This window comes from Trematomus bernacchii, unplaced genomic scaffold (genome assembly GCF_902827165.1).
Source record: "Trematomus bernacchii unplaced genomic scaffold, fTreBer1.1, whole genome shotgun sequence".
Lineage (NCBI taxonomy): Eukaryota > Metazoa > Chordata > Actinopteri > Perciformes > Nototheniidae > Trematomus > Trematomus bernacchii.
In genome coordinates, this window is record NW_022987531.1 from 1095766 (window position 1) to 1334718 (window position 238953).

Here is a 238953-nt window from a genome sequence, read left to right on the forward strand (position 1 = left end):
GCTGCATAGGACACACCTCTTGTTATTCCATTTTAGTACTTTCAATATTTTATATTAATATTTTGATGGAAAAATGAGCATATTGCTTCAATACCTTCCAGGTCATGTGACCTAATCACTCAAAATCAGTGCTGGGTCAAAGAACTACACTGGCTGCATAGGACACACCTCTTGTTATTCCATTTTAATACTTTAAATATTTTCACATTAATATTTTGATGGAAAAATGAGCATATTGCTTCAATACCTTCCAGGTCATGTGACCCAGCGCCATATAGAGAGAGAGTTATGACAGCGGAAGTCCAAAATGCTTGATCGTCACGTGGTTCAGGGAGAGTCAATAGTTCCCCGGAAGTTCGTGGCAGGACATATGAATGCATGATTACCGGAGATAGAACTACGATTTTTGGTAATAAGTAGTGAATAAAGGTCTTGATTTGCAATATTTATACAACATACCGATATGTGTATGTATTTACATCAATATGTTTTAAAAAATAAATAGAATCTGCTAATATTTATGGATAATATTAGGACTAGTGTGAACAGCTAGTTTACTTGTTAACATATACATGTTAGGCTGTTGCCTTGGTTAAAGAGCCTGTTGCTGTTGTGTATTGCTTTGAATTATTTAAAACAAATATTATCTTCTTAAACAGGTATGGTAGTCAGGAGCATCACTTCCTAATGTTTGATATATTTAGAGGGAGGGGATGGCAAGGAATGCTTCAAAATTTAGATTAGATTAATTTCTACCATTTTTTTAATTCATGGTGGTTTCAGTAATCCCATGGTACTTGAGGACATAAGTAATCTAAATGACTAATGTCATCTTTATGACTTTCAGAAAGGACAGGAGACCAACAGGTGACTATCAATGGACTAGCAGCAACACGATTATGACGTTAAAAGTGTTGTTTTAGGAACATCCATTGTAAATACATGGAATTCAATAAACATTGAATAGCATGTCATGCAGTTTGTCTGTGCCTTTTCCTCCGTGTTGTCCTGGCATATCGTCTCCACCATGGTTTGCTGTGCTGCCTGGGGATGCTCCAATCGCTCAGAGAAAGGAGTAGGAATCAGAATGTACGGCTTCCCCACTGACACAGAGAGGAGGAAAAAATGGCTAGCTCAAGTCAGCAGGAGCAATTTAACAATCAAAACAGACAGCCGCAAAAAAAAATATGTGAGGTAATCATATTCAAACACTGCATTTGCACTTTTTCCACAAAACGAAGACCACACCATTGGGAAGCTTAATGTTTGGTTTAATACAAATAACAGGGAAAGGCTTGAAAAACTCTGAGAGTTGAGACTCAGGGTGCAGGGTGAGGGTCTCAGTGCAGGTATTCAGGCTCTATTGAATCCCCCTCTGGTTCTTGTGCTGAAAGAGGGAGAAACAGACAGGAGAAAGGGTTATACACACCTATATAGCACACCTATTGGATGGGAAATTGCCTTGGGGAGATAAGGTGTGGTCTTTGTTTCCAACTGAAGTTATGGAACTTTATTATTTGTGAGTTTAACAAAGTATGACAAATGGCATCAGTAATGGATGTGATATGAATTTGTATAAAGTTGTCTCACATTCTTGGTCGTATTTTACGTACAGTATGTAATGAGTGTATACATGTCCAGTAAGTCCTCCACCTGTAACATCACTGCCCCTCCACCTGCCATACAGTAGGTTACTAATATACACTAACAAGATTACTTATATAATACAGTGATAGAATACATGTTTAGTATGCTTACTTATATACAACAGTAGTATTACATTTACCTTGTGTTTTCACTCTCACTTTGCCATCATTTCAAAATCAGCTGAGCTGCAACATAATACAGACAGGTAATAATCAACAGAATACACTAAAAACACTCACCCATAAATTACGTTTTTGTTTACTGTTTGGAAGTCTCAAATATGCACTCTAAATTCATATCAATAGCGATGTATCACACACATAGCTCTCTTCCTTATTATTGTGTAACGTTAACTTTATTATACTAGTTTGTAGGCCTACTCCAAAATGGAGATCGTAATTTCTCCACCTCCACTCATTACAATCACACGTGCCCCAATGTTATATTTAACTAATATTATATTCCCCACAAAAAAATCACGTTTAGAAGCCCTTTTTCTCTAATTCCACAACGTTGGATGAAATAACATTAGGAGAACGGATTAATAGGCTGTTCATGGTTAACGTGTGTTGCTAACTTTATCCGGTATCCTAGCTGACACGAAGGGCTCTTTAAGAACTCAGATGCTCGATTCCGTTGCTTTGTAATATTCTTTATTATAAAGATCACAAAGCTTTTCAAAGTCTTCTAGGATCTACTAGGACATTCCAAAGAATCCTTAGGTTCGACTAGGTATTTACAACAGGTCTCTGGTAACAGGCATGGATCTCATGAAGAGACAAGACGAACCAACACAAGACAAAGGGAGAGAAGGACTATATATACACACACACACATTAGGTAATGAGGCACAGGTGGACACAATCAGGGGCGGGAACAACAATCAGTCTGACCGGTGACACAAAGACAGGAAGTGCAGACACCTGGAAAGATAGAGCAGAGTCATGTCAAAATAAGACAGATAGACAAACACTAAAACCTTACAGTACCCCCCCTTTTACGGACGACTCCAGCATCTTTTCTCTAGTCCATACCCTACCCAGTCGACCAGGAACTGTCTCCCTCTACCCCGCTTTCTTTCTGACAGTATCTTTTCCACTGTATAGACGATACCTCCGTCGATGACCCGAGGAGGTGGAGGTGGTGTGGAGGAGGGAACCAGTCTACTCTCTAAAACTGGTTTCAGCTTGCTGACATGGAACGTGGGGTGGACCTTGAGAGACTTTGGGAGACATAGGCGAACAGCAACAGGATTAATAACCTTTGAAATGGGAAATGGACCAACGAACCGGGGGGCCAGTTTCCTGGAGGCGACATGAAGAGGAAGGTCCTTGGTGGACAACCACACTCGTTGTCCGACCTTGTATCTAGGAGATGGACGTCGTTTTCGGTCGGCCAAACTCTTCATGCGGGTCGCACTTCTCTGCAGCATCTGGCGAACACCCTTCCATACCCGGCGACAGCGGCGAACCAGAGCATGTGCTGATGGTACGGTAACTTCTTGCTCGAGCTCCGGGAACAATGGAGGCTGGTATCCATGGACACATTGGAAAGGAGAGATTCCGGTGGCTGATGTGGGTAAGGTATTGTGTGCATACTCAACCCAGATCAGATGTTTGCTCCAGGTGGTAGGCTTCTGGGACACCAGGCATCTCAGACATGCAGTGGCGGCGCCAGAGCATTTTTGTTGGGTAATCTATGGTAGGGCTAACCCATACAGTGGTGGTGCTCAAGTCAGTATTTGCAATGTAATTACATACACGCTATATTACCCCCCTTGACAGTGAAACGCCACGCGTGAGGTTTAGATTATTTCCCTGTCTCAATCAAAATGGAACTGTATGAAATAAAACGGCACATTTGTCTTGTAGTAAATAAAAAGGGATCACTGTGAACGTGACGTATGATAGTACACGTTGAAGATCCAATGGGGATACTGAATGGCGGTTTCGATTGATCTCAATCAATAAGGCATGACGCAGATCCAACGTTTCGTTGCTCTGATTGGCTGTAGGTCTATTCAAATTGTATTCGGAGGCATTTTGATCTGACCGCGGCCGCGCTGATATTATAACGCCAGAGAATTTCCACACCTTTAGTGTATAAAACTCCCCCACTACTTAGACTATTCCTTGCACCCCTCTTATAGCATAAGCCCGAATGGTCTCAACCATATTGCATCAGTAAGGTGCACTTGTTGTTACAGCAGGATCAGTTTGTGTGCTGTGGACACGACCCGTATATTTTCGCAATCCGTGTTCTCAACATTTAGCATTTCGCTTATTATTTAATTGAATTTGAATCACTTTTCATGGTGGGGCTATGGTGGGGCTAAGCCATTTCTTGGTATGGCTGTAGCCTACCCCAGCCATACCCTGGCGCCGCCACTGCAGACATGTCTCCATTTCCTGATTCATCCTCTCCGCTTGGCCGTTTGACTGGGGATGGTATCCGGATGTCAGGCTCACAGTGGCTTGGATCAGGCGACAAAACTCCTTCCAGAAACGTGAAACGAATTGTGGGCCTCGGTCTGAAACGACATCACTTGGGAAACCATGTATACGAAAAACATGGGACAACATGGCCTGTGCAGTTTCTTTGGCAGTAGGTAATTTGGACATGGGGATGAGATGTACCATCTTGGAAAAACGATCAATGACTGTGAGTACTGTGGTATTACCTGCCGAAGGTGGAAATCCTGTCACAAAGTCCAACGCAATGTGCGACCATGGTCTGTGGGGAATGGGCAGAGGTTGAAGAAGACCTGCCGCAGCTTGACGAGATGTCTTGTTTCTAGCACACACAGGACAAGCTGCCACATACTCTGCAACATCCTTCCACATAGCAGGCCACCAGAATCTGTGTTTCACCATAAAAAGGGTCCTCTTGGTTCCAGGATGACAGGAAAGGACAGATGTATGGGCCCAATGAATCACCTGAGAACGAAGTGTCCTAGGAACAAACAGGCGATTCTGAGGACAACCTCTATGGACAGGATTCTCTCCATTAGCCTGTTTTACTTTAGCTTCAATGGGCCAGGTCACACTCCCGATCACCCGGTCTGACCGCAGAATGGGTTCTGGAGTCTTGGGAACTGGCTCAGGATCAAAAACTCTGGAGAGAGCGTCCGGTTTCCCGTTCTTAGAACCAGGTCGATAAGACAGAGTGAAGCTAAATCTGTTAAAGAATAAAGCCCACCTGGCTTGTCTGGAGTTCAAGCGCTTTACCCTCCTGATGTACTGCAAGTTTTTATGATCTGTCCATACCAGGAAATCCTGCTCCGCTCCCTCCAACCAGTGCCGCCACTCCTCCAAAGCAATCTTCACAGCCAAGAGTTCCCGATTTCCCACGTCGTAATTCCTCTCAGCAGAAGATAGCTTACGGGAGAGATAGGCACACGGATGAAGTTTATTGTCCCCCGCTGACATCTGAGACAGTATAGCTCCAACGCCATCGTTAGAGGCGTCTACTTCCACCACAAACTGTCGGTTGCGATCAGGTACAGTCAGGATAGGAGCTGTGGTGAACCTCCTCTTCAGATCCATGAAGGATTTCTCTGCCTGTGGATTCCACACAAACTGAACATGGGGAGAGGTAAGGGAATGGAGAGGAGAGGCAATAGCACTGAAATTGCGTATGAAACGTCTGTAAAAATTAGCAAACCCCAAGAATTGCTGAACTTTCTTTCTGGAGTTTGGCGTAGGCCAATTTGCCACATCACTGACCTTTGCTGGGTCCGTTTCCATCTTGTTAGGGGAAATCACAAAGCCCAAAAATGATACTGAGTTGACATGAAACTCACATTTTTCAGCTTTCACAAACAAATGATTAGCCAGGAGTCTTTGAAGAACAAGATGAACATGGTTAACATGAGTATTCTCATCTGGAGAAAAGATGAGAATATCATCGAGATACACAAAACAGAAAACATTCAGGAAATCTCTTAACACATCGTTAATGAGAGCTTGGAAAACAGCAGGTGCATTACAAAGTCCAAAAGGCATCACCAAATATTCGTAATGTCCCGTAGGTGTATTGAAACCTGTTTTCCACTCATCCCCCTCCCGGATGCGCACAAGGTGATAAGCATTCCTTAGGTCAAGCTTGGTAAATATCTTAGCTCCTTGTAACAGTTCAAATGCCGTAGAGATGAGTGGAAGGGGATATCTGTTCTTAACCGTGATCTGATTTAGCGGACTATAATCAATACAGGGCCTCAATGTCCCGTCCTTTTTTCCCACAAAAAAGAAACCTGCCGCTGCTGGCGATGAAGATGTCCGAATCAACCCAGTCTTGAGTGAAGAATCGATATATGCCTTCATGGCCTCCCTTTCTGGCCCAGAAAGAGAGTACAGCCGTCCCTTGGGAATAGTAGAGCCCGACAGAAGTTCTATGGGACAATCGTACGGTCTATGGGGAGGCAATGAAGTAGCTCGTGTTTTGTTAAACACCTCCTTAATGTCTGAATAGCAACCAGGAACTTTAGACAAGTCAGGAAAGTCAGAAGGTTTAGAAAAAGTGTCACTGTTATTACCTGACCCCTGCTTAAAGTTACTAGATCTGTTACTCAACCCTGTTTCACTGGTTAAACATGAACGAGAGCACTCAACCCCCCACCCTTTCACCTTTCCTGTCTGCCAGTCAACGTGAGGGTTGTGTTTAACAAGCCAAGGGTACCCCAAAATGAGAGGATGTTGAGCAGAGTTAAATAAATGAAAACTAATTTGCTCTCGATGTTCCTGATCTACGACTAATACCATGGGCTCAGTGCGATGAGTAACTGTACATAAAAGGCGGCCGTCCAAAGCACTAGCCTCTAAGGGCTGATCTAAAAGTACAACCTTTAAATTCAAACTTTTTGCCAGCTCCCAGTCTAACAAACTCTCATCAGCCCCAGAATCGACTAATGCATCCTGAGTCATAGTCTTATCCCCAAGCTTGATTCGTACCTGCATTAATTTTCTGACTGGAGAGTCGAAGGAAGTCACTCGGCTCACCAGCGTCTTCCTTCCTGCTGATGAGCCTGATCTTTTGCCGAACAGGCTGCCGAAACATGACCCTGCTGGCCGCAGTAGAAGCACCGCCGCTCCCTTAGACGGCGCTGACGCTCCTCCGGCGTGAGTCTGGCTCTTCCGAGCTGCATCTGTTCCTCCGCGGCGATAGGAGGCGCTGGTCGCTCTGGAGATGAAGTCTGGGAATTCCTCTGCCAAGTGTAGTATTCCCTCGGTAACTCCCGTCTGAAAGGTGGAGTGGATACTGCATTCCTTCCCTTTTCCCGCTGTCTATCAGCTAGACGTTGATCAACCCGGATAGCCATGGCGATGAGCGAGTCCAAATCTTCAGGCAGCTGTAATGGAGCTAACTGATCCTTTATGGGATCCGCTAACCCATGCAGGAAAGCATCAAAGAGAGCCGCCGAGTTCCACCCACTCTCCGCTGCCAGAGTACGGAAATCAATTGCGTAATCCGCCACTCTCCTCTGCCGCTGCTTAATGTTCACCAGGGCTCTCGCTGACTCTCTCCCGGGTGATATCTGATCAAAGATCTTGCTCATGGTATCCAAGAACAGTCTTAATGACTGACAAACAGGCGAGTACCGGGACCACTCCGCTGTTGCCCAGGCTTCCGCTCTACCCGTCAGATGAGAGACAATAAAAGCTACTTTAGCTTGATCGGTGGGAAATGCTGCGGGCTGGTGTTTGAAGTGGAGATCGCACTGTACCAGGAAGGGACGACAGTTTCCAGAGTCTCCGGAGAATTTCTCCGGCGAAGCGAGACGGATCGTAGGCGACTGCATGGGTACTTGAACGGGGATATCAGCAGACCCGACCCCCGCTGAACCGGAAAACTCTGCCGCAGGAACACCAGGGTTTGCCACGAGGTGAGTCAGTATGTCCCGCATCTTTTCAGCCAGTAGATTTATTTCTGTCGTCACCGTAGCTTGAAAGTTGTCTTGACGAGCATGTAAATCCTGGACCCCTTGGTTGATTGCTGACAGCTGTCCCTCATGTTGATGAAGGCGTGTACCCTGCGCCTGCAGGGCCGTTCTTACTGTAGTAGAATCGGCTGAGTCCATCTTGTTTGGTTGGTTGGTTCTGACACGAAGGGCTCTTTAAGAACTCAGATGCTCGATTCCGTTGCTTTGTAATATTCTTTATTATAAAGATCACAAAGCTTTTCAAAGTCTTCTAGGATCTACTAGGACATTCCAAAGAATCCTTAGGTTCGACTAGGTATTTACAACAGGTCTCTGGTAACAGGCATGGATCTCATGAAGAGACAAGACGAACCAACACAAGACAAAGGGAGAGAAGGACTATATATACACACACACACACATTAGGTAATGAGGCACAGGTGGACACAATCAGGGGCGGGAACAACAATCAGTCTGACCGGTGACACACAAAGACAGGAAGTGCAGACACCTGGAAAGATAGAGCAGAGTCATGTCAAAATAAGACAGATAGACAAACACCAAAACCTTACACTAGCCTAATCTGTTATCTGTAAACGTTCCCTAAATCTACTGATTTAGGGATAATCCACTAACATCCTTTAATACACATGTTCATTTGACTCAGATGTGCTGATAATATCTGCAATATAAATCTTTAAACGTCTTCTTACCTTTAAAAGTCCATCACGAACGGTCTATTATGCTGCAACTCTACTGTGTTGCTGGTCGCAATAGTTCCCCGAAAGTCAGCGGCAAGCTAACTTCCGGGGAACTATTGACGGCTCCACGATCCGCCATTGCTGTAAAAAAACTGGTCCATTGGAGTGAACGGAGATGTCGTAACTCTTCTATTATACGGCTCTGATGTGACCTAATCACTCAAAATCAGTGCTGGGTCAAAGAACTACACTGGCTGCATAGGACACACCTATTTTTATTCCATTTTAATACTCTAAATATTTTATATTAATATTTTTGATGGAAAAATTAGCTTATTTAGTGTAGTTCTTAGACCCAGCACTGATTTTGAGTGATTAGGTCACATGACCTGGAAGGTATTGAAGAAATAAGCTAATTTTTCCATCAAAATATTAATATAAAATATTTAGAGTATTAAAATGTAATAGAAAGAGGTGTGTCCTAAGCAGCAAGTGTAGTTCTTTGAGCCAGCATTGATTTTGAGTGATTAGGTCACATGACCTGGAAGGTATTGAAGAAATAAGCAAATTTTTCCAATCAAAATATTAATATAAAATATTTAAAGTATTAAAATTGAATAACAAGAGGTGTGTCCTATGCAGCCAGTGTAGTTCTTTGACCCAGCATTGATTTTGAGTGATTAGGTCACATGACCTGGAAGGTATTGAAGAAATAAGCTAATTTTTCCATCAAAATATTAATATAAAATATTTAAAGTATTAAAATGCAATAAAAAGAGGTGTGTTCAATAAATGTATGCTCTAGAGTGAATTTGCTTCACATTCACACGATCGAGAAGCTGTCGATTTATTAAAAAGAACATTTTTCTTGTGTAATTGAAAAGTGATTTGTTGATGGTCCCTAAGTGAAAGCCTCGTTTCGCGCAGAAGATCTCCCCGTCGTAATACAGCCAGCAGCAGGGGAAACTGACGCTGCTGGCTGGTCCGCGAATGTCCGTCGAATATCCAACCTAAAACTAACTTCACCGCGGTCCCCTGTCGCGAGTTCTGATCGCTCAGTGATGATACTTATATTTCTAGAATCTTGTGGAATCTCAGCTTGTAAGCTTGTTTGTGCATATCCGATAAGTATATCGATTGATTTATACCTAGAGTGCGTTAGCATTTTTTCGCTCAGGGCTCATTTAGACGCTTCTTGTGAGACTTGTGTTTTGTTTCTCATTCATGTATAAAAGACGTACAAAAGTGCATTTTGCATGATAGGTCCCCTTTAATGCTTTCAACTTGGTTTGGCCAAGCCACTATATAGGTTTTTTTTTTTTTTTTTTTTTTTTTGGCTCTTACTAGGGGCGTTCACACCAAGTACTTTTCCCACAGTAGTTCATGAGAACTTTAGTTCATGAGAGCTCTTTAGTTCTGATGAACTAAAGCAGATCGCGTTCACACCAAAATGAGTTCCTGGGGGTGGATTAGGCAAATGAGCCGCTGACGTCACTTCTTCTTCTTCTGCTTTGGGTTAACTGGCAGGCCGCAAACAACTTCACGGCGAGTACAGTAGGTGGCGGTATGCACCTTAAAGTTGCAATTCGCCAAAAAACCGAGAGAAGAAGAAGAAAAAAAACTTCCGCTTCCGCTGTATGCTTCTGTTTACCTTCCGACCTCAGGCACGGTATGGAGTTGACGTTTTGGTGGTCGTGTTATACAGCTTCGTAACTGAGTTATTTAAGCCAATAACCACAAATACAAATAGACCATTCAAATGCAATAGAAATGCTGAGTCGGAGGCGAAGGCGGTTAAGAAGCCTTAATAAAAGGATTGGACCACGAAAAGCACACGCTATGGACATTTTCGCCGTAGGAGAGCTGAGCATGATGATCGTTATCACGCCCAAAGAACAGCAATGGTACGTTCATTAAATTACATTAATACTATCTAATGTTGGATTTATGGAGTTATGTAGGGCTAATTTGTGTCTTTGTATGTGTTTCCAGATATGCGAATACTACGGAACGCGTCGTGTCCCGCGCTCTCTCTGGGTGAACAATTCGCCTGGAAGCAACGTTGGGGAGAGGCATCTGAACAGCATGGAAATTGTAAATTGACAATAAAGCTGATCTTTTGTAGTGCATTTGGTTCTCTCTTTTATTTACCAGTCAACAGACACAATTACAATAGTGCAGACACACCTTAGTGCAAAGATTAAATGTCAGTATCAAAACAGTACTCATACTGTATATTTGTATATTAATGAGTATATAATTATGTTAAATGTGTGTTAAAGACAATGGGATGAGGTTAAAAACTGTTGTATACCATCTTTACTGTGATAAATACATACATGTTAAGCATACACACCTGAAGAACTACGTTACACACACACAGGTTAGTCTGTGCACTGCTGCTGGTTTAAACAAAGACAGTCATGATGCTAGTGCCGTGCATGTAGGTTCTCTTTTATTTATCAGCAGCAGATCAATAAGTGTCAGTAGTATCAACACAATATAATAACAGTGGCAATATATATATATATATATAATAACAATAGGTAGGCTCAGCAGCAGACACACCTTCGTGCAAAGTTAGGTGTCAGTATTAATAACAGTGGCATATATATATATATATATATATATTAGGGCTGTCAAGTTAACGCGTTAATAACGCGTTAACGCAAACATTTTTTAACGCCACTAATTATTTTAACGCGATTAACGCATGTGTATTTTTTATCCTCGGCCGCCGTAGTTTCAGAGCGCATCGAGTTTAAAATACCATCTACAAGCTGATGCTGACAGCCCCGCTCCTGCTGCCCGCTTGTGGCAGACCACACTTCCACGCTCACCGGCAGGCCCGGACTGGCCATCGGGAGGACCGGGAGGGTGTGTGTATGTGTGGCGCGAGCGAAACACACCTTACGTGTTGTTGTTAGCATCTGGTGCTAGCTAGCTGAGCTAACGGATATAAGGAGCTGTTTCAATGAAAACAGAGGAGCGACATTTCGCCGACAACTGCGCCGAGCACTTGACTTTATGCAGGTAGCCAGACAGCACACTCAGCACGGATAGTGTGCGCAACACAGCTCATACACACAGGCATATATGCCTTGAGCTGCACATAGCTCCAACAATCCATCACAGTGTCTCCACATTCTCACACACACACACACACACACACACACACACACACACACACACACACACACACACACACACACACACACACACACACACACACACACACACACACACACACACACACACACACACACACACAGTATTGTATTATTGTATGAGAGAGGTTCTAGGTTGAATTGAGGCGAATATTTGTAATGTTCAGAGGTTGTTGTGTTTAATATTCATGAGAATATTTGTCATTGTTCAAATGATAATAAACAAAAATATAAAGCATAGTTGTCCACTCATATGTTGATAAGAGTATTAAAAACTTGAAAAATATCCCTCTAAGGTACATTTAGAACAGATAAAAAATGTGCGATTAATTTGCGATTAATCGCGATTAACTATGGACAATCATGCGATTAATCGCGATTAAATATTTTAATCGACTGACAGCCCTAATATATATATATATATATATATATATATATATATATATAATCACAATAATACAAAATGAACTGTCCCAGGTGTAGGCAATTTGGGGTGAAGTGTCTTGCCCAGGGACACAACGACATCCTGACTGCAGTGGGGTTTGAACCTGTGCTCCCCTGATCCGAACACCAACGCACCAGACCACTGCACCAGACCACTGCACCACACGCCTCCCAACAAGTCATTGTACAGTTTATCAACGACAAGTTTTTCTTAATTTTTGTATTGAAGGCCTGTTGGATTTAATCAGCTCGCTTAGCACTGCCAGAAGCCCAGCCAGAAAGGTATTTTGTTGCTCCACCTCGATTCCTGGGCCTTGTGTGAATGCAGCAGCCGTTCGTCGTGCATCTCCTTGGCACGATAGTAGTCCTGATGGTGTCCGCTGACCGGGCACAGGGTGTGGAGCTGCCTACTCTCAGCGGGGGGGAACTGAACGTGGAAACTGTGTTTCTCTGAGGGATCCTCCATGTAGTCTGAGAAGCCTTCTGAGGAAACAAGGTCAAACTATTTAGGATAATACAATGACAAGGAACAATGTTTAGGCAGTAAATAGAATTTCAATTACATTTCTACTTAAATGTGCAAAAATATTAGAACATCAGTCTTTGTGGCATGCAGGTAATCAATTGTTTAAGCTTTTACCATTAACAAGTAGAATGAATGTTGCAAATTACTTGAAATTATAGCAACTACAATGTTAGAGGTAACAATACAGAGGTAGCATTATGTCCAGCTAGCATGCTAATTGCTAACGTTATATTATCGTTTTATCCCGGAGGGGAAAACTAGTTTCTAATCCTGAGAGAAACACCTCGCCTGAAACACACGATTAGTGCCATGAGTTAGTGAAGCAAATTACAGAACATTGCACACTTATTCACAAGTCAAAACGTGTTCATAGCGGGCACGGCTGAGAATAGCTAGCTAGCTAGATGTTGTTAGCCAGCTTGGACCTAACGTTAGCAAGTTCTACCATGGCTAGCTCGATCTACTGAGCAAATAAAAGTACATCTAAGACCAGTATTGTGCAGATTAAAACAGTGCAGTGCATGTATTTTATTTTACCTTCGTAGTCGTCCCGACATGACTTTGCCAGGTCTGCTAACTTTGCTGATCCACGGAAACGGCATTCAGTAGAAATACAATACAAATACAATGGCCGCTTCCAAAAAAAAATTCAGAGTCAAACGGGCGTGGTTTGCATTCCGCACAGCCAATCAGACGTACGAACTATTTTCTCCCACGACAGTCCAGGGACTGTTGTGGGAGAAAATAGTTCGTACGTCTGCAGCTGCTACGTCTGCAAAGGGACTGAAAAGAACTCATTTGAGCTACTTTAGTTCCTGGGGCTTTTTGGTGTGAACGCAAATATATCGTAGTTCTGATGAACTATTGTGGGAAAAGTACACCGGTGTGAACGCACCTATTGTCATTTCACAGTACAGGTACTATGTAACGAAATTGTTTCTCTGCATTTGACCCATCCTAGTGTTAGGAGCAGTGTGCTGCCGTGGACAGCGCCCAGGGAGCAGTGTAGGGAACAGTGCCTTGCTCAGGGACACCTCGATTGCACTTGGTCTTGCCGGGACTCGAACTGGTGACCTTCCAGTTGCCAAGCCAAGTCCCTATCGACTTCGCCACCACCGCGAGGTTCCTTGGTTTTTCATTGTAGCAGGTCAGTTTGTTGAGTTAACACCTGTTAAGTTGATGCCATGTTTCTTTGAGGTATTTTCTGTTGACCTCTTTTATAGGCATAGTTATTAGAAATGATTGATTTATGATGTTTTCTGTGGACTTTTGGGAAAATAAAAAGCCCAGTTTATTTAAACCACTCCTGTGTCCTGTTGTTCATACCCCTTACTGTTTATTCATCATTCAATTCATTCTATATTTTATTCTGTAGATTGTGTACTTTACTTTTCACTTTACTGCTTTTTGTACTCCTGGTTAGAAGCTAAACTGCATTTCGTTATCTCAGTACCTGTAATCTGTGCAATAACAATAAAGTTGAATCTAATCTTGAGCAGGAACAAATGTATTTACTTAGTACAGGGGTCTCCAACCTTTCTTCATCTGAGAGCTACTTTCAAAAAATGAAAGTGGCCAAGAGCTACTTGCATCACATCGCTTACATTTATTCACATAGCCCTCATCAGTTGAATTAAGCTATACTTTTGTACACGTGTGAAATTGCAATACCTAAAGCTTATCAAAAATAAGGTCCAAGAAAACGAAGATTTCTCACATATTATTATGGCCCACATAATAAGTACATCACTGAACATTCACATAAGTGTCCTTAATCACCACCTTACAAGCATTTCACTCTTTTGTTAGTGAGATGAATGGCACTGCATGCAGTCCACCATAGAGGTGTATGCTGGACCCACTTAGGTTCACTTAATAGTCATTTAAATGTTCATCAGTCGGTCTTGTTCTGTATTTAGATTTCATTCATGTCAGAAAAAGCTGCTTCACAAAGGTATGTAGAACAGAACCAAATAAAGCAGACATTTTCAGTGCTGCTTGGTGAATGTTCTTATAGTTTTCTGGGTCTACAAGGCTCCAGAAATGTTGTGAGTTTTGCTGAGACTTAAGCTGAACATGATTTTGGAGATCTCCACAGGATTGACACTGAACAGTTGTTCAGCCATCTTTTTCTTCTTCTTCTTCGTCTTGACATTAAATTATAAACCATAATAAATCAATTGTATAGGTCTAGCCTCCCTATATCTGTGTGTGAAAATGGTTCCATCCTCAAAAACAAAAAACTAATACTTCTGCAGTCTAGCTGCAGCTTCTAGCTACGGTCTTCTGTTAAAAAAAAGACACTGAATGTCTTGAATGTGGCATCACACACAGGACTTGAGTCTGAACACAGCAGACAACAGGAGTATTTACAATAGCATTATAAAAACAAAAATAGTGCATGTGGGTGCACACTTACATTCTCTGTCTTACTGTTACATAAATCCCATGAATGTATGAGATTAAGTTAGCTTCATCATATCTCAATCAGTGATTAAGTGAATAATAAAGTTTCTATCGGGTCACTATCAGCCTGTCACTCATTATTTTCAGGGAGGGGGCGGGGTTTGGAGGAACAGAGGAGACGGTGATCGCGGAAGCTTTCCTCCTGCCTTCACAAACTTTACACAAGTATTTATCAACTGAAAATAGCAAGACATTCATACTCTGCAATCCAAGACTTGATTAAATCCACCAAAAACCTGACATGACGATAACGAGTGTTTTTCAAAAAACACAAATCCCTCCCTGTGTGTCTCTGAGGCGCAGCGACAGGGCCTGATTCAGAGCGGGTCATTCTGCTGTTAGTTCTGGACTGGTGTTGGTGGAGAAAGCAGATTGCTCCGTGTGTGGTGTTGCTGTGCTGCTGTCACGTCTGTTCCTTGGTCTCTGCGTCACCGACCATTTGATATTCGTGTGACAGAAAAAATTCTAAAATAAAAAAACGTTATTGTCCAGCCGCGGCCGAAAAATCAATAAGCAACCTTACTACGCTATAATCGATAATCGAGCGGCGAGCTACTGAAAAGCTGCCCGCGAGCTACCGGTAGCTCGCGATCGACGTGTTGGAGAGCCCTGACTTAGTACATATCTGACATTAACGATTAAACACATTTGTGCATTCTTTATAAATGCAAACTGGTCAAGACCACTGACGGAAGTAGTTTTGAAAAGTAGTGGTTCTGTCTTTTACCTGTAAGATTCAACACCCCTTGTATTGATTTGTTTTAAAATGAACAGACACTTGAGTCATTCATTTGTAGTGATATAATAATTGTGGGATTTCTATTGCATCCACTTCATCTGCAACGAAGAACGCCAACGCAATTTCCGCCATTGCAAACCGAGTCAAGCCGACTCCGAGCTGTCCGACTTCAGGCGAGCTTTTTGAGACCTCCCCCAGCTGCAATCGGCTATTCTCGTCTACTTTCGAGGCGAGCCGCAGCTCATCTCAAACAAGCCTATTTTTTCTGTTAACCATTTTTGTCCCTATAGTTTGTCGTTCGTTTTTGTTTATTAAATGTGTGGTGTGGACTTTCTCTTTGAAAACGCGTCACAGCCTATAGCCAAGCTTAGCCTCTCGGCGACTCAAACTGGACTGGGAATTGAGCTGCCACAATAATAATAAAAATGATTATTACCTTACTTTTGTCTATTTTTATTCCTCTGTGTTGTGTTTTTAAGGTGCAATGCCAAGACACATTCTTTGTATAAATCAGCACCACATTTGTAGTTCTTCCGGTTTGCAAAGACATACGGTCTTAAAAATATATATCTACTAAGTATATAAAATATCTAGTATAGCCAAACTAGTAATTACACTGCATCAAGATTATGTATATTAAGAAAAAGATGTTGGTTTATTTAAGATATTTTAGATATTTTAGCTATTCTAGAAATTGGGTTTTTCGGCTGGTTCTTTCTTTTTTGGTTACTGTGATCTTCTACAGAACATTGTTGGTTACTGTGATTATCTACACTACATTGTTGGTTACTGTGATCTTCTACAGTACATTGTTGGTTACTGTGATTTTCTACAGTTGGGACGTTACTACTGATATTTTTAAAGTAACTCCAGAGGTACTGTAATTTTTGGTTGGAAACACGGTATTGCACTCTAAATAGTATACAGTAATTTACTGTGCAAAACACTGTAAATAACTGTGGATTTCACAGCCATTTTTTACAGTGTAGTCAGAAAAAATGTCATAACAGGACTTTGCTTGATTGATGGATTTTATTTATGAATATAGAAGAAAGTGTAAACAGTTATTTCCATCATGGTCCTTGATGTTATAGATAAAGAGGACAGACAATCACACCTAACATGCACAAAATCCCTGATACAAAATCAACCAAAAAACAAGAACATCCTATAAATGAATAACAACATCAGGATGCAATATTATCTCTCTATCTGTATCTGTAAGATGTAATACTTTAGTGGCATTGTGACAGGGATAAGCAGCACGAGCAGATGGTTTTAGTGGAACAGGACACTGCTCAGCAGCTTGGTGACAAAGTTCAAATCCAAGCAGACCACCACCTGCAAAAAAGTTGGTTAATGGTTGTGTGACAAACCTTGTGAGTAGCAGGTGAAACAAATGGCAATGGGTCAAGGAGGATGTTAGGTGAAAAGGGTCAAAGTTGGTCATAAATAACATGTAATAGAAAAAGATATTGCAACAGCGGTGTATAAATAATAAAGGTCATGTTAAAGTGACATGGATGAGAAAACTGTGTTGTGTAAATCACAGGGAAGTGAAGATCGGTTTACAGCAGCTGATAAGAGTTAAACCCCTAGTGGTGCAGGGGGAACCATCACTCTCCTTTAGTTTGGAATGTGAACCTCTAAAGAAAAACACACACATACCCATAGTGTGTATAACAGGTGTTACAAATCAGAATACACATGGCATCAATGTGAACATTTACCGAGAGGTCAATCGAGGTCATTGGTGGTGGTGGAGACAGTATTAAAAATCCTTTACTTCTGCAAAAGTATAATACCACAGTAATACTCCATTAAAAGTAGAAGTGCATTAGAAATGTAAACTTAAGTTCAAGTATACAACAAATGCACCAACATTAACATATAGTATCACAAATAACATATTTCACAATTGGCCACATGAGACGCTTCTCTTGGTAAACTATATTACTGGATGATTTTTGGATCATTTTGAAGTATAATTATGTAACCTGTATTAATGTTAGCGATTCTTAAGGTGGACCTAATTTCAACTACCTCATAAACTCTATAGTTAAATCTGGGAGAAAAGATCATATTTCGTAAACTGCTCGTATGGTTTGTATTTTAATTGAAAAAGTAACTACACGTTAATAAATGTAGTGTAGAGGTATAATATTTAACTGTTGAATGTAGGGAAGACATGAGTCAAAAGGAAGTACCTCAGAAATGCACCTAATACTTTATTAATTGCAGTACTTAGGAGGAATCTATTGGCAGTAAATGCCAACCCGACTCCGGATAAGCGGTAGAAGATGGATGGAAGATGGATGGAATATAATGTTAATAATGTTTTCATAATTGTCACCTGAAAGCAAGAATAGATGAGTTTTTGTTACCTTAGAATGGGCCCTTTTTATCTAAGGATATAGGGTAACAGGCTACGCATTGAACTGGAAGAGCAGGTAAAGGTTGGAAAACTATGGGATTTTATTTACCAAAATAATGTACATTGTTTTAGGATGGGTAACAAAATCATTAAAGGTGAAACAAAAGGTTGATATATAAGATATAAAGAAATAGACCTTAGTTCTTTTTTAAGTGAGTAGTTTTTTAAGTAATATTTTATTTTGTATTTCAGAGATTTATTTAATATTTGACTTGTATGAGTATATTTCCTCCTGTTTACACCCTGTTTACACCCTGTTCCATAGCCACATAGTTCTGTGACACAGTATCAGAGTGTTATCACAATATTTGGTGCAAATAACAACCATTTTTGTCTGAAATATAATTGTTTTTTTCTATAATGACTTTTGACTCACACATATTAACTCAAGCAATGACTATTTTTCCTTATGATTACAAATGTCTTTTCTTTATATTATGATATAATGAATACATTATTATGCATTATCTAGGAATGATGATTCTCAAAATCAGGAAATTAAATCCTAACTTGTCCTACAAAACATTGAATGGTTGCGAAATACACTATGGTTTCATTTTAAATTCACGTTACACAAATAGGCCTAATGCATAGATTTTATAGCATTTATTTGTATGTATTCACTTCAGCACAAATATCCATGAGATGTTGGATTGACAAATGAGTTTATCCCCATGATGAAGCCTGTGACAGGGAGTCATCACTGGGAGTGAATTTCTCTAATCAGACCTCTGTGGGTCTGTTGGATGTAAATAGGAAAGGGAATGTGAGAGGACCAAACAAGGAAAGGAGACAAGGACGCCCCCCGACAGTGTTGGTTCGCGGCCTGCTGTATTTCTTCGACTCCATTCACCTCCATTCACACAGTAAATAAAAGCATGGAGGCTCTGACTCTCGGGATCTAATACCGAACAGCGGGGGGTAAGACACTGCCGCATGCGCTCTCCCTTTCACCAAAACACACAGGAAGGAAGCAGGAAAGCGACGAACGCTTTGCCACTTGGATTTAACCTGTTTTCCGTGGAAGAGAGGACTGTAGTCGGACACAGGAGCGGGGCAGCCCGCCGCGCTGAGCATGAAGCGGGCGGCTGTAGTGGCCAGGCACAATGGCCTCGTCTCTCCGCTGGGGAACAACAACTCCTCGAGCATCGTCTCCCCGCATCAGCAGAGAGCCGCTAATATCTCCGCTTCTGCCGACAGTTGTGCCGGCGTTGGGATGGATGGCCTGCTGGATTTCTCCAAAGGCCCCACCGTGAAAACGGAGCTGGTGTGTAAATGGATTGACCGAACTTCTTCGAGACAGAGGCTGGGGCGGACGGCGACATCCGTCTGCGAGCAAACTTTCAGCTCCATGCACGAGCTGGTGGACCACGTCACCACCGAGCATGTAGCAGCGGGGCTCGAGACCCTCAGTCATGTCTGCATGTGGGACGAGTGTCTGCGCGGCGGGAAGGCGTTCAAAGCCAAATACAAACTCATCAACCACATTCGCGTGCACACCGGGGAGAAGCCTTTTTCATGCGCATTTCCCAACTGCGGCAAGATGTTCGCACGCTCAGAGAACCTCAAGATCCACACGCGCACGCACACTGGTAGGGGTTCATGTTTGTGTGACTGCACACAGCGCTGTGATTCATAAAGTCATTATGGTCTGTACATCCGTGACACCCGTTCAGACAGCAGCCCCCCGACACACACAGAGAACACAGAGGCGAACAGAGACTGTTCCCAGTCTGATAGGAATCCCCTCCATGTTTACGTAGGCACAGTTCAGTACCATTTCCACATCCGGCCTTCACTGCTTCCTTATCTCCTTAAGGAATCACTGCAGCTCAGGAGTCATGCAAGGTGACAGGAAGCAGGACAAAGCAGCTGGATTTTAAACCAGGGGGGTGTGCAGAGTGAAATTGATTCCATGCACACTGCATAATTGTGGCTATATTTATCATTTTAATTCCAAGTCTGCATAGAAACAGTTTACTGGAGTTTTATTTATTTTTTACAAATACCCATAATCATACCCTATTTTGGACAATTGGTGCAGAATTATGTAAACTTAGGCAGTTTAAAAAGAGAATCACAGTTTTTGTCAGAGCGTGCACATCCTTTGTGTATGGGTTATACGCTGCAAGGTTGTGGTTTTAGAAAAAATAGAGGAATCACATGTTTTTTTGATAGAGTGTAAGGGAAGAGTGTTCATTTTAACAGCCTAGACAGTGACACAGTGATCATATTCTCAGGGTGTAAAACTCTCAGGCAACCAGGACACCTCAACAGAATAAATGTATTAACAACCTAATAACTACAACTTAACACTTAACACAATTATTTCAAGAACCCAACCGATCAATCATATTTGCAGATGCCTTTCTCACTGGAGATGAATAATACATGCTAGACACGATGTGAACCATCTACCCTCATGTTAGTAAGGTATAAACAGCATAAGTTACACCTTTATGAAACGCCACACATGAACTGATATTGAAACGGTCACTGAGGTAGGACTCATGCAGAGCTGTTACATTAGACAGCAATAGCTTTATTTAGGTGGATCCAATGAACAGCCAATAAAGTGTGTGTTTAGGTAAATGTGTTTTAGCTTTTTTCAATGTCAATTTGGTAATGAAACAATGCAGTGTTTAAATTGCTTAAAAAAACGCTTATTATTAAATTATATTTTCCAGAAAGAAAAAAAAAAACATACAAACAAAATACTGTACAATACTGGCATAGTGTGTATATGCATTACATAACTGAACATGCACATATGTGGTGTGAGGCTATAAATGAGACATTACATGGGAATATAGAAACACTACTGTTGCAGTCGACAGCTAAACAGAAAAAGGGACCACCTAGACAAAGAGAAGTACAAATAATAAGTATTCTAATAAATGAAATATATCCCAAAGATTTAAAGGCCCGGACCCACAAATATAATTATTAAAATATTTGTTACTCTTGGACTTTTTTAATGATTGATGTAAACCTTTTATTGGCTAGCTTGTATGCAGTTCAATGTTTGTGCTTCTGGCAACTGTAAAAATGATGAAATATAAATATAATATCATCATTTTGCAATCCCCAAGCAAACCTATTTATCAAAACCTTTTTTCAAAGAAAGATGCAAGTAGCGTGTTTCAGGGTTTCGTGTATTCTTAAAAACATATTGCAAGTTCTTTTGGACGTTTGTCAAATCTTAACGTCATTTGTAGGAAGATACTTTAGAGAACAGCACAGCTATTGTGCATTTTTTAATTACTCGAAACCTGTTAATCATAATGCATCCATTAAATGGTGTCACTAATTAACAGCAAGTATTTTTTTAATAAATATGATTAACAAAAACTACAATAAGTTTGCTTCTCGATAATGGAGGAACCAGAGGAGAACAATCCTATCTGTCTAAAGAGAAGTCTGTGCACGTTCTGAAATGCAACCTGTGAAACACGTGGCACACACGCAAGCCCTGTTACAGCCAATGTTATTTCTAAAAGCCAAAACACATTGCACTGCTGAAAACCTGGAGGCTGAACAAAGAAGCTATATGCGGTGTTACTGCTTAGTTTTAACCCTGATTATTATTAATATGGTTATTATAAGACTGTGTCAAACTATCTGTTGGCAGTAGAAAGCAGAGATTTGATAAATAATGTATTTAATGTATTGTTCAGAACTTCCCTAATGGTACTGTAAATGTCTAATAGACGATGCATCCCTATTACATAACAACAAACTGCATATGAACAGCAACATAAAACCTTTTCATTTCCTCCCTCCTTTAAGATCATGAATACACTTGCCTCTCACCTCTTTGAAGACATACCATTGCATTTATATTTGAACATGAGCCAGCTTTTTATGCATGAGAATATTCTAACATAAACACTCAGTTTGCCTTTTAAAGTCTATGGTATTTTCTGTCAATCTCATACTCATAGTACAATTTATTGTAAAACCAGATACCAATGTTATTAAGTTTCATTCCATTTTTTAAGGCCTACACATATACGTCAAGACTGCACCACTTTATACCATGGGTACTAAAGTAATTCAACAGTTAAATGAAAATACACTCAGGGTCATAAACTAGGTGGTTGAGGTGTCGCTTCAGCTGTAAACAAACAGCCCCCCCCCCCCTTAGTGGTGTGATAATGGTCCGTGTGATGTTTGTGTTGCAGGTGAGAAGCCATTCCAGTGTGAGTTTTGCGAGCGACGCTTCGCCAACAGCAGCGACAGGAAGAAGCACTCCCAGGTCCACACGGCCTCCAAGCCCTACGACTGCAAGGCCCTGGGCTGCACCAAGTCCTACACCCACCCCAGCTCCCTGCGCAAACACATGAAGGTCCACGTCAAGTCGTCCCCTACCTCTGACCCCCAGGACATGTACGACTCCATCTCTCATCACCTCCAACAACCTCATCAGGCTCTCCTGGAGCCCCTCGACCTTAAAATCAACCGCCACTCCCCCTCCCATGCCAATTTTCACACTCATTTCCCTCTTGTGGCCAAACACGAGTTGGATCTCAGCCCTGCCAGCGACGTTGACAGTAAGCTGCTGCTGCGGAGCTCGTCTCCCATGGCGATGCCTCTGGATCTGTCTCTGTCGGGCCTGAAGAGTCAGCTGGCCCAGAGGCAGCAGAGTGGGAGGACCCCCCGCCGGAGCCAGCGCTCCGTCAACCCCGCCTTACCTCAGCTTTCTAACATTAAGGAGTGGTACGTGTGTACCAGGAGTTCAGTACCTCACTTCCCTCTACTCCACCCTGACCACATCAAATCAGAACCTATTGATGACGAGGAGTATGTCACGTAGGGTAGAGGGGCTGGTGAGTTTGGACTTGAAGAACATGTACTGTCAGACCCAGGTCAGGCCAGAGGAAGCTCTGTGGGATCAAAGGTTCTGTACATTTCAGGACCAGCAGCTGTATGGTTCAACATGAGGGCCCAGAGTAAGCTGTGGTCAGAGGGAGAACTTTTTAACTGTCTCTAAAACAAAACTCAGCTCGGCCATCATCACTATCTGTGGACCAAAATCAATGGCGGTTCTAATGTTGCCAGAAGGGACAAGAGTAAATCCATCGTCATGGTTATCAAACTAAATGTTTGACAAAAACTGCGAGCTGTCCATCAGTGTTAGCTAGCTAACCTGAACTAACTAAATGGGAGGACTGTGTACAAATGGACCAGGGGATGCTGGGTACTGCTCTGCTGGCTGTTGAAGGATAGGTGTGTACATGATGAGGGAAACAGATCATTGACCAATTTATCTGAGAGCTTCACCTGGATAAAGAATAGTCAAGGGCTACATCGACACTGATGGAAAGCGCTTATTGTTAGCTTACGATAGCTCTGTACACATGGTAACACAGCAGGTCCCAAACAGCAGGCGTACAGGGTGGAGCTGAGTGTTAGGCATCAGTGTGTTTTGAACAAACTAGTCCGTCAGATAGTTACACAAATTGATGAAAGCAGCTTTTATCTTCTGTCAGAAACAGGTTTCATATGCTGTTGTGTGATCCAGAAAGCTCTTTGTTTGAAGCAAACAGGCCTTAACTTACCAAACATTGGTAATAACAAAAGTATTTAATGTGATGACTAACCCGACCCAGTAGCCAGCCGTGAAGCTGCAGTTTGAAGACAATAGAAGTGAACCTCAGTGGCCCTCTCTGTTGGTTAGGCCCCTGCCCTGTTTACACTCCATGTACCATTTAGTCAAGACCCCAAGGTTTGCAAAATTACCATGTACACATATTCCTTTAACATGTGTATTAAGTGAAAAACATGTAGTATTTCCCTGTGATGCAGCCATAAAAGGTGGATCTTGGGTTTGAAAGCAGAGCATCAATGAATCTGGGAACCAAGCAGAATGTAATGTATGAGATTGTGGTACAGCTTGGAGAAAAAAATGTCATCCATTTGAAGCAACTGCATTGAGAAAACTTTAAATGGTTGATAAGTGACTTTTACTAATGTACATTATCCATCCACTAGTAAGTCATTTCAGGCTGGATTTGGACCTGGGATAGGAGAGCTACCTGACACAGATAGTTTAAGTTAGTTTGGAAAAATGTTTTTAACGTTCATCTTTGGTTTCTATTCCAAGTCAGTTTGGATAACGTTGGGGTTTGTTTAAATCCTTATAATCACCCTTTTCCCAAGTTAGTAACTTGATGTGTACATTATTATTACTGATAGGACTGATGGACAAAACTGCAAATAACACCCAAGTTGAATAAAACAGAATTTCCCTTTAAACAATATAAATGATTTGAGAATGTAATTTTCAGTTTGACTACTGACAAAACTATTGAGCTAATCAGAAGTGCACGACAGAATTGTGTAATTGAAGTTTCAGCAATAATCTGTAGATATGAGCAAACAACTACCCAGTTAGGGCGTTATTCACATGATCTTCAGAGTGGAGCGGTGGTTTGCACCGTCACCTCACAGGCAGGACTTCCTGGATCTGAGTGGAGTGTTCTCCCACAATCCACACACACAAGTCAAATTCATTTGAAACTCTGAATTACCTGAAGATTTTGTTGGAAATGAAGGTGATGTGAAATTACTACTGCCTCTTCCGTTGTGATTATTAACAAGGCTCATCAGATTTGAAGAGAACAAAGGCTAAAGTTACGTTTTAGGTCAAGAGATTAACATGGAATGCCATTTTAATACATAACATAAACTCAGTTCAGTCTAACCCGCCCTTCACTACTTCCTTGTTCCCTTGAGGAATCACTGTAGCTCAGGGGTCATGCAAGGTGACAGGAAGCAGGACAAAGCAGCTGGATTTTGAACCTGGGTGTCCAGAATTAAATTGATTCCATGTACACAATCAAATTATAATTTTATTTCCCATTCTGCATAGTACTCCATTTAACCTAACCTGCATGTCAGTACACTGGGAGGATGTTGGATAAAAAGCCACACTGATGGGAGAACATGCAAACTCCTAACAGAACCTGACGATGTGAGTGCTAACCACTGCACCTCTGGAAATATTACTTCTGAAAATGACAAAAGCCCACTTACTGGCTCAGCTTTCATCTATGACCATGAGATGTTCTGAAAAAAGCTATTAATGGCCCAGGGAATAAGATGTATTCACCACTAGCTGAACTGCTGAGGTGATGTTTGTGCTCACGAGACAAATGCTTTCTTCTAACCACAAGCCAACTAAATCAATCCTGGTGCTAAGTCTAATTATTAATTGACTTTAGGGATGAATCTGAAATGTACTGCCCAACAAGCTGATTGTAAGTTAGCATAGGCCGGTACCCATATAAGGACCCATCTCCACTCTGCTAACAGTACTGATGCAGGCAGAGAGAGTCAGCAGTGAGTCACAGAAACGAGCAGTCAAGAGATACAAGACGAGTATAATGGATTCAAGGACTCTGTCACAAACAAACTGAACGTGTAGTACATAAGTTAACAAGTATATTTATTTGTCTGTTTTTTTAAATTATTATTAAACGTAGCCCACGTTACTGGTTGGAGGCACTAGCAAGTTTCTGGTTACTTACTAACGGTGAGTAAAGTTGCATTTTTCATGCAGGTCCACTGGTTTACAGCAAGAGTCACATGCAGTCCTCACAGAGCAATACAAAAAAAAATCTATAATGACTTTCTCATTGAGTTGTTTTTCTCATGCACATGAAAATATGTAATTTGTTAAATAAAACATTTAAATCTTGATACCTTCGCAGTCTTTTTTCAAACACATATGTAGCAGTTAACAATATTTTACAAATGGGGTTGTGACAATAGAGATAACATTTTTTTGTTTGACTACACAATGTGTTTGTCATTTATAACTCAACAACAAACCGCTAGAAAACGTTACGCTCAACACTATATGTTTCCATAGTAACACATTGACACTGACTGACTGTTTCTGTGTTAAGTTTAAAGGTAAAACATTAGAGAAAAGGCTAGTGTTTAACTAAACCTTATGGTGAAACATGTCCTTAGAGTTCGCTGAAATTGCCTGTTTTGGTAGTATTGTTATCTTTGTGGCTTATCTTAGGTGTGTAGAGTACCAAACATATACGCCACATTAATGGGGCCCTATTCTGCTCCTTTTCAGGTTCATATTCATATTTAGTGTCTCTACTGGGACATGTCTCCATGCTTTAATGTTCAAAAAGCTCTTTATTTGTCTCATACTGCCTGTGCTGCAGCACCTCTTTTCACCCTCTGTCTGAAACCAGAGCCCAGTCTGCTCTGATTGGTTAGCTGGCCGGCTCTGTTGTGGTCAACCACTTATTGATGTTCCGCCCCTTAGCCTATAACGTACAATGTGTTTGAAGCACAAGCCAATAGAAGTGCAAGTGTTGAACACAGGGATTTTAGTCTTTGCAGACCATTTAGGCCTACATGCACACAAACCTATAGAACACACTACAGGAGAGGGAACACCCCATAAAGCATAATAGGGCCCATTTGAAACATGATAGTGAATTATTAAGTGTTCGTGTATTTTATTGTATTAAAGGTGGGGTAGGTACGTTTGAGAAACCGGCTCGAGATCGCTAGAATTTGAAAATACACAACCGGAGAAAATCTGCCACTTCCTTATAGAGCCCCTCCTCCAACACACACGAACGCGCACATGACCAATGAGGGCACGAGATAAGTTTGTGCACAGATGGAAGGCTGACAGGCAGGTAGGCCATCCAGTTATTTTAGCCGGGCCGGCTAAAATGATTGGGCGTGCTTTTTACAGTATTACGGCTTCCACAGATGACATTTTTTTATGGATTTTTTGTCAAAGCACTTAAGATATTCATTGCTATCGGGATGTTAAGAGCATTCCATGGAATATAACAAAAAGTGTATCTCGAGCCGGTTTCTCAAACTTACCTACCCCACCTTTAATTAAATATGGCGTATACGACAACATCAAAATAACACATGACCTTCTCATGCTTACTGTCTGAAAGGAATCTGTTGTGGCAGCTGTCTCTAATTGTTTTTTATCAAGTAGGCTACGGAGGAAGAATTAATTACACAGAACAGCTGACCTGAGCTGGCCTTCTACTTAATATACAAACCAAAGGTTTGTATATTATGGCTGTAACACTAGGAATATGTGGGCGGGACTAAGGACAATGACTGACTACAAAGGAGCAGCGGGGGGTGCTGCGGGAGTGTCTGCGTGCACATCTCTCCCAGATGAGCTGAACAGTTTTTTTGCACGCTTTGAGAGCAGCCGGGCTGTGGAGGTACAGAGGGACCAGGAGCTACCCTGCCCTTTTGTTTTAAATAGGGCAGATGTGTGTAAATCCTTTAAAAGGGTTAACCCACACAAGGCTCCTGGACCTGATGGCATCCCTGGCCGTGTTCTCAGGGTGTGTGCAGTTCAGCTGGCAGAGGTGTTCACAGACATCTTCAACAGGTCCCTGTTGCAGTCTGTAGTCCCCACATGCTTCAAACATTCCACTATCGTTCCTGTCCCGAAAAAGACAATAATCACCTGCCCCAACGACTACCGCCCAGTAGCACTCACCTCCACCATAATGAAGTGCTTTGAGCGGTTAGTCAAATCATTCATCACCTCCTCCCTCCCTGAATCTCTGGACCCCCTGCAGTTTGCCTACAGAGCAAACAGGTCCACAGACGACGCCATAGCCCTCACCCTCCACACTGCCCTCTCACACCTGGACCCGAAGAACAGGAACACATATGTGAGAATGCTGTTCATTGACTACAGTTCAGCATTCAATACCATTGTGCCCTCCAAGCTGGCCATCAAGCTCAGAGACCTCGGGCTCAACAGCGCCCTCTGTGACTGGATCCTGAACTTCTTGACGGGCAGACCCCAGGCAGTGCGGGTGGGAAACATCACATCCTCCACCCTGATTCTCAACACCGGTGCCCCTCAAGGCTGCGTGCTCAGCCCTCTCCTCTACTCCCTGTTCACCCACGACTGCGTGGCCACACACAGCTCCAACACCATCGTGAAGTTTGCTGATGACACGACCGTCATCGGCCAGATCACAGACGATGACGAGACGGCGTACAGAGAGGAGGTCGAAAACCTGACATCTTGGTGCCAGGATAACAACCTCCATCTCAACATCAGCAAAACAAAGGAGCTGATTGTGGATTACAGGAAGCAGCAGGGAGAGGGACACGCCCCCATCACCATCAATGGGACTACGGTGGAGAGAGTCAAAAGCTTCAGGTTCCTTGGGGTCCACATCACTGAAGAAATCACTACGGATTATCAAAGACCCCCATCACCCCAGCCACAAACTGTTCTTTCTGTTGCCGTCTGGCAGACGTTACCGCAGCATCCTGGCAAGGACAAGAAGATTCGGAGACAGTTTCTTCCCGCGGGCAGTGAGACTGTTAAAAAATTGAACTGTTGAAACAACTTCAAACATTCATCTGCTACTCAGTATTATGTATCTAATACCTAATATATATATATCATTCCAATAACTTGTATATAGACTTGTACTGCACTATTCCACATCATCACTTTATTTTATAACTATTTTTCTTTTTGTATTGCTCTTGCTCTTATTGTTATTATGTTATTATGTTGCATTGTTGGAGAAGCCTGTGACATAAGATTTTCAACTACATAATTACTCTGTAGCTATGTCAGATTGACAATAAAGAACCTTGAACCTTGATTAAGTATACCAGGGAGAGTTGTTTGTATTGCAATACGAGTCTACATTTAAGGAGAGAGAGAGCTGACAGTTTTACAATATATTTGTTACATTGGAGCATCAAAGTGTGTCACCAATAGGTGTTATTACAGTTATGCTCTGGTTCTGTCTTCAGCCCCAGACTTTTACTGGTTCAATACACTTAAACTTCACAGCCCTTCAAAATCCTCCAAGTTTTTTTCAGATTTGGTAAAAATATACAGTTTGTCGGGATACACAATCCTCAAAAGCAGTGGTTCTCAACAAGGGAGCCAGGAACCCCAGGGTTCCTTGAGGGAGTTCAAGGGGGTCCTTGGAAAACAAGACACATTTTATTCTCAATGTTTAATTCAATATTAAGTGAGCCCAATGTGATTAAGAGTCATGATGAGAGTATCTATTTTTTTATCACAGGTTTCACTTTATCAACGGTTATCTCCTAGACTGTAGATGACAAACTACAATTCTGGTCTTAATCATTTATAAGAACAATCTTTATTTTATTTTAGTCTGTATTGAAAAATATGTCCTTGACACAGACATGTTTAGAACAACTGCTCTAAAAGATAAGCAAGTTAAGCTATTCAGTAGGAAATACAGTTGGAATGTACCAGTTACAGACCTTCATTCTAGAATTGGAGGACAATTTAGAAACACTTTTGAAAAATGAACCTTTTATTTTATTATTTTTTGTTATGTATTTAGGAAAAACAGATAATAAACCATCAAAAAAAGTGATTTGCCCAGCTAAGGCATCAAATACACTTTTTATTAGATGTTTTATTTGTTGTGTGCCATGCTTTTTGCAATGGCACTTATTTTCAAAAATATTCTTCAATACAATTGTTTACTATCAAGTAAAGAAAGTCACATTTACATTAAATACTCATGTAGTTTTTGGATAAAACTGGTTTAATTTAATTATTTTAATAGAAAATGATAGTAACAGGGTTGAAATTAGAGTAACTGGGTTGCGTAAAGTAACAGCGTTGAATGGCTACAGTACTTTTGATTGTAGATCATGACATAAATGAGACAAATAAATACTCAGGACCACAGAAATGTTGTTTGATAATATTTTATATATATTTTCCAATGAAGAATCAACCCTGTTATTATTATATATTAGACTTATAGTAACAGGGTTGCAAGTAACAGGGTTGCAAATCAATGCTAATTGTAGCTTTTATCTCAGGAATTAATGCTAACTGCACAATGTAATGCTATTGTCAAGGAATGGACACACTTAGATATGTAACTAAAGAAAGATATTGAGCAGGATTTGAGTAACAGGGTTGCGTTTGTATGAGTGCCACACTCCTTCAAGAGTGACAAGATTGGAAATATAAAAAATAAAAGAGAGGACTTACTTTTGGTCTACCCATGGTAGTAGCACATGGCTTGCTGATGTCCTTTCCACTGTGTCATGTGACAAACAGTTTTTTCACTTCCTCTGCCAAGCTAAAAAGGTTTCAGTAACAGGGTTGCGCGCATGTTGTGGGACACACTTTCATTGTAAAATTACTGTTATTTAAAATATATTTATGATTTAACAAATTGATTTGACCAATACAACAGAAATATATCAAAAGAATAATACCAAAGAAAGTAAATAAAAACCCTATTTTAAATGTTATATTTGACATGAAAGTTGGTCACCAAGAAGCGGGGACAAGAGAAAAATGCCATTTTAGAGGATGTTCGAGAGCTATTTGATATTTGAAATAATATTTTGAAACCACTTTTTCTACAACTTTATATACATCTTGTCTCAATACAAGTATATTTAACACAACAAGTGCATGTTTTAGCTTTTTGGGCATGGATTATTTGATTTTTTATATGGGGGACATGAAATGTCCTCCAATTCTGGAATGACCACTCCACTGCATCTTGGCAAGGAACAATTGTGTGGCAAAGAGAATTGGCCCTAAAACTAGCTAAATGTCCTCTTGATTTGCTCAGTTGGACGAAATCAAATGCATTTTCTCAACCAAACAAAGAATGTGGACTTTGTTCCATAGTGGAAATGCATTAAGAAGAAATACTTTCACTGCCAGAATAGACAGAAGGAACAATACTCTACCAAAAGCTGTTGCAGTGTAGGTCACATGGGAATGTGAGTCTTTCTTATAATATGGACATGGGTGCAAACAAAATAAACCCATAAAATCATTTATAATCATAATTAGTTTTTATTCCCATTAAACACGCTTTAAGTCTCTAAAGTCCATTGTTATTATACTAACATTATGAGTTACCAAATCCTTCTAACAGTGCCCCTCATTAAAGGGGACCTATCATGCAAAATGCACTTTTGTACGTCTTTTATACATGAATATGTGTCCCCGGTGTTCCAGGGAACTCACCAAGTGTCAGAAAACACAACCCTCTCTATTTTCCTCCATACCCAAATCTCTAAAAACGGGGCTGCAACGGATCTGATAAAAACTGATCCAGATTTGAACACGTTACTGACGTCAGGACGGTGGCGCTACGGCTATTGGGCCAACTCTCCACCTATCAGGGGAATGTGGGGTTGGGCCACGGCCGGCCATTGCCGCTCGAAAGCGCTGGAGACGCTGTAGTACATATGCCAGACCTGTAAGTGGCGCTGTAGTCTGCCACAAAAGCAGCGAAGAAGACTTCCCGTGCATGGTTGCCATGGTTGCCATGGTTGCCATGGTTGCAATGGTTGCCATGGTTGCCCTTCTGTTTATTCTCCGCTGTGGCTTTTTTTCTCCCTCCCCGAGGCAAGCGTTTGCTCCTGCTGCTGTAATTCAATGCAATCCCTCCCCGTCGAGGCAAGCACTGTAATTCTCTCCGGTTAGTCCACCAGCAGATGACAAACACCCACCTCTCCGCCTCTTCCAAGGAACGAGGGGACCGTGCGGCAGAGTTTCAGTTAGGTTTTCTTTCGCCGGTCAAGATGTCCGTTAAAGTTTAAATCTTCCGGACAAAATTAGAAAAGTGCCGGTCAAAGGTCTTCTTTGTTATTTATTGAGCTTTAAAACAAATGAATAATGACTCTATATAATAATATAATAAAACACGGAGGATGGAGATCTATTTTTCTCCCCCTCTTCTGACTTGATCAGAGCACGCTCCCCTCTCCTGCAGGGGGGCGTGGTCAGCTGCAGCTCACAGAATCAGCCCCCTGCAAAAACAGGGCTGGAGAACAGCAAATAGAGCGAAATGAGGCATGGCTAAAATGCATGATCTGTTTGGTATTTTGAAAACAGAAACGTATAAATATACCTTATATCGGTATGGCCCTACAATATATCATTTAAATATAGCATGATAGGTGTCCTTTAAATGTAAGGAATCTTGTTTCTTCACGGAAAATTAAATAACCCTATGATTAAAGAAACACTTTGGGATTATGACTGGCACGTCTTCTTCCAGACTAATTTCAAGGTAGCTCATTTATTATTAGGGTCTGAGACCTAGGTCGGCGAAGACCCTATTGAAATCGGTCGCGCAGCGACCGATAAACCTTTGACCCCCGCAACATATGTGAAAACTCACCAAATTTTGCACGCGCGTCAGAAGTGGTGCAACTTGCGATATGTAATTGGTTCCGGAACCTTGCGTAAAAAATTGCGTAGGCCACGCCCACTTCCGTTTTTAACGTAAACTCCCCCCACTTTAACTTTCACGTAAACGAATGAAACTCGCGACGCATATCTAGGGTGCGGAGACAAACAAAAAAGCCTCTTGGAGGGGTATAAAATAACGTACAGGAAGTCGGACATTTTGAATTTTGGCGTCGGAAAAACGCGATTTATCGCGTTTTTCGTCCTCTGCACGAAATCTATCTTCTCCCAGGGACTTTATCCGTACGACTCGAAATTCGTCGGGTAGCGTCTCGAGACATGGGCAATTCAAAGTTATCACAGAAGTTTTTTTCTTTCGCACGGCGTAGCCGTGATTTGGCGCCAAAGTTCGCGTTCGCTTGATGCTAGGCGATCCCTCGCCATGGAACACGATGATGTCATAACACCAACTGACATACTCAGAACGCCACCAAACTTCACATGATGGTTAACACTGCGGCCCTGAACAGCTCTACGTCAAATTTGATGTTACTTAATATGGCGTTACCATGGCAACGCATCCCTCGCCATAAAACACGGTGTCGCTGTAACTCCAATGAACACGGTCCCATCGTCCCCCAATCTTCACTTTTATATCACCGGTCCATGCCTCAACAGCTCTACGTGAAATCTGAGATCTCACCGTATGCCGTTTCCATGGCAACGCATCCCTCGCCATAAAACACAATGTTGTCTTAAGTCAATGGAAAATGGTCCAAACTGCACCACACTTCAGATGATGGCTAATGGTCCGGCCCTCAACAGCTCTACGTGAAATCTGAGATCTCACCGTATGCCGTTTCCATGGCAACGCATCCCTCGCCATAAAACACAATGTTGCCTTAAGTCAATGGAAAATGATCCAAACTGCACCAGACTTCATATGATGGCTAATGGTCCGGCCCTCAACAGCTCTACACTAATTATGGGATGTCATCATATGCCGTAGCCATGGCGACAGATCCCTCGCCATGAAACACTGTGTTGTCCTAACTCACTGGAAAAACGTCCAAACGGCACCAGACATCAGATGATGGCTAATGCTCCGGCCCTCAACAGCTCTACGCCAATTATGGGATGTCATCATATGCCGTTTCCATGGCAACGCATCCCTCGCCAAAAAACACAATGTTGTCTTAAGTCAATGGAAAATGATCCAAACTGCACCAGACTTCAGATGATGGCTACTAGTCCGGCCCTCAACACCTCAATATGACAATAGTGAGTTTTCCTCTAAAGCTGTTGCCATGGCAACGCATCCCTCGCCATTAAGCACGATATTGCTATAACTCCTGTGTAAATGGTAAAAAAGTGTTCAGACTTTACATGTGTGCTAACGGTACAGCCCTAAAGACATATATGTGTCAGTTTTGAGATTTCGTCAAATGCCATTGCCATGGTAACAAAATGGTCGCCGTGAAACACGGTTTTCTCATAACTCCAGTTAACATGCTCCAAACGGCCCAGAACTTCACAGGTTTGATAACGATGCAGCCCTCAACACATCTAGGCGTATTATGGGGTGTCATCAAATGCCGTTGCCATGGCGACAGATCACTCGCCATCAAACACAATGTTTATGATACTGCTGTAAATCCCATGTACGTTGTCCGATCGGCCTGAAACTTCCCACGTTTGCCAACGGGCGAGTCCTCGAGACACCTAGACACACACCTCGACGTGCGGACAACAGCCTGCGGAGCGTCGAAGACCCGCTCAACGCTGCTTGCAGCTTTAATTATTTTTGTAATTACGTCTATGATACTAGGGCCCTTTCTCATTTCACTAATTTCCCCTCCTCGACTCCTCGAATCCTCGGTCCTCCGGTAGTGACCCGGAAATGGATTTCAGCGCGCCATGTTGAAGGACATCTCATTTCTCTAAATGCACTTCGAGGACCGAGGATCGAGCATCGAGGAGGCTCTCTGGAGGAGCTATAATCGAGGATACACTGATGGGTCCTCCACGCCAGTCCGCGGATTTCCGTGGATGTATCTCCGGCAACAGAGATGTTTAAAAGAGTCGTGACGCACGGCCGGACTTATCTCAGCCAATGACAGCTCTGCATGCATCCCCTGGATATTATTTTATTAACTGCTTTCGTCGCGACGCAATGTTTACAGTGAGAACAGCTGTGAGGTCCGTGCAGAAAGCAGAGCAGTGTGTATAATATATATCACTCAGTATAACAGGCCTACATTACTCTCTTTATTTGTATGCTTTAGTTTAGTAGATATCTACAAACAAAGAGTCGATATTTTTCTAAAACCATTTAGTGCTTCACATAATAAAATACACAACGGCTGTATCCTGATATTATATGCTTTAGGAGCTGTAGGTGCGTGTTGTACAGTGTGTAGGTGCATGCGTAGATGCGGCGGACACAGGGCCGGTCTTTGGCATAGAGAGGTGAAGTCCCGCCCATCTACTTCCGACCCATGGGACCTTATTTCGGAAAAATTATGTATTGAAGTCAATGGGGAGAGAAAACGTATCTTTCGACCCCGTTTTAATTGTGCCATGAATTACACATATGATGTTTGTCAATCTTAAAAAAATAATTTCCATGTCAAAAAAGTCACAGTTTGTCGTAAAACTGTTGAAATATAAGACTATGAAAATTACGCAACTAGAAAGACTACAAATCCCAGAGTCGCGTAAGTGATGTCATAACTGATGTCATAATTGTTCTCCTCCACTAAATATAAGAGATAGCTAAGATAAGATAACTTTAACAAGATGCCTGTGTGCTTAGTACCAGGTTGTAATCATACCAGCAATGGGTCTTGCTCGTTCTTTCGCTTCCCGTCTGATGAAAGGACCAGGAGTGGCTGGATCAAGTTAGCTACCTAGCTAGTAGCAAGCACGTTAGTTAGCATTACAGCCTTAGCCTTGTCATTTTTATTAGCCTTAACATGAAGTAACCCAAAATGTTAAACAGTAAGAGTAGTAGTCATATTTCTTTATTTTTAACTCAATAACATAGGTGACATTATTGTGGCACATCAGTAAAGCCTTACATATAAATATATAAGGTGGCAGACATAATTTAATGAATTTTAACTGAACAATAACTGAATGAGTTTGTTTCACTCTTAGACCAGCAGGGGTACCAAATCTATGCAGACTGCTGCAATAAGTACATTAATTAACTGTCTCATCGATGTTTTTCTGAATGAATATGATACTATTAACAATCATATTATTCCTATCAGCTGTCAATCACTGTTATGATTCACATATTCATTTATTATTGAATAAACTATATTTGTTGGAGGAGTTAATGATGAATGTTCCTCAAGATGCTTGCTCACCCTCCTTCAAATTTGAAAGACAAGTAATTACTATCATGTATCAAAATTCAATTCAGGGGTGATAGATATAGAGTTGTAGTAAGTAGATAGAGTTCGCTATGATTGAGGTTTCGTTTATGCATAGGGTAGATTCTTTTAATTACATTCCCTTTTTTTAATTAAATTTTTTTACATTTTGGATTTGCTTGGCGAGCTACTTATTGAGGGCTTGCGAGCTACCGGTAGCTCGCGATCTACGTGTTGGAGACCCCTGCTCTAATGGGTCCGACTAGAATGACAAATAGCGTTAGTTACGTCTATTCCGTCAGCCAAGAAATCGTTTAATCATAAACTTTTTTTCATTTTCAGGGGGGCCACAGGGGGATCCAAAGTCAGTATTAGGGGGGCACTAATGTTGACTTATCAGGCGCCCGCAGCTCACAGCCAAAGTGCGAGCGAGCCTCCGAGCGAGCAAGAGAGAGAGAGAGAGGGCGCACATCGGTACCGCGGATTGTTGTTGGATTGAGGCCAGGGGCGGCGCCAGGGGGTAGCTTGGAGTTGCTATAACTCCAACAATTGGCCTAGCAACGGCTTAGCAACCCCATTGTTTTGTTATTAAAATGTATCTATATATATTTATACACATTCTCACGAGATCTATCAGGGGTCATTGTAAGTTACAAAAAACCATATCATAATCTCGCCTAGGGCACCAAAATGTCTAGGACCGGCCCTGGGCAGACAGACAGGTCTCAGTTGGTTTGGTGTCCTATGCTTACTTTTAATACTTGTAAATAAAACTTTTGGCCCGTAATTTATTTTCCTCATTGTAGCGAACAGAGAGGGGGGGTGGGGGGGATATATCCAGTCTCTGAGTGTTACGTTATTATGAGAGTGCTCTCATACAGTACTTGTTTGAATCTGAAATTGTATGTAGGCTAGGCCTATTTATATAAATATATAAATATGTGTGTGTGTGTGTATATGTCCGCATCTGTAGCCTGTTATTGTCTCATTATACCGCACTGTGAATTAATTAAAAGTAAATATATAAGTCATCATGAAACCAGTTCTGTCCATCAGACAGAGTGCTGTGCCTCCTGTCATCATTAACGGACGTCTCTTTAAAAATTACCGCTCAGAGGAGAAGATTTCTAATTTCTCTAACCGCCTGCTGCTTCCCCTCCTCTCTCCTCGGTTCCCCTCCTCGACTCCTCCGTTCGCATCTCCTGTGGGCGGGACTAAGACACGAGGATAGGAGTCGAGGAGGGGAATTAGAGAAATGAGAAAGGGCCTAGGACTAGTTAGTTGCTATACTTTTCAATAAAGTTAAGTTGAAAAAAATGTTAACGGTGTTGACGCCTCTCTCTCCACCACTCATGTCTCTTCAAAACTATTACGTCATCACGTCAGTCTGTGGGTCACAGTTTGGCAACATGGCGGCGCACAGGCTCTCTCCATCACTGAACAGACTGCTGTTCGCGGTAAAGGTGAGCAGCTTACAGGAGTGTGCAGAGCGCGAGCTCGGTGGACACACAGAGAGCCGTGTGTTTGCTGTCAGCACGCGAGCGAGGCGGCAGCTGTTAGCAGAGTTCTTAGAATGCTAATGACAGGTGAAGCTAGCACAGTCCTGAAGGTTCTTGAGAGATAACGCCACATTGCTAACATTAGAAAAAAGTTTGTTATCAAAGCTTGACAGGTACATAATGGTGTCCTGCGTTTCTTGAGTCAAAAAGAGAGTAACGTAAAGCCGGTGTGACTTTGACTCAGACAGAGGCTGCGCGTCACGCTGGCGTTACGTCTGATCCGATGCAGCTGAACATAAACACATTATACTGCCCTGTGTAAACCTTTGTAAATGCATTGTGTTTTACCTCGCTGCATCGCTTACAAGAGTCCAGACTGTTGCTGCAAAGTGTTTTTATTTGACTGCCTCCTTTTAAAAGGTCTCATGCTTGACCGGGTCAGCCCAGTAGGGGGCCCTCAAGTAAAATGACTGTTTGGCCCCTCAACAGATTTTCTGAAAAAGCAAAACAAACTGTCTTCAACTCAGACATAGCATGAATTATTCATTCTAACACTGACCTGCATGCTGAGGTAGTCATAAGTCAGAGGGTTTTTGCATGTTAAAGTTAATCGTTCCCATGTATGCAATCCAAAAATATAAAGGCATTTTGACTGTATCTCTATATTCTCTACAAACCACTGTGCTTTAGTTTGGATACAAGCTGTACTTTTTAACAAGTGTTGTGTGTGCACAGTGTGTTTTCCACTCAACAACCAGTACTTGTGCATTACTCATTAAGTGGCGCTGTAAAACTGTAGCTTTTGCATCAACGTTGGCTTCTTCTTCTTCATACTAACTCCAAGTAGCAAGAACGCTTCAAAACATTTTCATGTTGAGTAGGAGTAGATTGTAGCGTTTAAATTGATGATTTATTCCTTTAAGCAACATGCACCATAATGAATGATAAGTCTTCAGTTCCAATCCAGAATGGGATCAGACAAAGGATCTCTAGACTGTCCAACTCATGTATTGTTCACATTCTTTTTTTAACCTTTATCTAGAGCTGGGCAATATGACTATATATAATTTCATAACAATATCAAATGTTTATCATATATATTTGTCTATCTCCTTTCTATCACGTTGGGGCTTAGTCTATATTTATTTATTTAAAAAAAAAAGATTCTTTGTCACTTAAAACTTTAAAATGAGAAAAACTTAATTCAGAACTTTTTATTTGTCAAACATTCACACACGAGGAATATAATTAATACATAAATAAATATGCATACAAATCAAGTTTTGAAATGATCTTTTTATACATATATATGATATTATATTACATTACATTGCATTTAGCTGATGCTTTTATCCAAAGCGACAGAATCATATAAGTACATCAGGTTTCATAGAGCCAAAACATTTCAAGTGCTACTCAACTAGCTTTAGATAAGCCAGTCCTTTGTTAGTATATAAGTGCTTTGTTAGTATATAAGTGCTTTGATAGTAATTGTATTGCTCGAAGTGGAGTCGAAAGAGATGAGTTTTCAGTCTGTGCCGGAAGATGTGTGAGCTATCTGCTGTCCTGATGTCAATGGGGAGCTCATTCCACCATTTTGGAGCCAGGATAGCAAACCCACATGTTTTTGCTGATGGGAACTTGGGTCCCCCTTGCAGTGCTGGTGCAGCGAGCCGTTTGGCTGATGCAGAGCGGAGTGCACGTGCTGGGGTGTATGGTTTAACCATGTCCTGGATGTAGGAAGGGCCAGATCCATTCACAGCATGGTACGCTAGTACCAGTGTCTTGAAGTGGATTCTAGCAGTTACTGGAAGCCAGTGAAGCGAGCGGAGGAGCGGTGTGGTGTGGGAAAATGTTGGAAGGTTGAAGACCAGACGAGCCGCTGCATTCTGGATGAGCTGCAGAGGTCGGATGGCACATGCAGGTAGACCAGCCTGGAGGGAGTTGCAGTAGTCTAGGCGTGAGATGATTAGAGCCTGGGCCAGAAGTTGCGTCGCTTTCTGGGTCAGGTGCGGACGTATCCTCCTGATGTTGTAAAGAGTGTATCTGCATATTTTGGGAATATCGCCCTGCGCTTCATTGAACAAGAAGGGAAACTCCCATTATACCATTAACCAGCCTAAATCATCTGAGCATAAAGGTCGTTTTTCTCTCAACATCTTTACATTTGTCAAACATATTCAAATAGAAGGTGATAAGCAGAATCAGGAATGGTTCTGATTAAATCATCCACACCCTTACACATATACTTATATTAATAGTAAACCTAATTGTATATAATAATGAAAATGTGTAATATAGTCGCTGAATATGGTGTATCTTTGTGTTTTGTAGTATTCCTCATTCCAGTCCAGATGCTGTGCAGGACACTGCTACGCTCACTACTCCACCGTCTCCAGTCCCAGTGAGAAGGTAAACATCTGTTCTCTCATCAGCAGCTATTAACACTGAAGAAACTGTCCACATTTGATATTGAGAGGCAAGATGTGTTGTGTTTGACATATATGTCTGAAACTAAATGACAGGTAAAGAAAGTGAAGAAAGTCCTAATCTGTTTCCTTCCTCAGACCTTCGATAAGATCCTCATTGCCAACAGAGGAGAGATTGCTTGCAGGGTAAGAAACACAGAGAGTTACTGTACATTAACATAACAAAGTCTTACTAAAGCCTGACCTGGCACCACTCCAAAATAATAGAGGAACATATTTATTTAAACATCAAAATGGAAGGTAAGAACTTGCAATACAAATATGCAATTAAATCAAGATCATTTTATAAACATCAAAGTAAATGAAAATGTCCAAAAAGTAAAATAATTGTCACATATTGTGCACATTGCACTACAATATATAAAATGTATATCACAATAAAGAAATACCTTGGTGTGTTATTAAGATATGCAGAATTTCACCGTTGAAATGGTTTGGCTGCTGATCGTAAAGGGAATATTTTTGACCACGAACTTTGTTAATAGTTTATTTCCATGTTAACACATTGCAGCCAGTACCTATACATATAATCGCCAGCATTGTATGCTATCACATTGACTATAGAGTGAAGCATGAGCGTTAATGTTGTATGTTTTCTCATCAGGTGATCAAGACATGTCGCAAGATGGGCATCCATACTGTAGCTGTCCACAGCGACGTGGACTCCAGTGCTGTGAGTCCCCCTCTGTTCATCCACTTAGGAATCAGGGTGGAATATGAGGAAATGTTCATATTGTATTTCCTATGAATTCGTCTTACTGAAAACTGTTGCATGTCCTGATGCAAACAAACAACTGTCTTCTTCTTCCCTGTGCATGTTGTATCTAGGTTCATGTAAAGATGGCTGATGAAGCGGTGTGTGTTGGCCCCGCCCCCACCAACAAGAGCTACCTCAACATGGACGCCATCATGGAGGCCGTCAGAGCGACTGGAGCACAAGCTGTAAGCTTTTCAATCACGCTTAATATGACACTATATGACAGCCATAGGAGACATGCAATAAGTGTTCTGTACTCGATGAACATGCTCATAGACAAAATAAACAGATCATATTGTTGCATCATCAATCTGCTGAGATGATTGATTGAAAACATCCTTGGCTTTATACAGTATGCTCACAGTTATAGATTTGTGTTTCAAATGTTTCCCTCTGTAAAGGTTCATCCTGGCTACGGGTTTCTGTCTGAAAACAAAGAGTTTGCAAAGCGACTGGTGAGTAATGACTTATTTCCTTTAACACATCCTTTACTACAACAAGTTCAAAAAGAATGAAAGACAAACAGCTTTAACTCTGATTTATTCAAACGGTCTTTGAACTATTTATGGTTTATTTGATTCTTAACAGTAATAATTGCTATTTAGGAATAATAAAACATTTTTGAGAAAAAGCACAAGTAATTCAAATGATTGTTAGTGTTTATGAAACTACACCTCCAATCAGCGTGCAATAGCACTCTGATTTGTATTGAATCCAAAATAAAGGTTTATGAATTGATGTTTGAAAGAATCCTTCCTCAGTCAGACGGCACACGTGCATCAGATTTATACTGAGCGTTTTATCTTGCTTTAATAAAGGTATTTATTCAAATGTTGAACTGTGGCTTTGAATCACCAGACTCAAATGTAGTAGTGATCAGTTCGGTAGTTACTTATCTACTTACTACTTCGGTAGTCTGATCCGCCAACTTTCATGGTGTTATTATTTTTGTTGCTAGGCAGCAGAGAACGTGGCATTCATTGGTCCAGACACCCATGCTATCATGGCAATGGGGGATAAAATTGAGAGCAAGCTGATCGCTAAGGCTGCTGAGGTCAACACCATCCCAGGATATGATGGAGTCGTCAAGGTATGTGCAGCAAGTGCAGGAGATCCAAGCTCCTTCCTCCCTTTACATTTACAATGTGATAACATTTACAAGATTTAAAAAATCAGGATTATTGTTTACAGACAGTGGACATTAGTAAAATGTTGTTTACTTGTGCCATCATGTGCCGCACCGCACTCTGATGCAGACAAAGCAAGTGTGAAATATATTTGCCCAAGGGTTGTAGAGATATCAAAACTTGGAAACACACACACACACACACACACACACACACACACACACACACACACAGACAGACAGACAGACAGACATTTCAGTACTCACAAACAACCTGAGAGATCTAATCAAACCACACTACACAACACAGTTTAAGCAAGAAGCTGCTTAAATCATGAAACAATCATGACAGTCTGGTGACAGTTCAAAGCATTGATGACATATCCATAGTTTATCATCCGTAATAATAATAACCCTCTCTCTCTCTCTCTGTGTCAGACTGCTGAGGAAGCCGTGACCATCTCCCAGCAAATTGGTAAGTTTTCATCATTTGGCACGCTAACATTGTGAGAGATTTGGTGGACTGCAGCCTGACAATCCTGATCACAAATTAAGAACAGGAGATAATGAAGCCCCGAACTGCCATTGCATAAATGTCCCTTAAAGCTGTCAGACTGTATCTGTATCTCTACTTTACAGAACTCTGTTTGCATGGACGGCAGCTGTCTGCCACTTTTGGATATAGCAGTGTTGGATATATTTGAGATGGCTGCAAGACGTGGAAGATGTTTGTTTATCGTGTGTGTGTGTGGTTAAAGCAACCAACACGTTTTTTCACTCGTTCATATGCATCTTTTTTTGTGATGTTGATTTATCTTTTTCTTGTTGCTAGGCTACCCGGTGATGATCAAAGCATCGGCAGGAGGAGGAGGGAAAGGGATGAGGATTGCCTGGAATGATAACGAGACAAGGTGTTGTATTCCTGTGTTTCTGTCACGCCTTTTAAACAACAATGTCTTTTTTTAATCACTTCATCAATGCTCAACACTGAAAGCTGATGCAAACTCTCAACTTCCTGTAGACATGCATAGATGCTGCGTAGGAGGAAAGTCCATAGGCAGAAGAAAAGAAAATTGCCAAACTGTCATTACCTTCCAGAGAAATTGATTAGTTACACCACAATCCTTAGACATTATGTGAAGAAATTGCTCTGCTCTTAACTACTTATTAATAAATCAGAAATGGTATTGCTTAAACAATGTGGCAGTTACTCTGCTTCCACAACTACTGTTCAGTCTGTGTCACTTAAAAGACTTAAACAGTTAAACCGCAGGGCCAAAACCTTTCATTGCAAACTGTAGCTCAATCACTACTACCAAATGTAATAATGACTCCTGCTGCTCTTTGTGACTTGGTTCTACCTCACCTTACTCTCCTTAAGTCACCTTTCTACTTCCAACACCTCAGCTACTCTTCTGACCTACTGCTGTTATCAATAAGTCCTCTTTACACTATTATTACAACTACTACTACTACGCACAACTGGAGAGACTGCTGTTGTATTTCCTACCTGTAATTCTGATGCATCCCCTGTGTGTGTTCTGTCACAGGGAAGGTTTCCGCTTCTCGTCTCAGGAGGCAGCGTCCAGCTTTGGAGACGACCGGCTGCTTATCGAGAAGTTCATCGACAACCCCAGACACATAGAGATACAGGTAAAACCAGTGGGGACATGTTGCTAAGAACAGTTACCTCAGGACCGGTCTTAGGTACTTAGGTTTTGTGTTGTTTCTTAAGCTAAACAAAGTGTATCAGATCAGCTTGTCACAATGCCGAAGACGGGGCTGTTTCTCAGAGAAACTCATGAACTTTCTGGAGATACCTGGTTAAATAAATACATAATTAATGCAGCAGAAATGTGAATCCAAATCTAACAACAACAACAACAAAATGAATACATTCCTATTTCCTGTCTGTGTTAGGTTCTGGCTGATAAACACGGTAACGCTCTGTGGCTGAATGAGAGGGAATGCTCCATCCAGAGGAGGAACCAGAAGGTGGTGGAGGAGGCTCCCAGGTCAGTGAGGAACTGCTGTTTGTATGTCAGGCTCATCTGAGTCACAGCCCTACAGTGCATTACTTCAAAATGTAATGCAAAAGGGCAGACCGCTATCATGTTGTAATGCTGCCACATCTGTTAAATAAAGGCACAAGGAGTTTTCTAGTATGTATCCAAACAGATAGGAGGTTTGTTGAACATTAGGCCGTAGAATATGTCCCACTGAGTGTAAGTGTGTATTGTTGTTTGTCTCCAGTACCTTCCTGGACCCGGAGACCCGGCGGGCGATGGGGGAGCAGGCGGTGAAGCTGGCCAAGGCGGTGCAGTACTCCTCCGCCGGCACCGTGGAGTTCCTGGTGGATTCCAAGAAGAACTTCTACTTCCTGGAGATGAACACAAGACTGCAGGTCAGTGATAGGCTGTGTGTGACTCCCTTTTTTTTTTAACAAGAACTAGAAGCTCTTTTTCATGTGTGTGAGGGATAAGAAAATAAATACATAAGCAAGAAAAACACAAAGAAAAGAGAACTAGCATATAGATATAATCAACCAACACGGCTCTACTAAGCTCTACTACACCCTCCAGTGGTGAATGAGGTCATTTAAAATGGAGGGGGGGGGGTGGGGGTGTGTGTGTGTGTGTGTGTGTGTGTGTGTGTGTGTGTGTGTGTGTGTGTATGTGTGTGTGTGTGTGTGTGTGTGTGTGTGTGTGTGTGTGTGATGTGTGTGTGATGTGTGTGTGTGTGTGTGTGTGTGTGTGTGTGTGTGTGTGTGTGTGTGTGTGTGTGTGTGTGTGTGTGTGTGTGTGTGTGTGTGTGTGTGTGTATGTGTGTGTGTGTGTGTGTGTGTGTGTGTGTGTGTGTGTGTGTGTGTGTGTGTGTGTGTGTGTGATGTGTGGTGTGTGTGTGTGTGTGTGTGTGTGTGTGTGGTGTGTGTGTGTGTGTGTGTGTGTGTGTGTGTGTGTGTGTGTGTGTGTGTGTGTGTGTGTGTGTGTGTGTGTGTGTGTGTGTGTGTGTGTGGCGAGGGAATTGTAGGTCGATGCGTGTTACTCTTTATATATACAGTCTATGGTGTTACTCCATCTGTTACCAGGGCTCTTCAGTTCAATTGAACTGCTGTGAAAGAGACGATACTGTAAGCCAGTATATTTTCCACACCACTAATGAATTGACTCATGTACAATAATAGGGACAGATATGTTTATATATGTTTTTTTGGCATATATTGTATAGACAGTACAGAGATTACATTAGGCCTCAATCTCCTCTGTTTAACCTTTGACCCCAGGTGGAGCATCCAATCACAGAGTGTATCACTGGCCTGGACCTGGTGGAGCAGATGATCAGGGTTGCTAAGGGTTACCACCTGAAATATAAACAGGAAGACATCCCAATCAACGGCTGGGCCATCGAGAGCCGCGTCTACGCCGAGGTGAGTGAGACGTTATGATCCTGGTGTATGGGTGGATTCTGAGGAGAAATTACTATATGTCGTAATATTGGAACATTTTTTAAACATGTGACAATGTTTTTTATCTAAAATTGGGGTTAGGAGGATTAAAGAAAGTTCATTCTTCTGTTCATTTTTTGTTTACATAACATTCTGCTAAGCTGTTTTTTCATTGGTTCATCTGTTTCTCTATTGTTTGTTCTCTCAGGATCCCTACAAGTCTTTTGGTCTCCCCTCCGTTGGACGTCTGTCTCAATACCAAGAGCCCCTCAACCTCAGCAATGTAAGAAGACTCAACCATAACCTACTGACACATTAGAGATGAACAGAGGAGCATCAGACCCTCCCTCAGATTCTGTACTTTGTGGTTTTTTTCTCACACACCACCCACTAGTCTGAACATCTTCTCCTCGCTCCATCAGGTCCGTGTGGACAGCGGCATCCAGGAGGGAAGTGACATCAGCATCTACTACGATCCCATGATCTCTAAGGTGTGTGATTATTGGATATAAAATGGATTTGTAAATGGTTTGTTTCTTATTTTTTAGGAAAGAAAGACTTTACAAAATGTCAACGTTAAAAAATTATGATTTTGCAATAATTTCCTCTGATATAATTAATTATATCAGTTATAGATCCCAATTTGGGAAATGATTTTGTCACAGCAGCATGTAGGTTAGATATGCACATGAATTAAAACAAAAATAAATAAAATAATTAATTAATTAATTAAAGTCAATATATACCAATAGTGAAAGATATACAATATATCTATTGAGTATCTATTGAATACACAATACAAATATACAAAATTGAAGGCAGTGTACATTGTCATCAATCTCACAAAATGTAAACATTGAGTAGAATAAACAGTTCACATTTGAGTAAGCAGAATAATTACAGTTTGAAAATCCTCCAGGTACCACCAGAGAACAATGTATACAGATGAGTGAAATAGTGTTTCAGAGAAGGAGAAAATGAGTGGGACACAAAGAGCAACTCAAGAACACTATGGAGCGGTCTGCTGGCCAGAGTTGAGTTGCTGTATAGACTTAACGCTTTGGGCAGGAATGATTCCCTGTGTTGTGGATGTGTGTGTTGCAGTTGGTTACATATGGAGCTACGCGAGCAGAAGCCCTGGCAAAGATGGAGGACGCTCTGGACAACTATGTGATCAGAGGTACACAAACACACCTTCACAGAGATCAGCCAAGACACAAAGACACTTTTTAAATGTGCATATATTTCTTCCTGTAGTGAAGTTTGGTAATTTTCTCTCCAGGTGTCACCCACAACATCCCCCTCCTGCGGGAGATCATCACCCACCCCCGCTTCATCTCTGGTGACATCACCACCAACTTCCTGCCGGAGGTCTACCCAGAAGGCTTTAAGGGTCTGCAGCTGGGGGCCGACAGTCGCAGGGAGCTGCTGGCGTCTGCTGCAGCGCTGCACATCACCGCTCAGCTGCGCTCCCAGAGGCTGCTGGGGGACCTCAGGTGAGGGCCACAGATCCATGGGGGGGGGGTCCAGTATAGGGCCTAATCTGCTACCAGAGGTGGGAGAAGTTACAAGTACAAGTCCTGCAATCAAAATGTTCCTCAAGTAAAAGTAGAAAAGTATTGTCATCAAAATATAGTGAAAGTAGCGACAGTAAAAGTAGTCATTGTGCAGATTGGTCCATTTCAGAATAATATATATGATATGTTTTATAATGATTGATCATGAAAGTGTTCTCAAAGCTGGTAAAGGTGCAGCTAGTTTGAATGACTCTGTATACTGCAGGGTAGCTTGTGAATTTACTCCAGGTGGAACTAAAGTCTGATTTAACACTTGATTATATTTCACATCATTCATCCACATCTGTAAAGTAACTTGAAGTATTGAATAGATGTAGTGGAGTAAAAGTACACCATTTAGCTCTGAATTCTAGGGTAAAAGTACGAAGTAGCAAAACATACTCAAGTAAATTACAAATATCTCCAAATGAAATGTACTTTGTTACTTTACACCACTGTCTGATACACAGAGTCCATATTTCTTTTAGAGGCTCACCACATTATCAACATAGTCAAACTGAAAACACTGACTGTCACTGAGCCTATTTCAATATGGAGAGATCTTTTATTGAAATGGATCTTCATCTGAGTTGCAGGGTGTCCTCGGCCCCTGTGGAGCTGAGCCGCTGGGACCTGGTCGTGGAGCTGGAGGAGGGAAAACACTCTGTGGAGGTCACCAAGTCAGGGAATGTTTATACTGTGAGTATTTAATAAGCATCCAGGAACAAATGAAATATCTTTGTTTACGACAAACGAGTGTCCCTGAAGCACGAGGATAAGAAAGTCACCATCAAACAGGCATGCTAGTTCATGTTTGTGGGTTGTCATATAAAACATTATCATGTTATCAACTGTGTCAACCTGAGCTCCAGAGGATGAGATGAAGATCATTCAGCAGGGATTCATGTTACTGTAGTCTTCATCAGTGTTCGTGCATCTGGACACCTCTCAGTAGACTCTGTGTCTGTGTCTCTGTCTGTGACTCTGTCTGTGTCTCTGTCTGTGACTCTGTCTCTGTCTGTGACTCTGTCTCTGTCTGTGACTCTGTGTCTGTCTGTGACTCTGTCTCTGTCTGTGACTCTGTCTGTGACTCTGTATGTGACTCTGTCTCTGTCTGTGTCTGTGTCTCTGTCTCTGTCTGTGTCTCTGTCTGTGTCTCTGTCTGTGTCTCTGTCTGTGTCTCTGTCTGTGTCTGTAACTCTGTCTGTGTCTCTGTCTCTGTCTGTGACTCTGTCTGTGACTGTCTGTGTCTCTGTCTGTGACTCTGTCTCTGCCTGTGACTCTGTCTCTGTCTGTGACTCTGCCTGTGTCTGTGTCTCTGTCTGTGACTCTGCCTGTGTCTGTGACTCTGTCTCTGTCTGTGACTCTGTCTCTGCCTGTGACTCTGTCTCTGTCTGTGTCTCTGCCTGTGACTCTGTCTCTGTCTGTGACTCTGCCTGTGTCTGTGTCTCTGTCTGTGACTCTGCCTGTGTCTCTGTCTGTGACTCTGTCTCTGTCTGTGTCTCTGTCTGTGACTCTGCCTGTGTCTGTGACTCTGTCTCTGTCTGTGACTCTGTCTGTGACTCTGTCTCTGTCTGTGTCTCTGTCTGTGACTGTCTCTGTCTGTGTCTGTGACTGTCTCTGTCTGTGTCTCTGTCTGTGACTCTGTCTGTGACTCTGTCTCTGTCTGTGACTCTGTCTCTGTCTGTGTCTCTGTCTCTGTCTGTGACTCTGTCTGTGTCTCTGTCTGTGTCTGTGACTCTGTCTGTGTCTCTGTCTGTGACTCTGTCTGTGTCTCTGTCTGTGTCTCTGTCTGTGACTCTGTCTGTGTCTGTGACTCTGTCTGTGTCTCTGTCTGTGACTCTGTCTCTGTCTGTGTCTCTGTCTCTGTCTGTGACTCTGTCTGTGTCTCTGTCTGTGTCTGTGACTCTGTCTGTGTCTCTGTCTGTGACTCTGTCTGTGTCTGTGTCTCTGTCTGTGTCTCTGTCTGTGACTCTGTCTCTGTCTCTGTCTTTGTCTCTGTCTGTGTCTGTGACTCTGTCTCTGTCTGTGTCTGTGTCTGTGACTCTGTCTCTGTCTGTGACTCTGTCTGTGTCTGTGACTCTGTCTGTGTCTGTGTCTCTGTCTCTGTCTGTCTGTGTCTCTGTCTGTGACTCTGTCTCTGTCTGTGACTCGGTCTGTGTCTCTGTCTGTGTCTCTGTCTGTGTCTGTGACTCTGTCTGTGTCTCTGTCTGTGACTCTGTCTGTGTCTGTGACTCTGTCTGTGTCTCTGTCTGTGTCTCTGTCTGTGACTCTGTCTGTGTCTCTGTCTGTGACTCTGTCTGTGACTCTGTCTGTGTCTCTGTCTGTGACTCTGTCTCTGTCTGTGACTCGGTCTGTGTCTCTGTCTGTGTCTCTGTCTGTGTCTCTGTCTGTGTCTCTGTCTGTGACTCTGTCTCTGTCTGTGTCTGTGTCTCTGTCTGTGACTCTGTCTGTGTCTGTGACTCTGTCTCTGTCTGTGTCTCTGTCTGTGACTCTGTCTGTGACTCTGTCTGTGACTCTGTCTGTGTCTCTGTCTGTGTCTGTGACTCTGTCTGTGTCTCTGTCTGTGTCTCTGTCTGTGACTCTGTCTGTGACTCTGTCTGTGACTCTGTCTGTGTCTCTGCAGGTGGAGGTGGATGGAGAACAGGTGGAAGTCAGTGGACAGTGGAACCTGGCCTCCCCCCTGCTGCCACTCAGCATCAATGGCACACACAGGATGCTACAGGTAACACACACACACACACCCCATATCTTATTTACCACACAGAGCGTGGTGAGGGCTGAAGAAACTATAACAGATGAAACTTTAGATACGTCTGATGCAGTGCTGATGATCTGTTGTCTTCTGTTTCAGTGTCTGTCCAGAGATGCTTCAGGAAGGATTGACCTGCAGTACAAGGGCACATCGGTAAGATGTCTACACACACTTGAATTGTGTATCAACACTTCATCACACAGGCTGCTGTCTTAGCAGGCTTTAATGCAGAGTGTAGTGTTAGCTTACAACTCTCAAACACAGAGATCAAACGTCATTCTAACCTCAGCCAGAGGCCTCTGAGGAGCAGATGGAGGGCAGGAGGGTCTTCAGTGATGAAGAGAACGATGGGTGGGAGTTGTGCAGCTATCATGACTGTTGTTTTAAGATAATGTTGATTACATCTGTCATTGTTAAGTTCCACATACTGGTTCTTAACTGATTCGTAAAAGTACTTGTATAGCAGCCTACTGATCAATAGTATGCTTTATTTTGTATTTACAGTGAATGTATGAACTCCAAACAGAGGGGTTTAAGAAGAGATGAGCACATACATCACATGCATGTACTTTGCTTTCAGTATCTTTGAGGCTGTGGCTCTGGGGGTAAAGGGGAGTCCAATCAGAGGAGCAGTGGTTCAATCAAAGATACTGAGCCCCATGAACAGTCAAATGAACGCTCCAATGAGCAGATCAAATTGTTAGGTGGTAAAACATTGAAACATAAACAGTAGCTGTTGACTTTAGCTCACGCTCTCTGCATAAATGTGTCATAAATGAGTCATATAATCTCATTAAAAAAGTAAAGACTTTATGTACAGATTCTCCAGGGACCATTCTTGTTGATGCTTATACATTCTACCTGGTATCTGCCAAGACCTGCAAACAAACAAACATTGCTCTGTTTCTCATCCTCTGTATTTCTGTCTCCAGTTTAAGATCCGTGTTCTGTCTAAGCTGGCTGCAGAGTTGAACTCCTACATGCCAGAGAAAGTTCCAGAGGACACCAGCAGCCTCCTGCGCTCCCCCATGCCGGGCACCGTGGTGACTGTGTCCGTCAAGCCTGGAGACACGGTAACACATGATGAGAGCTTTACACACCGGCAGCCACAGTGCACAGTTCTTATTTGTACCCGGGGTCACCTGACTGATCCATGTTCCAGGGTACACTGCAAACTGCCATGCTCTGTGACCTCTGTCTGTCCTTCTTAGTTTGGTCTAGGCCTCTGAGTTCCAATGAAAGGAAATATTGATGTTAAAGCATAAAGTGAAGTTTTACACAAAAGAGTGCTTCAGTTGTGACTTGCCCTTATCCTGTTTCAACGTGCACAAATCCAGCTCCATCAAGACGTGTTTTTCCCCAGTTTCTTCCCTTTTTAGTAGGCCAACTGGAAGTTAGCATCTCAAGGGCTGCCTCGACAAAGAGCAAAGGGATATTTCCATTGCTTTTTAGAATATTGCATAAAAAAGATTTGTGGCAAACACGTTTTACTTACACATTTTGTTCAGCAGGATAATCTACACATATTACAAATACTTGTATGATTCAGTGCCTTGCTCAGGGGCATCACAGGGCCCAGAAGGTGAACTGGGAGCTCTCCAGGTACACTCCATATTTTAGGTCTGGTCGGCGACCCTGAGACCCACAGTCCAAGCCCCTACTGACTGAGCCACTGCTAAGCTAAAGGCTAATGTTGGGCTTGTTCACATTTTTCCACAACATAATGAGACTATCTCTTCAGCTTGTGTCAATGACTATTTCAGGCATCCAACCAATAACACAATCACAAAAACATTGACTTCCATACAAGGGTAATGGAAGTCTTTTTTTAAAGATTTATATACAATATATTGTTTGGAAAAATCCCATTTTCTTTTTTATCGAGGGACGCCTTGCACTTCTAGTGTCCAGGTTGGCCTTCAACAATCTGTCATCACTGCACCGCTCTGTTCAGCCAACACTATTCAGCCATTGTTCTTTTTGACTGAAACTGTGTGTGTGTGTGTGTGTGTGTGTGCGTGTGTGCAGGTTGCAGAGGGTCAGGAGATCTGTGTGATTGAAGCCATGAAGATGCAGAACAGTCTGACTGCTGCCAGGGGAGCAAAGGTAACAACATGAACAGTGACAGAGAACTAACAGTCATCATTGTTCGTAACTAATCTAGTTCATAGATTATAAGGCTTGTTGCTAAAATCAGTGAATCCCTACTCATGAATATAAGGTCCACCAAATAGTTGCCAAAGTGATAAATGATCAGGTGGAGAAGATTTTAATGAAACATGTAAAATAATAACATTCTGAATTGGCCTTTTAAAGTGTTCATGTTTTAATGTTCACCCGTGTGTGTCCTGTCCTCCAGGTGAAGAGTGTGCACTGTAAGGCGGGGGAGACAGTGGGAGAGGGAGACCTGCTGGTAGAGCTAGAATAAATCTTGACCTTTGACGTGTGACATCATCACCAGGAAGAGCCTTACCCCCTCTGAGTCCTCAGAGGAGGATCCACACTGAAACACACTGGACAATAACAGACGCTCCATCATGTTGCCAGTGGTTACTCTCCGGAGAGCCCCCCCCCCCTCACCACCATGACGATGACTCAGCAGTCTGCTCCACATGTAACACTAACCCTGCAGCTGCACAGAGCTCATGTAAATCTGTCCATGCTTCTGTTGAGTGTGTTTTCTAGACCTGATTGTTTGTGTTGTTTTTGGAGTCAGTTTAACCACATTTCAAAAATATTGTCCCGTTTCACCCTCATGCTGTTTGCCTTGCAGATAGCTTCAGTTATATGCCAAGGTTTTTATGTCTGCTTCCAATAATATGGACTTGGACCTTTGGTGTGTAAGCTGCTCATGACTCTTCCAAATGTTATTTTTCTTTGATTTGAGAACCAAAAATACATTTAATTGGATTAGAGGCAGACATTTTAAGAGACAGATATCTCAATTGTAGTAAAGATACTGCGCTCATTCTTCCAACTGTAACTGAATGAACTTCTAAATGAACAGTTAGATTTAGACTGGAGAATGTTCTGGTTTCCATCCTGTGCTCTGGAGTCAGGTTTCCTGCTGTTGGGGGGGTCCTTTTGTCTCCATGGTGCAGGTCCAGCCTTGATCAGACCTCACTGAACCGGTGTATTTATATTACAACCAACTTACATCTGTTTAACAATAATGTGACTTCTAGAAGCAATTGGCTGACCAGTGATGATTTAGGTTAGGGTTTCCTTATTAGAGACAGAACACTTTAGCAAACATCTTTCATCTGTAATTAATGTAGAGGACTTTTTTTAATGTAATAAAACTTTGATTCAAAATAAACACTTATCAAAATATAAAATGGGATTAATATTTTCTATGAACCATGTGGTGTACTGTGTTAATCTGACAAAGTGTGTGCCTTAACCCTTAGATGCATAAGTGGGTCTTTTTTGACCCGGTGAGGTGGTTTTCTTGAAGTATCTTTGTAATTACATTTTTTTATCATTTCATATTCCAGCTATTCCTCAAAAAACATGTTTTGGATATCATGCCATTCAAATTTTAAGAAATTGTAGTTTTTGTATTTCTACCCCCAAGCTTCCGTAAGTGGGTCAAAAATGTAAAAAAAAGTCAAATTTATAAATAGTGGAAAATTAAATATAAAATATTTCTAGTGTGAACCAAAATATAATACTAAATATTGTACAAGTGATTTTTCTTAACCAAAATGGCATAAAAACATATTCTAATACGGGTCCTTTTTGACCCACTTATGGAAGAGTGTAGGGTCCAGTCACTCGTGCATCTAAGGGTTAAGAAGCATATATAGGAAATAAAGACTCCAATAAAGACTTGTTTCCCAAATTTCTTTTTAAATGCTCACAATAAAAATAAATAAAATGATTCAACCTTTATTTTTCAACAAATGTATTTTGCGCTGGAGATGTCCTTCTGGAGGACCCTGGTGCAGGGCGAGCAGCCTTTTCTCCCTGAATCTGGAACCTTCTACTTTCTAACTTGAACTTGTTTAATACTGTAAAACAACCAACACACCTGTTCCCTCTGTGTCTCCATTGAGATCTTCAAAAAGCAAATCGAGGTCTTTGATCCTCAGTAGATAAAGCCAGTCATCCTCTTTGGGAATCACACTTTTATTTAGTTGCTGCTGGTTTGTGATCTTCTCTCAACTGACTTCCACCCTGTTTGGTTCTCCCATTTTTTATATTTTTTTATTTAGTTGCATAAAAATAACATTCTTTGTAATTTCTCATTTGTTTCCTCTAAATGTGTTAGACATTTGTTTCCCGATCAAGAATGATGATTAAAAATGGACTCTGCTGTTATGATTGATATATCGGTTGATAAAGCTTACATTATAAATAGCAACCCCTGATAAGAAATGTTCCTCAGCTTTTAGGAACAGATGTAGACTCTTCATCTTCTTCACACATATTACCATGCTGCTGTGGCTCAGGGGGAAGTGGGAGCCTAGCAATCAGAGGGTCAGTGGTCTGATCCCCTGCCCCTGCAGTCAACATGTCAATGTGTCCTCGGCTGGATAATGAACCCCAAACTGCTCCATACTCTACGGTAATGAAGTGTATCGAAGTGGCTTTGGATAAAGTGTCAGCTAAATAACATGTAACAGCCAGTCTGAAGCACTAGGCCAGATAATCATAAGACATGTCATGAAACTCACTTCTTCAGAGCGTGCACACACAAGACAAACTGTCAGTCTTCTGTCATTCAACAAGCCCTTCAGATGTAGCTCCACTTCCTGTCACACACAGGCTCATTAGAATACACTCTGAGAACCACCTTTACAATTGTTCTCTTATAGACCAGTCAGGAGTTCAAATAGAGCGTTGATGACAGAGTGAATATTACATGAATATATAAACCCAGCATTACTGTTGAGTCCCTGGTGCCATCATCCTGCTCTAACTCCATGTTTTCGTCTCCATCCTGATACCGTGAATGGGGTTATTAAGTCAGAAACAGAAACACCAAAACAACTCAACCAGGTTTAATCTAGGATTCCTAATTGAACTACAAAGAGAATGAATGAATCCATGCTTCTCTTTGGCTTTAGGAATATATCATGTGAAAACATCATACAGTACGTATTAGATTGTTATTTACAAGAAATGTTGAAAAAGCCAGAGTTAAACAGGTCATAGTGAAGCCTCGGACTCATTTGACTGAATCACTTTATACACCGAGCAGATACTGATACTCAGAAACTGACATGAGCTGAAAATACATGAGTAAGCAGCCAGTCAGCTGGTGGTCAGATCTTGAAAAAAAAGGCCTTTAAACAGTTTTAACTCTCACAGCAAAGTGGAAAAATGTATTGCCGACTTGTTGAAGTTCGATAATGTGTGGGTACTGATGGGGAGGGAGGGGCCAGGTGATGAATTCAAGCTCAGAGTTTAAAGTTGCTTTTCTTAAATCTGGTGACACACAGTTCTCAAATGATTTTCTAAACTCTACAGCTTAAGCTTAATGAGTATCTAACCACTGGTTGAGGTACCATTTGTGACCCTTAACTAAAGAGGTAGACACCCCCCGACTGAGCTTGAGAACAAACCACATAAAGTGAAACTCGCACGGACAGGTTTGCTCTGGTGCATCACATCATTCCTTGCTCCTAGCACACTGAACACACATGGAGATCGTACCGAAGCTGAGCGGGACCTCGCTGGGGAGCGGATGGAACCACTGCTTCCCTGAGGTAACCACAGGTAGATTCTGGGGAACAGGCCGGGGGTGTATCCTCAGTTTCCCAAAGTGGGACTGGCTTTCTGTCGGATCAGGAGTATAATACTTACTTGGATTGTTTTTATAAGGAAGCTTTCAAACTGTCGCCATTTTATTTTCAAGGCCTTTGCAGAATCTTTTTTTCTCAGAACTGAATACATCCTCGACAAATCATCAGCAGATGAGTCAGCAGTTATCCCCTGATCAACACCTCAGAAATAAAAACTATTCGCCAAAATGTTGATGACTCCAGTCGCCCTTTGTGAATCTCAAACTGAAATAAAAGTAGTCTGAACTGAAGACTGCAGAGCTGTTTTGACCCATTTTGACATAGTTGGTGTTCCCTTTTGCAGATACTGTGCAAAATCTGTGCAAAATATTTGCCCACAATTCAGAGACAGGAGTACATTTCACACATGTGAACATGTTTGTTAAGAAGCAGACCCTCAGCTTTATTTGTCTCACTACCAATCTCTACATGTTTAACTCAGAGTGCATGGACGATGGGACAAACCTAACATGAAGTGTCTCACTGCCCTCTATGGTGAGTAAGATTCTGGGAACACGCGTGTAGAGTTATGATTAGTTTCATTCAGATTATAGGCAGATACAGGATGTATGTTCAAAATTACAACCCAGAGTACACATGCTCACACAAAAAAAACAGTTTAGGCACACAGAGAGAAGTCGGCAGCAGAGTGTCTCTGCCTGAAAAGGAGGGTGAAGGGAAATGTTCAATGTTCCAGAGGTTCATGGGAAAAAGCAACCTCCAGACATGTACAGTCTCTGTGTGCGTGTGCGTGTGTGTGTGTGCATGCGTGTGTGTGTGTGTGTGTGTGTGTGTCCTTCAGTCCACTTTGACCACACTGTAGATCTTGGTGACAAACCAGAAGCAGGCGAAGAAGCCGATGGAGCCTGAGAACAGAGAAATGAAACACATTGAATTATTTTATGACCCAAAGCACAAAATCTATGTTATATACTGTGTTGGAGCTATACATTGTATTGTTTTATTTAGTAATTAAACCTTTATTTTCTAGCTGTTTTTGTTTATATGAAATTAATCATTATTTATTGTAATTATTTTAGTGAAAGTAATTCTTTATGCTTTTATTTTGAAGGTGGTTTCACCTGGTGATTATTATATATTGGAGACAGGAGGATTGATTGGCGAATCCGATTGGCCAAGGTCTTTTACCAGGGAAACCATAGGAGAATCCACATGGGGAGCCATGGTTCTTTAGGTATTGTATTATTAGGTATTGTATTATTGGAATACTACTAAATAAACCGACGTTAAGGACACTCCTTCCTGGACATTTTTCCTGCGTAAGATTAGCAGTTTAATTTTGAGTTTGTATTTCGGTTTTATTTCTTTATTTAGCATCTACATTCTGGTTTTGTTGGCAGTGAGATGTAACTCTAGATGAATTGCTACATACAGCTCTGTAAAAAAATGAAGAGACCCCTGCAGCAGGGTTTCCGCTAGGATCTTTTCTCGCCGGTCAAATGTCCGGACAGAATTTATTTTACCGGACAAATTTGAAACTTACCGGTCATGTTTCAATAATAATAATAAGAATTGTGTAGCAGAGTTTCCGTTAGCAGGTCATTACCGGACTATGAGCGGATATGCTGATGTTTAAAACTCAGTTAATGGGGCTCATTTTTATATTGCTTCAGTTTATAATCGTAACAGATCGAAAAATTCAGATTCATTTTTCATTAAATGATTCCACAAACAACATAATTATTACATTCAAACAAACTACTTGTAGCAGCCTAGATGAAGTACATTATTCAAAAGTTTACATTAACTTTGGATAATAACTCTTTTCCTCTCTCCCTCTCTCTCCTGACAGCCCGTCTGTTTCTCATGCAGCTCGCTAAACAGTGGGCGGGGCTTCAGGTGATCATGCAGAGCTGCGTGTCTCCGTCACACTCAGCAGCTGGCGGCCGATCGATCGGAGCATCCCTTATTATTACCGGACATTTTGAATTTACCGGTTTTGAATTAATTTTACCAGCTAAAAACCGGTAATTACCGGCTAACGGAAACCCTGCCCTGCAGCATTATCAGTTTCTCTGGTTTTACTAGCTATAGCTATGTGTTTGAGTCAAATAACAAATTGTTTTATTTTGTAGAGATTGAGATTTAAGAAACATTTTGAGATGTTTCTTAATTTTTTCCAGAGCTGTATATTAATCAGATGGGAACAACTCGTTTATCATATTAGCTTCCAGCCATACCACTGCTCTGACATCTACTTTAGTTCTGGAATTGAATCCAGTACCAACATATACATTAGTCTTGATATCCTCTGCCTTCAGATACTGTTTTATCAGTCAAGACATGATGAATGATCTAAACATTCCATCAGTAATACAACTAAGAAATAAATATAAGAGAACAAATGTTTAACCCCCAAAAACACTCATGTTTGTTGCGTGCTACATCAATCCCCTCATTGCCTTGTTTGTATGACACCCACCAGTGAACAAGAAGAAGATGAGGGCCATGATCATGGTGTATCCGAAGTACAGGATGGTGCTGGCCAGCCCCGTGATCTGCAGCTTGGAGAAGAAGTAGTGGATGGCGTAGATCAGGAAGTAGACCGCCGTGAAGCCGCTGGTCAGGAAGGAGCGCCACTGCCAGTGATAGTCCTGAGGGGGGGGGGGGGGCACAGCAGAGAGGAGGGGGGGAGAAACAGCGTTTAGTAAATGAAGACCCTGACTGAAACCCGGAGGAGTGAGTGGCCCCGTCATACAGAGCCTTACAGCTGCGGAGTTAAATCAGTCAAAAATTAAGTTTCTATTAAAAAAAATGTACCAGACTCCACCCGGTTTTCATTCATTCAATTATTTTGTTCTCACAATGTGACTTATTGCATTTAAATGGTCATTTAAAACGGCAACTACTTTGTACACTTGTATAATGTATTTATAATCCTATGTTTATATTTTGTTAGTGGAAGGTTGGTGTATTATAGTGAATAGCAAATGACTCTATATTGTATATTTATATTTATTCGATCGAAATTCTCTATAGATATCTATCTTCTACTGGTGACATGTATATATGTTACCGGTTTATTTAAGCTGCTGTAACAAAACATTTTCAAAATGAGGAATAATAAAGCTAATCTAATATGAAGACATCCTTTGGTTGCCCTCCTGTCTGAAGCTCCTGGGCCTAAAGGGGCTCCATTCACTCCATTATGGTACAATCTGCAATAAAACACTGGTCAAATGTAAACTAAATAGATTATTTTAAACAAACATCAGTATTAATATCATCCCTGAAGATGATAATTATATTTATGTGTGTCATTGATCTGCAGCTCACCTCAGCACAGAGGTGGAAGTAGCAGAGCAGGATGGTGGCCTCAGAGCAGGTGATGACCAGGATGATGAAGACGAGGAAGAGGAAGCCGAACATGTAGTACATCTGATGGGACCTGCAGGACAGTGCAGATTACTACAGTCAGTACAAACCAGTAAATACATCAGTGCATGGTATCGTCACTGTGCTGCCTTTGTGGTTTCAGATCATTGTCTTAAGGCCTTTCCTCTGTGGTGGGTTCACTATGACATGAATCAAAAGTCCCCTGCCTCCTATCAGAAATCCTTTAGAGGGTTTACATATACTGTCAGAGTTGAATGAAAAGCCAGGTAATTTCCAGTAATGTATACAGTTCCACTGATAAAACATATTTCATTACAATGTAGTTAAAAACAAATAAATAAATGTCCCATTACATCATAGAAAACGAGTATGGGCAATGTTTGTTTTAAAGACATATGTAACAATGTTTGTATTCTTGATCATATTCTGTTATATTTGTCATACTCATTCTAAATATTCAAGATGAGAAAAAGCCTGTGCAGTTGCATAATCTTGCTTCCTACTTTTTATATGTAGAATGTCTTTTTATGTTAATGTATTGAGGCTTCAGATTGTGAGTCACCCTTTACAGACTCCCCACAGCTTCGAATAGAGTGAACAGTAAGCCACATACTTAAAGGGGACCTATTATGCTATATTTGAAAAATATATTGTAGGGCCATACCTATACAAAACATGCCTGTGAAGTTTTTTGCTTAAAATACCAAACAGATCACCCATTGTAGCCATGCCTCATACCCCTCTATTCCAGCCCTGTTCCAAAAAGGCTGATTCTGTGACCGTAGCTTTAAATGGAACAGCTGCTGCTAGCCACGCCCCTTTGTAGCGTCACGCAGCTTTCCCCTGCTAAGAGAGTTTTCTACCGGGAGAAACTCAGCTAAACGCTGCGGTGATTAAATGCCATATTATGTTCCAAACCACATCAAGCATTATTTCTGAAACAGTATGGAGCTCAAACCTTTCTCTCTCTCAGGGTTTACCGCAAGGACATTACGTTACACATACTCTCTCCAGTACAGTGTTAGCTCTGAGTGTTAGCATGCTTGCTAATGTAAACACAGACCATATTACTCCCAAAACACGCCGCACATTGTTTCTGATACAGCACATAGCTTGACATGTTCTTTCTTAAGTGTTTACCGCAAGAACAGTGCCATTATATGTATTATATATATAACAACTTTACTCTAAGTGCTTCCTGCAGACATCCTGCTGAATACACAGACACACAGCTGGGGAGGGGGTTCAGCTAGACGACTGTATACGGAGACGATAGGTTGGGACGTGTCACGTGTGCCACATTTCACCAATGATGTCATAGGAGCCAAATCCTGGATCTGCTCGTTTGCACTCCCGTTTTTTTTTTTTAAGAGATGTGGGTAAGGATGAAAAGAGAGAGGGTTGTATTTTCTGAAACTTTGTGAGTCTCCTTACACACCGGGGACACATATTTATGTATAAAAGACATCAAAAAGTGCATTTTGCATAATAGGTCCCCTTTAAATATACATACACACAATTGAGTATCAAAAACGACCCCTCAAGATGTATTCCATGCCATAAGACTTTTCCTTCATTCTCACCATATGGAGTTTAGTATGAAGAAGAGCTGAATAAATATACATCCAAAAGGCAGGATGCCCCCCATGATGATACCAGGGAGAGGCTTCGTGTAGAAGGACTGCTCTGGGACCTGACGAGGAATCTGATTGGTCCGCACGGGGTGTTCAATACCCTGAAAACACCAGTCACAAGAGAGAGAATCAAACATTCAGATAGGTGCAGTATATCTTTTTTAAAGGGACCATATACAAATATTGAAGTGGATGGTAATGTTTGCAGATTGTAAATACATTTAAAAAAAACACAAATTAAACAAGGGTATATTGCACAACGTTTTATATTAGGCATATGGGTTATTTCCCATCAGGCATATTACAGTCTGTGTGTGTGGTGTTCTACCAGGGGCTGTTGTGGGTATACAGTATGACCGCAATTAGACAAATGTATCAGGAATGATTGGATGTTCACTTACTGCCTTCTTGAAGCCAAAGTATGCGCCTAGAAATGTGAGTGGCACTGAGATACAGAACCAAAGAGCCAATATGGCTACCAGGGTCCCAAATGGCATGGCTGCTGAAGACCCTTCCCCCCAGAGGATCAGGTTCATTACAAAGAAATCTGCAAACACCACCCTGCAGAGACGGGGGGGAAGATATTTATGATTAATGAAGGACAGGATCAGGTGCTGGAGTCTTTTCTTTTCTCATGTGTGCCGTCTCACCCAGGGCAGAGGAAGGCTGTCAGCAGGACGTTGGTCTTCCACTTCTCTCCTCCAAAAGCTGACATGGCAAATAAAAAAAGCACGTTAAGCGAATATAAATCAAAAAAGGAAAAAGATTTAAGACATTAACCCAACTGTATTATGAAATGGTCAATAACTGCAGCCCTACATGGGCTCTCCCTTTTCCCTCCACCTGAAACACTTCCTCTCTCACTTACATTTGTAGAGGCGAGCAGCCACATATCCAGCAGGAGTTCCCAGGAGAACCCAGAGAACCACAGCACAGGTCATCAGAGCGCCTCGGTTTGCTGGAGAGAGGAACCCCAGACAGGCGAAGACTGTAGAGGGGACAGAGAGCATTATTACACGTTATAGATTTAACGTTACGATACAGGAAGTGAGTCAGTTATACAGTAGAGGTCAGGGCATCTGCTCATGTTTCAGCTGAACACTCAACCAAGTCAATAAAACAATTGGGACCAAGACATGTACTCAGTGGGACATTTTTCAGTCTAGAAATAAACTTAAACGTGCTCATTTACTGTTTTTAAATGACCTGAAACATATCTGCGACCTTCCTTTTACTGACATTTATTGTCAACCTATCAAAGATAAAAAGTAATACTGAGATATCTGGGGTAAGCTAATAAAAGTTGCTATATTTTTTGTTTAAAGGGGCCCTATTATCCCCCTTTTCAGGTTCATATTAGTGGGGGTGTGTTCTGGAGGTAACACAGGGATTTTAGCCTTTGCAGACCATTAACATGCACTAAAACCTATAGAACACCGTTTACCACTGTACTGCGATTAATATAATTTTTTTTCAATTCTACTAAACAATCGGTAAGGTAATATACATAAAAAGACATACACAAGGTTATGAAGGTCATGATGAAGATCTGGGTTCCAGAGCCGAGGAAAACCGACAGCAGCATTCCCTTCCTTGGAGGTCGGAAAACATCTCCATGGACCAACTTCCATCCAAACTCCTCCTGAGCATCCTCCTGCAGAACAACACAAGAGAAGAGAGTTAAGATGGATCTTCATTGATCCCCCCCGTAGGTGTTATAGCAGCAACAGAATAATATACACAGGGATAAAAAGAATGTACATATATACAGATGTGTGTTAAATGTGCAGGTTATAGTGCAGGTACATATGAGCATTGTGCTGTGTTGCAGTGGTGACTATGAATGGCTACCACACCCCCACAGGTACTACTCACCACAGAGTCCATCTGATTGTATCTGGCAATATCTTTATGCAGAGTCCTCAGCATGATCATGGCTACCATCCCAGACAGGAACAACACGATCACCAACGAGTTCATGATGCTGGGGACAGAAACGTAGCAAAGCCAAATGAGTTGTTGCTGTTAAACCCCTTTGTATCATTACTAAGACAGACAAACGGTGGGCTAATAAAGTGGTGCAGTGATGACATCTTTTTGTAGGCCGCCCTGAAAGTTACCATCACAGGGGCTCCCTCCACAAAATGTGTACAAAAATTGCAGGAAATATAATCTGCGGCAAACACACATTTATGATACTTAAAGGTTTTCTAACCAAAAACACGTTCATTTCGAGAACAGGGAATCAGAAATGATAAAGGCTGACTCATTTCCAGGTTTTAGGACTCATTCCTGCACCACTCTACTCCAGGGTGGAGAAATGGTTTGACTGAATCATTATAAAAGGGTGGGACAGACTATCATGTTTTTCACATCAGAGGTGTTTTAAAACTAAATAATTATGGCTGACTTAATTCTTCCCATTGCTGTAAACCTACTTTCACTGAAAGCTGTTGTGAAGTGGGACTGTTCAACTGTGTCTATGGGTTAGAAAGACACACTGCTGTTGTTGAAATACAGTTTCAGGGTCTGCTTTGCCGTGATTTAAAGGGTGAATGCAAGATAAATAAACTTCTCAAACCGAAGAGCAGACAAATCTTGCCTTCTCACAAAACGTGGGTCAGCCGTTCCACACCTGTCCCTGCAGGCTCTCAAAACGTATTACAGATTCATTTTGGATCAACCACTTTTGTTGTTAATGAACTTCCAAACAATACTGGCAGAAGGAATACAACAAGGGCTCAAAACCACAACTAACTATTGTGAAAAACATCATATATGAGCCACAAAATGAGGGTCAGTGTGTGTCAGAGTCTTACCTGAACCACTGGATGTTGGTGTGAGGCATCGACTCCAGGATGTAGTCCCATCTAGACGCCCAACGTATACTCTTGTCCTCCTAAACACACATACACAAGTGCACAAGATGTTAAAGAAGCCCTATTCTTTTTGGGGGGGGCCATTTCCTGTAGTGTGTTATATGGGTGTGTGTGCATGTAAATAGTCTGCAAAGGAAAGAAATCCTAGATTAACCTAAATATGGGGAAGTTCCATCTGCAGTCTAATTGGAATGCCAATGTCCCTCTCCTGCCCCCCGAGGTAGATCTGCTGTTTGACACATTCAATCATTTCACTCATGCCTTCTGTCAGGCTTTGCTGCACGCACAATATAAGGTATGTAGATGAATGCACCTAATGCTAAACCAAAGCACAACATTATAGCGAGGACATATGAAATTCCAAAGCTGGATGTGGAGCCTGCAGGATTCAGCTGAGCTGCCACAAAGACAGGTGTGTGTGTGTGAGAGGACGATGGTGTGTGTTCAAACTGCTTAATTTGCATCACAAAACATGATGCCAATTATTGAAACCTTCCTCCCGATGCAGACATTTCATCTTGTGATGTGTAACCTTACTTTTCACAAGTGTCAAAACAACAGAAGACATTAACTGCAATTTTCCATTTTTACTGTATATTTACAAGGCAGGGGGATTACTTCTTCCTTAATAGTTCCCACTTTAGTTTGTATGGTGGTGTTTTAGGATTACTACACAGATGTGGAAATGAATGTAAAATTATTTCTGGACCGTGACAAGTTGTTTAGATCAAAACACTATATTTTACAGTTCCAGATACAGGAGACTAAAATGTTTTTGTAGATACACAGTGATCTGTTAGATGTAATGCACATTATTATACACAAATTACACTTGTTTTTCTTAAGAAATGTCAGGTGCATCAAGGGGATTTTATTGTACTGACCACAAATTTGACACTGTAGGTGTATTTGATGTCAAACACTCCCGTTTGTTTGTTTTTCAGGAACTTCGGCCCGCCAGAACAATCAGGACTCTGAAAGCTGGAAAGAGAGACAAAATACAAAGAGATTAAAGTATTAGAGTCCATGTGGTGGCATTTTCATTTATCCAAGGTGGAACAAATTATGAAACCATTGAGCTGTCTTTGTCCTATTTGATTTATTGCATGAAAGTTCAGTCAGTCATACAGAGAGCAAACTGTCTGCAGAGTGAATGACGCAGGACAGAGTTGGTGTTGCATATTTAAACAGAGAGAGGAGAAAGGGGGGGGGGGTCAAGCCTGGATAATGAAAGGATCATTCTGATAGTTAGGGAGGTTAGGGAGCTCTCAGTTCAACAGATGGTGAAGGTCAAACTGATGGTGCACATGGAGGGTAACTAACAACAATCGCAACAAATCTGCTTAATAAGGACTTTTCCCAAGCTGAGCAAAGACGTGGAAACCAGTAAATAGTGCTAAACATTAGCAAGTAAGAATCACACTGTGATATTATTCAAATTAGTGAGCGAGTAAAATGCTTCTCTGTTACAGTCCACTAGTTATCCAATAAAAAATGACACGCCAGTTATTACATGTGCATATTGAGATATTTTCACATTGCAGTTAGAACTTAGAAGAGTGCTAATGTATTAGCATCCAAAAAAAGTAACTTGCTGAGAAAAACTACCAACATATTACTACATACTACGTACTGTAATGCCAGTGGTTTAAAGTAACTAAGTAGATTTACTCAAGTACTGTACTCAAGTACAATTCAGGGACTCCATTTGTTATACTTTTACTCCACTACAACTGAGAGGTTAATCGTGTATATTTACTCCTTTAGGTACTTGACACACTTCAATAAGACTTTCGTTACACTTGCCGTTCAATTCCACAGGATTCATTAGCTGCACCTTTACAAGCTTTGATGAAACTTAAATGCTTCAATAATTATATTCAAAACATATCTTTATTTCTTTTTTTAACCAGAGGGCTTTTATTAGAGATGTGGGGGTGACATTGGGGAGGACATTGACTGAATGTTCGGCCAGCTCGGGATTCGAACCGACTTACTAGGCAGCGGTTTACGCATAAGGGAAGCCAGCTCAAACCACTGAGTTATCCGGAGGTACACCTGGAGTAAACTCACAAGCTACTCTGCAGTATACAAAGTCATTCCAACAAGCTGCACCTTTACCAGCTTTGAGAACACTTTCATGATCAATCATTATAAAACATATATATATATATATATATTATTCTGAAATGCACCATTCTGCACAATGACTACTTGCCAATGTACTTATCTAAAAGTGCATTACCTTTTGGGTTCAATCTTGGCAGCAACCAGCCGAGCTCCCAGCTGCTCATGCTCCACGATGTGGTAATGGATGGTGATGTCCACGTGGTTAAAGATGTAGAACGCATCCTTTTCATTAAAGTTAGGCTGGAAAACAAAACCAAGACACACAGGTGTAAAGCAAAGACAGGGTAGTAATGAGTTATTACAGATACATCTGTGTGTCTGATATGAACCATTCTGACTTCTGAGATTGAGACTGAAAAGCTAATATCAAAAAAGGGACTTTGTGTCGTTTGTTTCTTTAAATCAAAAACGTGTGCCATTAAAACAGTGTCAACATCTCACTAATGTTGATGTATCAGATTCCACTGTCTAATCATTTTCTATACAGATTTAAATATTGTGAATAACTGGCCGTTGTAAATATTGTTCATTAATGAGAATTGGACTGGTTTTGTGTGTGTCCATGTGTGACTCGCTCACATTGACTATGCAGGCGTCTTTGGGTCGACCTGCCTCTGTGACGTAACAGCCAATAGGGAAACCAGGATTACAGAACTTCTGCTCGTCTTCAACATCGTAGCACCAGGTCACAGGCATGTTATCCACAATCCTTCACACACACAAACACACAAGCTGTGAGCATCACCAAAGTACACACTATAAAATCACAACATAATACCTAACTAACTACCTACATTTTATTCACAGACTGTTTAAACAGTACACTCATATCATGGAGATATGGGACAACCCCATGTGTAGCTTTAGAGTAGAGGACCAGACACTAAACAGGAAGTATTTACAATATATATTACTGACATTCTGATTCTAATTATTTAGTTTTATAAAACACACAAACACAACAAATTAGATACATTTGGATGGATAAATTAAATTCATACATCAAGTTTATAAGAAAAAACGCAAGCAAACAAACGGTCACCTTATTTAAACGATGCTAGTGCAGAGACACATTATTACTGTGCAAACACACACACATCCTGCTCGCTGAAGCCCGTCAGTTGTTGTTCCTGAAGCAGCTCTGTTTGTTGAGGTGACTTTAGGTGTGCCCGCACACACGAAATTCTGCTCCAGCTTTTTTCCGTCTGCTCAGTAATCTAAATATTCTTATGCATATTTATATATTTGTACACACTACTCTCCCTTGCTGTTCATATATCTTATTTAGTTTTAGTTTTATCATGCAGCACATCATGCACTTTTAATTTGGGACAGGATTTTTTTAATGTCGGGTTATATTTAAAAAAAATTATATATGCTATTTTTATCTTACTTCTTTGTTTGTATGTATAGTTTCTTAATATTTTGGTGTGGAGAGCTGAAACAGAAGACTTTCGTTGTACAGTGCAGCTTCCTGTCATACTGTATATATATATATATATATATATATAAATACAATATCTTCAATCTTGATAGTGATACATTCTAATGAGTTATAATAAAAGTTTTTGTTTACTGTGAAACTTTGGTCTTATCTTGAGGCTGATATTTGGAGTTGCTGAACAAAATATATCTTAGAATTAGCCTGTATATGAGACTTTTGGGGAACATCGATGTGCAGGGGGACATATTTAGGGAGGCTTGAGACTTACCTAGCCTTACCTAGATTTCTCTTCTTTTTAAAAAAAACTTTTATTACGTTTATTTTAATTTACAAACACACCTGAATTGCTCCACATAAAGTGACTTTGAAACAACGGTGTCTGACGGAGAGATACCGTAGGTCAGGGATCACCAACTACATTTGTCCAAGGGCCAAAATTATTCTTAGAGACACTTTCGGGGGCCAGCGTTTTTTTTTTTGTAGCCCTGAATTTTGAAGTTGTTGACCGGGGGGGGCTAGTGGAGCACGCTCAAGTCGCGGGAGCCTCGTAGCGGGGGCTACTGCAGAGCGCATAAAGCAGACTCTTCACGCTAACGAAGGATCACTTCTTCTTCAGGGCAGGGAAGGCTACGCAGTACGCAGGCTGCTGCCTCTCTGTTGGACTCCGGTACTGCACATTACTCACGAGACGTTGTAAAAGAAAATTGAGTGGGGGGCGAACACACTAACCACTCCGCCAGCGCCACAGCGCGTGCCGGATGAGAATGTCTGGCGTGCCAGATTTGGCCCGCCAGTTGATGGTCACTGCCGTAGGTCCTTTCTTTCCTGCAGCATCAGACTGTAATATCTCTGATGTGCATTAACACTGCCTGTAAATATAAAACTTGCTCATATGCTCATCCCTTTTGTTCAATTCATTAGTTTTTATTGTAGTCAATTTGTAAACATCACCAGCTCCTTCAATATTTTGATATGGTCACTTTTTAAATACTGCTGTTTGTACCATCTTGTACTTATCGTTTGTTTTTACTTATTATGTTTTTATTATTCATAACGTGTGCCTCGTTTTTTTTAATATAATATGTAAGTCTACTCTTTTTACTGATTCTGTATTGTCTCCTCCTTGGTGGCATGATTAAACATGATTGCGTATGACATGGCTAACACTATATTAGTTATACTAAATTCTGTTTTTTGTATAAATGTGTTTATACATTCATACAAGATCCTCTCAGATGTTGTGTTGTAACAAAGGCTCATTGAGTTCATTGATTATTCATAGAAGTGCGTGTGCGTGTGCGTGTGTGCGCGTGTGTGTTATACGTACCAGTGATGCTGGTAGTTGAGTAGCATGCCTTTCTTCAGGAACTCCAGTTTGTTCTTGTCTGATGCTTTGCTGGTGTCGTAGGTTCTGTTGCACACCGACTGACACACTGCAGGCTTCTTAAACTCAAACTGACACAGAGGACACAGTCAGAGCTCACATATGTTCTCCATCATTGATATACACAATGTATCATTCTCCACTATGCACGTTTACAAAACAACAATAAAATTACATTTGATATAAAAACATAGACATTACTCTATCAAAAAAGAAAGAAAAAAACTTCCATGGAAATAATGACAAATTGTTACAAAGATAAAGAGTGGTAGTGTCTATAATGTGAGTGCATATTCAATTATCATCCTCCAATGTCTGTAGAGCTCTTACAAATATTTGTTCTTAAAGTCAGTGGTGGAATGTAACCAAGTACATTAACGCAAGTACTGTTCTTAAGTAATAAAAAAGGAGGTTTTACTTGAGTTTTTTTATTTTATGCTACTTTATACTTTACTCCACTACATTTTGTGAGTTAATGTTGTACTTTTTACTCCACTGCATTTATTTTTTAGATCTTTAGTAGTAGAGTATTTCAAATGTAACTTAAGTAAATAATTTGAGTACGTCTTCCACCTCTGATTAAAGTGTACTGAAGCAGCGTAACACATCAGCTGCGTTTGAGTCAAATACTTATGAAGTGTCCTGCTAACTGTGAAAACCTCCTGAGGACCAAATTGGGGACTGTCCATTCAAAAAACTAAAGATGCATTTATGAGGCAAAGTGTCCTTTAATCTTTGGGAAAGATGGGAACTTACATGCAGGGCCGGCCCTAGACATGTTGGTGCCCTAGGCGAGATTATGATTTGGTTCCCCCCCCTCCAAGCAATACACAATTGAATATATAAAGAATAAATGAAAAATCTCTACAAAAGACCAATACACTACAAAAACTGAAACGTATTGACATGTTGGTTACATACATAAAGACGTTTTCAAATGTATTCATTATTGTATGAACATGTTTTAATTGGGGGGTGGACGTCACATCCTCTAGGGGGGTTCGGGGCTATGCCCCCCCGGAAAGATTTGTTTTAACATTTTAAAGTAAAATGCTTCAATCTGGTGCACTTTGAGCAGAATGACTAGAGACTAGATCTAGGGGGTACAACTCTAAACACCCATATGAAAAAGATCGGTTTACATTTTAATAACCAAATAAGTATGTGAACATAAATAATAACCTACCATAGCCAATAACAAGTAAATGTAACGTATTTTATTGTTTTTGTTCATTCATATCTTATTTTACCTAGTTAACATTTATTTATTCATGCATTTTTTTTTAATATCTCCAGTTTTAAATGATATTTTTGGTTTACTGTCCTATAGTATTGGAATGATTTCAAACCTGTTGTTATTTATCCTAATAATTATAAAGGTGTGCCTTAGAAATATTTGTTTACATAAATTGTGACCAAACCGTTTGAGACCCACTGAGATAACTTAGACTAAAGTGAACTATCAAAACACTCCGAGTCCTTTACCTCACTGACCTGTAGTTATCAGCCTCAATCCAACAACAATCCGCGGTACCGATGCGCGCCCTCTCTCGCCTTTAATTGTACATTTTCATTATTAAGCTGTCTGCATTGTGTCTTACTCAAAAAGGGGAACCATATTTTTTGTTCCTGCAACCAAAAGCTGATGCCTGGTTACCAGATTGGCAATGACTCTAAAGTTAGTGTTCACCTCTGTCCCTTCCAGCGGCTCCTCAGGAATGAAGCTATGATTTTGTAATGTACAAAAAAGATTTGCCTGATGTCCCAGGAGCATTGAAACATTGCTTACCCTAACCCTGGCCTAAATATAGGACTGCATCGGCAAACATAGCTTCTGTATTTATTTGTTTAAGAGTATAGCCAATGAAAGATCTTCATTCATGGAATTCAATTGCTGTGTGTGTGTGTGTGTGTGTGTGTGTGTGTGTGTGTGAAGATGTGTGTTACCTTGTATGGCGAGGGTTCAATCCTCTCCCCAAAAAGAACCTGGCCCAGATTCTCTGATGGACGTTTCATTTTTTCCTCCGAGCAGAAGTCAAACCTGCATAAACAGGAAGCGTGTGTTCAAAGTGTGGAGGGGAGAACACATAAACCGCACACCTTTATTCCCTGTTACACAATGCACACAGTCACTTGTTATCTGGACCAAGTTTTTCCAACAGTGGAAAACTCTAAACAGATAAGAAGGCTCTAATTCACTGTTTAAACTCCGTGAACAGAGTGGTACAGGGATGACTTTATTTTGGTAGGAAAACACAGAGGTTAGCATCTGAAGGGCTGCCTAAACTAAAGGCAATAGGATTTTTCCAATGGAAAAATGAGATCTTTGGCAAGGACAGGTTTGACTTTTAGATGATGGACCACGGAAGCGGACCACTAAATCTGAAACTGGTCTAAAAAAATGTTTACAACTTCCCTTTATTTTTTATTTATTTTGACCATGGACTCATTCCAATCCAATTTATATGCACAGTAATGATTTTCATAACCGGAATTCTTATATCTAATTTACATAGGACGCAAATCTATCCTTTAAAGGTCCCCTATTATACTGTTTTTCATCAGTATATTATAGTTCTCAGATATATACAAAACATGTCTCTGAAGTGTTTGGCTCGAAATACCAAACGGATCATGCATTGTAGCATCCAATAATCCCCTCTGTTTCAGGGGGGGGGGGGGGGGGGGGGTGCTAGTGGAGCCTCACAGCAGTGAAACTGTGGCGCGCTTACACTGTAGGTGTGCCGCGTTTGGGGGTGAGGGTGCTAGTGGAAGCTCGCAGATGGGGGTGCTGCAGCCCCCTTAGCACCCCCCTTTCCCGTGTCCACGCTAGTAAATCGCGTTCACACCGGAATAAGTCCCTGAGGGAGCCGCTGACGTCACTTCTGCTGCTTTGGGTTTACTGGCAGGCCGCAAACAACTTCACGGCGCATACTGCCACCCAAAGTTCCCGGCCGGAAGTCCCCGGAGTTGGGGACTGGCTTCTACTGAAGCCTTCCGAGTAAATCGCCAGAAGCGCAGACACCTCCTCATCACTCCACCGCTCCCATGTTGTCTTTTGTGTTGCCATAAGTTAGTCTCTCTCCGTTGGTGCGCTGGGCTAATGCTAATGCTAATAATGCTAATGCGAGCAAATAAAATGGCGGCTTAACAAATACTTTTCAGAGTTTTACGGGGCGTGGTTTGCAATTCGCCCAGCCAATCAGAAATTGGAACCTTTTTCTCCCAAGGAAAGTCCCTGCTCTCTAGCAGGGACTAAAAAAGGGTGAAAAGGTTCGCAAAAAAAAGTTCTAGTTCCAGATCTTTTTGGTGTGAACGCAAAATCCCAGGAACTATCGGAACTATTCCTGGGAAAAGTACTCTGGTGTGAAAGCGCCTATTGGTGCTCTAGGAGGAGATTCAGGTGATAAGGTGTGGGGGGGGGGGGGGGTACCTTGGTTGCTGATTGGCTAATGGTTACACAAGCCAAACAATTGTTTTGACATCATAAAGTGCCAAAAACTGATCAGCTCATTTTCAGGTTTTTATATAAATGGGTCAGGACAAAAAGTGAGAGAATCTTTTTTCCTGAAACTTTCAGAATCTCTTTACACAGAAGGGACACATGTTTATGTATAAAAGACGTGAAAAAGTGGATTTTGCATAATTTAAAAAAGGTATAACTAACAGCAGGGGAGATGCTGCTTTTGGTTAGGGTTTCTTGCAATATAAAGAGAAAGAAAGAAATAGGCTCATTATATATAGATAAGAAGACCAAAATGGATGGAATGCAAATGTCACACATTGGTACATTGTTACACACTGGTCACTTACGCAGTATATTCATAAGGCAGAACAGACTCCACTGAATCCAACCTGTTCACAAACAGTTCGATGGTGGGCTGGAATAAAACAAAGCAGAGAGACACATATCAGGCATTCGTGTTCATGTTGACAGACTCTGATTCTTTATAGGGTGGTTCTCTTTTTACACCTTGAAGGGAGCGTTTGGACATTTAAATGCAACCTCTTTTTGTAGTTTGGTGGAAAATCATCATATAAAAAAGTTACAGGGGATACATGCTTTTTCTAGGCCTTATGCTCTGTTGTTCACTGGTTCTCTGAGGGGTTTCATATGGCAGAGTAATTCAAGCCCCTTCATCACCTTGCCGGCAGCGGATGCAAAGGAAAATTAAGTCAGAAAGGAAAAGACCTAATACCAATTTATTTGTTCTGTTAATACAGTGCCACTGTTATTAAAAGGGGCCCTAATATGCTCATTTTCAGGTTGATATATATTTTTTCTTCCACTGTGACACCTCTCTATGCTTTAATGTTCAAAAAGCTCTTTATTTTTCTCATACTGCCTGTGCTGCAGCACCTCTTTTCACCCTCTGTCTGAAACCAGAGCCCAGTCGGCTCTGATTGGTTAGCTGGTCGGCTCTGTTGTGATTGGTCAACTGCTTAGCGATGTCCCGCCCTTAGCCTATCACGTACAATGTGTCGGAGCGCTAGCCAATAGAAGTACATGTGTTACATAGTGATTTTAGCCTTTGCAGATCATTTACATGCACAAAACCCTATATAAACACACTGCAGGAAAGGAAAAATAACAAAAGCATAATAGGGCCCCTTTAATAAAATGACAGGGAGCTTTGTTGCCAAGAGGAAATAAAATGTGACCCAAAAAAACATTTTCTTTAATTATTAATCAAATACTGCTATTTTCAACACCTTGTTGTTATGGATTACTCTTCTAAAGTGTTGTTTTCTAATGTTAGGCTCTGTGGATGTGTGAGGGTTAATGTTCCAGCCAAATCAGATTTTAAGGTAACCTACAAGTGACACAAGAAAGCAACAGCTACATTTGAAGCATGAATGGGGACTATGCAAGTGTCTGAATATCCCACAGGGTTCTGCAAAGGTTTCATAATAAAAGCTTTGTTCAGAATAAGGGAATCCATTGAAACCATGTAGGCATGAAGAGAAGTGGTTACAGCACCCATTCCACTGCTCACTGGCTCATGGAGCTAAAATGGCTCTACTTTCTATCGGGCCCATAGAGTATGTGCAGCAGCGTTGTCCTTAAACCCCCCCCCCAAGCTGCTACGTCTCGGCCCGTCCTGGCTAAGTCATATGAATGGGGGAAAATTACTCTGTAAATGTGCCTTTTGTGTGAGGCACATTTAACAACTTATGATTTATATAAGGGCCATTCAAGAGTTGAGTGGTTTAGGACAGTTAATCAATGTAAGAAGTTCTTGATTTTATTTTCAAAAGTTAAGTTCAAAATTGGTTTGGTCAAATTACATTGTACAACACTTTTGATCTGGGTTTAAACATTCTGAATTCAAGCAGCAATCGGCTTTCTGAAAAATGGTCTCCATACTACATTTCAACAGAGCTTTACTGCTGCATTAGTATGTGAGACTCTGCTAGAAATCAATAAATCTGATATGTGCGCTCCTTTGTGTGATTCTCCTCGTAACATGTTCTCAAATGAACAGAAAGAAAATAGGTTGCCAAAGAGCAACACGTTTGATTCAGCCATGATCTATTTAACCACATTTCCTGACATTGAGAACTGTGTTTAGGTAGACAGTATACAGTGTTTCCCCTACCATTGTCTTGGAGGGGCGCTGCGCCCCGTCAACGGAGCCCCGCGCCCCCACTGAAATTCAAGGTGTTTAAAAAAAGAAAATTATAATTTTTCTTTTTTATATATAAAGCACCAAATTGCAACTAATCTATATCTACTGTCACTTTTCACATTGAACATGTGCTCTTTTATTAAATAAACTAAACGCTTTCATTTTAATTTGTGAGTTTAGTGTTTTTGACCCTAAGAAACACTGATGCATTAATCAATAACAATAATCCACAGCTCCTCTCTCTGCTCCAGGGGATTTCAAAAAAATTAATCCCAATGCCCCCGCCTCAGGCAGCACCCCCCCAAAGCAGTAAACCTAGGGGAAACACTGGTATAGTTTGTATTCTATGTGTTGCAACATTTCTAACAGTGACCTCAGGTGCCGGAACAAGTGATGGGGATCAGTTCACATAATCAGTATAATGTGAACATGTAGAAATGTCTACAGGCTTATCTCTGACCCATGGAAAATGAAGTCCAAAATGTACAAGCTGACTGTTATGGGATTATTTGGAGGTTATTATGATAACTGACAACTGCGAAAGATTCCAATGAAACCCAACCCTTCATGTTTTTGCAAAGGCACATTTCTATAGCATGTTAACTACATAAAGGTAACATACACATTTTTACTATAGCTGTGTGTGATGTGTTATTCATGCCAAGGTGAGGCAGTTGTATTTCATTCCTATGACGGTGTAGAGTGTATCTACTTGTTTTTGATGTGCCTGTTAGAGGGGCTCAATTTAACATGATTAGGACAGTAAGTGATTTGTCTTTCAAAATTTCGTATAGGCAAAAAGTTGCAAATAATATATAGTATGTTCTAAATATGTGTTTTCAAGTCTATCTGAATGCTTAAACTCAAAGTTATTAGATGAACATTTGAGCTTTGTGCAAGTTTGGAGGCCACTGACTATCACAACTGATACTAAACACATTAGGGCGGTCTGTCAGTGAAAGTAGGTAAGTAGCCCAATTTTAGAGTGTTACATAACAATGTGAATTTAAATATCAAACTGCCCTTATTGTTAGCAACAAGCAAATGGGTCCGGGTGACAAAACATAGAGACAGCGCGATGGCTTTTCATATTCTTCTACATGGGAAGTATTTTGTGTGTCTCTCCTCTCCTCCCTCTCCTCCCTCTCCTCCCCCCCCCCCAGAGGGGGAGCCACTATTTCAAGTATACTACGTCATCGAGTGGCGCCAAATGCTGGGCATTTAAACAGTCCTTCGGCGCCACTCGATGACCTAGTATACTTGAAATAGTGGCTCTGCAGCAGCTTTACTCAACATTGAGAAACGGCCCCTGTCCACACTGTGCAGCTCCTTCAGGGACAGGCTGCTGTGTCTCACAGAGAGATACCCCTGGTAGACCCCCACACATATAACAACACAGACTATACACTTCTGCTGTGCAATAATACTTATGTGCAATATAGACAGACATTGGGAGTAACAGATTACATTTAACGAGATTATGTAATCAGGATACAAAAAAAAAGGTAACTGTATTCGATTACAATTACATTAAAAAAACAAGTTATCAGATACTGTTACATTTAAAGATAAATAAAGATGACTAGCAGGATGCAGTGTTACAATATATTATTAAATAATAAAGATTGATATATTATAGGTAGTTATTTTTTCTTTATGGTTTATATTCAGGCTACTTTAATATTTCTTTATTTTAAATTAAAAAAATGTAAATCAGACCTGATTTATTAAACAAAATTACAGTTTGCTTTTGTAAACTATTATAGTTACGACATTATTGATATGAAATATCTTGTTTATTTACTTTATACATTCAACATTTAATTGTTATTTAAAATACTTTTACTGGTACTTGTTTTTTTCCACCTGGATGTGTAGTTTTGTAAAATTGTATTTTGTGTAATTTCTATTTCTATCTTGAATATGTAATGCATGCATGCCTCTTGTCCCTTCTGTGGGACGAATAAAAGGTATTCTGATTCTACTCAGTATTTATTTACTGAGTAAAATCATTTGAATACAATCAAATATATCAGTCTGTTCAAATCAATATCAGAGTACATTTTGACATTCTAACTGAACTATCTAGCAATATAATGTTTGATGACCAGGCAAACGACGTAACTTGGAGGTATTTAGCTAAGCAGCAGCTAGCTTGCTCTCTTGTTATTGTAGTATCCGTTAGCTTTGTTTGTTTTGGCTAACGTTAGCTGCCACATACATTATAGCTGTTTATAAAATAACTAGCTAACCTTCTGCATTTACATGTTCCTATCTATGTATTTTGTGAGTGTATACTGTGTTGGTTGTTCAGTTATTTAGTTGTAGCCCCTGCAGCTGCTCAGGTGATGTTCGACATGTTTACCTTGCAGTCTGGGACCTGCTCGTTCCCCGGCTCGCAGAAGCTGACGGGGGCAAGACCCGGGAGGTAGAAGCCGGCCGCCCGAGCCAGCAGCGCGGCTCCAAGCAGCCACCGCAACATCCTCACCCGGCCTCTCTTCACTCAGGAATAACACAGTTAACTTGCTTCGCAGTCTACAATGCATCTGACATCCACACCGGACCACCACCAGCATCCGGTTCTGCAGTGGGCAGACACGTCACATTCCGGAAGTCCTGCTTCGTGAAGAGAGGCGAAGTCCCTCCCTTTCCGGGGGAGCTCCATGGGACCTTATTTCGGAAAAAGTATGTAGTTGAAGTCTACATACCAAATGTGACGGTGTGGTGTAGGTAAGAGTTTGTGTTGCCAACAACGCCACCTAAGGGAGTTTCACCCCTAGGAACTAACTATTGATAATAAAAGATTTAACCCACAAGGAACACAGGTTCGTTTTACATAACGGGCCAGAGACCGTTTCAGTTACAGTTAACACAATTACTTTATTTTATAACAATCAATTAACTATTCTAAAAACACCAGATACACATTATACAATCAGTTAAAAGTTAATACTGGGGCATAGGAGGTACAAGACAGGGCTGGGGCTTACCAGGCGGCAATAAATCAAAAAGGGGGAAGGGTCCAACTCAAAACCACTCGTGACACCGCAAACCAAACAACAGGACTCGTGAAGAACACCACCACCAGGGATTGGGGTTGCCGCCTCAAGCCCACAGCACCTGTCGGACAAGAGGAAGACGGTTAAAACCTCCACACAGTATTACACTTAAATAAATAACTAAATAAATAACCAAACAAATACAACCAAATGAATGAACTTATCCAAATAAAGTCTGCACTGTTAGAAATTAAAATCAATGTTAAACAGCATAATTCAGTCTAAAACATATCGTCAGTTTAAAGCTGTTTTATTGTGGAAAAGCCCGGAAGTTCTCAGGAAATCAATGCCAAGCTTTTATTTTGAAAAATCCTTTATCCGGTTAGCTTGTGACTAATGTTGCGTTTTCTGAATGTAAAGTGAAAATGACTTGGAGTGTTACACACAAACGTACGGACTTTAACACTACATCGATAGACGTTAAGATATTATTACTGCTGAATATTAAATGAAGGTCTAGTTGATCGTAGTGTTTACAGATACGTGAGAAGCTATGACGTCAGAGGGAATTTCCGTAAAATAAGAACTGTGCCGGAGCGGAACCACTAGGACTTCTAAACTAAGTATTACAGCTGTTTATAAGGTATTAAATAGAAAGTCATGACAGAGATAATGAGGAGAAAATGCTTAAGGAAGTAGGCAGAGAATATCAATGTCGAAATCATCTGTGCTCTCGCGATATCGAACCGGCAAATGAGTAGGGGGCCACCCACTATTTGCACAGCGGGGGACAACGAGACGTGGATAAAAAGGCAGGACGAAAGATAACTCAGTCTCTTCCCTTCGCTGCAGCCTCCCTCAAGACAACACCGGCTTTGTCTCTCCATTCACCATGCTTGTTCTTTAACCACGTTACTTAATTAAACTACCCATTTGAACCTTTTCAGAGACTCCATTAGTCTCGTTATTTTAAGTTTCTTTCCTGGGAGCGAGAAGATCACAAATTATCAACAGCACACAATGGTTCATATTAAACAAGGAAAACACTAGTATATAAACCTAAATAACAAAACCAACAAAACCAAATGAATGAACTTGTCCAAATAAAGTCTGCACACAATGGTCGATGTTAAACAAGGAAAACACTAGTATATAAACTTAAAGAACAAAACCAAATGAATGAAGGTATCCAAATAAAGTCAGTGCACAATGGTTAATATTAAATAAGGAAAATACTAGTATATCAACTAAATTAACAAAACAAAATAACATTGAAGTCAATGGAGAGAGAGAAAGATTATCTTTCGATCCCGTTTGAATTGTGCCACACATATGATGTTTGTCAATTTAAAAGATAATTTTGCAAGTCAAAAAAATAAAAATGTGTAGTAAAACTGTGAAGTAACACTTTTTTTGTGTGAAACCGCTCAATGAACTACATCTCCCGTCTCGCACCTCACACCAAGACGGCCGTCACGTTGACACATTTCACTTCTTTCTTTCAGAATGAGGCGAAAAGTATTAAAAGAGGTGAAAATCACTACAAGTCTGGGCATGTTGAGAGCTGTACACACACACAAGGGGAGTTAGTCGGTTCCGTAAGAGCCATGCAGGACCGGGATTCTGGGATTTGTAGTCTTTCTAGTTGCGTATTTTTCATAGTCTTATATTTCAACAGTTTTAAGACAAACTGTGACTTTTTTGACATGGAAATGATTTTTTAAGATTGACAAACATCATATGTGTAATTCATGGCACAATTCAAACGGGATCGAAAGATAAGTTTTCTCTCTACATTGCCTTCAATACATAATTTTTCCGAAATAAGGTCCCATGGACCGGAAGTAGATGGGCGTGACTTCGCGTCTCTATAGTGGGATCAGGCATGCTAACGAATCACGAGACGTGCAGGCATTCCGCGAGGTTGTTGCGGGTTGTTGCAGCAATATTCCCAGAGGTTGAATGTAACTAAGTATATTTACTTAAGTATTTACAAGTATCATTCTGAGCTATAAAGTCATTTAAATTATCCCCAAGTGCAACATTGACTTAAATGCACTAATAATTAAAATACAAAAACAAATGTTTGAAATATCCGATATCAGCCATACTGGAAAATGTGTACTTTTACTTTTTGTAGTTGAAGTATTTTTTTATGCCAATACTTTTTTACTTTAACTTGAGTACAATTTTGAATGCAGGGCTTGTACTTGTAAAAGAGTATTCTCACAACGTAGCATTGCTACTTTTACTTAAAGATCTCCTATCATGCTATTTTTAGGCATAGGCTATATCAGGGGTCGGCAACCTTTCTGATATGAAGTGCCATTTAAAAAATAAAATCTGATTAGTGTGCCGACGTTCGTGAACTGTAAATGGGGGGGAGAGCTCGACGCTCGTTACCTGTCAACGGGGGGGGGCTCGTGAACTGTCAACTGGAGGGCGGGGGGAGCCTCGCTGCGGGGAAGCTGTGGACCTCTGTCGCCTGTCAGCGCAACTAAAGGCCCCTACACACCAGGCCGATATCGGCCGTCTTGCGTTGTTGGGCGAAAACGGGTTCCTTATCGCCCAAAGTCAATTTGGTGTGTCCCGAACCCTCGGCCGTGACACGCCTTATTTGGCCTTTCACAGTCGACACCCGGCCGATTCAACATGTTGAATCGGCCGGGTGTCGGACACAAGCTATCGGGCCAAGAAACCACTCTGATCAGCTGTTCAGCTAGCAAATGAGAAGCGAAACGGAAGTGAGGGACGTAAACAAACGATTTAAGGCACAAGACAGCAGCTAAACACCAGCAGGTGATACTTAAAGACATCAAACATAGCCCTTAAATGTCCTCTCTTACCTCCCACACATAGCAGGGACATCTCTGATATCGGCGGGAGCGTCCCCGGCTGTCCTCTGCTGAGAGCTCCGTGATTTGTTTGGTCAAGTCCGGTTTTTCATCTCATCGTAAATTTAGCAAGAAGTGGCCATTATTACATTGCTGACTCAATAAACTACACACCCGCCAGAACACTGCGATCATCAGATGCAGGTCTATTAACTGTGATTTTATAGTATGTCTGCACTTTATGTGCTCATTTCATCATTCATGTATTTTTATATTCTAAAACGTGTTTTCGATGGACGAGAGTGAAAATGGAACGCACATGCTATTTGTTTGTTTATATCAGTCTGTTCTTCTTCTCTGTCTTCCGGTTGTTGCCTATTTTGAATGACGAATACACACTACCGCCGCCTGCTGGTAAGGAGAGTTATTGCCACTCACGCATGCGCAGTTCGTACGTGCTCGGCTGAAGTCTTTGCGGTGATTTCCAGTGCGACACACGGCCAATACGCAGGAGAACTCGTCGATGGAACTGTCGGTGTCGGGTGTCGGCGAGTTCTCTGGTGACTGCCTGGTGTGTCAGGGCCTTTACATGATGCCGTTTAAACACATTTAAATAAATAATGGGCGGTGCCGACCGTCAGCGAACCGAGCCCGGTCGTCAACGGCCCGCTGGCGACCGGCTCGGTTCGCTGACGACCGGACGTACTGTGATTCTCCAGAACACACAGTTGGCTGTGTTGGCCCCAGTAGGTTGTTCTCTGGAAGTTTTTCCTTGTACGATGTGAGGGTCTAAGGATAGAGGGTGTCGTTTTTCTCATACTGATATTCTGAACAAACTGTGCTGTTGTATTTGCTGTAAAGTGTCTTTACTGTAGGGTATTTTTATTATATGTACAGCACTTTGGCTCGACCAAAAATCGTTTAAAAATGTGCTATATAAATAAAACTTGATTTGATTTGATTTGATCATCTGAAGTCTGGTGCCGTTTGGAAGATTTTCCTTTGAGTTGCGACAATATCGTGTTTAATGGCGAGGGATGCGTTTCTGTGGAAACGGCATATGATGAGACCTCAGATTTGTCGTAGAGCTGTTGGGGCATGGACCGGTGATATGCAAGTGAAGTTTGGTGGACGATCAGACCGTGTCGATTGGAGTTACAGCGGCATTGTGTTTTATGGCGAGGGATGCGTTTGCATGGTAACGCCACATGATGAAACCTCAGATTTGACGTAGAGCTGTTCAGGGCCGCAGTGTTAACCATCATGTGACGTTTGGTGGCGTTCGGAGAATGTCAGTTGGAGTTATGACTTCATCGTGTTCCATGGCGAGGGATTGCAGCATCGAGCGAACGTGAAAATGGGCGCCGCATAACGACTACGCTGTGCGGTGAAGAATTACGATTTTTACATTTTCATCCCCCATTTCTTGAGACGCTACCCGCCAAATTTGGAGTCGATCGGATAAAATCCGTAGGAAGAAGAAGAAGGGGTACGTGGCTCCTCCCACTAGATCAGGTGAGCTGCTCCCCAAAGGGGGCATGGCCTAGGGTTTAAAATGAGAGGGAAATGTTTGGTGCTGGTTGTTGAGGTGAGGCTGCAGGTGAGTTGCTATAGAGTGCCACAGTGACGCGTCCTAAAACCCGGAAGTAAACTCCTTCCGGTTCCTTCGACAAAAACGCAATGCAATTTCTCCATAGGATTATGGAAAATAGCTCAAAATAAGGTCTGTGGTTGACACACATTTAAGAGACGGATCACATTTTGTTCAGCCGGATAATATCCACATGTCTACCCTACTTTTATCATTTTCGAATCATAAATCTAGTCGCCAGAAACAAAATGCTAACGTTATGCTATAAACGAACTACAGCAGGGTCGCTGCTTCAACGTCACGCCAACTTAAGATCCATATTCAAAACTACAGATTCAAAATTGTACAAGTTGAAGCGTTTGTTTTAACAGTTTGCAGGAGGCAAGTACTTGCTTTCAAGCAGAACACAGGGGCCAACGGAGATCGGGGGGCCTATCATGAGTCAATAAAAAAAAATTAAAAAAATGTTTGCTGCGTGGAGGGGAGCCAACGGCAACCGGACAAATACATGACGGAGGCCCGATACGTCACTCATCTGGAGGAGAGGACCAGGCGCGCGTAGAGCAGAGTGGATAACTGGGATCACAGAGCCTGCCGAGGCTATAAATGACTTTGATTTGTTGTTTAAATAGGGGGCCTACAAAACCTATCAGCCCCAGAGCCTGATGGCAGGTTAAGGCGGGCTTGTTAGCGGGAGTGTTTACGTGTTCGGTGTAATGACGTAAAACGGCCTCGACAACTTCTGTAGTCCTATTCAGCCACTTGTTAACAACCATCGTTTTTCAGACACGTAAACTCTTCAAAAATCACCAGTGGGGGCACTGCTGATCAGAGGTCGCGTTAACCGAATATTTTCCGTCTATGACGGAATTTTTCCAAGAATGACGGAAAAATCTGAAAGCAGTCTGTCATTTTGACAGATTAGAAGACAACTCGGAACAGCGCCAAAATGTCCACCAGCGGCCCACATTATATTACATCCTTAGTGGCCAGGTCGACTGAGGGAGAATGTGTATAAATATAGATACATTTTCATAACAAAACAATGGGGTTGCTAAGCCGTTGCTAGGCCAATTGTTGGAGTTGCTATAGCAAGCATGTTCATCTTTTTTTTCCACACATACACACTAGGGATGCCAGAAACTGACCATGATCAAATTCGAAAATCGGACAGCCCTGGCGAATATTAATCGATTATTAAAAGGGCTCTTCAGGTAGAACAGTACAAAGCAATAGCAAAAAATAAACCACCATCATGTAGCCTGTATTAATAATAGCAGCATTGCAATAAATAATCTTCAAATAAAGGATATGGCAGGCACTTTAGAAAATAACAAAAAATAAACCACCATCATCCACGAGGAACTCTTCTTTGAACGTGCCGCTTTGTTCATCTTTAGTTGTGTTGTTCTCACTGTTATGTATATCACCAATAAATAAAGGGGGGGGGGGGGGGGGGGTCGGTGTGTAGCAGGCTGCAGCAGGCAGCAGCAGTCTGCACTCTGGCAGCCTGCGCTGCTGGCTTCCTCCAAGTTTACAGTAAAACAAACTGGTGGTGTGACCAATGGCCATTTACAATTATTAATACTATTACAATTATTAGCATTAGTCTATATTTTGGTTGAAACTAAGCCAGGAAAAAAAAGAAAACATAAATAATAATAAAAAAATATATTAAAAAAATCGAATTTTAAAAATAATTTTCGATTATCTACTATATATTATTACTATAACGAATATTCGAAAAATCGAATAATCGCTGGCATCCCTAATACACACACACGTTACCAAATAAGGAGTGAGAGTGACGCGTAGCCAAAACCTGAAGCTGCGATACTCTGGTGGCTACAATTAGCAGCTAATATTATTTCTCCGATTTTTACATATAAATGGGATTATGGATTATCAATACTTTTTTCAAAGTGACAGACACATTGGAATAACCTATGGATTAACTTTCAGCCGCGTTTTTCTCGTTTTAATGCCATTGAACACAACTTTTGATCAGAATAACAGTTAAAGGTGAGCATATCTCCGTGTTTTGCTACCTAAAGCTACGTCGTGTGTTGTCTGTATTTGCTTCCCCTGATCGCTCAGTGATGATACTTATATTTCTATAATCTGTGGAATCTCAGCATGTTAGCTAAACTTGTTTGTGCAGATCCGATAAGTATATAGATCGATTTATACCTAGAGTGTTGTGCTAAGTGCTTTAGCATGTTTTCGCTCAGGGCTCATTTTGACCCTTCTTGTGAGACTTGTGTTTTGTTTCGGTAAAATTGTTCGTATCATCAGTTAGCTGAGTTTCTTCCCGTTAGGAGGGTATGACACATTCATAGTTTTTTAAATATTAAGAAGCCCTGAGACACAGTGTTGTGAAAAAAAGGGGTCTTTGGGGCTTAACAGGTTTTAAAATTTGAAAAAAAAAATGACGGGTAATAATGGATTATGACGGAAATGTTACGATCCTGGCCGTCAAAATGGCGGACAACCACTGCTGCTGATGTATTTAATGTCGTAGAACAAAACGTGATCCGTCTCTTAAATGTGTGTCAACCACAGACCTTATTTCGAGCTATTTTCCAAAATCCTATGGAGAAATTGCATTGCTTTTTTGTCGAAGGAACCGGAAGTGGTCAAATGCTAACTTACTTCCGGGTTTTAGGACGCGTCACTGGCTGCATCTCAGGTCTGTTATTTCCGTTTACTCGCTCCTCGGTATCACCGGAAGTTGATTTGTCTGCGCCATCTTGAGAAGCGTCCCATGGCGCTTATTTCTGCCGGAGGACCGAGGATCGAGGATCGAGGAGCGATAATGGAGGAGCGATAATCGGAACTACCAGACCATCCTCCAGTGAAAACCTCAGATACTCGCCCCGCCCCCTTACTGTGTATCGCTCACTGATTGGACGATGCAGAGCATGCACTGATCTGATGCTTCTTGACATGAGAGCAGTTTCCCAGCGGAGTGAAGAAAACACATGAAACTCACGAGAGTCACTCCTCAGTTTATACTGTGTTTTGTTTCAATTAATGTATAATTTAGTTACAAATATGTGATATATCAGAACAACAAAGTGGTCAAAAATCATTTTATTCATTTATTGGAAACATTTTCATGATCGCTTTTTTCATTTTACATTTTCATTTATTGTCATTTCCATTCAGTCAGTCATTAAGTGCTATTAAAATGTTAATTTGCTACATATCCGGAATATATCTGGTTGTATATATTGCTCATTTTCCATAAAAGAAACAAATGTATTTCAGTTTGTGTTTTATTTGAGTTTGATGCATATACTGTACTGTGTATGATGATTGTTGAAAATGCACTTTTACCATAAAAGGCCAGCTCGACCAGTTGGTAGAGGCTCATAAAAACAAAACTGTGTGGTCAGTCAAACTGAAAGGTGCTATATAAATAAAATTGCCTTGCCTTGCCTTGTATTGCAAACCACACTGTATTTGTTAGTGAATCATAAGGCATTTGTAAAACTTGTTTAGTTTGTTTGTGGAGTTATGGCAGGAAATTAGCTCCATACCCCATATTTTACTGCAAACTTATTTATTTTGTTGTCGGCCCTGTCTGCCTTATCACATGCATATGAAATGTAATTATTATTCAAACATTATAAATACATTGTTTCTTCATATTATTTGTAATCTTTGACCAATATAGTGTGTGTGATGCCATGAGGTAACATATTTCTTCAACTGATATTTTCACATGATTTATTTGAAATTTTGGAATAATTAGATTAATTAGACCTAAGATTAATCATACATGAATGATTGTTGATAGACACTGGGTTTCTTTGTCTTTACGTCATACAGCATTTTGTTGTTCCACTCACTCAGTGATATGAAGATGACATTTAGCCTTCTATTTATTATTTGTGCTTTTAATAATTACCCAGTTTTTCCATAGGACATAATAAAGTGATATTCTTCATACTGTCCCCATTGTCTCTAAAATGACCCCCCACCCCCATTTGCTCCCCTGGCATTATAGCTGGTGCAATCCCATTCCAAAATGGTCTCTTAAGTTATGATCCTTTTCAGGGAGACATTAGGAATTTAACAGCCCAAGATTTGATCAATTTACCCAGCTTAGACTAGTGTTTCTATTCATTTTGAGCAATACCCTCCAAGTGTGAGTGCTTTCCTGCAATCGCCCCTTTAAGATGAACCTGTCAAAGCAAAAACAACAATAGGAGTGAAACAAGCATGTTAGTGGAATGATATGCAAATGTACGTTGTTTCTAATAGACGTAAGGTTAGGCTTCAGGGTGTGATTTTTGGGAGAACTTTTAGTAACTGGACTTCTTTAATTATCATTTTTAATTGATCCCCTGCACAGAGAAAACAGACCATAGAGTCCACTGTGTGTCTCCCAGTATTCCAGTGTGTTTTCTGAGAGCTGTTTTCTCCTCAGAACCTCCTTGAAGAAGGTGGGGCTGTCCATTTAGTGGAAAGCTCACACCTGTCCCACACTACTATGACAGGTAAGAATTCAAATGACTCGCAAAATACTACTAATAACAAACTTTATTCTGCAAGTCCAATCTGGATGTATCCCTTCTAATAAATAAGTGATGTGTACAATGAGTAAGTTTACACCATTAATTAACCATTTGCAATTGATTTTCATCCTTGAATTGTGACAATTCTGAAAATAACTGTAGACAGCTAACATAATGTCAGCCTGTTTCAGGTAATTGTGTGCATTTTGTCGAATTAATTGAATGACAATTGCAATGACAACTGAATCACATGATTAAGAATAAGCCAAAACATTCTAACTACATCTTAGCCCGTTTTTTAACCTGAGTTCAAGAACTTCATAAGACAAAAACCATAAGGGCAAATATATTTCCCAGCATTGTGCATCACTTTTAAGTGTCCCCTGGAAACAGTTTCCATTTCTCTTTATGCAGCTATCAACATAGTAATTTTTATTTTGTATTTGCTTGTGTTTTGTCTATTTGCATATGTTTTATTTACAGTGCATTGAGCTCTCAGGGCTACCAAGATACATTTCTTCAAAAGGTGTCACACCACCAGGTCTGTGTGACAGACATTTTCTAACTTGGAAGTTAAGTGTTCATGCCACATATGTTCCATTATTTGGCCTATGGTGGCCGGGAACTGAAAGAGCTGCTTATAAATAGTCCAAACTCAGAATATGGCTACTTCTTGAAACATGAAAAGGCACTTTAAGGCGGACATGTTTGGTCAAACCTCGGTTCATGATGTTAAAGTCAATGTAACTTGGCTGCTGCACACACAACACTTAACAATAATTAATGATCTTAAAGACATTTGTGAGTTTGATTGACAGCAAAGAACATTTTCTTCGGCATACTCATACATTAACTTCAGATGGTGCGACCTACAATTAGTTTCAAGCACACAGTCACTCAACCTGCATGGCTCCAATACACAGAGGTCTGACTTCTCTCTTGTTTGACCTTTGCCCTTTAACACAGCCAAGTTTGACTGCTAAGTTTGCCTTTCAGGGGCGGTATGTCCCAATCCTGCAGGTCAGACATCCAGCTGCTGTCCATCTCACCCACAGAGGGACATTACTCTCAATAGTCTGTAGTGTGAGGCGGTTTGATGAAAATGCTCAGGCAGCAGAGAAGATGCAACAGCAACAGATGTCCAGCAGAAGATGTTGATTAGTGTAAATCTCCTTTCATGTGTCTCCGTGGCTGTAAGGCAAAGTCCACTCTGGTACGGAGTGTTCTCTAGAAGCCCTGCTTGTGTTGTCCTCTGGACGTCTTTGCAATGAGCTTCAGATATGTGTTCTTTTACAACCAAACATGATCATTCAGTCAGTGTCTGTCCTGCTCTCGACTGTACATGTCCCTGGTCCATTTGATCATAGTCTCTGGAGATCGATAAAGGAAGATCAGTTTGGAGTAAAGTTCCTCTTCTAGCTCCAGCTCTCCAGTCTCACGCACCTGAATCACACAAACATGAGATGGTGGAAGATGATTACAAAGACATGATTTTCCAGTGCACTTACAGCAGCATGGCAACAACTAGATTACAGTAGTTAAAGATCTGTTTCTTAGCATTTGAAAAATCTTCTTTACTTGATCTCTAAATGTGTGTGCATGAATACAATAAATGTGTGTACAGAATGTGTGTGGAAATGTTCACACACTGACCAGGAAGATGTCTGTGCAGAGCTTGAGGATGCGATCCACACAGGGCAGCTCCTCAAACATGATGGAGTGTGAGATCTCGCTGAAGAAGCCTCGCACAAACTTCCCAATGACTAAAACCACAGACACGTACAGACCCATGATCCTGGAGGGAGAGTGAAGAAAGAAGGACATTTACATCCAAGAAATAATTGCTCTCAAATGAAGATGGTTATACTTTATTGTCAGATTACATATTTTTTCTCCATTTACAACACAAGCAAACACAAACATTCAACTCAATGAAAGATACCAAAAAGGTTTTATCAAACCCTTGTATATATTTGTGATTGTGGGTTCTCTTACCCATATCCAGCCAGGAAACCCAGGCTGGGGGGGCTGACTTTGTCATTGAATATGACCATGGGTAGAACTCCACATGGGGAGGGGGCACAGTCTGCAATGGCAATGTCCCACCACTCCTGGTTCCCATTAAGTGACCTGTCACTCTTCAGGGACAGTGTGATGTTCAGGTAACCATCTTCATTACCTACAAGACAACACATCAGTTAAAGAAGACATTTGTGTAAATAACACACAATGTACTGTACACCACTGTTATGTACTTCACTGTACTGTACTATACTTCTCGTGATTGTGCTGTTATGTTAAATGTTTGTTGTTTGTTTTTCATGTATTGAAAAATGTATGTATTTTGAGGCGGCAGTGGCTCAGTCAGAGGCGGCAGTGGCTAGGTCTGTAGGGACTTGGTCTTGGAACTGAAGGGTCGCCGGTTCACGTCCCGATCGGACCAAAAAAAAAGAGGAGTGAGCTGGTAGCTGGAGAGGTGCCAGTTCACCTCCAAGGCCACTGCCGAGGTGCCCTTGAGCAAGGCACCTAACCTCGAAACTGCTCCCTTGGCGCCGGGTACCTGGCAGCCTCTCTGCTCTGCCACCTCTCCTATCTGCATGTGGTTGTGTGTGCGTGCATGTATATCCTCTGTGTTAATGCATGTATATCCTCCCCTGTGTGTGTAATGTGTGTAAACACAACAGAGTGGGGAAAGACATTTCCCTGTAAGGGATTAATAAAGTGTGTCTTCTTGATATTTGTCTATGTTGATGTTACACATGGAGCTGCTGTGATGCAAGTCAAATTTCAGACTTGATCTGACCATTAAAGTATTATCGTATTGTATACTAAAATGTACTGTAATTTACTGTACTGTAATATACTGTCCTCTAATGTACTATAATATAATGTATAATAACCTCTGACCTTTGAAAAGTTGAGAGACTGGTTTGGCCTCAGCTCCATTGGGGGCCCGGATGTAGTTAGGGAACATATGAGGAACATGCCTGGGAAAGAGAACACAGCATGTGTAAGATATAACTACTGTAATATGAACTAAAACCCATGAGCATCCTGTCAGAGTCAACCTACACAGGCTCAGTGCTGTTTCCAACCAGCAGTGAGGCCAGCTCTGCTCTGACTGGGTTCCCAGGCTCCAGGTCTATAGAGTGTTTGTAAAACGTGTGTTCCACTGTCCCTCCTTTACCCAGGTCCCTGTCAGAACCAGAGACATGCAGAGAGATAGAGGGGTGAATAAAATCAGCCTTTAGAGACAAGAAGAAATACTAAGATACTCCCAGAGAGTGGGATATGTTATTAGAGAGCAAAGGCTTTACCTCTGGAAAGTCCAGGCGAGACGTAGTGTTAGGTCCACTGGACTTCCAAGTAGTTCTTTAATGACTTCCTGTCTGCTGGGGGGGCTGATCCTCCACACAGATCCTGAACTACCTTCAATCATGGCCGTCACGATATCCTCATAACTGTAGAGCGTGATGAACTGCATGGCCACCTAAATGCACATACACACAAAATGATTAATTAAAAACAGGTATACAGAGAGGTGGCTACTCAAGTAGTGGCTACACTCAAATATATTGTGGAGTTGAACAAACTCTGCAACTCAGATTTTGCACATGTTGAGTGATATAACAACTTTTTATAGTCATTTCCTGTGTACATTCTAGCTGGCAGAATTATAAGAAACTGATCTGATAATTGTTTGTATTTACATAAATGCTCAAACATCAGGAAAAACAGACAAGAGTGCATACAGACATGCATTTCAATGAACTGAAATCAGTACGCACCGCATTGTCTCCAAATTTCTGGGTCATCTGGTCATATTCAGCCTCTGTGAAGGGCTGGATGGACTGCTGCTGCACACTCATGGTGAACAGGGACTAGACATACACAGAGGAAATGGTGGATTATGCAAATGTCATATAATTTCACGCTGTGTCCTTTGCATTTTACATATGTACCTTTATTCTACGTGTCTGTATGTAGACTAAAAAGAGTCCTAGCAACTGGATTGATTTCCATTTGTGAATCTTTGCACACTGTTACCTTACTTCTATGAGTATTCTAATGATGGTCCAGGGTCTATCAGATGTCCCACCTTCCTGGCAATTGTGCCTTTTGATCAAAACAAGTACAGCCTAAAACATACTTACAAAATTAAATAACTGTGTCTAATTTAAACGGCAATGTCGTCTGAAGGCCTCCAGATTTTTCCTATCAAAAAGAATCCCTTTATGCTGCCAATGAATTGAACACTGCAGACGATTTGATCAAATACAAAATGTAGATGCAGCTGCTCTGCCGAAGCAGTAGCTTTAAAAGAATATCTGTTTCTGCTTTAAGAGACGGTAAAAGACACTACTATAAAAGTCCATTACCTCGTATCCTCCCAGCTTGACGGTCACTGTGACATCGATGGGGTGGTTGATCACACCCACCACTGATCTGACCAATGAGATGAAGAGTAGAGGGAACCAGATGATGCAGATCAGGAAGAAGATGATGAGTCCACCCATGCCATATTTTACCATCTTCTTCTTCTTCTGTCCTTTGGGCTGTGGGTATTTCTGAGGGCAGAACATATTGTAATAGTATCAGATATTCTGTTAAATTAAACAAAGTGCCCTGCCTTCAGCTTCAAAGAGAATGTGATGTGGGTAAAGCGTCATATCAATCATTGATCACTGACAGTAAAGTGCGACATAGTATAAAACAAGGTGGTTATTCCTAGGATAATGAGCTCTTCACTTATCGCTGATCTGGCTAGGTGTACAAATCCACATCAGTGTTGAAAAGCTGAAGCTCAATTTGCCTGGAGTCTGCCAATTGATTACATTAAAACAGGACACCCATGTTAATGGTGTCAGTCATAGGAGCTTCAGTTGAAGTGAACAAGCCTTTATGTTGACAGAGAAAGCAGCTAGTCAGTCTCTGCCTGATAAACAACAGAATTATTGTTTCTTTACACTACACAAGCAAAACGCATTTAAACCCATGCTAAGTTTGGTTTTTAACAATGAAAAATGGTGCTGCACATATACTTTATACTGCTTTAGTTTGGAAGAAGCTGTTGCCCTTATTAATTTAGTTTCATTGATGCATTCCGGACACATCACTGTTCTCATGCACTTCATACCTTCTCTGTCTCACGGCTGCATTTGATGATGAAGATGTTGGCATAAATGTCCTCCACACACATCCAGTTGGACAGAGACAGAGTGGTGTCAGTCCAAACCCAGTCCATCACTGCTCTCAGCTCCACCAGGAAGGGAACCAGACGAAACCTACAAACACAACATCCATAGCAAACTGTAAACATACTATATGGTGATTCCAGACCCCTTATACCTCCCTCCCGTTCCATTAGAAACCTAATCTGTGTCAGTGTGTGTCAGACTGGCTTTGTGTCCGTACCCTTGGAAGAGGAACAGGTTGAGGTGGTTGTATTTCTTGGTGAGGAAGTTGCCTAAGATACGAGTGGGGTATCCACAGCGGATCTGATAGGCTGACAGGCCGAAGTAAATACACTTGACAAAGTACCAGAGCTGGGCCACAAAGTTCTGATTGAACTTCCTGAAAAGAGACAAGAGATGAAGAAGAACAGAGCGTGTTAAATCTACTTGAACTCTTTGATTTAGTCCATTGGTGATAACCAAGGAATACCATGAATACTCCATTAATACAATAAATACATGAATCATTTGACTTCACCTTTCAGTGACAGCAGGCAGGATGAAGAACATCCACAGGTGGATCCCAAACACAAGGATCACCTGAAGGAAGGAAGGAGAGTAGGAAGGGTATTAGGAAGGAAAACAAATCCCCAAATGTATGTGCCAAGCTTTGATGAACTAGACAGGTGGACACACATCTTCTGGACACACATCTTCATTTGAAGGGGGGCACACCTTTTTGGCTGCTCCAGGCACCTGTACCACAATGGTACCAATAGGTGCAACACGTTTAACACCCACATACACACAAACTCATCACCAGTAATGTAATGGCATGGAGAGGTGTGCTACTCTATGAAATAAAACATCTGATACTGGCTGTCAGCAGACTTGGCTGCCTTGTTGTGTGGATTTCAATGCAAATCTATTGACACTTTTACAGGTCAGAGTAGACGCTTAAACAAATTAGGGCCAGGCGGAGATCATTTATTTACAGAACTGCTGGTCCAAGTAACTTCACACACAGTTCTGCACTGCCTCTGGTGCTCAGTAACAAACACCAAGTGTGAAGTAGATCACTCAAAGGGCTGAGGAGGTCATCGAAACTCAGATACACACACGTGAAACACAGAGATGGCTATTATAATAGAGTGATGTTTTTACGAAGAAGAGCAAGGTCACTCTGCAGGACTCTCCTTAAAAGTCACTGTCTATCTAGGAAGTAATTGGACTACATAAATTTACAAATCAAATCTTTCAGGAACTAGATTTACAAAGGTCGCTGAAATACAGGAATGAAAATCCACTCATTTGTGATTATAGAGTGCCACAATCCACATCCTGACTTCTTCAAAGGAAGAACATTAAACAAAGACATAAATGCATGAATGCTAATACTCTGAAAACATGAGCTGAACCTGGAAGATGAGTTTTCCTAACACAGCCTTGCGCAGGTACAGCGCTCTGTCGATGATCATGGTGCTGAACTGGATGAGCAGCATCACCAGGAAGGCCTCGGGGACCTGGTCCTCCGACAGGGTGGAGGCTATGTCCGCCGCTGCACTGTGTTTCTGAAGGGGAGACAGACACTCTTTGATACAAATATGGAATGTTACATAGTATTTTTATATAATTATAATATTAACAAATGTGATGCAGCTATTGACTGAGAATTAAATGAACTTTTTCCCATTACTATTACATTTTATTTAGCAGATGCCTTTAGCCATAAAGCCCTAAAGAATCAAACTTACAGCAACAAGAAACATTTAGGCATATTCACTTCAAAATAAGTTTAAAATTAATGTACTTGCTTTGCTTTTCGCTTTGCAATCAAATGGATTACAAGTGTACTACTACTCACTATTAGAGTAAACATGTAGGTAGTTTCCACATGCACTTGCTGGTTTTGTTAATGCTGGGCAAGCTGTGCTATGTGTTAACAAATTAGGTGAATGTGATATGGAATATTAGTAAGATTAATTGATACCCTCTTATCAGGTCACATTACTCATCTCATAACTTCAAAACAGCCAGCAACTGCGGTTAGTGGTTTGATAAAGTGGAAAAATCACATGTTTGCCTGATGATTCAAGTACACACAAGACATGGTCGATTGTGAGTGAGTGATTTCTTTAACCTACTCAATTGTAAAGCATAATAATGTTTTTCAAACATATTGTTGTTAAGGATTACACATCTTAAGTGTTAATGTGGTGTTTCAGTAGCTGGTTGTATATGTGTTTATGTCAGTCAAACTGTATTTTCTATGAATGTGCAAGCCTCATAAAATGCCACAAGCTGCATTTGAAGTACTGTGCAAATGTGAGCACGTCACTGCATTTAACATGCGTCTGCTAATGTTTCAAATTCAAAGCTGAGCCAAGAAATGAAGAGACGGGGATATTTAAATAAACACGCCTGCGGTTGGGAAAAATTGACTCCCATTTGAGAATCAATAAGTAATATAATTATTTAGCAGTTACTAATTACTACTTTTTTTAATAGCTAGGATAGCACACCCACCACTTAACTGCACCGGTGCTATTTAGGCAACATATTTGTATATGGTTAGACTTTATGTTAACAGGAGTGAAATGTCAGTCCCCTGAAAGTCAAGCCAAAACTCTCCATCGCCCCCCAGTGGCTGGCTGCAGTATAGCCTTCTGTTCAGCGAAATAAAGACATCTTCCATCCAAACGCCCACCCATTTCTCACCCCAAAGGCCCAAAAGCCGAAGATGACGATGATGAAGTCGATGACATCAGTCAGGAACATGAATGCATAGACATCTGTGGCAGTCCGGTACTCAGCATGGAGGATCCCCCCGAAGAAGGTCTGCGCCGGCCGGTACACACTCTGGATCCTGCAGAGGGGACACCATCAATAAACACTGCACTGCTGGAAACAGTAATCACGTTACCGAAATACATTACACTTTGTACTTTACTTTTCCTATGATTGCAACGGAAATATTTGTTTAAATCTGAACTAACTTATGGCTGCTGTTATGGTGACATCTTATTCTCTATCCCCGCTCACCCAGAGATGCAGACATGTTTTATCTTGTGTCCCACAGCCAGCAGTTTCTGACCGGCTTCCTCTCTCCTCCTGCCTTTCTGCTTCTTCTTCTTCACTGGTTCCTCACAGGGATCTGCACTCTCAGCCGTGGCCTCCTCTGGAGCAGACAGAACCAGAACCAATGAGGGATTCAAACAGAATAGCAAACCAACAAAAACAATCAAAAATGTAAATGTTGAAACATGATGCCTCTGTTCAACGTGCTACAGTATGTGACTTAGCAGTAACTTAAAGAGATTGAAATACCCAGTGAAGTGGAGCCCAGAAACAGGCACATTTACTGTTGAGCTTTCAGAACGACCTTTGTTATTTGGAACAGCAGTGAAACCTGCACATTAAAGGAGACCTATCATGCAAAATGCACTTTTTTATGTCTTTTATACATAAATGTGTGTCCCCGGTGTGTCGGGGAACTCACGCAGCGTCAGAAAATAAAACCCTCTCTTTTCCTCCGTACCCAAATCTCTAAAAACGGGGGTACAACGGAGCTGATCCAGATTTGCGTCCGATATGACGTAATATCGGAAATGTGGACCCACGGCACTATCAGAAAGTTGCTATCAGAGACAATGCCCGACTGTTTTGGACGTAATATGGTGTGTGAAGAAGCTGGATATAAAAAGGAACTCACCTTGTGGTATAACCGGCAAGAGAGAAAGCCTTTGAGCTCCATACTGTTTCAGAAATAATCCTTGATAATCCATGATATGGCATTTCATCACCGCAGTATTTAGTTTACATTACATTATATGTTACTTGTTAGATGCTTTTGTCCAAAGCAACTTACATACATGCAATACTGTGGACAATCCCCACAGGAGCAATTTGGGGTGAAGTGTCTTGCCCAGGGACACAACGACATGCTGACTGCAGTGGGGTTTGAACCTGTGACCCCCTGATCCTAACACCAACGCACAACCCACTGCACCACATGCCTCACGCCTTCAGACAGTAGCTGCCGGGTCCCGCATGAGCTCAGCCCCCTCCTTTTTTATTTTTTATAAAAAAATGTAAGCTTTATACCCAAAATCAGCACTTTTGAAACAGGAAGTGAAATGGAGGGATATGAGGCATGGCTAGAATGGGTGATCTGTTTGGTATTTTGAGCAAAACACTTCATGTTTTTTATATATTTCTATATATCTGAGACCTATGCTATTGCCTAAAAATAGCATGACAGGTGCACTTTAAGTAAAAAAGAGCTGAGTGTAGTATCAGTTGTGACACTTTGAGCTGTGTTCTATTTCAATCTCTAGAATCAGTTGTAAAAATGATTGCAGCTAACAATAACAGCATGCATGTTAGCTGTCAGTGTTAGCTCCAGGAACAGCTGAACTTAGCTTACGTACATTTACAACACAGCCACACATTTAGCAATCCGTGCAATGGCATGTCTTGGTAGAGACTTGTAGAACACCAAAAAGGGCAACAATATCACAGGTTGTGCAAACAGGATCATTTTCACCCTAGATTTTGTTTTCGCAAGGGAAACACAGATGTGCATGGTCCAACACGCATTGAGGTTGACTCATAATGGACCTTATCTTTGGGAGGATGTATTTTAATCAAACATGCAGAATGATTGTGGGATTATAATTGACGACACATATACATCCTTGAATGTGGTACACCGACATGGAATGCAGCTTTGTTAACATGATGAGTCACAGATCTACCATCTCAGTCCACACATGATCAAGCCACTCACCTTTGCCGCTCTGTTTCTTGGGTTGTTTAGATTTCTTTCTGAAGCGGAGACCGCTGCTTTTCTTTGGGACTTCCTCTATCACCTGCTCACTGTCTCCCTCCATCCTATCCTCCCTAGGCCTGCTGGGAAGATTCTCAATGTTCAGCCCAGATGGAGGTTCCTCTCTGGGGGCTGCCTCAGCTGCAGGAGGCTGTGCGGGGGCAGCAGAGCTGGTGCTGGGCTCTACAAGGTCCACAGAATCCTAAAGGGAGAACATATGTATTTAAAAAAAACGATGAAAAGCACTCTAATGCCTTTAAAAACAACATTACAAAATAACATCCAATATCATGTTTTGGCACCAACCTTCTCACTTGGGTCCAGCTCAGTGATCTCCAGGTTCTCCAGGGTGGATGTGGAGCTCACTCGGCCCTCCTCCTCCTCTTCTGCTCTCCCCTCCTTCCTCCTTCCATCTTCATCTCCTTCTCTCGTTTTTCCTTCATCCTTACAGCTCTCTGGTGAGGGGCTCTGCTCCTCCAGGGGGCCTTCATGGTCCCACAGGCCGTACCGCTACACACACACACACACACACACACACACACACACACACACACACACACACACACACACACACACACACACACACACACACACACACACACACACACACACCACACACACACACACACACACACACACACACACACACACACACACACACACACACACACACACACACACACACACACACACACACACACACACACACACACACACACACACACACACACACACACACACACACACACACACACACACACACACACACACACACACACACACACACACACACACACACAATTTAGCTTTTAGCTACTGATATCAGTTTATGATATAATTTAAATAATCATTTAAAGTCTTCATTAATATCCCCTTATAGTGACATTGGGCTTAAAGAAATACTTTACATTTTGTCTGTTTCAAAAGCAACTCACGATGTCAGAGGTGATATTGGTTAAAGCTAAACAGAGTAGGCCAATTCAAATCACATCCGCACTTCAGTCATGATATTGATAAATAAGCTACAGCTGGAAACATAAAACAAAACATAAAATTCAATGACAAGCCTGCTTTGATTAATTCTGTCATAAATCATAAGAACAAAATTGATATATTTAACTGTTGTCATTGTAAACTCTGTCCATCAGCTGTATCTAAAGTGCATTCTGCCACACAGTTCTTATTGGTTGAGCAGCAAGAGGAAACTGTCCGAACTGTCAAATGTACAAGTGGGGATATTTTTGAAAAGTTGAAGGTGGCCAGTTATGCCCATGTGGTTTTCCCCTGTACCACAGCTGTAACACCGCTGTAATGACTGTAACGACTGACCATGAGCAGGGAGCGGTGGAAGAACAGCGCCAGCAGCTGCAGCAGATCGTATTTGATGTAGTTGTCGGTCTTCTCCAGGCCCAGGATGCAGGGAGGGAAGAACGGCTTGTCTTCATTCAGAGTCATCTCATACACACTGTTCCACGGGAAGAATCCAAACTGGAACAGGTACTTCACAACCACCATCACCTGGAGACAGAACAGCATGGCAACACCCGTCAGAGCATCAGTAACCATGGTGACCCCATCACAGCTGTGAGAAAATGTCATAATACTCCCAGTAACTGACTTATCACCAGTAATATTAAAACACTGTACTGTGATGCTATCAATTAACGATAAGGAGATCAAGCGTATGGTTGGGTCTGCCTTTTATCATGTCAGAGCAGGTGGTCCTGAAAACAAATCTTCAAGTATTATAAAGTCTAACTTCTTATTGTTTTTATTTCATTGTCAATACGGCAAAATGTATTATTTATAAATCACATATCTATTTTGACTGCAGAGTGTTGTCAAAATATAGACATAACCTAAAACACCAAACACTTAAAGGTAGGGTAGGTAATGTTTGAGAAACCGGCTCGAGATCGCTAGAATTTGAAAATACACAACCGGAACAAATCTGCCACTTCCTTACAGAGCCCCTCCTCCAACACACACGAACGCGCACATGACCAATGAGGGCACGAGATAAGTTTGTGCACAGATGGAAGGCTGACAGGCAGGTAGGCCATCCAGTTATTTTAGCCGGGCCGGCTCAAATGATTGGTCGTGCTTTTTACAGTACTACGGCTTCCACAGATTTTTTTATGGATTTTTTGTCAAAGCACTTAAGATATTCATTGCTATCGGGATGGTAAGAGCATTCCATGGAATATAACAACAAGTGTATCTCGAGCCGGTTTCTCAAACTTACCTACCCCACCTTTAAAACCTTATAAATTCAGCTAAAATGAATGACTATTTTTAAGCTGTCCTAACTTGTATTTTTGGTCAGTTGGATGCAGAAAGAAAAGCTGTAAACAGAGCATTTGAAAGTATATTAAAATATAAGTTGAAGTGTTAGAATTCATTTGTAGTAGTGTTTGTGTCCAACTGATAAATATCATTTCAATACTCTCTTTAGCTTTTTTTTTTTTTACTCCACCGATTCCTGAAAAAAATCTGTCTCTCTTTAGCTTCTATATGTTCCACTATGTTTAACTATTACTCATCGAGTTTCTCTGCATGTTTTAAATGTGAAGCAGGTAGTGTTAAGTGGAATCTGACAGAGCTTTTTGATTGAAAACAGCCGTCTGCTGCTTCTAGAAACGATCCAAGCGAAACAGAAGAAAAACAGTAGAGTTGTGATAGCTCAGGGGCTGGAGGCCCATATGAGGCGTTCACTGCCAGCAGGTTATCCCTTCTCTCTCCCTTTTTCATCACTGTATCTTCACTCAAGGCACAAACACTAGAGTTGTGGGCGATTAAACCAAAACAGAGGAAGGGGCAGGATTTGAACCTGGGTTTTTGATAAGAAAGCATGTGTTGCTGACACTGCAGTTTGGAACCACACAGTGGCACTGCTGTTGTTGCAGCACATGACTCACTCACTCAGAAGCACGTGCACTCTTAAAGCAAAAAAAAGGGCTGAAAGGCACAAAAAATATGTCAGTAGAGCTGAGCAATTGGAGCTAATCCACCGTGAGCTATTTGATATAAATTGGTGGATCTTGGGTGACTCCAAAAGTGTCACAGAGACCAACATATGTTTTTCTTTGTTTTGAATATTACAGTTGTATTTTGCACCCCGGGGTAACTGATGCTTTGGGATTGTTTTTACTCAGGTAGTCAAACAAATCAACAGAATTCCCCAGTTTCCCTTCAAGAGTTCTAATAATGAACTTGACTTTCTGGAGTGTGTCTCTCGGTTCCTCACCTCTGTGTAGACTATGGCAGTCATCCAGAACCTCTTGGTGGGTCTGGGCACAGACAGCATGGCCCACAGGAACACCATGATGGGGAGGACCAGGGAGATGACCGAGGCGCTGACCCCGTTGTTCATCACGATGATGAGGTAGCAGACCAGCTCAGAGTTGGCAGCCAGCAGGTGGTAGAGGGCGAAGAGCAGCTGCAGCAGGCGGGTCTGAGTGTGGTAGAAGTCCCTGCTCTGCTCCAGCTCCTCGATGAAGAACTGCCTGCACACAGAGGAGGGAACCAGGAGTAGGTATTCATTCTAGGGATGCCAGAAACTGACCATGACCAAAATCGAAGATCGGACAGCCCTGGCGAATATTAATCGATTAATCGCCCCCCCCCCCCCCCCCCCCCCGGGGAGGAGGAAAAAAAAAACACTGACAAATGGTATTCCGTTGTTTTCTTTTACTGGAACGTGTACATGGTACAAAAGAGCTCTTCAGTATTAACAGTATTAATAATAGCATCATTGAAATAAATTAAATAAATAGCCTACTTTATGTGTGTATGTATGGGTGTAGGCGAGAGCGCAGCCGGTTAAGGATTAGTCCTGCCGCCGAAAAAACCCTTTCCGAGGGCACAGAGCACTGCGGAGCCTCTCAGCTAAATTAACCGCACTCTTCATCTCCCATTCACTATCGATATAATGTCAGGTTATGGTAACATAGGATTCAGTTGTGAGTGCCGTCCACCCGTCGGTGGTTATCGACACCTTTGAGACAGTTGATAAGAGTACGGCCCGGGACCCTGTAATCTGGTTCCACGTTTGCCATAAACTCAAGGAAACCGCCTCCTTCCACGACGGAGAGGGGAGGGGCGGGGTCGGTGTGTAGCAGGCTGCAGCACTCTGCGCTGCTGGCTTCCTCCAAGTTTACAGTAAAACAAACTGGTGGTGTGATCAATGGTCATTTACAATTATTAATACTATTACTATTATTAGCATTAGTCTATATTTTGGTTGAAACCAAACCAGGAAAAAAAAGAAAAACATAAATATTAATAAAAAAATATATTAATAAAATCGATTTTTAAAAATAATATTCGATTATGGAGACTGTAACGAATAATCGAATAATCGAATAATCGCTGGCATCCCTAATTCATTCATGATTGTACTCATCACCAGTCTTACAGAATCAGAAGCAGGTTTATTGTTATTAAACAACAACTTACTATTTTAAGAAAACTATTATACTATTAAAATATAGCAATATTTACATGAAATATAGATGAAATATATATATACCTGTAAACATGTAATAGAATAAAATAAGTGCAGAAAGTGGAAAGCTGTGCAGATATAAGAGTTAGCTTTGTGTACAATGTGCAAAATTCCAATATCTAATAAAACCAAAATCCAGAGTTATCAAGTAAAACAAAAGTTCAAAAATAACAATTTTCTATTAACACATTTACTATGCAAATATTGTGGTATTACTGCTGCGATAGACGCACAAGAAACCTCTGAAACCACTTTGGACCACAGTTCGTCTTCTTTAGTCATGAGGGGTAATTACTTTTTTAGTGTTTTCTATCGTTTAGTATACATATATATTAACATATTCAACCATTAGACCTTATACATATTTTTATTAGGGCTGTTATTGTTAATGCATAAACGCTTGTGATTAATCTGGAAACCTTAAGGCGTAAAAAAAAAAAAATTAATGCAAAAATATGCACATTATCAAGATTGAGCCCAACTTCCTACTGCAACCGCAGCGTGGATGTTTTCCATAATTTGCATGGCAGTGAAAAGAGAAAGAAATGTGAGAAAAATCACATGTATTATCCCTCACAATATACAAGTAAATACTAGTCTTTTAAACTCTATTACTTTGATAACACGAAAACATTTTTGAATCGATTGACACACCACTCATTTTTATTTTAGATTGCCCTTTTTCCTGTTATGAATCATTTGAGTAGGCCTTAAGTCAAACTAGTTAGATAGGAACAGCTGGGATCTTTAGGTGGCACCTTTGTTTTTGGATCAAAAGATGTTTTGACTAGAGGCAGATATGTTTATGAGCAGTCTAAGAATCAGTTACATTTGCAGTCCAACAAGAATTTGGCAGAATAGATTGTGGAACACAGAGTGACTGCATACTTGTATTCACTTGTATCGTTCATCTGCCGTTTCCCTTGGCCAAGCTTTGGTTAAACCTTCAGTATTGTCAGATATCAGTTCCAGCTTCCAGAAGCCTCTTTGTTTTCCAGTCATATTGCTCAAAACTGAATTTCCATCCCTGAGCTCCTACCTGTCTCCCAGCAGCTCGCTGGCTGTTCTCGAGTGTCTGTTCTGTTGTTTGCTCTCCACTGGCATCAGCTCCGTGCTGCTGGAGGGGGGGTCTGGAGTCAACAGGTCCCCAGAGCTGTTGAGCCCGGGCCTGGGGGTGGAGCGGCCCGTCACCTCCCTGCTGTCCACCTCCAGGCAGCTGATTCAACACACACACGTACACACACATTATGGATACAGAAAAAATGTGGGAATCCAACTGTCTAGATGGGTGGAATTCAGATCTTTTACTTGAGTAAAAGAACCAATACATCAATGTGATAATACTCCATTACAAGGGGAAATCTCACAATTTAAAATCTCACTTAGTTTAATTGGAAAAAAATGATCAGAAACCTACATAAAGTATCAAAAGTGAAAGTATTTATTCTGCAGAAATGTCCTCTGTATGATTATATATGTGTAATTATTAAAAGTGTTGATATTTTTGTCTCAATCACCATGTTACTGATGTAAACAAAGCTCTGATACACAAACGATGCAAGTTTACCACTTTGGATAATTGCACTTTTTGTATCTTAAACAGTTATTGCACTGGTTTATGTCAAAATAAATATATTGTAAATATATATATTTTTTTTAAATGTAGCGGCAGAAAGTTATAAAGTAGCGTTAAATGGAAATACTCAAGTTACTTTAAAATTGTACTTAACTACAGTACTTGGTTCAGTGTGCTTTAGTTACTTTCCACCACTAAGTGTCACTAACATGTTATAAAGAGCCTCACCAGTAGTGACACTAAACATGTTAACAGAATAAAGACAGGCTCTCATTACATCACCTGAAGCTATGTACTCCTGCCAGGGTGTGGATCATATTTACATGATGTGCTCTGTTAAGCCCCAAGCCTGTCTTTCAGGTCTCAGGCTCGAAAATGACATTTCCAGAAGAAATGACCATAACTTCACTTCTAAAAGGGGAAAATTAATAATCTTTTTTCTCAAAGTAATGATAAACCTGTGAGTTGGATGTAGAAAAGTCAGAATCAATATAGATGTTTTTTATTTTAAAGAAAATTCAGATTGAACATTAAAAAAAACATTACTTATAGTGAAAACCACCCTTGGATGGGTTAGTAGACTAAAAGCTTTAGGAATCCAAAGTACAACATATAATAAGTACCCTGTATCAAGATTGATGCAAAACAAGTGACATTTGACCTTTTTAGAGAGGTTTAGCAACAAAAACTCCACCTCTGGGGTCATTTGGGCTGATCTGGGCGTATTTGCCGTTTCTCTGGAACCCATTGGTCGATTTTGATGATTGACATGACTCTTTTGAACCGTTAGAGCCAATAGAATCGAAGGGGAATTTCCACATACACACACACACGTTACCATTGAGAAATGAGAGCTCTGCGCACGCAGTTTGCCCAAAGCGAAACCTATCTTAGCTCTGAAATCTGAAAACATAAAACTAGGTTTATTGCTGATGGATTATCAGAAATCATTTCAAAGTGACACAGACACATTGGATTAAAGGTGGGGTAGGTAATTTTGGAGAAACCAGCTCGAGTGCGCTAGAATTTGAAAATACACAGCCGGAAAAAATCTGCCACTTCCTTACAGAGCCTCTCCTCCAACACACACAAACGTGCACATGACCAATGAGGGCACGAGATAAGTTTGTGCACAGATGGAAGGCTGACAGGCAGGTAGGCCATCCAGTTATTTTAGCCGGGCCGGCTAAAATGATTGGTCGTGCTTTTTATATTCATTGCTATCGGGATGTTAAGAGCATTCCATGGAATATAACAAAAAGTGTATCTCGAGCCGGTTTCTCAAACTTACCTACCCCACCTTTAACATATGGATTAACCTTCAGCAGCGTTTTTATCGTTTTAATGCCATTGAAGACAACTTTTGATCAGAATAACAGCTAAGGTAAGAAATGTGCCGTGTTTGCTACCTAATGCCACGTGTTGTGATGTCTGTTTTTGTTTCCCATGTCGCGAGTTTTGACCATGGAGTGATGATACTGATACCTATCGAATCTGTGTAATCTCACGATGCTAATCGATGGGTTGGATGTGCATTTACGATAAGTAATAAGGGTTTTATACCGTGAGTTCTGTGCTAACGGCGTTAGCATTCTTTCGCTCAGGGCTAATTCAGAGGCTCAGCATTAGTCTTGTGTTTTTTTTTGCTAAAAATTGTTCATATCATCAGTTAGCTGAGTTTCTTCCCGTTACATGGATATGAAACATTCATAGTTTATTAAATCTTAAGAAGCCCTCAGACAGCTCAACAGGGTGTGGTGTCTCACCCATTTGTGGATTGTGAATAAAAGACACCGTGACACACTCTTTCTTCCACACTCACCTGTATCTGGGGAAGTCTGGATCGCTCTCATCCAGGCAGGTCTCCAGAGTGGGACTCTCACTGTCCTGAGAGAGCTGCTCCTCTGTGGAGTCTGCTGTGGCGTTATGCTGTGGAGGGAGACACACCTGAGTGTGAGTGTGTGCGCTGAATGTGTAACTCGTATGTGATCATCATTGTGTGTACCTGCTGTATCTTGTGTATGATGAAGTAGCGCTCGTTGCACAGGACAGTGGATGTCTCTCTGTACTGTTTGGTCAGCAGGTTCAGCCACTGAGTCAGCCCGTCCACCATGGCCAGCACGACGGCCAATAGGAAGCGCAGGATGTCCAGGATCCTCTGAACCATCTCCCCGTGACCTGTAGCGCCCGGACAGAGACAGAGACGAGCTGTGATTGACTGTGGATTCAACTTCTGAGAAACCTCTTTTTTTGTGTAGGTTTATTTCCATATATTGAATAGATATAGCGGATACAGTTATTTTTTAAATGAACTGTATGTAGAGAAGATATATGCAGAGCAGTCCAAATATCATCACATTTCTACTAGTTCTGTCTTGTTTTATAATGTATAATGAACCTGCTCCTGTTATCATTTTGAATTTTGAACACTAGAACCAGTGTAGTAGAAAAGCCCTTTGTTTTCTGTGGAGCCCTGATCCTCCCGTTCTTCAGATGATGGGAGCTCAGGTCTGAAGCTTTTGTTCTTGGTTTGTTCTTTTTTGGTAAGTGGAGTTTAGGGTTCATTTACTGTAGTTAAGTAATCATTTTTGTTTATTGTTTTTGCCATTGTTCATTGTTCTGAAGTTAAATAAATTGCTGAACTGGATTACCTTTGTGCTACTGACTTTGCTTCGGAGTGTTTAGGTTCCCTTAACCCAGACACATAATACATGAGATCTATTAAATAGGATGTGCTGTTGCATGTTTGTACTTGTATCTATGTACCGTCTTATTATTATGGGTAATCATACATAATAAAGTCTAGAATCTGAACCAATTATCTCTTAAGTACTATAAACAGGAAGCCATTCATTTAATACACACTGTCAAAACATGTTGTGAGGGTGAAAGGTTGAGGAAGCAAAACAAATGTGAACCTACCAGACTCCTGTTCCTCTGGCTCCTCCTCCTGAAGGCAAGGGTCCTCAAACACATCACTGTCTCCACAACCTACACTCACACATACAAACAAATGTGGGAGGCTGAAATTATGCTGGCTATAGAGGAATTATTCCTGAGTATTTCTAAAGGGAAATTCCACTCCTCTCACAGTATAAGTTGAATTTCTGGAAGAAGTTCTGTCCTGCACAGTGACCCTATGATTAAGCAAGCGCTATATGCATATAGGTTAGATTTCACTTTATTGTCATTGCACCATTTGTTTTCTCAGTATAACATTAAGCTGTCTTTGGCTCTTTTCTGCTGTAACAATGTACATTTCCCCTCTGTGGGACGAATAAAGCTATTCTGATTCTGATAAATACTGAGTTGCAGTTGCTAACTTAGTTCTAACCATAGGTGCAAGAACTGTGGTGCCTGGTGAGCTTTCTTGACCTGGTTTTATATGTTGGTACAGGAGAGGTCCTTCATGATCTGCCCACCCAAATATTTCTCTTCTCTTTTAGCTATCTTTTTGGGCCAGAGGGTGCCTGGAAGTTCAGCAAGCGGGATTCAAACCTGCATACTTGGCCGCGAGCTCTTAACACTAAGCTATCTGGCGGCCCAGAAGTTTCTAACTGGCAACACGCGCATGCCTTTGGTCTTTATTACATCTCAGTGGGCTCTTTGGTTATGTTGTTGTTGAGAGCCAGGTCCTGGACTCATCTTTGTTGTTATCAAGGTCAAACTTTGTGTTGTCTGCAAATGTAATAATTGTATTGGAACACTGTACAGGGGGGCAGTCATAGGTGAAAAGGGAATAGGCGAAAGGACCTAGTACAAAGCCTTGAGGGACACCAAATTCTGTGGTTGAGGAGACATGGAAGTGCAGCCTCAAGTAACAGAGGGAAGTCTTTAAACAAAAGTCTCCAAGCTGAGAGATCAGTTTGGACGGGATGATGGTGTTGAAGGCTAAACTAAAGTTGATAAACAGCATTCTCACATCAATCAATCAATGTTTATTTATATAGCCCAATATCACAAATGTTACATTTGTCTCAGTGGACTTCACAGTTTGTACAGAATAGCTGTCGTAATTAAGGTAAAGAGTCCTAAAATCCTTACAAAAACAGCATCCGGTTGCTGTCTCTTCTAATGAACTCATAGAATTCCTGTAGTGCACTTAAGTAGGAATGTAATGGCAAATAAATTGGCAATGGCAACACATAATAACATACTGTAGCAAAGGTTTATGGGACCAGCTGACAACACCATGGTAACATGGTAAGAATATCTCACCTATGGCAGAGAAAGCCTCCTGCTGTGAATCCACTCTCCCTTCTCTCTCCTTCTCTTTCCTCTCGATCCTTTTCAGCTGTCTCTGGTTTCTCTGCCGTTCTCTCAGAGCGGTCTTCACGCTGCTCACCCACGCCTTGTACGCTAACTGAGGGAAGAAACAGAAACATCAGAAAATTAGACTCTACGATGTTACTGGTGAAACTTTCCATGCATAATGACAAATGTGTCTGTACTTGGATATTTTTGTTATGGTTATTTGTAAATCAGTTTTGTATCTGACCTGAGAGGCAGTCTGTTTCTGAGGCTTCTGTTCTTCAGACTCCTCTTCATCCTCACTGTCTGACTCAAACAGGTAGTACTCTCCAGAGTGGAGCACTGTGACATGAACAAACACATTACAGTCTCTCTTACAGTATACTTGATGCCTCATTTAGGTTATCAGCAGCAAAGATAAAAAGTGTTTGCATCACCTGAAGCATGGTCCATCCACGGCTGGTGCCACTTCTTCTTCCTGGAACCCCTCTTGCCTCTCTTGGCCTCTGGAGGGGAACAAGAGAAGGTTAAGATGGGAGGAAGAGGATTCATTCACACGACAAACCTGACAATGGTTCTGCCAATCATAGAGTTTTAAAAACATTAATTTGGGTTTCGGTGGTGCTACGTGAATGCCAAAAGATCGTTAAAATGGTTTATCTTCATGGAAACATGAATGTGCCCAGGAGATTCCATTATATTATTATTGCGTTCATGCCATGTCTGAATAGAGCCACATGTGAGGAGAGTTGATTTGATTGCATACAACCAAAACAAACAGACATCCGGTGGGAGGCTGTGTCCCTGGGCAAGACACTTCACCACAAATGGCTCCTGTGGGGATTGCCCACAGTACTGAATGTATGCAAGTCGCTTTGGATAAAAGCGTCTAACAAGTGACATGTAATGTAAAAAATGTAATGGTACAGAAAAAATGTAATGGTAAAGAGGTTGGATCATTTTTCATTAAAATGGCCATAAAAAAGTCTTACTAGAGAGACGACTTGATTCAGGAACTTCTGTTGGTAAGGGCCCTCGCTAAAATGTTGATATTTTTTTACCAAAATCAAATCTTGTCTCCTGTACACTCTATCCAGGCGCCACACCTCGTCTATTCCAAACAAAGTATTTCAGTAAACGTGAAGGCTTCTTTGTGTGCTATGTGTGAAACTGACAATTGCAGTCTTGATTCTCCCCGGACACTGTCAGTAAGAAAAAGGCTTAGGTTTCGCAAGAACAACATAATGGGATTATAATAATATAAATGTGTTAACAGTGCAACTTTCAAAAACAAGGTTGCAGCATGCTTTATGATCAAACTAAACAGGTCAACAGCAGGAATGTGAGTCTCAGCAAGCTGTAGGGTTCTTTTGCAGTTTAATAGTTATACATTGATTCATATCATTTTAAGTAAACACGTGGTATGTGAAGGATGTGGTATATCAATGTGAAAACACTACAGTTCAGTCCACTGTCACAACATTCCTCTATCTGCAGGCTTAGCTGGGTTCTGTGCTTCAAAGTCAAACTGACAAAACCCTGAGGTTGCAGCATCTGCAGATAAAAACAAGTTGACATACGGACAGGCCCAGAGATCTGTTTGGTTTCCTGATAGCTTCGAGTCGACCAGTAAACCTACCAGCAGTGTGACTCTCAGTAGAGTCTTCACTTGTTTTGTGTCCACCTTTGTACTTCTGCTGCTTGGAGCGAATCCTCTGCATCCTGAGAGGAGAGGACAGAAAGGGAAGGGCAGGAAACAGAATTCATTATATAATAAATATGATCTGTGGCCCTAATGTAAAGCTACATCTTCCTGGTGTCAACTATGGTTTTCTTGCCACATCCAATCCACTAACTGAAAATTGTGGCAGGCAGGTCTTAATAAAATATTTTTTAAGTTGACATTTTATTAAATTGGACGCTACAAATGAATTGTGCAAAAACTCTGAGACAAACTGATTGTCACATCCTTATTTATTAATGAATGTATAAACCTGTGGTATCTAATATGTGTTTCAGCACGATTTCTGCTTATGTGCAGAACTCTATGAACATTCAAAACATACCCCACAAAAATCTACCTGATCGATTCCTCTGTTGTTATTGTAGTATCCCCTTCAGAACAGACTTAATCTCACAACTTGTTTGCTTATTGTCTACAAACATTTGAACTTCACCATCTCCAATACAGTGCAGCTCACAGCCTCTTTCCTCAGCTTCAGTTAGAAGAATCCTGAAGTAGAGACAGTCCCTAACAGACCAAATCTGTATAAGCGCAGTGGAGCCAGGGAAACGACTCATTGCTCAACCTTTCACAATGTGTTGATAACTGAGGGTTACAGTCTGTTTAGGTTACAGTAGCCTATGGACCTAACCAACACTAAGGCAATCACATCTTCAACGATCACAAATCAGAACAAAGATCAGGTGTCCATATGCTTTAAGCCAGACAACATATCAGTCAGAGCCTACAGCCATGCTAGCAAGTTAACCTAAAACTTCAGCTGCACAGTAACATAAGGAACAATCAGAGGATCACCAAAGTCTGGGCGCCACAAATGTCTGTACAAAATCACAAAACAAATGTATTAAAAATAGGTGGACTGACGAACAATGCTAACAGAGCGTTCACCTGCAGCCAGCCTTCTACTTTCTCTTTGGTCCACTGTTACAACGCCTCTCCTGAAACAATGTCCATCAGCTGCACTTACTGTAGTGTAACACTTACGATCTCTTGAGCTGTGACAGAGACTTCCTCTCAACCTGTTGGTGGAACTTGATGTTCTTCACGATGCTGGCTCTGAAGAGCTCAAACCCCCTGAAGAAAGAAACAGAGGTCCCAGCATTTGGTGAGGCTAATTATGTGACATGTAGACAATTCTTTTAATGGTTAATGAATCTTTGCAACTAATTAAAATTCAATGTTGTTAACAATTATAACCCAAACAATTCAGAGTGGGGCGAATACTTTCTATTGGCACTTTGCATAAAGTATACTATAGTATGTCACCTTTTTTGCGATCTGTGATAAAATGTCATGTAATTATCTGGTGACCCCTTCCTCACTCCCTCATCAGTCACTTCCTGGTGTTACCTGAAGGCCTGTTTGGCAGAGGCCTGCAGCTCTGCGGTCACATGCAGGAAGTAGAAACTGAGGAAGACCCTCCTCTGCAGCAGCAGGCACAGGAAGCAGATGCTGTCCCAGATGACGCCCGCCTCCTCCACCGGGAGGCTGCACGTCTTATCACTCACTGCTTTTGCTGTGGGGAGAAAACACACCATTACACATGTGGCTTTCTGCAGAACACTACTGTGTGTAACTGCCTCTGTCAGGTGGGACTTTCTGGTATAATAGCATGTGAATGCTATGTTGTTACATAAAAGACAAGCTCATTAATACACAGTCAGAGTTTAAGCAACAAAAAAACTGTCTAATGTTGATCCAGTTTAAGAATTATAAGGAAAAGGGATTTATTTTTGTTATTAATTGTAATGTTTAATACTAAATCACTTGTCCTTTATTAACCAAGATAAAAACAATGAAACACAATGCAAGAATAAATCACCTATGCTAGCTTATCTAGATAATAGCCCAAGGAATAATATTAATAAAGCACTTACGGTCATAGTATCCTTTGACCGTGCACACCAGGCTGAAGAGTTGAATCACCCAACAGAAGCTCTTCTGCATCTCAAACACAAACACACACGCCAGGATCTGAAACACACACAGAGAAAAGGAATATGACTGGGGAACTTCTATGCATCTTTAAGTTTGAGAAAAACGACTTTGAGTGACAGTGTGAGCAAGAGCGGATGTGTGCAGATTATTTAAGAGGATTCATCCACAGCGGGCACATGGACCTGATGACATCACTAGCCGGGCCACAAATAGTCAGAGGAATCGATGTACACGCCAAACGTGATAAGACATGATGAGCTGTATACTTACTGATAGCATGTTTTTAGAAATGATGACGGCCACGTTGTACATGATGAGACAGTCCCACAGGGCGAGGCGGGTCCTGGAGGACTTCACCAGCAGCCGGGACCCGAACAGCAGGAAGAAGAAGCAGGCCAGCAGGTAGCCCAGCCCGAACACAGAGATCCTGGTCGCCCCGGTGATGAACACCACAGACAGCACGAACCATAAGAGGTGGCGGAACACCAACACCTTTGCCATGTCCAGGTAACTCCTGGGGGGGGGGGGACAGGGAGAGACAACATTAATGTCCAAAACATTTTAAATCGATGACGCAACTTTAGATTACTAACATTTCTAATTTATAAATATTCAAATATTCACATTCATGTCAAGTTAATAGTGATTTGAACGACAGCTATCCAAGCCTTACATAATATCAACATCAGATTTAAGCTTGTGATAAATATGTTGGTATTATTCTGTGTACATGTTAGTTAATAAGAAATATAAAACAGACAGACAGACAGACGACAGACAGACAGACAGACAGACAGACAGACAGACAGACAGACAGACAGACAGACAGACAGACAGACAGACAGACAGACAGACAGACAGACAGACAGACAGAGTACCTGCAGTTGATGAAGTTGGGGGCTGGGTTGAACAGTCGCCCCTCCATGGGGTCGGGGTCGTCGGTGTTCTCTCCGGCCAGAACCATCCAGTCCTCCGTGGTCTCACACTCAAACACCTTCCACTGCTGAGACGCACACACCAGCAGCACAAAGTCCGCTGTGACACACACAACACACCTTCATCATCATCATCATCATCATCATCATCATATTTTTGTCAGCAAAAACACCTTAATATTGCTCAATTAGAACACTTTAATAGTGTTGGGATGAGATACCTGGACTTTAGCTGTACTTTAGTGGCTCTTTTGTTAAATTGAGTATCATGAATCGCAAATAGACCAGGACAGGGAAACCTGAGTTACTAAAGGCTTTAAATGTGAAGCATCTGTGCATGAGGTGTATTCACAGTAGCTTCACACCAATGGAATAAATAGCAACGTGGATGGGATGAGTTTAATCACAAACAGAATGACAGTGAAATACATGGCTGCTGTACACTAAGATGTACACAACATAGATTGTATAAACTCAAACACACACACACACACACACACACACACACACACACACACACACACACACACACACACACACACACACACACACACACACACACACACACACACACACACACACACACACACACACACACACACACACACACACACACACACACACACACACACACACACACACACACACACACACACACACACACACACACACACACACACACACACACACACACACACACACACACACACACACACACACACACACACACACACACACACACACACACCACTGACCTATGAGGTTTTTGGAGTTGGGCACGGTGTAGAAGTCGGGCAGATGGATCCATTTGATGAGAGCTGAGTTAATCAGCACTGGAGTGTTCCACCTCCACGGGTAGTCTGCAGAACAACACAGGAAACAGATAAGTAAGGAACATTTGTTACACAATTCTACAGTTTTCCACAACTCTGCAATGAATGTCTACAGTACTTTACCTTCAGTAGAGTTCAATATGATGCCATGTTTCGCACAGCATTCATTAAATATGACATGCTATTACTTTTGGACTGAATTACACATTGATGTCTCCCTGCCAAGAAACTGAAACAAAGCCTTGCTGAAAAGAGAACCATTCTTTTATTTTAATTATATGCATAAAAGCAAAAGTAATATGTGCTTGATATACCAACATCATCTCCTGATCAGCTCAATTACTATATAACAGCAGACCAAACTTAAAAAAGAGATACAAACTGAAAAATGTTTTGCCTCTCCCTGAGAAAACTTGATTTCACTGATGTGACTGAGACACACAAAAAAGCAATTAATCATGCTTTGCTAAACATTTTCTTATAACACAGTGTAATTTAAATAGCTCTAAACAAAGAACAGCTTTGTGGGTATTTTTGGGAGATATAGGGACTGGGAGCTTAAACATATTTATCTACAAAAGGGACAGACAAGAATTTTCATGCAATATAGGCATAATGCCCCAGAAGGATATTTCACAGATGAAACACTCCCACTGGGAAAAAGCTAGTGGAGCAGAGATGATCCAATAGGTGGGTCAGGACTTTAGCTATATTGAATGTACTGTACTGGTTACCATTAGATCGTATGGGGAATAGACTGAAACCACAGGGCACATTGGGTGCAGGAAAACTGGGCATATTATAATATACACTATATAATATCTCCATAAACAATATTGGTGTTATTCACAAACCGAACATTATTATAAGACACTGTTGTTGTGTATTGTAGAAGCTCTTATCTGGACATGGACTCACCCATACAGATGGCAGGTGGGATGCCCACACACAGCAGGTACTGGTAGATCATGAAGATGGACAGGAAGAGGCAGTATTTGGGCCAGATCCTGGCCATGGCTGCACGCCGCCGCCTCACCAAGATGGCTACCAACCAGCAGCCGTGGATTATCACCAGGAAGTTCATCCGCTGGCCAATCACATTCACCGTCATCAGGAAGCAGATCTTTCAAAAGAGATCATTGTTATTTTACTACTTGATTATTATTTTTTGCAGTTAAAACTGTAATGTTTGGAAATATTTGAGTGTTGTTTCCTTTATTTACTGTCTTTTTTTTTATTATTTCGAAAAAACCCTGGTAAAGCAAGGAAGTGATCTCGAGCAGCTACACTTTACCTCTAATCCGAACTTGTAGAAGGTGTAGTTGAGCAGGTACTTGAGGCAGGGGAGGAGGCCCTGGTCCAGAGTGTCCCTGGTGGCGGAGGGGAACAGAGCGGGGATGGTGGGGGGGGAGCACTGGAGCTGACGGTAGTGATGGGCCTGGTGACGATACACTGTGGCCTCAAACACCAACAACATCAGCACTATCAGATGGTTCTGCAAAAGAGAAAATACAAATCAGTCAGGACACCAACTCAATCCTGAGTTCAAAAGAGAAGTGAAGGAAAACCCAAAACGATTTAGCACATTAGCAATACTGGTTCAAACGTCTCAAAGTCAGTGGGTTTTTGTACGTGATTACACGAGTCTGTACTCACAAACTGAAAGATTGACAATAAAGTTGACTTTGACTTATTGTTAGATGCATGACATAAGGTATTTGGTTAACACACCAAATTGAAGAGATATTCACGTTTTTGAATGAGACATAAAATACGTCAGTAGATACCCCACTGGTGAATGTCCAGAGCTTCTTTGTGTCTTAAAAACAGCAGTTGCTAACAAGTAGCTGAATGAGACGACTAAACATCATCGTTAGCTTAGCGGTTGTGATGCAGCCCTGTGATTATGATGTCGTTTTCTATCCTAACGTTAGCTTATTAATCCGGTGTTAAAATGTGTAGGCTACATGTGTTTGTCAAAGAGGAATAGTTTTTCTTTTGTCCAGCTCAAAACATAGAAAAAGTACACTAAAAACAGCACATTTACTCATTCTGTGTCCAGAAACAGCGGGGTGTCTTGAACATACCTTGCTGTATCCCAGAACAGTCGCATCTTTCCTGATTCCAAACCATTTGGCTGGATCCACTGGGTCTTTATACAGGGAGGAGTTCATCATCTCCTCTGGCAGCAGGTTGGTTTCATTTGATAGAGGCTGTGAGGGAAAGAAACACATTTATAAGCGGGAGAATCAACACCGTATAACCCCAGCTCCCACTGGATCAGAAACAATGACACAAACCCTCCATGGCTCTGATGATGACTGCTCTGGTTTCAGATCTGACTTGCCTGATTAAACTCAAACACAACAGAAATCATTGTGTGAGAGAGAGAGAGAGAGAGAGAGAGAGAGAGAGAGAGAGAGAGAGAGAGAGAGAGAGAGAGAGAGAGAGAGAGAGAGAGAGAGAGGTGCTCACCAGGCTGCAGTTACTGGAGTACTCTGCTGGGTTGACCACACTGAGCTGGTACAGCATCTTGCACATGATGATGACACACACCCAGGCTGTGGACAGACAGGAGGCCATGGGCCCGAAGCGCGAGAAGGGCATGGCCAGAGACCAGAGCACCACCAGGACCAGGTTCATCACCGAGGGCTGCACAACCAGAACACAAACACTTAAGTTGTATTATTATGGAAAACATATAGATCTGTGCAGACCATTCATCTCTGAGGCTCTGTGTTCCGGATACAGAGCTTTCATAAAGACACTCATTCACATCCTTTACAAGTTGCTCATCCAAAGGCAAGATTACAGTTGTACTTATTATCTTATCCCTTACATTTTTCTCAAGTGCTATACTCAAGTCAAATGTTGAAGTACTTGGACCTTTTGCTACTTTATACCTCCATTCCACATTTTGGAAGCAACATTTTTTACTTTCAGTCTGCTACATTTAACTGAAATCTAACTATAGATTCAGATTATTAGCTAATACAAAATATAAATCAACTAATAAATCAACTGGTATATAATTATAGGTTAAGATATCAAGCAGCAGCTCCACCTTTACCAGCTGTGACACATTCATAATTGAGTGTACATGATTCAGAAATCAGCAGACAATTGTTTTACTTTTGGAATGTGAGGTACATTTTGTTGCCAATACTTATGTACTTTAACTAAGTAAGATTTTGAATGCAGGAATTTCAAGTTTGTACTGCTGCTTTACTCAGGGAAAGGTCTGAGTACATTTCCCACCACAGGTTGTAGCATATGTTGACTGGATGACTCATATACCAAAAAAAAACATTGATTAAAGTATGCATGTTAAGAAGATAAAGAGGTATCTGATTTTCTACACTGTTCTATTCATTTCTTTCTCTCTTAGATTGTACCTCCTCCAGGGACACCCACACAGAGAAGAAGGCCACCGTCTTGAAGATGTGGAGCTCCAGGAGCCTCCAGATGAACACTTGCACTTTGGTGAGGCTGTCAGAGAACCTTCTGGACAGAACCAGTATCCTGTCCATCACCAGACCCCACTTACTGGGGGTCAACTCCACTGAGAGGGGGAGAGAGGAGGAGAGAGAGAGAGGAGGAGGAGGAGCAGAGACAGAGAGAGGAGGAGGAGAGACAGAGGAGGAACATACATCAATGGAGGAGTCCATCACAGATTTAGATCCCATCAAAAGTCAATTTAAAAAAAGGATTTCAAAAGAAAGAAACAGCTCCCTCCACTTCTTACTTCAAAGCCACCCTGACTCCATCACAGAACCAGCTGTCTCTTATTTAGCACTTATTTGATTCCAAAGCTTTATCTGACTAGTACAAATGGTTTGGGAGCCATCCTTTATTGTGTGAGATACACAGTGAGCTGATGGATAGAATGTATGTTCAGATATTCAGGCTGTGTTTATGTTCTAACTTTGTAGTACATTTAATTACATATTTGTGTCAAAAGGTTGCATAGTAATTGTAAAAAGAGTTTCTCTCACCTTCGTCTTCAGATTCCTCCTCCATGTTGGTCACCAGCTCCTCCTCTTCAAAGTTCCCCGGGTCAGTCTGCTCAGTCCTCTCCACACTCTTCTTCCTGGAGGAACATGCGATCATTAGTTTCTTTTAAAGTAAACATTTTAATTCCCAGGGAACACATGATGATGGGAAACTTGAGCATAAAAAGCAGAGGTATGAGTAGAGATCTCCATCTGTTGCTGTGACAGGAATATGGTGAGCACATCCAGTCTATCACAGTGGCCATGAAAAGAGAACATGACGTTTGAAAGACTCAACTATGCTATTCAAATTCCTTGACATTCATTCATAACAAAAAACATTTTCTTTAAATTAAATCAAATGCTTTGTGTGTGATAACATTCATTGGAATAACTACGACTATTTTTATGATCAAAATATTTTCAAAAAATTCAAAAGTCTAAAGTAATTGATTATATGTATAATATGACCTCTGTCTGCCAAATTAATTTCACAATGCTTAGGTAAATGTTGCCATAAAGAAGGACAATTCTGTTGCTTCTTTTAGCTGGATTTTTTTTTTCAAAGACTATAGACGCTTTCACACCGCAGTACTTTTCCCACAAAAGTTCATGAGAACTCTTTAGTTCTCATGAACTAAGTACAGATCGCGTTCACACCGGAATAAGTCCCTGGGGGAGGATTAGGCAAATTAAGCCGCTGACGTCACTTCTTCTGAAACAACTTCACGGCGTATACTGCCACCCGAAGTCCCCGGCCGGAAGTCCCCGGAGTTGAGGACTGGCTTCAGTAGAAGCTGCTGGGACTCCCAGCAGCTTCTACTGAAGCCTTCCGAGTAAATCGCCAGAACGCCGACACCTCCTCATCTCCACCGCTCCCATGTTTTCTTTTGTGTTGCCATAAGTTAGTCTCTCTGCGTTTGTGCGCTGGGCTAATGCTAATAATGCTAATGCGAGGATAATAAAATGGCGGCTTCACAAAACTTTTTGGGAGTTTTACGGGGCGTGGATTGCTTTCCGCCCAGCCAATCAGACATAGGAACCTTTTTCTCCCATGAAAGTACTTGCTCTCTAGCAGGGACGGAAAAGGGGGTAAAAAGGTTCTCATGAACTAATTTGAGTTCCGGATTTATTTGGTGTGAACACAACATTTCGGAACTATATCGGAACTAAAGTGGGAAAAGTACAGCGGTGTGAAAGCGCCTTATGGTTGAGGTCTCAACTCCCTAGCTCCTCCTAATGTAATACTGCTTAAAATCTCATTTGCATCCCACACATATTATCAGTTTTATACAGAAGTAATTGTCAGAAGAAGAAAAGTCATTCACATGCTGATATGACGCAGTGTGAGGAGTGTGAGGAGTGTTTAGAGAGTGTTACTTGTGTATGGGTGTGATGTGCTCCAGGTCGGTGATCCTCATGAAGGGCTTGTGGAAGTAGTGCAGCTGCAGGATGCAGGCCAGCAGGAAGAAGCCGGGGATCAGAATACTGCTGAAGAGCTCCGAGAGAGCGAAGGTCTCCAGACCAACGGCTGCCAGCCTGAGGAGGGGGGGAGGTTACCATTATATACACTTATCACTTCAGTTTGAATTTGTATCTATCTTTGTCCTAAATGACTGTGTTTAGACAGCCTCCATTTGCTTTGTGGTGATGTCTGCAGGGCCGGCCCTTGGCATAGGCAGTATAGGCGAATGCTAAGGGCGCATCAATCTATGGGGGGCGCCGAAAATAAAAAAAATAAAAACATAACAACATTTCCCGATTTTGGATCAACAAAGTACATCTTATTATCTTATACCAGGGGTACTCAAATACAAATCTTAAAGGTCCAAAAAAAATGTTTCAATAAGACAAAGGTCCGTTTATTACGGTCATTCAAACTTTTAAACAATTGCAACAAGATTCTTAACACGAGGTTGCAAAAACAAAAATAATCTGTATGCAGCAGTTTTCATTGTTATCTGTGCTTGATCCCTCAGAGTCGCAGTGTGAGCTGCACAGTTATGAATAAAGGCAGCTGCACCCTCTTTCATTCAGCATTCCCATTATTGCTTTATAAATGTCTTGCCCCCTTGTGTGTCCACTGAGGTTCGTCAGGCCCAACACATCTTCAACAAACTCCCCCTTTGCCTCATCATAAAAACTCACAAACACCAGCAACTGAGCATTGTCAGTGGTGTCAGTGGACTCATCCACAGCTAAGGAAATGCACTGTGCATTTTCTATTCCATCACAAAGCTGATTAATCAAATCACCAGCCAGTATTTATGTTCTTCTGGTTGCTGTGGAATCTGAGAGGGGGATTTGCTTGATTTGACCTGTTATTTCCTCCTTTTGTTTGCCTTCAAACATGGTCTCCATCACTTCAGTCATGCATTCTTTTATACTTCAGTTATTATCCAGTGGAAAGCCCTACCTACTGGCCTAGTTAAATCAAAGTGGTTACTTTTTTTTGGCTGGGCAGTGTAGTTTTACACACCGTCTTATTTGACTTTCTCACGACTTAAAACTGTTTTTTGGGGGCAGACCCCCACAAAGAAATATATATATACACGTAAGGTCATCATTTTTGTATGCTCATCCGTGAGCAGAGCATCAAGTTGACATGTCTATTACAGCTGAATGCGGCGATTACCATCTTGTTCAGCAAAACGCCTCACAAACTTATTAAGATCAACAGCTTTAGTGCGTTTTGATTCAATGTTGAGTACAGCCAAACTTGACAGTCTCTTCTCTGTCATTGTAGACCGCAAATACCTCATTCCTTCAGTACTTGGGTCCGAATGCTTCTCGTTTTGCGTCGTCCCGTTCAAATGAAATCTCCGCCAATCATATTTCCACGCTCGCGCCAGGGGAGGGGTTACAAGACGTGCATCTTGTGCTGCATTCACTTGCACTCGGACATTAGAGACTTTCTCTCATAAATGTCAGATGAGCCACAACTTTTCTTTCAAAACAAAGCTGCCAACTGGGGTGGCAACTGGGGTGGCAAGGCCTATTTTTAGGGTGGCAGTTGCCACCCCATGCCACCCCGGTAGGTGAAACTAGGCTACTAGCTACAGTACAGATGCAACTAGATGAGCTGTTAACTCTCGCTCTGACTTTTTTTTTTTAAACTCTCGCTCTGACTCAGACAGGTTGAAAGAGACGACACGACACACGCATTTTTCGTGGGGGGAAAAACGCGAATAGATTTTCATCTATTCTCTTATAGTATAAAATACTATATGACAGTAAAAGAAAGTTGTTATTAATAAACAAGAATAGAGTATAAAAGGGGAGTGATTTGTAAAATATCCATAAATAAAAAGAAAATCTGTTTTCAGTTCTGTTTCATATGGATGTTGAGAGATGTATCCATAGATCTCTTAATGTTGCTCTCAAAGTGCACCAGATTGATGCTTTTAACTTTAACTGACCCCCCTAGAGGAGCTTAGGTCCCCCTCCCACTTAAATCGTGTTCAAATGGATAGGATACTAAATACATTTGCACACATCTTGTGTCCATATCTTTCTGTTTTGGTGGTCATGCCACAATCGTGCACGTGCATGCATGCACGAGTCATAGTGAGTGTCTGCATTTTGGGGGGGGGGGGGCGCCAGCTAAAATCTTGCCTAGGGCAGCAAATTGGTCAGGGCCAGCCCTGGATGTCTGGTATGTTATAGGGCATGTACACTACACAAATCGTTCTGCTTTCTATAAAATCACAAACTATAAATGAACGACAGCAGAACTGCAGCTGAAAAACACACGGGGAAATGGAAGCAGCAGCAGTGTAGAGGAGTAAATAATACAAATGAGCGTTATGCATTTACATTTTTCGTATTTTAATAATCAATTGATTGAATCTGAGTAGATGTAATCCTGTAATATCTCATAATAATTCTGATGTTTTAAGGCCCTGATTTTGTTGCATTCAGAGAGAAATCACATAACGGGTGGTTATAATGATTGCAATAACACCACAGGGGACAGAAAGCTTTAGTTTGTAGACTTTCAACTTGTTGGAATTCATATATATCTCCCTCTGTTGCAGTGGTGTGCATTTAGTTTCGGCACCTTTTATATTTGATATATATATTATACATCGAGAAAGAGACAGGAAACCTAAAGGCCCTGACACGTACTGTTCCTCTGTGAAACCAGTGAAGTTTCTCCAGTATCCGGGGAAGTCTTCAAACTGGTAGGTGTAGATGGAGATCAGCACCAGCATGGTGTACGCCACCACCAGCCACCAGAAGATCTTCAGCAGACGCCTCCACAGGGAGTAGTACACCTGGGGAACAGGAACAAGTCACAAAAACACAATCACAACCAGTATCAGAAAGCCTCTATTCACCCCAGAGCAGAAACAATTACAATGGTACAGCAGAGGGGAACGTGTAAGTAGTGCGAGACAAAGTAGCTGCCAGTAATAACAAGATTACATCGTCATTTTGTTGTAAAGAACTACATATTGCACAACAGTGGGGTTAGTGTGAGTGTCTGTCTGTCTGTGATCCTACCTGGTAGAGGCACAGGCAGAGCAGGAACAGCAGCATGTAGATGATTTTATATCCAACAAGTTTCCCAGCGAAGGAGACCATGATGAACATCCCTCCACACACGTAGATCCAGTATTTGGCGTAACAGCTCATCACCATCCCTCCCAGAACCTTCAGAACCGACTCATTAGAGGACCCCTCCTCTGAAGGAGAACAGGAGGAAGGGGATTTAATACTCTGTTACAAGTCCTGCATTCAAAATCTTACTTAAGTAAACACAAAAGAACTGGCATTACTTATGTGTTATCGCCCATTTCAGAATCATATATTTACAAGTTTATATTTCAACCTATAACTATTTGACAATGTTTATATATTAGTTCATATACATATACTATGTTATATTAGTTAGTAAACTGAATGTGTAACTAGTAGCTTAAGCTGTCAGATAAATAAAACAAAAGCATAAAATTAAAATACTCAGATTAAACTTTACTTGGTTAATAAACTTGATTATTTCTACCACTGGGAAGAGTGACAATAAACACGGATTCACAAACATGTCTCTGCAGACTGGAAACATATTTCTTCATGTGTAGAAGGTTTGTGTATTTGTACAAAGCTAACTGGTTAATGGTGATGGTGGCACTAACAAAAGTCTACAGTCTATAAAACAGAGTTGTACATATCGATTTGGTTAATCCTCTGATATAAGAATGCTAGTGTTAGGGTTTTAATGAAGCAGACGTTTATCCTGAAGCAAACTCTGACCTGCTGAGGGACTTTTATTCTTATTCATTTTACTGAAATACCACATTGGATTTTTGTTATGTTTTCAAGTATAACTATTTTACTTAAGTTATCGTAAATACAATGGAGATTAATGTTATTTATATAGTTCAAAAGGAGATATGTTAACCTGTAAAAACCAGGGAGCACACTGTAACTTTTAGTTTTTGTTTGAAAGTTTAGTTGTTCCAATGAAACGGCATGTTCTGTGCTTTATAAAAACAGCGACACATGTTTAATGATTAACCAATCAGGTACTTAGTTTTGAGTTGTGTGTGTATTTTGTGTAAACTGTCCCTTTATGATCGTGTAAACCCCATTAGAACGTTGTCCACTCTATTGGTTTGACCTTTTACAGCATTGTTTTGTACTGTCTGAGTATCAATTATTCAATGAAATCCTATTTCTGTGTTACCTAAAAATCTAAAGGTTTTCATCTTGTTTAATCAGGAAATGGTTCATTTGGCACAATGTTAAAATGAATTATTAAAGAAATATTACTACACTATTTGGTCCTCTTTATTTTGCTATTGATGTAATGCTGTTTGATTTTCATTGCAGTCGCAGCTTCTTATCATTGTAAAGACCACCCCTTGTTATGGGCGGGGGGGCTTGTGTGTATACGGTGGGGGGGGGCTTGATATCGGTGTTAGGGGCCATGCCTCACCCCTTCCATAAATTACAATCAGCATAAAGTGTATTTACAGCCTTTATCATGATGGAGCAGGCCTCTAGCAAGTATGTGTGTGTGTGATTTATAGATGTCTGACCTCCTGTAGTGACCTCCTGAAGTGGCGTGGTCATTTTCCTCTTCCTGCTGAAGTTTTCCTTCACTGACTGACGCACCAGCAGCCAGAAGGTTAAAGTAAACAGGAGCTGGAGGGAGTCAAAAAAAAAGAGAGAGGGATGGAAAAACACAGAAAACACACGGAGAGCAAGAATCCAGTTCACTGTGTTTCTGAAAAGTGGAGTAAGCCAACCCTAACATAAAAATGAACCCTCCCTGCACTCAGCTGTTCAGAGCAGTACATTATCATAGAGAACACTAAGTATTCAACCTATATCATGGGGGGAACCGACCTGTGCAGAACTGTCATTTTTTTCATTTTGGAGAATATTTACTGATCATGTATAAGAGCCTAATTAATAATAATAATAATAATAATAATAATAATAATAATAATAATAATAATAATACAATTTATTTAAAGGCGTTAAATCAAATCAAATCAAATCAAGGTTTATTTATAAAGCACATTTAAAAGCGATTTTTGGTCGGGCTAAAGTGCTGTACATGTAATAACTACAATCACATAAAAACACATTTCTATAATCACAATAAAAGACAATAAATTACAACAGATATTTAAAAAAAAACACAGGAGTCGTGCTCCGCTCTGACTAGAAGGCCAGGGAGAAGAAGTGTGTCTTAAGAGTAGATTTAAAAACCCCTAGGGTCTGGGCCGACCTCACATGGAGGGGCTAGAGTGTTCCAGAGCCTCGGGCCAGCTGCTGCGAAGGCTCGGTGCCCTCGGGTTTTGAGCCTGGTCTTGGGCACTATCAGCAACAGCTGGTCAGCAGACCTTAAAGCTCTTGTTGGGGTGTAGCGCTGGAGGAGTTCAGCTATATAGGCCGGAGCCAGCCCATTTAGTGCTTTAAAAACAACAAAATATGTTATACCTTTTGAAATATTCAGCTTTTTAAACTCTTTTTTTTAACATGTAACTCAATGGGAGGAACCTTCAAATCCTCTTTTACCTACACCTTGCGCCAAATGCTACTCCTTCCACATACTTTCAGCTAGAGACTTCATTCCAACTTTAAAATGATCACAAGACATTCAGCTATTAAACTTGTATTCAGATATTTTCTACACTTTTTGAGATATTTAACTTAGTTTGGAGCTTGGTAAAGAGGCCTTCATCAGATTTTAACATTAGTGTGTATTGCGCCGCTCGTTAAGTCTAGAGTGCTTTGATCTCAAAACAGAGTGGAGGAGAGTCTGAAATTCGCCTTAAACATTTTTTTTTTAAACCTGCCATAAATCCCAAACCCTATACTCCTGAGACATAATTTTTCATGAAAAACATCGGAAAACCTATCCTACAGTAGGTTGGAAAATAATAAGCAAAATAATTCAACAAAATGCCTCTTGAGGGCATGAAGTGACAAAAACTTTCAACATGTCTCCATTAAGGCCCATTGTAAATTCAGCCTGATCTTTCCTCAGAGCAGCAGCTGCACACCTTTAGTAAATCTGCCAAAAAGGCCACATTATTGACCCGAAAGTACACAAAAAGCAGACTCCGACGCTCCTCACGGTCCTGACATCCTCCATGCGTTGACATTTTACCGAAAGCAGCTACCGTTTTTAAACTATAGTTAGAAATGTAAGAGGTTTATTTCTCATTCAGAACAATGGAAAGGCTCTCCTTTCACAGCACATCTCCATGGAAACCTTTGATCTCTGGGCTCACATACACAGGTGTTTGATAACGTCGTCACCACGGTAACCTCCGATCTCTGGGCTTACACACACGTTTGATAACGTCGTCACCTCAAAACACAAACACACAGGCTGGAGTTTAAAACCTGTTTCACGCCTTCCCCCCGGTACCGGGCGGATAAACGCGTCATTTGCAGGAAACAACGTCTAAGGAATCTTAATATTGAATAAAACTATGAATGTGTTATATCCATGTAACGGGAAGAAACTCAGCTAACTGATCTTTTTAATTTTTTTTTTCAAAAAAAACCCACAATGCTAGCACTCAGCCTCTGAATTAGCCTCGATCGAAAAAACGGGACCGACAAAGGCACATAAACTCACTCAGAACTCCCTTATTACTTATCCTAGATGCACAACCAAACACTATTTTTGGTGTCCTGGAGACACTGAATCTAACGGTGCCCACCTCAACACTCAGTGATAAACATTCGCGACGCTATCAACGAAAGCGTACATCATCACATGTGGAGCCAAGAAGCTAAACATGTAAATATGGCTCACCTTGGTCAAAAGTGGTCTTCAATGGCATTAAAACGATAAAAAAACGATGCTGCAGTTAATCCATAGGTTCATCCTATGTGTCTGTGCCTTCTTTGAAATTATTTCTGATAATCCATAAGCAATACAACTGCGTTTTAGTTTCCAAACTCCAGAAGGAGACATTCCTCCAGTTTAGTTTCGCTTTCCACACGCGAAGCGGCAACATTTTTTCTTTACAATGTGTGTCTATGTGAGTATCCTCCTTCGATTCTATTGGCTCTAACAGTCACAAGGGTATGTCAACCAACCAGATCGAGCAAGGGGGGCCAGAGATAGGTCAAATCCACCCAAATGACCCCAGATGGCCCAGTTTTTGGCTAAATCTCTCTAAAAAGGTCAAATTTCACTTGTTTTGCATCAATCTTGATACAGGGTACTTATTATATGTTGTACTTTGGATTCCTAAAGCTTTTAGTCTACTAACCCATCATCCAAGGGTAGTTTTCACTATCTGTAAAAAATAATTTTTGGACGGACACTATAATTTACAGTTTTTTACTATGTAAAATCTGAATTTTCTTTAAAATAAAAAACATTTATATTGATTCTGACACTTCTACATCCAACTCACAGGTTTATCATTACTTTGAGAAAAGATTATTAATTTAACCCTTTTAGAAGGGAAGATATGGTCATTTGTTCTGGGAATGTCATTTTCGAGCCTGAGACCTGAAAAACAGGCTCAGAGTGGAACAGTTAAAGACTGTCTCAGCCTATTATTTTCTGTCCGATGGAGACTTCATACTGACTTCAACATGTTCCACATATTTTATACATTATTGGTGACGTATGGTTTTAGTTCAAAAGTTTGCAGTTAAAATATTCTGCTGCTTTTCAAAGCGTTTTTACTTTCTTTTCTCTTCTTAATACACATTCATTCACGACTACTTACATTTAATATCTAACTCCTTCAGCCTACTTTCAGCTACAGAAACCATTCAACTATTACATTATTCAGCTATTTCAGGACATTGAGGCTATACATTTTGTTGTTTGTACCTTTTATAAACCTTTTCTTTTAAATATTAAGCTTCTTCACTATTTTTCCTACTCTTCCAGTTTAACCTCCTGGGAACCGAGGACAAATTATTAATATTAATATTTTTTATTTCCTACCTATTTAGGGTTAAAAAAAAACATCTTGCAATTTAGACTTTTTTAATTTAATTTAATTTTTAAATGTTACAGTATGTCCACTGTAGAGGACGTCGGGACCATTTTAGTTTGAAAAGACAGCCAAAATGAACAGATAGACTATGTAACGTATTATGGTTATAGAGTGATATTAATACAAGAATACATTCACCTTTATTTAAAACATAAATAAGTAATTGATCTGAACATTGCTGTTTATTTGGTCACTAAAAAACTAGTTTGGTTTTTGGTGAATCTTTCCAGATCTTCAAAGACTTTGTAGTCGATGTAGTGGGAAAAGTACCTCATTGACTCCAGTCGGCACGGGCTGTAGGGTCACCTTGACTAGTTTTATAGATGTGGTCTCCATTTGACCTGTTCATAGAAACAAACTTGGCATTCCTGAGGCAATTCTCATTTTTCATGGCTCCACTTAAAATAAAAACAACAATAAGACATATGTGCTACTCTTGGCCCACAGAGGGCCATGTCTTTCCAGCTCGTCCCTATCTGTCTCTATGTCTGTATCTGTGCGCTCATGGAGCCTCCTGCATCTTTCCCTCCCTTCTTCTTGACCCTATTCTATCCCAGGTGTGGAAGCCTCATCTCTCTCATCATTTGAGAGCTCAAAATCTGAATCTCCCTGAACTATCTGGTACAGAAAATGTCTGCTTCAGTTCCGTCTCCTGCAACAATATTGAGTCATTAAGTCCATGAAGATGGTCCTGACGTCCACTAGAATGGACATTTAATAAAGAGCTGTTATTTCAAAACTTGAATTATTTAATTGCTTTCAGAACTAATTATATAGTTCCTCACATGTTAATAAACAAGAACATATATGATTTTCATGGTAAAAACTACAATTATTCAACAATATTTGACTTCTCCTCCTGCTTCTATAAAATGTTGTTTTTGGTATGCCAGCCATTTTGGATGAAAAGAAAGAGGAACTTCCCAGCATGCAATTTTAACCAATGACACATCACTGGAAAGACCAGGATGTCCTCTGTACAGTACATCAGGGATTGATAGAGTAGCTCAAAAGAGTAAAAGGAGAGGCATGTTAACAAAATGTCCATTACAGTGGACATTTTCAATGGGCTGGGTCCCAGGAGGTTAACATTTCACTTTCAAGTTTTCAACAAAGTCATTGCAATGCATTTGAGCTGTAACAATTTTGATTCCAATCATTTCCCTTTTCTGCATTTCCCTGCTGATCTAAAAGCAGCTACAGAGACCATTCAACTAATCAAATATTCAGCTTTTTCTGCATTTTCAGCTAAATTCAGCAACAAATGTTCACAGTTTACAGCATTCGCACGCATTTTCAGCAGGAAATGCATTTTCTAGTTGATTTTGTATGGGCTTAGATTTATCTCATAAAAATGTGTGTGAACATACAAATAATTTGTGTGTAAATATGTGATTTGTAAATGTAAAACACCATCCACAAATGCATTTAAAAGATTTGCAAACCCACAAATAAATGTGCAAATGTAAAACGGATCTGCAAATACGCAAAATATTTTCACAAATAAAAAAAAGATCTGTGAATACTATAATTAATTTACAAATAAACAAAAGGAATTTGTGTAATATCAATACATTATTGCGCAATCTATGCCTGTGAGCGTGCTGCGCGAGCAGAGATGATGTGTTATGCGTAGTTTAACCTGTTCATATTTAAGTTTGTAGCAAGTAGAGGGCTGCTGCTGTGTGTGTGAGTGTGTGCGCGTGTGCGCACACGTTAGTTTTAAAGACCCCCATAGAGCTCAGTTTATAACTCGAACCCTGAGCACAAATATCATGCAGATAACCACCGAATCGCTGGAACTGTAGCTTCCCAGCGGTACCTATTGTGAGACTTTACCCAACGACTCACAGCAGCCAATAATAAGGCCACTCAAAGCAGCTTGACTTTGCGTTACACTGTGTGGGATTTGGTTGTATCGTATTCGTATATCGGTCAAGTAAATCTCGGCCGGGGCAGCTGCAGCTATGTTGGTCTGAAATGACAAATGGACACTCAAGAAATTACTAAGGACGTACCGACCAAGAAAAAAACATAAACCACGTGTCTCCCATCAGCTAACGTATGCAGGAAACAAGAGAGACTGAGACCCCATTTACACGGGAACATTTGCGTTTACGCACCGTATGCGTTTACGCACCGTATGCGTTTACGCACCGTATGCGTTTTCAAAAAAGTCTTCCGATCACAAGCATTCGGCTCATTTAACGTGTCCGTTCACACGAGGCCGCTGGAAACGCTGGAAACGCTGGAAACGCTGGAAACGCTGGAAACGCTGGAAACGCTGTAGTACATATGCCGTGCCTGTAAGTGGCGCTGCTGCCGCCACAAAATACACCAACAGCAGCGAAGAAGACCCCGGAGCATGGTTGCCATGGTTGCATGTCCGTTAAAGTTTAAATCTTCCGGACAAAATTTGAAAAGTGCCAGTCAGAGGTCTTCTTTGTTATTTATTGAGCTTTAAAACAAATTGATAACGACTCTATATAATAATATAAGAATAATAAACGGAGCCTCTCTTTTCCTCCCCCTCTTCTGACAGCCCAGCAGCTGATCTCTGAGCAGGAGACGTGGGGAGAGGGAGACGTTATCGTTTGCGGGGTCCGTTTCTATCGTTTTGTTACGGCCTCGTGTAAACGAAAGGGCTATACGCGAGAGAAACTATGCGGATACAACCCGTATCGTCCTCGTGTAAACAGGGTCTGAAAAAATGGCTAAAATAAACATTTACGGACGCGCTAGAGATTATTTTCGCTAGCACTCGTGGAAAGGGAGCATCAGAACCAGAAGGATTTGACTCTTCTGAAGAAGAAGAATACAGGGACAACAAGGATCCATTTGGACATGTGTAAGTGTAAATATTACAGTAATAGTGTACTTTCACTTTGTGTGGAATACCGCAAAAATGAACAATAGGTTTATTGAACTTTTTCTTGGGACAAAATAGACTCTCAAATAGTAAACTTTTACTCTGTGTAATCGTTTTTTATGTGTAAAAGTTATTTTGATGTGTAAAAGTGAGGTTACATGTGTAGATGAAAAAATAATCGTTTATTCGTCCCACAACGGAGACATTTACAGTGGCTATAGACATGTATTTTATAGATTTATTTATATGTGTGTCTGTGATTTTATACTGAATGTAAAGTAACTGGAAATACCTGTGTGTGTGTGTGTGTGTGTGTGTGTGTGTGTGTGTGTGTGTGTGTATGTGTGTGTGTGTGTGTGTGTGTGTGTGTGTGTGTGTGTGTGTGTGTGTGTGTGTGTGTGTGTGTGTGTGTGTGTGAGAGAGACTCCTGCCCCACCTCCCAAACTTTCTTTTTAGTTGTGCCTTGTTATTTGTGCTTAAGCAACATGCCACTTGAACTTTATTTCAATGAACTTAGTAGTAATTATTGTCCTACATTTTAATTTGTTTTACAGAGAGGTTTCACATCTGCCTGGGCCTAGCGGCCCACATGCGGCGTATATCCAGGAGCCAGAACCTCCAGCTGTGCCTGCCACCAGGTCAAGATCTACCGTGGCTCAAGGGCCTTCACCACTGCCATCACCACCAAGGACCAGCAGACCAGCATCACTACAACTGCCTCCACCTCCATCTGTGCCTGCCACCAGGTCAAGATACACCTCGGCACAAAGGCCTCCACCACAGCCACCAGCATCAACTCAGCCAGCAAGGAGGTCTCTTAGAACACACGTACCTCCCACACAGCCACCACCATCAACCCGGCCAGCAAGGAGGTCTCTTAGAACACACGTTCCTCCCACACAGCCACCAGCATCAACCCAGGACAATCAAACATAGCTCCCTCCAACACAGCCACCAGCAGCTCTGCACCATCACCCCCACTTGCACAGCAGCCAGCCCCACTGTCTTGGAAGACGGACAAAGACCCTGCCACTGCTCCCCCTGTCTTTACATTTATAACGAGTAGTTGGTTGAAAAAGATTGAAAAATATTTAGATATTCTAAATAATAAGATTTCCCAGTTTCTTATATTTTTTATAAATAGTTGGTTGAAAAAACATATTTATAATAAATTGTTGGTTGAAAAAGAGTTCTAATGCTGAATTTGTACACATCACACAACCTTGGTATGTCATATGAAGTCATTCAGTCCTGATGTATCTCAGTCCCTGCTGTGGGGAAAGTAGATTGATAAAAAACTATTTTACTCAAAATTCGAATTCAAATGTTTTCATTTTAGACATGAATTACAAATGTATATACAGTGTTAGTCATATATTACACACTTTTGTGAACCTAAGACTTTGGTAAACCAAATCTAAAACACCAGAAAAATGGATGGCATGAGTAAGTCTGTGTTTTCACAAGAGTTTTGAAGATTTCAAAAAAATCGGATGTCAAATGTTCAGCTTTAGAGCTAACTATCTCATCACACAGTGCTCTAAGGTGAGTGACTTTATACCAAGAACAGAGACTGTCCTGAACATTTTGACATGTAACACACGGGGTGCCATGTATAACAAGTACATTTAAAAGGTGATTTAAGGAGACATCTAAAAAAGACTGAAGAGGGTTAATGCGCCGTTTTGTATTACTATAATGAACATCAATACGTTAGGTGCATTCTTTATCACCATCATGTTATAGTGATACAGTTAGTTTGTGTTAGTGTATTTGTTCAATACAGCCTATATCGAGCACATGCATTCGTATGCATTGATGTTGAAGTACTGAGGCTACGCCACTTTCGGGTCCCGGGGGGCTACAGCTGGCAGCGAAGCAGCCCCAGAGATAACTCTTTCTTCATATTTTTTGTGTATTCATTCAAGCGGGTCAAAGTTACAAAGCACTTCACATCTTATTAATCGGCCTAGTTTTATCTTACCAGTGCAGTGGTAAGATTATCTGTAGAAAAGCACCGTATTTAGGTCAGCCTACTGTAAATACATAAAAACAAATTATTTTTATGTTCACACAAATATTTATGAGACAAAACTAAGCCCATCATTTTGTTGCCCATCCTAAAAACTGTATATACGTCTTGGGTAAATAAAATCCTTATTTTTTCCACCTCTACCTGCATTCCTAGTTTTTGCGTACCCTGGTCCTTCACAGCACCCAAGGACAAGTTACAATTCATAAAATATTCTAAAATAAATATTTTAAAAAGGTACAAAAGGACAGTAACAGGGAGCATGCAGGGAAACAGGGACAGACCGTACTACAGTGAGTATGCTAATTTGTCAGGTTGGTTTTTAGTTGGGATTTAAATGTGATGATTGTGTCAGACTGTCGGATGTGTGGGGGGGGGGGGGAGTTCCAGAGTCTGGGAGCAGTGCAGCTAAAAGCCCCAGCACCCATGGTGACGAGGCGTGGGGTGGGGACAGATAGTAGACCAGCAGAGGATGAGCGGAGGGAGAGAGAGGGGGTCAGCCAGGTAGGTGGGGGCCAGGTTGTGATACTATATGCAATCTGATACTGAATGTTATTTGGCACAGCCGGGGATTGAACTTGTGATATTTTGTCAACAAGACACATGCTGTAACTGAGCTCCTGACCCAGGGCTGTGTGGAGAGAGGAGCCCTTCACTAAGTGGCCCACAGGGCAAACACGCTGCAACGGCCCAAAGCACTTACATTAGGAGAAACACTTCTCTGTGCAAACTGTGCAAATATAAAAACACAATTGTACCAACAGACATGAACATGAAGAAACATCTTGACCAACTTTACAACAAATGTGCAACGTATAATTAAAGCGCTGCATAAATGAAATGCTGCAGGAGAAAAAAACTTTTCGTTTATGCAGCGCTTTATTTTAACGCTGCGCATGTGTTGTCAAGTTGGTGAAGATGTTTCTTTATTTCCATGTGTTTCAGTACATTTGTATTTTTATATTTGCATCGTTTTGCAGCTGCAGCGCATTTCTCCGGATTGGAGTATCTTGTGCTGTTGTAGCATGATTGCACCTGTCGGCCTCCGTACATTACAGTCAGTCAGTCAGTGATACAAATATCATACATCATCTCATAAAAAGTCACAACCTTATACTTCATCACCATCAAGTCAGTGACCAATCCCTCCTCTCCTCTTACCATGGCTCCCAGCCTCAGACAGGGGTACTGGGCTCGGTCCAGCCCCAGCTGGCGGAGGCTCATGGTGCCCACGGTGGTGGGCAGCTCCGGCTGCAGCTCCATGGCCCAGACGTACTGCAGGCAGCACAGAGCCAGGCCGTACAGCAGGATGAAGGGGGAGCAGAGGGTGGCCGCATGGCGCCTGCAGACACACAGCTCAGTGAATACAACATGTGAGAGGGGGCTCAGTCGCAATGTAGCCGGTGAAATCTACACAACTAGGAAACTATACAATTTAAGATATGCATTGTTTAGTTTATAATATCTGTTAATAATAATAAATAATACATTTTATTTAGTGGCGCCTTTCAGGACAGCCAAGGACGCCTAACAATGCATAACAGAAATCCTTGACCCAATAAAAGAAGCAAAACATGACAACAACAATGGGGCAACAATAACAAAAGAAACATAAAGAAGGGTTTACACTGTGAGGTGGGATTTAAATGTTGTGATCGTGTCAGACGTGTGTTGAATCTGTTGGAATCAATTCATGCATTTACAGAGAACCAGTTATACATTTGGAGGAGCCGTGCTGTATGTCTGAGGATGGGGATTCTTTTTGTAAACGTTTAACGTTTGTAATTGTTTATGTTTTGGCATTGGTCTTTGCTTATAATGTTATTACTTATTCATTTGTGCTCAATTATGGGTTGGATTAGTTGTGTCACATGTGTATGGACGGCACTCATAGTGAATATAATCAGCTGCTCACCTGTGTGAAGGTGTGTGTGTAACAGACGGTGAGAGGATTGCTGTGCTTTTGGTTGACTGCAACCCTTTCATAGCTGGATTATTCAGAGTTATAACAAGTTGATCATTTTCAATCAAATTAAGATTTTATTGCATTTCTGCATTTCTGGATCTCAGCATTAGTTTTTGATCCTGCGTCAGACAGAGGCAACCAGGCCTGACCTCAGCCTCTCAGTCGCTTCAACAGTTATTATAACGTTTAAAGATAATCGAGTTGTTCATCAAAGTCTTGAATAGTCACCTGGCGCGCAGCATCCAGATGAGGCAGGCCCAAAGCAGCAGCACGAAGGTCAGCCAGCTGTGGTACGTGATGCTCCACACCTGCACAGCATGGACACAACTCATCAATATGTGACATCCATATTGTTATAGGCTCACAAAAGCTTGTAGAACCTCGGTGTGTTCATTGAGTGATAGCACTGGTCTTACGTAAATGTATAAATGTATAAAATCATGTTGAATATTTACCATCATGGCTATAAGAGCACAGACATAGCTCTGCTGCATGACCACCTTCCCCAGCTGGAAGAAAGGGCTTTCACTCTGCCGGGGGCCACTGGGGGGGACACTAACACCTGCCAAAAGAACAATCATGTCAGAATGCAGATCATAACAAGAACAACCAACTGAGGAGGGTCAACAAGACATATGATCATAAACTGTTTATGATCATATGTGGGGAGTGTAGCTTTCTGTGGAAATGAACTTTAAAGAACATCTCAGTGAATTACAGCTGGCCCTTTTTGATAAAGTTCCTAAGGCTATTTTGATCAGATACTTAAACCTTTAATAGCTTAGATCTGGTAACCTGATGACATCACCACCAGGCTTGGTAACTGATTACATGGACAGGGATTACGTGAACAGGATACAAAAGTAGGTACCTGTATTCCTTTGCAGTTGCATAAAAAAAGAGACATAGAAAGACGTTATCAGATTACTGTAACATTTCTAAAGAGAATTGTGGATTACTAGCAGGATTACAATGTTACTAGAAAACTAATGAGAGCATAAATGGTTTGTTGTAAAGGATCAGATGTTATCTCTTCTCTGTGAGCTGTACTGTTCTGTAGGATAATACTTTAAGTGTGCATCTATACGCCTACTGCCTGAATCTGCTTTATGGTTTTCACTTTCTTTGGTTCTTTTGTTCTGTTTTTAATTCAGTAGGTGATCCTATATGTTCATAAAATAGTGTGTGTGATCTTAACTGTGTGTATTAATCTAAAACGGAGCATTTTCTGTCAGCTCAGATTTTATTTCTGCTTTTTATTTCAGATTCATCAACATTATTTATAATTCATTTATCATCCTTACAAACAGTACATTCTAAACAAAAACCCTGATAGTTCAGATGAAAGCATTGATACCCTGATCTGCAGGACTCTCCTCAGCCAGGGTTCCTCCTCTGCTGCTCTCTGAGCCCATCGACAGGAGCATGAGCTGCAACAAAGAGCACACAAATAATACTTTCATATTCACAACTGTTCAATATGTGACAGTTTCCTTAAGATCAGTATTTAATCCAACTTGATATAACTCATGATGGATATGAGGCATTTGTGAAACCTCCATTGCAGTCTCTTTAAACGGTCTGATGGATTACTAAATGAGACATAGAGAAATGAATATTTACCTGTGTGTCATCTTCATAGTTATCTTTGGGTTGATTCCAGGACCTCAACTCCACCACCTCCTCCTCTTCTGGTTTCTCCTGTTGCTGCTCCTCCTTCACCTGCAGAACACAACAACAGCATCTCATAATAAAACACAAATCGACACAAACACCTTTTCTTAAGAGAAAAATCCTACAATCAAAGTGTGGATTTCTTGCAGTCATCATAGACACGGCAGCTATCACTGTAAATGCACATCTGTTCAATTGAAATACTTGTATGTCTCTTAACTCCTGCTCTCATGTGTATCATTGGAAGCTAAATAGCAAAGCGCTAATGACAGCTGACTGTCTGTGCACACTAGTAGCTGGGTGTGGGGATTGTCCAATAGGTGTACAAAACGATTAACAACACTACATCATAGTTCATATTCATATTAATGGTGCCAAGACCAAGGCAGTCCTTTTTTCCACCCCCACTTGGAAAAGTCCTCAGTCATTAGCAATGTTGGCCAAACACATGCAGCACATGGACATTTACATTTACTGAAATAGCTGACAATTGGCAAAGATTTCACTTAAATCAGGAACTGTGATCAAAGAACTACAACTAAAGATTAGGTTTTCTAGTTCTGACGCAGATTTATAATAACGCAACAAACCACAGAGTAAACATATAGGGGCTACGAATGCATCCATACATTTCATTCCTACTTGCTTTTGTTATTGCACATTACATTACATCCAAAGCGACACTTCAATACCGCTGGCCAGGCCTACAAATCTTATCTGTATTTCCCAAGGACACTTTGACATTGTGACTGGTGGCTGGTGATCTGACCTCTGACCCTCTGATTTGACCCTCTGGTTTCCCCCCTCAGCCACAGCCTCCCCTCTGCTTAGATCCTCTCTGCTCTGGACACATTTCAGTCAGTACCAATGAAGAAGAAGTTTCAGACCTGGTTAGATGTCCCATGATATCCTGTCTTGAGAACGGTTGCTACGGTGACATAGAGGAAGAGCAGTATTCCTGGGTTGACGTAAACGGGCCAGTCATGGTCAGCGTTGAGGTTCAGGTCGTAGGGGGAGGAGCAGTTCCCTGGGATGATGATGTCCTTCAGACCAAACAGTCTGCACAGGAGCACAGATAAAGAGATGAAGAATAGAGTTAACGGCATGTGGAACAAACCCTTATCACTGCTGTGGTGATCAGATGTATGTGGGTCTGGGATGGCCCAGTCACAATGATACCTCTGATACTGTCAGTTTGTTAAGTTAAGTGTAAGCCAAGCTATTAAAACTGACTCTTCAGAATAAAAGTCTGTTTTATTTGTCAAATTGAGCAAATAGCAACGACCCCACACTTACAATAATGATAAGAATTCCTTAATTTTAGAGAAAACTATATGTTATATTGAGTTAATACTGCCAATGCAGATCTAAAAGATGAACTAGAAGCCAATCTGCAAGCCAAGAGAGCAAACAGTAAAAGGTCATTATTGATTTGAGACATAACAGAGATGCAGCCAATTCAAGTCTGGAAACTCACATCATACTAAAATGTGGGTACTATTTTCAAACTCTTAAAATCTTAAATATGATACAAAACTGAGCCAATGTTTAAAGCGGCCAACAGAGAATGTTTATTCCACATTTGAGCTCTTTGGTGTACTGTTGTTGTATATAAATGTATGTTACGTGTTTCTCTGTTTACAAGTTGCCTGTTACTTACTGCCCTTTTGGGGATTCATTGATATTAAGAAAAATATATATAATTAATAGAAGGTTATTTTGAATTTGAATATGAACAGCCACAACATCCAATAGAGAGAGTCAAAAGACGATGGGGAAGCAGAAGAGGACAGAATGAATCAGCTCAGCATCCTCCATGACCCTAACCCTCCTCCCTTGTTCAACATTGATCAATGAACTGCAGCTACGACAGATAGCTGCTGTTAAACCATCACAGGTCGTTGTCAGAAGACCGAGCCGGATCTACTTTCACAAAGCCAGCAAAGTCATGGCAGCTTTAAAACTGGTTTGAAAATGTTGTCAATTAAGCAGAACAATAACACAGACACATCGCACAGGAATGTAACAAATGCAATGGTGTTAATGTTTATTATCTATTTACTAGAAATACCCACATGTAGAATCAGCACACTTATTGCAGCGAAAATACCATCTGCACAATGCTACTACAAAAAAAAAGGAAACAAAAACAAGAAACTCAAGGGTATGAATCATTTAGTTTTACCCGAGGCCTAGCCTGTGTTTTGCTCTTGTTCCTCGTGCACTGTCATCGTTCAGTTTCTCTTTATTTACGTTGTTTTGTTTTGCCTTGTTTGCTTCCCCTGGTTTTGTATCAACTTTATTTAATTCAAAACGTGCTTCTTGTTATACCTGCCTCCCTAACTTCTTGCTAAAACCTTGACAGCTTCACTATACCTGTGAGTCAGAAATACAAATGTTCAGTAACGAAATGTAAACCGTCAGACACACATACACACACACACACACACACACACACACACACACACACACACACACACACACACACACACACACACACACACACACACACACACACACACACACACACACACACACACACACACACACACACACACACACACACACACTGACACAGAGACCTGGTAGAGCACCGTGTGATGACAGTTGAGAGAGACACTCAGAGAGCGATCATACTGAACAGAGGAATGATGCCTCGCCCGCTCCTCTTACTGCGACTCAGCTGCTGTGAACGGCTGAGAGGATGAGCCATCAGCTGATCGCTTTTAGAAAGTCATTCCACACATACCTGAGCAGAAAACACACTCTGCTCACATTCCTCTGCTCTGACACACACATTCACCTTCTTCTCTTTGTCTCTAATCTCACACATTCTGTTTTCTTCCCACATAGATGTCATATTGCGAGCACACTATTAATAGATATTTAGCTTTAATTAGGATTATTAGCTTCCAACCCTCTGCCTAATGAATATGTCGTCTACTTAACTGTGAGGCATGGTGCATGTTTCTGCGAACAGAGACATGGTGGAGGGAAGAGAACTTTCTAGGTCACTGAGGAAAACAAGATGTAGTGAAGCACATACGAAGGGTTTTTGGAGATATGGAGGTTACTTAAAGTTCACTTATGTGGTTATTGTGAATTGATAGTATATTGTTTTTTTTTGGCGAAATCCCTTCATGCTACTGTACAAGATGAACATGCCTGCAAAAAATATCTTCACCTGGAGGAAGAACAGCTGTTTTTCCTTGTGACTTATGAGTCACAAAAACTGAGCTACATGTTTGAGTCTGTAGGTCTAGCCGCCTGTAGCCGATCTGACATGTTAAATCACGGATGAGATGACAAGAGAAAATATATAATAATCTACAGGACTTGATCTACTGTATAAGGCAGCACATACGAAAATGAATAACATATATATATATATATATATATATATATATATATATATACATATAATAAAATATAATCCTGTAACCAAACTCTTAAACTACCAACCAATTAACCTTGCAATGATTTTTATTTTGTTTAAAGGAGCAATGAGTAAAATGATCTTTTAACCACTACTACTGGGTCCCAGCTAAATCCAAATGTTTATAAAAAAAAACCTTCTGTACTATGTCCCCCTATATTGATATATTTTATATTTAAGTTGTAGTGGTATGGCATATTTAAAGTGTATTTTAATGTTTTCTTAAAAGTGCGCCACAGTTTCGCCACTGCGAGGCTCTGGTGTGCTCCACTAGCAACCCCCAACCCCCCCACCCCCCCCACCCCCACCCGTCGGCGACGATCGCGACACAAAGGGCCACAGAGGGCCTCATCACGTAACTTTGTCCAGGGACGGCCCTGTTTATAAAACTCTTTTCTAGTGTTGATATGTTTGTATTTTTAACTCCTGTGCAATGCCTAGATAACATCCTAGTTTGGGAGAGTGCATATATCTAGTCTCTCCATCTATCAGAGTGAGCGCTGTGCAGTCTCACCTGGCCCACAGGCTGTGGGGGGGGAACATGCCCTGGACCAGCAGGCTCTGGTACAGGTACAAACACACCATGTGACCCGCAGTGAAGAAGCCCACCATCACACACAGGGCGTTGAAACCCAGGTGGCTGATGGGAAGGTGGCACGCCCACCACGTGCACACGCCGATGAAAAGCAGGAAGTAGATGGCAGAGAAGGCAGAGGGCAGGGTGATGCCTGGGGGGGAGAAGGAGAGAAACATCAATACAATAATTCATAATTCCTTATATTTCTATATATACTCCTAAAAGCGCTTTGAGTCATTGGAAAAAAGCGCTTTAATAAGTAATAAAATACAGACCGACAATTCTTCTTTTATCATAAGTATTTAGTGTTTGACTGTTATAGACAGTTACAGCATATTTTTTATATAAAATGTGTTTGTCGTGTTTTAATAAACAATTTGGGAAAAATGCATATTTCCTCTTTCCCAAAATGCAAAGTAGAGATCCAAGATGGCGGCCTGTGCACTATGCAAGACTCTGGGGGTGTTTCTCGATGTCGAGTAAAGCTGCTCCAGAGCCACTATTTCAAGCATACTACGTCATTGAGTGCCGCCGAAGGACTGTTCCAATGTCCAGCATACTTGGAATTCTACCGAGGCCGGAATCCTTCCTAGCCTCGGAAAACGAAGAATGGTGGAACAGGCTAACAGGTGTGCAGGTGTGCGTCATATGCGAGGCCCCGCCTTAAATAGAGCGCGATTTCCGCCAAAGATTTGGAAATTGGTCCGTGCGCAAAGCATTGTGGGCATTTTAAGACCGCGGAGGATACACATGTGCAGCCTCGAAATTTCCCGCAACGAAGGACGCCGGCCTCGGTAGAATTCCAAGCATCCTGGACATTGGAACAGTCCTTCGGCGGGACTCGATGACGTAGCATCCTTGAAATAGTGGCTCTGGAGCAGCCTTCCTCGACATTGAGAAACACCCCCGATGTTTTCTAGTTTCTGTGAATGAACAGTTATCTGCATACTGGTTTCAAGTTGTTTCACTCGGTACTGCTGTGCGTATACATCGTATAGCCGACAACAACTTTTGGACCTGAGCTGTTTTTGTCCATTCAACTCCTTTAACAACGTTCAAGGACAGCCAGGACCCTTTCTGGTTGGGGGCAAACTGCATTTTGTTATACTCTGTGCAATGATAGTAAAGTGTAATCTAATCTGATAAAAACTAATGTAAACTTCATATTTGCCATCCAGCACAGCCATAGCCTGTGTGTTTGTTTCCTGGTTTGTAATAAAGGCTGGAATCTTGGGAAAAAATGTCTTCTAACAAATAGAAAAACTGCCTTATACACATTGCTGTTTGTAGGAAGTGCCCATTTTCACTGACAAATACTTTAACTATTCTGCTTTAGGTATTTTTTACTTTCCTGTAGTGTATTATATCGTTTTTGGCCTGAAAAATCCCAAATGTCCTTCCAAAGGGAGTAGAGGCACGGGGTACAAATATGAACCTGATAAAGAGGATATCAAATGCAACTTTGATACCTCAACTTTGTGAGTTTTTTTTGAGTAGGTCTAGTAGAAAAGATGGTGCCAATCTAAGTACTGTCAGAGGCCTTAACCCACACTAAGTATAGGTGAAGTCTCCTCAGCCAGCTATGGAAATGAACCAGTGATGTGACCCTGAGGAGGTAAAGCTGTGGCACAGATCCTACCAGCCAGCGCCAGCAGGCTGATGGCTAAGATCCTCCCCAGGTCCCGCAGCATTTTCCGGGCCTTGGCCTTCAGACGCTCAGCCAGCTGCTTGGCTCTCGTTGCTGTGGAAACCTCCTCGTCAGGGTCACCAGGTAATAACCTTTCTTCTTCTTCGTCTTCATCTCCTGATGCCTCCTCCTCTTCGTCCTCTTTCTTATCCTGCTCCTCCTCCTCCTCCTCCTCCTGCTCCTCTTCCTCCTCATCATCACCATCTGTGTTTTTTTCTGTTGTATAGTCTTCAAGCTGATTTGGGAATGTAAGGTTAGAGTTATTACAGTTTTTAAGGTAAAATACAGTCACACATCAAATCCACATTACATTTGTTTTTGCTAAGTTACAGTTTCAGTTGCAGTGATTTCGCCAGTATATATCTATGTAGGTGAGGCTTAAAGGGGCCCTATTATGCTCACACACCCCCCCCCCCCTACCTGAAACACCTCCATTGTTTACTTCTGTAACATAGTGACATCACTGTGTAACACTCACATATATTGGCGAGCACTCCAGCACATTGTACGTGATAGGCTAATGGGCAGGACATCTTCTAAGCGGTTGACCAATTACAACAGAGCCGGCCAACTAACCAATCAGAGCAGACTGGGCTCTGGTTTCAGACAGAGGGTGAAAAGAGGTGCTGCAGCACGAGTATGAGAAAAAGAAAGAGCTTTTTGAACATTAAAGCATGGAGACATGTCCCAGTAGAGACACTACATACTGATATGAACCTTTAAGTCCCTTTGCGTCATGGTTCCTGCATCCTGTCCTTGCATGTGTGTAACATTTGAGTGCTTATATTTATCTTCATTGTTGGTTTAACTTCAGTAGGACGTCTTCTTAACTGCTTATGGAAATGCTTACCATGTCGAAGTCCATGTTTTATAGGGCCCCTGCTTCTAAACACACTGCTTATACTGCAGTATATGTGCTGTTTATGGGAGAGCGCAGCAGCCTCGGGGTGTAATGCTGCATTCAACACAAAAACTAATTGTTCCCCTTTTCTTTACTGCGAGTTGTCTCTCCTCAACGTTCAACATTATAGATGTGAATCCAGACATTCAGGTTTCATCACATGATTACAACATGGGCTGACTAAGAATAAAACAGAAACCCTTCCTCAAATACACACAGGGTGGTCTTATATCCCTCTGCTAAGGAAATAAATAAGTACCAGAACAACTATTAGGCATGATTTACAGTAACAGGTGGCAAAGATCTCCTGTATCTTATTACTGGGTCAGAAATACCTCAGAAACTCATCCTTTTTGAAATATGATAAATCACTCCAGCGAGATTCCAAATGCATCCAAGCATTGATTATTCCTGTTACACATGACAGTTTCCAGGAATACTGTTCACTACAGAAGTTAACAAGCAGCAGTTTCCATCATAAGAGTGCTGAAACCCCGCTGCTGTTAAGGAGAAAGAGTATTGGATAGTTAATTCTCAGGTTGACACAAACCCAATTCCAATGAGATGATAATGATGCTTTGTGTCTGACATACAAGTAAGAAATGTAAGGTAAAAAGCTCAGTAGAGCTGAGGTGAATATATTTCACTAAAAACACAAAGCTACTAAGTCCCTTCTTCAAATAAAACTATGAATTGGTGCAGCTTTCAACATCATATCATATCTATTCATGATCTGCTAGTAACAGCACAACAGTATAGTGTAAAACTCCACTAGCATCCCTCAAGGCTGCTTTGACAATATTTGACGATTTAACAGCGTAACTGTGTGGGACCACACATTGGATCTGCAGGCATCACATAACATCAGGTTCATCCTCAGCAGACCATGAATATCTCATCTATTTAATACATTGTCAATGATTCAAAGGGTAATGATGGGTCAAGAGGTCACCAAAATTCTGAGAAAACTTCCTCCGGGGGTCATAAATATCTAACGGCGATACAGCCACACCAGAGACACCGAATGACAAACCAAGAGCCATAATTAGACACTGCTGCTTGCAGGGTTAAAACCAAAAAAACTAATTTTTACATGTATCTAATTTGAATGTTTATCAAATCGTCATAGAAAACCAATAAACCAAAGTCCATAAATAAAATGTGATTAATCTCACTTCCCTAATGACTTACCATGACACACATACCACATTTACAGAACTGTTAAGTAACAGGTCCATTTAACTAACAGTTTTGAGTTTCAGCATCTCATAAATATTTCTACTTTTCAACCAACTAAACACAATCAATCAAACTATCATCAATCTCTGAATAAGGAGAAACATTTTTCATATGTTTAAAGATGATAACCTTTTCCGTGTCTTAAGTAAATGAAATGATGACAGAGGGGACATAAAGAGTATCTGATCAGAGTGTCTTTCGGGACAAGCATGACAAGTTTGATATTTAAAGTGAAAGCATTTCAAAATAAATTGATGAAAATGAAATTCATATGTTATATCAAAATGCAGTTATAAAATAAATGACTGGGGCTTAAATCCTGTTGTGGCGCAGTGACCCTTCAGTCACACTGAACCTCCCACACACTGACTCACCGATGTGATGTTGGCAGCAGCCACCATTTCTCGATTGCTGACCAATCTACTGCACAGGACCATTGTTACCAAGGCAACCACACACACACCCAGGTCAGGACACAGAAGACGTATCATACTCCAAGGATCATCCAACGGAAGCCTACAATACACACACACATGTATAGAGAGGTTAACGCAGGTCAAACATTGTTTTCCATCTTCAAACACATGCGTTCAACCAAAAATATTATATTCCAAAGCGTGGGCAAAGAAAATGAATCTAATTTGATCTTCCTTCAAATGTGTGGGTGTATCACATCCTCTAACCATCACTGACAGTAGAATGAATATCTGGTGCTACAGCTGTTACCTGGACAGTCCTATATGTCTGCTTATGACGTCCCATTGTGAGCAGTTATCCCCTATGGCGATGTTGAGGGGGGGATATGTGTATAGAACAGTCTGGAAGCAGATGTGAGCCAGAACAAACAGCAGACTGGTGCAGAACACCGCTCTGATGAACCGACCCGTGGGACCTGGAGGACAAGAGACAGAGAGAGAGGGAAGGAGGGTTAATCCTGAGGAACCGTGTACAGTCAAAAATAACATAATACATGATTCAATTTTGTGTCAATATAGAGTGAAATACACCAAAGGAGAGGATTCCTGTACATTTCCCCTATGTGGGACAAATAAAGGTATTCTTATTCTGGCATGTTGATAAATCCTCCTGTTACCGTCTAACCCAGAGTCAGAGGAGAAGCTACAATGTGTTTAGCCTAGCTTAGCACAAAGACTGGAAGCAGCTGGAAACTGCTAGCACAGCTCCATCAGAACTGAAACAACAACCTTAAGAATAATCCGATGTATATTCACGCCATGCAATCCAACAATGAATGTTTCCTACTAACAAGTGTATATGTGTGTATCTAAACTTTGATATATATTTTTCCTTCAAAACATAGAGCGTCCTTGTTCCATCACATAACCTCAAACACTCAGAGCACCATATGTGGATTAAGCGCCTGAAAACAGTTTCCTCCTTGGAAAGATTGGCTAAAAAACTACAGTACAGTGTGTGGCTAAGGAAATAACTGAGATTTTTTTTTAAAGGAAAGTTTTTATAAGATGTTTTTAAAGATGTTCAGTTTCTTTTGGGTCTTTTCAAATTTGTTGATAGCAATAAAAACAGAATAATAACAGCTTTATTTATTTTTTATTTTCAAACAGATCAATAACCAATCAACATGGGATAGAAGCCCAGCTAGCGGGGAACGTTCTCACAACTTTGGCTAACATTAGCTACAGGTTCTAATAATGTTTTAAAGAAACGTTTTAATCTGATGTTCAAATAACCTTTTTAGGATGTTTATTATTTCAAATAATGTTCCTATAAGGTTTAAGGTTAACTAAGACATAACGTTTTAACTGCAACATTCAGAGGATGTTTTGAGGATGTTATTAAGGCCTGAGATGACAGAAAGTGTTTTATAAAATGTTCCTTTAATGTGATATGTTAACAAAGGTGAAACGTTTTGCCTGCAACATTCTAATAATGTGTTTTGGACGTTGTTGGGTAACACATTAAAGATGTTCTTTATAAAACGTTCCCTCAATGTTACATGATAACAAATGAAGAACATTCTCCAAGAAACATTCTGAAAATGTTTTCAGGATGTTATTCTTTTTTTATAAAACGTTCCTGTTATGGCAAATATTAACATGGTCATGGTCAACGTCAGATTTATTTCTAGAGCGCTAAAAGGGGTTAAAGTTCAGGGACCTCCCAGCTAGAAAAGTTTTCTTTTGGTTCCCAGAATGTTCTTCTGAAAGGTAGGATAACGTTCTTTAAAAACATTCTTGAAATGTTTGGTGATAACTTTCTTAAGATGTTTTTGATAACCTTCTTAAGATGTTTTTGATAACATTGTTAGAACATTATGCCCTACTGTTCTTAAAACGTTTTCAGCGGGATGTTTTAATTTGGTTCCCAGAATGTTCTTCTGAAAGGTAGGATAACGTTCTCTAAAAACATTCTTAACATCTTTGGTGATAACTTTCTTAATATGTATGAGCGCATTGAGACAATGAATAGGATGTATAAAAACGAATTTGCATGCCAATATTCACTCACATGCACTTATAATCACACTAAGGTATGTAGGCCCACAGTATTCATAATATCATATGTGTAAAATATCAGAAAATAATCACACTTTTTTCTGACTATAAAGGTTGTGTCTCGTATGTAGGTTCTAACTGTTAGATAAGCTATCTGGCCGTGTGTGGTTTGTGAGGGCTGCGTATAAACAGTGTCCGCTGTTTATGCATATTGGATAAAACTCGTTAATGCAACCTTTAGATTTGAGACCGACAGACATATAGAAGAACGGACCGACTGTCACTGCCCGTCCCTGAAACCCCTGTTAGTGTTTGTATGTGTTTGTTTCTACTGTGTGTGTTTCTCTCTCTGTGTTCTAACAATGTTATCAAAAACATTTAAGAAAGGTTATTACCAAGCATTTTAAGAATGTTATCACTAAACATTTTAAGAATGTTTTTAGAGAACGTTATCCTACCTTTCAGAAGAACTTTCTGGGAACCAAAATAAAACGTCCAGCTGAAAACCTTTTAAGAATAGTAGGGCATAATGTTCGAACAATGTTATCAAAAACATCTTAAGAAGGTTATCAAAAACATCTTAAGAAGGTTATCAAAAACATCTTAAGAAGGTTATCAAAAACATCTTAAGAAAGTTATCACCAAACATTTTAAGAATGTTTTTAGAGAACGTTATCCTACCTTTCAGAAGAACATTCTGGGACCCAAAAGAAAACTTTTCTAGCTGGGAGGTCCCTGAACTTTAACCCCTTTTAGGGGGGACAGGGTATCTTTACACCGTATAGAAGTGGTGTACATCATCTGAAGGCTAGTTGAACATTAGTCTGAGAGGCAGCTCTGCTCTTTGTCAAGATTTCTAGGCATCTATCTGTAATAAACAATGTGTTTTGGTAAGGCTATTAATCAAATGTAAAAGTTTAGAGTGTATCAGGGCTTACAACATTATGATGAATGTAAGTATTTGATAACCATGCTCTATATTTGTCAAATATGTTGTTACAGCAATGTTCGGTTGATACCATTTGTTACAAAAAATTGATGCTAAATTTCTTACCAATCAAGGATCTATATAAAAACATAATCCCTCCAAAATACCACATTAAGACAACAAGACCAAGAAGAACAACTGATTGAAAATACTGATGCCGTGCATTAAAGATTGGTAATATTGATTTTTTGATGCAAGAATTGTTGCCCATTCTTCAGTGATTGGATGGCTAGCAACTCTGTTCTGGTAACTGCTCAGAGACCCCCTTACTGTCAATGTATCAAGCCAAACGTCCTCTGAATGCACTTAGTCTGCAGATTGTTCCAGTAAAGTTTAATGAAGTCATAACCATTCAGTAACCCTAACTGCAGCATTCAGAACTTTTGAGATTAGGATTAAGATCACTCCAGTAATCCCTGAGGGGAAAATCAGTTCTTCACTCTGGTCTTATTTACATTACATACATGAATTACATACATGCAAAAACAGGACCTACACACACGCACTCATAGAGGTGTCAGAATGGGCCCCTCTCCAGCTACCAGTCCACACTCTATTTTTGGTCCAATAGGGACATGAACCAGGGACCCTCCGTTTCCAAACCAATCCCTACACCCAGAATAAGTACAAGATTCCTAAAACAATAGCCTTAGCAATAATTTGATAAAACAACATTTTTTGTATAAAATATATAAATGCCTGTGTGTATGGGCTTCATAATGCACACACACGTAAAGAAGATCCCTGGAAATGAACTAGACTGTCCTAGAGCTTGCCCTGACTTTATACCCTACAGCAGGGGGTCTCCGTGAGGCGTGATGGACAGGTGGCAGCTTCAGCACTTAGCTTCTCTGCGGTTGACTCACTACAGCCTCAGCTATGTCAGAGCTACATATCTCTGACCTTGTAAAATTAGGGAATCACACATTAATAAGTCCACAGGGAATAGTAAATGTCATGTCCTCCTCAGCGGTGTGGAGATATGCAGTGTTAGGTTTAGTGGGGCGAGGTGTTGGGAGCACTGTGATCCACATATACCTCATTCACACCAACGCAACTCCGGTTCAAGCTCCGTGCTAGAGCTTTTCAGGTTCAGAACCGGTTCTTCGGTTTAGCTCCGGCTCTTTTCACACCACCCAGAGTCCGACTGGTGCTGTGTCATTGCGTCATCGTTTGCGTCATGACGTAACCGTTTGCGTGCCTGCCATTTTTAAAATGTCTTCCATTTTTGTAAAGCACTTTGAATTACCTTGTGTTGAAAGGTGCTATATAAATAAACTTGCCTTGCCTTGCCTTGCTTCATAAAGCCAAACCGCGTGGAAACCCCTCACAGCTCACACCGACAACAACAACAATGGCCGATTGTGTTGAAGCGCTAATTGTTTTGGTTTTGCTCTGTCGAAACGAAATGGAAGACCAGTAGGTAAATGGTCTCTTCAGTGGACCACTGCTGCTTGTTAAGTTTCTCCATCGTTGTGTACAAACTGGATAAAACGCAGGCTTTTTGTTGTTGTTCAGGAGTTGATCCCGCCCCTGCCCCCGCCTCGACGTAAGCGTGACGTATGCATGACGTATGCGTGACGTATGCGTGACGTATGCGGTGCTTTTGCTCTAGCCGGACAATTTTTTGGTGCTTGAAACGAACCGGATTCCGGAGCTAAGAGGCTGCTCCGCTGCGGTGTGAACAGGAAAACCCGGTGCTTTTCAAGCTCCAGCTCCGAACCGGCCCTGAAACACCGTTGGTGTGAATGAGGTAATAGAGCTGTGATGAAACCTGTTGATCTGCCATCAGATCCACGGGGCTCTCAGCAGAGTCGTAAATAAAGAGAAGGCCCAGTCAGTCCTGACACATTGGATGCATGTCGGCCTCACCGTGGCAGCTGTGGTAGGACTATCAACACTGCATGCTCAACAATTAACATCTAAAGCTGTCACAGAAATGCTTTCACAACACAGACACAACATAGGAACGGATGTCTTGAAATGTCCTCCAAACAGAAATCAGTTTACTTACTATCACAAAACAAATCCTTATAATTGCGGTTGGAGCCTTTTTCCTCTTGGCCTGAGGACAGTGTGGGGTCATAGTGCTCCACACGCAGCAGCTAACCCTGACACTGAGTATTTCTCGATCACACAGCTAAAAACATTCTGGTGTGTGTGTGTTTCCACTCAACGAAACCAAAAGGAATGGCACTTAACCGTCCAGCAGCTTTAATCGTAGCATGGAGGCAACATTTGGGCCTTTGGGCTTTTTTAGCACTTGATACAACTGGTCAAATATTAATTTGTCAATCAATCAATCAAAGTTTATTTGTATAGCCCAATATCAAACATTTAAATGTCTGAGGGGGTCTTTACAGTTTTATACAGAATAGGAATACGAATAATTTTTTAGATTTGAGAAAGGAGGTTTGCAGGAAAGTTGTGATCACAGACTACAGAACAACGTGAATATGGCTCCTGTGACATCCAACACTTATCCTTTCCTGGATGTTTGTGGACCGAGAACATCTAAGTCTGTTGGCCTGAGATACAAACAGCAAGAGGCAACCAGAACAGCTGACTGTCATTAGCTGAGACATGTACAAGTACTGTATTGAGTATGGAACTTATGTAAAAGTATTAAGAAAACGTACTTAATTAATAGTTACTACATCAATATTTAAATATCTTTAAATATTTTAAGCTGAAAAGCAGCAAATCTACACATTAAAAAAACTTGAACTGAAATATGTTGTAACAAAACACCTCTTAGTAATTAGCAAATACATCTGTAAAATAAATGTAGTCGAGTAAAAAGTAAAACATTTTTTTACAAAATGTAGTGGGGTAGAAAAGTGCAGTACTTGAGTAAATGTACTTAGTTACTTTCCAGCACTGATCCCATCCACTAACATGAGAGGGGGTGGGATTTATGACCTATAATGCAGCCAGCCTCCAGGGGAAGATAAGGATGTTTTGGCCTCACTAGCTGTCATGTGGTCCATCTTCATTTACAGTCAAATACCAACTCATCTGAATGGAGTAGGTATGCAAATGAGTAGTCTGTTATCCAGCCTGCATTTTGCCTTGTTATTCAAGCAGTGCAGAACAGGAGAACAGAGGATTAGGTTTGGAAAGACAACATTGCTTATTATAGTCCTGACCCGGTCTTGACTTGGACTCAACTGGATCTGGACTTGGAATTGACTGGGATCGGTTCAGCTGGAAAAGCTGTTGTCATTCCAACGTCCACTCATCACTGCCGGACCAATATTACTTGTGTTGGCGAGAAGTGCTCTGACTTCAGTGTGATGGAAACTCGGAACAAGCCCCGAAAAACATCCAGACATACCTGAATGAGCCCCATTCAAACGTGAAATCTGGATATTAAAAGAGGTTCCTTTTGGCATTGAAATTAATTTAAAAAATGACATGTTGATTCAGATGTAGAAATCAGTGAAGCAACAGTGTATGGATAGAGTAGGAATTTGTTAAAAGTAGCACCGAGAACACAAAGTGGCTTGAAAGCCACACAATATATATTCAAAAATTGCGGAACAATTAACTATTGATATTTTATTTATTATTCACCTTACTTGAGATAACAACCCGTTTGCTATCATGTGGTGGCAACAAGTACCTCAAAGCTATATGGTGAATAATGAATATGTCGCCCGGTTCCACATCGAGTTTCATGTAATGTGTTACCCATTCTTCCATTAAACATGCCCAAAATAATACAGGTACTATTTAATTTGTTGGCTCTAAATCTTGTTGACAAGTCAGATGATGCTAACATCCTCCATGTAGTTCAAACAGACTCGCTCAGGGATCAGAAACAGAGTTGATCTTGATTTTAACCAACCACTAAGAGCTCTGTAGTAAGACTTTCTGTCAGTATCCAAACTAAACAAGGAACTTAACACGGCCTACTTTACACAGTATGTATATTCTATCAACCTATCAATTGTTAATGAGTTGTATAGTGAATAAAGGCCTTCTCCATCCAGCAGACACAGAGCTGCCTCCCTCTTCTGCACTGAGGTCTCAAACCTCATTCAGACGTGTTAACACATGCAGTACAAACAGTCTTCATCTTTTATTTATAACACAACCATGTCATCTAAACACTGTCTGGTAATGTGTCATTGTGTTTATATCAGTGAGCGTCTGCAGCGGTTAACAGCACACAGAACCAATGAGATTACAGTTTGCAACAACTACTGCTCACGCTCTTTTCATTCATAAGCTTTGAATGTTTCCCACAGAGGAGTGTGTGTGTGTGTGTGTGTGTGTGTGTGTGTGTGTGTGTGTGTGAGTGAGTGAGTGAGTGAGTGAGTGAGTGAGTGAGTGAGTGAGTGAGTGTGTGTGTGTGTGTGTGTGTGTGTGTGTGTGTGTGTGTGTGTGTGTGTGTGTGTGTGTGTGTGTGTGTGTGTGTGTGGGGGGGAGGCTGTTGTTGATCATTATAATGTTATTGCACATCTTCACATAAATCAAAAATATTGGATTAAGGCATTTTATGGGTTAGTTCATGTCCCACAAATGTAGTCTAAATGCTGCTATGAAGTATATATAAATATTCCTTTTATAGCTTACACAAATGTATCTCCTTTGTCACTTCTTTTTCCCCAAAGATATATATACAAATGAAGGAATCTGCACACATTAGTCATCTCTGACCTTAAAGTGGACCTATCATGCTATATTTGAATTATAGTGTAGGACCATACCTATATAAGGCATATTTATACTTTTTTTTTTTCAAAATACCAAACAGGTCATGCATTTTAGCCATGCCTCATTTTGCTCAATTTGACAATTTATAGCTCTGTTTTTGCAAGGGCAGATTCTGTGAGAACAGCACCATCTACTGGCCTGGCATATGTACTACAGCGTCTCCAGCGCTTTCGAACGGCAATGGCCGTGGCTGTCTCCTCCTGATTGGTGGAGTTGGCCCAATAGCCGTAGCGCCACTGTCCTGACGTCAGGACAGTGTTCAAATCTGGATCAGTTTTTATCAGATCCGTTGCAGCCCCTTTTTTAGAGATTTGGGTATGGAGGAAAATAGAGAGGGTTGTGTTTTCTGACACTTGGTGAGTTCCCTGGAACACCGGGGACACATATTCATGTATAAAAGACGTACAAAAGTGCATTTTGCATGATAGGTCCCCTTTAAACTATGGCCTCAACAGACACAATTGGAACAGGATCTGAATACTGAGAACACACATTTCAAGTTTTACAATAAGCAGCTGGTGTTTTAACATGAAGCATGTCTTCATCAGAGTAACAAGATTCACTCTGACTGTAAAGCACATAGTACTTACTGTAATTTTCTAAATTCAGCATTTTCTAAATTCAGCAAAAGGGAACAAATGCTGCTTTTTCAGCACTATAGTTGCACTCAACTACATATACGAAATATAACAGATACAATTCAAACTAGTAAAAGATGACTCAGTAGAGTGAACTCTTCCAAAATCTAAATGTTGTTTTCTTATTTTTTATCTTTGTTTAAGAATCCAATCTGATCCGCTATTGATGGTCGAGTAAAGTTAAGTTGAGTAAAATAAATGAACATTGCTGTGACACTTGTAAAGATATGTCTTGTTTCATGACAAAAACATGGTATTTATAATATTCAAGGATTTAAAGATAGTGGTGTTAAATATACACTTACAGTAGTAGCTGTCTTACAACAATTATGCATTTTATTCTCCTGATGGTTTGAAGATACAATCCTTGATTTTTTCATAGTGCCCAGTAACTGTGAACTGTGTAACATTAGACGTCAAAGCATTACTGAGTTTATAGAGAATTCACCTCTGAGGGCCATAGAATCCAGACGTTAAGAACATCCTGACATCACCATCCTCAGACTGAAAGAATCTCACTTCCCTCCTAAAAGTATAAATAAGTTTAGCAGTCTTATTCCGATTCATACAAGTATAATTGAATATTTGAACATGTGCCAGCTGTTGAGTAATCTCCAGCTCCGTCTTCAACTGTCTCCTGATTCTCCTCAGAGCAAACACTGCTGCTTCCTATTAGTCGCTTGGATGTGTTCCATTGAGTGTGTGTGTGTGTGTGTGTGTGTGTGTGTGTGTGTGTGTGTGTGTGTGTGTGTGTGTGTGTGTGTGTGTGTGTGTGTGTGTGTGTGTGTGTGTGTGTGTGTGTGAGGGTCTTGGCAGGCCAGAGGGTTTTCCCCAACCCTCTCTCCTTCTTTACTATTCTCCCACCATAATAAAAACCTCTCTATGCTTTTTGATCACCGCATCAGAATGACTACAGGGGCAAACATCTTTAACTTTTGCCCCACTTGTAACTGTGGCAAGAGATGAAAAGGTCAGTTGGCCAAGATAACATTTCCATCTCAACATTGTTAGCTTCCCCTTGGTGAGGTGCCAGGCTATTCATTTGCATCACTAAGAGTGTTTGAGGGGAATAAACTGGAGTATTGAATTACTGTAGTCTACCTGGTCTGACACACACACACACACACACACACACACACACACACACACACACACACACACACACACACACACACACACACACACACACACACACACACACTCGTAACACGTCGTGAGCCAAGGAACAATTCCATTGGCTGTTTGTGGCCAACAGACAGACTAAAAACATATTCCAGCAACCCAAATTGTGTAAATAAGTACGAAAAACAGTATTTTCAGAACTGTGTGAAGGGGCAGTAGAGTAAGATAAAGTTTGGCTACTCATCTCACATTCTCTAAGACTGTCATCAGAGGCTTAAGTAGTTTGATGTAAACTTGAACTTGTCTCTGTGTTGGAAGTATTGTCTGGAACACGTTGTTTCCACCACACTGTAATGAGGGAACAAACCCCCCATTGTTGAGTGACTTGTGTGAGCATAATGTATTTTGACCAGACTATAAGTCCTATAGATGACGTCATAACTTCTACCAGCTGTCATGCAGAAAGGCAGAACACAAGATGCTTCTCAGTCCAATTAGCTTCTCAGTATCTATCGTAGGTTACTAAGATGGATGCATTTCATTGCTTACAAATACATTGTTGATGTTGTTATCAATAAATAAAAGGATATTACATATGAAAAAGCAGTTAGACTTTCTCCCAGTGTACAGAGCTCATAGGGCTCTGCAGAGGCAGGTTCATAAATCATCTTTGATTAAAGGGCTCTCTGTTTGGATGAACCTGGACACAGTGTCCCCTCTTCTCATAGCATCCCTTCAGTATGTACTTTGTATTTCTTGTGCATCAGTAGGTGCACCCGCCGATAACTTGCATGAACTTCTCTACATTATTGTTATCTTTATTACCGGAGCATTATGACTTGTGTAGTCAAATATATTTAAATATTGATACATGGTCATTTTGAATATTTGAGACGGTTTACTATACTTTTTTAGCCGAATCAACACTGAGATACCAGCTGAACTTTCTCTCTCTCCTCTCCGACAGCGTGTTGACACACAAAATGTTATGCCCTACATTTTCAATCCAAGTTAGAAATTCAAGTATCGCAACAACAGAGTATATGGCAAAGATACACACATCATGATCAAGGCCACCGAACACCCAGACACAGCAGCTGGACCGAAACGCAACCGAGGGAGAAGCTAAGATATCCCGCTAATGCTATTCCACTAACCAGACTACCACTGGCTGATGTCCGGTTCCAGGATGATAAGACTCATGCTGACCCACAACACTGTGCTGAGATCTGTACAGAGACCTGGCTCCATGAGGCATTCTGAGTCAACCTGTTGTACCTGACAAATAACTATATTAATGACATAAAGATCTTGGTGACTTGTTATTTTAACAAATTACATTTTTACAATTCACATCACCTTATCTCCAGACAAACACAAGCAAATCAAGTTCAAGGCAAGAACAAAGCAAAGACAAGCAGGATGTCATTGATTGGAATCACATTTCATTTGACAAATGTAGTCTTACCTCTGATGGTGTGTTTGTTGGGACACAGGAACCATGGCAGCAGCAGCAGGTACAGGAAGTGAACCAGGGACAGAGCGTTGTAGCGAAAAAGACATGCTGCAAACACAGAAACAACAGAGTCAACAAACAGCATGGAGAATCATTTACATAGCAAATACCCCTAACACTTGGCATTAAGAGATGTATGTAATTGGGGTATTAAGCATTTATGATTATACTATGCAACATGACTAGGTCTGACAAAGCGTTCTGCATGTATAAATATGAGAAATAATACAGTATGATGCCCAACAACTAAGATATAGTCAGTGCAAAGACAGGGGAGACCTACAAATAACATTTATAGCACATTTCTAAAAACTAAATTGCTTCACATTCACACACTTATGTTTATACCCAATCAATTACCAAAGACTGAGTGAACATCAGTTAAAACAAATACTTCAAAATATGAGACACTTGGCTCAAATATGACCATAATAACATGTTTCCCCTGACTTAAACCATGTCGTTTATATGCCTGAAACAAACAAGACCTAGTCTTAAAATGGCAAATCAGAAGAACATTCATTAGCGGCCATGTTGGTGGAGACAAAGACTCTGTTGTTTTGGAATAAGGACCTTGTGAATGAATGGATTCATCAGAATTGAGTAAAGAATAGTCTGAGGGTATATGCAGAACTTTGTGTCTCTGTCTCTTTCTTCTTAACATCTCTATCAAATGGTATCTTCTGATCGGACTTTCATCTTCCTGACAGACATCTAGAGTTCTGTTGTTCTCACCAATGCTTTGCAGCTTTAAGAATTATGAGCTGAGGGACAAGTGTATTTTATGACTTCATTAAAATCCACTACAGAGACCTGAGGCTGTCGTTTACACAATGTCTTTTTCAGAGTCCACAGAGAGGGCTTGCTGTCTGCCTGAGAAAGCTCTGTTAGCTTCTCCTGCACTTGTGGTACAACGAGAGGGAATTTATGAGGTGTTGATGGCTTAAAGAAGTTAGGAGGATATGCCAGTATTAGGACCTGGAAATTAAGGAATTGTGCACACTTATTTGTCCGTGTTAGGCTCATGCTGTGATAATTAGTAGCTCATCTAGGGTTAGGGGCTGATCACAGTGTGCTCCTGGAGGTGAGAGCTTTACTATGGCTGTCTGGCCGTAGTAAATCAAACACCAGACACACAACTAAAAGGCTTCATGTAACCAGGGCCGCCCCTCCCTACACGCAGATCACGCAGACTGCATGGGGCCTCATCTTGCGGAGGGGGCCTCATCTTGCGGAGGGGGCCTCATCTTGCGGAGGGGGCCTCATCTTGCGGAGGGGGCCTCATCTTATGCGCAAATGCGGCGCAATTACGAGTGCCACAGTTTCCCCGCAGCGAGGCTCTGGCGCTAACAGTTTACGAGTGTGTTCACGAGCGTGCTCTAGCATATTTTTCTTTCAAATGTAGGAAAGGCATTTTGCAGAGCCATGTTTGATGAAGAGGGAGATAGTGGACAGAGTCTCCACTGAACAGATAGAGCTGCAGTACATATATTATAACCTGTGTAGAGCACATTAATAAAGGTATTCTGATTCTGATGCTTCTGATTATACAGAGGGGCATCACAGCGGCTTTGTCCATGATTTAGTTCATGTCAATGATTCAGTAATCATGTTATAATAACGTAAAACACTCTGATTTCTTGAACCAGTTTGTCATGCATTTATATTTAACAACACCACAGGCGTATTTGTTTTATCTCCTCCAAAAATACAAGTAAATACTAGAATTGTAATCTTGTGATTAATCATAAATAATCACAGATTATTATTGCTGCTAACACAATTACATTTTCTAACTGATTGACAGCCCTACATTACATGGTGGAGCAGCATGAACCCAACAGACTGCAGCATTGCCTAATGCCTCCTGATGAACTGTTGTCCAGGGCAACAACTTGTCAGATTGTTGAGTCATTTCCTGTGAAATTCATTCTCCCCAGAGGATGACTCATACATTGTGACTCCCTGACAGAAATCACCATCAGCGGAATATCACTTGTGTTTTTGAAGATTTCAGAATTGTTTTTGAATTCCTAAAGAAACCTGAACATTCCTCTTCTGCCTCTATTAGGCACAAATATTCACCTGTACACATGAAATATCACAATCTGTTATGTTACGCACTGTTAAATCTGTAGGCTTTCAGTTTATTTACACCTTTTAGATTGAGTGGTGTTGTTTCGATACTAACTGTTGGAGCTATATATTGCCTTATATTATTTAATACGTAAACATTTCTTTTCTTGCTGTTTATAGTAAATGTATTCTTAGTTATTGTTATTGAAGTAGTTTCTATGCTTTTATTTTGAAGGCAGTGTTGGGCACTGGGTGATTAGAGCACCTGGTGTAATTGTATATATTGGAGACAGGTGGAGGTGTGAACAGAGCACTAGTAGGCACATGGTTTTTTACCAGGGTGTTTCGAGCCAGAAGAAAGGCCAAAGCAAAGACACATAGGAAACCTACATAGGAAACCTGATTGTCCTTTGTTAATGATATTGGATCATATATAAATGCACAAACGGAGATTCTTGTCTGGACTTGGATCATTGCCCTGCGTAAGTTCCGCTAACTAGTGCCTCAGCGGCAGTGTTATTTTAAGTTAATTATCAGTGTCATTTCTATATGATTTTGGCCGCTACACTAACACTAAATATGTTTTACGTGGTTGTCAGGGAATCATTTCCAAGGCCCATAACTGTGACCCAGTGTATCAGTTCATACTGTCCTGACTGAGCACACGCACCTGTAACCTTGGCTGCTGTGCTCTCAGTGTTTTGTCTCCCTGTTCCTGCCTGTTGGCGTCAGCTGATAGAGGTGTTTTGATTCTATCTTGTTATTCACAATGTTGATTATTCTCTCAGAACTAGCTAAACACATGGGTCTGGGGTAGAGTTCTTCAGAATTGATTGTGGCATCTCAACCGTGTGGTCAACTCGTGGCCCGTGACATGTCTTGTGAATTCTCCCGCCGCAGCTCCAAATAAACCGTCAGTGTTTGCCATCAAAGCTCCAGCTCTCCTCGTGTCTCTCTGAGTCCTGATTCCAATTGCTTCAGAAGTTTCCCCCACAGTGGTTTTAAGGGGATCTAAACGTCAAATTACGTTTTGTAATGTATACTGCAATTTACTGTCATAGCAATCCTTTCAAAATCCTGACAGCTAGCTTGATTGTCCATCCACCTGAACTATTTTAAGCTAACATTATTTTGGCCTGGCGCTAGCTTGATACGCTTCGACTCCCTAGTATTCACCTAGACTGAAGCATTTGTCCATTTATTTGGATATTAGCACAGCAGCTAATACACAGCTAAGTTGTTTGCTCCAATTATCTGGAACAAACTCCCAGAAACCTGCAGGTCCGCTGAAACTCTGACTACTTTTAAATCCAGGCTGAAAACGTTTCTCTTTGCTGCTGCTTTTCATTGAACTATTCACATCTTAAACTGCACTGTAACTTTTATTCATGTATTTTTTTTCTTTTAATGTTTATTTTATTATCTTTGCTTTTTAATGACTGTTTTTAAATGCCATTTTCTTAATGTCTTTCATTTTTGTAAAGCACTTTGAATTGCCTTGTGTTGAAAGGTGCTATATAAATAAACTTGCCTTGCCTTCACAGTAAGGTAATACTTGATGATAGGGGGTGCTAATGATATTAGCACAGCAGTTAATACACTGTTCCTCTCAGTAGCACTCCAGCTAACTCAGATGGACCCTAACGTTCTTATTATACATCCATGAGACAGAGGCTCCAGGGCTCCACTCTGCATTTGCGGGAATCAAATATTGAGTTGAGAGACACATCACACACTTTTGTGGGCTGTATAGACATTGCAGCCTCTAGGGGCCGCAGCAAGGCTTCAAATGTTACTTTTGTATTTATTTCAACAAGGTCAACATCATAACAAGCTCATTCTCTCCTGTTTTTGATGTCTCTCTCTCTCTTTCTCTGAATCACTTTATGATGGAGTTATTACATGACTCGTTCACTAACTGGAACACAGACAAAGAGTCAAACACACAAGCACTTTGTTATTTCCTCCCGTTACTAAAGCATAACACATATTGTCTTTCTGCCAGTGTGCAGGATAGACCGCACCAGAGGGAGTCAACGTCATGAACAGACTAGACTGCCTGTTTCATATTTCCATCTCTGTACCTCTTTACCTTTCTCTCTCTTTTGGACCGTAAAACAAAGTGAGGGAATCAATGACATCAGTTTGTTTTGTTAGGTAGTCAGGACTATAAAACATGTACGTGAGTTCCTATACATTCAACTTTTATTACATTTCCTGCACATAGTAGCACCATGGACAAGACACAGAGGACAGACGGGATTGTTTAGTGTCCACCGAACCAGTCTTTGATGAAATGGTTTTACAGAAGGCCAAAGGTTGTCCTGGCATTTGGTTCAATCTGTACAACAACACTGACCAAACAAACCCAGCCCTGAAAAACCACAAACCACGGAGAGCTACGTGTGTGTGTGTGTGTGTGTGTGTGTGTGTGTGTGTGTGTGTGTGTGTGTGTGTGTGTGTGTGTGTGTGTGTGTGTGTGTGTGTGTGTGTGTGTGTGTGTGTGTGTGTGTTCCTGTCCATACCCTGGGAGTGATGTCACTGACACATGCCTTTCTCTTTGTCCCTCTTTAAGTGTTTCCTCTTCCTTACATTCACACTATTTCATGTGAATTCTGCCAATCACAGACATGGATTCAAACAACCGAGCTAAGACAGGTCCAACCAACTCTTTCCTTTGCACGCATCCTCTCAGCCTGTTTATATATATATATCCTTTATTTAACCAGGTAAAAAGTGTCATTCAGATTCAAATCTCTTTTTCAAGAGCGACCTGGCCAAGAGGGCAGCATGAACAAAGTTACAACAAATAAACACAAACAAGACAGGCAGTGAATACAGTGGTCGTAAAACACTAATGAAATGGCACATTAACCAGTCAATATGCAAATAAAATAATTCAATCAATTGGGGATATAAGAGCAATCACATCAATCAAGAGTATGTTGTTCTCTGTCCTTTAAAATGGACTTGAAATCGCCCATAGTGATCACATCTGACAGTTTCGGCTCCTTCTATACATTATTCCAGCTATTATTCAAGATAGTTTACAAGCTGAGCTCCGCCATTGAGAAGGTTTGTCTCTCTGAGCGGATGGGCAGAATCTCAGGATCTGATCAAAACACAGACTGAAACATCCCAACAACATTGGGATATACTGTCAGCAGCGCTTTTACTTTTTGTTATTTTCTATTTTTAACTTCACTTTCCAGGCTTTTCTAGCTATCAGCAAAGATCATCTTACACATTCTTAGAGGATTACATAACAACCTCTCACTTATCCACCAAATGATTCCTGAGATGTTGCAATTAAAGGAGCTGTCTTCAGTTGCAATCACTATTTGAATCCCAGTAGGCTGTCTAAACATGCCAGCTCTATATAGCAGATATCACCCCCCGTTTGTAACTTTAGCTTTATGTCGTACATTTCTCCAGGCCTGAACTTAGTGTACTCGAGCGATGTCACTTGAGTGTACATTTAATTTATCTTGTCTGACGTAAGAACTGTTGGCTGAGTGCGACTTTATAAAGCAATGTGAGTGTTAAAGGGGCCCATTCTGCTGATGTTCAGGTTCATAGAGGTGTTTTGATTCTATCTTGTTATTCACAATGTTGATTATTCTCTCAGAACTAGCTAAACACATGGGTCTGGGGTAGAGTTCTTCAGAATTGATTGTGGCATCTCAACCGTGTGGTCAACTCGTGGCCCGTGACATATCTTGTGAATTCTCCCGCCGCAGCTCCAAATAAACCGTCAGTGTTTGCCATCAAAGCTCCAGCTCTCCTCGTGTCTCTCTGAGTCCTGATTCCAATTGCTTCAGAAGTTTCCCCCACAGTGGTTTTAAGGGGATCTAAACGTCAAATTACGTTTTGTAATGTATACTGCAATTTACTGTCATAGCAATCCTTTCAAAATCCTGACAGCTAGCTTGATTGTCCATCCACCTGAACTATTTTAAGCTAACATTATTTTGGCCTGGCGCTAGCTTGATACGCTTCGACTCCCTAGTCTTCACCATAGACTGAAGCATTTGTCCATTTATTTGGATATTAGCACAGCAGCTAATACACAGCTAAGTTGTTTGCTCCAATTATCTGGAACAAACTCCCAGAAACCTGCAGGTCCGCTGAAACTCTGACTACTTTTAAATCCAGGCTGAAAACGTTTCTCTTTGCCGCTGCTTTTCATTGAACTATTCACATCTTAAACTGCACTGTAACTTTTATTCATGTATTTTTTTTCTTTTAATGTTTATTTTATTATCTTTGCTTTTTAATGACTGTTTTTAAATGCCATTTTCTTAATGTCTTTCATTTATGTAAAGCACTTTGAATTGCCTTGTGTTGAAAGGTGCTATATAAATAAACTTGCCTGTTCAGGTTCATATCAGTATGTAGTGTCTCGACTTTAAAGAGTCCTCTCCTGCTGATGTTCAGGTGTATATCAGTATGTAGTGTCTCTACTTTAAAGAGTCCTCTCCTGCTGATGTTCAGGTTCATATCAGTATGTAGTGTCTCTACTTTAAAGAGTCCTCTCCTGCTGATGTTCAGGTGTATATCAGTATGTAGTGTCTTTACTTTAAAGAGTCCTCTCCAGCTGATGTTCAGGTGTATATCAGTATGTAGTGTCTCTACTTTAAAGAGTCCTCTCCTGCTGATGTTCAGGTGTATATCAGTATGTAGTGTCTCTACTTTAAAGAGTCCTCTCCTGCTGATGTTCAGGTTCATATCAGTATGTAGTGTCTCCACTTTAAAGAGTCCTCTCGTGCTGATGTTCAGGTGTATATCAGTATGTGGTGTCTCCACTTTAAAGAGTCCTCTCCTGCTGATGTTCAGGTGTATATCAGTATGTAGTGTGTCTACTTTAAAGAGTCCTCTCCTGCTGATGTTCAGGTGTATATCAGTATGTAGTGTCTCTACTTTAAAGAGTCCTCTCCTGCTGATGTTCAGGTGTATATCAGTATGTAGTGTCTCTACTTTAAAGAGTCTTCTCCTGCTGATGTTCAGGTGTATATCAGTATGTAGTGTCTCTACTTTAAAGAGTCCTCTCCTGCTGATGTTCAGGTGTATATCAGTATGTAGTGTCTCTACTTTAAAGAGTCCTCTCCTGCTGATGTTCAGGTGTATATCAGTATGTAGTGTCTCTACTGTGACATGTCTCCGTGCTTTAATGTTCAAACAGCTCTTTATTTTTCTCATACTGTCTGTGCTGCAGCACCTCTTTTCACCCTCTGTCTGAAACCAGAGCCCAGTCTGCTCTGATTGGTTAGCTGGTCGCTCTGTTATGATTGGTCAACCGCTTAGAGATGTCCAACCCGTTGGCCTATCATGTACAATGTGTGGGAGCGCAAGCCAATAGAAGCATGAGTGTTTCATAGTGATGTCATAATGTCACGGAAGTCCAATGGAGGCGTTTCAGGCAGGGCAGTGTGTGGGAGAGACTTTGCTTGGTGCACATTTTTGGATATCTGGACAAACAAAACTAAAAGTATCTGGATAAAGAGATACTTAGGGGAAGATGGAAAGTGAATGTGTTCAAAATGAGGGTGAGATGACCCTTTCATTTCATTTGAGTTTCTGTTTTGGTTCAGGTTGTGCTCATTATTTCCTCTTCCTGGTGTTGACAGGAGGAGACATTTCATTGTGACCCGCTGCAGCTCTAACAAACAGTGCACATCGTTGGCCTGGAGACGGAGAAAGCATTTCCTCTCTTCCACATGTGACTCATGTGGTCGGTCATCTGACGTGGAAATGCCAATTCACTGACTGTGTGGTATTGTAGCATGAGAGCTAGTTCACTGCCGCTAACACGCTCACTCAGCCCATTGTTCTCCAACAGGTGCTAAACTAATCCCTCACGTTTACACTCTTCCATCAGGATCTTAGCCTGTTTTGGTAACATAACTAAATGCTTTTTAAAAAATAAGCTTTTGGACGAAAAACGAAATAAAGAGGGGAATAGAAGGATATTCAAGTTAAACACACTATCAAGCTGGCATCTTTTCACATGTTTCTAAATGGTATTGGCTACAGTATGAACGTGCATCTATACTTTCAGAACACATAACAAGCGTATAATTGTAAAGCCGGTCATGATGATGGCAGGAGAGGAACAGTTTGGAGCAAACCAAAGGGGATTTTCATTATTATTAAGAAATGGCCCAAAGCAGAATGAATAGTAATCCTAGCAGGTTTATGTGTAAAGGTCAGGACGATGACTGGGCCGAGCAAAATCACCATCCTGAGATACACAACACTTTCAAGAACTCAGCACCACTGCCACCCCCCCCCCCCTTTCCCTCATCCAAGTGTTCAATGCTACTGGCTTAAAATGAGTCTAACAATATGATGAGGAAAAAGGTGGGAGAAGTAATCACATTTTGTACTTAAGTAAAAGTAGAAGTACCAGAGTGTAGGAATACTTTGTTACAAGTAATAGTCCTGCAATCAAAATGTTACTCAAGTAAAAGTAGTAAAGTATTAGCATCAAAATATACTTAAAATACCAAAAGTAAAAGTAGTCATTGTGCAGATTGGTCAATTTCAGAATAATATATATGCTATGTTTTATAATGATTGATCATTAAAGTGTTCTCAAAGCTGGTAAAGGTGCAGCTAGTTTTAAGGTTCTGCTAGGGGCTACTTTGTCACCAAATATTAAGCCTGGAGCCCCCTTTTAAAACAAATATTGCTTAAATATAATATATGTCAGCAAACGTTAAAGCCTTTTCCTCAAAATCTTGGTAACAGTCATTATGTCATGTGAAGTATTTTGCTGAATATTTTGAGAACAGAATGACCGGGGAGGATGAACTCCCAAATAATACCAGACAGTACACCACCTTTCAATCCTTCAAACAAGCTGTTAAGCCCTCACCTTGACGCTTGTTTCTCCTTTTTTTTTAATTAATTGTATTGCATTTTGTCTTTTTTTCATTTCTCGATGCATTACTGTATGTGAACGTTTTTTGTAAGGTTTCTCTTTTTGTTTTTAAACGTCTTCATTTAATTTATATTTTTTTGCAGATTCTTACTTTAACTTCTTATATTTATATATATTTTAATACATTTTCGTGAATTTTTTATATAATATGTATTTTATTTATGTTTATTTCTAAAATAGAGCAAGCGTCACACGGACACCTGATTTGAGTACTTAGAAGAGTGCTAGATACACACACTGATCACAAAGTGCCATATCATCCCCTGCTGGCTTCCAGTCATTTATCTGCCACTCCAAGGTTTATGATTTGCAAATATTGTAAACATTTTGGAACACGGATATTGGACAGGGTTTTATATAGTGTTTGCAGAGTCATCAGAGATGCTGGTTCAGCCCTGATCCAGGTCCTACTTCCTTAATAAAACGACGTCTCAGCACTTTATATTTAAAAACGACAGAATTAGCCCCCACATACAGAACAGCTTGGTGTCAGGAGCTCCACCCTGCTGCCCGGTTAATCATCAACACACCCAGAATGCAGTGTGTGGACGGGGTGATAACAGTGTTCAGTCAGCACAGCACCTATCAGTCTGCAGCACCCCCCCGTCTGTCCCCCTGCATGTCTCATATTCAGCCTCTGAACACATAGCTGTTATGGTTTCATTTGTTTTTCACATCTCTCCTTATTGGCAGGCGGTGTTAGGAAATGTGGCAACACTTCATTCCAGTGCTCTCCGTTTCTCTTCCTCTCAGTGCTTTTACTCTGTTCAGGTTTTTTCTACAAAACACTCCTCAAGAAAAGCCCACAGCCTGTTAACCAGGAGCTGTTTAACAATTTCCTGGGGTGTCATTGTGCTCTGCATCTAACAAAGTTAGCAAACATTTCCAAAACTGCCATTTTAAGTATTGACGGCACCTTTTCAGTGTGTCTGTTATCTGTTTTAAGATCTCAGTCAGGACAGTTTCTTTACATCACCATTCCAGCAAAAGTGAGTGTCTTTTAATTTACTTAATGTGTCATACAGTCCCTGATATCAATTTATATAATCATTAATACTTGTATCATGTCAGATCCATGCAGAAAGCTGAGCTCCTTTAGAGGACCCCCAGCTGCCTTCATTCAGAGAGAGCTTTAACGTCCCTACAGGTGCATAACACAGGTTTATGAGATATATTCAATATTGACATGATGTCATTGGGGACCAGGTAGGAATGTAACAACCTTAGCTTAGCCTTAACCTTAGAACTCCCAGCTCTATAGTTTCTTTAGTTTTTCCCTTTCAACAACCCTGAACTATTTGCACATTATCATGCATTCATCACTGCTTTTTTATTTATTTAACTACTTTTACACACTTTGATAATATAGTATCCATGTTTGTACATTTTTCTTTTATGATCAAGTATTTTAGCTTCTTCTGTATATTTTATATTGTGTATAATTTAGACACATACAGTATATATATATATATATATATATATATTTTTTTTTAATTATATTTAATGTTTTTTAAATACAATTTTTATTGTATTTGTATTTAATTTTTCATATTTCTTATATGAATATGTTAACTTGCTGTGACAAATACAATCCCAATGTGGGTATGTTTTATCTGATCTCAGGGTGCTCTGTGTCTGCTGAATGAAGACATCGCTGAAGTTCACATCAACCTGTGTAATGTTATTATTCACTGCTTTGGGTTATAAGTACAACTTAACCATAAACCCAGATGCACCTTAGGGACATTCATGTTCAACTCTACATTATATTTTACCAAAATAAAGATAAATGCTATCAAATTGGAAAAACCTATCAAAAGGATTTCTGTTTGCTACCAGTTTAAAATGTTCACTGTCTATACCATCATTAAATGACGGGAGTTAATAAAAACTGTACCGGTCAGGTCTGGAGGAGCAGAAACACCCTGACCCTAGAGTTCTGAGAGAGCAGCTAGATACAGCCAGAGAAACTTCACATCAAGGTGAAAATAACAGGCCACATTCACTGAGGGAAATAACGAAGAACTAGACATGATGACAAATACAATGCATGAGGCTCAGGCTACCTGTGTGACCCCTCATCCACACAGATATGAAAACTACCAGCGAGCGACAATAGAAAAGAAACCAACATCCCAAAATACTTAAAGTGAAGAATGCTTTCAGCGGTAAGAGCCTTCAGGGACGATACCAGAGGGTGTCTCCAACAATGCCCAGAATTTGTCTAAAGGGAAAAAACTGTGACCAATAAAAGGAAGAACGCAAGGCAAGGCAATTTTATTTATATAGCACTTTTCAGCACGTGGCGATTCAAAGTGCTTTACACATTAAAAGCAAAATACATTTAAGAACAAATACAGCATAAATACATTATTAAAAAGGCATTTAAAAACAGGCATAAAAAGCAAAGATAATGAAATAAAATAAATAAATAAACACAGCTGGTACAGAATACATGACTAAAAAGGCATACTGTAGTGTGAGTATGGGCAGCTCAATTAAAAGCAGCGGCAAATAGGTGCGTTTTTAGTCGGGATTTAAAAATAGGAAGTGTTTTCGGCGGACGTGCACGATTTAGGCAGTTTGTTCCAAATTGTTGGGGCATAATAACTAAAAGCTGCTTTTCCATGTTTAGTGGTTATTCTCGGAACAGAGAGCAGACCCGACCCAGAAGACCTGAGACTCCTGGATGCTTCATAGTGATGGAGGAGGTCGTCTATATACCTCGGTCCTAAGCCATTTAGTGATTTAAAAACTAGCAGTAGTATTTTAAAATCAATTCTTTGGCAGATTGGAAGCCAGTGTAATGATCTCAGAACCGGAGTGATGTGATCCACTTTTCTAGTGTCAGTGAGTACTCGAGCAGCAGCGTTCTGAATCAGCTGCAGCTTTCTGATAGATTTTTTAGTGAGCCCTGTGAATACACTATTGCAGTAGTCGAGTCTACTGAAAATAAAAGCATGGACAAGCTTTTCTAAATCCTGTTGCGACATTAGTTTTTTAATCCTTGATATATTCTTCAGGTGGTAGTATGCAGACCTAATGACTGTTGTAATGTGGCTGTTAAAATGCAGGTCTGAGTCCATCACTACACCCAGATTTCTTGCTTTGTGAGTTACTTTATAGCCTGCCGACTGAAGCTCTGTGATTACTTTTAATCGGTCCTTCTTTGCTCCAAAAACAATGATCTCAGTTTTTTGCTTGTTCAATTGGAGAAAGTTCTGAGTCATCCAGTCAGTGATGTGCTCAATGCACTTGCTCAGTCTCCTGGTGTAATTTTAAAATAAATCGGTATATATATAATTTGTATGAATACATGAATTGTCCTTGCACAGATGTAATATCTATGACGTGTGATGAGTAACAATGTGGTTCACTGTCTTCTGCTGTTTTTTCATTGGTGGGTTAGGCCTCTACTCATGCCATGAAACAGGTGTCCTCTCAGTCTCACACACACACACACACACACACACACACACACACACACACACACAAACACACACGCGCGTGCGCACACACACACACACACACACACACACACACACACTCAATGGAACACATCCAAGCGACTAATAGGAAGCAGCAGTGTTTGCTCTGAGGAGAATCAGGAGACAGTTGAAGACGGAGCTGGAGATTACTCAACAGCTGGCACATGTTCAAATATTCAATTATACTTGTATACATCGGAATAAGACTGCTAAACTTATTTATACTTTTAGGAGGGAAGTGAGATTCTCTCAGTCTGAGGACACACACACACACACACACACACACACACACAGCAGAGTCATACACAGACAACATGACATCTGCAGTGACTCACAAGGTGAATGCCAACTGAAAAATATTTAAATTGATTTAAAAAGGAATGCATGATTCTATTCATTCATTAATCACTTAACTTAAAGAAATGCTGTGTTTAAATTGCTTATTTATTTTCATTACTTCAACTTTAATTTCATAGTGTTGCTTCCAGTCTTCTGTGGGGTTCACCTTAAATTATAAGAGCTTTGTCGATAAAATGCTCAAAAGAACAACTACAGAAAGTGCTGACGGATATTGAAACTTGGCCTTGTCACGAACATTTGCATGCCTTTTCACCAAATCCATTATTGAGAAATCACTTTTTAAGTCCACAACTAAGCTTTTATTATTTCATTCATTCATGTTATCAGTGACGTTGTTTTATGCACAGAAAGCGGGTTGTGTTTGTAGGTTCAGGGGTTTTAAACGGAAAACAAATATGTGAGGATCAAAAATACATATGTACAACTTTTTTCTGTATTTGGATTTTATTTACATGTATATGAAACGGAACACATTTGTGTGTGCATTGAAAAACACAAGTGTGGATCCGGAAATACAAGTGTGAATCCTTCTGTGTGCATGTGTGTATTATGAGACTGTTCTGAGCCCATATTGTTTGACTCAAAACACACACACACACACACACACACACACACACACACACACACACACACACACACACACACACACACACACACACACACACACACACACACACACACACACACACACACACACACACACACACTGATATAAACACAAACACTGATATAAACACAATGACACATTACCAGACAGTGTTTAGATGACATGGTTGTGTTATAAATAAAAGATGAAGACTGTTTGTACTGCATGTGTTAACACGTCTGAATGAGGTTTGAGACCTCAGTGCAGAAGAGGGAGGCAGCTCTGTGTCTGCTGGATGGAGAAGGCCTTTATTCACTATACAACTCATTAACAATTGATAGGTTGATAGAATATACATACTGTGTAAAGTAGGCCGTGTTAAGTTCCTTGTTTAGTTTGGATACTGACAGAAAGTCTTACTACAGAGCTCTTAGTGGTTGGTTAAAATCAAGATCAACTCTGTTTCTGATCCCTGAGCGAGTCTGTTTGAACTACATGGAGGATGTTAGCATCATCTGACTTGTCAACAAGATTTAGAGCCAACAAATTAAATAGTACCTGTATTATTTTGGGCATGTTTAATGGAAGAATGGGTTACATGAAACTCGATGTGGAACCGGGCGACATATTCATTATTCACCATATAGCTTTGAGGTGCACGCACGCACGCACGCACGATAAAGCATAAACTCTCACCATCAATATCTAAAAAACATATTAGGAAATAAAGAATTATGATATATTTGAATATATTGAGGGGAAGGCCACATGGAATGAATATTAAACTACTATATAATCCTTAAGGATGAGCTTCCAGTTTTAAAGGGCCCTTTCATGCTCATGTTCAGGTTCATATGCGTGCGTGCGTGCATGCGTGCGTGTGTGTGTGCACCTCAAAGCTATATGGTGAATAATGAATATGTCGCCCGGTTCCACATCGAGTTTCATGTAATGTGTTACCCATTCTGCCATTAAACATGCCCAAAATAATACAGGTACTATTTAATTTGTTGGCTATATTCATATCAGTATGTAGTGTCTCTACTTTAAAGAGTCCTCTCCTGCTGATGTTCAGGTGTATATCAGTATGTAGTGTCTCTACTTTAAAGAGTCCTCTCCTGCTCATGTTCAGGTGTATATCAGTATGTAGTGTCTCTACTTTAAAGAGTCCTCTCCTGCTGATGTTCAGGTGTATATCAGTATGTAGTGTCTCTACTTTAAAGAGTCCTCTCCTGCTGATGTTCAGGTGTATATCAGTATGTAGTGTCTCTACTTTAAAGAGTCCTCTCCTGCTCATGTTCAGGTTCATATCAGTATATACTGTCTCTACTTTAAAGAGTCCTCTCCTGCTCATGTTCAGGTGTATATCAGTATGTAGTGTCTCTACTTTAAAGAGTCCTCTCCTGCTGATGTTCAGGTTCATATCAGTATGTAGTGTCTCTACTTTAAAGAGTCCTCTCCTGCTGATGTTCAGGTGTATATCAGTATGTAGTGTCTCTACTTTAAAGAGTCCTCTCCTGCTGATGTTCAGGTGTATATCAGTATGTAGTGTCTCTACATGTCTCCATGCTTTAATGTTCAAAAAGCTCTTTATTTTTCTCATAGCTAAACTGTGATTTACTAGTTGGACGAGTTGACAACAAAGTAATTGCTTGAAATATAATACATTTTACAACCAAAAACAGTGTGTGTATGTCGACATGGTTTGCTCATCACAGCCCCAATCACTCACACCTGTACCGGTGAGGTCACTGAAATACCCCGTTGCACCATTTATGCCATCCAGTGTTCATAATAATGAAAAAAACAAACTGGCTGCAACAATCAGTTCAGAAATCTACACCATCATCCTCTCCAAACTCAGTGACTTGGGCGTCAACACCCCTCTCTAACTGGATCCTGGACTTCAGACCAACAGACCCCAGTCTTACCCCTTTCACACCAAGGCTTTTCCCCTTCTAGCTCCGTGCTAGAGCTTTTCTGGTTCAGAACCGGTTCTTCGGTTTAGCTCCGGCTCTTTTCACACCGCTCAGAGCCCGACTGGTGCTGCCGCTGCTGCGTCATGACGTCACAGTTTACGTCGCTGAGTTTCTCCCCAACGGAGCTCACCTCACAACAACAACGGGCCGGGGACTGCGTCGGGTCGATGATCGTGTTGCTTTTAATCATACGAAGCCAGATTAAATTAAATAACGACTTCTCCAACCTTATACTTTTCTCCAGAGTGCCGTGGTTCATTGTTTATTAATGTGTTTCAGCGGCATTTACCGACCGCTGCAGTGCTGACTGCTCTTCCACGGGAGTGTATTCTCCCGTTAGCTCCGGGTTAGCTCACACGGCTCTAAAGTATTCACTGTCTGACTGTCACACAAGCAGCTGATACATATCCCCAGTTCCCCTTAAGTGAATGTGTGTCAGTCTGAATTGACGCTGTTTGGCATCACAACGCTGTTATGAAAGTTTCTCTGGTATAACATGGGTGATGTTAGCATAGCAACCGAAGCTAAACTGACTACTTGCTAAGCCGTTTTCTACAGGCACTTTTTACCGGCGTATTTTTCATTATGATTCTACTTGTGATAGTCGGACATGACAACCTGTGCAGCCCATGTATTGATTCCATCCGATAGCTGCTATAATAACAAACAAAACGTCTGCCTGCTCTCCACAATGATCAATAACAGCGAACGGATGGTCAAAGTAAGGTACAAATAAACAGAATCACACGAAGCCTGGTTAGTGTTGCCTGACTTTATAAAGTGTGTGGTTGCGTTCTAGTCACTTTGCTCAGCACTACTGCTGGTTACAACTTTTATTTGCCGTACTCGCCTTAACTGTTATCTCAGGTTAATCTCGCCCCCCCTCCGACGTAAGCGTGACGTATGCGGTTCTTGCTTCTACACGGACAACTTTTTGGTGCTCGAAACGAACCGGATTCCGGAGCTTAGAGGCTGCTCCGCTGCGGTGTGAACAGGAAAACCCGGTGCTTTTCAAGCTCCAGCTCCGAACCGGCCCTGAAACACCGTTGGTGTGAATGGGGTATCTGTGAGGTGTGACAGCCACATCTCCTCACCCCTCAGCCCCTCACCCCCTCACCCCCCACCCTGCAGAACTATGTTCTACAGCCTGGGTGCTGAGTCCTCTCTCCTCTCCTACTCTCAGCCAGCCACAGACTGTTTGGTTAAACAGGACTGTCTATTACAGGACCAGGAGGCTCAGGACACACATATACCCCATTCACACCAACGGTGTTTCAGGGCCGGTTCGGAGCTGGAGCTTGAAAAGCACCGGGTTTTCCTGTTCACACCGCAGCGGAGCAGCCTCTAAGCTCCGGAATCCGGTTCGTTTCGAGCACCAAAAAGTTGTCCGTCTAGAAGCAAGAACCGCATACGTCACGCTTACGTCGGAGGGGGGCGAGATTAACCTGAGCTAACAGTTAAGGCGAGTACGGCAAATAAAAGTTGTAACCAGCAGTAGTGCTGAGCAAAGTGACTAGAACGCAACCACACACTTGTAAAAAAAAAACACGCTTTATAAAGTCAGGCAACACTAACCAGGCTTCGTGTGATTCTGTTTATTTGTACCTTACTTTGACCATCCGTTCGCTGTTATTGTTCATTGTGGAGAGCAGGCAGACGTTTTGTTTGTTATTATAGCAGCTATCGGATGGAATCAATACATGGGCTGCACAGGTTGTCATGTCCGACTATCACAAGTAGAATCATAATGAAAAATACGCCGGTAAAATGTGCCTGTAGAAAACGGCTTAGCAAGTAGTCAGTTTAGCTTCGGTTGCTATGCTAACATCACCCATGTTATACCAGAGAAACTTTCATAACAGCGTTGTGATGCCAAACAGCGTCAATTCAGACTGACACCAAACAGCGTCAATTCAGACTGACACACATTCACTTAAGGGGAACTGGGGATATGTATCAGCTGCTTGTGTGACAGTCAGACAGTGAATACTTTAGAGCCGTGTGAGCTAACCCGGAGCTAACGGGAGAATAAACTCCCGTGGAAGAGCAGCCAGCACTGCAGCGGTTGGTAAATGCCGCTGAAACACATTAATAAACAATGAACCACGGCACTCTGGAGAAAAGTATAAGGTTGGAGAAGTCGTTATTTAATTTAATCTGGCTTCGTATGATTAAAAGCAACACGATCATCGACCCGACGCAGTCCCCGGCCCGTTGTTGTTGTGAGGTGAGCTCCGTTGGGGAGAAACTCAGCGACGTAAACTGTGACGTCATGACGCAGCAGCGGCAGCACCAGTCGGGCTCTGAGCGGTGTGAAAAGAGCCGGCGCTAAACCGAAGAACCGGTTCTGAACCAGAAAAGCTCTAGCACGGAGCTAGAAGGGGAAAAGCCTTGGTGTGAAAGGGGTATGAGAAAACTGAAACATTGACTTTAATTAAATGTATTATGTCAACAAATATCACATAACTAGTTGAAAGCAATAATATTAAGTTGAACCTAATCTTTTTTTTATAAAGTTAATAATATTGCTTTCAACTAACCTAGAGTTATGTGAATTCTGTTCATTTAAGTCAATGTTTCAGTTTTTTCAGTGCAGCCTCTTCCCAAACAACTCTTAATACTCTTTCATTTGACTCCCTGAATCCTGCAGCAAAGATTAGGCTCTAACAGATGAAACCATGATATGCTGTGAACTGCCTGGAAATGTGGATTCCACATTCCCCTTGTCTATCCTCTAAAGATGAGGGTATCCATGAAATGTAATCCATACCAATTCACCACTGGCAAAGTAATCCTGCCAGAGAGTATCATATCCAAACTTTACATCCACCTATAACGCAGTCAGTTATATTTTATTCCACACCTCACACCGAGGGGAAAAGTTGGTGTGTGTGTGTGTTTGTGTGTGTGTGTGTGTGTGTGTGTGTGTGTGTGTGTGTGTGTGTGTGTGTGTGTGTGTGTGTGTGTGTGTGTGTGTGTGTGTGTGTGTGTGTGTGTGTGTGTGTGTGTGTGTGTGTGTGTGTGTGTGTGTGTGTGTGTGTCTATTTTAATCCACGAGGACCAGTTTTCCTGTTTTTGTGGAAAGAAAATGCCAAACAGACATTTATTATTTCACTCATTCTCACACACACACACACACACACATACATACACACACACACACACACACACACACACACACACACACACACTGTCTAATTACACAATGTGTTACAAAGGTGGTGCTGTAGGTAATTTATGGGTAGTTGATGTTAAAATCATTGGTCCCCTGCGTGCACATGTTAACAGAGAGCCAACTGCACAGTTCCCATCATGCCCCTATGTTCATATCCACTGCTTCCATGACAGTGAAAACAAACACACCACACATGGACATGATGATTACAGGAGCCTTTAATTACTGCCAGTGATCAGACAGAAGTCTGACAGCAGCTGCAGGACACACTGAAGACTCAAGAGGTTGAAGGGACCATGTTTCAATGTACTGTCACTGAAGGATCAAATGCATGCATTTTCATGGAAAACTACCAGTTAGATTTTAGCATTTTAAGTCTAAGCTTAAATATGACCTGATTATGACCCTAGAAAGCTCTCAAAAAACTCAAAAATGGTCTTTTAACACCAAAAAGGTATTAATTGTGAGGATATTAGAATACAGTATTTCATGTGCTCTTTCTTTGAAAATTAGCAAATGACTTTGTGGGCATTTCCATTCGCTAATATGTTCAACAAAATGCAAACATGGAACAGATAGTATGATGATAAATGAATACACTCATTACAACAATGACTCAACAGATATTGAAATGTATGTTGTAAATGGGAACATTGGCCACCCCACACTGGCTCTGTGTCCCAACTTGGACACCCCGGTCAAAATGTCCTGGATACACCATACTGGCAACCCTGCAGACCCCTGCCTCCTGGGGCTTATTGCTTTAAACAAGGACCATGGCCATGATCATGACATTTAGCTTATCAAATTCAGGCTGACAAACTGATTCACAGTAAATCGTCTGGGTAATGATTTTATTGTCCAGCTGACTGTCAATAAGCCTGCAACCAGTCGAAGAGAAGCATTTCTCTGTTCAGGTTCATATTAGTATTTAGTGCCTCTATTGTGACATCCTCTTTTCACACTCTGTCTGAAACCAGAGCCCAGTCTGCTCTGATTGGTTAGCTGACCGGCTCTGTTGTGATTGGTCAACCGCTAAGATGTCCTGCCCCTTAACCTATCAGTATCAGGTACAATTTGTTGGAGCGCTAGCCAATTGAAGCGCGAGTGTTACATACAGTAGTGATGACAATATGTTATTTTGGGATTTCAGTCTTTGCAGATCATTAACATGCACAAAACACTTTATAACACACTACAGGAGAGGGAAAAGCCCCAAAAGGGCCACTTTAATGCTTACACTGATGCACATAGAAATACAATTAGGTAGTTAAGAATGAGAAACAAAACAAATCAACTACCCTTTTGTTCTGGAGCTTTCAACTGTATCAAGCCGTTGAACATCTACAGTTTCTGAGTAAATTTAACCTGCTGATAAGAGTTGTGTGATAAAGTGGAATTCCAAAGAACAAGCGGGTGAATGCCAACTTTAGTTGATTTGTTTCCATATAGGCCGAGGAATAACAGATAATGTTCTGTTGTGATGAAGGACATTGAATCAGTAGCTGAGACAGCTAGGGACACCCACACAGTTCATTATTCTAAACTAGCTCCACTGTTTCAGTCTCCTTACTGTAGCCTGTGGAAACACTGCCAGTCTATACCACTGTCAAATAAGAAGCCAGTAGTGTAGTATAATTGGATAAAATGTGCTTAAAGGGGCCCTATCATGCTAATTTCATATCTGTATTTTGTGCCTCTATCGGACATGTTTACATGCTTTAATGTTCAGGGCCCCTGTAAGTACAAGAGCAAAACACCAAGCTACTTACATTGCCAAACATCTTTCGTTGTTACATACAGTATTGCCATGTTTTTCCGTAGTGAAAAGATGGTTTCCATGCATTTTACATTCTCTCTTATAGCTAAAAAAGGACAACTATCCCTTAATTGTATATACTATGTGTTAGTTATTGGATTGGCCCAAGCAATGTGCACTGAAAAAACTGAAACGTTGCAACAATATTAAGTTGAACCTATATATGTAAAGTTAATATTATTGCTTTCAACAAACCTAATACAGTTATGTGAAATTTGTTGACATAATACATTTAATTAAAGTTATTTAGTGTGTCATGAAAGTATTAATAAGGAGAGCGCAGTAGAGTAGGGACAGTCTTTCCCTCAGGGCCTCATTAGCCGCGTTCACACCGGAGTACTTTCACCGTACTAGTTCCGTGAGTACCCCTTATGTCGCGTTCACACCAAAAATCGTACTTAATCTCGGGTACTTTTACCCCCATTTTTAGAGCCAGCTCAGAGAGCGTACTTTTCTGTGGGTGAAAAGAGCTCCAAAAGTTCCCCAGTGCTGATTGGCTGGGCGAATTGCAAACCACGCCCGTACAACTCTGAAAATGTTGTGTGTAGACGCCATTGTTTTTCCTCGCTACAAAAACACAACGCTCCGTGCGTTGTGTTTGTTTTTGAAAGCAGTTATGGCAAGCATCAAGAAATGATGAGGAGGTGTCGGCGCTTCTGGAGATCTACGCCGAGGAGGCGACCCAGGGAATGCTACTGAAGCCAGTTCGGTAGCTTTCACTCGACCTGGGAATTGTGCACAGCCGGCTAAATATAAAGAAACTCAGGACTACAAACGGCGGATTCAGTGGCCAACGATGACTACCACGATGAAGGTAAAATCAACTACATGCACTGGGGTTTTAATCTGCACAATAATGGTCTCAGATGTACTTTTATTTGCTCAGTAGATCAAGCTAGCCATGCTAGCCATAATAGGCTAACACCGGCCCCGGCTAGCTACATCTAGCTAGCTAGATATTCTCCGCCGCTATGAAAACGTTTTGACTTGTGAATAACTGTGCAGTGTTTCTGTAATTTGCTTCACTAACTCATGGCACTAATCGTCTGTTTCAGGCGAGGATGGACAACTCTCGGGATTGGAAACAAGTGAGTTTTGCATTCTAGATCACAGCGCTTTGTCGTCCTCCTTACCAGCAACCAAACGCAAAGGTACACACACTGTAACTTTGTCTTGAAAGAACGTTACGCATCGAACTGATGTTCACAATCATGTTTATTTCATAATATTCATCATATTTTATGTTTAACTTGCCTCAACAACATTAAACAAAGTTCAAGCATACATGAAGCACTCTTCAAAAAGGAACAATCCTCCGTGTTTGAACCTCTTGAATCGCTGCATAGCCGATTTATTTGGACTGGATTATCCCAGAGAGGCCAAACATTCTTTATAACACAGTTTCAGATTTGTGAAACCTTAATTCTATTTGTGAAAATACAAAAAAGGGAGATTTCAGTGCTTTTTTTACATGTAGACCACATTAGACCACATTAGACCAGGTCCTGATCTAAAACCACTATACCTAGACTCATCAAATCTGGACTGGATTATCCCAGAGAGTCAAAAGATTCTTTATAACACAGTTTCAGATTTGTGAAACCTTAATTCTATTTGTGAAAATACAAAAAACACATTCCTAGTATGTTGTAAAACTACATGGCGACTAAGATCTTGTATATTGCTTATTTTCCCCTCTTAGGAAAGCGGACACGGGATGCGAATTTCTTTGACACCGCCCAGGCGTTGGAGGACCGGCGTGCCGTGGTGAATGAGTCGCTGCGTGGAGATCAGATGGTGCTGTTCACCAAGGCCCAGGAAACGGAGGACAAGATGCTCACCTCGATGGAGCGCCAGGCAGAAGTGTTCAAGCAGCAGATGGAGCGCCAGCAGCACCAGGATGAAGTGTGGGCGCTGCGCCATGAGGAAGCGTCGGCGCAGCGGCAGGATGAGCGACAAACTGCATTTAATAACAGTTTATTTGACACACGACACACAACGTTGCACTAAGGTGTGTATGCTGCTGAGACTATCCCTACACCTGGGACAGTTTATTTTATATTGTTATTACTGTTATGACTTTATTTTATATATAATGTTTACTGACATGTACAACTGACACTTTATTTACATTTAAAATTGTTCTATTTAATGTTATGTCTTGAGAGTGCAATAAAGAAAACCGACATGGCGATTAAGCTTATTTCTCCTGACACTTTATCTTTTGTGACCTGTGTAGCATCCTATACATCACATGTAAGTGATTATTCTGATACCATCATGTTTCATCGGTTATAAACTGGCAAAGCTTTATTTGTCATTTATTTATCATCAATGTTGCAACCTTGTGGGGGAATGGCAGCGGCACATACACAAATATGACAATTTATATCATTTTAAATATTATTTTACCTAAACTTTTAATTCCCCCCCATTTCACACAACACAACATGGAGTCCACTATGGGCCAAAACTAACATGTATGTTTGCATAGTGTTTATGGCAGACGGATGCAGTGGGTCTCAGGAAGATATATAATAAAGGTGGGTTTGCTGCTGAGACTCCCTACACCTGGGAGTTTATATTGTTATTACTGTTATTATATAGTACAACTGACACTTTATTTTATATTGACAATGTTTACTGACATGTACAACTGACACTTTAGTTACATTTAAAATATTTCTATTTAATGTTATGTCTTGAGAGTGCAATAAAGAAAACCGACATGGCGATTAAACAGATCCTGTATCAGCCATCCTACGGTGAAACATGGCAATCATGTGTGCTTTCCGTCGGCCAATCCTTTTCCTAAAGCTTTTGATGCTGAAGAAACTTTGCGATTATAGCATTCGACGTGTGGCGGCTCCGGATTTTTGTCGGACGCCTAATAGGCTCAGGCTCTGGCCGCATTAACGAAGTTACAAAGCTGTATAACATGAGCACAAACAGCACAACTTCAGTCGACTCCATCTCCATCATGTCTGAGGTCGGAAGGTAAACAACAGACAGTATACGCGGGAAGTTTTTCTTCTTCTTCTCTTGTTTTGTAGCGGATTGCAAACAACTTTAAGGTGCTTACCGCCACCTATTGTACTTGTAATCTTCCCTCATGGAAAAGTACTCCGGTGTGAACGCGATCTGTACTAAGTGCCCTGGGGTTAAAAGCGCCAGGGCTCTTAGTGCCGGAACTAAGTACAGGAAAGTACTTGGTGTGAACGCGGCTATTGTTCCCTACAGATCTGGTGTTACTTACAATACACTAAATGACTAGTGAGAGAAACTGGCTAACATCTGATAAGTGTTCACCTATCCCCTGTACAGTGTTATTCTAACTTTTGTCCTGTTTCATACATGTATACACAACCTCTACATTTCCCATCAAATCACTTTGTGGTCACATATTCCATGAGTTAATGCTCCATGACAGACTGGCAGTGAGCGCAGAGCAGCAGATACTGTCCTGGCTTTGAACTCTCCAAATGGGCCACGCTCTCAGCAGGTTGGCTCAAACATGCAACAGCACGTCTTTACCATTAAATGTGAGGCGGAAAAAGGAGGCAGCATTTAGGAAAATCTGACTTCGCTTTGCAAAGTCAAGAAAAGGCTGAGGAGTTTTACAGCAGCAGCTCGTTCTCCTGATACTGCTGAGATAAAAGCCCAACTCTGCCCCTGACTTTCTGATCTCTGCCTTTCCCTCTTTTTGAAGAGAGAAACAATTCCAAAGCATCTGCACTCCTCGCTGTGGATCACTCCCACACACCCCACAGCTCACACACACTCTGAGTATTTCTCACTGAGCCATGAAGGCTTGTTGAACAGCTCTGATGTGGAATGACTCACTGGCTTAGCAACACTCTTACACAATACACACAACACTCCCTCAAATAGGAGGGTTTTGTTTTTAATTCAGTATTTCAGGGATGCAGATCCCAATTAATGTTACCATTGAGAGCTGTGTGTACCCTGCAATGTCATGTAAAAAAGGGTCTGTAGTATTGCAGTAATGATGTACTTTTGTAGGCCGACCCAGAGGTTAGCATCACGAGGGCTCCCGTTGGGTTTCGAAATACTGCATTAACACAAATGTTATTGGTCTTTAGAGCATAAATGCAATCTCCACAAGTAAAAGCCTAACGTAAGGCTATAAAGGAAGTACATCGTGGTCACCACCGCTAAGCTAAAGGCGGCTAATGTTCAGTGTGATGACGTTTAGCAGTCTCATTGAGACGCTTGTTAGCAACCTCTGTTTTTAAGACACATATACTGTAAGCTTCGGACATTCACTATTCACTAAAATGTTGTATATAGTAGAATGAAACTTAGATCTACTTTCTGCTTGTGTTAACCACAGACCTTATTTCAGGCAGCTAACCAGAGGTGGATTATGTACTAAGATCCTGTACTTGAGTAAAAGTAGAAATACTATGGCGTTAAAATACTCCATTACAAGTAAAACTCCTGAATTCAAGTTGTTACTTAAGTAAAAGTACAAAAGGACTTATTCTGCACAGTGACCGATTTCAGTACCATAATGTACAGAAGTATTATCAGCCGAATGTACTTGAGGTAAACAGGCCATCATCACAATGTAAAGCCACAGGAATGTTTACTTTTCTAACCTCTTTTGCCAAATGATATGTCCAGGAAATCCTGTAAAACCCATGTTACATGTTAAGGACATAGTGGACAAAAGGACCAGCCATGGACTGCTAAACACAGAGCACACTACATTAGACAGGCTACATGTGACAATCTGCTTTCCTGTCAGTGAATAATGTGTCAGTTCCACTCTGCCTCCACAGGATGACAGTGTCACTACAGAGCACAGCACATGCAGCAACCGGCCTCTTTATACAACATTCAACAGAAAGAAGCTGTTTTTATGGATTTGTTAATCACTCTAATCAGTTATTATAACATTTAGTTTTTAGACTTTAACTGTTAAGATCTGGGTCATGCCATGGTGACGGGACTATAGGGGCAAATGAAACACCAGACAGAAAAATCAACCAGTGGCGTGACGTTATCACTCAGGGGGGGTGTTCATAGGGCTGTCCCCCCTTCACTCTGGTCCAGCCAAAGAATTAAACAAAAAGCAACAAAAGGCACACTGCAATGTATAACAGGAAAACTCTATTGGACGTTCCATTTATTTACTTTATTTGACTACTTTACCAGCTGCAGACAGATGGTATGTGTGTGTGTTTGTGCATGTGTGTGTGTTCTTGCCTCTGCCTCTGCAGCTTTGGCATTGGCTCCTTTCACTTCCTTTGACTCACTATAGACTCATTTGAACCATTGACAGAAACACTGCCACTTCTAGCTAGTGACATCCTGTCAGGATACACACTCTCTCTCTGTCTCTGTGTCTCTCTGTCACCCAAACATACACACCAAATATGGAACAATTCTTCAACAATTCGTGATCTCATAAATCACTCAGTCAGATTTACATCTGACTGAGTGATTTATGAGATCAGCTTTTTTCTTTCCGGTAATGATCCATCAGGAATCATCCTCTTTCATTTTGATTTGATGTCATACAGGCATGTGCAAGCACGTTAGCTTTTCCAAGGCATAGACTGACATCCTAATTAAAAAGATAGGAATCATCTAATTTGGCTTTTAAAACATTTGGACCAAAAGTATTTGTCAAATCTATACTGTTGTGTTTCTTTTTTCATGACATTCAACCATATTAGGAGACTGTCCAAAACAGGTCCACTTTGAGGGCCCCCCTATGAATGGTCGACACTCTGGTTAATAAAACTATGTTGTAGAACCTATAAAGCTCAACATGTAAGAACAAATGTGTCTGAATACAAAGGGGTGAGGTCAGCAAGTGATTCATTTTTGATGGAATGCCCCTGAATGCATCGCAACACAGTGGATTGGATCAATTTACAGTTTAGCTACTCAACAGTCAAATCACAAGGAAATAAAGTCATAATTTCTGCAAAATGCTGTGGTGTAATAAAGTCAAAGACCAGGTATAAGAACCATTTGATCACTTAAAATGTTTCTTTTTAACATGGAGAAGCATGTTGACCATGCTTATATGAGTTATATCAACGGTTGCATATCCGATAATTCTACTACTTTACTTTTAATCCTGAAAGGGATTCATACAATATACACAGCATGTCCTTTCCACTATAAATTAAATTCTCGCCACAAGTCCGTGTTGCGTGAATTTACAAGCATTGCATTTTAGCAAAAATGGTGTTAATAAACAAACCCGTTATTTTACTGGTGTGTGCATTTATATTTTGCTGGGAAAGCTAATACAAAAGAGGAATGCCAGAAACATATTTTCTTCAACTGAAATATTTTCAAAACTAGAACAATTCCTTAACAATCCCTATATCTGTAGCAGGGGTGGACTGGGACAAAAAATCAGCCCGGTACCGCTAGTAAATTGTCAACGGGGGGGTGCTAGTGACTTATCCGACCGGCCCACATCGTCCGACCGGCCCGCTTCGGTACCGGCCCATCGGGTTTCGTCCCGAACGTCCCGATGGGCAGTCCGTCACTGATCTGTAGCCATCTTACGTAACTCGCAATTAATGTGTAATAATGCACTCATTTTTAAACATCTAACTTTTAAAGGGGACCTACTGTATCATGCAAAATGCACTTTTTGATGTCCGATATGACGTAATATCTGAAATGTAGGCTGGCTTTACACCCACGGCCCTATCAGAAACGTTGCTATCAGAAACAATGCCCGACTGTTTTGGATGTAATATGGTCGGTGTTTACATTAGCATCGCTAACACTCAGAGCTAACCTGTACTGGAGAGCATGTGTGTGAAGAAGCAGGAAATAAAAAGGAACTGACCTTGTGGTATAACCGGCAAGAGAGAAAGCCTTTGAGCTCCATACTGTTTCAGAAATAATCCTTGATAATCCATGTTATGGCGTTTCATCACTGCAGTATCTGCCGGTAGAATCTCCCGCATGAGCTCAGCCCCCTCCTTTTTTTTTATCAAGCTTTTTTAAAGCTTTATACCCCAAATCAGCACTTTTGAAACAGGAAGTGAAATGGAGGGATATGAGGCATGGCTAGAATGGGTGATCTGTTTGGTATTTTGAGCAAAACACTTCATGTTTTTTATATATTTGTATATATCTGAGACCTATGCTATTGCCTAAAAATAGCATGATAGGTGACATTTAAACATCTCAGTTCAACACTGCTATCCTACAATGCTTTCGAATTGATTCCCTCATGCACTGCATCCAAGCGCTTTAGTCTGAAAGACATTTAAGACTATAACTGACTGGAAAAATGTTCCAAAACTGTGGCAAAAAGCATGAGGGACAGGAAATAGCAGTCACACCTTGTTGGCATAGCCGAGATTAGTTTTATTACTGCTACTCGCTGCCATTTTCATAGGAATTCTATGTGTCATGTTAGCTGGCTAGAGCTGGAAATGTTGGATAACACGAGCCATGTCGTTAAAGAGTTACAATTTTTCTAAATGCTGAATATGCCCAAAACAAGGTAAATTATTGACCTTACTGACATGCCCTTGGCCTTTTCAATGGAATAGGGAGAAAAACTCAATAGGATGGCACCTTTAAATCTGCATTGGGAATGAATTATTACAGGTGATATATGACCAAATTCAACTAGATATGCAAACAAGAGAGTCATTGTAAAGGAAACAATCAAAGCATGGAGGATCCTGTTACTTCTTTCAGCGGGATAATTGGGATAATTGTTAATTGTAATTTCAAGCTGAAATCTTTTGAAGCCAAAGGCTGAGATACCACAGAAGAAGACTGAAGTATTAACAGCAACACTGACAGGATGACAGGTCAGATGTGGTGAGTAATCTAAATACCAGACTTACACAAGACAATGGGTCTATTCTGTGCACCATACCCACACCCCTGAAAAACAGTTTCCGTTATTATGAAAATTGAGAAAATCATGCACTGCAAAGCTTATTAAATTGTTAACTTTCATTAGCATCAGGGTTCACACGCGCTATAGGCGGAGCACAGTGTTTCCCTTGATGAACCTCCCTGAAATATCCCTCACTTTAGGACTTCTGTGCTCATCTGCTAACTTACAACACTGGCAGACAATAACCTGTGACCAGAGGTGGAAGAAGTACTCACATTCTAAACTTCAGTCAAAGTAATAGTACTGCAGTGTAGGAATACTCTGTTACGAGTAAAAACACTGATTTCAGAATGTTACTTAAGTAAAAGTACAAAAGTAAACATGTACTTAAAGTACAAAAAGTAAAAGTACTCATTCGGCACAATGGCCCAATTCAGAATAATATAAAATACAGTAGTAGCCTATTATACGCTAAATGTACTTCAAGTATCCAAAGTACTTGTGCAGAATGGATATTTTTTCACATTTTATTTTATTATAGTTATGATATTATCCTGTTTTAATTTAAATATATATTATTCTGAAATGGACCAGTCATAATGAGTACTTTTACTTTTGTTACTTTAAGTATATTTTGATGCTAAGACTTTTGTACTTTTACTTGAGAAAAAGTACAAAAGTAAAAGTCCAATTCAGGACTTTTACTTGTATTCCTACACTCTGGTACTTCTAAGTAGCTCGAATATGCACAGTCCATTGATTGAGTAAATGTACTTCGTTACTTTTCATCACTGCTACCTGGTAAATACATTTGAAGTCATGTTTAATTCGGCTTATACTCCAACCCTAAATAAGTGATCACTGATCTCTTAAATAATGAATCTTTTGTCCACAGCTGAACACTTCACTATCGAGTTTCACAACAACGCTACACCACGGGAGGAGACACCTATTCAAATCACACTGAGATTTGATTTGACTTAAACTAAAAAACCCTGATGTGGCTGAAGTGGGAACATGTGAGATCCTGTTTGCAGTACCGTGGAGCCTCCAGTAATCAGACACCAGAGATCTGGCACTGTGGCGAACTCTTTACAGTTTTCCCTCCAGCTGCGGCGGCACTAACCACCCAGTAGGCTCCGAGTTCAGGGCTTTGACACATGCTGATCGCTCCTTTAATTCAAGCCAAATGAGAGTTAGTTACCTGTCAGCAGCACGGTGGGCATCAGAAGGCAGTAGAACAGCCACACGATCACCTGTAGATCCATCTGCGCAGATCGATAGGTCCCCGATAATCAGCAGTCAATAAGGTTCAGAAACACTTAGCACGTACGGCTCCATCGCGGCGGATTGATCCGATGTGACAGAGGAGTGAAGACACCATGCGATACTCGCTCCTGATCTTCCATGAAAGAAAACAAAACTTTTGTGGAAAGTTCCAACAAAAGTTTCCGATCAGTGGAGTCCTGTGCTCTCCCAGCAGCAGCAGCAGAGACCCAGTGGTTTCAGTGCTCGGGGAGGGAGAGGCTGAGCATGTGTTCCTCCGGAGGGGCCCAGGCTGTTACAGTAGTAGGTGGAAAATGTGATTCACAGGCAGGCAGTCTGAAGGGCGTTCATAGAGGAGCTATTCTCCAGCGGGCTGCTGCCGGTCACCTCCCTGCACACACTGCACTGCACACTGCCACACACACACACACACACACACACACACACACACACACACACACACACACACACACACACACACACACACACACACACACACACACACACACACACACTGCATACTGCCACACCAACACACACACACACACACACACACACACACACACACACACACACACACACACACACACACACATACACACACACACACACACACACACACACACACTGCCACACTGCTTATGACTCCTGCTTACGGCTAACCTAATCTAATTACACCGTATTGGTATAAAGTGTGAGCACATGCTTAATAAAGACGATTGGAATAAAAAGTAATACAGATGTATTATTGGCTGATAGTTGGTACATGTTTGTCATGCTTATTTCAGTGGTGTGAATTAACTAAGTACATTTACTCAAGCTCTGTACTTAAGTATAATTTTTCCTTAAGTATTTCCATGTTATGCTACTTTGTACTTCTACTCCTCTACAATTCAGAGGTAAATGGTGTACTTTTACTCCACTACATATATTTAATACCTTTAGTTACTTTACAGATTTGGATTAATGATGTGAAATATAGTCAACTCTTAAATCAGACTTTAGTTCCACCTGGAGTAAATTCACAAGCTACCCTGCAGTATACAAAGTCATTCAAACTAGCTGCACCTTCACCAGCTTTGAGAACACTTTCATGATCAATAATAAAACATATGTATTATTCTGAAATGGACCAATGACTACTTTTACTTTTGGTACTTTAACTATATTATGGTGATAATACTTTTCTACTTTTACTTGAGTAAATGTACTTTTTTTACTATTGTAATAAATACAGATATATGATTGGCTGATAGTGTGTTGGCATTGGTTTTAAAAATGTGGCATGTTTATAGATTGGCATTTCTGTCATGACCACGTCAATCAATACTGGAGCTGGAAATAGGTGTCCCCAAAAGCCACGAGACAGATCTGACACATAAACACATGGGCTGTTTGTGGGTCGGTGGCGCCCCCCAGCGGACAAACACACACTGTAAAAACATGGAACAAGTGAAGGCAACACTAGCGTTGGTTGTGAGAGGGGAATGATCCCATTCCCAACCCCAGCAGTAAGTCTCCAGCGTGTGGTTAACTGTGTGTGCATGGGTTAGTGGAAAGTCTGTAATAATATAAAAACATGAGGAACAGAGCTGCACATTTGTCCTGCTTATTCCTTTTGGTGACCCCACAGATTTGTCACGTGACCCCGGGTAGGTCACCATTTATGTAAACACATATTTCCATTTGAGGGGGGAGTGATTAGTAAAATATGCATGAATAAAAAGAAAAAATGTTAAATAGTTGGAAAAAGGTAAGATACACTTTAAAAACTTGTTGAGAGCTAAAACTAGTCTTTGCTGCTGCCTCAAAGAGGAGCAGGGGGGAGAGGAGGGAGACAGGAGAGGCTGATTCAGGAGCACAGACACACTCACAACTATAAATGAACCAAAAATAAATAAATAAACAACTTTCAGTGTTTTTTCACATGTTATTGGTTATGGCCATGATTTTATGATTATTGAAATGTATACAGTTCTGTTTCATATGGGTGTTCCCATAGATCTAGTCTCTTTATTTTTTAGGTCCACCCCCACTTAAAATATGTTCACATGGATAGGTTCCCAAATACATTTGCACATTTTTTTAAATAGTAACCCCTGTCCATATGTTTGTTATTGGGTAGATGTAAACTATAGGGCTATCACTATGGGCAGCAACGCTGTAAATATTTACAAATAAATCCAGCAAAATGTCACAAAAAAAACTGGTAGTGGCCTGGCTGGGTGTATAATTCCCGGCCTGACTCATTGTTCCAGTCTGGCCCTGGCCCCAGGTCATAACCACCATGTGGGAACCACTGCCCTTATTAAAACCATCAGGCTTCTTAATCAGTGATACAATAGCGGAACAAATACTCAACCATGAGTTGTATTGATTAAGTAAGGAGATAAATTACTTATTTTATTTCTGACATGTTCATTAAGCCTTTCATAGTGATCAGTGGAGTAAGCTAGTTACTTACGTGTTAAAGACTTAATCTTGTTACTCACTCTTGATTATGGTGCAATTAAGAGGCCTTTGTGAAGCACAAAGAGGGCTGCATGATTGAAGGGACCCTGAGAATATGTAAAAAGTATGTGGATGTAGATCAAGAGAGGATTAATACAGACTACTCAAATCTAAAAACCTCATTAGAATGGGGATATTGCTATGTTAATGAGTGTTGTGGCTACATGGCAATCTGGTTAAATCAAACTAGTGAATGTTATGATTGGGAAGTTAAACTATATGGAAGTTTCATAATCTAGGTTTATTCTTCTATCATTTGCTTCTAAAGTAAAATATATTATGTAGGCTTAAATAAGTCAAATAATTGTTAATACTTTCTTTCTTTACTTGGTTGCACATGGACATTTGATTTGCAAATAACATACCAGACATGCGTCACTCAACAGTTGAATAAATTGGATTGTTGTATTTGAATTAATATAATAAAGGGCAAATAACAAACAGACAATAGCTTGTTGATATCTTGTTACCAATGGAGACACCTATACATTACATTTCAAGTGTCAGCCATTGATCATTAAATGTGATGCCAAATGATTGATCAGGTTCAGTTTTGAGATACTTAAAATACAATTACCTCAAATGTAAAGCTTTTAAGAACTGTAATGACATTTTGTGAAATTAAAATACATTAACAGAAACATGTAATTATACTTTTTCAGTTATAGAAGCTGATGTGACGTGGAAACGTTTGTTATTTTCCCATTTTCTCCAAATTAAGTCTTATGTATATGACTTTTTAATCCATTTAGCTGTGTTTTGTAACACTTGGATAATATGATAAGGATCAGTCAAAGTCGTCATACATACATTTGTTATAAAAAATAATAATCAAAGTATGAATAAAGATATGTGTACTGGTAACATTATGTGTAAAAAAACAACAACACGTTTAAAATATCGTGTAACTTTAAAAGGCTGCCCCATCCATCCTTTATTTTCCTCAGACGTGGACCGGAAGAGGCGTGGCTTAGTTAATTTCGCGCGAATTTTCTTTCTTCTTCCTGCGAAGTTGAGCGTTTCCGGAGATCTATTGTGGGTGCTCAGTATTTATACCGCACCGACTTCAGGTTATTGTAGCGACCTGCACCTTCATCACTCCGCGGTCCCGGTGTCCACCCCGAGCAGCAGCAACATGTCTCAGGCTAGAGTTACCGACTTCTTCTCCCAGAGAAAGAAAGGCATCGCCGAGCCAGTGAAAGCAGGCAAGCCGAGCAGGAGCACCGCTGTCGGCCGTGGCTCTGCTGGGATCACCTCCAATGTCTCCAGGACCAGGTCATTACAAAACAAAGGAGATTTACCTCTGTCCTCCTCCGTCCATGAAGAGTTTGTCCGAATGATCGATGAGGCAGCGGAACTAGACCCCGGATCGTGTGTCGGTAACCCCGCGAAGAATTCCCCCTCCAGCCCCCGGACACCGAAGCGGACCTCGGCTGACACAGAGTTTGACCTCGGGTCTGCGCTGTTCTCAGCCACCGCCGACCACAGCACGGCGAAGAGGAGACGGCATGCCGAGGCCGGTAGAGAGGCTAAAGCTGCGGTCCAGAAAGCTCCGAAGAGGAAGGCCAGGAAGAAACTACTCCTCCCGCAAGACTCGCCTCAGGTAATGCTAGGCTTCTGACTCCTCCATGGGACAGATGCATGTAAACAACACATCTTAATGTTCTTTAAAAAGGCAAATAAACAGCCTTATTGTAACCCACTGGTGTAAAGTAACATTTAAGTACTGTACTTAGGTACACATTTAATGTACTTGTACTTTACACGAGTATTTTCATTGTATACTACTTTATACTTCCACCCCACTACATTCTGGAAGAAACTTTTGTATTTTTTACCGCACTACATTTATTTTACAGATTTATTTACTAATTAATTTTGAAACACAATGCATAACTAGACACTAATACTAAAAAAGTTTTAAAATATGATCATTTGGGATAGATTTAACCATCCGAGATTGTAATCAATAACTAAAACCATGAGTGGTTTAACTGAAAAATATTTAGTTGACAACAATTTGTACACTTGACAGCAATAAGACACTTCCAGCTTCTTAAATGTGAAGAGTTTTGTGGTTGTTGCAATGAGTACTTTTACTCCCCATACTTGCATTAATCGTACTTTGAATACTTTTCACTTTGTACCATTCTTGATGCAGTACTTAAAATGTAACATTTGATATCTTACTTTCACTCATCTGAAGAATCTGAACCCTTTGTCCATCCCTGATTGTACTGAATGGCAGGTATTGAGTGTTGGTGTTTGTGTGTGCAGGCTGCCGCTCAGCCCAGAGAGGAGACCCCCCTCTCAGCTCCTGCAGCCTCTGTGTCTGGACACAATGAGAAACACCTTAACCTCCAGACCCCCCCACAGAGGAGTCCAGTCCCCAGCAGGAACACTGAAGGACGGGCTTCTAAGGTAACGCATTGTGCTTGGATAATCTGACTGCTTCACCAGTCACCACACTTTATCTGGGCAGTTTGTTTCCATCATTATTTAATATGTTTTCGCAAACTAAATAAATACACATTTCTAAGTTCAACCCAACCCTGTGTGGGGAATGAAGAAACCTCACTTTTATCAGCTCATGCATGATATTTTTGTGTTGGGCATGGCTGTGTAAAGTCAACATATCTAATGATATCTACAGTGTTGTTCTGTTCTGGGCAGCATGGCAGTATTTCTTGGAATTATTTTTAAATAAACTTTAGATGACTTTGTAAGGATGTGGTGAAATCATGAACCGCATATAGAGCACTGTACTGTAGATACATGGGTCTTTAGACACACACACACACACACACACACACACACACACACACACACTTTCATTAGTAGGATACATACATTCAATGTTGGTTTTGCTCTGTACGTAGGATTGGTTAAAAACAAGACCAAAACAATATTGTCACATTTCCCCCTTTGAAAGTCCTGAATTGATCCCCATGGTAACCCCTCTCTCTGTCAGGCTCTGGGTAAAGAGGACCTTGCAGCCCTCAAGTCTCGCCTTCAGAGGATCAAGAAACACGCAGAGAGAATCCCCAGCCCTGCTTCAGCCCCCACACCATCCTCTCCAGCTGCTTCAGCTCTCAACAGCACCCCCACACCTGCCATTTCTGATGCTAAGACCCTCAAGTCAACTGTAGCACAGGCTAAAGAGCTAGCTGTTAAAGCTCAGCGGAGGAAAGCGGAGCGAGAGGCCAAGAAGAGCAGCCTGAGTGAAACACCATCCCAGGACAGGTGAGCAAAGTGAAGCATACCTACAGCAAGACCCTCAGACACATCTGTAGAGTGCAGCTTGAACACTACATTTCCACTAACTGTTCCCCCCTCTCCTGTTGTCCCTCAGTACTGAGCAGCCGGCCTACCAGCGGTACCACAACCTCGCCCAGGCCGCCCCCCCGGGGTTGTCCCTGCCGTACCAGTACAAGGTGCTGGCTGAGATGTTCAGGAGCATGGACACTGTGGTGGCCATGCTGTACAACCGCTGTGAGACCACCACCTTCACCAAGCTCAAACAAGGAGTCCAGGACATGATGCACAAGTAGGTGGACAGATGGAGGAATGTTCTGGTTGTACTTTAAAATGCGGATGAGTGATTTTGGGCACATACTATGTTCATATTAGCATGTATTGCCTCTACTGTGACATGTCTCCATGCTTTAATGTTCAAAAAGCTCTTTATTTGTCTAAACAAAGGAGTCCAATGGAGGAGTTTCAGGCAGGGAACACAGGGATTTTAGACTATTTACATGCACAAAAAAAGAGTTATCATTAAGTAGTATTGTATTGTTTCCTGGTACGAATTTGCAAAAGAGTGTCTTTCACTGACATTTCTTGAGAGAATTAGAAAGCTGTTGTGAAAAAACCCATTGTTGAAGACATTTGAAGTGACTCCTTAAAACAATTCTTGCAACAGAAAGAGGGAACTTGCAGCACATCCACTGTACCTCAACTATGTCTAGTAAAGATGCTGTTGTCATGTCTGTTTAAACTACCTTTAGCACCCCTTTGTAATATTCATTCATCACCACATGGAACATCTCTGACCAACAATTAGATTTTCCAAAAGCTCTGGGATTTGACAACATCCTGGAGCTAGGGTCAGGCTGCAGAAGATAACGTTAGATTTTTTTTTTTTTTACCCCCGCAGGCGCTTTGAGGAGAGCCACGTTGGTCAGATCAAGATGGTGTTTCCTGAGGCCTACACCTTCAGACAGGAGAAGAACATCCCCACCTTCACCAGCGGCATTAAGAAGGGCAGCTACCAGCTCACTGTGGAGCCCGTCGTCCCCTCCGGTAAACACTTTTCTTAAAGTTTTCTAGCGAATACAACTTGGATCAGCACACCATTTAATTAAGTTATTTAAACGGTGGGCCTGATTGCATGTCCCCTTTTCTAAGTGTCCATGATAATGTGTCCTTTACCTTGTGTTCATGCACTAACCTGTGTGCTGTGTCCTCCTCAGACCAGAATGAACCTCGTCCTGTCCTCTCGGCCACTCGCCTCCTGGAGAGGAGACAAATCTTCCACCACAGTCTGGTCTCCGTCGTCAAACAGCACCACAAGGTCAGCAGCTGCTTCAGTACTATTTCTAATAGTAAGCGTCACAATAGAGTGGTGCAGGAATGAGTCCTACAACCCGGAAATGAGTCAGCATTTGAGCACAGGTTTTTAACGTGTTAGATGCCAAAAATAAGGTCTGTGGTTAAAATGCGCTTACCATATTTTCACGATTTGTTCTACAACATAAAATAAATCAGTAAATAGCCCACTGGTGAATGTCTGAAGCTTTTACGTATCTTTTTAAAACGGCAGTTGGCCGACAAGTGACTAAATTAGACTAATAAACTTCATCACGCCCAACATTAGCTGCCTTTAGCTTAGCGGTGGTTACTTTAACTCGTGTTTCTGTGCTGTAGTTTCCTTATAGCCTAACGTTAGCTTTATACTTCTAGTGATTGCATTTATGCTTCAACAATTTAAAAAGTGGTGTTAACACTCGAACCGCCAGAGGTCGCTGTATACCTAAAACCGCAGACAGGTCAAATGTACCCGCTATTGATTTTCAAGGTACAATGTTCTTTTATTTATCATGTAGAACAGTGAGTTTTGATCGCACAGGGATGAAACTTATACCAATAGAATCTGTGGACAGCTTTTCATGATATAGTTTGTGCAGATAGCATGAAGTATAAAATATCGCTACCAGTGCTGATTTAAACGCTTGGTGTTAGACTTGTGTTTTGTTTAGGTACAAATCTCTATCTCTCTATAACTATCTATCTCTCTATCTATCTATAAGGAACCGCAGTAGACAAAAGGCGTTGCTATAGCAACACTTCATGTTTAGGCTGCATTTTCTATGAGGTAAATATTACCCGCTGGCACTAATAGGTATAAATGGCATTTTTTTTAACAACAGAGGGTGCTACATAACAAACTTTCAGGAAAAGTCACGGACTGGGAGACTTGAATATTTTATTGAAAAAAAGTTACATACAATCAAAAAAACAGCTGCGGGTAAAATTGACCCGTTGGCGGTTCTAGTGTTAATATGTAGAAATTATCCTGTGGCAAAAATGTGCGTCTTTGCTACAAATGTTATTTTCTTCAATAATTCCAAATCCAATTGAAAAATCCCATTCCTTTTTGTAAAGGGAGCCCTTGCAATGCTTACTGTTGTCTACAAATATACGTCATCCCTGCACCACTCGTTTTTGCTTTAGGCCAATGTTGAGGAGTTTCAACCACGGCCAAGTCCCAAGTTTTCGAATAGATGCTGTGTTATGATCTGGGATCGTTTTCTACAGTAACAATCAGAAAATATATTTTGGCCCTGAATGAAGGATTGACCTCTGTTTCTGCAGGTGTTTCTTTCCACGTTGGTTCCTGTGGTGACTGTTCCAGAGGACAAACTGACCCGCTGGCACCCCCGCTTCAATGTGGACACTGTCCCAGTCATCTCCACCAGCCTGCTTCCCCAGCCCCCCCACACCGAGAAACTGTCCACCGCTCAGGAGGTGCTGGACAGGGCCCGCTCCTTCATCACACCCAAGGTACTGCATGTGCTAAAACTATCAATTTAAGTATAATCATTGGGTAACGCTGTTGAAGTACTATGTGTTATTTGATAAAGAAACTGTATATTTCACTATCAGTGTTTTGATTGCATTCACTAAGCATTGTTCTGTCAAAACTAAATGGAAATGTCCTCTCTTCCTGCGTTCAGATGGAGAAGGCTCTGGCTGCTCTGGCTCTGAAGACTGAAGAGACTAAAGAGCCCACACCTCCACAGAACCCAACAGCCCCCCCACCCCCAGCTCCATCAGAAACTCAGGCCCCAACGGCCCTGAAAGGAGTGTCCCAGTCCCTGCTGGAGAGGGTAGGTGTTCCAGGAGGGGAACATTGGTGCTGGGGTGGGCAGTGTGAACAGTGCTTTATGGGGACACACCTTGTTTTGCCCCGTTAGATAATGATGTTGTGATGTATCTTGTTATCCTCATATTGATTTGGGTGCTCTGTTGGTGTTGCAGATTCGGGCGAAGGAGGCCCAGAAGCTCCAGGCAGCCATGACCAGAAACCCCGTCCAGGAGGGGCGCCTGCTGATGATGTCACGGCTCCCCGAGCTGGCCAGGATTCTCCGGAACGTTTTTGTGACCGAGAAGAAACCAGCTTTAATAATGGAGGTGGCCTGTAACAAGATGGTGGCCAGCTTCAGATCTGCCCTCAGCTCAGGTTGGTAGTGACATTAAGCTCAGCTTCAGTGGCTCTTTGTACGAACTAACTGCATTGACTTCTACTCGAGAGGTCATGTTTTTGTCTTTGTGACAACATTTCATACTGTGTAGATCCTCAGTGCCAGGTTCAGACAGGAAGTGCCCCCGTTGTTTTACAATTACCAACTTATTCTGCACATGTTTCTGTTTATGCATGACAAAAAATGTGAATGGCTTGGTAATGAACGGAGCCACCAAAGATGAATCCACATCACTACTTGTGGGAGAAGCTGAGAACCATCCTGCATACATTGTTTATACATCTTATTAAGTAAAAGGGTGGTTAAGCAGCGTTTCACTGTAGCATTCACCATTATCTTGTAATATGTGTTCTTATTGTATCATTTTTAAACAACTGTTACTGATTGGCTGTTCCTCTCTAATGAACAGGTGAGATGGAGAAGCACATCCGTCTGCTGGCAGAAGTGGCCGGTGAATGGCTGAAAATTCATCCAATCAGGAAGGACTTTTACCTGAAATTGAACAAGAACATGGAGCTCAACATCGTCCTGGACCAACTGAGCATCAGACTGCGAGAGGAGGAGAGGACCTGAGAGGACTGACAGAATAATGACTGAATGATCCAGTGAAGTGGTGACCTCAGTGACCCCCCCCCCCCCCCTCCCCACACCTTTCTCAGGTCCTCAGGCTAGTTCCCGTCTAAAGGGCAATATGCTTCACTGAATAACACTGTTTTGTGAACAGAAGGCACGTCTGACATTTTATACATAGTTCTGTGGTGTGCTGTAGGCTCTGAGTCTTCTTCTCTCAGCTCCAAGGTATGTCCCGAAATCCAGAGACCATGAAGGATCGTTCAGACCTAGTCCCCCCCCACCCCCCCCCCCCCCCCCCCCCCCCCCCCCCCCCGTGTGTTTTAAAAGAAAAGGTTGTTTTAACCACAGTTCTGTTAAAGGATATGAAGATGTGCTTTGTTTTGTTTTATCCATTGTTGAAACTGTTGTTGCTGTTCCAGTCTTTTTCTGGATCTATTTTCTACAATGTAGAACTGATGAAAGCTTACATTTTTATAAGTCATTGTTTACCAAATACAAGTTTGTCAGAATCCCGATGCCTGTTTTCTGTGAATTCAGTTAATTAAACATGACAATCGTAAGGCAAAGGTGACTTTTTATGTTGCCTCTGGTATAAAATGCTCATGCTACCTCTAAAAAAGAATCCTAATCATTAGGGAGATCCAACAAGACGTATTGCGTTCAGACATATCTTTGTTCTCCATGATACATAAAACAACATGAGTCTCACCTGGATAACTGCACATAAGCTGATCTAAACTTGAAGTGAATAAATTGAGACTTTCTGCGGTTGTATTTGTGTCTCCTGACCTGTTCTTGATCTTTCTTTAACAATATGTCTAAATGTCTTTACTGTAGTAGTAAAGATGAGAATGAATGAAACAGCTTGCTGAAAGGTCAAAGCAGCTGGAAGGCATTGCTGATCCATAAATACATTTGTATAGCAGCAATCCACCAGACTTGTTCCTCACCAAGCTTTACACATCAGGGTTATTATAAACATATATGCTAAATGATTCAAGATGATGCATTACGTTAATGAGATGGATGCGTCTGAGTATGAAGGGAGGTCCATCCCATAGTGACACCTCACTCATGCTACTCTGAAAACCAGGGTAACACAAGTAACCTACAAATAGGTTGTTATAGTGGTTAAAGTAATACATGTGTTTTTGTTGTTCTGTTTATCATAAGGAATCTTACTTGTATTATATTTTCAGATTTTGTATTAGCTAGGATATAAAGTGTTTAGTAATTAAAGTATGAATCGTTTTTATTGAGAAATCAAATAAAAGACCCAGTTCTTCCTTCTGACAATGTATTTTGAACACACACTAATCTCCATCAAAGGAGTGACAGGCGAGTTACAAGTTGATGGTCCTTCACTTCGTACCTGATTCAAATATCCTAAATAACTGTTTGTAGATATGCATGTTCCTAATGACCCCTGACCTTTGCACTATTTTCATAATGTGGTTGGCATTGTATGTCTTATGGTATAGTGAATATAATAACGTATTTCCATATAATAGTCTCTTCTCTGTAGAGAAGTATAATTATATAAAGTATTAGAAAATAGTGGAAATAATTTAAGAGTACAACTTATTTCATTTACTATAGTCAGGGTTCATACACTTATTCACCAATGATTTTCAATGACTTCTCCATGACCTTTACCTCATTTTCCATGACCAAAGAAATTACTCTTTCTCAGCGGTACCACTGAAACATTTTTATTTTAACATGGTTAGCTGGAAAATAAGGTCTGCATATGAAACATGTTGTGCCTATCTAAAACAAATCAAATAGGCTTACTAGCTCCTACAGACTAGCCACTGTAGACTACAGGGCGTGATTGTAAATCTCTCACCAGCAAAATACCTCGACAGTTAAATGCCATTTTACGTTTCATTACTATACGATACAGTATTTATTATCATTATAGTATTACTATTTCGGCAATTAGATAAAATATAAATTATATTTGATGCAACTTTGGTTACATTTCCATGACTTTTCCAAAACCTATTGTTTTCCATAACTTTTCCAGGGCCTGGAATTAGCATTTTGAATTTCCATGACTTTTCCAGGTTTTTAATGACCGTAGGAACCCTGTATAGTGAATGCTGCAATGTGAGGCAGAGATGATTCATTGCTCACATTAGCCAACATAAGCTTCTGGAAAACTTCAAGTTCGACTGCAGCAGGGAAATCCCTGCTTGCATTGAATAGAGCAAGGACACATCTGATGGCTGACTATCAGAACTTCTCATTTGGAAGAAGACGCATTTGAAAAATAAAATATACAAATGTGGTAGTTGATCAATTAGTTTTTAGCTTTTATAAATGCAAAAATATCAGTCAGATAAATGGTATCATTATAGACTTCTTACATTACCATGTGTGTGATAAAAGTGATACATTAAGGACAAAGGTTGTGAAAATTAAAATGACATGCTAATCACATGAAAGCTGCATTAGTAAGGAGAACAGTGGTCACAGGTACTATGATTGAAAACAGTGAAAGAAGGCCATGTTTGGATATCTTAAAAAGACGTATCACTGAGTACAGATGTTAAGACCCTTTGAATCCCGTAGAATAAATGGTTGAAAATGTATGCAATAAAGCTAAGTGACAACAAGCATTAACAGATGTGTGAATAAATGACCATTTAAAAATATATATATTTAAGTGCTTACTGGAATTGCAAAACAGTATGTGATTGAAATGACAAAAAACATTAAGTGAAGATGAAGAGCTTTCCTGTTTGCTGATGGAGACACTGGAAGTACCGATCTTTTAGTACAAACTTTGTTTGACGCAGACAACATGTTAACTTTCTTTGTGCAGCCGTGTTCACTTCAGTAAAGAGCTTGGCCTGATCCCAGGTCTGTCTGCAGCGCTCCTCAGTACTGCAGCAGGGAGAACACCTGGTGTGGTTTCAGTTTGTCGATGCCGTTCAGCTCCTTGAGCTCGATGACCACCATGCATCCCAGAATATCAGCCTGCTGCTTCTTCATCAGCTCACAGGCTGCGTACAATGTCCCTACAACACACACATGAACATCACTTTCAAATACAAGATGGTTCCCACAGTGGGGCATAAGAATCACTAACAAGTTGGAAAACATTTTTGATTCAAGTTAAAAAGTGCAAATGTATTTAACATTTAAATCTCCTAAAGCCTGATTAAGGCTTTTTTTGTTGTTGTTGAGTTTATTAATAATGTAAAGGTGTTTTTAATTGATTATTTTATTATAGGTTTAAATGTGTTTCTTTTGCATTTTGAGGAGTATTTATCAGAAGTCTTGCTCACTTTGATAAAAGCCTACTGGGTAAAAACATGTTTTCATTGATCAATTGTGAGTGATGGCCATGATTAACATGATGCATTTCAAGCTGATGTAACCATGGATTTCTCACCTCCAGTAGCCAAAAGGTCATCAATCAGAAGAACCTTCTGTCCTGGAGCCACGCCGTCCTCCTGGACCTCCACCTCTGCCTGCAGGAGGAGGACACTCTTACTGTTCATCAGATTACAGATTTCCTGCCTGAAGTCATGACCTTTTTCCAAGTAGACTCTTTGGCCCTCATCACAATATCAGACAGTGATGAAAGACTTCAAAGAAAATAACATTGTCTATAAATGTAATTTGAACAGTGCATTTTAAGGCCCTGACACACCAACCCGATTTTGGGAGTCAGAGGCCGTCAGAGGCAGTCGGGCATTCGCGGCACCCTACTCAGGTTGGTGTGTCCCGCACCGTCGTCTCTTTACGGCACATTTTCATACCTCCCGCGGCTGATTCAACTTGTTGAATCGGTAGACAGTTGGCCAAAGAAAGTCGGCCAAAGAAATCACTCTGATTGGCTGTTCAGCTTAGCGAATCAGTGCATGAGAAGCGAAGCGGAAGTGAGGGACCAAAACAAACGATTAAGAAGGCACACACAGACAGACAGAGCTACTGTCTACCACTGTTCATTGTTCATTTACCTATTGTGAGCATCACATGGAAATGTACATTTTGCAAGAAGTGGCCATTATTCAGATGGGTGTTTCTGTCTGCCCCTCTATTCTTTCTCCCATTATCCTCCACAATTTGCCTAGAAGTATTTTAACGTTGTAGCTGTTCAAGATGGTCATTTTAAAATGTGTTAAAAATATACTGTTAGTAGTTAAACCAATAATAATAATGTACGGCTGCAACTGACAGTTACCTTGATACTACAGCCATTGATAACACAGCATTAGACATATTTGGCAAACTCTTTTTTTTTTTATTGTATTACACACTATTTTTATCGTATTGTATTTTTGTCGATTGTTTACATTGTACAGTTCTTTAGACATATTTGCTATATCTTATCCCACTGAAAAGGCACTGCACCGACACCGTTAAAATATTGGCATAGTTCATCCCTGTGCTGCTTGGCTCGAGCTGGAATATTGGTGCCGTGTGGCAGGGTGGCCTGCCGTAGTTCAGGGTCTAGTCTCCATCTTCCTGGGACAGCTCTCGACACAGGTTCGGGAAAGCCCCCTGAGCTTCTCGCTGTAGTATCCATGTTTTCACCCATTTAGTGCGGTTTCTCCTGATTTTTCGCTTCCGCTTCTTAATCTCTGCAGCCGCAAGCAACACTCCAATTGCTGATAATGCCAGTACCGTACGATACATGTTTTCGATCGACGAGAGAGAGTGAAAATGGAACCCACACGCTATTTGTTGTTTGTTTATATCACGCAGTCTGTTCTTCTTCTCTCGGTGTATCACGCAGTCTGTCTTCCGGTTGTTGCCTCTTTTGAATGACGAATACACAATACCGCTGCCTGCTGGTAAGGAGAGTTATTGCCACTCGTCGACTGAAGTCTTTGCGGTGTGTTCGTAGGCGGGCGGCGTAGCCGACGCAGGCGACGTAGCGGACGTAAAAGTCGGGACGCCTTCGGTACGCGTTCTTTGGTCTCAGGTTGGTGTGTAGCGGCCTTTACAGAACAAACCCACTTTAAAAACTCTCTGTAGCTCTTTCAGCAAAACTAAGGCGTTACCTTAGATGTATCCATCTTACTGGACATGCTTATCAAAGAAGTGGTTATACCTCATGAGAAGGAGTCTCTCTATGGAAGATTAGATGTTGTTATCGTAGTGGTAGAGAAATGTTTCTGACTGCACAGTTTACACATCACTGTCACATCTTTGTCCTTATGCAAAACAAATTGAAATAGTGTGCATTTCTCCACCCCTCAGGAGACGTCTTATGCCAATCTGGCATTTTTGCTCTGTCTCCTTCTCCGTGTGTAGTGTAGCGCAAGCACGCACAGGAAGGAAGTTTGATTTATTTTTCTGTCCTTACGTTATGCAGATAGATGAAGGGCATAAAGTCACGCAAGTAACGAGATCATTTTGTGCTTAGTGACTGTAATGTGATTACTGCCGTTATCAACAACTCCTGCATTACCGTTACAGGAGTTAGCAGTAATCACATTACAGTTACTAAGCACAAAAGTATCTCCCCAACACTGCAAGACACACTGGCCTGTTATCCTCCCATATGTTAATTGTTGTGCGGCCAGTTATGTTACAGAAGCATGAGAAAGTGGTTTGTAGCTCTGACTTGTATGTCATTTGAAGCCCAGGAGGCTGTGATGGCCGAGTTGTAGCAACAGCTAGGAGAGTGGTGATGTGATGACGCAGCAGTCAGTGGAGAATGAACATGTGTAGGAATAGAAAGGGATATATAATTATGTGTGGCTTTAGTGTTAAGATATTTATCAATTAATATATGAATCTCTACATTCCTGTATTCCCTAATTGCCATTCTATCCACAATGTAAAAACTGCAAAACAAAACCAAATCCTGTGTGTGTGTTCTTTACCTTTCCATACTCCAGATCATACGCCACAGACACAGTGCTCCCAGGCAGTTTGCCGATCTTTCTGACCAGGACAAATCCAACACCTAGCCTCTGAGCCAGCAGAGGACCAAACAGGAAACCACGAGCATCCAAACCTGCACTCAGACACAGGAGGACAAGTTAGGGCCGGATATAATGTATGGAAAATGAATACAACCCACATCAAAGTGTTTACATTCTAAAAATCTAATTTGTTTATATGGAAGTCTTGCCCTGACCCAAAGTAAAAACACAAATGAATTCCATGAAACATTGGACATTTTTACAGTCTGCCTAGATCGATCCCAACTTGTTCTGGTCACAGAAAAAGGCAGTTCTTTTAAGGCTAAGACTGGTTTATAATGAAAAGAAGCTTTGCTTTGGTTCCTCACCCACGATCAGATCCACCTGCGGGTGGTTCTTCCTCACATGTTCTTCAAACAGGTCGGTCACAGCTGTCAGAGCTGCTGGATCCTTCAGGATTGGACAGATATCCCTGCATCACACATTACATTAACACACGCTCAGGACTCATTTATGAGCTTCTGCTTCAAATACATTTGAAATTATATTCCAACAGCACACCTGATTGATTTGGTAGCTAATAATTAAATTAATTACGTGTAAGTATATGTAATAATAATCTTTCATTCACAAAGTCAACTATAAATTATTCCCCATCAACCCCAACTGTTCTGTCACAGGCCATAAGACTATTAAACACCTGAGCTCGCACTATTATTATTACACTTTTTTTTTTTTAATGTCTTGTAATTGCATTGTTGAGGAACCTGTGACCCAAGTTGTTCATTCATTACAAACTACACCGTAGTTTTGTTTAGGACATGACTATAAACCTTTGAATTTGAAATTTGAAACTGAGGTGGGGCAACAATAAAGTTGTTACAGTTATCCTAAATATGTATTCAAATGTGTTGCTTGCACCCACGGATATGAGGCCTACATTTTCATACAAAATAAGAGAAAACCGCATATTGTCATATTGGAGAAGCTGGTATAAGACAATGCTTGATAGAAGGATAATAATTAACCCAAATTCTTGTTGATTAATTTTACGTTTCATTTAGCACTTAAAACATGGCCTAACAGTTATATTTCTCCAAGTTAGTAGTTCCATAAGCCACCTGCTGAGAGCAGATAAAGCCACTGCCTGCATGTGTTTGATCTAATAGACATTTATTCTGTATTGGCTGTAGGAAGAGATTGGGGAGAGGGTGAAGAGGTAGAGTTACTTTACCTCAGGCACTGACTGGCCTGAACTACAGGTGGAGCAGCAAACAGGTAAACACTACTGACTGTAGGAACTGTAATAACTGTAGGCTAACTGTACTAACACGGTTTATTATGTGGCTTCATGAACAACAGGTAGGTGGAGGGTAGACAGGTGGTGTGGAGGAAAGAAATGCTGTCAGACACCCTTTCAGAAGGTTACAGTCAACTTTTTCCCTAAAGCAAAGTCTTAAAATATTTATATATTTAGATAGCCCTGACAGAAACAGTGGTCTGCACCACACGTGCAATACATATCCTCTGTAGGGTGTGTGTGTGTGTGTGTGTGTGTGTGTGTGTGTGTGTGTGTGTGTGTGTGTGTGTGTGTGTGTGTGTGTGTGTGTGTGTGTGTGTGTGTGTGTGTGTGTGTGTGTGTGTGTGTGTGTGTGTGTGTGTGCGCGTGTGTAGCACTGACACTGCATGGAGAGACTGTTCCTGCACTACATAAATGTGGGTAGCCGTAGCTCAGAAACTCTGAAGCAGGTGAAGCGGTAAACTGACTCTTACCGGAACAGAATGCCTTTCTTCGGGAAGTCGGGGAAGGCTCGGACGTGTCTGTGGACCAGCTGCAGTTTGGACTCAGAGCTGGTTGCCATGCTTGCTCTCTATCTCACACTCTGCTCTGCTTTCTGCTTACTGCTGCCTGCTTCTTCTTCTTCTATGGTTTTAATGGCAGACTACAGACCAACGTTGACTGTGTATGCCGTCACCTACTGCACCGGACGGAGTGTAAGATATCATGACTTTATGACATGTTTTCTACTTGGATACAACGTTAGGATTTCTAAATGTAAAAAACACACCAAAATCATCTAAATACTGACTTTAAAAATAGGTTAGATTCTGGATATTAAACCTCCGTTCCCTCCACTACAGAGCACACTGACAGTGTGTACTAACCATTACGCATTAGCGCCCTCTCCTGGGCTGGGGTGCGCAGCTACACCACCCACAAAACCCCAAAGATTGATTTATGCTTCACATTGTATGTTGATTTCCCCCCAACAGCAAGACATGGCAAGTTTATTCATTAAGCACATTTAATATCAAATCACATTATCAACAAGGGAATTCAAATTGCTTTACAAAAAACTTGTAACATCAGTCACTAGAAGCCCAAGATAATTCTAATTGAAAAAAAGGCTTGAATAGAAAAATACAGTTCTAAAATACCAGAATAAAAAACAGTGCTGTGTAAGATATGCATTTTTATTTTATGGGAAGGTAAACAAGTTTTCAGTCTGGTTTTAAATGAAGAAATAGTTGCAGTTTTCTGGGATTTTTTTTCAAAATATATGGAACATAAAAATTAAACACTGCTCCTCCATGTTTAACTCTGACTGCAGACCTGAACCAGAAGACCTGAGAGCTCTGGTTGGTGTCCGGTGCCTTGCTCAAGGGCACCACGGCAGGGCAGTAGGTGACCTGGGACCTCTCCAAGTAGCAGTCCACACTCCATATTTAGGTCTGGTCGGGGACTTGAACAGGCGACCCTACGGCTCCCAGTCCAAGCCACTGCCGGAGTAGGAGAGTAATGATTATTTTTTTGCCAGATAATATTTGAACAGAGAAATATCTTTTATCTTCCAGATCAACTTGTCTTTCCTTTCAACATCACAGTTGCTCACAGTACAGTTAGGCTAGGTTGAATTGTTTCTCATTCGCACTCAATGAATAACATCTATCATTATCTCATTTGTGATATAGTTATATAAGTCTTGGGTATTCTCTGGTTATAGTCCTACCACCGTGCTATCAGTGTGCCAAACAGGTGAATATTTGTAGGGGTTGTTAAGATAAGAAGGGGGCCAACGCAGTCATTTGTCTCACCTCAGGCCTAACTGACTGAGGCCTGCTTTGAAAAGACGCAGACAAAACATCAGGTAAACCACTGTACTAACTAAGATAGAACAAACATGTAAACAAGGCAAATGAGTAGATCCTGGACATATTGATTCTATAAACAGGTGGAATTTGTATTTATTTTTAATGTATTTTAAAAGCAGCTCTGTTGAATTTGAAACTTTAAGATGCTTTGTTTTAGGGTATCAATTGTATTATATTGCCAGCACCCAAGGACACGTTTCCCCAAGAACACAACGAAGCAAGGAAACAATCAAACCAATCTGTGGTCATTGTGCTGGTGTTGACTGGACTAAATTGTATTTAAAGGTGTTTCTGACATTTTGTTTAGTTGTTCCTCAACAGCGGTATTGCTTTATTCACTGTATCTTTAAAAAATGGACTAGGCTTCGTATGTATTTTTGTTATTTACTTTTTGATGATAAGGAGAACAGTGGGCTGGAAACGAAGGGAAGAAAACATCTTTGTGCATGTCTCATCATGAATACATATATTATATATTTCTTTATATATTATATTTTGTGTCCTTTCTTCTTTCTTTACAATTGATATTGAGATAATACAACACTACACACTCCGATACAGTAGTTGGCGGTATGCAGCCTTCAATTGGTTTGAGATCTGTTAACAAAACCACAGAAGAAGAAGTTGTTTCTTCTTGTTTATCATCCACATGACATCACGGTTGCGTGCTACATCAGTGGTCACAGAGGTCTGCCGAGAGGTGTCTGTGCTGCGAGATGTTGGCAGCAGCAGGTTTTAGTGGGAAGTTATTAGTAAGGTGTGTGAGAACATTACCTCCATATGCGGTGTCTCCTTCGTCTCTCTGTGGGGTCGCTTATTACAGAGGAAAAAAGACCCCGGCTAACAGCGGCACTCTGATCCCGAGCCGAGCTGCCAGCGGCGCGCATCACGCGACAGGTGAGGCAAGGCAAGGCAAGGCAAGGCAAGGCAAGTTTATTATATAGCACCTTTCAACACAAGGCAGGTGAGAGCTGCCTGGGGGCTCCTGTTCGATACCTGGAGACGGGAGGATAACACTTTAATGTTTAATACAGAGAGAAGAAGTCAGAAGCGACCCTAGATCAAGTATACAAACTGGCCCCTAATAATAAATCCAGCTGTAGTATTTTATCTGAGTCCATTTCAACTTGGTTTTGTATTTACATAAACCGGTTTCTCTTCCTCATAGCTTCAGTGGTTTCATTTTCTCCCTTCATTATTTGTATGACTTCAAATGAAGCTATCCCTGCTCTTATAACCTACTAGAAAATAACCCAATAAGTGACATACTAATCTTCCTCCAATAAAATGTGAAGATTTCTTTTTGACCTAAGGTTATGCAGTTGCACATCATTTAAAAAAACATTGTTATTACATATACATTACATTACATCTCATTTAGCTGACACTATTATCCAAAGCGACTTAGAATAAGTGCGATAAACCATAAAGATACAAACACAGAACAACAATTAAAGTAGTTTTATTTGCTTCAAAAAAGCCAAACCATTGAATGGCCGATACATTAGTTTCACTATTGCTCCATTTTTATTTTTTTTCTTCAATTGAATGGCCAGGTACATGCGAAACAGGTGGGCTTCAGTTTGCAGCTAAAGATATGTAGACTTTCTGCTGACCTGATGTCAATATCTGTGTACAGAAAAGCAAGATGGTAATTAATAAACATGACCCAAAAAGCATGAAGACAAAACCTGCTAAACAGGTCTATTAGTTGGGATGCTCTCATCTTTTATTGTTCTGCTTTCTGTGTTTGGTGGCACCCAAACTGGCTTGTCTGCTGCACCTTAGCCTTTTAATGTTGGGGAAAACCCTCAAAGCATATAACCTCAGGCATTGTTACATTTCCAATCCAATGCCCTGGAATACAGACCCAGACAAACCTCACAGGTATCTTATTTATTATACTAATGCCCTCTTATATTAACACCCTACCTGTTGCATGTGTCTGTCCCTCTGACATCACTGTAGCCTTCTGCACTGAGAGAGGCCAGCGCTGGGGCTTGTGGGTAGTAAAGTATTGTCTCACTATGTTGTCTTTCTCCCAAGGGAAGCTGGTGCGTAATGGCGAGGATAAGAAGGCAGTGGTAAGCCCCCATTCATTTCTCACAGTAAAGGACACACTTGATCAACACTCCTCATTTTGGATGCAGTTTCTACGGTGCCTTCCAAGTATTACAATTTTTACGGGGGAGTAAATGCTAATCGTAATGCTAAAAAACGAGCTTGTACCTCTCATTCGTGTGGACCGGCCTGATCATCTGTCTCTCTGTCGCTGTTTTCAGATCTGCATTGAGGGGAACATTGCCAGTGGGAAGACGACCTGTCTGGAATATTTCAGCAAAACTAGCAATATAGAGGTACGACTAAACAAAGTACTACACCAAAGCTGTGCATATTGTTGTTTTGTGTGCATGTGCTCCTCCCTCCAGGAAGTACCACTGTAGGTGTTGCACAAACAGAGTTTTACATGCACGACTCACGGACTGACGGACAACTTCTCACTTCAAAACATGTTTAAGAAATCTAAACCGCAAAATAATTAAACAAGCGAGTGCCTGTTTTTCCTGGCCAAGGACAAGTTCCTTGAACACAACACGAGCGTAACGTGTCTTCACGTGGTATATGTCCCGTCTGAAAGGGGTGTCACCATAGATATATATAAAACACTAGATCAGGGGTTCCCAACCTTTATTGTGCCAACTGCCAAGGACCGGCAGATACATTAAAAAAAAATCGCGGACCGGTTGTCAATTTTAACTGATTTTAATATGTACTCACCAGCAGGTGACAACAGAGGCTAATTGTATTTAGCAGCCTGAACAAATACCAATATGCATCCAAAACATATTAACAACGTTTAAAACCAGGATACAATTCAAACAAAAAAATTGGCAAGTATGGATCCCATGGGTTAGATCCGCGTTCATAATGTTTTGGTGGTCATTCCACAACCGTGCGCGAGTCATGGTAAGATATCTGGATTGAAAGAAAGGCCAAATGAATGGGTTGTGATTTTAGTTTTTTTTTAGCAGAGGTTGAGTTCAATAATTTGTACGGCCCTCTGAGGATGTTGTAAAAATGTAAATGGCCCTTGAGAGGAAAAAGGTTCCCCACCCCTGCTGTAAATAATAATAAAAACCCTTAATTTATAATTTAACATCTCTGTCTCTATTGATCTGAGTATATTATAAAGAATAGCCAGTTAATTGAAGCATTATAGCACAGGCCTTTGTCAGATGGTATATTACACAGTTTTTTTTCTGCTTCGAATAGTTCTCTCTTTTTTCACCATACGTGTGTTTGCATCCCTTTTTAATAAAGTGGACATTTGACACAAGTGACATAATAAGAAGGTTAAACTTTCGATTTAAAACTGAAGATTCTTTTGCATTTACACCTTTTGTGAACCCTTAATTTGCCTTTATACGCATATGAAATTAAGGCAGCTCAACATTTAAGGAAAGATGAGAAGGCAAATAAAAAATATGCACTCAGTTTTACATTCAGATGACAATTAAATGATTATACTAAGGCACACGACACTGCCATTATCAGTACTGCTCATTAATGAAGTTTCCCTTTCTGTTCTGATCCAGGTCCTAACAGAACCAGTCTCTAAATGGAGGAATGTCCGTGGACACAACCCTCTGGTATTGTAACCGACATAGTTGCTATCATTTTGTAATTTTGTGCAGTTCAAACATTGAATATTTGACAGGATCTTAGAGCATTACAATATGACTTTTATACTCCAATCATCTGCACATTTTGCAGTGTCAGTAAGCTGTTTGTATCCCACTTGATAAGCTGCATTCTTTTACAGTCTGACTACATGACACTAGATAGCAGTAGAGGAAGGAAAGAAGATGTATTCAACTACATTTTGTGTGAACTTACCCTTTAAATTCATAGCAATCTATGTAGTTGATTTACATTTTTTTTGTGTACTTTATGTAGAAGTGTTTATTAGCCTAATGGTGGCTTAGAGAAATCACCTTAAATGATCAGGATCCATCCTCTGGGGACCCTGAATATCCAGCGTAATCCCCATGAAGATGCATTGTGTTTGTGCAGTGTTTGGATACATGTTCTGTGTGCCTGCCATGCTGGCTGTCAGCTGTTCCTCTCTGTCCCTGCAGGGCCTCATGTACCAGGATCCTGAGCGCTGGGGCCTCACACTGCAGACATATGTCCAGCTGTCCATGCTGGACCGACACCTGTCAACCATAGTAGGTCTATTGTTGGCTAAAAATATTATGGTTTACACTGGTACGCCTTGACTGGAGAGAATTTTAACAGCGCTTCACAAGACATCCTGCACCAACACGTTGGCAGCAGGCCAGACTATGCAACACACTTCTCCCTACAACAGACTTGGCCCCTACACACCAAACAAACACCAAAGAACACGTCCCGACAGAACACGACCGTTGTGTCGCCTCACGTCTCTGCATCTTGGCCAACAGTCGCACTGGAACACACCGCAAAGACTTCAGCCGACGGCCAAGTAGCACGTACGAACTGCGCATGCGTGAGTGGCAATAACTCTCCTTACCAGCAGGCGGCGGTAGTGTGTATCCGTCATTCAAAAGAGGCAACCGGAAGACAGACTGCGTGATATATACAAACAACAAATAGCTACATGCTAGAGCTCGAACTATGCCAATATTTTAACAGTATCAGTGCAGTGCCTTTTCAGTGGGGCAAGATATAGCAAATATGTATGCCTATCCTGCTATTTGTGTTTATTCTTTTAATCACACAGCGTTAAGATGAAATACAAATGTGCCTACATAACTGTCAGTTGCAGCCGTAGCACTACAAACAGTCTATTTTTAAAACATTTTAAACAACACTTGAACAGCTACAACATTAAAATACTTCTAGGCAGATTGTGGACAGTAACAAAGTACATTTACTTAAGTACTGTAGCCTACTGCTCCACTCCCATTCAGACAAATAGTGTTTCACTAAGCTGAACAGCCAATCAGAGTGATTTCTTTTGCCGACAGCCTCCGCAGGCTCCGCGGCCGATTCACCATGTTGAATCGGCCGCGGAAGGTGTCGGCACGGCCGAAAAGACACAACGGGACGGGACACACCAATCTGAGTAGGGCGACAGGACGCTCATCGACGGCCAGACATTTATCGACGGCCGAAATCGGCTTGGTGTGTAGGGGCCTTTAAGTGCAGACACTTCTCTGTTTGGTTTTTGAAGAAAGGATTCAGCAAGTCTCCTGTTTACACATGAGTCTCAAGCGTTGCTATGGTGAACAGCTGATCTCTTCGCCTACACTGAAGAGCTGCCACCTGCAGTGGAGACAAATAAAGCTGTACCGTGCAATGGAAACGTGGCTTTAGATTACAACATTTGAATAATTGCTATGTCAACCTGCTTTGTCAACAGAAGGATAGCTGAGGTGTTGTGATGCAAACACATGACATTAGAATGTGATCAGCAGTATGTGCTTATTGTTTTTGTTCCAGTCAGCCCCTGTCAGGATGATGGAGCGCTCCATCTTCAGTGCCAAGTACATCTTTGTGGAGAATCTCTACAGGAGGTATGTGTGTTAGAACCTTCACGCCTGTCCAAAAGAGAAGAATAGATCCTCACAGCATATCATTTGATCTCAAATAATGCTGCTTTGAAGGATTCTGTTGTAGAACAATTGTTTTATGTCCACATTTCTCTGTAAGAATGAGAATGTGTGGGTGGGCAATATGAATTCAATTTCTGTCATGGTTTACAAATGTTATCACGATAGATGACATTTGATTCTGTATAAATAAATAACCAGGCTGAATATGTGTTGTTTTGGCTTAAACAATCAAATATATTACCAGCGACGTGAATTAACAGTCAGAAATATATCAATAATCCTTCACAGTACAACTAAACCTGTGATTTGATCATATTTCTTTTCAGTGGCAAAATGCCAGAGGTGGACTTCGCTGTCCTCAGCGAGTGGTTTGATTGGATCACAACTAACATTTCCATTCCTGTGGATCTGATTGGTGAGAATACAAAAACCCACATTTACTAAAGGTTTATTGAAATGAAAGATCTGCCAGACACAAAAAGAAAAATGGAGAATACAGTTACATTATTATAGGATCTATTGTCATCAGTTACTAAAAATAACACAGATTGTAATGTGTATGGTCGGGTATGGTGGTGTTTATTCTTAGCTGAGGAGTAGATTGTCCTGTTTGACCTTTTCTGGTTGACAAAGCCCTCTGAGGTTAAACATCACATCTCTGACATTAAACAATGCATTCTGTTTGATATGTTGCCGTCACTGCTAGAGGTAATATCCTAATGTTGCTTTATTTGACTGTAGAGGAGGTGGGGGGTTTGCAGCGTTCCTACCCTGATTACAAATGATCATATCTAAACAGAGATAGAACTCATCTGATAAAGTACATCTTTATACTCTTTTTTTTTTAAGCAACCATAACATCAATTCCTAATAATACACATTTCCAGAACACTATTTGGATGTATAGGTGTTCCCTCTGGATATGTTAAAGAAGGGAACATTGATATTCATTGAATATATTCCAGTCACATAAATTGCAATAATCTTTTAGCACTGCCAATCAAAGCAATGAAAAACCTGTCATTTCCCATGAAACCATAACATGAGTGGTCCCAACATTCAGTCTTAAAGGCATGATAAACTCTCCCCCCCCCTTGTCTCATTTGAATGTGTCTGACCCTCTCCTGTGGCTGCAGTGTACCTGCAGACGTCTCCTCAGACCTGCCATGAGAGGCTGAAGCAGAGGAGCAGGGAGGAGGAGAAAGTCATTCCACTGGTGAGGACGTTAACAATCACAAGATATGCTATAACAGTACTGACAAGCTGCCAACCAACTTAAAGGGAAGAGTGTGAAGACTATCATTTTGTTAATGGCTCACCATTGCACCACCTGTCCACCAGGAGTATCTGGAGTCCATCCACCAGCTGTATGAGGATTGGCTCATCAAGAAAAGCTCCTCCCCTCTTCCTGCTCCTGTTCTGGTGAGGCAGAGCAGATCTGTGTGTATAGTGGCCTGGTGGCTTTCTGAGCTGTGATCTATCTCTATCCCTCCTTTCATGTGATGTTATAGAGGCGTGCAGTGACAACATGTTTTCTAAGGTGACAAGGTTACCAACCCAAGGGCTCCATTTACATTTTTTTTTTTAAAACAACATTCACCAGCGAGGCATTTACTGATGTATTTTATGTTGTAGAACCAACTTCAAAAATATCTAAAGCTTGTCTTAACCACAGACCTTATTTCATCATCAAACCAAAATAATTTAAAAAACCTCTTGACTTCAAGACAAGGGAGTCCGGGAGTGCTAACATGCTGACTCCTTTCCACATGTGTTCCTGCATCACTCTATTGCCTCTCCTGGTGTCTCAGCAAACATGAAATGTGTGTTCTTGTCTCATGCAGTTCTAAACATGATGTTGTATGTGTGTGTGCAGGTGATTCCTGCTGACCAAGACCTCCAGGAGATGCTGCACCAGTACAAAGAAAACCGTGACAAGATCCTCACAGCTAGCTCTCTCTGATACCAAATTCACACTCTTCACTTTTTCGTAACTTGACAGCAGATTTCTCTTCAATGAACAACTATATTTCCAACTTCTGTTTAGTCAATAGGTATAAACAGGGGCTATTGTTATATTTAGTAGCTATTATAACGTTTCCTCACCAACAATGCATAACAATGGTATTCTCACTTAAAGGGTGTAAATGCTTCAGAGAATCTTAAACTGTTATAATAACTCAGTTTTTTAACAAAGCACTTAAACATTTCTTAACAGAACCTGAAAAGACTCAAACTTCAAACTGTGAGCTTGAACTGATTCATTTCTCATTTGCGTGAAGATTTCTGGTCATTTTTTATTTATTGGTTTGATGTATATTTCACCAAATTGAAATGCACTTAGATGTTGCTGTTACCCAGATATGATGTGTAATGTGTTGGATTGTTTACCTCAGTGAGTCCATCACAGACTAGACAAACACCATTCCAACTCCACAGATATCACATGTGGAAATCCACTGTACAAATATTTAATTCAAGTTGGGACAGGTTCTCCAATGTTTTTCTGTAACTCCTTTTAACTAAGGAACCTTTGCTATTTTTTTACGAATTTTACTATATTAAAACCCTCCTATTATCTTCGTTTCCCCCCCCTTACTTTGGTGTTCGCGGTCAAATTTGACCGGTCCTGTTTTAACTGCTATTACATTAACACAAAAACCATTAATCATCACCAAATTTCATTTAACACCCTTTCAAACTGTACATATTGTATCAGACTACTGGTATGCATGAACAACTGCAGTAAATATACAAAGAATAGACACTGAACATGTATTGCGTGTGCCGGGTGTGATCCATGTGGGGGGATGGGCACATAAGAGCGGGAAGTGTATCAAATTGGTGTGTGTGTGTGTGTGTTTCACATGGGGGGATTGGGCACATAAGGGGGGGGGATACATCTAGTGTGTGTGTGTTTCACATGGGGGGATTGGGCACATAAGGGGGGGGATACATCTAGTGTGTGTGTGTTTCACATGGGGGGATTGGGCACATAAGGGGGGGGATACATCTAGACTCTAGAGTATCTGTGTGTGTGTGTTTTATCTGATCCGGATGGTTACTATTTCCTTTTCTTTATGGCGGTCATGTTTGACCGGGAACACCATGGGTGTTACAAAGTTGACTAAATCATCCAAAGTTCAATGAAAGTGGTGATCAGCAATGTTATATGTTCAAATGTCTACTGTGAAGGATATCATAAAGCCTTAATGCAATCGAATGTAAAACGAAAAGGTTATGATTGATGAAAGTAGTAAATCGGTCAGATTTGACCCGAAGACAACAGGAGGGTTAATAAGTGTATTATGTATCTGCTCTTCTGTTGTTCACATATGTTAATTGAAGCATTTATAAGGAATAAAATATCAGATGTTTATACATCGTGGGGTATTGTAGCACATGGTTTGTGATCGTTTAAATGTGTAGACTGACAAAAAATGGTGCAACTGAATCCACTGGGCACCATTGTTCATACTGTACATACAGTCTAAAGCATGCCTTCCCACAGTCCCTTTTACTTTGAGTCCAGATTATTTAATCCCTGCAGTCACATTTTATCTCTTGTTTAATCGAAACAAAAATAATCCATGCACTGTGAGTTGTTTTTATTTCGTCCTTTTAAGAAGTTATTTTACTACAATCAATCAATACTTTAAAAAAACATGTGTCCACTTGTGCAGAGGTCACACAAACAAAACATAAAAATAACAAGGACACATGTCTGGCGATGCGAGGTCATAAAGTTCAGAGTCTGGAGGAGTTGAGCTCTCAGGTACAGCAGTATGCTTAAAGGTGGGGTATGTCATTTATTTCAGAAACACTTTTTGTTATATTCCATGGAATGCTCTTAACATCCCGATAGCAACAAATCCATAACAAAATGTCATCTGTGGAAGCCGTAGTACTGTAAAAAGCACGACCAATCATCTGAGCCGGCCCGGCTAAAATAACTGGATGGCCTACCTGCCTGTCAGCCTTCCATCTGTGCACAAACTTATCTCGTGCCCTCATTGGTCGTGTGTTGGAGGAGGGGCTCTGTAACGGGCCGTCTCCACAGCAGCGTTAAAAAATCTTGAAACGCTTCTGCCCATTCACTTTGAATGGGGTGACGTCACTTTCCCTCACTTTTCGCCGAAATGCATTGTGGGCAGGCGAGCGGAGATTTTCAGGATTTTCAAGATTCAAAGTTGAACAATGTTCAACTTTTGAGGCTGAGGTGGAAGCGGCAGCCAATCAAATCCCGTGTACGCAAATCTGGCAGTTCAAGCTCTAGCCAATCAAACGGCGTGTATGCTGGGAGAGACATACCGCAGGTCATTTCCTTATATTCCAAAAAATGGAGGAGAAATTAGCGGTAGGGAATCAATCACCCGGTGCTTTATGACCAGACCTACCGGGATATAAACCGGAGGAGCCAGGCATGGAGGGAGGTGGCAGAGACAGTGGTATGTTTTCGCCTGTTTTGGGGAGTTTATATCCAGTTTACTTCGGGCTTTTTGGCTTCGTATGTCGCGGGCGGGAGATTCATGTGATTAGTTGATCGCAAAAAAATCCCCAAGCCTCAGATACGCCCACCTCCAAGATTTTTTTAACGCTGCTGTGTAGACGGTCCGTAAGGAAGTGGCAGATTTTTTCCGGTTGTGTATTTTCAAATTCTAGCGCACTCGAGCTGGTTTCTCCAAAATTACCTACCCCACCTTTAATAAAGCAAAAATATTTGTAAACATGACCTTGCTGTTGACATGTCAATCCCAGCAGGAATCATCTACCACTCTCAAACTGCCTCTAACACTGTGGACTGGAGAAAACAGTCATACACTTACAATCATCACTGGAGAAACAACACGTGTTTTCATCTACAAGAGCAACTATCAGTGACACAGCAAGTACATATACCTGCAAACCAATAATAAAAGTGAAAGCCTTAAACAGAAAAAAATAACTTAGCCTAATGTTCATGTCATCATTACCATCAGCTGAGGGGAGGACATCAGTGTGTCAGCCTCCTGGTTGCAATTCTGAGATTTGGAAAATGTTCTACAGCTACTTTATCATCAACATGTGGGAAATAATAACAGGTCTGAACACCACTCAAGGTTCAAGGCTTTTATTAGTCATGCGTACATAGATACAGTGTAGTTATGTCCATTAAAATCTTAGGTCACAGGCTCCTCCAACAGTGCAACACAATAACACAGAAAAAAAATAGTGGAATAGCACAATAACAGTCTATATGCAAGTGATTGAATATGATATATTAGATACATAATTTGTAAATTGCAGCCAGATGAATGTTATGGATGTCAAAAGTTCAGGTGTTTAATAGTCTTCTGGCCTGTGGGATGAAACTGTCCCTGAGTCTGGTGGTTTTAGTCCGGGTGCTGCGGTACCGCCTGCCAGACGGCAGCAGACAGAACAGTTTGTGGCTGGGGTGATGGGGGTCTTTTGTAATCCTGACAGAAACAATTAATTAAATGCAATATTATTGTACACAATAAACAGGATTTATTTATCTTTTTATTTATTTATATGTGGTTTCACTGAATATTTATCTGGAGAGACTCAACACGTGTGTCCTGTGTCCAACAAGCTGCTTGTTACATGCAGAGCAGCTGCAGACTCTCCTGAGTCACAGCAGAGTTCCACCTGAGTATGCATCAATGGGGTTTTTGCATTTGTTATTCAATCTCATTCTTTTAAAGAGACAATAGGCATCTAACTTATCATTCGGAAGAAAATAGTTTTGTACAATGTAATGTCTATAGGATATTGACACCATCTTTGCTATAAGCCTCTCTTTCACTCTGCTATCCTTCCACCAGGTCGCTGTCCCCACAGGAGATGAGGCTGCATTTAAGTACGAAAAAGAATGCTTACGTTTTCAGACACTGTAGGTCTGTAGTCTGAACAAAGATGGCACACTCTTAATGGCTCCTGCAGCCGCACATTCCATTGTTACCTTTCACAATAAAAGCCCTACACATTTACACTACATCATCACTGCTTACTAGAGTGCATTTTGCCAGGAGACAACAAACAAAAGGCAAAGAAGAAGGGTGGTAAAAAACATTCTTTCTTCTGAGCCAGATCATTTCAAGTGGAAAATGCTCTCAGTTTCCATTTGAAATATGTACAGGTCAATCTTGGTCGATATTGGAATTGCTGAGTATTGTTATTCATCATTTCCATCAAGTAAATCAACCTTAAGAGCATTTGATGTCTTGTGAAGTTAGAGCAGGGGTGTCAGACATACGGCCAGCGGGTTGACTTTGCAAAGTTTGAAAATAAGATTAGCAATTTTCTCAACTTTTAGGTATTTTGTATTTATACATTTACAAGGCAGGGGTAAAACGTGTCCCCAGTTTGTAGGTGGTGTGTCAGTTCAGAGGGTCAGGATTACTACACTAGTTACTGTGATGTGTAAGTTGTAATGCACATGTGTCAATTATAAACTGAGGCATTCAATTGTTGAAATTGCACTTATTTATCTTAAGAAATGTCAGGTTGTTCATAATGTTTTGAAAAAAGATAGTGGATTAAAAAACATTTTCGGAATGTACTTTTTTGCACTCAAACAAAGGGAAGGAGTTGTGGTTTTAGGTTATTATGATAGGACTTTACTGGTCCACTTGAGGTCAGATTTGTCTGTTGTGGCCCCTGAACTAAACTGAGTTTGCCGGCCCTGTGCTAGAGGATAACAAAGCTCTGAGCCAGCTCCTCCTCCCCCCCCCGGCCCGTCTCTCCTGCACAGACCTGGCAGTCTGCTGTCCTGCTGCTCAGCGGGGGGGTGCCGACACCCAGCGGGCTGCTGCTGCTCCCTCTCCTCCGCAGGATGGAGCTGAGAGGAGGCAGGGGGGCAGGGGGCTGGACCCGGCTCCATCAGAGGGGTCCTGAGGGTCTGCTCCTCGCCCCCCCCCTCTGCGCTGGTCTTCCTCTCTTTCCTCCTCCTCTCCTTTTTCGTGTTGTCCTCTTCTCTTTTGTGATGTCTTCCCTTCCCTTCCTCACTGGTCTCCTGCACACTGAGTTGGTCCATCCTCTCTCTGAGCTCTTTGAGCATCTGACCCTCTTCCAGGGAGCTCAGAGAGGACAGCTTCGGGGGGGCGGCGGTCTTATTCTGAAGCTCTGTGGAAATCAGAGTTTCACGTTTATACTGCGGGTGTATTTTCAGTACAGTGAGAAACAGAACCTTTGATTCTTGAGGTAAATGAAAGTTGAAAAAGAGAGTCAGTAATGTAATATTGAAAATGAGGCTTAGGCTTTGTGATAATAAACTGACGTTTTGTATTCTGTGGTAACACCCTCTCATTATCTCTTCTCAGGCCCGATTGACGCAGGTGTGAAAGCATGCAGTGCACTTAGTTTCATATTTAGAAAATCTGTGTGGGCTTCTCTCTGTGCACCTATTAGTTTGGCTCATATATGTGCTGTGGTGGAAAATATTCAAGTACATTTAAAGTACTGTACTTAGGTATACTTTTGATTTACTTGTACCTTACCTGATTAGTTTCACTTAATGCTACTCATTTTCAGGTTCATGTGTGTGGGAGAGAAACTCCCTATGAAGGGAACACAGGGATTTGAGCCTTTGCAGACCACATATATCATATATCACACACTACAGGAGAGGGAGACCCCATTTCAATCAGGAGAGACGTTGATGTATGAAATACATATTTATTACCGGGACACATAATATGAATGTAATAATGATTGCCACAATTATAACAGGAGAATGGAATGGTGTTTGGCGATTAGGCCCCAGTTTGCAGGATAATCATTCAGGAGGGGGAAGAACCGCTCCAATGAAACCCCCCGGGGTCTAGACACTGGTGGTGGTGATAAGTAGGTGGGAACGGACTGAAGGGAGAAGGTTAGCTTGGTCCTGAAGGAGACGGGAGGCGAAAGGGGTGGAGGAGGGTTGCGTTTTGTCACCTGAAATGACAGCTGACAGAGGGAAGAGCAGATATAAAGGGATTAGCGGGAGCTATGATAGGCTTGTGAGAATGGAGAGAGGAGAGATTGGTTAGCTGGGGAGAGACGCCCCCGATCACTTAATGAGGGAGGAGAGTGTAATGAAGTGACGTGTAATCTGAATGAAGAGCTTGGTCTTCCTGATTGAACTTGCGCTGAGCTTCATAAAGCAGAGCCTCTTTTAGCTATCCAGCAGCAAGTCATTGAATTTAGCCCCAGCTGTGATAAACTAGACTTGATAGACAAATAATTCAGGAATCCCATGAATATTATTCTGAAATGAGCCATTAAGCATCAAGACTACTTCCACCTCTGTGTAAATAGGGCAGCACGACTTGTAAAAGTACTGGTGTAGGTGCAGATGAATCAGCTGGTATGGTGAATATTGAATCAAACTAGTTTTGAATGCTTTAAATGGAGTGTTACCTGCTGCAGAGTGCTCTGCTGTGGGCTGAGGGTCTCCGGGCTTCAGGCTCTGCTCCCCTTTAGATCCAGCTCTCAGAGTGATGTGGAGGGAAACACCCAGAGGACCACAGAGCTCATCTTCCCCTCTGCCTCCATCAGTGGTACTACTGCTGAGGGGCTCTCCTAGGGGGGCGCTCCCTCCACTGATCCTGTCAGAACAGCCACTGCCTCTGCTTTCTTCACCCATCACTCCCTCAGCTGTGAGGCCATCCTCCGTCCTGTGGACAGAGGGAGCAGCAGCTGTGGTGCCTCCATCAGCTCCAGCCTCGTCACAGTGAGTGTTGGTGCTGCCCGGAGGACCCTCTCTCCCTCTGCTGTCCTCTCTGGCGGCCCTGTGCGGCACCAGGCGGCGGCCCTTGAAGGACAGGTCAGGGTAGGACTTCTGCATCTCCAGGATGGACTGATCCACACTGGTGAGGTGGTTGCGGCGGGGCTTGGGCTGAGGCTTGAACGCCAGCCGGTTGTCTAAACTCTGAGGATCCTGGAGAAATAGCACAGATGTGTGTTAGCAGGTTCTGCAGGCCTCAGGCTGTTTGGTGAAGTATTCTGTCACTGTAGACCTTCTCATTTAGCATTAATACAAGTAGTGGGTGAAGATTTTTTACTTCAATAAAAGTAGCAATACTACATTTGAAAAGTACTTTGTTACAAGATGAAGTTCTGCATTCAAAATCTTACTTAAGTAAAAGTACAAAGGTTTTGGGATCAAAATAAACATAAAGTACCAAAAATAAAAGTACTAAAGTAAAAGTACTCGTTATGCGAATCGTATAATGAGTTACTGGTTTACCATTATGATTATTCATGTGTTTTTACCCCACAATTGGAGCTCATTTGAATAACTTGATATACTGCTGCTGGATATCTTAACCAATAAATATATGTGTATATGTAGGTTTATTTAAAGGGGACCAATCATGCAAAATGCACTTTTGTACGTCTTGTATACATGAATATGTGTCCCCGGTGTTCCAGGGAACTCACCAAGTGTCAGAAAACACAACCCTCTCTATTTTCCTCCATACCCAAATCTCTAAAAAAGGGGCTGCAACGGATCTGATCAAAACTGATCCAGATGTGAACACTGTCCTGACGTCAGGACGGTGGTGCTACGGCTATTGGGCCAACTCCACCAATCAGGAAGAGACAGCCACGGCCATTGCCGTTCGAAAGCGCTGGAGACGCTGTAGTACATATGCCAGGCCTGTAAGTGGCGCTGTAGTCTGCCACAAAAGCAGCGAAGAAGACTTGGTTACCATGGTTACCCTTCTGTTTATTCTCCGCTGTGGCTTTCTTTCTCCCTCCCCGAGGCAAGCGTTTGCTCCTGCTGCTGTAATTCAATGCAATCCCTCCCGGTCGAGGCAAGCACTGTAATTCTCTCCGGTTAGTCCACCAGCAGATGACAAACGTGCGGCAGAGTTTCAGTTTCAGTTACTTTCGCCGGTCAAGATGTCCGTTAAAGTTTAAATCTTCCGGACAAAATTAGAAAAGTGCCGGTCAAAGGTCTTCTTTGTTATTTATTGAGCTTTAAAACAAATGAATAACGACTCTATATAATAAAACACGGAGGACGGAGATCTCTTTTTCTCCCCCTCTTCTGACAGCCCAGCAGCTGATCAGAGCACGTCTCCCCTCTCCTGCAGGGGGGCGTGGTCAGCAGAATCAGACCCGTAGACAGCAAACAGCACATAGAGTGAAATGAGGCATGGCTAAAATGCATGATCTGTTTGGTATTTTGAAAACAGAAACGTATAAATATACCTTATATAGGTATGGCCCTACAATATATCATTTAAATATAGCATGATAGGTTTCCTTTAATAATTTATTTATATTTTGTATTATAGTAACTAATAAACTAGTAACAAAAGCTGTCGGATAAATGTAGTGGAGTAGAAATATAAAGTAGCAATAACTGAGAATACTCTGGTAAAGTACAAGTACCTCGTTGTACTTAAGTACCGTACTTGGGTAAATGTACTTTGTTACTATCCGCCACTGAGTACCAATGGAGATCCTACCGAAACATGGTGAGTCTTGATTTGACTGTGACACATTAAGACGAGTGAGTGCATTTGAAGATAGCTTGAGTATTCATATTTCCCATCCCATATGCTACATATTGAGAATACACTAGAGTTGGTACAGAAGGTAGTGGATGAAGGTACATTGCTGACAGAACCACGTGAAACAACTTTCACATGCTGTGCTTTAACACACTGTTCTTGACAAAAGCCCTTAAGATGTTACTGATAGCACTCATAAACATCATTCTATAAATGTGATTCATTCTGTTGTTTAAAGTTGTGTAGTGTTTCTCATTGTATGTTGCTACGATGAGTAACATGTTGATCCATTACTGTTCTGATAGCAGGAAGGTTGTGTTTCTGATCTGTTCATCACAGCATGAAACCCGCACTGTTTGATATGCATTCATTTGACCGATATCCTGTCAGCTCTCTTTCATTTCCCTTCTTCTAATTGTCATCACAGCCAACCAGCCATCTGTCTTACCTCTCTCCTATCTGCCTCCTCTTCCTTCTTTATCTCCTCCTCCTCTTCTTCCTTTTGACCATTAGTTGTGTTCTCTTCTGTGTTCTCTTCCAGGGTGTTCGGCCCTGCTTTCCTCTGGAGAACATCCAGCCACTCCTGCAGAGAAATCAGACCGGTCACATGAAAGCAGTTGAACTAGACTGAATCACTTTGACCATGGCTGCCATTCAATCACATTTCATTGTTGGGTGGGGGACAGGGGGTCACTGAGTATCCCCATCAGTATGGTATGTTTATATTCCATAGTAATGAGCTGCATGCACTGTTTGATCATTGTTCAGGGCAAAATGTTATTCAATATTACGAGCCATATGTCTGATATAGGTGTTTCTTTTTTGCAGTTGCAATCCTATTCCAAAAGTACACCTCTGTCATGGCTTTCTGATTCCTATCATTCCTATCATAGTTCTTTATGCGATTCTGGTTTTGTTTCCTCATAAAGTTACTTTCTATTTTGATCTAATTTAAAACTTGGAGTTCTTCCTTATGCGCTACAAGGGTTAGTGGATAGAGGGTGTTGTATGCTGTAAAGAAAATAAAACCCTGTGAGGCTAGTGTATAACTTATGATATTGTGCTTTATAAATCATGTGATCATCATGTGATTTGATATGATTTGGATTTTCAAAGCTTTGTGAAGGATTTGGTTTCAGTTTTTTAATTAGTTTCATTTTTGCACAGACTCAGACTCTTCTGAAAGGATTTTCATTCAAATAGAAATCCCCATATGGACTTTATTAGGTAGACATTTTAATTGACTATACAATTGGATGCTGTTTGATTATATTATCATTTGATGATTTATGGTTTACCTGTGGTCCCAGCCTCTCCAGGAGCTCCAGCAGGTTGGAACACTCCACCCTGGCCAGCAGCAGCTGGAAGCCCAGCAGCTGGGCCCTCTGAGGGTCCGCCTCCTCACTCAGTCTGTATTCACTGAAACATCCAACTGTTAGACAGCTCAGGAGAGCAAGACCAAAGTGATGAGGAGAGCAGACCAAATGCTGAAACTGCGGCTTTCTCCATTTGCTTCAAGATTCACTCCACTCCCATTCAACCCCAAACCCCCAACATGTACTCCACCTCACTATTGACAAAACCCAACACAGCTGACAGTTAGGTTTACAGTTTTGAGACTTTGTGTAAATATTGGGAGATACGACATGTACTTGTAAATAAGATTTATTTGCCATTTTCTTGACATGCTTTGCTTAGACATTTTGAAAAAGGGGCAATATACCTCCGCCAGCTTTGTTGCCTTTTTTGGCAATTGTTTTGCTCCGTCAGCACTTCACTTAACTCACATCATTTAAGTTCAGGCAGCGTCTATCCATTTCAGATCAAATCACACCCACCCACTTTCATATGACAAAGTCCTTGTTGAGGCAGCATTGAAATCTGCATTGATGCTAATTAGCTAGCTAGCGCACCCTCAAATCTCCCCCTCACTACACACTGATGGGAGACTGTTCTTCATCGGGAGGAACAGACTTTCTGGCAGCAGCTGAAGAAACTCAAATCAGCTATTCTGTCGCGCTCTGATGACATAATTTCACGTCTACAGGAAGGAGAGAGAGGCTTGTGCTGTGATTGTAATGGCAAACTGTTAAAGGTAAATGAGACAAATAAAGTCATAATTATTTAAAGCATCATAAATCACTGTATCCAATCACAGGGAAGGGAGGTGTCCAGACAATACTAGCCAATCACAGCACAGTCAGACGTGGTAAAGTCTTAGATGGGCTGGATAAACAATTGACAAGTTCAGGCAAATGTCACTGTTTACACAAATGTGTGTGTGTGTGTGTGTGTGTGTGTGTGTGTGTGTGTGTGTGTGTGTGTGTGTGTGTGTGTGTGTGTGTGTCCTACCTCAGAGCAGTGTCAGTGTGGGGCAGGTAGCCGATGGAGGCCAGGACAGACTGGATGGTGGAGCTGCTGAGCACTGGCAGGAGATGGTAGACGAACGGACCTGTATAAGTCTGAAAGAGACACACAAACACATTATACATACATCTATAACTAAATGAAAATGCATTTATTAAGATCTTTAAGTGTTGGTAATTACATCATTTTTTACCAATTGATATCACATGTACGTGTGTATATGTGTATACTGCGTCTTATCTCAGTGTCTCATAACACGAGCACCAAAACGTCAACTCCATACCGTGTCTGAGGTCGGAAGGTAAACAGAAGCATACAGCGGAAGCGGAAGTTTTTTTTCTTCTTCTTCTCTCGGTATTTTGGCGAATTGCAACTTTAAGGTGCATACCGCCACCTACTGTACTCGCCGTGAAGTTGTTTGCGGCCTGCCAGTAAACCCAAAGCAGAAGAAGAAGAAGTGACGTCAGCGGTTCATTTGTCTAATCCACCCCCAGGAACTCATTTTGGTGTGAACGCGATCTGCTTTAGTTCATCAGAACTAAAAGAACTCTCATGAACTAAAGTTCTCATGAACTACTGTGGGAAAAGTACTTGGTGTGAACGCCCCTAATGTTCAATCACTGCTCTCAGGTGTTTCCTCTTTCAACAACATCATGCACATAAACAGGAAGTGGAAAAACCCTTTAAAACTATCTGAACCCTTTTTTTAATAAGAGATTCATTTCAGAAATAAAATAACCATGTACAAAACCCTAACCCTAACCCAAAACATTCAAAGATTGGCATAGCTCATTGAATGGATTTCAAATGTTTTTTGTCCAATACTTCAGTTCAGGGTTAAACTAACAAACAAACACACACACCAGACCCGGTGCCAGAACAAATCTACAGAGAGGGCATATGATTTTCATGGGAGGGCACACAAAACCGTCATGCGCCGCGGCCAGTATCGGCGCGAAAGATTTTCTTTTGGGGGTGCTGTGGGGTAGCTTGACGTTTCATAGAGGCTGCTCAAACATGTAGGGTTTCCCATTAAGGTACCGGGCGCTACAGTGGAATTTTCTACTGCAACACTCACATGCACATACACAGTGTACCCTGCGACTGTTACAATGAAGGCTCGATAATCAGCTCACGGCATATACGTGTAAGCAGGGGTAAAGTGCTATTTTTTTTAAGTGGGGGGTGGACCTAACCTCCTCTAGGGGGGTCCGGGGGCATGCTCCCCCAGGAAGATTTTAATATTGAAGTTAAATAAACAGATTTACTATTTCTTTATGGATATTTTACAAATCACTCCCCTTTTAAACTGTATTCTTGTTTTACTGTCATATACTGTAGTATTTCATACCTGTTTTTCATGTATTACTCTTATATTACTATCTGACATAACATACATCGTAGCCTTAAAGGTAGGGTAGGTAAGTTTGAGAAACCGGCTCGATATCGCTAGAATTGGAAAATACACAACCGGAGAAAATCTGCCACTTCCTTACAGAGCCCCTCCTCCAACACACACGAACGCGCACATGACCAATGAGGGCACGAGATAAGTTTGTGCACAGATGGAAGGCTGACAGGCAGGTAGGCCATCCAGTTATTTTAGCCGGGCCGGCTAAAATGATTGGTCGTGCTTTTTACAGTACTACGGCTTCCACAGATGACATTTTTTTATGGATTTTTTGTCAAAGCACTTAAAGGGCCCATGTCATGGCCATTTCCACTGATCATAATTACATTGTTGAGGTATACTAAAATAGATTTATACTGTGCAATTTTCCAAACTCACATTGGTTTCGCATACAGCATCTCTGTCAAGCATGTGTATTCAGCAGTATTCACTTTCTCCACTAAACGACTCGTTGGAGCTCTTGCCCCCCCCCTCCCTGTGAGCCTAGTGTGCTCCGATTGGTCAGCTCGGCCACTCGTTCTGATTAGTCAACCACCAGAGAGGCTGCGCCCATGTCTAACAGTGCTTTTCCCGGCTGCTCTCAGCGTAACATCAGTCTTATCATGGCGTCGGTACAGCCGTATATTTTATATACATATATATTTTTAACTGTTGTTATAGAAGAGTGTGACGGCCCCAGGGCCTTTGTCTTACGATGGGGTGGAGCTGAAGAGGCTAATCAGCACGATCACGGACACCTCCGGAGCCGAGGTCCAGCTGCCCGGAGTCACACGACGGCCCCAGTGTCTCTCCAAAGCGGCTGCAGGAAGACTAACTCTGCGATCCTCTCAACCACCTATCTCTGCATTTACCACAATAAATGTGCCGTGGTTTTGTAAACTCGTTTATGTCTCCTTGTCTTTCCGTTGTGGCCTACGAGCCGCTCATAACAAAGAGTAAGTTATTTTTACCCGTTATAAACTACTACTGTTTGATGAGAAATCAAATCATGGTTTGCTATATATGAATTCAGGGAAGAAAGGATAGGCCTACTAAGTATTTCCATTAAACTTTATTTTAAGAAATGTACAAAATGAACATAAATATACATATATACACACGGTATATCCTCCTCGCATCTTGCCTGCGCACAGTCGGTGCGGTGCCTTTTAGCACGAGGCCTCAGTAGTAGTAGAAGTCTCTTCCCCGTCATGGATTGTCCGCCAGGATCTGGCTGGACGAAATCAAATGCAAATCACAAAATATTAGAGAAACTTAGTTGTTTTAGATTCGTTAGTAGTAGTTGTGTAATGAACAGCTTGCCTGCTAATATGCTAACCTAGCTTTGTTTACCTTGGTAGCTAACACGATATGAACGTTAGCTTGGAGGAAAGGCAACTATAATGCAGTGTAATAAAACTACTATGAACAAAAGCTAGTGGTTCATATTAGGCTAGCAATAACGTGTTTATAATTGCAATCGTATACGGGTATTCTGCTACCATACAATGTAACTTGCATGAATACATTGTTTTGCGCTAGCATACAGCTAGCCTTGTTAGCTACATGCAGTATGTACTGTCACAATGTACGGTAAATCACCCGGAGTATACTGTATGAGTATTCCGTGTGTGTGACTGCAGACATTCTCCTGCCATGACAAACATGTAAGGCCATCTGCTGACATTGTAGTTGATATATTTAAACGCTAGCAACGCAGCATCACAAAAATGTTTTTCCGACCAAAACTAGCTCTAGCTCCGTGTGTTAGATCGGTTGCATACACGCTACGCCAGCTATAATGTAATTACGTTTCGCGACTGACCGCACGGCAAATCACCCGGAGTATACTGTCAATAGGTATTTTGTGTGTGAATGCAGACATTCTCCTGCTATGAGATACATGTATGCAAGGCCATCTGCTGATATTAGAGTTGATATATGGAAACTCTAGCAACTTAGTTAGCACAGTTAGCACTGTGTCAATGGCTTAGCAGTCCAACACAGTTTACACATTTAAACAGTCTTGTTTGATAAATACACAAATAACAATGCAAACTTACAGGTTGTATACCCAGATCTTCCCCTGCTCCAAACGGTCCAAACAAGCTGTGCATATCCGGCCTCAAACTGGGCAATGTTTTGGAAGCTTTCGTCTGTGAAATGCCGGTTCTTCGAACCTCTGGAGGAGGAACACGCCGCTGCTGGTGTGGCCATAGCTCTTCGGGATTGGTCCATTTCGTTCCGGGTACCGCATGACATCAGGCGGTACCCGGAAGAATCAAATGGGCAGTGACGTATCTCCAACGAGGCGTTTTGGGGATGGTATTTTCTGTGTTAGAGTTTACTCTCTACAGTGGTTGTACTTTGAGGGTTTTGACTCTGCACACCGTTTACATGCATAAAAACCTTCATAACACACAAGGGGACGGGTAATAACCGGAAAAGCATGACATGGGAGCTTTAAGATATTCATTGCTATCGGGATGTTAAGAGCATTCCATGGAATATAACAACAAGTGTATCTCGAGCCGGTTTCTCAAACTTACCTACCCTACCTTTAAAGTTCACAGTTTATTTATAATTAAAAAAATAAACATTTATAAAAAAAATAAATAAATAAAAAAAAAACGTGTTTATTGGGGGAGGGGCAGGAATGTCAAATGGGAGGGCCTGGCCCTCCCACAGCGCTGGGTCTGACACACACACACACACACACACACACAACACAACACACACACACACACACACACACACACACACACACACACCACACACACACACCACACACACACACACACACACACACACACACCACACACACACACACACACACCACACACACACACACACACACACACACCACACACACCACACACACACACACACACACACACACACACACACACACACACAGTGAGATTATTGCAAGAACGTACAAAGGGTTTTCACTCCATTTAGAGAACTTTGTAAATGCTCTCCATATTGTGTGAAAGGGTTTCTCTTTGTTAGCTTCTTCTGACATTATCCTTAAAGGTTTCCATTTTAAGTTTTTTAATTGGTCTGTGATGACATCATCCCTTAACAAACCTGGAGCCAGGTAGCATTTGTCTGAAAAATCATACCAGATAAGAAAGGGGAAGAATGTTGGTGGGGGCCCACCAGCTCCAGGTCAACCTAGCAAATAGCCGCTTTCACACCAAGTACTTTGCCGTACTTAGTTCCCAGCACTTAGTACCCCATGGAACTAAGAGCCGATCGCGTTCACACCGGAATACATTTCCTGAGGGAAGATTACGCAAATGAAGCCGCTGAAGTCACTTCTTCTTCTTCTGCTTTGGGTTTACTGGCAGGCCGCAAACAACTTCACGGCGTATACTGCCACCCGAAGTCCCCGGCCGGAAGTCCCAGGAGTTGGGGACTGGCTTCAGTAGAATTAGAAGCTTCAGTAGAAGCTGCTGGGACTCCCACCGAGTAAATCGCCAGAACGCCGACACCTCTTCATCACTCCACCGCTCCAATGTTTTTTTTTGTGTTGCCATAAGTTATTCTCTCTCCGTTGGTGTGCGGGGCTAATGCTAATGCTAATGCCAGCAAACACAATGGCGGCTTCAAAAAACTTTTCCGAGTTTTACGGGGCGTGGTTTGCAATTCGCCCAGCCAATCAGAAATTGGAACTTTTTTCTACCCAGGAAAGTACCTCTCTAGCAGGCACTAAAAAGGGGGTAAAAGTTCTCATGAACAGTGTTGCCAACTTGGCGACTTTCTCGTTAAATTCGGCGGCTTTCCAAACCCTCCGGCTACTTATTTTTGTCAAAAGCGACTAACGACTAATTTAACGACTTGTAATGGTGTTATTAGGGTTATTATTTTCTGGTGTTTGGAGACTCACATATTGTTCAGCAGTTAACGAGCCGCGGGTGCTGCCGTGAGCCCCTCTGCCCTCCCATAGTACTCACAGGCGCTCAGACTCACAGTTGCCTCCCGCAGCAGCTCAGCTGCAGTCAGAGCAGAGGAGACAGCCACACTCTCCCGCGTCGAGACTGCAAATGAATTGCTCATGAGCGGGATTTAAATGTAAAATGTAAATGTTTCTTCACTGTCACTGTCACACTATAATAAATAACTGCCTTTGCTTTACTTTGACTCACACAGCCTCAGTCACTTAATCACCTCGTCCACTGTGTGTGTGCCTCTGTGACAAGCTAAACATCCACGTAGGTCATCATGTCACAGTCTAAACTGTATTCACAAAAGTACAGAAAGGAGTGGGAATCAAACCCTGAGTTTAAAGGATGGTTGAAGCCATTTATTGGAGATGACACACACGGGCATACTATACTGCCTTTATTGTAAGGGAGATTTCTACTAAAAACTACTAAAACTACTTTCTACTTTTTTTAATAGAGACATTTCTGATTTACTGTCGTCTGGATTTACTCTGATGGTTTCAAGTTTTGATCCTTGAAGGGGGTGGAACGTTTTTTTACCGCTATTACATGATATGCAAATTAGGCGATGACGTCATTTAGGGACTTCTGGCGACTTTTCGGACAGCCAATAGCTACTTTCCTTACTATGGAGTTGGCAACACTGCTCATGAACTAATGGCGCATTTCCATTGCAGGGCCTCGCTCGGCTTAGTACGGTATAGTTAGGCCTTGTTAGGATTGGCTCACTATATGCTGCGTTTCCATTACAGTTTAGTAGTTGGGGCAGTAACTATAGTAACGCAGTGTAGGCGGAGCATCTTCAATGCGAACCACAGAAAACCAACATCAGCCGTTAGCTGTTAGCACTCAGAGCTCACAGCTCTTCATATCTGTTCAGAAACTAGACAAAAGTTAAACAAGTACAAACCACAGACTGTCTGTGTCATGGCGAATACAGTCGCTGCTTTATTTATGTCTGTATAGGCCATTGTTGTGAGTGTGGACGGTCGGAGCATATACTGCGTTAGCTTAGCCGATCTCCATTTAGAAAACACGCATTTTAAAAGGTTTTTCGCCTGCTGTCTGTCTGCAGACTTGTCAAAGCATTAATTCATGGTTTTTACTAACCGTATGTTGTTACTTCGGCATCATTTTGAAACGTGTATTACAATTAAATCACGGTCAAATATGTTCATTTTGTTGTAGTTGTAACCCAGGGGTGCCCAACCTTTTTTTAACCGAGAGCTCCTTTTAAAGTTGCCAGTCTGCCGAGATCTACCAGTCCAAATAGAGAGGCGTAGCCATTACTGACAGCCTACTACCAGGTAAATACACACTTCTACTTGTATAAAACTGACCTTTGTACGATTAATACTTCATAAAATACTGCAGATCCTTTATCTTACCTCTTTCTAATCTACACACATACAAGTATTTAACTGAAGTTACACAACAGTGTTGTTGATACAGAGTTGGAGTTTATTCACACGTCACATACTACAGTGGGTCATGTTTTCAAGAAACATTGAACAGTGCTGCCACATATGACACAGGAAAAAAAGAAGAGACTCTGAACCCTTTCTTTGCCATTATATAAAAACAGTGTTGCTACAAAAGTATAAATTAGGCTTACTAATAAGACAACTCAGATCTGGAGCTACACAGGAATCTGCTGCCAAAGTGCAATAAAAAAGACAAAATTAATAGAATCAAACCCTTTTTTTGTTGCATTTTAGTAGAGTATAAAAAGAAATGCCTTTAAAATAGGATGCAAGCAACACTAGTTTCTTAACCTGAATTGATAATAGACTATAATCAATTTAAACAGAACAGATCTTAATGTTTGCATTCTTATACCATTTTGTACAATAATTATAATGAATAAGTTCAAACAAACTAAAACTTACAGCTGATTAATAACGGTATCTAACTTGAGTTTTTATTATATCAAAAACCTGTTGAAATGCTACTGTTATTTTTACTGTCCCCAAAAAGCGCGTCGGCAGCCTCCAGGAATGCTTCTTTCACAACTTCGCCGTCTTTGAAAGACTTCATGTGTTTCGCAAAACGTGACTGACACGATAAGATGCTATGGTAGCAGCCTTGCTCTTGTTGTTGGGCCTGGTGAAAATTGACTGCTGTGTATTTAGCTGTCCTTTCAGGTCCCTCACCTTTTGGGAGCGTAGGGCAGAATTAGGAGGGAATCCCGTCTCGTAGCGTTTGTGCACTGTTTTGAAATGCCACTCCTAAATTACTCTTCTTCGATAAAGCCACGCTCGCATTGCAGATGAGACAGATGGACTTTGAATTGGAATAGATACAAAAATAATCATCCTCCCACTCGGAGTGAAAATTATATATTTTGGGCTTTTTTGCTTCTGCCATAATTGCGGTCTTGTGTGTGTGCGGACTGTCACTCCTAACTAGTGCCCACTGCCCACCAGCCACGCCCCGACATATGGGGTCACGCCGGCCAATCACAAAGCTTTGATGCGTTCAAGTGTATTATTCTGGCACAGGAAGATTATGTTATAGGACATTAACGATAAAACAGAATATTGTTGTTCTATTTTTAGACACATCTCGCGATCGACTGGGAATCTCCCCGCGATCGACTGGTTGGGCACCCCTGTTGTAACCCCTTGCCAGCGATTCTCTCTCTAGTTTAGCATACTCAGCCCGACTCAGCCTGGTTGTTGGCCCGCTAAGAACCTCGATTTTATGGGGCCAGAAAAACTGTGAAATAGTACCCGCTAGCTGGTACTACGCCAAGTGGAAACGCAACCAAAAACGGGCCGTGCACAGCACGGCACGCTTAAACAGCACTCCGCGCTGTAGTGGAAATGCGCCTTAAGTTCTCTTTTTGGTGTGAACGCAAAATCCCAGGAACTATCGGAACTTAACGGGAAAAGTATGGGGAAAAGTACTCCGGTGTGAAAGCGCCTAATTGAAACCTCCTCTGTTTAGAAATCATAGAAATGGCAGTTTTTCTCAAAAACGTTGGTATTATTTCAGCTGTCTTGCTTCAATTGCCACATTTTGAAAGGAAACGTTCTTGTAATTCAGAGCAGAGCATATGTGCCTCTGGCATACGCAGCATACCCCTCATTTTTAACTAATTAAACGCATTTCAGTGTTGGGATTAGGGTTGCAAAATTACGGGAATTTTCAAAGATGGAGACTTTCCATGGGAATTAACGGGAATTAACGGGAATATGATAAACAGGGAATTTTCTAAATTGAAGGTTGGCTCTTCATAGGGAACTTAAATATAGTTGGGGAAAGTATATTTTTGCATAATCTTGACTAAAACAAACAGATGCCATTCAAGTACACTTGAATATCCATGCCATTCCTCACATCTACATAGCACACTGCTTACTGCATGGCTATTGAGACCACACCCACTACAGGCACTGTGCATTCCTCCATCACATGCACAGATGATTTCTAGAAGAATGGATCACACTTTTGAGCCCAAAGCACAAGACAAATAAAGCCACACATTTGAGCTTGTGGACTACACAAAGTGAAGTAAGTTTTGATGATATTATGGGGTAATATATGTATTTAATATTTAAATTGCAAATATCACATACAAATGTATTCATCTAGTACAGTGTTGCTCAAACTTTTTCATACCAAGGACCACTTAACCAATAAAAAAAACACTCGCGGACCACCTAACTCCCCAAATATCCAAAAACACATCGTTTTTCTAGAACAGATTACAAATCGCCTGAAAATGGTACAAACAAGTGGCAACATGTGTGACGAAGGTGTTGCGCTGGGCTATAGGCCTATCATGCAATCGAAAGTGAAACTTAAGCTCGCTCGCGGAGATATTCCCGCGAGAGTGCGGAAAACTTAAATGTATTTAGTTATTTCAAATATGGAATATTTCCAAAATTCCCCAGCTTAACTTCCCATGGAAATGTACCGGAAACTTTCCGGAAATGTTCCGCCCCTTTGCAACCCTAGTTGGGATATTGTTCCACAACGGAAATAAATAGTAGGCGAACCTTTAACCCAGAACCTTTAACACGTGTGTAGAAACAAAAGATAGAGAAAGAAAGAGAAAGAAAGAAAGAAAGAGAAAGAAAGAAAGAAAATAGAGAGAAAGAAAGAAAGAAAGAAAGAGAAAGAAAGAAAGAAAGAAAGAGAAAGAGAGAAAGAAAGAAAAGAGAGAGAAAGAGCGAAAGAAAGAGAGTGAAAGAAACAGATAGAAACAGAGAGAGAAATAATGAAAGAGTTAGAGTGTTAACTCAACCTTGAGAGTCCTGATCTCTTTCTTCCAGGGCTGCAGGAACAGGTTGACGCAGAGGGTCTCCAGCAGCTCGGCGGCCTTGCTGACGGCAGACAGGTGTTTCCTGCAGTCAGAACCCGGGGCAGCACAGCCCTGCAGCACGGCCCGGTGCACCGGAAGCAGGGGGAACGTCTCTGCCGGTTCTCCTGTCTGCAGGTACCGAGCCGCCCTCCTCAGCAGCGGAGGGTCCCGGCACGGCCCCACCTCCGGACACTGCTGGGAGAAGAAGTTCACGTAGTCCTCAAACAACTCGTGGTGGGAAACCGGGTCCTCTCTGCCGCCGTCCTTCATGACTGTCTCACCGACACACAGCAACCTAATGAGGAAGTAGAGCTGTTTCACCACCTGATGAGGAAGTGAGAGGAGGCACTTTAACCTTTAGAGCCCTTACAGAGGAGGAGGAGAAGTACTCAGATCATGTACTTCAGTAGAAGTACCAGAGTGTAGGAATACTCTGTTACAAGTAAAAGTCCTGCCTTCAAAATGTCACTACTAATGTTAATAACTTTTTATACTGCAGGGTAGCTTGTGAATTTACTCCAGGTGGAACTAAAGTCTGATTTAAGAGTTGATTATATTTCACATCATTCATCTACATCTGTAGTAACTAAAGGTATTAAATACATGTAGTGGAGTAAAAGTACACCATTTACCTCTGAACTGTAGTGTAGTAGATGTACAAAGTAGCATAACATGGAAATACTAAAGTAAAGTACAAGTACCTCACAATTGTACTTAAGTACAGTAGCCTACTACAAAGTCATTACAACTAGCTGCACCTTTACCATCAATAATTATAAAACACATCATGTATATTATTCTGAAATGGACCAATCTGCACAATGACTACTTTTACTTTTGGTATATTTTGATGCTAATACTTTTCTACTTTTACTTGAGTGACATTTTGAATGCAGGACTTTTACTTGTAACAGAGTTTTCCTACACTCTGGTACTTTTACTCAAGCACAAGATCTGAGTACTTCTCCCACCTCAGGTTTGAAGGGAGGCATGTGGGTGGGGGTGTGAATGTAATGCAATGCACCTACTCATCCAGTAACAATTAAATTATAAAAAAAGATGAGATAAGATGGACCTTTGTTGTTCCCCGTAGGGAAATTCAGGTGTTGTAGCAGCAACAGAATAATACGGAAACACAGGTAGTACACATGGAATATACACGGGGATAATGAGAATACAATTAAAATATAAATAGAATAAAATAGGAACGAACATGTTTTAACAGTATGAATATAAATATAAAAATGAGTTAAACTCTGACCATGTGAATGTACATATATACAGATATGTGAGCAACGTAAAATATATAAATATTTAAATGTGCAGGTAGTGCGGGTATAAGTTGTATGTGCATAGAGTAAATATTTAGCTTTTAAAGTAGGCTTAAACTCAAACTAGAATACAAATCGGCCTGGGCCTACATACAAATATTGATACAATATTGGAAAGATGGAAATGGAGAAAATACAGAGCTGTTCTTGGATGATACAAGGAAATAAATAACTGAAAATTCAATCAGCGTTTGGCCTGAGGGTGGCGCCAGAGGAACAGACATGGTCAGACATGTATGCCAACATTTCAAATATACATACAATAACAGTTACACAGAAACAAACTGTTGTGGGAGAAGCAATTACATTGAAAACAACATTTTGTGAGGGTGTGAAGGAGGTTCAGCAGTGTGAAGAAACATGCAGGAGTTTCTATCATCATACATGTGGGGGAAACTTCTGTAGCAATGGAGAGTCAGGACTCAGAGAGACACGAGGAGAGCTGGAGCTTTGATGGCAAACACTGATGGTTTATTTGGAGCTTCGGCCGGAGAATTGACAAGACAGGTTGTGTGTCACGAGTTGACACAGCGGTTGCCAAACCAATTCTGAAGAACTCTTTCTGTAGCTCGAGGTTTTAACTAGTTCGGAGTGTAATAATCAACATTCTTCATCAGTGAGACTAAACAATGATGGACCCTGAATCTAACTAGAGCTCTCGTCCATAGAAAAGAATGTGCGCCAGGGAACCTTCGTCCCTGATCAGTAAACTACCTCATGGCGGCTTGTGCTCGGTCATAGACTGGCAACAACAATGCGCCCAGCCTGCTCCTCCTTAAGAGAGATAGCAGCAATACCCAAGCTGCCCCTCCTTAAGAGAGATAGCAGCAATACCCAAGCTGCCCCTCCTTAAGAGAGATAGCAGCAATACCCAAGGCCGTAGACCTATGCCGTGGGAAAGGAGACAGTGAGAGGAGAAAATGATGAACTGTGTCGAAGGTTGAATACCTAAGCAAATGATTCCCTAACACTACACACACCTGTTCCAAAACCCTCTGGAGAGTTCATGTTTAAACTATAGTTTAGTTTATCACGACTTTTCCTCAATCCACACATCAGTGCATATGAAATCCTTCAGCTTCAGCTACTTGTTTACAGCAGCAGGATTTACCACCAGGTGGAAATTAAACCCATATTGAGATTTTTGGTGTTATAAAAGTAGTAGTAATTAAACCATACTCATTATTGTTATTGGTGGCATTTATGGTGCCCTAACTTAATGAGGTTTTTGTGGAAAACACGTCTTGTTGGACAATTACTTACCAGTGAATGACTAATAAAAAAGAGATAGAAGGTTTTAGTGAAGTTAATAACACAATGTTTGACTTTACAGTACATTGCAGAGCTTTTTGAGTTCTTCATCAGAATGAGCAGACTAGGTTTCGAGATGAAGTCACTCACCCTCTGAACCCATGTGAGATGTATCATGTTCTGTGTCATCAGAGACGGGTGCCCTGGCATACTGACCAACATACATTTACTACCTGTGTTTCAAAGGAGGATATATTTACCCTGAATCAGCCTAAAATACCAAGTGCAACACATGTAGCCTTCAGGGATGGACTACCCACAGCTCTATGATGTTACAAATCCAGTTAAACAGTTGCAATCCATTTGGTGTCATACATTTGATATGAATGAAGAACAAGACGTATTACAACCCGACCCAGGGTTCCTGCTGAACTCACAGTGTGTTGGACAGGCTGGCTGTCAGCATGTCTGTACAGGTGTTTCTGTAATGACCTCTAACAATGGATACTTGCCTGGTTACTGACTCTCATGTCGTTTCTGGTTCGTTCAGTTTCTGGTTCAGTCCTTTTATATATTGTAACTGAATATGCTTTCCGATACACGTAAACTAATCTGGTCTCCCATCACCGGTAAAACAATTGATCCGGGCTGATATATGATTATTATAGGTCTCTTTTCACAGTCATAGTGTCTCTCTTTGTAGTCATAGTGTCTCTCTTTGTAGTCATAGTGTGTAGTCCTAGGCCCTTTCTCATGTCATCAAATGTCCCTACTCGACTCCTCGACTCCTCGGTCCGGTAGTGACCCGGAAATGAATTTTAGCGCGCCATGTTGAAGGACATCTCATTTCTCGAAATGCACATCGAGGACCGAGCATCGAGCGTCGAGGAGGCTCTCTGGAGGAGCTATAACCGAGGAGACACTGATGGGTCCTCCACGGCTCCTCCGCGGATGCATTTCCGGGAACGGTGGAGGCGTGACGCACGGCCGGACTTATCTCAGCCAATGACAGCTCTGCATGCATCCCCTGGATATTATTTTATTAACTGCTTTCATCGCGACGCTATGTTTACAGTGAGAACAGCTGTGAGGTCCGTGCAGAAAGCAGAGCAGTGTGTATAATATATATCACTCAGTATAACAGGCCTACTCTCTTTATTTGCTTTAGTTTAGTAGATATCTACAAACAAAGTCGATATTTTTCTAAAACCATTTAGTGCTTCACATAATAAAATACACAACGGCTGTAGCCTAATTATATGCTTCAGGAGCTGTAGGTGCGTGTGTGTGGTGTAGGTGTGTGTGTGTGTGTGTGGTGTAGGTGTGTGTGGTACAGTGTGTGCGTAGATGCAGCGGACAGACAGGTCTCAGTTGGTTTGGTGTCCTCTGCTTACTTGTAATACTTGTAAATAAAACTTTTGGCCCGTCATTTATTTCCCTCATTGTAGCGACCAGAGAGGGGAGAGGGGGGATATATCCAGTCTCTGATAGTGTTACGTTATTATGAGAGTGCTCTGTTTGATTCTGAAATTGTATATATTTATATAAATATATACATATATGTGTGTGTGTGTGTGTGTGTGTGTGTGTGTGTGTGTGTGTGTGTGTGTGTGTGTGTGTGTGTGTCTGTGTGTATGTCCGCATCTGTAGCCTGTTATTGTCTCATTATACCGCACTGTGAATGAATTAAAAGTAAATATATAAGTGGTCATGAACACATCTGTCCATCAGACAGAGGGCTGTGCCTCCTGTCATCATTAACGGACGTCTCTTTAAAATGACCGCTCAGAGGAGAGGAGTTCTCATTTCTCTAACCGCCTGCTGCTTCCCCTCCTCTCTCCTCGGTTCCCCTCCTCGGCTCCTCCGCTCGCATCTCCTGTGGGCGGGACTAAGTCTCGAGGATAGGAGTCGAGGAGGGGAGTCGAGGAGGGACATTTGAAGACATGAGAAAGGGCCCTAGTGTCTCTCTTTGTAGTCATAGTGTCTCTCTTTGTAGTCATAGTGTCTCTTTTCGATCAATTTGTTCCTCTACTTTTTGTGTGTCTTTGAAGTTTTTTCAATTTGTCGTTTTTTTGGTATTTCTTTATATTTTGATCTGTGTTCGTTAGTTTTAAAGCCATTTGTTGCTCTTTGTTGTCATTTTGAACATCTTTGTAAATGCTTTTTGTCTTTTGTAGATACTTTAGTAATATTGGGTCTCCTGTGGTCATTTTGTGTCTTTTTGTAGTTGTTGTTGTGTTGTTATTGTGTTTATTTGTGATTGTTTTGGGGGCACCTGACTCTTTAGGCCCTGTTATTCAGGCCTGTTTTGTAATCGATCCATATCTATCGCTCTCCCTTTCATCAAAACCCAAAATCAATCAGCACATTTGACCCTAATGACCTGTTAAACTCTCCGTATTGAATTCTCGCTTTTAGGACCTCAGATGTATCACTCAACATCACATCTGCTCATTGCATCCAGCACACACACTTCTACCTTCCCATAACAGCATCCATCAGATCGTCACACACACACACACACACACACACACACACACACACACACACACACACACACACACACACACACACACACACACACACACACACACACACACACACACACACACACACACACACACACACACACACACACACACACACACACACACACACACACACACACACACACACACACACACACACACACACACACACACACACTGACACTCAGACAGCTGTGGTTATATGTGTGTGTGCTGATGTGTAAGCCAGCATTACATTCTGCTACAGCTGAAAAATGTGGTTGTTTTGAAATGCAACAACAGAAAGCAGCACTTTGATGACTTCTACCTCCACACGCTGCGTTGGAAATCTCTACGTCTTCAGTGCACTGCTGATCGTGCTTCTGTTCAACCAAAGCACACATCTTCAGAGACTATTCCAACCAAATCCCCGTCAGCGAGGACCCACCATGCAGGGCAGACATCTGAGAGGAAATGGACTGACTGTCCCCTCCATGTTGGCCTCCTCCCTCTGGCAGCGCTCCCATCAGTGTAATGGAGCTTTAAAATGTTTCTGTGTGAGATCTGTGTGAAATCACTGCAGCGTGATGCTCCGGCACGGCTGTACATGAGAGAAAATGTGCAGAATGAGATGTGGGAATTATTTCTGGCCTGCTCGGCTGGAACAGCAGTTATAGCTTAAGGAAGAAAAGATTTTAGGGTCGATGTTGGAGTAAATGACTTGTTAGGAGGATAAAGTCTGCAGCGTGAGATCAGCAGAAAAGAAAATAGATAGATAGATAGATAGATAGGTAGGTAGATAGGTAGGTAGATAGGTAGGTAGATAGATAGATAGTTTGATAGATAGATAGATGGGATAGCTAGATAGCTAGTTGGATAGATGGAAAGACAGATAGATAGATAGATAGATAGATAGATAGATAGATAGATAGAAAGATAGTTTGATAGATAGATAGATAGGTAGTTTGATAGATAGATAGATAGAAAGATAGATGGAAAAATAGATAGATAGATAGTTTGATAGAAAGATAGATGGAAAAATAGATAGATAGATAGTTTGATAGATAGATAGATAGATAGTTTGATAGATAGATAGATGGAAAGATAGATAGATAGATAGTTTGCTAGATAGATAGATGGATAGATAGTTTGATAGATAGATGGATAGATAGTTTGATAGATAGATACCCAGCTAGAAATGTTGGTTCTAAAACATTCTGAGAATGTTACATTCATTGTTTCTATGAATATTTTCAGCGGGAAGTTTTCTTTTGGTTCCCAGAACGTTCTTCTGAAAGGTAGGATAACGTTCTTTAAAAACATTCTTAAAATGTTTGGTGATAACCTTCCTAAAATGTTTTTGATAACATTGTTAGAACATTATGCCCTACTATTCTTAAAACGTTTTCAGCAGAAGCTTTTATTTTGGTTCCCAGAATGTTCTTCTGAAAGGTAGGATAACGTTCTCTAAAAACATTCTTAAAATGTTTTTGCTAACATTGTTAGAACATTATGCCCTACTGTTCTTAAAATGTTTTCAGCTGCAAGTTAGATTTGTTTATGTTGCCAGAATGTTATTATTTTAGAGAAGGATAACATGCTTTATGTTTAAAACATTATGCAAATGTTCTGTGGTAACAATTTACTAAAATATGTTTACATTATTAGAACATAAAGACATAATATTCCTGTAATTGTTCAACTCAAAATTCCTGGGTAAGTGGACTGACCACTGTGGTCATTAGGATGATTTTGATAGTTTACTTAACTATTGGAATTTGACTATTAACATGTAAAAGGATGAATCGGAATCAGCTGGTGAAAGTAACATTTGTTTATTAGAAAAGGGGAGCTGGGAGTGGAGGTTGGTTATGGCAGCAGTGGGAAACAGTTGTTCCAGGGTGGAGAGGCCTGGCTGGTCTTGGGAGTGTGGAAGGCCTTGGATTCTAGTGATGTTACGTATTGCGCCGAGGCTTCGGAGCGTGTGTCGAGTAATCCCCGAAGCTTTTTGTGAAGCATGTATCGAGGCTTGTATCGTTTTGGGCCAGTGACGTCATCGATGACAAACGAAGCCTCGCTGCCTGTCGATACCACGTGACTGCTTCAGAAAGCGATTCAGATCGGTTGAACCGTTGAACCACAACGCTCATAATACCCATGGATGTATAATAAGAACCATATTACCCCTCCTGTACCCGGGTCCGCTGGTGACACGATGGAATTAAAAGAGCTCAGACCCTCACTTATATAGAGGTCGGAACATGTCATAAGTATAAATAGATACAAGCATAAATAAATGTAGGAACATGAATAAATACAGGAATAAATACAATCAAGTGTTTTCAGGGAGATTCAGTGTGCGGGCTGTGGCTCAGCTGGAAAGCAATTGACTCACGACTGCAGGGTCCCTGGTTCAACGACTGAACAATACGTCTTTTTTGTTGTTTATAAAAGCTACAGCTAAATGAGATAATGTAGTTAATAAATGTATTCTTTGATATGGTTTAGCCTTTCTCAAGCTACAACATGTTTACGTTTATGAATATTATTAAGGAATACAAATCCCTCTTTGCAATGTTTACCAGCCTCCTTAGGCTTTTCAATCACAATCATTCAACTGGAATAAAAACAATATTGTTAACATGAAAATATGATTTTATGTTCCTTGTTAAGAGTTATTCTAAGGCTTTACTCATTGGGAACTCGGTATGAGATAGAGTACACTATTGAGATGTCAAATCTGCCTGTTTTACACACTTTGACCAACAGGGGGGTTTGTGTTCAAATGAAGCCCATGATGAAGCCTCATGAGATGAACCCTTTTGCGAACCAATTGGCTGGAAAGCTTCAAAGCTTCATAAGGCTTCATCTCGCCATCACTATTGGATTCCTCCTGGGAGAGACATACAAATGAGTGTGAGGCAAAAGCAGGCAAAGTTGTCAAAGAATATGCTGGTAAAAAGCTACAAACCGTTCACAGCAACAATCCGGCAGGGAATGAGTGCAGGCTGCAGGCTTTCATAGTGTGGCTGATGAGCAGGTTGCAGGTGTGGTTGATTGGAGATTGCTCCCAGCCGTGTCGAGCAGACCAGCAGGCAGAGAGAGAGACACACAGTAGAAACAAACACATACAAACACTAACAGGGGTTTCAGGGACGGGCAGTGGCAGTCGGTCCGTTCTTCTTTATGTCTGTCGGTCTCAAATCTAAAGGGTGCAATAACGATTTTTATCCAATATGCATAAACAGCGGACACTGTTTATACGCAGCCCTCACAAACCACACACGGCCAGATAGCTTATCTAACAGTTAGAACCTACATACGAGACACAACCTTTATAGTCAGAAAAAAGTGTGATTATTTTCGGATATTTTACACATATGATATTATGAATACTGTGGGCCTACATACCTTAGTGTGATTATAAGTGCATGTGAGTGAATATTGGCATGCATACATTTGTTTTTATACGTCCTGTTCATTGTCTCAATGCGCTCATACATCTTAAGAAAGTTATCACCAAAGATGTTAAGAATGTTTTTAGAGAACGTTATCCTACCTTTCAGAAGAACATTCTGGGAACCAAAATAAAACGTCCCGCTGAAAACGTTTTAAGAACAGTAGGGCATAATGTTCTAACAATGTTATCAAAAACATCTTAAGAAGGTTATCAAAAACATTTCCAGAATGTTTTTAAAGAACGTTATCCTACCTTTCAGAAGAACATTCTGGGAACCAAACTAAAACGTCCCGCTGAAAACATTCCTAGAACAACGAATGGTAACAAACATTTCTAGCTGGGAACTCACACATGCCACCGCAAACATGCAATATCTGCTTACAGCTTATCATGAATTACGTGCTTGTTTGTTTTTTTCCAAAGGAAAATATGGTGACATCAGATTTTATTTTTAAACATCCTTTTCAAACAAATGCAACAAGTTTGTTTTTTAAAGCGCTCTAGAAATAAATCTGACGTTGACCATGACCGTGTTAATATTTGCCATAACAGGAACGTTTTATAAAAAAAGTATAACATCCTGAAAACATTTTCAGAATGTTTCTTGGAGAATGTTCTTCATTTGTTATCATGTAACATTAAAGGAACATTTTATAAAGAACATCTTTAATGTGTTACCCAACAACGTCCAAAACACATTATTAGAATGTTGCAGGCAAAACGTTCCACCTTTGTTAACATATCACATTAAAGGAACATTTTATAAAACACTTTCTGTCATCTCAGGCCTCAAAAACATCCTGAAAACATTTTCAGAATGTTGCTTGGAGAATGTTCTTCATTTGTTATCATGTAACATTAAAGGAACATTTTATAAAACACTTTCTGTCATCTCAGGCCTCAATAACATCCTGAAAACATTTTCAGAATGTTGCTTTGAAAATGTTCTTAATTTGTTACCATGTAACATTGAGGGAACGTTTTATAAAGAACATATTTAATGTGTTACCCAACAACGTCCAAAACACATCCTCAGAATGTTGCAGGCAAAACGTTCCACCTTTGTTAAAGCTCCCATGTCATGCTTTTCCGGTTATTACCCGTCCCCTTGTGTGTTATGAAGGTTTTTATGCATGTAAACGGTATGCAGAGTCAAAACCCTCAAAGTACACCCTGTAGCGAGTAAAACTCTAACACAGAAAATACCTCCCCAAAACGCCTCGTTGGAGATACGTCACTGCCCATTTGATTCTTCCGGGTACCGCCTGATGTCATGC

The 238953-nt window shown here is 41.1% G+C and overlaps 8 protein-coding genes across 10 annotated transcripts; 4 read left to right on the plus strand and 4 right to left on the minus strand.

Moving 5' to 3' along the window:
• The first annotated feature begins 16661 nt into the window (after nt 1–16661).
• Nucleotides 16662–25743, plus strand: LOC117476104 (zinc finger protein ZIC 5-like). Its single transcript, XM_034122477.1, has 2 exons — nt 16662–19633; nt 22226–25743. The coding sequence occupies exons 1-2, from the start codon at nt 19117–19119 to the stop codon at nt 22855–22857; spliced, it is 1149 nt and encodes a 382-aa protein (XP_033978368.1). The 5' UTR covers nt 16662–19116; the 3' UTR covers nt 22858–25743.
• An 11259-nt stretch (nt 25744–37002) lies between these two features.
• On the plus strand, nt 37003–52590 carry pcca (propionyl-CoA carboxylase subunit alpha). The gene is made up of 23 exons (XM_034121683.1): nt 37003–37093; nt 39464–39541; nt 39697–39744; nt 40223–40291; nt 40447–40560; nt 40777–40830; nt 41334–41465; nt 41940–41976; nt 42334–42412; nt 43052–43154; nt 43422–43516; nt 43755–43905; nt 44785–44928; nt 45155–45229; nt 45369–45437; nt 46051–46126; nt 46229–46442; nt 47099–47201; nt 49129–49227; nt 49357–49410; nt 50190–50330; nt 51286–51363; nt 51617–52590. The coding sequence occupies exons 1-23, from the start codon at nt 37040–37042 to the stop codon at nt 51683–51685; spliced, it is 2136 nt and encodes a 711-aa protein (XP_033977574.1). The 5' UTR covers nt 37003–37039; the 3' UTR covers nt 51686–52590.
• A 1658-nt stretch (nt 52591–54248) lies between these two features.
• Nucleotides 54249–75986, minus strand: tm9sf2 (transmembrane 9 superfamily member 2). Its single transcript, XM_034121694.1, has 17 exons — nt 75870–75986; nt 71688–71755; nt 69822–69915; nt 67818–67945; nt 65626–65755; nt 65162–65286; nt 63801–63897; nt 62857–62936; nt 61913–62021; nt 61559–61691; nt 60906–61025; nt 60688–60745; nt 60439–60598; nt 59987–60138; nt 58344–58455; nt 57490–57661; nt 54249–55912 (listed from the first exon to the last, which is right to left on the minus strand). The coding sequence occupies exons 1-17, from the start codon at nt 75984–75986 to the stop codon at nt 55845–55847; spliced, it is 1923 nt and encodes a 640-aa protein (XP_033977585.1). The 3' UTR covers nt 54249–55844.
• A 9472-nt stretch (nt 75987–85458) lies between these two features.
• piezo1 (piezo-type mechanosensitive ion channel component 1) lies at nt 85459–182524 on the minus strand. The gene is made up of 54 exons (XM_034121749.1): nt 182053–182524; nt 152517–152612; nt 141828–141993; nt 141476–141617; nt 138914–139196; nt 137212–137425; nt 134149–134320; nt 133211–133309; nt 132945–133017; nt 132043–132149; nt 131816–131895; nt 130783–130963; nt 121274–121379; nt 119736–119917; nt 119358–119506; nt 116610–116768; nt 115233–115327; nt 114633–114799; nt 113713–113889; nt 113325–113450; nt 112532–112732; nt 112156–112360; nt 111160–111264; nt 110348–110504; nt 109740–109983; nt 109409–109505; nt 108882–109047; nt 108516–108605; nt 107427–107509; nt 106225–106293; nt 106035–106129; nt 105755–105899; nt 104459–104527; nt 103542–103714; nt 103359–103465; nt 101000–101176; nt 98701–98959; nt 96783–96971; nt 95760–95963; nt 95415–95655; nt 93668–93803; nt 93344–93491; nt 92044–92196; nt 91164–91225; nt 90867–91025; nt 90589–90736; nt 89831–90019; nt 89240–89332; nt 88769–88941; nt 88524–88646; nt 88359–88438; nt 87447–87630; nt 87105–87246; nt 85459–86894 (listed from the first exon to the last, which is right to left on the minus strand). Exons 1-54 carry the CDS (start codon nt 182114–182116, stop codon nt 86766–86768), a joined length of 7833 nt encoding a protein of 2610 aa, XP_033977640.1. The 5' UTR covers nt 182117–182524; the 3' UTR covers nt 85459–86765.
• Nucleotides 182525–185645: 3121 nt separating this feature from the next.
• cdt1 (chromatin licensing and DNA replication factor 1) lies at nt 185646–192031 on the plus strand. The gene is made up of 10 exons (XM_034121573.1): nt 185646–186228; nt 186903–187046; nt 187597–187868; nt 187978–188172; nt 188782–188927; nt 189098–189198; nt 190500–190688; nt 190862–191014; nt 191166–191367; nt 191799–192031. Exons 1-10 carry the CDS (start codon nt 185761–185763, stop codon nt 191960–191962), a joined length of 2034 nt encoding a protein of 677 aa, XP_033977464.1. The 5' UTR covers nt 185646–185760; the 3' UTR covers nt 191963–192031.
• A 2222-nt stretch (nt 192032–194253) lies between these two features.
• Nucleotides 194254–199976, minus strand: aprt (adenine phosphoribosyltransferase). The gene is made up of 5 exons (XM_034121620.1): nt 199627–199976; nt 198222–198325; nt 197812–197945; nt 195366–195444; nt 194254–194988 (listed from the first exon to the last, which is right to left on the minus strand). Exons 1-5 carry the CDS (start codon nt 199713–199715, stop codon nt 194849–194851), a joined length of 546 nt encoding a protein of 181 aa, XP_033977511.1. The 5' UTR covers nt 199716–199976; the 3' UTR covers nt 194254–194848.
• Nucleotides 199977–201638: 1662 nt separating this feature from the next.
• tk2 (thymidine kinase 2) lies at nt 201639–209282 on the plus strand. 2 transcript variants are annotated; one of them, XM_034121633.1, is made up of 10 exons: nt 201639–201903; nt 203053–203090; nt 203289–203363; nt 204603–204656; nt 205146–205235; nt 206494–206567; nt 206933–207021; nt 207743–207822; nt 207948–208028; nt 208483–209282. In XM_034121633.1, exons 1-10 carry the CDS (start codon nt 201723–201725, stop codon nt 208567–208569), a joined length of 849 nt encoding a protein of 282 aa, XP_033977524.1. In that variant the 5' UTR covers nt 201639–201722; the 3' UTR covers nt 208570–209282. The 2 variants fall into 2 exon arrangements, with proteins under 2 accessions (XP_033977524.1, XP_033977532.1); XM_034121641.1 differs by having other exon boundaries at nt 201840–201903; nt 203058–203090.
• A 2422-nt stretch (nt 209283–211704) lies between these two features.
• LOC117475444 lies at nt 211705–229477 on the minus strand. 2 transcript variants are annotated; one of them, XM_034121655.1, is made up of 6 exons: nt 229071–229477; nt 219464–219573; nt 218410–218530; nt 217560–217694; nt 215007–215526; nt 211705–213731 (listed from the first exon to the last, which is right to left on the minus strand). In XM_034121655.1, the coding sequence occupies exons 1-6, from the start codon at nt 229395–229397 to the stop codon at nt 213214–213216; spliced, it is 1731 nt and encodes a 576-aa protein (XP_033977546.1). In that variant the 5' UTR covers nt 229398–229477; the 3' UTR covers nt 211705–213213. The 2 variants fall into 2 exon arrangements, with proteins under 2 accessions (XP_033977546.1, XP_033977555.1); XM_034121664.1 differs by lacking the exon at nt 211705–213731 and adding an exon at nt 214292–214553 and having other exon boundaries at nt 229071–229476.
• Nucleotides 229478–238953: the final 9476 nt, after the last annotated feature.

Bases quoted from the DNA above. Each gene is read 5' to 3' on its own strand.
- LOC117476104 (XM_034122477.1), top strand. From the start codon at position 19,117: ATGAAGCGGGCGGCTGTAGTGGCCAGGCACAATGGCCTCGTCTCTCCG. The intron at 19,634-22,225 runs GTAGGGGTTCAT...TTTGTGTTGCAG, and splicing joins CCACACGCGCACGCACACTG to GTGAGAAGCCATTCCAGTGT.
- pcca (XM_034121683.1), top strand. From the start codon at position 37,040: ATGGCGGCGCACAGGCTCTCTCCATCACTGAACAGACTGCTGTTCGCG. The intron at 40,831-41,333 runs GTGAGTAATGAC...TTTTGTTGCTAG, and splicing joins AAGAGTTTGCAAAGCGACTG to GCAGCAGAGAACGTGGCATT. The intron at 47,202-49,128 runs GTGAGTATTTAA...GTGTCTCTGCAG, and splicing joins AGTCAGGGAATGTTTATACT to GTGGAGGTGGATGGAGAACA.
- tm9sf2 (XM_034121694.1), bottom strand. From the start codon at position 75,986: ATGTTGCGGTGGCTGCTTGGAGCCGCGCTGCTGGCTCGGGCGGCCGGC. The intron at 60,139-60,438 runs GTAAGTGAACAT...TGGTGTTTTCAG, and splicing joins ACTTTGGCTTCAAGAAGGCA to GGTATTGAACACCCCGTGCG. The intron at 58,456-59,986 runs GTGAGAATGAAG...ACTGTCCTGCAG, and splicing joins TTCATACTAAACTCCATATG to GTCCCATCAGATGTACTACA.
- piezo1 (XM_034121749.1), bottom strand. From the start codon at position 182,116: ATGGATCTACAGGTGATCGTGTGGCTGTTCTACTGCCTTCTGATGCCC. The intron at 132,150-132,944 runs GTATCAATGCTT...TTCTTTTGGCAG, and splicing joins GGAGAGTCCTGCAGATCAGG to GTGTTAGTGTCCCCCCCAGT. The intron at 121,380-130,782 runs GTAAGAGGAGAG...GACTCCCTCCAG, and splicing joins GTCTGAGGCTGGGAGCCATG to CTCCTGTTTACTTTAACCTT.
- cdt1 (XM_034121573.1), top strand. From the start codon at position 185,761: ATGTCTCAGGCTAGAGTTACCGACTTCTTCTCCCAGAGAAAGAAAGGC. The intron at 189,199-190,499 runs GTCAGCAGCTGC...CTGTTTCTGCAG, and splicing joins TCGTCAAACAGCACCACAAG to GTGTTTCTTTCCACGTTGGT. The intron at 191,015-191,165 runs GTAGGTGTTCCA...TTGGTGTTGCAG, and splicing joins CCCAGTCCCTGCTGGAGAGG to ATTCGGGCGAAGGAGGCCCA.
- aprt (XM_034121620.1), bottom strand. From the start codon at position 199,715: ATGGCAACCAGCTCTGAGTCCAAACTGCAGCTGGTCCACAGACACGTC. The intron at 197,946-198,221 runs GTGAGGAACCAA...GTCTGAGTGCAG, and splicing joins GCAGGTGGATCTGATCGTGG to GTTTGGATGCTCGTGGTTTC. The intron at 195,445-197,811 runs GTAAAGAACACA...CTCCTCCTGCAG, and splicing joins ATGATCTGGAGTATGGAAAG to GCAGAGGTGGAGGTCCAGGA.
- tk2 (XM_034121633.1), top strand. From the start codon at position 201,723: ATGTTGGCAGCAGCAGGTTTTAGTGGGAAGTTATTAGTAAGGTGTGTG. The intron at 203,364-204,602 runs GTACGACTAAAC...GTTCTGATCCAG, and splicing joins GCAAAACTAGCAATATAGAG to GTCCTAACAGAACCAGTCTC. The intron at 206,568-206,932 runs GTATGTGTGTTA...ATTTCTTTTCAG, and splicing joins GTGGAGAATCTCTACAGGAG to TGGCAAAATGCCAGAGGTGG.
- LOC117475444 (XM_034121655.1), bottom strand. From the start codon at position 229,397: ATGAAGGACGGCGGCAGAGAGGACCCGGTTTCCCACCACGAGTTGTTT. The intron at 219,574-229,070 runs GTTGAGTTAACA...TGTCTCTTTCAG, and splicing joins AAGAGATCAGGACTCTCAAG to ACTTATACAGGTCCGTTCGT. The intron at 215,527-217,559 runs GTAAGACAGATG...CTATTTCTCCAG, and splicing joins AGGAGGCAGATAGGAGAGAG to GATCCTCAGAGTTTAGACAA.